This window comes from Dromiciops gliroides, chromosome 2 (genome assembly GCF_019393635.1).
Source record: "Dromiciops gliroides isolate mDroGli1 chromosome 2, mDroGli1.pri, whole genome shotgun sequence".
Lineage (NCBI taxonomy): Eukaryota > Metazoa > Chordata > Mammalia > Microbiotheria > Microbiotheriidae > Dromiciops > Dromiciops gliroides.
Genome location: NC_057862.1, coordinates 210,483,564 through 210,771,921, shown reverse-complemented (window position 1 = coordinate 210,771,921; position 288,358 = coordinate 210,483,564). Strand labels below are relative to the sequence as shown.

At 38.0% G+C, this 288,358-nt stretch overlaps 2 protein-coding genes across 2 annotated transcripts; both read left to right on the top strand.

Annotated features, from left to right (window-relative positions):
* Positions 1–2,731: 2,731 nt before the first annotated feature.
* On the top strand, positions 2,732–97,097 carry TRIP11 (thyroid hormone receptor interactor 11). The gene is made up of 21 exons (XM_043983707.1): positions 2,732–3,259; positions 14,510–14,586; positions 16,984–17,094; positions 19,068–19,346; positions 21,082–21,150; positions 23,083–23,248; positions 24,751–25,086; positions 29,951–29,991; positions 30,995–31,081; positions 41,731–41,943; positions 42,874–45,897; positions 47,806–47,946; positions 50,908–51,101; positions 57,464–57,627; positions 58,391–58,494; positions 62,497–62,596; positions 77,156–77,237; positions 78,537–78,651; positions 88,837–88,956; positions 89,951–90,095; positions 93,105–97,097. Exons 1-21 carry the CDS (start codon positions 3,121–3,123, stop codon positions 93,323–93,325), a joined length of 5,928 nt encoding a protein of 1,975 aa, XP_043839642.1. The 5' UTR covers positions 2,732–3,120; the 3' UTR covers positions 93,326–97,097.
* Positions 97,098–127,183: 30,086 nt separating this feature from the next.
* Positions 127,184–281,404, top strand: FBLN5 (fibulin 5). Its single transcript, XM_043985995.1, has 11 exons — positions 127,184–127,632; positions 130,800–130,854; positions 134,050–134,104; positions 136,105–136,347; positions 201,487–201,609; positions 215,072–215,188; positions 224,802–224,921; positions 234,248–234,370; positions 236,353–236,479; positions 251,759–251,954; positions 280,681–281,404. Exons 1-11 carry the CDS (start codon positions 127,616–127,618, stop codon positions 280,840–280,842), a joined length of 1,338 nt encoding a protein of 445 aa, XP_043841930.1. The 5' UTR covers positions 127,184–127,615; the 3' UTR covers positions 280,843–281,404.
* The last annotated feature ends 6,954 nt before the right edge of the window (positions 281,405–288,358 follow it).

The following is a 288,358-nucleotide window of genomic DNA, read 5'->3' as shown; positions in this document are numbered from 1 at the left end:
ATTTGAACTCAGGTCCTCCTGAATCCAGGGCCAGTGCTTTATCCACTGTACCACTTAGCTGCCCCCTGAGCTGACTCTTGAAGGAAGCCTAGGAAGTCAGCAGAAAGAGCATTCAAGGCATAGCGAGCAGCTGAGGAAAGTCATGGTGTTTTGTGTAAGGAACAGTAAGAAGGCCAGTGCTTCTGGATTGTAAAGTGTATGGGATACAACCTATATCAGACTGCTTTCTGTCTTGGGGAGGAGGGAGGAAAGGGAGGGTGGGAGAAAAAATTTGGAACTGAAAATCCTGTGAAAATAAGTGTTGAGGGGCAGCTAGGTGACACAGTGGATAAAGCACTGGCCCTGGATTCAGTAGGACCTGAGTTCAAATCCAGTCACTAGCTGTGTGACCCTGGGCAAGTCACTTAACCCTCATTGCCCCACCAAAAAAAAAGAAAAGAAGTGTTGAAAACTATCCTTATATCTAACTGAAGAATAATAAAATACTTTAAAAAGTTCCTAAAAAAAAATAAAGTATATGGGAGTAAAAATAAGAAGACTGGAAAGGTAGGAAGTTAGCCACATTGTGAAAGGCTTTAAAAGTCAAATAGCAGCTTTTCTATTTGATCCTAGAGATCATAGGGAGCCAATGGGATTTATTGAGTAAGATAGTAACATGATCAGGTCTGCATTTTAATGAGGTCACTTTGACAGCTGTATGGAGAATGGACTAAAACAGGAAGAGGCTTGAGCAGAGACAATGTTTTTTCTCAATGCTACTTAGCATTAGCTTTTTTGGCTGCCATGTCAGACCAAACTCACTTTGAGCCTGTAGTTCACGAAAACCCTCATATCTTTTTTTCTTGCAAACTGTAGTTCAGTCATGTCTTTCCTAAACTGTATTTGTGAGGTTGATAATTTCAACCCAAATGTAGAATTTTAAATTTGTCTCTCTGAAATTTCATATAATTATAGTCTACATATAGTTCTAGCCTATCCGTAGCTTTTTGGCTTTGAGCTCTGTCCTCCATGATAGCTATCCCTCCCAATTTCATGTCATCTGAAAATTTGGTGATTGTGGAAGAGTAAATTTCTTCATTTTGTTGACAAGGGTCACATGACAAATGCTGTCAAATGCTTTGCTAAAATCTAAGTGTTCTATGTCTATATCATTCCCCTGTTCTACCACTCTAATTATCCTATAAAGAAAGAAAATAAAGTTATTTTATTACAGTACTTTAAAAAAATTTTTTCCAATTACATGTAAAGATATCTGAGTTTCAAATTTTTCTCCCATACCCCCTTCCCTCCCTCCTCCCGAAGCCAGCAAGAAAGAATAAACAACAAAAAAGGAGGAACAACAAAAGTGAAAATAGTATGCTTCAATCTGCATTTAGACTCCATAGTTCTTTTTCTGAATGTGGGGAACGTTTCCATCATGAGTCTTTTGGCATTGTTTTGGATCATTGTATTGCTGAGAAGAGCCAAGTCTACCACAGTTGATCATCACACAATGTTGTTGATACTGTGTACAGTGTTCTCTTGGTTCTGCTCATTTCACTCAGCATCAATTCATGTCTTTCCAGGTTTTTCTGAAATCTATCTGCTTATCATTTCGGTTTTTTTGTTTGTTTTTTTTTTGGAAGGCAATTGGGGTTAAGTGACTTGCTCAGGGCCACACAGCTAGTAAGTGTTAAGTGTCTGAGGTCGGATTTGAACTCAGATCCTTCTGAATCCAGGGCCAGTGCTCTGCCACTGTGCTACCTAGCTGCCCCACCTAGCTGCCCCTGGGAGATGCTTCTTACAGAAGGTGGTAGGTAGTTTAGCTGTGTTCATTGATTCCAACCCCTTCAGAGCCTCCAGTTCAAGATTTTTATCTACTCAGGTTTTTCATACTGCAGGTCCTGGGCTGCTACCTAGCTAGCAGAGTGCTTTGTCTCTTTGGTGACTTTTTTTCATGTTCCATATGGTATTATTAATTACATGAGTATTCTTCATAAGCCTGCTCCTATCTCTATTTTCAACTAAAGCTCAGGGCTGTAACAGTAACAACCTTCTTCGTATCTCCCGTTGTGCCCAGCACGGTGCCTTACACACGGTGTAATGGTTAATACATGTTTGTTGAATGGAGTCAGTGATTCCCTTGGTGTGAAGAGTCACGGAACTGGAATGGAAGACGTTGTTGCAGCTTCCAAGTCTGACACTTCCCTGCTCCCGGTTTCCTGTTTCCTCACTTGTAGAATAAAGGAGCAGTACTAGATGAACGGCATATGGTTACTGCTGTGTAAGCCTTTAAAAAGCTATATCTATATCTTTTTATTACACGAACAATATTAATAAAAGAAATAATATTTTAAAAATCCTATGAATGACCTCGCTGGCCGCCCCTTGGGCATGGCTCATTTTATCTAATGTATGGGGGAGACAATCAAATAACAGAGGAGATCTGGCTGCCCAAGTTGCAGCACACCTTTTACAGGACACGTCGCCCTAGGAACAATAGAAGCATTTTTCTAACTTGCCAAAGTCCTGGGTTTTGTTTGTTTGTATTTTTTTTTCTCCCCTGGGCGAGGGTTTAGGGATTAAGAGGAGGGAGGAAGACTTCACAGGGTTGAAGAGTGAGGGAAGCCCAGCCCTCCCTGACATGGTCCTCCGGCATCCCATCGTCCCCCGCGACATGGACACGTCCTCTCCTTGGCGGCCGCTCTGCCCAGCCGCTGCCCGGCGCCCTCTCGGTGATTCACCGCAGCCCCCTGGGCGGGTGTCATGGCGGCCGGCGTCGAGTTGGCAGGACTTGTCAGCGAGGCTGGTGGAAAGTGGCCCAAGTAGCAGGACAGACATATGGCCCGGGGCATCAGGAGCTCCCGGGCATGAGCCAGGCTTCCCTCGCGGGGAAGGATTTCTCGGTGTTGGCGGCTGTCCGTCGTTCGCAACTCCGGAGCAGTCTGGGCGGTGGTGGGCAGGGTAGGGGCCGGCTTGTCGCTCCCCTCGGAGGCCGGCGTCGCCTTGGAAACCGGAGGAGCGAGCGGATCGGGCGCTTGACTAGGGGGCTGCCCTCGCCCGCGGGACCCGGGCTCTTGGCTACCGGGACGAGGCTCAGGCCCAGACGGGGAGGGAGCTGCTTTGCAGTCCGCCGCAGCGATGTCTTCGTGGCTCGGTAGCCTGGGCTCTGGCCTGGGCCAGTCCCTGGGACAGGTGGGCGGCAGCTTGTCCTCTCTCACCGGCCAGATCTCCAACTTCACCAAGGACATGCTGTTGGAGGGCACGGAGGAGGTGGAAGGTAACTCTGGGGCTCTGGGGAATCCTAAGGATTTGGGACCCGGACTGTGCCTTAGGGGTCATCCCGCCCACTCTTCATATTAAACAGTGGGGACATTGAGGCACAGAGAAGTGACGTGACGTGTAAGGTCACTCAGGGAGTGTTATTGACCCGGGTCTTCTGACTCCACATTCCACTTACCTTTCCACTACCGAACTGTCTGGCCCCACAGTTTTTACCCACCCCCCTGTACAGGACTGGAAAGAAATGCCACTTTTCTCCCTCTTTTTCTTTGGTCCCGTATTTCCTTTCCTTGTCTGAGCTCATTCTGTGAACGTTCCCGCCTGGGTCTCCTTTCCTTGAGATCTCCGGTTTTCTTATTCCCCTCCTCCCAATTATTGATTTAGTCTTCTACTTAGAAATGTTACTTCGGCATTTGGGGCAAGGGAACAGTAACAACTGTTTAACAGTATTTTCTTATCCAGGAATGCCTATTTTTAGAATTGAAGGTGGATCTAAGCTCTGGGTCTCAACATCCAAAAAAAAAATCATTGCTCTCACTCAGAAAATTTATTTATCACCCTTTTTTGTAAATTAAAAATTTCTCCTTGTTATGGTTTTGTGAGACCAGGAAAACCAAAACAGCTTTTAACTGACCTATGTGCTTGTTAACTAGCCCTGATAAACATAAAGCAGTCTTTTCTGTGTTGTCTCTGACTTAGGGTATCTTTTATTAGTAAAACATGGCTGTGTTTTAAAAATTGATTCTTATTCTTATCACCTTTTTTTTGTTTTTTTTTTCTAGTCAAATGACAGTGTACTTTGAATTATACTTATTTTTCTCTGTATTTTTTCATTTTAGGCATTTTCTTCCCACTGTCAAATGGTACTTTATATTTAAATAGTACTTCACAGTTTTCAAAGCATGCGTTCACTAATATTATCTTGTTGAATTCTGACAACAACGTTGAGAGATAGGCACAATAGGCAAACCCCCCCCCCCCCATTTTTACAGTTAAGAAACTGAAGCTTAGAAAAGCAAAATGGGAAAGTGGCAGTGATCCATTGGGACCATAGTAATCTATTTTAATATTTTGGATTCTCACAACTTTTTCCTTTAATTACTGTTCTTTTAGACTTTAGTAAAGAACAATGACTCAACCAGAGTTTCACAATAGCAAATAATAACTATTTACAATTATATAGCACTTTATGATTACAAAATCGATTTGTATCTTGTATCTTATGTAATATTCCCAGTAGCTTTGTGAGACAGGCACATTATCTAACACAAATAAGGGGTGCTTCTGAAACCCAGATCTTCACAGCCAGAGTCCAGTGTTCTTTCTGTTATATCACAATCTTTCATAAAGTTAATTGAAAACTAAGATTTACTAACAGTTCTCTTTTCTTTTGTCAATTTGTGACTGCTCTAAGTGGTTTTGGAAAGTATAGAGTTTCTGGGCTGGAATATCAGTGGTACAGTGTATCACAGGCTTAACTAGGCAGAAGATCTGAGTTTATTTCCTGTCTTATACTTAATAGCTATGTGACTTTGGACAAGTCACTTTACCTCTCTCAGCCTCCGTTTCCTTTTGAAGGGGTATGATCCCTTCCAGCTCTAAATCTGTGTTCTTGTCCTATGTGGTCTACCCCATTCCTCTAAAAGAATCTTTACTCCAACATACCTGACAAGTGGTCATCCAGGCCCTCCTTGAAAGGTTTCCAGTGAAATGTAACCCACCACTTTAAGTCATTTACACTTTGGTCAGCTTTACTTCTCAGGAAGTTTTTCCTGAAATCAAGCATAAATTTTTGTTTGTTTGTTTGCAGCTTCAACTCAACTGTTCTGTCCTCTGGGGACAACAGAGCAGTCTTCTTCCATAAGACACATTCATCTTCTTCAGACACTTGAAAACTTAAAATTGTTCTTAAGTGATTTCTTCTTCAGGATAAACATACTTAGGGTAAATATTCCTTCAGCCATTCCTCATATAATGTAAACTCAAGGCCCTTTACCATTCTGGTTGCCCTCCTTTGGACACTCTCCAATTTATGAATACCCTTGAACTGTGGTCCTCAGAACTTACTGCAGTACTCTAAATATGTTCTGACCAAAGTAGAATATGGAAGAGCCATTGCTTCAGTCATTTCTGAAAACATCTCTCTCAAAAAAAATATATGTACTCGAAGATAAAAAAAACCCCCCAAAACATTTCCATATGCAAAGCACACCAGAAAAAGATTGTCTGAATCTATTACACACAACTTAGTCTTTAAATCTATATCTATCTATCTATCAAATTTAACACGGTAATATCAGTGATGTGGGATGGAATTTGGGGTCAAATTGATCGTGAGTCGTCCCAAAAGAATTACAAGATTCAGTGACTCAGTTTCCCAGGTTTTATTGCAATACTGTGAGTGATCACAGGGAGAGAACCAGAATATTGGAAAGGTATCTCTCGAATAAGGAAAGGAGAGTTATATTTGTAGTATGGATAAATTGATTATCAGTTTCATTATAATATTCTCCACCTTGGGGAGGTACAGGTGAGGGTTTATCCTAATTTGGAGTTCCTGGGGTCCTAAGCCAACCCCCGAGGCGGGTACCTTTTTCAGTGGAGGTGTGTTTTAGGGATTTACACGTCATGAGGTGAATCTGGGGACAAATTTGACCTTTTCTGCGCATGTCTCTTTCTGATTCCCATGCTTAGTTTCAAAACACTTTCATTTTTATTTAGAATTGCTTTACCCATGTCATTTTATCATTGTTATAGTCTTCAGGTCTCCTCGGCCTAGGTCCCTCTGTTCCCGTTATGGGTACTGTGGGTAAGAGAACTTAGCATCCTAACTTGTAAGTTATCCATTAACTGGGGTCTGACTCTCTTTTAGAGCTCGTATCTGAATTAGAGCTTGGGTCTTAGGTGTTTCTATTAACCCCTTTTTTGCCTCTTACATCATCAGCATTGCTCTTCACTTGCTTGTATGTCTTCTAAACTTCTTTCTGCTCTCTTCTGTGTATTTAAAAAATAGTAATGCCTCTTTTAATGTAACCCAGGATCCTGTTAGCCTTTTGGCTGCCTTATCACACTACTGATTCATATTAGCCTTCCAGTCCACTAAAACTGGCAGGTTTTTTTTTTAAGATAGTCTACTCTTTAAACATTCCTTCTCCATTCTGTAATTGTGACCTTGAGTCTCTTGAACCCTAGTGTAAGACTTTACATTTAAATTTCTTTTTGTAAATCAGTTTAATGCTCCAGACTGTCAACTTTTCCTCTCTTGACTCTGTCATCCAGTATTAACTACCCTTTTTAGCCTTATGTCATCTGCATATTTGATGAGCATACATTCTATGCCTTTATTTAAGTCATTGATAAAATTGTTGAACAGGGTGAGCCCAGATCCTTAAGGCTTCATTGTATATGTTGTGCCAAATCTGTGATTAATGACTGCAGTTTGGGCCCAACTCTTCATTCAGTTCTCAATCCAGCTAATTATATTATTATCTAATCCAGAGGTTTCCAAATCCTTGGGGATTGGAGAGGGGGATAAGAAGGGAGTAATTTGAATAATGTGAAAACTGTCTGTATACATATTGGGAGTGCATGCTTAAAATTTTTTTACTGATAGGGTTATGTGATGAAAAACTTGGGAAAACACTAGTTCACATATTTACATCTTTTTCAAGAATAACATGAAAGACTGTGTCAAATGTTTTTCTAAAATCTAGATAAATTGTATCTTCAGTATTCCCAGTCTACCAGCCTTACTAATCCTAGAAAAATAGGAAATGACTTTAATCTGTCATGACTTGTAATTATTCAGTCCACTAGGCTTTCTAAAGTGCTTACTTTGTTTTCTGAATTTTACTAGGTACTGGGATAAATCCAAAAGTAAAATAGTTATTGCCCTTAAGTAGTTTATATTCTGCTTATGTTCACACATAAATAAATACAGGAGATATACAAAATAAATGCATGAAGATTTGAAGTGCAAATCACTTAACAACTGGGGGAATAATGAAAGGCCTCTAGAAGAGAGTGGCATTAGAGCTGAGCCATATAAGGATTTAGAAATATAAAAATCAGAGGCAAGAAGGAGAGCTTTCCAGGAATGAAGTACAGGCTGAGCAAAGGTATGTTGGTGAGAGATGGCATGTCATGTACAGGGAAGAGCAAACAGCCAAACTCTACTTTGGAAGGAATCTGAGGGGGAGTGATGTAATTTGTTTGTAAAGGTAGATTAGAACCAGATTGCGAAGGGCTTTAAATGCTAGAAGAGAGGTGGGGAAATACTGATGCTTCTTAAACTGTAATCAATATGATCAGACTTGCACTGTGTATGGGAAGGATTAGAAAGGGGAGAGACACAGAGAGATAAAGAGGAGAAAGTATCCAGAAGGAAGGTATAGTCGATAGTATCAAATGCAATGGTCAAGACGGATAAAGACTGAGAAAAAGCCATTGGATTGAGTAATAGATAATTGGTGACCTTGGAGAAAGCAGTTGCATTTGAGTGATGTGAATGGAAGAGAGATTGCAAGGAATTGAGAAGTAATTGAAAAGTTTTGGAGTGTTGGGAGTTTTTTTCCCTAGGAATTTGACTGTGACAGGGAGAAGAGTTAGAGGATAGTAGTTTGAAGAATTAATAAGGTCAATTAACAGTTTCTTTTTTTTTTTAATGATGGTAGAGATTTTGGCTATTTTGAAGGCATGAAGGAAGGAGTTATAGGATAAGGAGAAACTAAAAATTAGAGTAAAAAAAGATAATTGAAGGGGAAAACTGCAGGAGGAGGTGGAAGATGATACATTCATGAGTAAAAATAGGTTGGTGTGGATAAGGAGGAGGGCAACTTGTCCTAAGATGAACAAAGGAAAGGATGGGGATGATTCTGAGGTGATTTGAAAATTTAAATGGGATACTAGAGGGAGCTTTGATGAATAGAAAAATATTAAGTAAGTTGCTTTTCTGTGAGGTTGTGATGATATATAGGTGGCTCAGGAAGAGATTAAAGTGTGTTAAAAAGTTGATCAGGAAAGTAAAAAAGTTGGTGTATAAGCAGTGACATCCTGTTGAGATTGGATTAAATAAAGGAATCCAATCAAGCATGATTATGTGACTCTCCATTGGCATTCAGCAGTAAATGAGCTGGAGCAAAGAAGGCAAAAGGTGGAAATAATTTAGTGTTGGGGTTTGGAAAAAAGGATGCATCTCAAGAGGACAGTGGGAGTGATTCCAGTGTGAAGGGTCAGAATAAAGTTCAACTGATTAATCAAAGGGTCAAGATTTTGAAGGAAGGGAAGCGAAGCCAGAGTAGGAGTTGTAGCCTGGGAAAGCAGGTAGGGGTAGAGTGACTGGAATTTGTAGGGAACACAGAGATAGGAGATTTGGAAGGGGGAAGGCCCAGGGAGAGCTGAAAGTAGAAGAGGTTATATTCAGAAAGGAATTTCATTTTTATGGGTTGTGGAGGTAGAGTAGTCTGGATGATGATATCAAGGGTATGAGCATTCCTGTGTGTGGCTAAGGTAGGGTTAAGGCAGCCACATAAACACACATGCATATACATGTATATATGTATATGTGTATAATAGCAATTGAGGAGGTTAATGAATTGGTAAGTGACAGTATTTGAAGAGAAAACATATAAGTTGACATCTTCAAGTGTTAAGGTCAGGGTTTGATGTTGAGAGGAAAAGTCTGAGCCAGTCAGTTCTTGAGAAAGGAAGAAGAATCATCTTTGAAACTAGTAGGTAAGTCACTAAGTTCTGGATAGGATGATATATATATATATATATATAGATGAAGTGAATCTCAAAGCAGGAAAGGTCTTGGGGTACAAGTGGTTGAGGGAAGGCCTAAAAATGACAATGAAGGGGAAGAAGGATTCTTCCTTCTACTCCTAGTACAGTGTAGTGGGAGGAGTGAGAGAATACTTTCTAGTACTAGAAAGGGTAGTTAGAATGTAGTGTTTTCAGGGGAAAACCAGGCTTATATAAGAGGAAAAGGTTGAATGTGAAGGACTATTTGTTCAAAATAGAATGAGATTTTCACTGGGCATAATGGAAGGGGGGATTTTGACAGCATCAGGGCATTTGGCAAGATGCCTTCATTGGTTAGGCCCAGATGTCCTGGTGGCCAGATGGAGTGAAGCTTTGTTTGGGGCCACTTAGATATAATAGGTTCAGGTGAGTTTGACTTAATCTCCATTTAGCAACTGAGGGAGCTCTGCCTTAGGGTGAGTCTCAAAGGTAGTCTCCAATGAGCTATTATTGATGGTCATGTCTCTTTGTAATGAACACTTCCTTTTTGTATGTTTATTAATTCTCCTTTAAAAAATACATTATGGAATTTTGGTAGGAATGGTAGACAAGAACATTGACTTTTGGTTGACAGGCTCTATTCCTTTCCTTTTTTTTTTCTTTTGAAAATAGGGATATTTGTACTTCTCCAATCCTGTAGCCAATATCTCTTCCATTCTCTAGGATCTTTCTAAGAGTATTGGTAATGGTTCAACAATCACATCTTTGAGTTCTTTCATTACTCTAGGTTTGTAGTTCTTTTGATGATTGATATGCATCAAGATACTCCTCTCTACCTCCCCAGTTACCTATCTAAAAACTATTTTTATTTTTGCCTTTGCCTTTGCAATCCAAAGATTATTATACTTGGAAGAGAATACAGAGGTGACAATTAGAGCTTTGCTTTTTTCCTTTATCATCATCCCTTTCATCTTGAGCTGACGTCTTATCTTTTCTTTGAGTCAGGTAAAAAAGTCAGCAAGCATTTGTTAAGTGCCTGCTTTATGCCAGGCACTGTGTTATGTTCAAGGGAGACAAAGAAAGACATAAGATAGTTCTTGTATTCGTGGAGCTCTTAGTCCAGTGGGGAAGACATTACATAAATTATATGCAAATAAGATACATAATTAGCAGAGTGAAGAGACTAGTATTAAAAGAGATTGGGAATGGCTTCTTGTAGTAGGTTAGATTTTACCTAGGCTTGAAGGAAACCAGGAGGCAGAGATGAGAAAGGAGAGAATTATAAACTAGTGAAAAAAACATGGAGTTGGAAGATGGGAATGTGAGGAACAGCAAAGAAGCCAGACGAGTCACTCCTTTTTTTTTTTTTGAACCTTATTTTTCCCTTGGAATAGCAAAGCCCAACCCAACAAAACAAAACTAAAACCACCCAACTCCTCTTTTTCTTTGTCTTTAGCATACCTTTCCAGTCTCATTTGATATTTTAGAACTTCAGACACCACTTTTGTTTTTGTTTATTTTCGAGGCAGTGAGGGTTAAGTGACTTGTCCAGAGTCACACAGCTAGTAATTGTCAAGTGTCTGAGGCTCGATTTGAACTAAGGCTCTCCTGAATCTAGGGCCTATCCACTGTGCCACGTAGCGGTCCCCACCCCCAGGTGTTATTATTATCCCCATTTTACAGTTGAGGAAACTGAGGAAGACAGGGGTTAAGTGACCTAGCTGCCCCAGACACCATTCTTATAAGATTATATTCACAGTTTGTTTTTGTCACTTCCCCTTCCATCTTCTGCATATACCTTTAAAAATCTAAGTTGGTTTAGTTCCATGTGTATTCAAATCTGTCTATTTAGAACTGTTGCTCTTTTTTTATCTTCAGAATTTCTGTACAGATAGCTTTCCATTCCTCCTAGGTTGACTGTTCTGTTAGAATTTTATGCTTCAGGATCCTACCTAACCTTTCTTTCTTTCTTTTTTTTTTTTGGTGAGTCACTTGGGGTTAAGTGACTTGCCCAGGGTCACACAGCTTGTAAGTGTCAAGTGTCTGAGGCAGGATTTGAACTCAGGTCCTCCTGAATCCAAGACTGGTGCTCTATCCACTGCGCCACCTAGCTGCCCCCTAACCTTTCTTTGAATGCTTTGAAATTTGTTTTCCCAAAATCTTGGGTACATGTCAGACTATGCTCAAATAGCTTTTTAAAAAAATTAAAATTTTAAGATGAAGTAGGTCCTTCTCTTCACATTTTCCATAATTCTAATTAAAATCGCTTTCTCCTCGTTGGTGAGAATCTTTTCTAGAATGGCCTTTTTGGTTCATCTACTTAAAAGGTTTTTTTAAAAAAATGATACATTTTGTTTTTTTTTAATAGTTATTTCTAGATATAGAAGGAAAATTGGCAATGGGCTGAATTTGGCCCTTGGGCAGTTTATCAGTCCTTTGTCTAGAAGATATCTAAGGGACCTTTGAGCTTTAACTCCTATGATGATGATAATTCACATTTCTCTAATGCTTCTGAAAGCACTAGGTACTTCCTTTACAATAGCCCCGTATAGTAAATTGTACAAGTATTATTATGCCTACATTTTACAGATAGGGAAAAGAAAACCCAGAGAGCCTTACTCTGATGGTTTACCCAAAGCTACAGAGGTCAATTGTGTCAAAGCAGGGACTTGACCCCAGTAATCCAACTCCAAATCCATTGTTTTTTCCACTATATTAAATAAGCTTTCCCCTGATAATGATGTTCATTTATTGGTCATTAAATCAATCAGCAAACATTTATTAAACACCTATTATATGCTCAACATTGTGCTAAGTGCTGGGGATGAAAAAAAATAAAAATTAAAAAAACATGCTCCTTGCTCTCAAGGAGCACGTGAGAGACAACATGCAAAGAACTATGTACATACAAGATATGTCCAGTGTAGATAGAAGGTGATTCCATAGGGAGAAGAAGAGAGGAGGACTGGGAAATATCTCTTGTAGAAAGTGGGATTTGAGCTGAATCTCAATGAAAGGTAAGGAGGGAGAGCATTTAAAATGAAAATCATTGCCCCTTGAAATCACTTACAGGTAAAGATAAAGTACCTCTGATGTCATGAGATAAGAAAATAATTAAAATTATAATAACTTTACTTATTACTAAAGCAATTTATACATACATATATGTGTGTGTAAATAAACAACTCGTGTTTATACAATTCTGTAAAAATTAAAAAATTCTTTCCTCACAATACCATTGAGTACTGTCATTCCTCTATCGTATACCTGGGGAAACTGAAGTACAAAGAGTTTTAAATTACTTGCCCAATTCATATTTCTCTAGGACTTTCAGGCCTGCTAGGTTTTTTTTTTCCTTAAATAACCTTTTAGTGGTAGGTTGTACAAGTATTATTTTACTTGGACAGTCTCTAAAGTTGTATATTTTATAGATGTGAAAACCAGTGATTGGAGAAGTTAGGTGGGTTGGTAGACTATAGTGGCAGCCAGATTTTGAAACTAAGTCTCACGGTGCCAAATACATTGTACTTTGCACTATATACCTCTTACTGTTAGCTATGCAATATTTTGCTTTGAATATTGCATTGCTATCTTTGAACTTTTTTGATAGGATTTTAAAATTCTGTTAAGGTAATCCACTGTGCTTAAAGTGAACCTCCACTTTTTTTTTTTTTTTTTGCTGTGGGGCAATGGGGGTTAAGTGACTTGCCCAGGGTCACATAGCTAGTAAGTGCCAAGTGTCTGAGGATGGATTTGAACTCAGGTCCTCCTGAATCCAGGGCCGGTGCTTTATCCACTGTGCCACCTGGCTGCCCCTGAACCTCCACTTTTAACAGGCTCATTGAGTCATTGCATATTTGTGTTGACCCCTTTTTAAAAATAATAAACATTTTTATTTATAGTTTTGAGTTCCAAATTTTATCCCTCCCTTCCCTCCTCCCTCCCTGAGGTGGTAAGCAATCAGATTTGGTTTATACATGTGAAATTATGTAAAAACATCATATTAGTAATTTTGTATAAGAAAACTTAAATAAAAGAAAAAATGAAAGAAAGTGAAAAATATCATACTTCAGTCTGTGTTCAATCAATATCAATTCTTTCTTTGAAGGTGGATAGTATGCTTCATCATTAGTCCTTTGGGATTGTCTTGGATCATTATGAGAATAGTTAAGTCATTCAGTTCTTCATCAAACAATATTGCTATCTCTGCATGATGTTCTCTTGCTTCTGTTCACACTTTACTACATACCAGTTCATGTCAGTCTTTCTAGCCTTTCTGAAATCAACCTGTTTGTCATTTCTTATAGCACAATAATATTCCATCACCATTATATATATCTTGTTTAGCCATTCCCCAATTGATGGGCATTCCTTTAATTTCCAATTCTTAGTCACCACAGAAAGAGCTGCTATAAATATTTTTGTACAAATAGGTCTTTTTCTCTTTTCGGGGATAGTTGACCCCTTTTTAAATGATTGGTGTTTACTAGGAAGGCAAAGCAGGCTATGGTGAAAGAAATATTTAAATCTGACTTTAAATCTAAAAGTGTATAGATTTATAAGATTCAGTTTCACAAGTTTGGATGAATTGAACTACCTGACATAAAATAAAATTATATTTTTCACTAAATCCTGCTTGCAATAGTTTAGAAATTTTAAGATTCCCTGAGGTCTTACATCTTTGGTTGCCTGGTCATTGTAACTCCCATAGGCATGTGACATCATGGTGATGACTTCAAAAACAAAAGTAATTAAGTATTTAAATGCAGGTAGTAATGTCTGAATACCCTAAATCAGAAGTGTCAAACTTGCTACAAAATTCTCAGATGTGGTTGAGCCAGATTAAAATGTAATTGGGAATTGTTTAACAAAATGTAGTACAACATAGATGATGTTAATTTGTGGTTTTCTAAGTCAATATGCACCTGACAGAGCTGTTTGAGTTTAACATCACTTCTTTAAACAATTCTGACATTCACACCATTGACCTTGAACAATGGAATACAATGTCAGTTATAGTTATGATGTTTACAGTTACCAAAATTATTTGAGAATCTACTATTAAAGGGATGAGGCAACCTAAGGTATTTTATTCATGTATAGTATTGAAAACCACCACAAATATGAGGTACATCAGTCTAAAGGAATGTCTTTAATTCATTCATGTCATAAAGGAGAATCTTATGGAGGCAGTGCCAAGGTGGTGATTGACATTCGGGTTTTTGTCTTATGATTGTTCCACACTTTTAAAATTGAACTCAGTAAAACACTATGTGATACAGTAGAAAGCACACAAAGTGTAATTAGCTCTGCCTCTAAATTATATCTGAGCAAGTCAGTTAACATTTGGGCTTTGCTTTCCTCACCTGTAAAATGAAGATGTTGAACTAGGTATTCTCTTAGGTTTCTTCTGTCTCTTAACATTACATGTTTGCTGTAGCACCAGGTATATTTATTTGTTCATATAGCAGTGATTAAAACATTTAGGATCTATTGTTTCTTTCAGATACTATGGGAGAATTCCAAATATCCAGTTCTAGAATGAAGGAAATTGAAACCATTCATACAACCCTCAGGGCAGAGGTAAGAAGAATTTATAGATTTTTCAACTATGAACTTATGCCATTTTCTCTTTCTGATGTCTTTCTAAACAATATTGGTTTTCACATTACTGACTCATAACTGAGCATCCTGTCAAAATATATGGGAAGGAGATCACATATGACAGGGTTTTAAACTTTGTGTCATGGACTCCTTTGACAGTTTGGTAAACTCTATGGACCCCTTCTCAGAATAATGTTTTTAAATGCATAAAATAAGATACCTAGGACTACAAAAGAAACTATGTTGAAATAGTTATCAAAATGTTAACAAAAAATTACTTCAGAGACCCTAGATTAAGAACCCCTGATATAAATATAATTGGTGTGAGATTGCTTGTGATTTCATTCCTATACTATCTTGCTGAATGTGCTACATCTAAGATTGAGATAAGAATAAGGGAAAATTATCTTACTTGGTTCCTATGTATGAAGAAAAATTTTTACATTTTCTTATTGCTTACTGTTCTTTTATTCTTACCTTCATCTTGATTTATTAGAAAGAGAGATGATATAAGCTCAGATTAACAGTTTGAGAATGTAGTTCTGTTATTCTTTTTAAAGTTTTTCCCAACTGAAAAAAATGTAAGGATATTCTTGGGGTGCATTGGAATAGAAAATGTTGGAGCTGAAAGTTAATTTTCTTAGCATTAGGTAGACACTTGTTTATATGTTTTGTGGTCTATAATTAAGAGCAATGTAGATAAGTGGGAAAGGTTTTAAAGGAGAGCCACAAGGTGATATTAGAAATGAAAAGAACTTATAAAGAAAGATTGGTAGACCTCTTACTACTTAGCCTGAGAAAGAGAAGGGTGAGGAGGGACTTATTAGTTTTGAAAACTAGATGTAGGGAAATCTGGCTGTAGGTAGTTACAATGTTGGTGGTGGTCACACGGTTGAACTATTCCACCAGTAGTATATCTGTCTTGGTCAGGCACTACAAATTGACAATAAGCTGGTCAAAGTATTGAATAGAAGAGAATGTGCTCGATCACATTTGGGAACTTTGTTATGCTTTCCATGATTTCAAGTACCTCTTTATCACTAATACATATTAGCATCCTTATTCTGTCTTCAAATCTTAGAACTTCATAATCTCAGAAGAATCAGAATCGCAAGTGACTGAAGGGAAAATGGAAAGATGCATGATGTATATAAACTATGGCATGTTAATAATGATTTGCATACAGAGAAGTGGCATAAAAGACATGATCAAGAACATTTATGTTTGGAAAAAGATGTGAGATGGACATTGGTGAGAATGAGGTCACATAGATACTATCCTGAGTGTTGTAATGGTATTTGAAAAATGTGAAAGCAATAGAAAGGAGGGTTTTCAGCACTTTGGGTACGTCCACTGTGGAGGGTTTAGGGAAGACCATGGAAATCACAATGTGAAGGTGTGTGAAGGCTTTGTCACAGGTTAGGCACAAGAAATCCCTATGAACATTGGAAGTGGAGATGCCTCTAAATTTGTACATCTCATGTTTCTTTTGAGCTACTGCAATTCAGCTTCACTCATAGAGCGTAGTGCCTTCTTTGATGCAGGCATGCCATGCTGGGCAGTCCTGTGCCAGTGTCTCTCTTGTCTCACAACCAGAAGAATGTAAGCTTCTTAAGAGCAGGGATTATTTGGTTTTTGTCTCTGTGTGCTCATCCTGTAGGACAGCACTTGCAGATAGTAGGTGCTTAGAAATGATTATAGAACAGAAATAGAAAAGAAGTGAGGGAACCTTTTCCACCTTTAACCTGTTAATTGCATAGCTTTCTTTCTAGCTGTCTAGATTATTGTCAGGGACATTCATATTCTCTATTGTAAAAGTGTTGTATGTGTGTTAGTAGTATAAAAAACTCTTAATAAACTAACTTGAAGGATGGTAAAAACTTCTAAATATGTTTGGTAAAGGTTTTAGTTTTAATTCCACTGTTGATTATATATGCCCTTTTATATAAAGAATTACAGTAAGTAGATTAATTTAATATTGTAGCCTGTACAACTAATGTATTACTTAATATTTTTTGCTTAGCTTTAAAAATATCTTGATATAGATGCATAATAGTTAAACATATTCCATTCATCTAACACAATTTATCACTGTTGTATTTAGAAATGTTCAAATAAGTGTCTATATTAATAAATTTTTTGCTTCAAAATTTTCTTTGCTTAAAAATTCCGCCAGTTAGAGACATGTTTTTTTTACATTTGTAACCTTGATATGATATAATAAATAAAAATTTGTTAATATTTGAGTCTTTTACATGAAAAATAACTACCCTGAAAATAAATATAATACAGAATGGTGTTTTAATATTTATTAAATAATAATTTAATATTTATTATCTATACATTTTAAAAATATACTGTTTTGTTCCCCTATAGAATGAGAGACTTAAGAAACTTTGTACTGATCTGGAAGAGAAACATGAAGCAGCAGAGCTTCAAATAAAACAGCAATCAGCAGATTACCGAAATCAACTACAACAGAAAGAGGTAAAAGAAAATTTCAGCTTATACTATTGGAAGTATTTATTTACTTTTTTGAAACATACTAAGTGGATCAACATTTTTCATTTCATGCTTAATTACGTAAAAATTGACCAGAAGACGCATTTACATTTTAAAATTTAGATTACTATGAATTCAACCAGACCTATTTTATGGGACATTAAGTTACATGCCTTTGGGTAGGTTACTTGCTTTCTCTGGGCCTCAGTATTCTCATCTGCAAAATGAGAGGGTTGGACTAGAAGAACTCTTAAAGGCTAATATTTCTGGCTCTAAGTTCCTTTGATCCTGTTAATTCATTTTAGGTCACAGTATTAATAATTCAGTATCTGCCTTTCAAGAAGAGTTACAATTCTGCTAAACAAACATAGTCAAAATTGTTTTATTTAACTCTTTTTTTTGGTTTAGAACTTTAAACTTCAGGCAGTGTGATACAGTGTATAGGGAGCCAGTCTCAGAGTCAGAGAGATTTGGGTTTAAGTCTTGCTTCTAACACATACTGACTATGTGACCCTGCAGAAACCATATCTTTGTGTCTTATATTTTTGAATCTTCCATAGCTTCTCAATAAATGAGCCATCTTCTATTTAGCTAGCTATTGGTTTAATGATAAATTTGTTTATTACCAAGCAGTAGGATTTCTATGGGAGTGGGGGATTATTGAGGGAAGTAGGGGAGGGACTGATTGCTTTATTTGCTTGTTTTCCTTTTTACTTCATTTAGTGATATTATATGACAAAAATAAATGTGCCATATTAGGATAAATATAAAACTTTTAAAAGTACAGTTATTCTCTAGGGGCACATCAGTATTTTTTCTCTTTCTTGGATGTATAAATGTTTATGAAGAAAGAAATCTTTTGCATTGACAGCTGTATAACTTACTGTGTTTCTGTTAAATGACTTCTGTAAGGCCTTTCTGTGTACTGTGTACAAGCTTAGAGCAATGTTATATATTCCATTGCCTTGCTGGGAGAGAAAATAACAATTAAATACTTTCAGTGTTCTATTGGTCTAAGTTTTTTCTTAATCATCTTTTTGTTGCTCTTAGCCTGTATTCATATTGTCCCCCAAAAGATGTAAATTATATCTTTTTTTGAAATGTGAGTTGACTTATTAATATTAGTTAACATGGGGTAATTAAGTTTCCATTAGAGAGTAGCTACAAACAGAAAATTGTTTGTTGAAATATATGTAGAATATTCTATGCATCTATGCATTCTGTTTCTTTTAAGGAAAATACAATGAAGGAAGGAACAAGTAAAGATAGCTCTTATGGCAAATGTACGTATGTGTAGTACAATTATATTTAAATGAAAGAAATACTTACGTTTATAGCACTGAAGAATTGATATGTTTATCTGGATAATTCAGGTTTTTATTTTTTAATTTTAAAATTTTTGTGTGTGTGTGTGTGGGGCAGTGAGGATTAAGTGATTTGCCCAGGGTCACACAGCTAGTGTCAAGTGTCTGAGGCTGGATTTGAACTCAGGTCCTCCTGAATCCAGGGCCGGTGCTTTATCCACTGTGCCACCCAGCTGCCCCCAATAATTCAGGTTTTAAAAACATGGCGACTTAAAATGATTGTGTTGCTTTCTTTTATGCATATAGAAACAGACTTAGTTTACCTGCTGTCTTTCTGACCTGGTTTTTTCTTTAGTAGTATATAGAAAACCTGTAATTAACTGAGGAAATTCATTGCTGCAGTTTTAGTATATAAATTAAACTGATATATATTTTAAAATATTAAGTCCTATAAACATCATCTTGGGTTGTTTTATTAGTGAAGGAAATATTAGTTTACTTTAAGAGGCTCCAGGTGACTCAGGACTCTTTAGTATGCTGTACAAATTTTTGAAGTTAAGTCATTTTACTATTCTGTTAGTGTTAGCCTTTTATAAAATGGTAAATGATTCTGTCTTTCATTTCTTTACTAAAATATACATTATAAATATGTAGGTGGAAGTCAGCCATCTAAAAGCAAGGCAGAATGCACTACAGGATCAGTTGCAGAAGTTGCAGACAGCTGCTCAATCAGCACATTTGGAAGTTGGCAGCTCACCTTCAACAACTACATCAGCTTCCTTTGTTCCTGGAATTAGTCATCATGTTTCAGCTTTCCATGGAGATGAGATGGACTTTGGGGATATAATTTGGTCACAGCAAGAAATAAACAGATTGTCAAATGAAGTTTCAAGACTTGAATCTGAAGTTGCCCATTGGAGACATATTGCTCAGGTTAAATACATATATATATATATTTTTATCAATAGGAATTGAAATAGTGAGAGACGACATGGAGTAATGTATTAGAAAGCCAGCCTTGAAGTCAGGGAGACCTGTGTTGAAGTTCTGTCTCTGATGAGTACTGCCTGTGTGACTCTGGGCAAGTTGCTCAACCCCTCAGTGTCCTAGGCATCTCTCTGAAACTATCAAGTTGCAGATCTACAATAATAGAGATCCTACGAATCTCCTATGCCAATTAAGTCACAAATCTGGAGCCTCCTCCTATAAAAGAAAAAGGAATAAAAGTAGTTATTTGTAAGAAAAAAACTGTTATGTGAAGATTTTTGCAGTATTTGGGACCCTTCTGTATTATTTTTCATGCCTTATTATTTAATTCCTGGTACAATGTTAGGGTGGGACCTAAGATAACAGAGCAGAAACCATTACTATCTTTCCCACACTTTTCCCCAAAGAACCTGTTTGCCTATGAGGGTCACTAGAGTTTTTTAAGTATTAGACTCAAAAATTGGGTTGTTCTCTCATTTGGAATTGATTTTACTGCTGTAGAAAACAAAGTGCCTAAATTGAGAATATTTTTCATTTATTTGGCTTTTGAAATTGTGGTCCAGTCATATTAAGAAGGAACCTCTTCTCAATTATGTTAAAATGAGGATGTGTATTTGTGATCAATACCACTATAATTTATGCTTTCTTTAAAGACATACCAAAGATTCTAGTAACCCTCAAAAACAAACCATATAGAAGAACAACCTGTTTGTCCAATTCATTTCTTTAGTATATTGAAATTGTTTTGACAAATGTACAGTGTCTATGAGTTCCATAAATACTAAATATTGATAAAGATTAATGAGTAATTTCATGCCTTAAGTAAAAAGAAAATAACTGAAATTTAGTTTGGGTTGTTATTCATTCTTAGAACCAAAAGATGTTCTAGTCATAAAGTGAGAAATCCTTTATGTAAAAAAATTGTACAATATCTGTTACTAGGTTAGAATTGATATTAACATTGCCTACATTTGACATTTCCATATTTTTCTTTTAAGAAAGTGCCACATTACAATTTCAGTTTCAGGACTTTTTTTTTTTTTTTTTTTTAGTGAGGCAATTGGGGTCAAGTGACTTGCCCAGGGTCACACAGCTAGTAAGTATTAAGTATCTGAGGCCGGATTTGAACTCAGGTTCTCCTGAATCCAGGGCCGGTGTTCTATCCATTGCGCCACCTAGCTGCCCCAGGACTTATTAATCAATAAAATATTAACATCTTCAATTTCTCTACTTAGCTTTGAACTTTATAGAAATACTGTTTCCTCAACTAGCTTATGGACTTCTTAGGTGGTAGAGATTGTATCTTGTAATTCTTTTGTGTTTTTTCTAATAAATACCATAATGCTCAGTACATTCTGGATGAATTGAAAGCTATATAATTAAAATTATTTAAGTTTACTGAAGAATTTTAGGGCTTTTTGGGGAAGCTCTCTTTTAGGAACCATGAAGGTATTTTTATGAGCCAAGAAACAGATGGAGCCAAGTGTGGGGATATGTCTAGACATAGAACAATTTCACTAATATTTTGAATAATCATATTTACATTATTATGATGTTTTTATATTTTTTCTTGAAAAATTAGTTTTGGTGAGATTAAGTCTTTTAAAAATAAATACTATTTGACTTTTTATTAATGTACAAATCAAAATAGAAAAATGTTTTCTTTTTTTTTTTTATTCAGTCTTCTAAAGCACAAGGAACAAATAGCTCTGATCAGAGTGAAATCTGTAAACTACAGAATACTATCAAGGTAAGATAATGTGCTTATAAATAGACTTCCATAATGTATAACTCAATTTCTGTTAAAATTGTGCTTCTAATGTAAAGTATTATTGATAAGTAATTCTGTGGCTGTAATGCTCACTTATTTCCTCTGTATTTCATATTATCTCTTGCTCCCTATTTAAGGTACATAAAAAGGCAACTCTTTGTACATGATGATTTCCACAATGCACTGTACATGTGTTTGTACATATTATGAAATACTGTTTATATGTACATGTACATATGCACACATGTACACACATAATATGTATGTGTATATAACATGCGTTCTTCAAAAATATAGTATTTTTCTGAATTTTAAAAGTAGGAACAGAATCGTAAATTGTTCATAACATGAGTTCAGGGAAGTAACTTTTTAAAAAAAGATTCTAATAAGGGGCAGCTAGGTGACGCAGTGGATAGTGCACCAGCCCTGGAGTCAGGAGTACCTGAGTTCAAATCTGGCCTCAGACACTTAACACTTATTAGCTGTGCGACCCTGGGCAAGTCACTTAACCCCAACTGCCTCACTTAAAAAAAAAAAAGATTCTAATAGCTTTTACCTAATGAGAAATTAAAAAATTCTGCAGAGTACATACAGCTCTGTAAAGAGACCCTCCTCTATCTTAATAATCTGAAAAATGTTCTTAATGTTTCTGAAGAGCCTTCTTTGATGATTTCTTATGGATTTGTTGATGAGGCATTGCTACAGTTATGCCTTTGTCATATTTAGTTCAGGGATAGCCTTAATAAATGAGTAGTCTCTACACGACAGTCTCTTTTGAGACCACCCTGTCATTCATCAGTGTGTCAAACTTTGCAGTGGAATGAACATTGGACGTGATTTTGGAAAGACCTGGGTTTGAGCCCCAGTTTTGATACTTTGACCATATGACCATATGACAAGTTACTTTACCTTTCAGCTTCTATACTTCAGTTCCATTTCTAAAAATACATTTATTACTAAATCATAGGGTTCTAAGTACTTTGTAACTCTCAAAGCAATAAAGAAATGTAAATAGTTTTCATTCACTCAGCGATAAAGAGTTGATAAGGCTATATATTTTGACCAATATTGATTATATGGTTTATCTTTATTAAACAAGAATTCCAGGGTCACAGAAGTTGATGCAGTATTTAATTGCCATTTGGGTGAGGAAATATTGATTAATTCAGTGTTATAATTTATTATGTTATTTAGTGAAATTAATCTCTTTGTCCCAGAATTAGAATCTTCCCAATTTGTATTAGTTTTTTTTTTCCTTTTAAGAAAACTGTGTTTGTATTTATGTATATGTGTATGTTTGTAAAGATAATGGATTGTCTTTATGGTATGAATAACTTCTGGGTACTTGTTATTGAATATAATTAATTTACTTAAGTTTTTATATAGTCACTTCTGTCATTTATATGTAGCTTTGGGGATTATTTTAGCAGTTTAAAAAAGTTTGACTCTTCCTTTTGCCGATCAACTTGCTTTCAGAGTAGCTTTCTCCTGCAGTCAGTTGTTGTGTGCACAAGGAGTAACTTATCAGCCTGCACCAAGCTCAAAAAAATGTAAATGACTGCAAAAAAAGTCAAGAAATGTCAGCCAAAGTGATTTTTAAAAATTTATGTGCTGGTTTTGATGATTTGCTTATTCTCTGTTGGCTTTGAGTTTATTTTTGTTCCATTAAACATGCATAATCTAAGTAGAAATAGAAACTTTTATTTTTCAAGGCTTGGTTGGAGAGGAAGAATGTTTTTTAGATTCTTTCAAATTTAGATTCTGAGTTAAAATATCACTTAATTTAAAAATATTTAAGATATTTTAATATTTTAATATAGTAATTTAAAACTGACAACAATAACTGATTTATATTCCCTTTACTTAATGAATTTAAAAGAGGATTGATTTTTGTACTTTATTTCTTTTTAGGAGCTGAAACAGAAGTTAAGTCAGGAAATTGATGATCATCAACATGAACTGTCAGTATTACAAGATGCACATCGGCATAAACTAGGAGAGATAAGCCGTAGACATAGAGAAGAATTGGGTGAATATGAAGAAAGAATTGAAGAACTTGAAAATCTATTACATCAAGGTGTTTAGTCTTACCTTCATTATAATACCTTTGTAACTTATAAATTGTCTATGTAAATGTATTATTATTATCTGAAAATCATTGACATAAAATCAGTATATACAATAAATGTGACAAAGGTTGCTGAGTGACTATTGTAGCTATGAAGAATTCACTGACAGGGCACTGTTTTTCCTAGTAATAATTTCATTCTCTAGTAACAAATGACTAGTATAAATGAACTAATTCAGAGTTAATTTATATTAACTATTAGATAATTATATTTTAACTAACTTTTATGAACTATTAACATTTGGAAGCATAATTTCTCTTTTGATACATTTTAAGGTTATGTTTCATGATTATTACACTTGTGCTTCTACTAAGAGCTAACCAAAAGAATTATTACTCATAGCTCTCAAATACTCAATTTATAATAATTTCATCTGTCAGAAACTGACCCTTTCCATTTTTATTAACTTGTTAGTAGGAATTGGTCTTACATATACAAGAATGTAGAAATTGACATTTTTCTTGGAGTTTTCACATGTTTAGCAGCAGTTGTTTCTTCACAGTAGAATAATAGGACAGTAGTATCCATATATTATCATTTTCAATACCTTCTTAGTCTCTTTTTTGCTACCACTTTTTCTAGGTAATGCTAGCTCCAATAGTACTATCTCAAGGAGCCAGTCTGGCTTCTAAAAGTTTGTGTGCAAAACTAGAATGCCTATTAGAGAGCTGGATTTCAGGTCAGGAAGTTGGACTTCAGTTTCCTGCTCATGAAAGTTCCAGTAGAGTCTGGACATTGTACATTAATGACCCTGAACAAACTACTTTGGAAGAATGACCTGACTTCACTCAAAAGTTTATAGCAATGGTAATCTGGTTACCCAAATTTTTTGTCATCTTTCGTAACCTAGTGGCATATAGAATCTCATAGTTTGAAAAAAACCTTAAAGGTCATGTAATAAAACCTGTTCCTGAATCCAGATTCTGTTTTGTAACTTCCCTTTACATTCCTCTCTTTCCAATTACAAATTTTCATTGGACATCTTGGTGATGAAACTTTAAAAATAATGGAAGGTGTTTTTCTTTTATTTAAAACTCAAGCGTATGTACTTTTCATCAAGTGCTTCAAACAATGACTTTTTTAAAAAAAACTTCAGTGCTTTTAAAAAATAATTTAAATTGTTTTTATTATTTTGAACTTGATGAAAGAGTATTTCCACATACAAAGAACAGAAAAAGAGGGAAGATTGTGCATAAAGTCATGAATTTCTGTTACATAGTTTACTCCACACATTAGTTCCAAACCTATCCTGCTTATCTGTGTTTTCTCATGTCTACTTTTGTTCTTTTCTGTAAATGAAACACCAACTTTTCATTTAAATTTTCAAAGATATTAAGTTTTCATTGAAATCTAGTAGGCATCTTAAGTAATTTTCATACCTTTTCCTAGCATATTTTATTGGGCTTTCAAGTCTTAATTGATAGTCTTAAATTTTATTTTTGTTTTCTAGATGGCTCAGACATTGTGCTTACTGATCATTCTAAAGTTCATGAAATGCAAAAAACTATTCATATTCTACAAACTGAAAAAGCTGAATCAGTGAAGAAAATACAAGAACTTGAGGTTGAAATAAAAGACAAAGACCAAAACTTGTCTTTAACAGAAAGTGACAAAGAAATATTGAAGAAAGTACAAGAACTTTTAAATGTGGAAAAAACCCAAGTAATACAAGAATGTGAAAGACTGAAAATGGAGGTCAGTCAGTTTATTGCGACAGAAGAAAGAATTCTCCCAGATAATATGGCTGTCAAAGAGGAGCTATCGAGACTACAACAAGCATTGTCTGGTATAAGAAGTTTTTGAATTTCAGATTATTACAAATCTTAGCACATAGTAGGTTCCTGATAGTTTGGAATATATGAATAAATTGCTTCTCTGCACAGTATTTCACATTAGAAAATTAATTATTCATAGCATAAAAGCCACTGTTGAAATGCTCTGACCTTAAAATGACTAGAACATATGAATAGAACTGTTTTATTCACTGCTGTCAATGCCATTTCTCAAGGAAATCTTAAGGATGAGTAGTATACAAATTCTGTGTCTCTCTTCTTTCCTTCCAGTTTCCATATGTGTATGGCTTATGTTATAGGAGAGCACATAGGTTCTTGAGAAATGTTTGTACCTTCTAATATCATTCAAGAAAGCTGGTGGAATGCTTTCTTTTATATAAATTGCCTGGCTAATGAATCTATCCTGCACTTCATGATCATACAGGCAATTTACTTAGTTAATATAGCTTTCCCTCTAGTCTAACTGAATTGCATCTTATAGTAGTCTCATGTCTATAGGTCTGAATGATAAGAAAAGGGGTTTTCTATTTCTTTGTCCAGCAGGCCAGAGTTTCCTTTTGTGCATATGGGAGAAAATAGAACCATTTTATTAAATTTTGTAATTTTTAAACAAAAATATTACATTGGAATACTGCTTGTCTTTTAAAAGGAATTATTTTAATAGGGTTTTTTTTTTTTTTTTAAACTCTGGGTGCAGTGGATAGAGCACTGGCCCTGGAGTCAGGAGTACCTGAGTTCAAATCCGACCTCAGACACTTAACACTTACTAGCTGTGTGACCCTGGGCAAGTCACTTAACCCCAATTGCCTCACTAAAACAAAACAAAACAAAACTCTGGGTTTCTCTGTCACCTAGTCTAGAAGTACAAGCAGCCACTTAACAGATCCCATTTCAATACTGTGACTATCATAAAAATTTAAAATTTTACAAATTTTGCATAGAAATTTTAATAGAAGGTTTGTCCTTCTTTTAGGCAGCCTGGTGGCTGGCCCCATCACTCCCAGGGTCTCACCTGGTACCACACTTAGTGTGTACAATAGACCCTACTGTAGCTTAGAACTTTCTAAGCTCAAGTGGTCAACCAACTCAACCTCCCTAGTGAGTAGCAGAGACTACAGGGGTGTACCACCATGACCAATAAAATCTGACTGATGTTTTATGGAATCAAAATCATTGTTATTTAATAGACTAAGTTCAGCATTTATTTATTTTTGGAAAGCAAAACTGAATTGCTTTGAGTGTTAGAACAGAATGACAAATGATAAAGTGAAAACAATTTTTTGCTGTATTTTTTCATCTTTTATTTTGTTAAGTGATTTTATTCCTTTCTCAAAAAAACTTTTATCTTAACCCGTTTAAACCTTTAAAAGTTGGATTTTATTTTTGTTGACTCTAAATTTTCTTTTTTGGAATCAGTGCCTTCTAAAGTACTTATCTGTGTTAAACATTATGGAACTCTGTTGTAGGAATTATTTTTTTTTCTTGCAACAAACATTTATTTTATTTTCCAGTTACATGTAAGGGTAGTTTTCAACATTCATTTTCATAAGATTTAGAGTTCCAAATTTTTCTCCCTCCCTCCACAAGATCTCAACCAGGTTATATATGTACAATCCACAAGTGTTCTTTTTATCAGTTCTTTCTATAGGGATGCATAGTAAGCTTCCTCATTAGTTCCTTGGGATTGTCTTGGATCATTGCACTGCTGAGAGTAGTTAAAGCCATTCACAATTACTCATTGAACAATACTGCTGTCACTATGCACAATGTCCTCCCAGCTCTGCTCACTTCACTATACATTGATGTTCATCAGTCTTTCCAGGTTTTTCTGGGATCATCCTGTTTGTCATTTCCTGTAGCACAAGACCATTCCACTACAATCATATAACACAGCTTTTTCCGTCATTCCTCAATTGTTGGACATTCCCTTGATTCTCAATTCTTAGCCTCCACCAAGAGTTGCTATAAATATTTTTTGTACAATTTTCCCCCCTTTTCTCTTTTTCATGATTACTATTGTTAACTGTTTCTCTTCCATCCTATTCCCTTCCCCATGATATTTATTCTATTACTCATCTTCTTTCATCCTATTACTCTTCAAAAGGGATTTGCTTCTGTCTGTCCCCTCCCCCACTCTGCCCTTCCTTCTTTTGTCCCTCTCTATCCCCTTCTCCTCCTATTTTCCTGCAGGGTTAGAGAGATTACTCCACCCAATTGAGTGTGTTATTTCCTCTTTGAGCCAATTCCTATGAGATTGAGGTCTTTGAGCCAATTCTGATGAGTGTTAGGCTCATTTACTGCCCAAATTAAACAGATTACTCCACCTAGTTGGGTGTGTCTGTTAGTCCTTCCTTGAGGCAGCTCTGATGAGTTTAAGGTCTTTGAGCCTTTTCTTATTTTTACCAGTGTAAAATTTGTTCACTGTCCTGCTCCTCTCCCATCTCTTCCCCCACCCCTAAGCTTTTTCCTGTTACTTTCATGTAGGATTTCACTTCTGCTCTTCCCCCTCCACCAGTGAATTCCCTTCACCCCTCAATTTAACCCTAAAGATGTTATCATCTAGCTAAGTGACACAGTGGACCAAGCATCCCCCCTGGACCCAGGGGGATCCCAGCCAAAACTCGGCCTCAGACACAAGACAGTTGCCCACTGTATGACCCCAGGTATGTCCCCCAAATCCAATTTTTTATAGTTCTCTAGGGTCTTGTATTTGAAAGTCAAATTTGCCATTCAGTTTAGGTCTTTTCATCACAAATATCTGAAAATCTTCTTTTTCATTAAAGTCCCATTTTTTTCCTCTGAAAGATTATTATGAGTTTTGCTGGGTAGGTGATTCTTGGTTGTAATCCCATTTCCTTTGCCCTTTGGAATATCATATTCCATGCCCTCCGGTCCTTTAATGTAGAAGCTGCTAGATCTTGTGCTATCCTGACTGGGGCTCCACAGTACTTGAATTCTTTCTTTTTGGCAGCTTGTAATCTTTTCTCCTTGACCTGAGAGCTCTGGAATTTGGCTATAATATTCTTAGGAGTTTTCCTTTTGGGATCTCTTTCTGGAGGTGATCAATGGATTCTTTCAATTTCTATTTTAGCTTCTGCGTCTAGAATATCAGGGCAATTTTCCCTGAGAATATTTTGGAAGATGGTGTCTAAGCTCTTTCCTTGATCATGGTTTTCAGGTAGACCAATAGTTTTCAAATTATCTCTCCTGGACCTATTTTCCAGGTCAGCAGTTTTCCCCAGAAGATATTTCACATTGCCCTCTATTTTTTTTATTCATTTGGATTTGCTTTATTGTGTCTTGGTTTCTCATAAAGTCACTGGCTTCCATTTGTTCAGTCCTCATTCTTAGGCAATTATTTTCATCAGAGAGCTTGTTTACCTCCTTTTCCATTTGGCCAATTTGACTTTTCAAGCTGTTGATTTTTTTCTCATGTCTTTCCTGCATCTCCCTCATTTCTCTTTCCAATTTTTCCTCTACCTCTCTAACTTTATCTTCAAAGTCCTTTTTGAGCACCTCTATGGCCTGAGACTAATTCATATTTTTCTTGGAAGCTTTAGATATAGGGGCCCTGATGTTGACATCAGGTCAGACCAAGGTCTTCCTTGTTACTGAAGAAATTTTCTATGGTCCTGACCTTTATCTGTCTGCTCATCTTGCCTTTCTTTTACTAGACTTTTAGCTCCTTAAAGTGGGGCACTGTTTCCAGGCTGCAGTATCCCAAGTTTCAGAAGTCCCAAGTGGTATGATTTAAGGAGAATCAGCTCTTCACTCGCCTGGCCTGTTCCCTGGTCCTTAGATGACCCCAGACCAACTTGCTAATCAACCAGCTTTGTGTGTTGTGGTTGTCAGCTCTGATGAGCCTGTGCACCTCCCCCACCTGGCCCACTGCTACTAGAGCCTACCTCCTGGTTCTCAGCAGGGGTGAAAAACCCAGGTTCTGCCTCAGCACCAGCATAGACCCTTGTAGTCTCCCCCCTGCCCAGGGCTCAGCCCACTCACCAGACTGTGAACTTAGTTCCAGATGACACTGGCGCTTCAGCTGATTCAGAGGCTCTGGGGGTCTCCTTCTCTCGTGAGGCCTTCCTGGGACTGGATCTGTGTCAGGGTAACTGTGGGGTTGGGCTCGACTCCTGTATTAGCACAGCAGCTCCCTTCTTCTGACCTTCCAAGCCGTTCTTGGTTAGAAGATGATTTCAGCACATTCTACTGTGAGTTTTGCTGCTCCGGGCATTTTCCTATGGTGTTATTTGGATGTTTTTTGGAGCAATTGTGTCATGAGTTTGGGAGCTCACTGCCTTTCCTCCGCCATCTTTGCTCCCTGTACGAATTATTTACATTTTCTTTTTTCATCTTAGTCCCCACAGTCTTTCCTGATATCCAGAATATTTTAAGCATATTTTTGAACCATGTAATAGTTCTCTATGTTTTTTGTTTTAAAAAAACATAATTTTAACCCATATAGGATTAAGTTATAATTCTATGCTATTTGACAGCTTTTTGGTACTAGCACAGGTTGGGCAGGCATGGATAGGTTGTAATCTGCGTTGTTGGAAGGAGGACTCATTTTGAAATCACTCATCCATTGGAGTTATATTGTCTGAAGGTATGGTGATTATTATACTATGAAATATTGGGTACACTAGGATGTTATTATGTTAAGCATATGCAAGTACTGTTCACTTAGTTGTATTTGTAAACATGCATTCTTACATTAATTGTGTTGTGGGTATACACTGTATTTTTGAACTTAGAATATAGGTTCTAATTTATGCTTACTAATTAATTATGAAAGTTTTACAACTAGTAATTTAATTTTCTTTTTCAAATTTAACATGAAATCATTTGTTTTCACAGATGCACAAAAGGAAATAATAAGACTGAGTGGTTTAAATCAGGTAAAGTAATTTCAAATGAGAATTTTTGGTCTAACATTTGCTGTTAAGCATTTATAAGAAAAACCACACAGTTGATTTTATTCTTTTTTGCTAGACATTCACACATATTTATCTGAGGAAGCTTTTATTCTTTGTACATTTATCTATGTTAATATCCAAACTTTTTGTTTCAAAATACAGAGCTGAGGAAGTTGTTATAATGCAAAGGCTAATTTAAGACACATGGTAATTTATGTGTGAGAGAGCGCCAGAATATATAGAGTAGTTTTCATGAAATATGGAATATATTTTATATAGAAACATATTCTTTTTTTTTGGGGGGGGGGTGAGGCAATTGGGGCTAAGTGACTTTCCCAAGGTCACACTAGTAAGTGTCAAGTGTCTGGGGCTGGAGTTGAACTTAGGTCTTCCTGACTCCAGGGCTGGTGCTATATCCACTGCACCACCTAGCTGCCCCGAAACACATTCTTTTTAAAAAATTGCTTGTGGGGAGGCAACTAGGTGGCTGTTTGACCCTGGGCAAGTCATTAACCCCCATTGTCCCGCCCCCCCCCAAAAAAAATTGCTTGAGACTTTTTTTGATGGTTTGAATATGCCTGAGTTGAATGTTCATGTGAACATAGAAATTCTTTAAAAAGAATATAATGTAAAATGAAATTCATGACTGAGATGTTCATTAAGCATCCAACTCTTTAATGGTTATGATGCTTAAGAATACTTGAAAAGAGAATTAGGGGCAGCTAGATGGCGCAGTTGATAGAGCACTGGCCCTGGAGTCAGGAGGACTTGAGTTTAAATTCGGCCTTAGCCACTTGACACTTATTAGCTGTGTGACCCTGGGCAAGTCACTTAACCCCAATTTCCTCACAAACAAACAAAAAAAAGAGAATTAAATACTTTTCATAGTTGTTTTGAGGTAATGTGATCACTCATACTATTCTATAGTGTAGTTAAAAATTTTCTTTATTGATTTTCTAAAATTTGCTGTGGAATATTTTTATAGGAAAACATTCTTACTGAAGACACTCTACAACTTAAGAAGAGTCTGCAAATACTAAAAGAAGAAAATTCATTATTGAATCAAGAAAAGGTATATGCTATGGAAATTTCTAAAAATTTTATTTTTTTCTATGTAAATTAAAAGCAATAAATGTTAAAAATAAGAATTTAAAACTTCCTCAGAAACAAATTAAAGTTTGTTCTTAGCTGTTTTAATCTCAGAATGAGTTTTCCCATAAAGTTTAATAATGGCGGCTGTGTTCTTAGATCAGCCTATAAAAACTTACTTAACTTTTAATCTAGTTAAAACCATATAGTCCTTATTTTCTCTTGCTAAATTTATTGGTGGCCACAGTACAGGGCAGCCTAGTAGCTGGCTGAGATCCCAGGCCTCTGAGGTCCCTTCCAATTTTAGATCTATTATCCTATGAAATAGAGGGATTAAGACTAGAAATTATGGCCAGGGTATTAATTCGTGTTGAAAAAGGGATGTGAAGTTATTCAGAATCCTATTAGTGAAACTGAAATTAGGATTCAAAGTGTTAGGTAAAACTGTAATACCGAAACAAGCTTTAGCTGTTGAATAGATGAATCAAACTCTATACTGAGTGACCCAAATAGGACAAATATCATAGTTATCATGCACAAACATGATTTGGTATTAAGGATTTGTTTGAATTAGATGTAAGGAAGCAGGTGATAATTAGAGTTTATAAGGGGAAGCTAGAGAACAGGTTTAATAGAAGAACCAGAACAAAGAAGGAAAGAAACAAGCATTTGTTAAGCATCTATTGTGTTCTAGGTATTATGATAAGTGCTTTACAAATATTTTCTCGTATGATCCTCAAAACAACCCTTAGAGAGAGATGTTGTGGTGGTGATGATGATGATGATGATGATGGTGGTGGTGGTGGTGGTGGTGGTGGCGGTGGGGCAGTGAGGGTTAAGTGACTTGGCCAAGGTCACACAGCTAGTGTCAAGTGTCTGAGGCTGGATTTGAACTCAGGTCCTCCTGAATCCAGAGCAGATGCTTTATCCAGTGTACCACCTAGCTGCCCCTGGGAGGTGTTATTATTATCCCCATTTTATAGTTGAGGAAATTGAGGAAGACAGAGGTTAAGTGACTTTCCCAGGGTCTTAGAGCTAGTAAGTTTCTGAGGTTGGAATTGAAGTTGGGTATTTTTGACTCCATGCCCAGTACTTTATCTCTTGTGCCACTTAGCTGACTGTGGAACAAATAAGCAAGTCCATGCAATCAATATTGCAACCATGACAAGGTTAAACTCTACTTCCTGTCCTGGCCTTATTTGATTTTTCTGGTTCTCTTTTAAATACCCTAATGTGAAAGGATAAAAGCTGATTATGTGTGGAGTGTTCTTTAAAGTGAAGTAGGATTCTTTGACTCCTGGTGATGGCAACCCATGAGTTGTTCTTCTTGTGAACCATGTAAGTTCTAATAATAGGGCTCCAGAACTTACCCAGCACTTGCAATACTATTTCTATGGGAAAATGTATTCAGAATTCCATTTCAATGTATCAGGTAGTACATTTGTGCTCACTACAGTCCCAGCTTCCAGAACACAGATTGCTTCCTTGGTCCCTTCCCTGGCAGGTCAATGGAAGTTGGAACTTCTCTAACTCCAGGTCACTGGCAGCAATTCATGGGCTTGGGGGACACAACTCCTGTGGCTGTTGAGTTAGGAGTTCCTTGATATCAGTGGCATGATTAGAGGCTCCAAGAGGCAGGTCAGGGTATTTCTGAAATATTTTTGGATGGTGCAAAAGGAATGACTGAAGTCTGAAAAGTTGAGGTGCAGTTGTAATACCTTCAAGTTAGGGGTAACATCCTTGAAGGTGGAGTGGGCAGTGAGGTTTGTGGTTATGGAAAAGAAATAGAATTGATTATAATACACTTTACTTCAGGGATTCATGATTTTTATCAGTGAGTATTCTCTTTTCTGGCATAGATTACAACTCCATTGAACTTTAGTAGGTTTACTTTTTTTTGGGGGGGTGGGTGGGGCAATGAGGGTTAAGTGACTTGCACAAGGTCACACAGCTAGTAAGTGTCAAGTGTCTGATGCTGGATTTGAACTCAGGTCCTCCTGAATCCAGGGCTGGTGCTTTATCCACTTTGTCACCTAGCTGCCTCTAGTAGATTTACTTTCATGAATTGTTATGTCTTGAAAAAAAAAATTCATCAACTTGAAGGCAGTGTGATGTAGTGAAAAGATTGTTGGGTTTGGAGTCTGAGGAATTGGGTTTGAACCTTGCCTCTTCTTACTTTCTGTGTGACCTTGAACAGGTTTCTTAATTCCTCTGGCCTTTTTCCTTGACTATAAAATTAGAAAGTTGGATTTTAGATGATTTATTAGTTCATCTCTGTCTCCAAATCTATGATCCTGTGGTGTCCAGTGTTCTGATGATGAGCTGATCTGAACTGATTCAGGCTGGTCCTCAGATGTCATTACTCATGTTCTCATGTTTTTTTCTAGTTTTGTGAGATCTGATCTCATGTATTGCTGTTAAATATGAAATCACTACTCTTCTACACAGAGGCATCAGAGTTGGCATTTAGTTGGGGGAGAATATTAGTTTAATATTTATTGAATGTTTTTTGAATTGGTGAGGGAAGAGGGTAAGAACTTGTCACAATGACAGAGCATGTATTTTTGCAAGTAGAGAAGGTGGCTTTTAAACCAAGAGTGTTTTTCATGTGTAACATATAAGAAAGTTGGTCATTTTTAGTTTGGTTGTTGCCATCATGGATTGTAATGTCTTTGTTGAATTTTTGCATTTGGTAAGGATGTACTAGATAGGATAGCAAAGCATTTATTAATCATTTTTTTTTTTTTTGCTTTTAGGAAGATGGGTTTGGGTAGTTCCACATGGACTTTTCCAGCATTTATTCATCTACCCAGTCATTCATTCAAAATCCATCCATTCATTCATTGATTGATTCATTCAATGGAAATCTTTTAAAGGCCTATATTATACAGGGCAAGACATCGCAGTATTGCTTTGAGTCTAGGAATACTACTGTGCTTTCTCATTGAAACTCATAGCAGTAAGAAAGTGGTTTAACCATTTACATTGGAAAAGCACTGGTTAAAGAAACATTTCGCCCAGATGGCTAGCCTATTTAATTAGTCCACGAGGGTGTGTGTGTGTGTGTGTGTGTGTGTGTGTGTGTGTGTGTGTGTGTGTGTGTATGTTTTGAACAGGCATATAGACAATGAACTGGGCTCAGGATTGAATAGAGCTCAGTCTAGATCATGCTTGGTAAACTGACCAATGCTGGAAAACCTCACAGTTTTAATACCAATGTTCCCTTGGTGATGCTAAATACAGCTGCAAATCATAGAACACTACAACTGTGGAAATAATCAAAATTTAAAATAATCCTAAGAGTAATGGGAAGATGCATATTGTAGTTAAGTAGAGTATGTGTTGGAAAGTAGAAAGACATTATCAAAGATTGGTCTTACCAGAAAAGAAAGTGGAACAGTTTATGTAGCGCTAGTGAGAGACAACCGATAGCAGTTCTATTGGTACTGCTGAAATAGTTTTAAAAACCATCTTTGAAGGATTTAGGGAAAGAAATGGACAAGATTGGAACAGAAGGCAGTGTTTATGGTGGAAGGATCACTTAGACCTCTGAAATCATGGATCTCATACAGTGTCAATGTATCTTATGCAGTGTACTATCTTTGGCCCTGGAAGGAAGAAGAGACAGACAAATAATATATGAGTCCTAGATTAATGATGTGTAGCAGGTAGGTAAGATTTATATCATAGCCTACTTGATGCCAGGAGACAAAATACAGAGTATTCTGTTTTATAGAAATCAATTCAACAAATATATACTAAGTTCTTTTTATGTTCAAGGCACAATGGGAAATAGGAAGATAAACAAGATCCTGCCCACAAGAAGCTTAAAATCTGGTAGGGGAAAGAAGATATATTTGCAGATAACTATAATAAAGGGTAGAATGTGATTAGTGCTGTAAGAAAGATAAAGTGTAGGACATTCCAGGTAGGAGGAACAGTATGAGGAAAGGGAATGGGAGACTTGTAAATGTTTGGTTATATGTGAAGGAGTTAATAAAAAGCAAGGAAGTGGTGAATTGATGGATTAAGGTCCATCAAGTTGTTTGAGGTTGGACTCAAGTACGGAGGTGGAGGTGTTAGACTTGGGCAGTGCTTTCTTTGAACATAGTAGTTAGCAGGTGGTGTTGGAATTGAATTAGGATAGAAAGAAGGTACCTTTATGGTGTAAGAGAAAGAAATTCAGTTCAATAAATATTTGTTATGACATCACACACACACACACACACACACACACACACACACACACACACACACACACACACACACACACACACACACACACCATCCAAGCATCATTAGGTTTACATTCTCCTAGAGTGTGGGTTGCAATGGTCAGTAGACCAAATCAGTCATAGCCAGTTTTTGTAGGGCTCCAGATAAGAGTGGTTTTTACATTTTAGAATAAAGTTTTGTTGTTTTTGAAAATGTAAACAAAACAAAACAAAAAACCATAGTCATGGATGGGGGTGGGGCCTGTGTATGTGTGTGTTCAAAAACAGGATTTGGCCCTTGGGTTACAGGTTGCAAACCCCTATCCCAGAGAGGGATACGAGTAGTACAAGAAAAAGTGAATACAATATAATTTGAGGAGGGAAATTCTCAAGGTGGAAATAAGAGAAAGATTACATGCTATGTGTGGAAGACTACCTGAGTGCATGTGCAGAGATGGGAGAAAGAAGGCTGAGTGAAATGAAGGGGAGTAATATAAAATAAGCTTGGAAAAGGGAGATTAGAGCCAGGTTGTTGAGGACTTTAAATGCTAGGCTGAGGAGTTTATGTTTTATCTTATAGGCAACAAGGAGGAAGGTAGTGAATATTTTTGAGCATGGTAGTGATCAGATTATTGCCTGTACCTACTCTTCACAAGGGAAATTTATTTTGGCAACTGTGATGATATGAATTGGAGTAAAATTGGAGGTGGTGATACTATTTAGGAAGTTACTGCCATAGTCCATGCAAGAAATGTTGAGGACTTGAATTAGGATGATGTCTTTGAGTGGGGAGAGAAGGGAATGTATATGAGAGAGGGTATACAGGTCCATGGGATCTAATTTGTCAAGGGAGAGAGAGAAAAGTCAAGTATGACTATGAAATTTTGTGCAGTATAGTGAAGACTGCAATAGATATAGAAAAACTTGGAGGCAAGTTTACATGGGAAGATAGGATATACCATTTTGGACTGATTTTGAGATGCTAAAAGGACATCCAGGTAAAAATGACCATCGGAGTTTGTGAAGTAGGACTGACTTTCAGTAGAGAGATTAATATTGGATGTGGGATTCTTCTCTCTAGTGTTGGTAACTGAATCCATAGGAGCTGATGAGATTATCAAGAAAAAGTATACAAAGAAGGAAAGAAGGCCCAAGGTAGGAGGTAGAGAATGTTCAGGAAAGGAGATTGAGAAATGAGCAGTAAAATTGGTCGGAGGAAAACCAGTGTGATGAAAACCAAGGGTGGAGAGAAAATCCAGGAGGGAGGGGTGATTGATAGTGTCAGAAGCTGCCAAGAGGTCAAAGAGGCTTAAGAATGAGAAAAGACCATCAGATTTACCAATAAAATCTTTGGTAATCTTGGAAAGCAATTTCAGTAGAGTTGTGAGGTTCAGAGATATAATGTAAGGGGTGGAGGAATGATTGGATTATGAAGAAGTGAAGATAGTATTAGGAGTTTGATAGTGAAAGGGAGGAAAGATAGAAGAAGATAGGGGGGATGGCCAGGAAAAGTAAAGATATTTTAAAGACTGGGGCAGATTTTAGTTGGGAAGGAACTGGTTGAAAGGGAGAGAGTGAAGGTTAGACAGAGAGGGGATGATTCAAACAATAAGGTCCTATAGCAGATGGGAGGAAACAAGATCAAAAGACAAAAGAGGAGTTAACTTTGACAAGAAGGGAACAGAGATTTAATCTGGAACAAATGAGGACAGGCTGGGGAATGGTGGAATGGTTTTTTAGGTATGCTGTTGAGAAGAGGGAAGTCACTGAGGGGTGATTCTAGGCAGATATCTAGAAGATAAAATGTTGTCTGGCTGAATCTTGGACTGAATGAAGGACAGTAATGTGGAAAGAAAGGCTGAAGACAGGTTGTGAAGGTATTTAAATGTTAGAGAACTTTGAATTTGAACCTGTCAGTCAACAAGCGTTTGTTAAACACTTAATATGTGCTAGGTGCTAGAAAAAATTCAAAGAATGAAACAATCTCTGACACCAAGAAGCTTGTATCTTAATGAGAAAGTATGGTAATGTGTAATGTCTAAGGACCAGACCTAAAGTTTAATTGTATAGGGCACTCTCAAATGAGAAAGTTCCCCCTACCAATTGTAATCAATTCAGTACCTCCTCTGCAACTTGTAGTATTAGAGATTTATCGACAACACGAAGAGGCTAAAAGGGAAGAGAAATATACAGGATGATGGATTGAAGGATTGGTGGCATCTAATGAAGGGTGGTTTTTTTTTTTTTTCCTTTTGAGGATATGGGACACTTGGCATATTTGAAGACAGTAGGGAAGGAACCAATGGACAGGGAAAAGTGAGACAGGAGGGAAAATGTGGGGAGGAGAGAGGCTGAGAAGGAGAAAATGTGATGATAATTGTGGTTGCAATCTACTGGAGAAAAATATATATTTATATATACACATATATACACACATATATATGCATATACATAGTAGTTGATATTGGCAAGAAGAAAGTCTACCTCTTTGTTAGAGATTGGGAAAGGAGAGAATGGAACATGATGTAAATAGGCTTTGAGATTAAGAAAACAGGAGAAAAGAGAGCTCATAATGAATGTGAGTTCATTTACCTCAGTTGTCAAGGACAATATCCTCAGCTGAGATAGAAAGAGAAATGTGTCAAAATTAATGAGAAGAGAAGGTTTAGAATAGCTTTAGCAGCAGTTGAGATATGAAACCATTTAGAGAGGAATAAAAGGATGGTTTTCCTGCTGTGAAGGCCCAGTTGAAGTTGAATAACATGAGGTAATAAAACACACTGGAGCTTTTTGGACCAGGGATTGACATGATGTAATATTACTTTGGGGGCAGCTCAGTGGTTCAGTGGGGGGCAGCTAGGTGGTACAGTGGATAGAGTTAGGAAGTCCTGAGTTCAAATCTAGCCTCAGACACTAGCTGATGTGATCCTGGGCAAGTTACTTAACCCTGTTTGCCTTAGTTTTCTCATCTCTAAAATGAACCAGAGAAGGACATGGCAAATTATTCTGTTATCTTTGCCAAGAAAACCTTAAAATTGGACACTTGAAAAACTGAACAAGAAGATGGCTTGGTGGTTAAAGTGCTGGGAAAATCTGACCTCAAACACTTACTGTGTGACCCTTGGGTAAATCACTTAACCTCTGTTTGTCTAGGAGGCAGGTAGGTGGCTCAATGGATAGAGTGCTGGGCCTGGAGTTAGGAAGGCCTGAGTTCAAATGTGACCTCAGACACTTAATAGCTGTGTGACCCTGGGCAAGTCACTTAACCACTAGAGAAGGAAATGAATGCCAACCCACTCCATTATCTTTGCCAAGAAAACGCATGGACAGAATGGTCTATGGGATCATGAAGAGTTAGACAGAGCTGAACAACAACATTACTTTGGCAGCTGTATGGAACAAAGATGGGATAAGGGGGAGATGAAGCATGCTGACCCTTCAGGAGGTTGTTGTAGTAGCCCAGGTGAGAGACGATGAGGCTTAAGCTTGCATGCTGGCCACTGGGTCTAGAGATAAGAGGATACACTCTAGAGGTGTTTTGGAGGTAAAAAGTTCCTGGCTGCACCTTCACTTATTTTTCTCACTAGTTGAGGTATGAGAATTTGAGGGCCCCTTGCTCCCCATTTGTCACTTTCAGTTTTTCCTCCTACCTCCATCACTCAGTAACCTAATCTTTCTTTGAGGTTCATACTGTTCATATCCATCACCCAGTCAGAATCCTTTAAACTGTTGCTTACAGACCTCCAGGTCACTTCCCTTCCTTCCTAAATAAGTTCAGTACATGGCTCACAATTTTTTTTCCTCCCCTACTCCTGTCCTCATGTTAAGAGACTTCAGTATTTACTCTCCTTCAAACATCCTCACCACTCAGTTCCTCATCCTACTCACTTCCCATGAGCTATCCCTTCTCCCCATCTCAGCCACACACAAAGATGGCTATACCCTTGATCTTGCCATCACCCCCAAATGTACCACCTCCATGTTCAATCATTCTGAATGCTTGAAATTCCATTTCTTCCTTACAGAACCCTACTCTTCATCTCCAGTTACCTCTGATCCCTTGATCCCTCAATTCTCTCCCAGTCTGTCTCCCCTACACTAGCCACTGTCTGTTCTTTTCTCCATGTTTACCCCTTATTGAACAATAAATTATACACTATCTTATATATGTTTATATTGTATATAATTAGCCTGCTTTTTGTATGTATTTATTTGCATGTTACCTCCACCATTAGATTGTGAGCTGCTTGAGGGTACGGACTGTCTTGCTTCTTTTTGTATCCCCGGTTGGCACACTGACTGGCACATAATGGGTGCTTAATAACTGTTTATTAATTATTGATTGAAAAAATGACAAGATTTGGCAAGTAATTGGATGTGTGGGGTGAGTGGGATTGAGTTGAGGTTTATTACAAGGTTGCAAGCTGGGGTGATTGGAAGGATAGTGGTATCCTCAACAGAAATAGGGACTTTAGGAAGAAGGTTAGATTTTGGCATGGAAGGATAATGAATTTTGTTTTGGATATTTTGAGTTTGAGATACCTATGGGATATCCATTTTGAGATGGCCAGTAGACTGTTGATGATTCAAGACTAGAACTTTGCAGAGACTAGAACTGAATGAGGTGTCTGTGACTGGGAGTCATCTGCATAAAGGTTATATAGTTGGCTGTGAGAGAATTGATGATGTCACCAGGAGAGAAAATAAACAGAAGAGATTTGTATTCCTGGAAATTCCTATTTCTGGAAATGGAAGTAGAATCTACTATATACTGACCAGTAGTTTTCATATTCAGTTGAAACTCTAATTTTTCAAATATGTCTATGAAGTGTGTATTCCATTTGTAGAAACTTGTGATATTTAACATCATTATTTATTCATTAATTCATTTTTAGAAGATAAGTTTAATTAGCACTAGCTGATGGGCTAGCAGCTCTGCAGAACAAAGGGAAATATATATATATAATACATATATATATATATATACACACACACACACACACACATAGACATATAGACATATATATATATATATATACCATACATAAATACAATAACTATGTGTTTGTGTATATATTATGGATGTTTTTATATATACATATACATACATAAATACACACATACATATATACAGATACACACACATATGGTTTTGAATAACTTTAGGGAAATTACAGGACAAAAAGAGTCAGGTGAGGCTGCTCAGCCACTTATTTGGTTGGTTAAGCATTAGGGACAGGATGTCAGGTGACTGGGGTAGGGCAAATGTCTTATGCTTGGAGCTGTAACTTGTTAACCTTGTTGTCTGAAGAGTTGCCATCGATCAGGTTTATTTCGGTAGAGAGGTGTCTCTATTAACTCCATTGACCATGGTGGTACAGTAGATCTCTAGTTAATACCATCAGAATATAGTGTAGGGGTTTTTTAACTTTGCTTAATTTTAAAAATGGAATTTTTATTTACATCTGTAGCTCTTTACAAAAATGCCTCCATTAATGAAAAGTTTGTATTCCTTGGAGAAAATCCTTGGTCAGAAAGTTCATGGCATGAGTTAAAAATAATATAGAACAGTGATTACTAATTTGTATCCTAGGACTGAGGGATTACTGCAAAGTGTCCGCAAATTCATATGTGCACCAAGCATTATCATTGTGATCCAACAGAAAACACAAAATACGTATCAGTTATCATCCCCATCATTATCTAGTCATACGAGGGCACATGGGGAGGAGGCCAGGTGTTGGTTGTGGAGAAAGTGTAACTGGCCCGAAGTTTCCTTTAACTTATAAGAAAGAATTTCACAATTCAAGTTGAAAGACAGCTTCATTACTATGATATTAATTTGTGTGAATAAATGTTCAATTAAAATATCAGTCAAGCAGTAAGTCTAAGTGACTGGTTATAGTATTTGTTTTGTTGGGGGGAAGGGTTTGAGAGAAAAGAGCTTTTTGGATTCTTAAAAGGTAAGAGGGAGATGAGCTAGAGGGAAAAGAATACAGAAAAAAAAATTGAGAAGAGGCAGTAAGCTTTAGAGTCTTCAGAATTTTACACTTGGCAATTCTTTGTTAATGATTTTTAAAAAAAACTTTGTTGATTTTATTTAATGGATTTTTCTAAATAAGCCTTGTTCCCAGAAATTTTTTTCTAGGTGTCATTATGTTTACAATCTAGCATTTAGAATAGATACCTGTGGGTACTCTCTGTTTTTACTTGAATTCTTAAGGTATAGTTAATTTTTACTTTTTACCTCATTTTTTTCCAAAATGATATTATTGGAATGTTCTATAAAACAAAAGATTGTACTGACTGTATGTTCTCTAATGTCCAGATCAGACTATAGGTTTGAGTTTTTGTTTATATGAGGCCAATTTAAATATTTACCTTTTTAAACCTCCCTCCTTTTTTCTCCAAATTTAAGGAAGAACTTCAAAAAGCACTGTTAACATTTCAAAGTGAACCTGAAACCAGTAAGTTCACATCTACTGAAGACATGAATTTGAAGTCAGAATTAAATAATTTAAAAATTGATTTGGAAACAAAGAAACAAGAACTTAATGAAAGTATCGCTGAGAAAGAAACACTAATAGCAGAGTTAGAAGAACTGGACAAACAGAATCAAGAAGCTACCAAGGTAACATAGAAACTGAGCCGACATGGTCTACTTTTGATTTACTGAATTGTGGACTTGCAAACAAAATATCTTTAAGTCTCCACTTCACTGACTAGCAATGTAAATTTGGTCAAGACATTCTCTCTGGGGATGTATTTCAGCCACCTGTCAGGAGATGATGTCACTTGCATTTTCTATTTCTGGCATACAAATCACATGTATGAAAATGTTCCTAACACATCTTAAATGAGAGTGGGTTTGGATGACTAGTTGGTTTCTAAGGTCCCTTTCACCTCTAAATTTCTATGATTTTATGGGTTTTGTTGTACATTATGCATCCACCTCAAATAGTTTTTCCAGTTCGTGCTATATAGATGTCGAATAATTGTTGGGAGAGAAATTGGTCGGGTCTTCTGTGAGTGTCTGCCATGATGTTTCATAATATAATATGATATGATTACATTAAATTATTATTTTGTAAGGAAAGTGATTACAAAAATATCATTTAATAGCTGACCAGAGAATCCTTTCTGCTCTTCAGTGCAGCAAGGAATTTATTTCAAGGACTAACTCCACTGGAGGGCACTCTTGATGCTTAGTACATTTTCTTGTCATTTTATTTATAGTCATTTTTATGCAGTTTTCCCTTTTCATCAAATAGCTTTTAAAAATAAGTAACTAACAAAATGGTTCTCTTCTCTTTGCTTAAATCTTTTATCTTTAATAGGAAACATTGGTTTTTGAAGTTATCTAAGACAAACTTGATAATATAAAGTTACTTCAAACAGTTTGGATATTTTAAAAAGGTAGTGACAAGTATTTTATAAATGGCTAATTTTTTATATTGAAGTTTCATGAACATTTTTCATTTGAAATATATAATTTTATAAAAATTTCATAACAGACAATGTAAAATGTTTTTAAATTATCATTTTAATTTGTTTTTTTCAGCATATGATTTTGATGAAAGATCAACTGTCAAAACAATATAATGAAGCAGATATAACCATTAACAAACTAAAACAAGATGTAAATGATGAAAAGAAGAAAGTTTCTCAACTTGAAAATGAAAAGACAAAACTTACTAAAGAACTAGAAGTACACAAAGAAAAGTTTAACCAGAGGGAAGTATCCCTTCATGATTTGAATATAAATAAGCAGGAGCTTGAGGATAAGATTAAGGATTTAATAGATCAGCTGGATAAATCACAGGAATACACTTTGAACATTAAAAAAGAAAATTCAGAGCTTCAGGAAAAAATAAAACAGAATGAAGAGGATCTTTTTATCACTAGGAATGACTTAACTAAGCTTCTTAATCAAGAATCTAACAGTAACTTTCAGAATGACTTACTTAAAGAAAAGGAAACAGAAATTAGGAATTTAAATAAACATCTTTCAGAAATGAAAGAACTCAATAAAAATTTAGAGAAAACGGCTTTTGATGTCAAAATAGAAAATGAAAAGTTGGTTTTAGCTTGTGAAGATATAAAACAGAAACTACAGGAATCTGTTACTGTTAAGAATCAGGTTTCCCTAGAAAAAGATACTATTATTGAAGCTTTAAGAATGGAAAAAGGGCAGTTAGAAGTAGAATTACATCAGACTGAAAAGAGACTCTTGGAACAAGCTCACAAATATGAGCAAACCATTGAAGAATTGTCAAATGCACGCACGATGAATACTTCTGCCTTACAGTTGGAACATGAGTGTTTAATTAAACTTAATCAAGAGAGAGATTTTGAGATTGCAGAACTCAAAACCAAAATTGAGCTGATGGAAAATGACCATAAAGAAACTAAAGAAATGCTAACAACGAGTTTAGTAGGGCAGAAGGAGTTAACACAACTCATAAAAGAGAAAGAAATATTCATTGAACAGCTTCTAGACAAAGGGCTGAAACTTCAGAAGAAACTTGATGCACATGTTCAGATTTCAGAAAAAAATGAAAGTTTCAGACAAACTATAGAAGATAAAGATAAATATCTTGCAATTATGAAAGAAGAAATCAATCATCTGAAGGAAGAACTTGAACGACTCAGGGACCAACAAAGTAGATCTATGCCTGTGGCTGAGCCTAAAACCCTGGATATTATCACTGAACTTGAAACTGAGGTAACACAGTTGAATGTGATGAAGGGTAATCTTGAAGAAGAAATAAAACATTACCAGAAGACAATTGAGGATCAAAATCAGAATAAGATGCAACTTTTACAGACTTTACAAGAACAGAAAAAGGAAATAGATGAGTTTAAATCCCAGCATGAGCAAATGAATATTACACACACACAACTCTTTTTAGAAAAAGATGAAGAAATAAAAAACTTACAAAAGACAATCAATCAAATTAAAACTCAGCTGCATGAAGAAAGACAGGATATCCAGACAGAAACCTCTGATATATTTCAAGAAACTAAAGTTCAGACACTTAATGTAGAAAATGGAAATGAAAAGCATGATTTGTCAAAGGCTGAAATTGAAAGATTGGTAAAGGGGATAAAGGAAAGAGAGATGGAGATTAAGCTTTTAAATGAAAAGAATGTTTCTTTAACTAGGCAGATTGATCAGTTGTCCAAAGATGAAGTTGGTAAACTGACACAAATCATTCAGCAGAAAGATTTAGAAATACAGGCTCTTCATGCCAGAATTTCTTCGGCATCCTACATGCAGGATGTTGTTTACCTTCAACAGCAACTTCAGGCTTATGTTATGGAAAGAGAACAATTATTATCTGTTTTGAATGAAAAGACTAGGGAGAATAGTCAGTTAAAAACAGAATATCATAAATTCATGGATATTATAGCTGCCAAAGAAGCAGCTCTCATAAAACTTCAAGACGAAAACCAAAAATTGACTAGTAGATTTGAAAGTAGTGGCCAGGACATGTTTAAAGAAACCATTCAGAACTTATCTCGTATCATTAGAGAAAAAGACATTGAAATAGATGCATTGAGTCAGAAATGTCAAACGTTACTGACTGTTTTACAAACATCTGACTCTGGTAATGGTAATGAGGTTGGGGGTGTTAATAGTAATCAGTTTGAGGAGCTTTTACAGGAACGTGATAAATTAAAACAGCAAGTGAAAAAGATGGAAGAGTGGAAACAACAAGTAATAACAACAGTGCAAAATATGCAGCATGAGTCTGCTCAGCTTCAAGAGGAGCTTCATAAACTTCAGGCTCAGGTTTTGGTTGACAGTGATAATAATTCCAAGTTGCAGGCAGACTATAATGGTTTAATCCAGAGTTACGAACAGAATGAAACCAAACTCAAATGTTTTGGTCAAGAGTTGGCACAAGTTCAGCATAGCATAGGGCAGCTTCATAACACCAAGGATCTTCTTCTGGGGAAACTTGATGTTGTCTCACCACAGCTGTCAATTAGATCTTCCGTTGTTTTACCTACTAGAGAAAGACAATCTGAAATATTAAATGAAGCTTCTAAACCTCTACAACAAGAATTAGACCAGCTAAGAAAAATATTACAAGAAAAAGATGCAACAATTAAGACTCTCCAAGAGAATAATCATAGATTGTGTGATTCTGTTGCTGCCACCTCAGGTCTTGAAAGAAGGGAACATGAAGAGATTGATTCAGAGATTAAGCAGATTAAGGAAAAACGAGATACTTTACAAAAATCACTTAAGGAAAAAGATCTCTTAATCAAAGCCAAAAGTGATCAACTACTTTCTTTAAATGAAAATCTTACCAACAAAACAAATGAAAATGAACTTTTAAAGCAGGCAGTAACAAACCTTAGAGAGAGAACTTTAATTTTAGAAATGGATATTCATAAACTAAAGGAAGAAAATGAAAAGATTGTAGTGATGTCCAGAGAAAAGGAAACAGAGTTTCGAGCGCTACAGGAGACCAATATGCAGATATCCATGATGCTGAGAGAAAGAGAATTTGAATCAAATTCAATGAAGGAAAAAGCTCTTGCTTTTGAGAAACTATTAAAAGAAAAAGAACAGGTAATTTTCTTTGTAGGTATGTGGAAGGGCTATGGGGATTGGGGAGAAATGTTTTTCTTTATAATTTTGTTTGTCTTTCATGATCATCTTTGTTGGAGAAAATGTAGAAATATAATTGGGTGATTAAAAACAAATTGTCAAAGGCATCCTGCTACTAGGTTCATAGAGTCTTTTGTCTACAAGATAGCTATGCTATTCATAACTCATATAAGAAGGAAATCTTTTTCGATTTTTCTATTTTACCCAAACATGAAAAATATCTCAATACCATGTAGTATCTATCTTTTTAATGCAATACTTTTTTAGACATGAAGCCCTAAATACTTTATATGAGTTATTTTGAGTTGCACATGTAATTTAATGCATAAGTATAATTTCTTGAGTACCTCCTATGCACATAGCACAATGCTAGGCCAAAGCACATGTGTTTATAGTTCATACCTACTGTTATGCCTAGAGAAGAGAGCACTTAGAGAATATCCCAAGAAACTTAGCTGTGTATATGGTACACTTTGGTAGAATGTAAGTTCCTTTAGGTCAGGGAATGTTTTGTATACTTGATGCCTTGCATAGAGCAATTACTTAATAAACACATGAATTTAATGAAAACTTTTGCTCTATGCTGTCATTTAAATGGAAACTTGAATACTGTATGAAATTTTCTGCTTCTTTACATGATTAGCTACCTAGGAATAATACATTGATAGGATTAGATTCCTAGTTACAATTAGTGTTCTCTTCGCTTAAAGAATCATGGTCAGTTCTGAAAAAAAGATCTATAGAGCAGAAGGTTGTTTCTTACTCATTAGCCATAAACAGCTTTTCAATGTGTGTATAATTTCCTTATGAGCTATAATTTAGATCTATAAAATATATTTTAAATCTCTCAATAGTATGTTAGCAAATAGGCCAATTTAAAGTATATAGAACTCTTAAAGATCAATGTTTCATATGTCTAGTTCCTTTCTATTATTTGAAGGCATGTGGTATATATTTTATTATTATAAAATTCACTTGCCACCCAAAAGGCTCCCTTTCAAGTATATGAGAGTTAGGTAATTTTTAAACATTGACATATTAAACATACGTGTATGTGTGTGTGTGTGTGTGTGTGTGAGAGAGAGAGAGAGAAAGAGAACCCATAAGGAGATTAATACCCAATATAATTAAAATAGACTTTTATATTACTTTCATTGAGAAAAGTTTGGAAAGCTAAATCATTTTATCGGAAAAAATGTTTTTAAGATTACATATTATATAGTTCACTTTATAATTTATCTTGTAATATCTATACTTTTTACTTAGAAAACTAAAAAATTTGGGCCTCCTTTTCTAAAAAGAGACATTGAAATATAAGCAACAAATTGCTTAGTTTCAGTGACTTGTCCTGAATGTTCTGGGGTCAAATTGTAGATATCAAATGTTATAGAAGTGAAATGTTTATATAATATACATTATTGTAATACATATTATATGTACGTATATATCATTGTAATACATATTATATGTATATATATCATATATTTAAACTGAGAAAAATGAGTAATAAAACTTATACTTTTTAAAATTTATTTTTTAGAGAATCTGTTGCCTAAAACATGACTGCTTTAAAATTGAGAGGTCATTTTTCTTCCTGAAGGTAGCAATACACTGTACTAGTATGAAATGTTTTCAGGAAATAATTTCCATCACTTTTTAGCAGCTAACATTCTAAAACTGTTTTCCTTAAATCTATGCCAAATTTTTTTTTAAGTTTCCATATAGCAAATGTCGTTTTTTCTATTTGATACAATTAATTTTCAGTATAGTTGTGTACACTTAATGAATGTAATCTGATTCTTTATTGGAACCAAGATTTCTTAAAGAATTTGTAGACACCTAAAACTTTTTAATTTTTTTTTTCACAAGGGTAACACTGGGGAGTTGAATCAGCTATTAAATGAAGTTAAGTCTATGCAGGATAAGGCAGTTAAGTTTCAGCAGGAGAGAGACCAAGTCATGTTGGCCTTAAAGCAGAAACAAATGGAAAGCAATTCCCTACAGAATGAGGTATATGTTTCCATAAGAATTTATTTTTGTTCTTTTGTTTCAGTTGTGTCTGACTCTTTGTGACCCTATTTGGGGTTTTCTTGGCAAAAATACTGGAGTGGTTTGCCATTTCCTTCTCCAGTTCATTTTTCAAATGAGAAATCTGAAGTAAACAGTGTTAAGTGACTTGCCCAAGGTCACACAACTATTAAGTGTCTGAGGTTGGATTTGAACTCAGGTCTTCCTGACTCCAGGGCTGGCACTCTATCCATTGTGCCACCTAGCTGCCCCTACCATAAGAATAAAGAACTAGGGGCAGCTAGGTGGCGCAGTGGATAGAGCACCGGCCCTGGAGTCAGGAGTACCTGAGTTCAAATCCGGCCTCAGACACATAACACTTACTAGCTGTGTGACCCTGGGCAAGTCACTTAACCCTAATTGCCTCACTAAAAAAAAAAAAAGTGATAAAAAAGAATAAAGAACTAAATCATCTTATTTGATTAATGAATTAGAAAAAAAATAGAAAAAAATTTTTTTCTAATAAAATTAACACGTTTCACATAACTTTGCTTATTCTTTTTCTCCCACTGAATCTCACCACATGTTCTACTTCTTATATCAAAAATACTGACATTCTTCTATATGCTCATAACTGCCTATAAATATAACATCTCTTTCCGTTCCTCACCCCTTCTAAACCTATTTGCCATCATCCTGACTTCCAATCTCTCCAACTTCAATTCCCTCAGTACTTTGTGAGGCCTGATTTTATTTAGTCAGTGAACAAGCATTTATTTAGTGCTTCCCTGGCACTTTCAGTGCTGAAGATACAAAAAAACAAAAAAGAACAAAAACTAACCCTCAAATACAGTTTCTGCTCTTAAGGTTAAGGTACTCATAAACTAATGAGGGAAACAACAAACAAATACTGTACCTGGAAGATTGCCTGTCTGCCTGTCTGTCTATCTACTCTATTTATACATCAATGGACTAGTAGGTTTATGTGCAAAGGAGACTAAGAAGGAATGGTTATACAACTGTATGTAGTGTTCAGGAGAATTAGCGCACCTTCTGTTGTGAGGGTTTGCTGAGCCCTTTTCATGGCAGCTTATCCATCTTTGGGATCTACCTGATTCACCCACCTTTCACCGGTGGCTCCAAGAATTTGTAGCATGTGCAGCAGAGACATCCTGGTAAACCATCTTGACAAACAGGCTAAGGCAGGTTGGGGGTAACCAACAGGCCTCAAAATTCAGTGAATAGGGGGATGCCTACCCCAAGCATGTGAAGACCCCTGAAGAATGGGTGACTAAGAACAGTTTGTTCCAAGGGCCGTAAAGGTGGCAGAAACAAGCACTGTGGAGCACTTTGATTAGATTTCGAAGATGCCTTGGTCCATTGCAACCAGGGCCATCATTGGTTGTCTTGATTTTTGTCCTGCCACTGAACTGCCATGACTGGAAGAGAGAGTGAAGTTGATGACTATGCAGTTCTGCCTCATTTAAATCCAATTCACCCATGAATCATTACTGGCCCTCTTGGAAAACTCAGGACAAACAACAGGGGAACAAGGAGAACAGAATCACAAAACCTAGAGAGCAGAATGTGCTCAGTAGTGTCAGAGGTTGTAGAGAGGTCATGAAGGCTAAGGATTGTGAAAAGGCTGTTACATTTGGCAATTAAGTTATCATTGGTGACTTTGGAGAAGTTTCAGTTGAATAATGAAGTTGAAAGCCAGATTGTAGAGAATTTAGAATAGAGAGGAGAGAGGAAGTAAAGATGAGTATAGACCCACATCACCAGTTGCCTATTGGACATTTCAAACTGTATATCCTGGAGACATCTCAAACTAACCATGTCCAAAATAGAATTCCTTGTCCCTTCAACCTCTCTCCCTTCCTGCCCTTCCCTCCAGCCCAACTTACCTCTCTTCCAAACTTCCTTATCCTGTTAAAAGCACTTTATACTATCCTTCTAGTCTCCCAGTGTTGTTTTCAGCATCTCACTTTGACGACTCATTAGATTATGAACTTCTTAGGTTGGGACAATCTTTTGCCTTTTTTTGTATCCCCAGTGCTTAGCATAAGCACTTGGTAGGTGCTTAATGTTTATTTACTCGCTTCACCCAATCTAATGAATTGCCAAATCTTGTATTTCTGCCTCCACAATGGTCTTCCATCCCCTTCTCTCTACTCACATAAATATAATTTTAGTTAAGATCCTCATCACCTCTCACCCTGATTATTATAATGGTTTCCTAATTGACTTCCCTGTTGTCAAAGTGATTTAACTCAAAGTGGAGATTTAACTCTTCATTCACCTCAAGTGTCCCCTTCTTTAACATGGAACAGAATAAGTACTTAGTAAATGTTGGTTGATTTATTGATCTAATGTAGTAGATTTAGGATATTCCAAAGCCTTAGAAACATCTTAAATTCTGTTGTGGTACATTTCATTTAAGAATCTTGAAGTTTCGGGGGTTTTTGTTGTTGTTTTTTAGTTCTTTTGAAATGAAAGTTTTTATGAAGAAATGTGGACAAAAAGACTGATATTCTTGTTCTCTCCTCAAAAATTTGGACAGAATAATGTATAAAATAGGATGTCATGAGGGGCCAAGTCTTTTTTCATTCTTTCATTTTTTCAGAGAGGAGCCCTTCTAGATTTGGGGTACTAGTAGATGAGGATACAGGATAAGATCTAGTCAATTGTTTACCCTAAGCTTATGTATATACATTTTTTTTTTATGGTTCAGAACTGTGACTTTTGCCTATATAGGGGAACTTGTGGTTCAGAAATTCCCTCCAGTAATAGAGATCAGCAACTCATGTGTACCTTACATACTTAGATATAATACACCACCATCTAATTTGATAAAGTAATAGCCTCTTAATGGTTGTGACATTTAATAGCAAAATAGTTTAAGTAAAAATAGAAAAATGAAGTATTATGGGCATAAGACATAAATAAATATGTTCTGCTCAGGTTCAACATTTTCGTGATAAAGAATCTCGCTTAAACCAGGAGCTAGAAAGATTGCGTAACCATCTTATAGAAACAGAAGATTCTTATACCCGTGAAGCTTTGGCTGCAGAAGACCGAGAAGCTAAACTAAAAAAGAAAATTACAATATTGGAAGAAAAGCTAGTTTCATCCTCTAATGCAGTGGAAAATGCCAGGTAACATTTAAAAATAAAATTTTAGGCATTACAATGCATGAGACTAGCCTTTTTAGTGTGTGCAAAATTTTTGTTGATGTAATGAAAAATCTTAAATTTTAAGCAAAGAATTGACACAATTCATGCAGATTAGATTTTATTAGGTAAATGATTATTGTTGAATATGTGTTTCAATGGGATATTAGCTTAACATTTCGTTATAGGTTAACTATTGAAAAATAGGAAATGAGATAATAAACTGCATTATAGAAACTTAAGTTAATTGGGCAGTCTGACTTGTTATTTTTCTTGCTCCTGAGACTATATTCTTGAGGGAAGGGATCATGTCTTATTCATCTTTGTATTTCCCCATACAGCCTGGTACAGTACCTTGAACCTGGAAATGTATTGAGAGAAACATTGTAAAATTTTCAACTTATATAATATCTTTATCATCCTTATACTCTAGCCTTACTGACATAGGCAGTTCTCAGAAATTGAGAAAAATATTTTTGAAACTTATACTGTCATCTGCTTCTCATATCAGCTGTGAAGGAAAATGCTTCATATTAAATACATTTTATACTGGTTTAGTAGAATAAGTGCTTTTTTTTCCTCCCAGTTTGAAAAGCTGCTATAAACATGAAAAGACTTGTGAAAAATTATAAAAAACAAAAATTTTTATGATGCCTTATCATTGTAGTGTTTTACAGGTTTTATACATTTTATGAATTTTATTATTTGATGCTCTAATATTGTAGGACAACATGTTATTATGGGAAGAATATTGTACTGATTCAAACTCTTCCAGTAATGCTTTTGTGATCTTTGGCAAGTTGCTTTGCCTTCTGTGGGTCTCAGTTTCCTTTTTCTGTATAGTGAGATGCATTGATACACAGGCAGTAATTATGTTCATTTTATAAATGAGGAAGTTTTATCTTAAGGAGATGGAAACAATATCCCATCTTTTTTCCCCCCAGGTCAACAAGCATTTTTTTTTTCCATTTTGTACAAGAAAACTTAATTTAAAAAAAATGAAAGAAAGTGAAAAATATGCTTCAGTCTATTCCATCAATATTAGTTCTTTCTTTGGAGGTGGATAGTATGTTTCATCAGTAGTCCTTTGGAATTGTCCCGAATCATTGCATTGTTGAGAATAGTTAAATCATCTACAGTTCTTCATCAAACAAAATTGCTGTCTCTGTGTACAATGTTCTCTTGGTTCTGCTCACTTCACAATACATCATTTCATACATGTCTTTCCAGGCCTTTCTGAAGTCATCCTGCTTGTCATTTCTTATAGCACAATAATATTCTATCACCATCATATGCCACAGTTTGGTTAGCCATTCCTCAGTTGATGGGTATTCCTTTGATTTCCAATTCTTAGCCACCACAAAAAGAGCTGCTATAAATATTTTTGTACAAATAGGTCTTTTTCTTTTTTGAGGGATATCTTTGCAATATCCCCCCCCCTCTCTTTTTTCCAGGGCAGTGAGGGTTAAGTGACTTGCCCAAGGTCACACAGCTAGGAAGTGTCAAGTGTCTGAAGCCGAATTTGAACTCAGGTCCTCCTGAATCCAGGGCCGGTGCTCTATCCACTGTGCCACCTAGCTGCCCCCACAATACCCCATCTTTTAACACATTTTTGAATCATAAAACATTATAATCTTTGAGAAATCAAAGTTGTGAGTCTTCAGAAAAGTACTAGGAAGATTCATGGTAGACATAAATAAGTTATATGATATTACAACAATATAATGCTAAATTATGCATGTTATGGCAATCATTCAATTATGCAAAATATATGCATAAAGTAGCATAAAAGCTATTATCAAAGAAGTTTAGAATTGGAAATATTGGTGGTGAGTTATTTATGAGAGCGACTGATAATAGATGGACAGTTCCTTTACTGTAGGAGAGCCATGTAAGGTTAGGAGATCTAGGGGAAGGCTTCTAGCATGTTGAGTAGAACTTTTTTGAAATTTATAAGAAGAAATAGTTGAAAGTCATAGATAGTGAGAAGGGCATGAATAGGTTGTGATCTGGACCACTGGCAACAGTAACTAAATTGATGAGGTTACAGATTTATTGAAATATTAAGGAAGGTAATTGCAAAAAGTTTAAAGGAATAGAAATACTCTTTTAAATTTTCAAGAAAGTACAAAGTTAGAATTGCTTTTGATAGTTTTACTTAAAAATGGGTAAATCTAAATAAGAAAAATAAAATTATTTCCCAAACTTCATATGCACAGGAAATAATTAGCAGGTGCCATATGAAATGATAATTGTTTTTTTAAAAACATTATTAGCTTGACTAATACCAACAAACATGAATATTTCTATCTACAGAGATAAAGAAAGTGTTTCACATGAAACCACAAATCTCATTATATACAGCTTATTTTTTTAAGTATGTATTAAATGGGCAGCTAGGTGGCGCAGTGGATAGAGCTTGGGCCTTGGAGTCAGGAGGACCTGAGTTCAAATCTGGCCTCGGACACTTGACACTTACAAGCTGTGTGACCCTGGGCAAATCACTGAACCCCAATTGCCTCACCAAAAAAAAAAAAAAAAGTAGTACGTATTAAATGCAGTACTTTAGTTCCCAAAACTCTCCCGCTTGTCCATGTTTCCTTCCTTCTCCTGTTCTTTCCTGTACATTTTGAAGTACCTTGTTGAAGCTCGATTTTTTGTTTTGTTTTGTTTTGGGGGGTATTGCTAGTGTAACCTCCCTCATGTACTGCCCTTACCCCTTCCCTGTAACATGTTAGCACAGTCATGCTAAGGATCCACATTTAGTCCATGTTTAAAAATGTATGTGTACTTTTGTACCTCTAGTCAAGAGTTTGGGAAGCATGTTTCATCTTTGGTCAGTTGGCCACTGCATTGGGCATTGTTTTTAAGTTTTTCAAAGCTATCTTTATGATGTTATAGTTGTTGTATAAATTATTCTCCTGATTCTGCTCATTTCATCCTGTATCAGTTCTTTTAAGTTTTGCTAGGTTTCTATGAATCTATCCTCTCTATCTTTTCTTAGCGCATAATAATATTCTACTACAGTCACATGCCATGATTTTATTCAATTATATTCATCATATTGAATTTTATTCAATTTTATTTCCCATTCATTGTGTCAAATATGTAGAGTGGGTAGGTGATGCTAAGTGGGAGCTTTCATTATTTATGATCTTCTAATTTCAATTAGACAATGAATATTTATTAAGCACTTTCTATGTCCCAGGCATTTCACTAGGTGTTGAGAATGTCAATATAATGAATAAAATAGTCTCTACTCGACGAGTTTACATTCTAATGGGGAGGGGGGAGACAACAAGTATAAGAATAAGAATATGCAGGATAAATTTAAAGAGAATAAATACAAGTAACACAAGTTGTTAAATATAAGTAGTTTGAAAGGAAGGGCACTAGTGGTTGGGGATATTGGGAAAGGCTTCACTTAGAAGGTGCTACTTGAATTATGTCTTAAAGGAAGGGAGAGATTATATGAAGTAGAGGTGAGGAGTGGGGGTACATTTCAGGAATGGGGACAGCAAGTACAAAGGCACAGAGACGAGAGGTGGAGTATTGTGTCTGTGGAACAGAGAGAAGCCATTTTTCTGGATTGCAGAACATAGGAAGGGGAGCAGTATTCAGTAAGGTTGGAAAGGTAGGTTGGGGCCAGCTTGTGAAAAGCTATAAAAGTTAAGCAGAGGAGGTTATATTTTCTCCTAGAGGCAGTTAGAAACCACTGGAGTTTATTGAGTAGCAGAGTGACATCGTGAGATCTGTGCATGAAGAAATTTACTTTGGCAGCTGCATAAATGATGAACTGGAGTTTACAGTAACTTGAGGTAGAGAAATCAATTAGGAAGCTGTTGTAACAGTCCAGGGGAGAGGTGATGGGAACCTAAGCTAAGGGGTGAGCAGAGAAAGGGAAAGGGCTTGTGTGGGAATTGTGGAGGTAGAAATTACACTTCTCTTATTTTCCAAATTGTATAGATTATACCAATCCTTTATCCTGGAATCCATAATATAAATATTAACAGCAGTAAAATGAATTCTAGGAGTCCGCAGCATTATGTAGTGATGAATGGTTTGTCTTCATAAGTCTTTCATCATTATACAGCAAATTCAATTGAGTCCTATATCTGATCTTATGACTTTCCTATGGAACTAACTCCAGAGGTGCCTTATTACCTCTGGGACAAAATATAAAACTCCCTTTTCTAAGCTTTTCAAGTCCAATACTACCTGATCATCTTGTTTTTCTAGCATTTTTCTAGCATTATTCCCCCTTCCAAATTTTGCAAACTGGCCTTTTCTCTATTCCTCTCATGTCTGTTCACTGGCTGTCTCCTATTTCTGGAATGTACTCTTTATTTGCCACTACTTAATAGAGTCCTTCTTTTAAAAACTCATTTCAAGCACATGTAGCCTTTCTTCCATCCACTCAACTGCTAGTGTCCCCCCCCCCATACTACCTTGTATTTAATAACTTCTTTTTATTCTCTATATGTTTATACTTCTATTTATTGTTTGCCCATTTAGAATTTGAACTTGATGTGAAAGGTTCATGTGAGTTTTGTATAGGTATTTTAAAACTCAATTTTGTGACACTGATTTTCAGGAAATGTGGTCTATTAAAGACCATATCAAAAGTTATGTTGTGATTTAAAAAACTTTGAAAATTCATTGAAGGAAAAATTGAAACCAAGATGTTGATTGCGCTTAAAATTCTGAAACATAATTGACTTGTAATATCATAGAATCCTAGGTGTTGGAAGTAACTTAAAGAACCCTAGTTTTGAAATCAAAAGACTCGAATTTTATTCACAGTTTTGCTACTTCCTAGTTTGTTCAAATAACTTACCCTCACTGAACTTCAGTTTTTTCACCTATAAAATGAGTAACCTTTGTTTTAGCTAACAAGGGATGTGGGGGAAATTCTTTTTTTAAAAAAAAATTATTAAAGTATTTTATTATTTTCCAGTTACATGTAGAAGAGATGGTTTTCAACATTTGTTTTTATAAGATTTCTAGTTTCAAATTTTTTTCCCTTCCTCCCCCCTCCCCAAGGCAGCAAATAATCTGATATAGGTTATATATGTACAATCAAATTAAACATATTTCTGCATTAGTCATGCTGTGAAAGAAGAATCAGAGAAAAAAGGAAAAACCTCAAAAAAGAAAAACAACAGCACCAAAAACAAAAGAAATAGTATAGTTCAATCTGCATCCATATTCCACAGTTCTTTTTTTTTTTCTGGATTTGGAGAGCATTTTCCATCATGAGTCTTTTGGAACTCTCTTGTACCATTGTATTGGTGAGAAGAATCCAGTCCATCACAGTTGATCAACACACAATTTTGATGATACTGTGTATAATGTTCTCCTGGTTGTGCTCATCTCACTCAGCATCAGGTCATGCAAGTCCTTCCAGGTTTCTCTGAAATCCACCTGCTTGTCGTTTCTTAAAGTACAGTAGTATTTCATTACATTCATATACCACAACTTGTTCAGCCATGTCCCAATTGATGGGCAACTGTGGGGGAAATTCTTAGTAGACTTTGTAAACATGCTGTGTGACTGTGTAATACAGCAGTAGTTTGATTTCTGTCCCACTGTAAGACTTTCTTCTACATCTCTTGAAGCTGCCCTTTAAAGTCCTTTGTGAGACAACTCTGGCCCAAGTTACTATCATACTTCTTCCTTACCTGTCTTCTGTTAGATATCAAAATGAAGAAAACTCAGGAAAACTAAAGTTAAATCCGACACCAGAAGATCTGGTTCAGCTTGGACCAAATGACTATTAAGGTTGCATCCAACTCCTAAGATTTTTCGATTCCATGAGAAATTATAGTTTAGAATTTTAGCCCATAATTCTGATGTTGGCTAATTTTATTATTATTATTATTATTATTATTATTATTATTTTTTGCTGACAATCTCTATTAGTGTATCATTGGATTAGAGTTCTAGAGCTGGAAGGGAACTGAGAGACCATCTAGTCTTAACTCTGATATTATAGATGAGGAAACTGAGAGGGTGGTTGTTGCTTGTCCACGGTCACACAGGTAGTAAATGTCAGAGATATGATTTGAACCTAAATCTAATGATTCTAGTAACTACTTTGCACTATATTGCACTGCCTCATAATTCTTGATTTTTAATATTACTGCTATTTCTTGAAAATTATTGTCACAATAATAGCTCAAAATTATTCAACAAAAATGGTTTTAAACTCAATTTAATTTAATAAATAAAATATTAATATCTAAATGGTTCATGTTAAAGGCCTATTTTATAACTGTTTCATTCTTGTCAGGGTATCTCAGTGTATTTTTAAAAGTGTTTTTATTTTTATTTGTTTTGTTTTTAAGTCATCAAGCCAGTCTCCAAGTGGAATCTTTGCAAGAGCAGCTGAATGTAGTTTCCAGGCAGAGAGATGAAACTGTACTTCAGCTTTCTGTTTCTCAGGACCAAGTAAAACAGTATGCACTGTCACTAGCCAATCTACAAATGGTACTAGAACAATTTCAGCAAGGTAAATTTTACGTTGTATTCAGTCTAGTGAAAAATAATAGTCTTGAGATGAGGGTTTTTTTCCCCTTTTTCCATTTTAGGTTACATGATCTAATCTCTTTATTCTTGAGGTGCTCTGACCCACAGGAAATATCCATGGAGGGACACACACAAATAACAGCTCAATTTATGTTTCAGTTCTATAAATTTCAGACGTTTACTTTGAAATTAAGAATAGGAAATCTCCACCACATGCAGTGGGAAAATAAGCAAAAGAAATAGCAAATGAGGTTGGAAGAGGGCAAAAGACCTGTAGGGGGGAAAAGGATCAGCAATAGATATTGAAATGTCTGTTGGAGGTTTCATTCTGCTGTTTGTGCTGTCAGTGGGCTTCAGAGTATTTTCACCTATTTATTGCTCTTTGAAAAGTATATTAGCTTATTAGCCATTATCATATCTTCATATGTGTTCTGAATGGGATAACTGGAACAGCTAATATGTTTTCAGATAATTTTCTGGGGACAATATGCTTACAACCATAGTAATTTTCTCCTGAGGGCCAGATGAAAAGAATGAAAGGCTAGCTTCACATCTTTGCAGGTGATAATAATGTTACTTTTATTTTAGGTAGTGTCTCTTTTTTTCCAAAGTTAAAGTCTTAAGGTAAAGTACAGTAACTTTCTTTGTAAGAGATCATTTCAGATGTGTCTGTTGCATTCCTGAAGGCTTGTTAAAATGTGTATGAAAATATAAATAAAAAGAAAAGACCTTTTTTTTTTTTGTAGAAGAAAAGGCTATGTATTCAGCTGAACTAGAAAAGCAAAAGAAAGAGATGGCTGAATGGAAGAGAAAAGCAGAGAATCTAGAAGGACAGGTCATATCATTACAGGTAAGTAGAAGGCATTTTCCTTTTAATTATGAAAAAATCTCTTTGAACAATTAGTTTGTATGTGTGAAATGATGTAAAATCAAGATAATTATTAGAGAGCTCTTGAGTATCATAGAGGAGAACACTAATAAACTCAGAGGATGGAAAATGTAAATTTTACCCCTGAAAAAAATTTCTAGCTTTGAGCAAATTGATCTCCAAACTGTATGATTTTTATTGGCAAAAAATAGATCACTGTCTGCCACTAGGCATTTTAAAAAGTCTATAGAAATAAATAATTATAGCCCCACCCCCCCATATTTTTTTTTTAATTGAGCTAGGAAATTGAGTCAGGTTTATCTCTCTTGCAAATTGGGAAATAGAATACCTATAAAAATCATACACACAAACCTGCATTCATATTTATTTATACAGGTATGAATTTAATTTTTACTCTTCTCTGTAGAGACCTTGCTCCCATCCCCAGCCCCCTTTTTATTTTATTTGGAACAATTAATGTTACAAGGTATGATTATATTGTCTCTGGCTGGTGTATTATAGCATTACTATACTGACTGACATCTAACATTTAGAGAGTTTTGCAGTTACCAAATTTTAAATACAGTTAAGTCTCATAATAACAACTGGTGTTCATAGCACTCTTATGGATTATTAGTATAAGTGGTAATATTTCTATTTCTGAGATCATTGCTATAATCAGTTTTAGATATGTCAAGGGAATCTTTTAGTATAGCCTCTCCATTTTACAGACGAAGAGACCAATATCCAGAGAAGAAATGAATTATGATCATGTAACCAAGGAGTGATAGCGTCAACATTGAAGTTCAGTTTTACTGGTTTCTGTTCCATTGTTTTTTCTCCACTATATGCTACTGAAACTCAGAGTTTGTGACTTTACCAAGGTCACACAGCTAGTACATGGAAAATCAGTATCCAAACTCACATCCTCCAAGTCTGCATTTATCTGGCATCTTTGAGGAATAAACTATGCCACCTTAGTGAATTTTCTAGATAATTGAAGATTATACCTTTAAGCACTGAAATTTATTTTAACCATTTTTGTTGACAACTGTCTAATTCTTACAATGTTTGCATTGATGGTAACCTTAGAGGTAATATGGTTCAACATCATCATTTTAGATGAGTAAACAGGCACAGAGAAGTAAAATAATTTTTCTAAGCCTAGTATATGATTAGAATCCAGGTCTTCATGTTCACTGTTCTTTATTTTACATCATGTCTAAGATGCAATCCCTTACTTTTCAAAAAACTCTAAATATAAATTTAAGCTGTTCTTGATAATTCATGGTCATCATTAACATCGATCATTGAATAATGATATAATTATGTCCTTTGAAACTGTTAAAGAGTCTTAGGTGAAGTAGCTCTAAAATGCTATGCTTTTTGAATAATTCTTTGCTTTTTGTAATTTTTTTGTGATTACTGTCTTGCTTTTTTAGCATGTTAGCCTTTTGCAGTCCCCATAACTTCTTTCCCCTCTTACTCTTTAAGTTGTGTGTAATTTAAGATTCTAAATGTGGATTCTATTCTGTTCCCCCAGTTTTAGGGGAAACTGGCTAAAATCACTGATAAAACGAGTTTAGGTTTTTAAGGGTTTATTGAAAAATAGAAAGAGAAAGATTGAGAACAGAATTCCAACAGCCTGGCATTCCTATCTTTCCTCAAATTTCCTGTGAAGTCCTCTGCCACCACCACCACCATCAAGTCAGGAACCCAAAAGAAAGAGCTCTCTGCGCAGGCCCTCTTTCCTCCTTCCTGTCTCCTCCCAGAAAATAGGAGGCTTCTCAAGTTGATTTGTTGGTAGCCTTGATAGACAGCACCCATGAGCAAACGTCACTTCCTGACGCCAAGGAAAAGCCACATGGCCTTGCCCTCTGAGGCATTCTCCTCATGGTGGAGCTTTCCTATAGTAAGTCTTCAGTAGGTGGCATCATTCCAATTATTACAGTTGCTACTTCTAGGAGAAGTAGTATGGTAGAATAGAAAGAACTGAGTATGAATTGGGAGTCCTGGATTCGAGTGTCATCTCTGATACTAATTAGTTATGTGGCTGTAGTCCTCTTTGCCTCCTCAGTACCCTAATTTGTAAAATTTAAAGACTGATAGACTCTACATGATCTCTGCAATTCATTCCACCTGTAATTCATATACTAGCTGATTTGGACTGTATCTTTGAGGTCATTCACTCCAGTCTATGTAGGAATGTCCATTCTGACATTCTCAGTAGCTTTCACACTACCTTATGAGGCAGTGTGTTCTTCCACTTTTGGATATCCCTCAGTGTTGGAGGAATTTTTTCTTTCTGTCAAGCAGAAATTTGCCTCTTGGCAAGTTTCATCTGTTTCTCCTATTTCTACCTGTAATAAGTTTAAAATCTTTCTTTTACATGGTAGCTCCTTAAATGCTTGAAGATACCTTTCATACTTTCCAGTGTCTTCTCTTCTCCAAGCTAAGCATCCTTAATTCCTTCCTAGTTCTTTTCTTTTTTCTTTTTTCCCCTCACCATCCTGGTTGCCCTTCTTGAATGGGTTCCAGTTTGAATTGTCCCTTTTTTGATGTGGAGCCTAGAACTAAATTCTGTGCTATTGATTTTGAATAGTAAATTCTTTTTTTATTATTTTTATTTTTTTTAATTAATAAAGTATTTTATTTTTTTTCCCATTACATGTAAAGATAGTTCTCAACTTTTGTTTATACAAGCTTTCCAATTTCAGATTTTTCTCCCTCCCTCCCCTCCTCACCCCTCCCCTAGACAGCAGGTAATCTGATATAGGTTTTTTATATATATATATATATATATATATATATATATATATATATATAATAACATTAATCATATTTCTGCATTAGTCATGTTATAAGAGAAAAATCAGAGCAATGATAAAAACCTCAAAATAGAAAAACAATAGCACCAAAAACAAAAGAAATAGTATGGTTCATTTAGCATCTATACTCCACAGTTCTTTTTTTTTTTTTCTCCCTGGATTTGGAGATCCTCTTCTATCATGAGTTCCCTGGAACTCCTCTGTACCATTGCATTGGTGAGAAGAATATAGTCCATCACAGTAGATCAACACTCAATGTTGATGATACTGTGTACAATGTTCTTCTGGTTCTGCTCATCTCACTCATCATCAGCCCACGCAAGACCTTCCAGGTTTCTCTGAACTCCTGCTGCTCATCGTTTCTTACAGCACAATAGTATTCCATTGTATTCATATACCACAACTTGTCCAGCCATTCCCCAATTGATGGGCATCCCCTCAACTTCCAATTCCTTACCACCACATAAAGAGCAGCTATAAATATTTTTGTACATGTGGGTCCCTTTCCCCTTTCCATGATTTCTTTGGGAAAAAGACCCAAAAGTGGTATTGCTGGGTCAAAGGGTACGCACAGCTTTATTGCCCTTTGGGCATAATTCCAAATTGCTCTCCATAATGGTTGGATTAGTTCACAGCTCCACCAAAAATGCATTAGTATTCCAATTTTTCCACAGCTTCTCCAACATTTATTATCTTCCTTTTTTGTCATTTTAGCCAATCTGATAGGTGTCAGGTGGTACCTCAGAGTTGTTTTAATTTGCATCTCTCTAATCATTAGAGATTTAGAGCATTTTTTTCATATGGGAATAGATAGCTTTGGTTTCTTCATCAGAAAACTGCCTGTTCATATCCTTTGACCATTTCTCAATTGGGGAATGACTTGGATTCTTATAAATTTGATTTAGTTTCCTATATATTTTAGAAATGAGGCCTTTATCAGAAGTACTGGCCATAAAAATTGTTTCCCAGCTTTCTGCCTCCCTTCTGATTTTGGATGCATTGTTTCTGTTTGTACAAAAATTTTTTAATTTAATCAAAATCATCCATTTTGTATTTTATAATATACTCTATCTCTTGTTTGGTCATAAACTGTCTTTCCAAAGATCTAATAGGTAGACTTGAACAGTAAATTCTAATGAGTTTTCTTCTCTTAAAGGAAAACTTAGAAGAAGCAAATGCTGCTTTAGATTCAGCATCAAGACTTACAGAACAATTGGATCTCAAGGAAGAACAAATTGAAGAACTTAAAAAACAAGGTATAAATACATGTCTTTATTCTAAAAGAATAGTGTTATATTAGAAATGTACTGAAGATAGGCATCTAATAGCTTTAATAGTAAAGCATAGTTAGTCTCGTTGTAGTGTTTATGGTTTTGCATTCCAGTTAATTCTGTCTGTTCTATTCCAGTTCATTGAAACATAGTGCTAATAACCAGGGCTTTAAATTATGTTCCTTCCTATGCATTTTAATTTTACTTTGTGATATGGCCACAAATTGTATGCATAGTTCCAACCTGGCACCTAGTCAATTTTTGCCTTTCCTCACAAGGAGAAGAGTAGCTAGAGGGTAAAGGCCATCTGTCCACTCTAATGAAAATAAGATCCTAAGTACACATGAAAAATGCTATAGATCAACCCAAATATCAGAAGATGGCAGGTTGTCAGTATCTTGCTTGCTTTCTTGAACATAGTTTACATGGAATACATATTTCTGTACATTCAGCCAGTTCTTTGAGGTTGTTGGTGCTAAATTTTAGGACATAAACTGGAATTCAATCTGGTCATATGATACAGTATACATTTTGGAGAATAATGTTTGGCTAATATATCATTCCTATATATATTCTCTTGGGTTGCCCATGAAAGTGGTCTACTCCAGGGCCATACCTGAAAGTGCTGTTCAAAGAAGTGCTAAGAGTTTATAAAGACAGGCCATATACATGGTTCAGGAGAGAGAATAATGTACCAGAGACTTTGATCTACATTAGGTAATCAATAACTGACTATTCAGTGGGGAGCCCAGAAGCAAATGTTCATCAGAGGTTGGGGGGTCAGAAAATAGGGCAGTGGTGCTCAGGGTAGTCATTGTGTCAGGAATCATGCAAACAAGAAGTTAGTGCATAGATAAATACTGTATAGTAGGGCAGGTGATGTGCTGAAGGAGTCAGACAGATGAGTACCTAAGAATATATAAAGGCATAGTCAAAAGTCCAGACAGGCAGTTTGGAAACAGAAGGTCTTTAGAAACTGAAGGGGCCAGAGAGTTATCCCAAAAAGCAGATTTAAGGCACCAGCACCAAGACTTCCTTGGTTTTGAGTCACTGCTCCATAACATTTTTATTTACATAGAGAACAGTACCTGAGCTCATTGGTGGATATAGAAAAATGATTATATCTCTTTAGGAGTATGTGCTTGGAAAAAAATCCTGAGTGTATTACTTCTTTCTGAGGAAGTAGGTAGCATGCTCTATCATCAGTCCAGGTTTTTGGATATGGCCAATGGAGGTATTTGCTTTGCTTGACTATGCATATGAAGGTGGGTTTTTTCCCCAGTGGGGGAGTGGGAGGGAGAGAAGATGGATTTTTGTTTATCACAAAAAGGTAATTAAATTGAAAAGAAGATTAACAGATCTTAACAGGTCTAGTCTTTATACAGTTTAGCTCTAGATAGCTAGAAACTGTTGGTAGTTCCAGTCTACCCTAGTTACTGAAGAAAGTCATATACTAGAAACAGACTAGACAATGGAGCCAAGAAACATTCTCAGCTTACAAAGGATTGTCACATCAGTGATAGATGGTGTACCAGTATAAAATATCTAACCAAACTTGCATGTGAAGACATTGATCTGATATTCATAATTCTCAGCAACAGGAACTTTGGTGAGTCAAAATTCTTATGCTTTTTTATAGATGATATATATCATCAGAGTCCCTGAACTACTTGCTTCTCCAAAAGTATTACCTCTTCAACAACAATGCCATTTAAAATCTTATTATTCACAGATTTTGTTATGTGTTTTCTATATGTTATTGCCATATTGTATTGAGTAGAATAGGGCTTCTTAAAATTTTTCCATACATAACCCTGGATACATAGTTATATAAAATAGGTATACATAACCTTTCACTGTTGCCAAATTTTTCTCGACCCTTACATTCAGTTACTTGACCCCATATGGGGTCATGATCCACGGTTTAAGAAGCTAGGGTCTAGAACACTGATGCATTAGAAATTCAAAGTGATTTTCATCTTGTGTTCAATAACTTGGTTCATTTTGTAGAATTAACAAAAACCATATTAAAGTTCTGTTATTCTTAAACAACTATGGTATTTGAGGTAAAGGCAAGCAGCCAGTGTTGCTCAGATAGGAAAGTGGTGTAAAAGGACATTTCCTCCATCAAGTTTTTAAGTATGTTTTTGCTTAAAAGGTGTCATCTCATATCCATGTGAGTGATTAATTTATCTTTTATACACTCATAACTATTAAGAAATTTGAATTCTTAAAAATCTGTATATCCTTTTGATATTATAAATAAATTCTTGATTAACTTGATTGATTCAGAAGGGCCATTGTATTTTTGCTTTCATATGCTTTCATAGATTATTAAGCACTTTAAATGTTGATGGATGTTGTAATACTGTACTTTATTTTTAACACAAAACTTGGCCAGACAGTAAAGAAATTTGCCAGAAGAAACAACTTTGAAAAAGATGAATGGCTTTTGCTCTGAGAGAGTACATAGTGCCTTAAACTGTAGAAGAAAAGTTAATAAATTGTTTTTCTTCATAAGCATCCGTAGATTGAGAATTAGAATGATTAGTTAATATAAAGTTTCAACATTTAAACAATATAAGGAAATAATTTTTAAAAGAAGTTGTGTTTTATTCAAAAATTTTTAATTATCTCATCTCTGTAGAGATGAGATAATTTTTTGTGTGTGTATTCAGCCTTAGGAAAAGCTAAATTCAATTGGAAACAATAAAGCCTAACCAACAGAACATTTTACAAGTAAGACCTGTTTAATGTGTATTACCAATATTAAAATTGTAGATTGTTGAATTATTTTAACATTTAGTTGTAAAGTAAATCTCATTTAGATAAAAACAAAGGAGTCATCTAGTATGCCTTCTGTCCAATACAGCAATGTCCTCTGCAACATATCTTACAGTGTCTGTTTAAATGTGAGTGAGCAAGAGTGAGCTTTGATTTAACAAGGTAGTCTGTTCTATTTTTTGAAAGCCCTAATAGATTTATAGTAAATGGCTAGAAAAGACCTGTGCAGTGGAAAAAAATGGCATCATCAATCAGTCAATAATCACATATTTATTAAGTCCCTAAAATGTACCAGTTATTGTGTTAGAAGGATTTAGGATTACAGATACAATAGGAGAGACAGTGGCCACTTGTCAATTTAATCTGCATTATTAAAAAATGAAAACAGGGGCAGCTAGGTAGCACAGTGGATAAAGTACCGGCCCTGGATTCAGGAGTGCCTGAGTTCAAATCCGGCCTCAGACACTTAACACTTACTAGCTGTGTGACCCTGGGCAAGTCACTTAACCCCAATTGCCTCACACACACAAAAAAATGAAAACAAATAGTAAGTCAAGCTTGATTTATAACATTTCTTCAGTTTCTGTGGTATAAATATACTTCCCCATTAGATTGTAAGCGCTTTAAAGACAAGGACAGTTTTTCTTTTTCTTGTTTCTATTTTCAGTGTTTAGCACAGGGACTGGCACATAATAGGTGCTTCATACATGTTGGTTAGTTTATTCATTCAACCCTACACTGAGAATTTAATAATTGGCTCTCAGAAGCAGGGTTAAGCAGCTCCATTATAACCCCTGGAGGAAGGACAGATAGTTGGGGAATATCTGGAAAGGTTTTATGGTAGTGTATGGTACCTCAGTTGCTTGTATCTTAGAGGAAGAGAGGTTCTTTGAAGTAGAGGTGAGGAGAAGATGCACTCCATTAATTGGGTATGGAAGGTAGGGGTTGGGGTGTAGTTGTGTAAGTGACAGAAGACTACTTTGGCTTGACAGCAAAATGGACGAGGAGGAGGAGGAGTGTCCTGTGAGGCTAGAAAAATAGTTTGGGACTAGGATGTATAGGACTTTAAAAGCTAAAAAGAGGAGTTTGTACTTTATCCTGGAGGCAGTTGGAAGTTGCTGGAATTGGTTGAGTTGAGGATTAATATGGTCAGATCTTGACTTAAGGAAAATCACTTTGGCAGCAGTGTGTAGGTTGGCGTGGAGAAGGGAGAGTCTTGAGGCAGGAAAAGTATAAATTTGAAGAGCTAATTTACCTGAATAATATCCATTGGAGGAACTTTATCAGTGAAGAATACAGCATGAGAAAATAATGAAAAGGAACATGAATTTACAAGTCTTATATTTTAAACAGAAAGATAAATACTGATCTATAATATAATTATTCTTATCCTTTGGTAATAACTCAACAGTGGGAGGAGGGGGCTGGCCTGGTAAAAGGGATATTCCATTGGGAGTCTGCAAGGGGATGGATGTTCCAGGGTGAGGAGGTCCCAGGTGCTGAGGGAGAATCTGAGGTAAAACCAAAGCTGAGGTGTGTGGTATTGAAGTCCAGAAAGTAGCTGAGAGGGTAATAGTCCTTATACTATTGAAGCTTACATTGTAATGGAGGAGAGGCATGGCAGCAGCAATATTATGTGCATAGGTGTATGCAAAACATAAAGCAAATGGGTAACCTTGACCTGGAAGGCTCTAGCAGCCTGGGAGCATCCAGAAAGGCTTCATTTAGAGAGATTCTAAAAGGAGAGGTAAGGAAGGAGAACCTTCTAGGTATGCCTAATAGCCAAAGGTGAATTTATGCTAGAATTTAAAAGGATATTATAACTGTAGATCAAAGGAAAAAAGGATAATTTTATACTAATTTAGTCTTAATTATCTGAGAGTTGTTGAAGGTCTTACTCAGATTTTTTCTTTTCAAGAAAATTTAGTCTCTACGCCTTATCCCATATTTTCTAAAAGTGAGAATGAAAACATACCTTAGTTTTTCTTTAAGAGAAAATTTAAAGAATTTATGAGCTAGGACTCAGATTTTTTTCTGCATTATGGAGTGGTGTTTTTTTGTTTTTTTGGGGGGGGCAATGGGGGTTAAGTGACTTCCCCAGGGTCACACAGCCAGTGTCACCTAGCCACCCCCTGCATTATGGAGTGTTAAAACAAAGGTTTAGGGGGCAGCTAGATGGCGCAGTGGATAGAGCACCGGCCCTGGAGTCAGGAGTACCTGAGTTCAAATCCGGCCTCAGACACTTAACACTTACTAGCTGTGTGACCCTGGGCAAGTCACTTAACCCCCATTGCCTCACTAAAAAAACAAAAAACAAAAAAAACACAAAGGTTTAAAGAAATGTACGTAAAGGAAGCTTCTAACATTCATAGAATTACTTTCATGATAGATTGATAGAATTTTTATTTTATATAAAACATTCAGTTTTCTAGGCCATTATTTACACAAAAACCATCTAACATTCTGTTGAAAACAGTCCAAATACATTCCAAGACATAGCTTTGTTGGCCAAACTTTTTGAAGAACTTCTTTATGGTTATCTTTAGCAAAAGTAGTATTTAAATGGAAAAATGGAAAAAGTACCAGATGTAGTTTTTGAATTGCCATAAATGGTTAACAGATTATTCTCAGTTGGATAAATGTCTAGATTCTAATAGTGCTACTAAAACTTGGGTGTTTTGGTTCTTTTTTTAGCCTAGCTTATAATATGTAAGTAAATTAATTAGTTTCCTATTTTATAGTTACATTTTTACTCATTTGAAACTTACTTAAAATTTTTCCATTTACCTAGATAATTAAAAATATTTATAGTTGACTACTAAATAGTTTATTTTCATTAAACCTCAGATTTCATGTCTTTCTTTTTTTTTTTTTTTTTTTTTTAGTGAGGCAATTGGGGTTAAGTGACTTGCCCAGGGTCACACAGCTAGTAAGTGTTAAGTGTCTGAGGCCGGATTTGAACTCGGGTACTCCTGACTCCAGGGCTGGTGATCTATCCACTGCACCACCTAGCTGCCCCTCATGTCTTTCAATAAATCGGGGTGGAAGTAGGAGCAAAATAGGAGTCCAGAATGAATGTTAAAAATTTATTTTGCTTGTAGTCTTCTAATTTTTTTTTCGTATGTTAATGGATAACTTTAGAACACAGAAAATATTTCTTTTCCTTCAGGAATGATAGTAATTTGTTATAAATCATATTCCTAGAGAATACTGTCATTAGTGCATTCAGCATCTTGATGATGTAGCATGCCTTAAATTGTTTATTTACTGTGTCTTAAAGGAAGTGTGATGACTTTTTTCAGTACCATAATAGTTTCTCTCATCTTTTTGCGGGATATCATGATATTTTAGTAAGAAACTTTTTGATATAAAGACCTGATGTTGGAGTCATGAAGACTATGTCACTAGGGTTTTGTTGCCATTAATTGTTACTTACAGGGGCAGCTAGGTGGCGCAGTGGATCGAGCACCGGCCCTGGATTCAGGAGCACCTGAGTTCAAATCTGGCCTCAAACACTTAACACTTACTAGCTGTCTGACCTTGGGCAAGTCACTTAACCCCAATTGCCTCACTAAAAAAAAAAAATTAAAAAAAATTGTTACTTACATGTATAAAATTGATGTATCAAATGCCAATTCATTTTAGTGTTAGGTTAGGAAGAGTTCCCACATATTTTTTATTATCTTAAAATTTTAGTGTTACTTAAATCATGAACTTTATAATTTAGAAATATTTTTTTACAGTGTTTAATGTTAATGTTGTACTGAGTGTGGACATTCAGTTGTCTTAACCCACTGCAGCTCAGATTTCCTGGGTTCAAGAGATCCATCAGACTCAGCCTCCCTGGAAGTAAGGATTATAGGTGTGCACCACCATGTCCATTCTTTAAAACCCAACTCAGTCATTACTGTGTTAGGAAGTCTTCTTTGATTCTCCTTGGTGGCAAAAGCATTCTTTCTTAGATCAATCATAGCACTAATTTTCGTAAAACTCAGATACACTTATACAATCATCTATTATCAATAACTTGATGTTTTATGCCCTTGTAATGCTACCTAAGATACAAGAAGGCAGACTGTCTTTCTTAAACTTATTTCCTAGTTTTCAGCATGGTACTTTGTTTTGTTTTTTCTTTTTAAGTATTTTATTATTTTCCAGTTACATGTAAAGATAGTTTTCAACATTTGTTTTTATAAGATTTTGAGTTCCAAATTTTTTCCCTCCCTCCCTTTACTCCCCCCTCCCCAAGACAGAAAGCAATCTGATATAGGTTATATATGTACAATCACATTAAATATATTTCTGCATTAGTCATGTTGTTAGCACGGTATTTTGTATATGGCAGGTATTTGATAAATATTTACTGAATTAATTTTGAATTTGTACTTTAAAATGTTGGCCAAATATGCTCCTTATGCTTTTGCTTATACTGTTCAATAGACTCATTAAGCTCCTAGTATGTACACCATACTATGCTAAGCAAAGGGGGAAATGATATATAAAAACCCTTAAATTGCTTCTCTGAAAAAATGTAAAATCATACTATGTTGTTTTATTGTAACTTTGCCATTGTGTGACCAGATATTTTATAAACAAAGGAACCTGGACTTCAATAAGAAAAAAAAACATCAACAAAAAATAGAAGAACCATTACCTCATAGAGATCTTACATTTTGCTTACAAATCCATATTTTGCCTGCTGTTATATAAATATAGTTCCACATTTGAGCTGTGGTTTGTATGAATTACGACTTTTTCTGTAAAAACATAAAATTGATGAGAGGTTGAGAGGAAGATGTGGTTGAGCAGTGGTTTTATTTAAGGATTGTGTATTTGGTTCTCTCAAACTTTTCCAGGTTATCACTATCACCCTTCTAACCCTTATGCCTCAGATTCTGAGTGTTTTCTAGATTAATATTCAGAATACATTGTAACTACTGATAGGTAAAATATAATACTGAAAAGAAGATATCAAATTAGAATTAGAGATGTGGAGGAATGACTTAGGATATATGCATGAAAAAAGTACTGTGTCACTAGGATTTTTTTTGGGTGGAGCAGTAAGGGTTAAGTGACTTGCCCAGGGTCACATAGCTGGTAAGTGTCAAGTGTCTGAGGCCAGGTTTGAACTCAGGTCCTCCTGACTCCAGGGCCAGTGCTTTATCTACTGTGCCACCTAGCTGCCCCCTGTCGCTAGGATTTTGATGCCATTAATTGTTACTTAGCTATGTAAAATTAATGTATTAAATGCCAATTCATTTTAATATTATGTTAGGAAGAGTTCTCAGATACTTTTACTATTGCAACATTTTAATTTAACTTAAACCACGAACTTTATCATTTAGAAATTTTTTTACAATGTTTTTGTGTTGCTTTCTGTCTTTTCCTCACTGTTATTTCAACTCCTAGATTGGTTTCTCCTTTGTGACACCCTCCCCCCCCAAATCCCTAACAATTGTCATAAACATTTTTTTTTTGGTGAGGCAATTGGGGTTAAGTGACTTGCCCAGGGTCACACAGCTAGTAAGTGTCAAGTGTCTGAGGCCAGATTTGAACTCAGGTCCTCCTCAATCCAGGGACAGTGCTTTATCCACTGCACCACCTAGCTGCCCCCGCTATAAACATTTGACACAGTGACCACACCTGACAGTATATGATATTCTGCCCTGATGGTGTCATATCTTTTTGACGTGAGTTGGGGAATATTTGTTTGCTATCTGTTCTCTGGGATTTTCATTGGTTCTTCAGTTATTCAGAGTTTAACTTACTTCAAATGATCTTTTCATTTACATAGTTGTAATTTTTGTGTATTTGTTCCCATGGTTTAACTTACTTTGTTTTGCTTCTATTCTTATATTTCTTTGAATTTCTAATGTTTATCTTGTTGCACAATAATCTTCTATTTCTTTAATATGCCATAGTTGGTTAGCCATTCTTCTAATGTGTACCCATGTTGTTTTCATCTTTTTCAACTAAAAAGTATACTGCCATTACTATTTTTGCATACACTTTTATTTTTGTCTTTGACATCTTTAAGGTATATGTCCATCCTTAGGGTATATGTCTTGGCCAAAGAAAGGATAGGGAAAATTTAATAACTTTTTCCCATAATTCCAAATTGATATTCATAATGGTTAGATCACTATGCATTCACCATCAATTGTATAAGTGTGCCTGACTTCCTTAAAGCCACTCCAGTATTGACTGTTCCTTCTTTTTGTCTTTTTTGGCCATTTTTATAGTTTAAAGTAAAACCTCAAAATCATTTGAATTTTGACTTCTTAATGATCTGGGACATGTTTTCATGTGGTCATTTATACTTTGTAATTATTCTTTTGTACTAAAAAAAACTATTGGTTTTTATCAGCTTTGCAATTTCCTAGAGACTACTCTCTTCTTCTGTTTAACTCTGGGTCCAACTTATTGTCTATTGATACTTTCTACCCCAAGTACACATGTTGATGCACAGGCTCTATAAGCTATCCATCCAATTGTATGCCATCATCTAAGTAAGAGAATGATTAACCCAGAGTTTTTTAGGTTAGAACTCTTCTAAGAGATTTTATAGTGTCCTGGGGCTTAGTGTAACTAGCATGATGTTAACTGTGAGCATGAACACATGGGAGAATTTCACCTTATTTTTTTTTTTTCTGGTGAGGCAGTTGGGGTTAAGTGACTTGCCCAGGGTCACACAGCTCGTAAGTGTTAAGTGTCTGAGGCCAGATTTGAACTCAGGTCCTCCTGACTCCAGGGCCGGTGCTCTATCCACTGCGCCACCTAGCTGCCCAAATTTCACCTTCTATAGGGTGAATAGCCTTCAGCTTGGACTATGCATAGATTGTGTCTTGCATCATAATGGCAAACACCTTTTGGAAGTATACATCTCCCAGTTTTACATCTCACCTGATGTTTATGGAAGAGGTTATTGAACAGACATTTCATAATTTTGGTGTATGAGTGGGTAACAACTTATTGAAAGAGAGGCCTTAAGGTAGTGTTATTGTCTACTGAATCAAAAGCCTTTTTATAATATATAATGAGCACAGTGGGATCTTCTATTTTATACCTCTTTGAATCAGTTACAGTATGGTAACAGTATTTTATTTAGGGTCAAGGCTATTAGGACCAAGTATTTATTAGGTATAAATCAGGTAAATTTCCAGAAGATGGTCTCCCAACGTGATGTTGTGATACCATTCATTTAGAGAGAGAGAAAACACTGAATAATAGTTATGATGTAGTTGTAATCAAGGTGATTATTTCTAACTTAGCATCTAGATTTGTAAATCATATAGTTACAAATCAGGACTTAATATTTATCTAAAGAACAAGGACAAGCAGCTCAAAAAATTGTTTATAATGTAAAACACTGCAAAAAGCCACTTTTTTTTTTAAACTAATACCCTCACTGAGGATATTTTCAATGCATATGTAGGTAAGTCTCATAAAAAACTGTATATGGATGGGAAAGTAGGCTTATAGGTTAGTAGTTTTTGATGTTCTTTCGTTTGCCTTTTTAAAAAAAATATAAGATCCAACTTTTCCCCATGACTTTGATATCTAACTATTCTTCAGATAGCTTGTGAATTCGTTACTTAATGCTTTCACAGTTGTATTTCCTCCAGGATCAATCTTCTTTATATATTCTTGGTCTATTGCAATTTCTTTTCCCATATTTATTCTCTTTATTTTAATTTATGCCTCTCCTTTAAGCATATCTTGAATTGCAGTGTGAGAGGCCAGGTGTGATGGCGCTGCTGTCATTGATGGTGAAAATAAATTCTTATAAAATTTTTTGCAGATCTCCCCCCCCCCCCCCATTTTTCTTCTTTTTTCTTTTCATTCTTATCTATTTTCTTCCTTAAATCCTATCCTTCGGGATGAATTTAGTTGGGTCTCTTGTCAGACTTTCTTTAAACTGATTTTACCTTGTACTACCTCTCTGCTTTATGATTTGATTCATTATTTCCCAATCTCTTTACAATTTTACAAATGAGTTTATACTCTAAATATGTATTGCTTTTGGCTGCCATTTCTCTATCAAGTAAGTTTGCTAAGGTGATTTTAAAGTTTATTTTGGTCTCCTTGTAATAGCAATATATATATTTTATCAGTTAAACTAATATATGAAATTATTATGGTCCTTGTCTATGTCCTTTTATCCATTACCCTGTTTTCATTGTCAGTAACTTGTTTGAATAGATTGTACACTGCATCTTTTTGTTCTTATTTATTTTATTTTTTATTTTTATTCTTCTAGCTTCTAACATAGCTGATTCAGGAATGGCTCCCACATCATTAATGAATCATTTCTTATCTGTTAAAATATAATCAGTTTTGTGATGGTATTTGAAACTCTTCATGTACAGTACTTAAGTGATTTATTTCTTGAAGAAAGTGTTGATGTATAGAACTGAGGTTTCTGAGTCAATTGTAGGCGAGTGGAAGCTGACTGGGAACTCAACTGTTCTTCCTTCTAGCTCCACTGCTTTAGAAGAGGAATTTTCTAGGGAAGGTGATGGTCATTTCTATCCTACGTATATCTGGGCCTAAATTTGGTTTTAAGTTTTAAAATAATTTTTAATTTGGTTTAACAGATTTTTGAAGGACTAGGCTACCCATAGCCTATCACTTGCATTTCTTTTCCATTTGGTTTATCAAACACTGGGTTATTTATTTCCACTGTTTGTGATTTTACCTTTTCTGGTGTGTTCCCTTGATCTAGCTAGTTTTTAATCAATACTAGATCATTTTGATGACTGGTATTTTATAATATTATTTGAGGTCAGAAAATGCTCTCCTATCCCCTCTTACTATCCACTTCTTTTCATAATTTCCTGTGATATTATTGATCTTTTATTTTTCCAAATGAATTTTGCTATTTTTTAAATCAAAATTTGGACCATTTTCAGTGTAATCTTATGATTTGGAGATAAGATAAGATACACATGAAAAATTAAATATGAGCAGGCATTTTGTGATGAAGTGTCAAGTAGATGGTAAGACAAGTACTATAAACTTCAGAGGAGGGAGAGTTCACTCTGATCTGCAGTCAGCTGAAGGAGAGAGACTTGAAATGGGTAGAAAAGTAAATGTCACTGACTTGTATGCACTGAAAAAGCACTATATTTGGAATCATAGGAGCTAGGATCACATTCTGTCTCTGCTATTCATTTTGTGAGCTTGGACTAATTATACTATTTGAGCCTCCATTTCTTTATAAAATGAGCAAGTAGGAATAGGTGGACTTCAATTACTTTATTAATGTAAATTCTATAGTTGGTTTCTTTAATGCAGCAACTATTTTATTTTTGTCTTTTCTCCATGCCTGGAACATATTAGGTATTTAGTAAAACCTTGCTAATTAATTAATTGATGCTATGATCTTGTGATTTCATGACATGTAAGGTTATATCTAGCTCCACAGTTCTATGATTCTATAACTGAGATAGATGAGGTTGTTGTGAAGATAGAGGAAGAAAGCTTTCATAAAGCGCTTACTTTGCCAGGCACTGTGCGAAGTGCTAGAAATACAGATTCAAGCAAACAAGACAGTCTCTACCTTTTAGGAGTTTATATTTTAATGGGGAAAGACAGCCAGAAAAGGAGGTGGGTAAAAAAGATACTTGGATAGCAGTAAGGTTGTTGGTGAGGAGATAGAGAAGTCAAGCCAGAAAAGAAATGAGCATGACTGGGATCTCTTGTGAAATGACCTAGGATAAGAGATTCATGAGCCGGGAAAGCAGGGCTCAGGCTAGAGATTCCACAAAGTAGAGTATATGTCAAATAATTTTTATAAACTGTAAAATATTATTACTTTAGGAATTCTTGATTCTGCTTACATGAGCACTCTTCCATCAATGTACATTGAAACCCTTTTTTCCATTAATGAGTTTCTGTGGCTAAAAATAATCATCACCCTTCCAGGTCAACATTCTAATAGAGTGAATTTATTTTAACTTAAGCTAGTCTGGGTGTGGCATGTGTATGTGTGCATGCATGTATATGTGTGTAAACACATTTAGACACATGCATAATAATTTTGTTTTTAAATCAGTGCTTTCAAATTTGTTTTCTCGCAAACCAAAATTTAGCCTCATGAATAATGAAAAGTGCATGAATAGTTTCAGTCATTTTATTTTTGTTTTGTTTTTTTGCGGGGCAATGAGAGTTAAGTGACTTGCCCAGAGTCACACAGCTAGTGTCAAGTGTCTGAGGCTGGATTTGAACTCAGGTCCTTCTGAATCCAAGGCCAGTGATTTATTCACTGTGCCACCTAGCTGCCCCCCAGTTTCAGTAATTTTAAAATAATCTAAAAAGTGAATGTTGTAGAGAGGCCAGTTGTTGTTAAGGACAATTTTCTCAGCAATTAGAACTATACAAAACATTGACTTCCCCAGGAGGTAGGAGGTTCCTTTTCACTGTAGGATCCTTAAGCAAAGGATGATGACTTAGGGGACAGCTAGGTGGCGCAGTGGATAAAGCACCGGCCCTGGATTCAGGAGCTCAAATGCGGCCTCAGACACTTGACACTTACTAGCTGTGTGAACCCTGGGCAAATCACTTACTTAACCCTCATTGTCTCCTCCTCCCCCCACCAAAAAAAGGGTGAAGACTTGATGACTAGTTGAATATGGTGATGGGGGATGGGGGGAGTTGTGTTAGATATGGGCTGGAGTAGGTGATATCTGAGGACACTTAAAATGCTACCATTCTGTGATTCTATGAAAATTAATGGGAAAATGTAGCATAATCATAAAGAAAAAATGGTGAGTCACTTTACTTCTATGGGATATGGGGATGTTTCTTGTTTTGAACGACCATTATATTACAGGTTTTTATCTCATTCACTTTAAGCACTTTTTTCAGCTCACATTTTTAGTTTATAAAGTTACTGGTTTAAACAAGGAATTTGATATGAGAGATTCTTAATACAAAAGTCTCTTTAGCCCTGGTATATAGTTGACTTTATAAAAAGTAATTTTAGGAATTATCCATGATATTTCCAACTGTCTCTCAAGGTTTTGCAGGTTTCCCTTGTATAGTAAACGTTTCTTTTTTAAAAATTAAAAGTTTGTTTATAGCCCTTGAATTTGTTTTAATACAGTTGCAACCTGTTATAAATTCATTATATTAGAGCAAACATCCTGGCTTTCAATTTATACCTTTTCAACCAGGGTACCTTGTCCTACCAGCTGTATCCTGGGCCATGTTCTTAGTTCCGCTAGACAGTCTAATTAGACAGCCAACTAAGAACAAGGTCCAGCCAGGAAAATGGGATAAAGGAAAACAAATAATCCTTTCCATTTCCTAGCATTTACTGAATGGCTCTGGAACTGCCACTGCTGTTTCTAACATGCTTAAAAGCATTTGCCAGACTTTCTAATGCAAGCAAATAAATGAGAGAAGTCTTTCTTTTACTTAGTAGAGCTTCCAAAGATGAAAAACATTACCTAAAATGTACTATTGAGCATTTTTGTATACCATAATCATTTCACCCTGACATAAATAATTTGGAGCTACTTTACAGATTTATTGATTTCATTTGATATTCTCTGAATTTGAAATTCTTTCCAAATTCTCCTCAAATGCAAGGGGGAAAATTGAGCTAAATACAGTCATATAAAGTTAATGTTAAAGTTCAAAGGAAAATGTGTATAAATCTTATTGTATTTGGTTATTTTTAATGTACTGTTAGAAAATTACAATGATATATGTATATATATATATTTTTTTTAATATATATTTTTAATTCTTTAGGTGAACTCCGTCAGGAAATGTTAGATGATGTACAGAACAAATTGATGAATCTAATAAATAGCACAGAAGGAAAAGTGGACAAGTAAGGGGGTTTTTCTGTTTATTATATTTCATGTTATGTTGAGATTTGTTTTTATTCTGCAAATGATTTTTGAAGTTTAAAATATTGCTATATGTAGATAAGTTTTCATATTGTTGCATGTAATTTATTTAATATTTTCATTTGATTTGTGTTTTATGATATAAATTCTACACAATAATGTAATTATATAACAATTTAATAGCATAGATTCTTCATTATTTCTTCTTTTACAATATTTTTTTCACCCTAACATTTTTTGGGAAACTTTATTTTTGCTTTAAAATGTAATTAGAAATTTAAAGAACAAAATAAAAAATATTTGTTTATAGTACTTTTAGCTTTCACATTTTCTTTCTTAAAATGGAATTATTGTGAGAAAAGTGCTTTTGCAGATCTTCAAATATTGAAATAAGACCACTTATTTCACCTTATTCAGACTCATTGGTTCAGGAACATTATAGTCAGGCTGATATAGTGGAAAGATCATTGAACTTGGAGTCAAATGATTTGGATTAAAATCCTGGTGTGATTAAAGAGGCTGACTAAAGAGGCCCTTTGTTGTATGGGCAAGAGTTCTGACTTTGGAGATAGGAGGATCAGGGTTTGAATCCTGTCTCTCACAGTTAGTGTCTGGGTGATCATTGAGGAGACTTCAGTTTCCTCATCTGTGAAATGTAGATGTTAACAGCACCTACCCTACAAAGTTGTTGTGAGGATCAAATGAGATAATATATACAAAGTACTTTGCAATCCTTAAAGCTGTTGTTATCTGTGGGAAGTCACTTAATTTTTCTATGTCCAGCTCTTCCATCTGCATAGAATTTGTACTCTATATACAGCAGGGTCATTATTAAGAAAACATTTTGTGAATCATAATCTTAGCTGTTACTATTCATGTATTTGAGAGAATCATTCAGTATTTACTATTACCCAGTGATAATTGTGAAAATATAAACAAGATGATAATTGAAGTCCCTTGTTCTCTATTTTTCTTAAGGAAATTTGAGATGTCCATGTTATGAGAAATACTAGGCAAATACCACCCTATACACAGAAAATTAATTTAGAGATTTTTTTTTCACTTTAAAACTTGGCTTCATAAAGTGGTTATCTAATAAGGTATCATTGTTATTATATGTGGGATTTGAGTGTTTTCACTTAATTGAATTTGGTAGAATAAGAAAATGGGAGAGTAGCTAAAAGTATTTGATTCTTGGAAGAATATATTTAATGACATTTGTTTTGGAATTAGTATTTATAAAGCAATTGATCTAGATTAAATTTTTGTTTGTCTTTTAGGGTTTTAATGAGAAACCTCTTTGTTGGACATTTCCATACACCAAAAAATAAACGTCATGAAGTGTTAAGATTAATGGGAAGCATCCTGGGAATTAAAAAAGAGGAAATGGAACAGGTAATGATAAATACAAATCTAGTCTAAAATTGTTGTTATTTAGAATTTTGTTTCTTATTACATACAAGTGGGAAGTGTATTTTTCTTGTATTAATGTGAAATGAAATCGATTCTTTTTTACAGAAGATTCATTCATGTAGCCCGAAGTTAATTTAATTCAGCAAACACATTAAATACTTCCTTTGTACAAAACTCTCTGGAAATGCAAAGATGTCTTTTAGAGTTTACTAAAAGATACACAAATATATACTGATATGATAATATATGACAGAATGTGAAAAGTGAAAAGGAGGAAGCTGAACAATATACTTTGAGGAAGGAGTGATTGTTTCCAACTGGTGTGTTTGGGTGGGAAGGGAAGGATTCAGTAAAAGTTTCTGTAGTACATTGCATCAGACTGGGATTTTGAACAAGTTAAAAGTGATGACTGGAATTGGGGATAGGGAATAAGATAGGCACAGTTAAACAAAACAAAACAAAAAGGCAGAGTTAATTCTAGCCTTGTGAGATTGAACTAACCGGGCAGAGGTGTAAGAGATAACAGAATAAGGGAGGATAATGGCAGGGTGTGGGGTGGGGGACACAATTTGATTTAAATAGAATATGTGAGAGGAGATAATATGAAATGAGGATAAAAGGTTAGAATCATAGACTGAAGCCACTCAAGTTTTCTGAGTAGAGGAATGATATAATCAGTGTGGCATTAGAAAAATTGTGTAGACTGCAGTGTGAATCACTACAAATTTTGTTTGTTTAACATCAGCTAACCCCTCAGAATTCTTCTTCTCTACTTATTACTTAAAATTTCTCTACCCTAATTATACCAATGCTATCTCATTCCCCACAGTGAGTATTCTGAATTTTTCTTCTTACAATAAATGACTTAGACTTTTAATTCACTGGAGATAATGAAACCTTCCCCCAAAATTCCTTCAACTCACCTCCTCTTAAAACTTCTCAATATCTTCACTTACTCTCCCTTAGTCACAGAGGAATTCCTAATCATTCCACTAAAGTTAGTCTCTTTACTTACCATCTTAATCTATCAAATAATTCCTTATCTGGGACCTTCCTCCATCATTCTCTTTTAGGACTTTTCAGTCTCTTCCACATGACTGGTTCTTCCTATCTACCTCAGGATTCCTACTCGTCCTCATAAAAAACAAGACAACAAAGAAAGCCTCTTGACTTTTCAGCCCTATACAGTTGCTGTTCTTTTTTGGCCTCTTTAATGTCAGATTCCTTGAAAATGTTATCCATACCTGGTGCTTCTATTCTCTTGCTTAACATTGTTTCCTTGACCCTTTGCAATTTGGTTTTAGCATATATTCTACTGAAATTGTTCTCTCAAAGATCATAAATTTCTTTCTGATCCATGGCTTTTCCTCTTACTCTTCATCCTCTCTTACTTCTCTATAGCATTTGACCCTGCTGATCATCACCCTTTCCTCTGGGGACTTTCTCTTTTGGCTTCAAAAACTCATCTGAGTTTCTTCTTGCCTTACTAACTTCACTTTTTTATGTTTGCTTTGTTGGCTTCCCATCCTATTTCCACTGCCCTAAATTGGCTGTTTACAGATTTTGCTTTTTAACTCTTTGCCTTTCTCTTTTTGAACTTCTTCACTTGTTAATCTCCTTGATCCTATAGCTTTTAATTACCACCTCTATTTAGATGACTTCAAAATCCATCTCTTCAATTTTGATCTCAGTCATGAGTACTTGACCTACATCTTTGACTGTCTGTAAGAAATTTCTACTTGGATGTTTCAGTTTTACCTCAAACTAAGCTTATTATCTTTGCCATAAACCTTGTTCTCCCTCCATGTTTCATTATTTCTATCAGATATAACGCCTTTTTCTAGTCTTTCATGTTTGAAACTTTAGTGTTATTTGAGACTCCGACTTACCTGTTTTTCCAATCAGTTACGAGATCGTGATTCTTTCTCTGCAATATCTAGTATATTACCCTTCCTTTCTATTCTTTCTGCAATAATCCAAGTTTAGTGTTCATGCTATCCACCCGGACTATTTCATTATTTTCCTAATAAGAATCCTCTCTCTGCTTTCCTCTCCTTCCAACCCATTCTTCATTGTTTTCAACCAACATTGCAACTAGAATGAGAGGCATTTGGCTCAGCTCCAATAAGTACTGGCTCTGGTAAATGTACCAGACTGAATAATGATAAAGAAATCTAATGAGAAACTATAGTAAATGGCTTATTGTTTCATTCCAGAGCCATACGAGTCAGCCACAAGTTCAGGGGTAGTAGGAAAAGGAGCCACAGCAGCAGTACCAATGCCAGTACAAGGTAGCCTTCCAAGATTAACAGAGATAGCATTTGTGTAGCCAGCCTTGGTGTAGCAAGAGTAGATAGCATGAGGATCTCCAAGATAGGGACATTGAAAGCAGCAGAGAACAGCTCTGGGCAGTAACCAGAATGTTTCCATAGCATTCAGATCAAGACAGCCTAGATCCAGAGGCTCTGAGATTACTAACACTCCATCCTGAGATTATAGAGAAGGCCCAGAAGAGGTCTCTGAATCTCAAGCTCTAAGAGGGTGCTTAAACTTGGGAGGAGTAGGCTAGCCTAGAATCATACCTTATCCAGTGTTAGAGCAATCAGGGCTGATCAGTCCACTGAAAAGTGCATCAGGGGACAAAGCACAGCCTTGGGAATAAAGCCCCAGTTCAAGAACTGAATTGCTAGATGATAGAAAGATGAATAAACAAAAATATCTTTCCAGTAAAACAGGAAAGATGAGGGGGCAGCTAGGTGGCACAGTGGATAAAGCACTAGCCCTGGATTCAGGAGGATCTGAGTTCAAATCCAGCCTCAGACACTTGACATTTACTAGCTGTGTGACCCTGGGCAAGTCACTTAACCCTCATTGCCTTGCAAACAAAAACAAAAACAGAAAAGATTAGCTAAAAACAAAAAAGTATCAAAAGTTGTTGGAGAGGGGTGGAGCCAAGACAGCAAAGAAAAGGTAGGGACTCACCTGATATTTCCTGAATTTTCCTTCAAACAACTTTAAGTAACACCTCAAAATAAATTTTGAAGCAGCAAAATCAACAAAAGGTGAGGGTGAAAATTTTTTAGCCCAAGACAACTTAAAATGTCTTCAGGAAAAGTCTGTCTTACTGGGGTGAGAGTGGAACATAGGGAAGTGCAAGCTATGCCTCAGCAAGCCAGCAGTAGACTTTGGTGGGGGACAGCACGGGAGGCAGTGACTAAAACTACAGTAGTGGCTTCTGGAGCTCACAGCCCATAGACTGTAAGGGGTTCAGAAAACTGGAGATTATAAGAGATCCTTTGCTGATACTGGGAGCAAGATTACATTGCCTATATGTGTTTCTGGGTCACAGTCCCAGAGTGAGAAGGAGCCACTGGCTCCTTGGATATAGTTCCAAGAGAGAAAAGAGTTTTGTGGTCCCTCAGAGACCAGAGTACAGGGAAAGAAAGCAGTGACCCCCCCCCCCCCGCCCCCAACTAGTTCTGCAAATAGCAACACACAAAATCTGAACTGTCCCTCCACCCTGGTAGTGGAGCCCAGGAGCCCAACATTAACATAAAGTGAAAAGTCAAGAAATAGGCTCAAAAAATGAGCAAAGAACAAAAAAAGAACTATAAAGATAAAAAGTTCATAGAAAGATACTATAGTATCAGGGAAGATCAAAATACAAATTCAGAAGAGGATAGTAATGGCAAAAGAGCTACATCCAAAGCCACAAAGAAAAATGTGAATTGATTTCAGCCTTGTAGAACCCCTCCCCTCCACCCCCCAATTTCTGGAAGAGCTCAAAAAGAATTTTAATAATCAAATAAGAGAGGTAGCGAAGAAATTGGGGAAAATGAGAGTGATATGAGAAAATCATGATAAAAAAAGTCAATAGCTTGGTAAAGGAGGCACACAAAAAATACTAGGCCAAATGGTAAAAGAGAAACAAAAACCCACTGAAGAGAAGAACTTAAAAAGCAGAATAAAAGAATTGGCTGCATAGAAGAGGAGACAGAAAAGCTTATTAAAGAAAATAATTCCTTAAAAATTAAAATTAGGCAAGTGGAAGCTAATGACTCCATAAGACATCAAGAAACCATAAAACAAAAACAAGAGAATGAAAAAAATAGAAGAAAATCTGAAACATCTCATTGGAAAAACACTGACCTGGAAAATAGATCCAGGAGGGAGAATTTAAGAATTATTGGACTACTTAAAAGCCATGATCAATACAAGATCCTAGACACAATCTTTCAAAAAAAATTATCAAGGAAAACTGCCCTGATAGTCTAGAAATAGAGGGCAAAATTGAAATGAAAGAATCCACCAATCATATCCAAAATGGAAACTCCCAGGAATATTATGGCCAAATTCCAAAGCTCCCCGGTCAAGAAGAATGTGTTTCAAGTCAGGACCAATTTAAACATTGCAAGGTTACTGTGAGGATAACATGAGATTTAGCAGCTACTATAAAGGATCAGAGAACTTGGAATATGATATTCTGGAATGCAAAAGAGCTAGCTTTAAAACTAAGAATCATTTACCCAGCAAAACTGTATAATCCTTCAGGGGGGAACATGGATATTCATTGAAATAGAGCATTTTCAAACATTCTTGATGAAAAGATCAGAGCTGAATAGGAAATTTAACTTTCAAATGTAAGACTCAAGAGAAGCATAAAAAGTTAAACATAAAAGTGAAATCATAAGGATTTCCCTAAATTTAAACTTTATAGGAAGATGATACTTATAATTCATAAGAGCTTTTTCATTATTAGGGCAGTTAGATCGAGTAAACATAGAGAGCATTGTGTATAATAAGTTGCTGTGTTGGGATGATGTCCAAAAAAATAATATTAAGGAGTGAGAAAGAGAAATGCACTGGGAGAAGGGGAAAGGGAGAAGTAGAATGTGATAAATTAACATAAAAAAGGCCTTTAAGGAAGAGCTTTTTACAGTGGAATTTAAGGTGGATGAGGAGTGGCAGGCAACACTTAAACCTTACTTTCATTATAATTGGCTCAAAGACATTCCCTTTTACACACTCAGTTGGGTATAGAAATCTATCTTACTCTACAGGATAGTAGGGGAGGAAGATGAGGGGGTGGTGATGATAAAAACAAGGGTGGCTTGGGGGAGACTTGTCTGAAACAAAACACTTTTTTCCTCCCATTTATTTAGATCTGTCTTTATTTGTGTGAAAAATGTTTTATAATTGTCTTCGTATAATCCCTGGGTTTATCTTGGTAGGTCAGGTCCCAAGTATTTTATATTGTCTGCAGTTATTTTGTTTTTTTTAATATTTAAAAATTTTTTTTACTAATTACATGTAAAAACAATTTTTTTTTTGAGGGGCAATGAGGACTAAGTGGCTTGACCAGAGTCACACAGCAAGTAAGTGTCAAGTGTCTGAGGCCGGATTTGAACGCAGGTCCTCCTGAATCCAGGGCCGGTGCTTTATCCACTGTGCCACCTAGCTGCCCCCAAAATGATTTTAACATTCTTTTAAAAAAGTTTTGAATTCCAAATTCTATCCCTCCTGCTCTCTCCCCCCCTATTCCCTCCCTGAGACAATAAGCAATCTGATACAGGTTATAAATTTGCAGTCATGTAAAACATTTCCATATCAGTCATTTTGTGCAAGAAAACTTTTAACAACAAAAAAAGCAAAGAGTATGCTTCAGTCTGTATTTAGATAACATCAGTTCTAAGAATGGAGGTGAATAGCATTTTTCATCATGAGTCCTTTAGAGTTGTCTTAGACCATTATATTACTAAGTCATACACAGTTGAGCATCATAAAATATTGCTGTTTACTGTGTACAGTGTTCGCCTGGTTCTGCTCACTTCACTTTGTATCAGTTCATGTAAGTCCTAGGTTTTTTTGAAACCACTGCTTAACATTTTCCATTACAACATACCATAACTTGTTCAGCCATTCCCCAGTTAGTGGGCATCCCCTCAGTTTCCATTTCTTAGCCACCACAAAAAAAGCTGCTTTTGAGAAGGGAGAGGGTGAAAAGAGAGGGATTGGCGGTGGAGGGTAGGGAACAGAGAGAAAAAGAAGAGGGAGACAGTAGAATAGAGGGAAATAGACAATTAGTCATAACTGTGAATGTGAATAGGATGAACTCATAAAATGGAGGCAGATAGTAGAGTAGATTACATGATTTAGACATAAAGAATGATACCATAAGCAAATTAAGGGAGCATGGAATAGTTTACCTGTCAGATCTATGGATAAGGGAAGAATTTATGACCAAATGAGATAGAGAGGATTACAGGATTTAAAATAGATAATTTTGATTATATTAGTTTTTGCACAAACAAAACCTCATCTCTCAAATATAAAAAATATAAATGGGGACAGCTAAGTGGTATAGTGGATAAAGCACCAGCCCTGGATTCAGGAGGACCTGAGTTCAAATCCGGTCTCAGACACTTGACACGTTCTAGCTGTGTGGCCCTGGGCAAGTCACTTAACCTTATTGCCCCTCAAAAAAAAAATGTTTTTACATGTAATTAGGAAAAAAATTTTAAAATATTTAACCTCATTACCCTGCAAAAATGTCCTCATTTCTCAAATATAAAAATAAGTCATTCCCAATTGAGGAATGGTCACAGGATATGAACAGGCAATTTTCGTACAAAGAAGTCAAAGCTATTTATAGTCATATAAAATGCTCTAAATCACTATTGATTAGAGAAATGCAAATTAAAACAACTCTGAGGTGCCACCACACATTTATCAGATTGGCTCTATAAAATTGTGCTTATTACCCTTTGATCCAGCAATACCACTACTAGGTCTATATCCCCAAAAGATTTAAAAAAAAAGGCAAAGGAAAAAAACCCTATATGTACAAAAATATTTATAGCAGCTCTTTTTGTGGTGGCAAAGCATTGGAAATTGAGGGGATGCCTATCATTTGGGAGATAGGTAAACAAATTATGATATATGATTGTGATGTAATACTATTGTACTATAAGAAATGACAAGTAGGATGCTTTCCAAAAAACTGGAGTGACTTACATGAAATTATGCAAAGTGAAGTGATCAGAACCAGAACATTGCACATAGCAAAAACAGTATTTTATGATGATCAACTGTGAATTACTTAGCTCTTCTCAGCAGTACAGTGATCAGAAATAATTCCAAAGGACTTATGATGACAATACTATTTTTCTCCAGAAAAAGAACTGATGGAGTCTGAATGCAGATTGAAACATACTTTTTTAAAACTTTATATTTCTTGCCCTTTTTTGTCTGTTTTTTTTTTTTTACAACATGATTAATATTGTATCGTTTCACATGATTGCACATGTATAACTTAAATTCCTTCTCTTCTCAGGAAGGATTATTGAGAGAGAGAGAGTGAGGGAGAGAATTTGGAACTCAGAATTAAAAAAAAACAAATGTAAAGATTGTTTTTATATATAATTGGAAAAAAATATCAACAGTTAAAAATAAAGTTGTTGTAAACATTTAGAACTCCTGGAAGGAGTTAATTCTGTAAAATTGATTTTTCATAAGGACTTCATGAATACCCAGAAGAAATGAATAAATAAAAAATTAAAAATTCTAGAGGAAAGAATTCAAAGAAAAATACGCATCTTAGAATAGAAAGTGATATTATCCAAGTTAACAAAGAAATGGACTTACTAAAAACTAGAATAGATCAAAGAAAAATCAGTGACTCAATGAGACAAGATATGTTAGAACAAAATAAAAGATCGACAAAATAGACAAAAATGTAAGTATCTTATATATAAACAAAAACCTCTGATATTTAAAAGGCCTGGCTATGTTATAATAAATGAAAACTGTTAGAACCAGAAGACAAAGTAAAGATGGAAAGAATCACTTGCAGAAAGCAATCTGAAAACTCTCAAGAATGACATAGCCAAAATTCAGTTCTCCAAAGTCAAAGAAAACAATGGTAATGCAAAAAAGACCAAAAAAAAGTCTATTGTAACATTTTTAAAGATACACAGACGAGAACAAATGAAAAGTCAGAAGGAACAAGAGACAAGCAAGAGTTTTTTGGAAGTAATATGTAGCATTTATTATGTTCTAAAAAGCAAGTGGTATGTATGGTAGTAGAGATTTATAGCTTCATAGAGATACCTTGTTGTGTTCTGAGATAGAAATTTGTTTTTTTGGTTCTTGAGAATAAAAAACCTTTCCCCCCTCCAAAAACAAACAAACAATCAAAAAAAGCACACACCTATTTTCCTTATTAGTTTCAATATCTTCTTTTTGTAGAGATCTAGCCATAAGATTTTTCTGCTTGGAAATATCCATTGGATCCCTATTATCCACCTGAATGAAAGTTATATTACTTTCTTTCTCATTCAGAAATTTCCATAGTCTGGTATTACTTTACTCTTTCCAGATGTAATTCATCTTACTCCCTTTCTTATAAAATACTTTCTAACAAACTACTCTACTTCCTTGTTAATAGTTCACTCTGTTGCCTACAACTGAACTGTACTTCCTCGTTATGTCTTCCTGTTGAATTCCTCTTAATCTTTTAGTTCCTAATTTAGATGCTACTCTTTCAGTGTAGTCTTCTGATTATCCCAGTAGGTACTTATTTTCCCTGCTCAGATCTAATATGGCACTTTGTTTTGTACTCAGTGAATCCATCATGTGTTATTTATTATAGTTAATTGTCTTGTCACCATTTCAGACCTCATGCATGAGGACTAGGACCTTGACTTTAAAGTACTGTAGAATTATATCCTCCTGAAAGCCTAATGTAGCATGATCCACAGTAGGCATTTGAATTTTTCTTGAGTTGAATTACATTGAAGGATTTATTACAGAGGGGAAACATTAGAGGCAGGAAGACTAGAAGAGAGTTTATGAGTTTTGAACTTAGATGGTTACAAGGGGAGTAGAAAGAGCTCAGGACCTAGGTTCAGATGTAACTTCTGCCATTTAACTACCAGTGTGATGGTGGGCAAATAAATCATTTAACCTTTCTAGGTCTCAATTTCATCATCTGCAAAATGAAGAGGTTAAACTAGAGGACCTGTAAGGTCCTTTTCCAACTCAAGTATATGATGATACTGCAAAAGTGGAACTCACGATGTGGTAAAAGGGACACATCTTTAAAAATCCACTGTTTTGGACAGCTAGGTGGTGCAGTGGATAAAGCACCGGCCCTGGATTCAAGAGGACCTGAGTTCAAATCTGGCCTCAGACACTTGACACTAACTAGCTGTGTGACCCTGGGCAAGTCACTTAACCCTCATTGCCCTGCCCCGTTCCCCCCACCCCCCCAAATTCAATGTTTCAAAAGTCTGTATGACTGATGATGATGGTATCATCCCCAGAGATAGACTTTTCAAAAAAGAAATTTTTATTCTTGTTTTTACATTCTTCCTTCCCGGGGAGTCATCCCTTATAACAAAGAATTTATAAAGAAAAAAAAAGATAAGAAAAAATCAGCAAAACTAATACATCAAAACCAAACCCTGATATCATAGGTAATATTCCATACCTATGGTCTCCCCACCTCAGCAAAAGAGTATCTTCTCATAAAAAATAGAATTGGGGGGAAAATGAGGAATTCAGTTTTGTCTAGTTTTGTGCTTGGCAGGAAATACAACATTAATCTAGGTGGATGTTTTCAGCAGACAACTGAAAATATTGTATTAGGTCATTGAAGAGCTCCAGTATAAATTTTGTAGTTAATCTACAAAGTGCTGATAAATATTGAATTGAAACTATGGGAATGGATGATGGTCATGAGAAGGAAAGAATATAGAATGAAGCAGTCCAAGGCTAAAACTTTGAAGGTTCCCTGTGTTTAGAAGGTGAGAGGAAGAAAAGGAACCAGTGAGAGGAAACAGAATGGACATGAAAGTGAGAGAATCCACAAAATTACAGCATCATGGACTCTAAGTGACTGCTTTCAGAAGTCACTTCATATTTCAGAATGATGGTATTATGGAACAGTTCAAACCATGTGAAATGGAATCTGTGGGAAAGGCAGGGGTATATGTATGTGTGCTGTTTGGATTATACTTGGTTATAATCCTAGTTTTTATAATTAATATTTACCAGACATCAGGTTGGGATAAAATATTTACTATAATTTCAAATCAAATATAACATTCTTATTTTTCATGGCCTGATATTATGGTGATTATTGATGTCTTAAAATTAATTTTCTAGTTGTTGAATGAAGATCAGCGTGGTGTCACTAGATGGATGGCTGGATGGCTTGGTGGAGGAGGATCAAAAAGTGTACCTAGTACACCTCTGAGACCAAATCAGCAATCAGTGTTCAATAGTGTAAGAATTTCTTTATTATTTCTACATATGGGGAATAAAATGACAGCTATACTCATTGCTTTGTCATATAATACTCTTAGAAAGATGCATCAAAAAGAATAATGGAATAGGTGATTTCTCAAGTCCCCTTCAACATTTTGATTCTATGGAGTTAAAAGACTTGTGTGAAGTCCATGGTTACCACTTAATGGTTAGGTGACCTTGGACAACTCATATGCCTCTGTTTCATCATCTGTAAAATGAGACTTTCATACAACCTGATAGGATCATTGCAAAAATTTGCTACTTTTTCCATGAAAAATTTTTTTCCTGATGTTTCATCATGATGTGGAGGCAACCCTAGGTTCTTGAAGGCTATGGCAGTGGAGCCCAAGCTTTTGCAAGTCTTACCAAGCCAGAAAAATTTGGAGAATGGACTCAGCAAAGCGTGTTGTGTCTTCTGTGTGTGAATTAGCTTCACTAAGATCTAAGAAGCTCATCCCTTAATTGGCTTCACAGCTACAAAAGTTCTTGAAGACAGTCTACAAAATTATAGAAGTATTGTGATACATGTTAGTGAAGGATGTACTTTTGCTGAGCCTTGAAGTTTGGAATTATTTAATTTGTACGTTTGTCACACTTGTTTTAGTGTCTTCCAATTATTTTTAATCTATATTCCATTGGTATAGTTTTTGAAAGGCCAGTTACCTCCATACAGTATGGCAGTGGGGGAGGAGAATGTTGTTATAGGTTTTGTTGTCTGGGAATGTAAAGCAGTAAGAGTTTTAGAAGGCATTAAGTCCATCTGATGAATGAGAATGACAAAATAGAAGTTGGATACCTTCATAAGAAATAATTGACCAAATACCTTTAGATATTATTTAAGTCTTGACATTTCTGTTGTGAGATCCATGTTGCAAAGCAAGTCATAATCTTTGAAACCGAACTTTAGGTTTTGATTAAAATTATGCAATTTAAAAATATTCAATGTTTTACAACACATTTTTTATTTTAGTCTTTTTCAGAACTCTTTGTCAAGTTTCTGGAGACAGAATCCTGTCCAAGCCTTCCTCCACCAAAGCTCTCTGTTCATGATATGAAACCTTTAGATTCGCCAGAAAGGGGAAAACCAGCCACTACTCCATCAGGCAGTTTTACAGGTGAAAGCATACATTAAAAATAGTTTTTGGATTTAGTGTGTGATTCTGTCTTCATGGGGAGCTCCTGATGAAGACTAATACATATCAACACCTTTTCTGCAACTTAGATAGTCTTAGAGAATTTGCACTGAGAGGTTGAGTGAATTAATTGTTCAGGATTCCACAGCCAGTGTGTGTCATAGGTGGAACTTGAACCCAGGTCTTCTTGACTCTGAGGTGATCTCTTTATTTACTATGCCTTGTTTTATTATTATTTATATTTTAAAGTGATGCTAACTAAAATGATATACCTTTTAAAATTGCGTTTACTGTTTTTGAAATTGTAAAAGCAACAGATTTTCTCTTCCTGCCTTACACATAATAGACATGTAGTTATTAAGTTTTTATCTTGAATGATGCAATTGCATGCTAAAGTCATGCTGACTTATCTTGGTTGAATATATGCTTTTGGGGGTTTAAAAACTTAATGACTTAATGCATTTTGTTTTTATGTTACTTTATTTTCAAATATATCCTTCTCTCCTCACCTACTCAGCCATGTTGTTGTTGTTCAGTTGTTCAATCATGTCCAATCCCATGGACCATACTTTCTATGGGGTTTTCTTGGCAAAGATACTGGAATGCTTTGGCATTTTCTTCTCCAGTGGATTAAAGCAAACAGAGGTTACGTGACTTGCCCAGAGTTACAAAGTTATAGTAAGTGTCTGAGGCTGGATTTGAACTCAGGTCTTCCTGACTCTGGACCTAGTGTTCTATCCATTGAGCCACCTAGCTGTCTCCTCAGCAATCGCTTGTAACAAATGATAATAATAGCTAGCATTTCTGTTATGTGTCAGACATTCTACTAAACACTTTATCTCATTTGATCCTCACAACAACCCTGGGAGGTAGGTGCTGTTATCTCTATTTTGTAGTTGACAAACTAATACAAATAGATTAGTGACATGACTAAGGTCACATAGTAAATATCTGTGGCTAGATTTAACTCAGCTCTTTCTGATTTGCAGCCCCGACTCTCTATCACTGTGTCAACTAGATAACCAAATAACAGAGAATAAGAGAGGAAAAAAATAGTTTAAGAAAACTAATAAACACACCAACCTAGTCTGGAAGTATATTCAATGGGTACTTTAAATTTGATAAAAGTTTGTTATATGATGTATAAGACCCCATCTGAGACTTGACATTTTAGTAATGATGATGAATTTGTGTTGATTTAACTACAATATCACCTGATTTTCCCATGTGACCAAAGGGTTAGTAGTACATCCCAGTATTAGGAGTGAAGACTTTGGTCAAGCAATGAATGTCATTGTCTTCTCTTTAAAGCTTATTGAATCCCAATTTGGGATTCAAACTCACAATCTTAGCCTTATTAACAAAGATTATACAGACCAAGTCAAATAATCTAGGCATAATAGATAGATATAAAATGCTTTCAGGTGGTAGTTTTTAAAGATCTAGGGTCCTATGGAACTGTTACCACTGAAAATAAGAATTATCATTGAAGAGATTTCTTTTGCTTTTGGAATCTTCTTGTTCTCCTTGTTCAGTGGGGGAGATTAACCTCTGTAAACCTGGGGGCTACATTGTAAATAATACAAAGATACTGATTATTGCATACTTCCTAGTTTTTAAAAATTGCATGTCAGACATCCCAATCCAAGGAAAAAGATGGAAGAATTTTCACTGTGTGATATATATTTTAAAAAATAATTCATTGGTCACTTAAGTTATTCTATTCCATCACTGAAAATATCCCATTTACAAGGAGGGAAATGTTGATTGTTCTTTCTCGTATAGATGGTTCATATGTTTCATGGTGGTCTAATATAAACCCTTGGTGTTTACCCTATAGCTACAGTTTGAATTGAGAATAATTTATGCTTGGTCATTCAGGATTTGGTATTTTCCATGGACATACCATTACAGGATTTCCTTTTCCCTAAAATTGGGCTTTTGCTGTTGATAGATAATTTTTAAAAAGGGCCAATGAAATGCATGTGCTGGCGTGACTAGACTGCAACACATTATCGGCAGTGACTTGCAAGAAAGAAATAACATGAAAACCCAGAAAATATGTGATCAAAAAGGGTAACAGATAGACAACATAAGTCCTATACTTGTATCATGAAATGTTAAAGACCTAGAAGAAAGTCTGGAGCATATTTGGCAGGTCCTCTATGAAGGATTTATGGGAAGACATGACCCAAAATTACATAGGATAAGAATGTGTGTATTGCTTGTGATCTTTCCTTTTAGAGGAAATATTTACATTGCTGAAATCAGATTCATTGAACTGCATTTTTCTTATTGTCTAGAACAATCTAAACTTCTCAGGCATTTTATCTTTTTTCAGTAGGAAGGTTCTAGGTAAACTTAAAAAATTGAAGTCTTTTTACATCTTAGTCATTACTAAGTTTTGTATTATCAAAATTAAATGATATTTAAGTGTAAATGAACCTTGTAGATTGCTTCAAGCTTTTCCAGGTTAATAAGACTTGCCAGACGTAGAGTTCCAGTGACATAATCTTTGAAAAACTCACATTACTTTCTTACTACAATAAAGAATTTGAATGTACCCTCCCTCCCCTTGGAGGATAATATTATAAGATTTCACAATAAATATACCTATTTCCCTTTGCTATGTTCAGTCAGTACTGACAGTCCTCATTTTAAAATATCTGAATACATACTGTGGAACCTTTAGTTACCTCCCAGACATATACACCTTTATTTGCATAATCAAGAAGCAAGTATTCTGGTGCATTAAAATGTGCTGAATGTCACATTGGTTAAAATTCACAGATGTTGAATTTAAAAGTTCACTAGAGTGTCTAGTTCTTTTTTAAAATAGATTGAGAATTCATGTGTATTAATCATGTTTATGTTACTATAGATAACTATCAAATTTTGCCATTTTATTGCATTCAGAGAATAAGCTTATGCTAGCATGAAATGATTTTTATTAAGAATATGATGCTAAGTAAACTGTATTTTATATCTTAGATACAAAAGTATCTGGAACCAGTAGAAGACCAGATGTAAATCCGTTCTTGGCACCACGTTCTGCAGCTGTACCTCTAATTACCCCTGCTGTGCTTGGAGCTGGTGGAACCGGGCATCTGCTTATGAAGCCCATTTCAGATGCTTTGCCTACATTTACACCTCTACCAGTGTTACCTGATAACAGTGCTGGTGCTGTGCTCAAAGATCTCTTGAAGCAATAGGTGATGCTGAAAGCTGAGTTAAGATATAGCACTTTAAAGAAGCCGTGAACACTATTTGTAAATACCTTACCACAAGAGGCCTTTTGGAAAAAGTCATGTATTTGTTTGCATTTTTACTTATTTCTCTAAATTTGATTATAAAGTAGTGAATGCTTTTGGGAATTAATTGTATGTGTCCCAAATCAAGTGCCCGATGCCCAGTATTTTTTGTTTTGGGTTGTTTTTTTGTTTTTGTTTTTGTTGGGTTTAGTTTTTTCTTACCGACTCTGCGAGCTCATTTTTAGCTGATGGGAATTTGTCTTGGTTCTTAGGGAAAAAAAAAATTATTAGTGGCCAAAGTACAGGAACTTTGTAGAGTAATTCTGTACTTATTGGTATAATGGAGAAATCTGAATCAATGCATGTTCTAAGATGCACTAGAGCACTTAGTATAGGCAGACCTAAGAAAAGATTTAAGAATCTTTTTCCTATCATAAATTATGACAGATTTAAACCATGCCAAAGTGGAATGTGCTACTTGATTCTGAGAGTTAATATTTCCAAGAGGATGGCTTATTACTGATACCGAATATGCAAAAACAAACCATTTTAATTTGAAGTTCTAAGGAGTATGTACAAATCAGAAATTTCCTGTATTTGTTTTCTCTTGTCTTGTAATCATTAGCATTTTAAAAATGAGGCAGTTGGTGTCATGTCTAGTTGTACTATAATTGTAGTTAACACATAGATGGAGTAATGTAGTTTAGCAACTATATGCAAGTTAATTATGTAACGGTACATTTAGTTTCAAGATACCATTTTTTTTTTTCTGATTTGAGGGTTTTTTGTGAGACACAGAAATCTAAGAAAGTCAAGTTTTCCCAATGGTTGTTTTTGACTGTGACATAATCTAGACCACCAGCACTAAGAGTTTGCAACTAGAGAAAGAATATTTCTTTAATTTTATACAAAACCTTCATAAAGAAATAATGCCAACCTGGAATTTAATTAATTGTACCAGGATGTTAATATTTGTATTAGTAGTTGAAGTTGTACATTTAAAAAAACCATTTCTTGCCATTTTTGTACATTTCCATGTGAATTTAAAATGTAAACATCTGTATAGAAGTGAAAAGTTAAAAGATACTTATCCAAATATGTAAATAGGTCTGGTTAATCCCAGAGGTGAAGCTAGTTATTTGTAAATTTTGCTATAATTAACTGTATACTTTATACTCTGTGAGACAGACTGGAAGATTTTTAATTATATGTGGATAGATAAAACTTGCCTTTCTGGAAAATTAAATAGCCTAGGACAATGCTGTTTCATGTTCAGATATCATTTAACTTGTTTCTTCATCTAACTAGTTTTATTATCATTCCTTGTTTAGTTGATGTTAAAAAAGGAAGTTATAATTCAAGTTCTATATTAGAACTGTCACACTATTCTACTACCTGTTTTTCATTGTTTCCCCATGAAATTTTATTGTTATAGAACATATTTAAAATATAAGATTGTATAGACTCTTCCAAAACAATAAATACAAGAAGCTTTTTGTTTTTTATTATTTATTTAAGTGAAGATTAAAAAATACAGTCGTTCAACTTACATTTTTTGCAGTGAACTCATCATAACTCCCATTTTTTGCTGTAAAATTCAGGTTGTTTTTTAAAAAAATATTTTAGAAATTGAAATGGGGTTTGTGAACATTGAAACCATTACTCAGTTAAAGTAACTTTTCCATTCATCATTCATATTTCTTTTCTAGCCTGAAAATACCTTAAAGATTATGAATAATGAAAGAGAAATTTGCCTTTTGGAAATTCATTATATTTCTTGAATATACCAAAGAAAAATAGGGTTTAAAACTTTTTTTCTTTTTTGGAGTCTCACAGTAGTATAAATCTCTTTATTCTGGTTTTGTTTCTTAAATGCACCTTGTGATAATATTTTGGGTCAATCAAAATGTTTCCTACTGTTGTTGAAGCACCATTTCTTTGGAATAATAGAAAAAAAATTCCTAAATGTTTAAAGAAAACTTAGGATATATAAATTTTTATTTGGTGGGGAGGGAGGAAGAAGTGGAGTATGCAGAAATGATATCTCATTGTTTTCTATCACAAAAGAGATGTATGATGGATGTTAAAATGACTATTGATAACATTTTGGGTTATTTCTTCTCTAGCCCAAGTTGTTTTAGATTTTTTCTTTCTTGTGTCTTAAGTATAAAAGTAGTTATGTAGTTGTGCACTGACTACTTAGCTATACTGTAATAAAAAGCGCCATTTTACATAATTATCACTTGACAATTTTCTTTAAAATTACACGCTGATTTAGATGTGTGTTGTTACAACTAAATTCCCACTTAGTGATTATTATCAGTTTAAATCTTTTTTTAATGGCAGTCATTCTATTCTGACATCTCATGCTTTTCTTCTGAAAATTCTTAATGTTGGATGAATGAATGAGTGCGTGAATGAATAAAAAGAATGAAAAAATATTAAGCGCTTACTATGTGTCTGGCATGATGCCAGAAATGAACCCTCTATTATTTTATCTGAAGGGGTACAGTTTTAATGTTAACACTCATAAATTGTTGAGCCTAAAAGTGATTTCACTGCTTTCTTGTATTTAAGCTTAGTGGAAGTTTGTGGTTGAATTCTGATTTAAAAGCTACAGTTTTTCACAACATTTAAAAACAATTTAAAATTTAACTAGCCACAATTGAAAACAACCAAAACATAATCATGCACCATCTGACTGTTTGATTTATGGTTGCTTCTTATAATGGGTAAAAAGAATTTGATCAGAAGAGGGAGAGAATGCTTTTGTTGCAACCAACTGTTTAAAAATTAACTTTTTTCCCCATGGCAAAATCTCTCCACTTTTCATTTTAATTTTTGTTTTTGAAACAGGGAAATTTCATGTATTTGGAGAAATGATTGTCAAAACAGTTGCCAAATGAATAGAAAAAAGCCTATGCCTTGGGGAACAGTATTCAGAACTATTTTACAATGCTAAAATCAAATGAAAATTTTTTGAATTGTGTTTTCCAAAGGTAATAAGATTTTTGCTCCTTATGTGTTCATTTAAAAGGTCTTCCACTTGCTAAAATTATTTTAGAACATATCACACTGATATATTTAAGGAGAAGCATGTTCCTGTGGGGGGCGGGGAGGGAAGGTGGGGGCAATGGCACCTTTAATATTCTGACGTCAGCTTGTGAGATATAATTTTGTCGTCAGCCTATAAGATACAATTTTCAAAGTTTTCCTTATCTAACATTGAAAATTTATTTTTTAGGTTTTAGAGAAATTATTTGAAAGCTGGAAATTTATAATACACAGCCTTCAGATCAGTTTGTGCTTTATTAAGCCACAGGCTAATGTATTTCTGAACTTCTTGGGCGCATTGCAAGTTTTAAAAAGCTCCAAAGAAAGATGATATATGTAAGTTGGCAATGTATGACACAATAAAAAAAAATTAGCAAGCAGCTGCTGGCTTTTTCTTTAAGAGGGAGAAAAATGACTTACACATGTTGTTTACAGCAGCAGTGAGTGAACTACTGCACCCAACTTCCGCAAGTTTATAGTTGAAAACCAGATATTTCCAGTTATGTTGTACAGTGTAAGCTTTGAAATTGTAAGTATAAAAGATTTTTTTTTCTTTTAGTTTCAACAAATCAGGATGATGTATTAAAGTATGAGAGATGATGAGGAAGGGGCTCCAGATACTACGGATTTTGAATTATTTTCCTACACCCCAATATAGGCTACTTGTTAGGTTCTTTATTTGTTAAGATCATAGATCAATTCATGAGTTTTATCTTTGTTTTCCTATAATTTGGTTAGTGTGAACTCTTTATAATAATAAAAATAAATATTATCTACTAAATATCTGCTGGATCCACTATCTTAGGTATTGGGAGAAAGAGTTTCGATAACAGATGGGCCTTACCCTCAAGTAGTTTGTAGTACAGTGAGGATATAAAACAACAGCATATGTAGTTGTAATAAACAATATTTAAGATAAATGTATTAGAAAGTTACAAAGTAAACTGTAATTTTCAAGTCCAGGAGCAAAGGTAACATTACTGACTGGGGATGGCTTCATGGAGGAGGCATCATTTGTGTTGACATTTAAATGATTAGGAATTCAGCAGGGAAAGATGGGGAGGGAGAGAATAATCAAGTTTTGAGTTGGGTATATTCAGGCCGTGTATGGGGGAAAGAGAATAGTTAAGTTTATCTGAAGCATAAGGTATATGGAGTGGAGTGTAGTAATAGAAGATAAAAGTTCTATGTGTATGGTGGTGCCAAAATATGGAAGGCCTTAGATGCCAGATAGAGGAGCTTGAACTTTACTCAGTGAATAACAGGGAAACAATTTTTTAGCATAAAGGATATGACCAGATCCATTTATAACTGAAATTCTATTGAAAGCAGCATAAGGATAGGTTGAAAGGTTAAATAGAGTGGAGGTAGGAAAGATCTGTAAGGAGGGCTATTATAATACTGTAGTGAAAGGAACACCAAGTCCTTTGCATATCTCTATTGTAACAGAAATACTAAGATAACATATGTTGTGGAGTCAAGAAACCTGAGTTCAAATTCTGCCTCTTGTGTGGTCTTGAGCAAGTCATTTAACCTCTTTGTGCTTCTGTTTTGTTAGTTAGAGTTGACCTTTGGCCCCTCCTAACTTTAAGGCAAATGATTCTAGTGGTTCAGGAAGGTATTAACTGGGTGGTGGAAATAGAGGATGGATATGAGAGGTATTAGGGAGGTGGAATAGATAGGAATTGTAAGTGATTGATTATTAGAAATGAGAAGATGGCAGACTCAAAGATAATGCCGAGTTTCTACACAATGGGAAACCAAGTGGCGCCACAGTATTATGGGCAGAAAAAATGAAGTCTGAAGGAGAAGAAGGTTTAGGAAGGAAAACTGAGCTCCACTGGAGAAGTGAATATGGAAGTGCTGTTGGGGTGATCCTAATGGAGATGTAATATGCAATTGAAACTGAAGGTCTGAAGATAAGAAATGAGGCTTTATTGCCAAAAACCTCATACTAGTTAATTAGGACAGTGGTAATATGATTATTTTGTCTCACAGGGTGATCAGACAAATTAAAAAGTAGAACTGTTTCTACCTTTAAAAGTTGACCTTGGGGGCAGCTAGGTGGCGCAGTGGATAGAGCACCAGCCCTGGATTCAGGAGTACCTGAGTTCAAATCCGGCCTCAGACACTACTAGCTGTGTAACCCTGGACAAATCACTTAACCCTCATTGCCCTGCTCCCCCCTAAGAAAAAGTTGACCTTGCCCATTTCTGGTATGATATTTTTGGAGGGACAGGGGGCAGGGCAATGAGGGTTAAGTGATTTGTCCAGGGTCACACAGCTAGTAAGTGTCAAGTATCTGAGGTCGGATTTGAACTCAGGTCCTCCTGAATCCAGGGGGCTGGTGCTTTATCCACTATGCCACCTAGCTTCCCCTAGACCTTACCCATTTCTAATAAAGTAGTGGATTTAAAGTTGGAAATGACTTTATGGGTCCATTTATTTCAACCTCATTTTATAGATGAGGAAGGTTTTAGGTCCAGAGAGCTTAAATGACTTACCCATGATCACGCAAGTTCCAAGTAGAAGGCTGAGGATTTGAACCCATGTCCTCTGACTTTAGGTCCAGTAAGATCTGGCATTTGTGTGGTGTTTTACAGTCTGCAAAGCATTTTGCCTGCTTTCTCCTTTGATTGTCCCAACAAACCAGGGAGTTAGGATCTGTTCCTATTTTTACCATTGAAGAAACTCTGGCTGAAAGAGGTAATTGATGCTATAGGCCACATATCTAGAAAGTGTCTGAGGAAGGACCACCCCTGGTGGTGTTGGGCACTTTCTTATTAAGTCACACTATTCACAATAAAATTGGAAATATTATAGGTAGAATTTTGCAAATCTTACAAAACTCACAAATCTGGCAATAACAGTTATTATTATTATTATTAATAGTAGTAATTATACCCACTCCTTTAGGTTGTGTCAGAATATATGCTACTCTGAACTTCATAATATGTTTTTGTCCCACTTTTGTAGATCACCCTGTTTCCTGGAAAACCATTAAATGAAAAAACAACATTACATAGTAGTTGGAGGAAGATTTTAAGAAAGTGAATAAAAAGAATGATTTAAAGTGAGTGCTTTTTATACTCCAGGACTAGTTTACTAGTTTTGTCCCTTATGTTGAGTCTTACTATACTTCAATAACAATACTCTGTCTTTAATTTAAAGTTTTAAAAAAATTGTCAAAATACTTTTTCTAAACTATCTGATAATATTTAGGAATAGACTGCTGCTAATGAAGAAGAAATGGTTTTAATTTTTATTACAGTTGATGACATTGCATCAAGTTGTATTTGAATCAGGGATTGAATCATTTAGACAGAAAATTCAAATCTAAATAACATGAAAATATGCTCAATACTTAAAAAAAGAAAAAGACATGTAAAAGTGGATTGTTTCCTATGTATGAAAAATGAGACATAATTCTTTTCTGAAAAAATACAAGGTAAATTTAGCTGTTCAGAGAAACACTGATATGTAATTTCCTCAACCAGCTACTGTTGACTTTGAAGTGTTTTGGACATTTTATATAAAAATGACAATATTTGACATGGCCAACAGGATGAAGGACTAGACATTTTCTCCTTGGGATCAGGGACTGAGGCTGGCTATTAATGAATTCTCCAGCATGGGAAGAGGCTAAGACAGTTTTGAGATCCAGTCTTTAGGGGATCATCAATGGGGAAAGAGCCAGAAAGTGAGCATAAGAGGAATATAAGGGGGAAAAGATGGAAGTCACCAAAGAACTCATGAAGAAAGAAAACTAAACCTAAACCTTGAGCACAAACATAAAGCAGCAGGAAGGCATTAATAACAGGAAAGAAGATGGCTTCCAGGACATAACATCCAAATGTCTCTCAATAAATATTGCAAGAAAAAGGAAAACAGTTCAACACGTATGAGGCAAGGGACCCTGTGGATTCTGAAGAAAACATACAACCATTTCAGGATGTTCCTGAATGGTTCAAGAGAAATAAGATTCATGAAAGCAGAATTTATGTTCTACAGAACAGAAATAATTGGCTAAATAGAAAACTTGAATCCATAGTGGTGAGTCTGTCCAAAGAAGTGACAGAACAACTGATTGGGAATAGAAATACAAAGAAATAAAGAATGATCTGGAAGAAGAAAAGAAATAAAAAGAACATATGATCTCTTTATAAACAAGCATTGATACCAGTGACAGGGTATATAGAGACAACTTAACAATTATAGGTCTCCCAGAAGAACACAAGTCAAAAAACCCAAACACCATAGTGGGGGTGGATGGGTGGGGAAGAAAAGTGCCTAGAGCTTCTGAACATTGAAAACCAAGTGCTAACTGAAATAATCCCAAGATTGGCTTTAAGAGGAGAATAAACCTATGCTGCAAACTCCAAGAGACAGTGGTTACAGTAGTTATCTTTAACAGTTATATAATAGCCAAAAACATTTAAAAGGAAGGTTGTTCAAATATCACAAGATGATTCTACATTTACCAGAAACCACAGATAGAAATGGAACTATGTATTCCAAAGAGCAAAGAAGCTCAAAATGCAACCTAAAGTTACATATCTTGCAAATCTGAACCTAATAATTAAAAAAAAAGTTTAACAAGAGAGACCTCTGAGACATTCTTACAAAATAAAAAACAACAACTTTAAATGTGAGTCAATTATTTGCTTTGTAAATACACTAGACATCAGAAACATTTTAAAAAGGTAAATAAATACAACAACTAAGCAAGGCAAAGCTAATAAAATTATTCTGAGGAAGGAGGGATACAAAGAGAAAGACACCTCTGGGGTTAAAAATAATAAAACCAACAAAATAGAGGGACCATTAAGAAATTCTTTCTAAAAGTATACAAGGACAAAAGGGTGACAGCAAAACTGAAATAGAAGTGATGAAGGAGGAAGAGGCTTGAAGCACCATGGATTAAACATCAACACCCTGTCTACAGAAGAATCAATATTTTTTGGAACTAAACTGAAGACTGGGAGGGCATTTAAAAGGGTTTGAGAGAAGAGGAAGAATACAGAGGGGAATGTGTAATGTACCCTAAACAAGTAAGTGATAAATAACAAAAGGGAAATAACCCCTTCAGTCTCAGGAAGCTATAGGGGAATGGTTGAAGTATCAAAGGAAGGGATTTCCTCTCACCCCAAAAGGGAAGGAAAAGGGTAAAAATTTTTTTTTTGACTGGGCAACGGGGGTTAAGTGACTTGCCCAGGGTCACATAGCTAGTAAGTGTCAAGTGTCTGAGACTGGATTTGAACTCAGGTCTTCCTAAGTCCATGGCCAGTGCTTTATCCACTGTGCCACCTAGCTGCCCCACGGAAATCTTGATTCAGAGGTAGGGAGGTGTCCCCCTGAAGAACACTCCCATGGTGGGGAAAAAAGATTCTGTAATGTAGAAGGGGCCCTTACAATGGGTATAACCTATTGGGATTTTGCTCTTAGCACTGCCTCTGAGTGTTTTCCCACCATGAAGAACATCCTGCCTTTCAAGAGGAATCAAAGTTCTGAGGTGCAACTGACATCGAGAAGCTTGCAAGGGCATAGACCCAGAGAGTAGATTTCAAGGAAAATGGGGGGAAAACCCCCCAAACCATGAGGAGTTATGTGAACAAGAGAGAGTATTGTCCTGAGCTACAGAAGAGACACAGAATTTCTGCCATGAGTCATTTCTGTCCTCATCTGCAGGAATTGAAACAACAGAAAAAAGATCTACAAGGCAATAATATAGTGTCTATAAGAGGGAAGTCTTAAAAGTTTTAATTCCATGATGAATAGAGAGACTATAAGGACAATGAATCAAAGAACTAAAATAGAGGAGGGAAAGAAATCCTTTTTATAAAAAGGTGCAGAAAATGAAAAAAAAAAAACCTAATAAAGTTGGAGAAGTGGGATTTTACCTAATGACTTTGACCAAGGAAAAAAAAGAATTAGATAAAAAACAGAAAGAAAAAGGAATTAAGTAAAACCCTATAGGAAAAGGACTCATAATTTGGAGGGGTCAGACTTGAGGGTGAGGAAGGAGACCCTATTGAAATAATGTTGCTTTAAAACAAATGAGTCAATAAATATTAACTGTGTCTTATGTGCTGAGCACTGTGTTAAGCTCTGGGGATATAAAGAAAGGTAAATGACAGTTCCTGCTCTTGAGGAATTCATAGTCTAATGGGGAAGACAACATACAGATAATTAGGTACAAACAAGCTACATATAGGATAAGTAGAAAATAGTCAATAGATAGTCACTAGAATTAAGAAAGATCAGGGAAGGGTTCTTATAGAAGGGGGGACTTTAGCTGGGACTTGACAGCCAGGGAAGCAGAACTGAGGAAGGAGAACATTCTGTCCATGAGGAACAGGCAGGGAAAATGCCAGCAGACAAGAGATAGTGTCATGCAAGGAACAAAGAGGCTGTTGTCACTGGATGGAAGAACATATGTTGGGGTGTAAGAAACTAGAAAGGTGAGTGAGGGCAGGTTTTGAACACCATATATTATATGTTTGATCCTGGAGGTGATGAAGACACTCCACTCATTTGGTAGAGGGTGACAGTATCAGACCGGTGCTTTAAGAAAATCACTTTGACAGCTGAATGGAGGATAGATTGGAGTGGAGAGAGACTTGTAGCAGGCGACTAACCAATCGTAGTAGTATGAGAGTGAGGTGATGTGGGCTTACACCAAGGTGGTGGCAGTGTCAGAGAAGAAGGTGTATGTGAGAGACGTTAACAAAGGCAAAATCTACAAGACTTAGCAAAATATTGTATATGGGATGGGTGGAGGATGAGACCTAGATTGGGAACCTGAATGACTGAAAGGATGATGGTGCTCAATAGTACTAAGGAAGTTTGGAAAGGGGACAGAGAAAGGTTTAAGAGGAGAGATAATATATTCGATTTTGGACAAGTTGAATTTAAGATGTCTACAACACATCCTGTTTGAGATGTCTAATAGGCAGTTGGAGATGCAAGAATGGGGTTAGAAGAAGGGTTAGGGTTAGATAAGTAGATTTGAGAATCATTAGGATAGAGATCATTGATCCTATGGGAGCTAATGGGATCTCCAAGTAAAGTAGAGGGAGAAGTGAAGAAGGTCTAGGACAGAGTCCTGTGAGGTTAGTGGGCATGACCTGGAAGGAAATCCAGCAAAGGAGACTTAAGAAGCAGTTAGGTAGTTATAAGGAGAACCAGGAAAGAATCTGGTCCTGAAAACCTGGTAAGAGGATCAAGGAGAAGAGGATGACTGACAGTGTCATAGAATGCAGAGAAGTCAAGGTGTTTGAAGATTGAGAAAAGGTTATTAGATTTGGCAATTAGAGGATGGTGATTAACTTTAAAGAGAGAATTTTTGGTTAAATGAGGTGGTTGAAAAGTCAGACTGTAGAGAGTTAAGAAGAAAGTGAGATGAGAAGAAGGGGAGACATCTATTATAAACAGTTTTCACAAAAGACAGGAGAGATATGAGATAATACCAAGGATAGATGGATCAAGTGAGGATTTCTTTTTTTTTTTTTTTTTGACAATGGGGACATGTTTGTGGACAAAGAAGCAGTAAGTAGACAGATTGAATATAAGTAAGATTGAGAGTGATAGGATAGTATGTTGGAGAAGACAGGAAGGAATGGGTCACTTGTGCATGTAGAGGGGTTAATCTTGGCAAGTAAAAGGGAGAAGGAGGAGATGGTGGGTAAAAGAGGAGATAGTGGTAGAAGACTTCTGGGTTATGTGAGATGAGGAAGAGAAAAAATGGTCCCAATCATTTCAACAAAACGGCAAGTTTTTTCAGCTGAGTGGGTGGAGTGGGACAAGAAGAATTTAAGGAGGAATGAAAAGGTTTGGAAGAGCTAAGGTGATTTGGTTAATGAGTTAGGCAGATATAGAAGGATTGCAGTAAGGGCCTAGTTGAGGTTATATAACAAATTTATGAGGCAGCTAGGTGGTACAGTGGATAGAGTTCTGGGCCTAGAGTTGAGAAGACTCATTTTGCTGAGTTCAAATCTGGCCTCAGATACTAGCTATGTGACCCTGGGCAGGTCACTTAACTTTGCTTCAGTTTCCTCATCTGTAAAATGAGCTGGAGAAGGAAATGGCAAACCACTCCAGTATCTTTGCCAAGGAAATCTCAAATGGGGTCGTGAAGAGTCGGACATGACTTAAAAAGGACTAAACAGAATAAATTTATGGTGGACCTAGTCAACATGTTTTTATATTCTCTACCTTTGTTCAGCATCACATATGTAAGAGTGGAGGCATCAGATAGTGGGAGGCTGAGGCTTGGCAGGGCATGATGGGTAATATGATTAAAGGACAAGGGACTGGAGAAGAAGACTAGGGATTGAAGGTCATGGTGTAGAAAAAGAACAGTTTGGGGTTGCAAAGCTGAGGGAGAGAAAATGACAATAGACTGTGATCAGATAATCAGAGTTCATAAACACAAAAGTGCTGCATTTGTGAGTGATGGCAAGACAAAAAAAAAAAAAGAATGACCATCTTTGTGTATGGCTATGGTAGGGAGGAGGAGTAGGTCATGTCAAATGAGTAATTTGAGGAACTGTGATGTTAGGGTGTTTAAGAGTATCAGTATTTATGTTGAAATTCCCTATAAGAAGGGCAAGAGTTGGGAAGGAGAGAAAGCTTGTGAGCTGGGAACTAAATTTATTTGAGGAAAGCAGGAGAGTGTCCTGGAGGTTCCAGTAGCTTCCAGAATTTTGATGGGATGATAAATAGGAATTTAGTGAAGCTCAAAGGCAAAGAAGTTACTGAATGATGGTGATAGAAAGAAAACCTAGAAGAGGCAGGAGGAAGCAAGGAATATTCTAACTCCCTCACCTTGACCAGTGAGTTGAGTGAAATTGCAGCCAGTGCTAGAAAGGGGAGCTAAGGAGGTTGTGTCACAAGGAGGGAGCCTGGTTTCAGTAAGAACCAGAAGATTGAAAGAGTGGGAAATGAAAAGATTTAAGGTGAAAACAAATTTGTTGCCTATGGAACAGACATTACAGAGAACACAGAGGAAGGGCTGAATAGCTCTGGGGTAGGTCATTGGGGAGAGGGGATTAAAGAGGATGAAGATAAGGTATTGGCATGTGGGAGGGGAGGAGGAGGGTTTGAATGATCACCAGTGGGGGTTCCAAATCACTGGGATGGGTAAGGCCTAATGATGGAGTTTCTTTTTCTTTTTTTTTTTTGTTTTTTTTGTGGGGCAGTGGGGGTTAAGTGACTTGACCAGGGTCACACAGCTAGTAAGTGTCAAGTGTCTGAGGCTGGACTTGAACTCAGGTCCTCCTGAATCCAGGGCCTGTGCTTTATCCACTGCACCATCTAGCTGCCCCATTGATGGAATTTCTTAATCACGAAGGGAAGATTTTAGATAAATTTTTCAATGTCTCCAGGGCTTTGGCCTTACAGTGGAGTCCTTTCAGGGCCTTAGGCAGTTTGGGGAGGGTGACAAATACTTAGGGCTGAAGGAATGATGTTATTTTCCTTCCCCCAAGCAAGAGACCAGACTGGAGACTTGATGGAATGGCATTTTTTGTCTTCCTTTCAAGGGAGGGACCTGGTGCTGAATGGAATGGTACCCTCTTCTCTTCTCACCATAGCAACAGGAGATTGATATAATGAAATGACACCTCTCCTCTTCCTGTGGGAGGCTGGAGACCAAGCAGGACACATGCCTAGCATGATGGAATGCACCCTTTCTTCTCACCACAAAGACTAGGGACTGGTGTGATGAAATGGCTCCTCTTCCCATAGGAGGATGGAAACTCCTCAACAGACCAGCATGATACTGGTGCAAAGAAATGAATTATTTTACATCTAAAATCAATGGAAAATCCAACCCTTTCTCATAATTATGGTGCATGAGACAAAGGGCATACAAATATGGACGAAGGAGGACTGACCTACAGACCCAAAGCTCTGTCTTTCCAGAGGAAGAGGAACACCACCACGAAATCCTAATTATGATAATTTTTTAAAATATTAGGGGAAAATGGAGGAAAATATAAACCTAACAACTTTAAATGTGAATGTAATAAACAATAAAATGAAAGTGAAAGATTGGATAAGAAAATAAAAACCCCTAACCTGTTGCTTACAAGAAATACAAAGAAATAAAAGGTAAAGGCTCACAGAATAAAAATGAGGGTGGGAAAAAATTTATTATGAATCAGAATGTTATCAGACAAAGCAAAAATAATTCACAACACAAAAAGACATAAACTACATAACACTGAAAGGAAAAATTCATACCCCAATAGAGATATTAAATCTATATGCTATAAATACCTGAACATATAAATTAATAACGGAAAACTTGACTGAAGAAGGCATAGACAATAAAAACAGGAGACTTTATTGTCCCTAAATTTTGGATAGATTTAACAGAAAGATAAATAAAATGGAATAACTGAACAAATTTCTAGAGAATATTTATTATATTTTCTAAATTGAGACTGCTAAAGAGTATCACATGAAACTATTAAAAATACTAGCATTGTATTAGGGCAAAAATATTGCAAAAAAATATACAAAGGCAAAAATAGAAAAGATTTTTTACAGATCATAACATTAAAAATAGCAATTAGTTCAGGGAGCACAAACAAAATACAGACACTAGTGGAGACTTGATGAAATCCTAAATAATTATTGGGTCAAAAAATTGCAGAAACAATTATGTGAAAGAAAATAATGATAAAATGACACGAAAATTTCTGGGATGAAACTAAAGCAATTCTCAGGAGAAAACTTTGATTTCTAAAGTCACACATTAACAAAATAAAAAAACAAACAATGTGCATTAAAAAAATAAGAAAGCCAATAAATAACTTCCCCCAAACCAAAATATATGTTGAAAATTAGTGGAGAACTAGACTGGAAATTTAAAAGATTATAGAAATGATAGGACTAAAACCTAGTTCTTAAAAAAAATTAAATTGTCGAACTTTTAGTCAATCTCTTTTTAAAAGAAGAGGGCAGAAAGTCAAATCAACAAAATAGGAAATGAATAAGGTGATATCACAACAAAACCAGGAGAAAAAGAATTATCACAACCTATAATGCACAGTTATATGCTACCAAAACTGATAACATAAATAGAGGGATACCTTTAAAAATATAAAATACCCAAGTAATAGAAGACTAAATAGAGATCTCCAATAATCCAATCTCAGAAAAAAAATAATAAAATGAGTAGTAGAGGGACTACCAAAGGAGAATGGTCCTGGTGGAGTCACTAGATAATTCAAACTTCTAAAGAACAATTAGTTTTAATACTGCACAAAATTGAGCAATTGCTTTATCAGACTCCTTTTGGGACAAGTATGGCCCTAATTCCTAAATGAGGGAAAGATAAAGCAAACAAGAACTATAGACCAATGTCATCACTGAATCTCAATTCAAAATAAAGTCCTGTCAAACAAAACATAAATCAAAATAATCATATTAAGAATAAAAACATCCAAAACCACATGCAATATTCATTTCATGCTACAAATCCTACAAAATATAGGCAGATAGGGATCTTTTCTTAATATCAGAAAATGCATCTAAAACCAAAATATAGCATCATATACAATGGGGATACACTAGAAACTTTTACAAGAAATACAGGAATAAAGCAAGCATGCTCAGACGTCTTGCAATAATTTAACATAGTTTTAGAAATGATAATAGCAATAAATCAAGAAAAAGAAGTTAAAGGTAAAAAGATAGGCCCAAAAGTCATAAAACTATTCCAATTTGCTGATGATATTATGATTTACTTAGAAAATGCTAGAACAGCAAAGATATTAATTGAAACAAGAGCATAAAAATTTCTAGCTGTAAAAATAAAGTATTTCTATATAACAACTCAAAATACCAACATTTCTATATAATAACATCAAAATGAAAGCGGTAGTAATAGAATGGGAACTACCACTTGAAATAATTACAAAAGCATAAAACACCTGGAGCTCAGTTTATCAAAACACATAAAACACCTGTCTATATTCAATTACAAAAAATTCTTCATGGGAAATAAAGAACAACTTAAAGAGTTGGAGAAATATTCAGTGGTCATGTCTGGGCTATGCCAATGTAATAAAAATGACAGTTAAAAGTTATAGTTTTAGGGGCAGCTAGGTGGCGCGGTGGATAGAACACCGGCCCTAGAGTCAGGAGTACCTGAGTTCAAATCCGACTTCAGACACTTAACACTTACCAGCTGTGTGACCCTGGGCAAGTCACTTAACCCCAATTGCCTCACTTAAAAAAAAGTTATAGTTTTTAGAGGGAAGGGAAAAAAAGAAATTTACATGATAACTATTATATATTTAAAAGGAATAGCAAGTTGTACATAATAGATTTGTAGTTTCATGTGCAATCTTTTAAAAATTCTATTATGTTATGGAAATGTTTGTTTTATTTCATAAATTAAAAATAAATAATTGTTTAAAGTTATAGTTATAATACCATACTAATCAAACTATCAAAAAGATATTTTATAGAGCTTGATAAAATTATCTCAATTCATTTGGAGAAACAAAATTTTTAGAATACAAAGGGAAATAATGGGGAAAAAGGATAGGGATGAAGAGGAGAGGACAGCACTTCCAGAGTTCAAACTGTATTATAATCTATCAATTATCAAAACCATTTGGTATTAGTTTAAAAAAATAAGGAAATAGATCAGTGAAACAGACTAAACAAGGGAGGATTAAAAAAATAGAACTCAATAACAGTTTTCAATGAACTAGAAAACATAAATTAGGAAAGAACTCATTAGATAAAAACTTCTGGGAAAATTAGAAAGTAGTCTGGGAGAAATTAGACTTAGACCAAAACCTTTTAATATATTCCACAATATAATCTAAATGGCTAACCTTAATATTAAAAATCATACCATAAAAATTAGAAGAGTAGTTCTTTCACCACTGTAGGTTAGAAGATGTATTATTTTTTCTTCTTTTTTAATCATAAAAGTATTTTATTATTTTCTAGTTACATGTAGAGATAATTTTCAACATTTGTTTTTATAAGATTTTAGCTCTAAATTTTTCTCCCTCCCTCCCTTCCTCCCTCCCCAAGACAGAAAGCAATCTGATACAGGTTATATATGTACAATCACATTAAAACATATTTCTGTATTAGTCATGTTGTGAAAGAAGAATCAGAAAAAACAAAACATCTCAAAAAAGAAAAAACAAAAACAAAAAAAGCAGAAACAGTATGGTTCAATCTGCATCTAGATTCCACAGTTCTTTTTTTTTCAGGATGTGGAGAACATTTTCCATCGTGAGTCCTTTGGAACAATCTTGGACCATTGTATTGCTGAGAAGAGTTAAGTCTATCACAGTTGATCATCACACAATGTTGTTGATACTGTGTACAATGTTCTCCTGGTTCTGCTCATTTCGCTCAGCATCAGTCCATGTAAGTCTTTCCAGGTTTTTCTGAAATTTGCCTGCTCATCGTTTCTTACAGCACAATAGTATTCCATTATATTCATATACCACTACTTGTTTAGCCATTCCCCAACTGATGGGCATCACCTCAATTAGAGGATGTATTCTTAAATAAGGGATAGAAGTCGCCCCACAAGATAAATGTATGAAACCTAAAAGCTTCCATGCAAACAAGATTAATGCATGTAGGATAAGAAAGGAAGCAGTTGAATGGGGGAGGGGTGGGAATCTCTATCAAATTATTGGTATCCAAGATATACAGACTGCCAACATACATGCACATGTATTGTGGTACATAAGTATAATGAAATTTTACTGTGCTGTAAGAAATGATGACTAATGAATACTGAGAAACATGGGAAGACTTCTATGGTTAGACAAATAGCAAAATATACAGTCCAAAATAACAATATACACAATGACTACAATAATGCAAATGGAAATAATCACAAACCTATCAAAAATGAATTTTGAAAGATAACAAAGGACAAGCTTAGTTTCTTTTTTTTCTTTTCTTTTTTTCTTTTGTGTGTGTGTGTGTGTGTGTGTGTGTGTGTGTGTGTAAATGAGGGTTAAGTGACTTGCTCAAGGTCACACAGCTAGTGTCAAGTGTCTGAGGCCGGATTTGAACTCAGGTCCTCCTGAATCCAGGGCCAGTACTTTACTGGGCCACCTAGCTGCCCCCCAAGCTTGGTTTCAAAGAAGAAATATGAGAAGACACCCCCACTCCACTCCTTTGCAGAACTGGGATATCCACAGGTATAATACATTGTATATATTTTCAGACTTTTGTTTTATTATTGATAATGCTGATTCTTTTACTCTTCCTCTATTTTTATCTTTAACAATATTTAGGGGATAGCTGTCTTGGAGGGAAGAGGATGTGATGTGGGGGTGATGTATAAAAATGTAATATATAAAAATTTATTTAAAAAATAAAATGACAGTAATCCCTCATTCAAAATCTGCAGGGGAGTGGAGTTTGGTGTCTCTTATTTAGACAACATAGCTACAACAGGGTAAGGCCATTCCTTAGCAAAATTGTGAAGTAGGATATTTGCTTTGGGTTTCCTTCTAAGTCCCATCTTCTCCCTCTCTCTTAGTCCCCTTGCCTTTGACCTCAGATATGTTACAAGTAATGTTTTGGAAAAAATATTTTGGTATCAGTGAGACACTTTGCTGGTTTGCTCCTGCATAGGGAATCCAACACTTTCTGCTGCCACTGGCCTGTGGTGAGAAGGAACCAAACTTTCCTCTGACGGTATGCCCCTGAGGGAAGATGTCAAGAAGTCAATCTGGTGTTTTCCATTTGCCCCAAAGAGATGAATTCTATCTGTGTCAGCACAAGGCCACTTTCAACTCCTGCTACTAACTCAATTTCCCTACTGATATGTGGAGAGCCTTTGGTGCAAAGAGGAGCAACCTTCCCTTTAACCTCAGGCCTTCTGTCCCTTGCTGTGCTTGTCCTTTGAGGGAAGAGGAAGAGGAAAGTCGGTGGGGAATGGAACTTCCTTCTCCTGTTGTGCAGGCTCAACTACCCTCTCAGACTTCTCTGTTTTTTGCCTAACATCCAACTTTCAGAGGGAAAGGGAGTAGGAAGGCGGGGCCTCATCAGCCTGACGTTCCAGTGATTCTGAATTCCTGTTGGTCATCATTCAGACCCCATTCCCCACCTCACCCCCTCTAATACATTCATTATTCCCATCTCCCTCAACCCTCCCATCCCAAAGTTCCAAACATACACATCCTTAATCATTCTGTATATAGTTCATTTATACACATGCGTTTATTGTCTCCTCAATTAGATTGTAAGCTCCTTGAGGTTTTTTTTTTAGCACAGTGTCTGGCACATCAGTCTCCCTGGCTGGATCATGAATGTTTGTTTCTCAGTTTTCTATCCTGCATCCTCTTTCATTCTCTCTTGAGATCACCAAGAAAAAGTATATAATCAGATCCTATGAGTTCAATTTTCATCTCCATGAAGGTGTTTCTTAAATCCCTATGCACAACCCTGTTCACTTTTCTGAACTGAAGTTCTATATCACCAACTACTTGCTACCCATAGGCATCCCAAACTAAACATGGCCAAATAATCCATCTTCTTTCCCACTTGCTTTTGAGGCCTCTACCATTCTTCTAGGTACTCAGGTTTTCATGCCCAGAATTATCCTTGACTCTGCCCTTACCTCTCCACCGCCCATCAATCAGAAGCCATGACGTCTTAGTGATTCTATTGCCTGCCTCCACATCTCTCAGATTTATCCTCTTCTTTTTACCCACACACTTTATTTACACCTCTTTAGCTCAGTTCCTCACCTTCACTTGCCTGGACTATTTCAATATTCTCTGACTGGTCACCTTCCTTCCAGTCTCTGCTCCTTTCCAATCTCTCTTCCACATAACTTCCAAAATAATCCTCCCTAAACACAGATTGAACCATGTTCAGAAATCACTAGTGGCTCCTTTTGGCCTCTAGTATGAAATGTAAACCCCTTATCCTGGCATTTAAAACCCATCACAATCTGCCAATCTTTCCAGCCTTATTTCTTGTTATTCTCTTTCACTTATTCTGCTGCTACCACTATTCTAGCAAAACTGACCTACTTGACCCCTCTAAGTCAGCATTCTATTTGCTGGCATTATATAGGTTATGTGTCTAGATTATGTTCCTTCCTCATTTTACCCTTTATGCAAAGCCTTTCTTATTTTCTCCTTCTCTCTGCCCATCCCCTCCCCAAGTTGTTAGAAAGAAATTTTTAAGGAGAAAGCAAAACAATTTATAGTCATATGAAAAATTCCCTAAATCATTATTGATTAGAGAAATACAAATTAAAACAATCTTGAGATATCATTTTACACATATCAGATTGGCTAAAATGATTAAAAGGGAAAGCAACAAATATTGGAGGGGATGTGAAAAAATTGGAATGCTAGTTCATTCTTGGTGGAATTGTGAACTGATCCAACCATTTTTGGAGAGCAATCTGGAATTATGTCCAAAGAGTTATTAAACTGCCTATATCATTTGACCCAGCAATACCACTACTAGGCCTATTTCTAAAGATTATTAGGGAAAAAGGAAAAGAACCTATATATTCTAAAATATTTATAGCAGTTCTCTTTGTGGTAGCAAAGAACTGGAAATTGAGAGAATGCCCATCAAATGGATAATGACTAAACAAATTGTAGTATATGATTGTGATGGAATACTATTGTGCTGTAAGAAATGATGACCTTGATGGTCTTAGAAAAACATAGACTTACACTAAATAATAAAGAGTAAAATGAGCAGAACCAAGAGAATGTTGTATACAGTAACAACAATATTGTTTTAAGAACTTTGAGTGAATAAGTAATTTTGACTTATAAATACCCCAATTAACTATAAAGAACCTATGAAGGAAGATGCTATCTGCATGTAAAGAAAGAACTGATAAATAGAAGTATATATAGAAGGATTATATATATACATACATATACAAATACATATGTACATGTATATACACACACACATACATATTTGTATCTAATGGCAGTCAATTCTATTGCAGGAAAGAGGGAGGAAAAGGAGGGAAATAAATTTACATGATAACTATTATATGTTTAAGAGGAATAGCAAGTTGTACATGATAGATTTGCAGTTTTATGTGCAATCATCTTTTTAAATTTATGCTATGTTATGGAAATACTTGTTTTATTCCATAAATTAAAAATAAAATAAATAATTTTTTTTAAAAAGGAAAGAGCACCATTTATTGATCCATTCATGTGTATAATCCTAGAAGGCATGGAATCATTTTTTGCTTTGCGTCCCACCTATACAAAGTCTTTATGCAAGACATCTATATATGAATAAGAATCAGAGGCATACTAGATAAGGGTATTAGCATGGAATGGTCATGTGTTTGCAAGCAATATTCAACAATGGATCAAACTATGCTATTTTACAATCCCTCAAAAAGTGTAAAGAATATGAGATTCCTTGGTGTTTTATCATTTGCTGATTATTAAAAAGTATTTGGTTCAGAAGAACAAAATACCACCTTATAGGTTCTTTTCCTTAAAAAAAAGAATATAATAACCACTAACAAATGCAAATATTTTAATATACAAAGAAAAAGAAATTGTTCTTTGACACTGCCTACACTGTTTTCCTGGTTTCCCTTATACCAATCTAATCATTCCTGTGTCCTTGGCTGGATCTTCCTATGATCTTTGGATTGTATAAGAAACTGTGAACTTCTCTTATGTATTGTTTAATTTATGTGTGTATACAAATAAAAGTAAATTACATATATATATACACACACACACACACACGCCATATATTACATTTACATATGTAGGTAAAGTTTAACAAGGTAGGAACACATTTATTTTGTGTTACTTTCTGCACTTTTATGTTTTATTGATCCTTTTTTGCATTTCTATTACTACCTACTTATTTATTCCTCCACCTCCACTGAAACCCTCTCTTGTAACAAAAATGTACAAACAAAGCAAATAAATAATTTATCACATCTGAAATTTCATATTGTATTTCATTCTGCATCTCTAGTCTGTCACCTTTCAAGATGTTGGTGGTTTGCTTCATCATCATCCTTTTGAAGTCACAATTTTCACAGCTTTGATCAGAATTCTGATTTCCTTCAAAGTTGTGGACTCCTAGATTTGCAATAAGTTTTGATAACAGTTGGCGTTTTCCTTGATATACTCATTCCTCCAGTCTTAGTCCTGAATTGGGTCTCAGCACTAAGGCCAGGCTCCATTCCCTGCTACACTTTTGAGTAGGATGATCAGCCTGTTTCGTCTGACCATGGGTCACTTGAGGTATTATGCCAACCTCCACCTCCCAAGATGAGGCTCCCTTGAATTTTTGAGGTTCCAAGTGCTGTGTGTTCAGGGCCCTCTCTGGTGTCTCAGGCAGAGTATTAAAAACCTCAGAGCTTCTGGGTCTGGAATGTCCAGGTATGAGTGCTGTGGTACCATACTGATTGGTTTGAGGGCTGTGAAGCACACCAGTCACTGATTGTTGCTGCTCCCTATGGCTTCCAACATCCCTACTTTGGAGTTTTCTGACCATCTTGGGATTTTGAACATAGAATTTTGTAGACTACATGTTTCTCATTTCTGGTCAAACTGGCTCTTGCTCTTCTGGAAGGACCTGTGGGCTTCTGGCTGACTTTTTGTGCCATTCTGGAGCAGAATAAATCACTGTAGTTTCTCATTGGAGTTTTAGATCATTATTTCATCTGGTGTGAACTTCAGGGCTTTGCTGAAATAGGTGAACGGGAAACTGGGTGGTCTGCTTCTCATTTGGCAGCCATCTTTACAGGAAGTCTGATCTTTTTGGAGACTTAAAAAATGTAAATGATCACATGTCAAAAGCCAAAATAGCTAAACTAATGTGAATATGTTGGCAGCCTTTTCAATTTAGCATTGCATTCTTTCCCCCCTCAAGATGCAAACTCATCTTTCAGTGATTGAGATAGTATTGAATCAGAAGGGGACAATTAAACAGAGGGTTTATGAGAACTTAGAAAAGGAAGTAGTGATCATTAAGAGACTTACAGGCAGTACAGAAACAACACTTATCAAGGTCACTTCATTTTTTTTTTGATAGCATAACCAGACTGGTTATTGTTATTGTTGTTCAATTGTTTCAGCTGTGTCCAACTTTTCATAACCCCATTATGGGGTTTTCTTGGCAGAGATACTGGAGTGGTTTGCCATTTCTTTCTCTAGCTCATTTTACAGATGAAGAAACTGAGGCAAACAAAGTTAAGTGACTTGCCCAGGGTCACACAGCTGGTAAATATGTCTGAGATCAGATCTGAACTCATGTCTTCCTGAATCCAGGCCCAGCATTCTATCCACTATGTCATCTGGCTACCCTGACTAGACTTGGTAGACCCCCATTTAAATATAAGTTCTCTGGTGTAGGGACTATTTAACTTTTGTTTTTGTGTTTCTAGTGCTTAATACAGCATCTGGCATCTTATAGGTCCTTAATAAATACTTGTTGATTGATTGAATACTGTATACAAAATATATTTTTATTTCAGTAAAATGGAGAATTATGAGCTAGATCAGAGGTGTCAAACTTGATGTTGCCTACACAATTCCCTAGAATGTCCTGATCCAGATTAAAAAATAATTGGGAGGGACAGCTAGGTGGCACAGTGGATAGAGCACCTGCCCTGGATTCAGGAGGACCTAAATTCAACCTGGGCAAGTCACTTAACCCCAATTGCCTCACCAAAAAAAAAAATTGGGAAATGTTTGACCAAATAAATTAAAATATTATACAATATAAATAATGTTAAGTTTTGGTTTTCCAACTTATATACAGCCTACAAGAGTACCACTGGTATTTGAATCATAGCTTCTCGGATTTGGGGAGGTAATGTAGTTGTGAGATTTAAAATTGGGTATAAGAGCATTAAACTCCCCTTTAACCTTTCCCTTAAATATATCTCCCAGACCAGTAAGAGAAAGAAGCCTCTGAGCTTTAATTAGAGAGGGATTAATTAGCTTTTATTGTTTGGGAATTAATTAGCCAACAAACAGGTGATACTGGTTAGGGAAATAGGAAAGTAGAAATACAAATGAATAGTCTTAGATCTAAGCTTAGTCTATATTCTTTTATAAAACTCACCAAATCCCAAAACTGCCTCTCAGGCTGAGAACCAGAGTCAAGCGCGTGCTGCCACTGAGGACCAGAGCCAATCATCCGAATGCGCAGTCAAACCTGAGCCAGAGTGTGCGAGCCAAGAGAGAGAGAGAGAGCGCACTTCTGTTCTCTCCTCATTTTTAAGCTGGCATCCCGGAAGTCTAGCGTGCTTGGCCATACTCTCCCGGGCAGCAGCCCATACGGGGCTATTTGTCACAGTCTCCTCCCTGAAAGGGCGGTCCTTCAAAATCTGTTTCAGTAGTATGCAGTCAACTCTTAAATTTTAGTTAAAAACTTTCATTTTTTACCACATAGTCTAGCATATATCTGAACAGGAATGTCCTCTAAAATATCCCTTACAAATGGCCATTCGACCTCTGCTTAAAAACCTACAATGATGGGGATCTTGCTTTATGAAATAGCTCATTACATTCTGGGGCAGTTCTGATTATTAAGATTTTTTTCCCCTCTATGAAAATGTGCCATTCTGTTTTTTCAACCCTATTGCTCCTCATTCTGTTTTCTGAGCGCTAAGCAAGACAAATCTAATCCTTCCTGGAAAGACAGTTTAATATAGTACAATGGCATCAAACTTGAAGTCAGGAGAGAGCTGAGTTTCAAACCTAACACATTTATTAGCAGTGTGATATTGGACAAGTTACTTTGTCGATGGTTCAAAAAGTGTGTAATTCTTAGCACTTTCTTCCCCTTTTCCTAGTACTCTGTCGCTGTTACTGTAGAAATATAAGGGGACTATACAAGATTGAGGGCAATTTAAAATTATTTTCTAGCTTCATGGGTTGCAAGGGACAAAAGAAATTCATTACCAGGTAGACAGTCTAATGGTGATATGCCTGTCTCTCCTTAGCTAGGCTGGTCCTTGGAAAACAGATTCCAGTAGTATTATAAAACAAATACATAGTGATTTCAGGAGTAACAGTAACACTTGAAGGAAATCAGAAAAGATCTTGTGAAGGACTTGGCATTTAAGCTGAACCTTGAAAGGAGTTGGGATTTCTTAGAGGAAGAGTGTAGGAAGTGTAAGGGCCAAATTTAGTATGGGTAAAGTTAATTGGGTGGCTCACAGTAATATTGGGGTAAGAAAGATTAACAGCATCTTTTCAATAAACAAAACAGGGTTTATTAATGGGAATAAATTTAAAACGCAAGTGAGGTTAATAAAGCTAGGGACAATGAAAAAAGGAATAGGGGAAGGAAAAAAATACAACCCGCAAACTCACCACCACCTGGAATCAGCAGCAGTTCCAAAGAGAACCAGCTGCGTAGCGCTCCTTGGTCTGGACCACAGGTCCACCACACCAGCATCTCGCTCCTTCTCTCACGTGTGCCAGAGTGTAAGTCTCCTCCCTTCTCTCTCTCAGAAGCCCCCTCTCCCACAGGAAACAGGGCCGACCACACACACAGCCCCAAGCTAATTGGCTGGCAGCCCCGATTGACAGAACTAACAAGTGTCTCTGCAAATGCCAGCTGCCCAGCTTCCAGACGCCAAAAACCACATGACTGCCCTCACTAGCTTCTTGTCATGGCGGGGCTTCCCTCATTATAATTTGGCCAGGCCCATGCAGGCACGTGGGTGTCCAGTGTGAGGCTGGCGAGCATAGGTGCGCGCTGGGGCCTCCAATCCCAGCCAAAGATGGGGTCACAGAAACCCCAAATCACAACCAATTCCTTACAGAAGGAAGGCATTCTAAGCAAAAGCATGAAGTCAAGAGAGAGGAGATCATATATGGGGAACACTGTGACTAGATTATTGTCTCCTTTTCCTTCAACTGATCCCCTTATGACACAGCTTCCTCTGTATGTAATTTCAGCTACAAACGTCCTTCTAAAAATGTGGTTTCCAGAACTAAACATGATCCTCTAGATGTGGTCTATCAAGGAAGAAGAGAACTGGGCACTATTCTTCAATCAATTTAATCTAAGGTTGCATTAGCTTGTTTGGCTTCCTCTTTATTTGCTCATATTAAGCCTAATAAAACCTCTAGATATTTCTAGATCACAAAGTGATATTTGCTTATATTTTATTCAATTTGTACTTATGCAGTTGATATTTTGAACACATTGTAGGATTTTAAAGACATCTTTATTGGATGTGGCCCATCACTGCAACCTATCAAAATTTTAGACCCAGATTCTGTAACATTAGCCATCATTTCTACCTTCTTACTATCTGCAAATTAGAAAAACAAGCCAATTAATAACAATGTTTATCTGAACAGGGCCACAGACAGAGAATTTTGTGGTATTCTACTAGAAACCTCCCTTCAGGTTGACACTGGTCAATTTTGGGGTCGACAATGTAGTCTTTTTTTTTTTTTTGTGCGGGGCAATGAGGGTGAAGTGACTTGCCCAGGGTCACACAGCTAGTAAGTGTTAAGTGTCTGAGGCTGGATTTGAACTCAGGTCCTCCTGAATCCAGGATTGGTTCTTTATCCACTGCTTCACCTAGCTGCCCCCATACAATGTAGTAATTTTTAAATCTACCTATTGTAATCCAGCCCACATGGCTTTATCTTGTCTATAAGACTAATTGTGAGAGGTTTTGTCAAATGCCTTGTTGAGATGCAAGTAGATTTTGTCTGTCCCATTTTTTACCTTTCACTGAAATAATCCTGTAAGAAAAAAAAAATTTGTTAAGTCTGACATAACTTATTTGCATGGAATTCATAGCGTCTTGCAGTGATCACAATTTTTTCCCCAAAGGGCTCACAAATTATCCCTTTATTTAGAGCTGAAAGGAAACATATCATATAGTCCCACTTCCTTTTATTGATGAGGAAACTGAATCAGAGAAAAGAGAGTGACTTTCCCAAGGTAGCAGGTAGTAGGGGCAGGAGGGGACCACAACTCTTTTGAATCCATTTTGAGTATTCTTTCTGCTTCATCTCACTGGAATAGAAACACAGTTTATTGGCCTGTGATTTGAAGAGATTGCCACATTCCTCTTTTTGAAAATGATAGTATGTTCAGATGGAGTCATAGTTGACTGAATAATAATGTAGGTAAAAAATTAGTGGATTGTTATCTACTTAAAAGGAGGTCTGTAGTGGTGGTCCTGCAGGGCTCTATTGTCAGCACTCTTTTGTTCAAATTCTTTATCAATGACTTCTAAAAACAATCAGAAGTCAGCCATTAAATTTATGGATGACACAAGTTGGACAGAATAGCTAATATAGAAGAATCAGAATCTAATATAATATTGTCTATCTGGAACAGCAGGACAAAACTATATGGGTTGTTGTTAACTTTTGTCTTATTAAAAGTTCTGCTCCTTGGTTATAAAAATAGTAAGTGAATAAGTACAGGATGGGGGCAGTCCTGCTTAACAAAACAATTCATGTGAAGAGAAGACCTGGGTGTTTTGGTTTACTGTAAACCCAGTGTGAGCCAAGAGTGTGATGTGGCAATAAAAGAGTGAACTAAATCTGAGATTACATTACTAGAAGTATATTTTCACTAGGTTCAGCACCGATCAGACCACAAAATCAGTCCTGTGATCAGTTCTGAGCACAATGTTTTAGCACCATGTGTGTCTAGAAGGTGACTACACTGGTGAGGGGATTTCAAACTGTCTTGTTAAGAACAGTTGAAAGAATTGGGCACGGTTAATATGGAGGAGAAAAGTTTTAGGGGAAGCATGATGACTTTAGGAGAAGACCTTTGTTTGGAGGAGGGAATAAGTGTCATGTCTACAAATTAGGAAAATGAGGCTAATAATAAATGGTAGAGCCAGGATTTGAATCACCATCCTCTGACTCCAGGTCCAATACCATTTCCATTACACTGTAGACTTGATTTCTGTTAAGGCAAGGAATCATGTGATAGTGGAAAGAATGCTGGGGTGAGGGTCAAAAGATTTTGGTCCAAGTTCTGACTGCCACTTACCAGCTGTGTGATTATGGGCAAGTCACTTAACACCTTTGAGCCTCAGTTCTTTTAAGTGTAAAATGGAGATGCTAATATTCTGAGACTTTCTGGTTAGGGGAAAACCATCTATATTGTGTATTTTGCTTTAATAAAGGCATTTGACAAGGTCTCATGACCTTCTTGTGGATAAGAACAAAATGTGAGCTGTATGTCTATTAAAAACCTCGTAAGACTTCTATGAAGATCAAATAAGGTAATGAATATTAATGTACTTTGTAACCATCTTGTTGTTGTTGTTTGGTCATTTCAGTTGCGTCTGACTCTTCATGACCCCATTTGGGGGTTTCTTGGCAAAGACACTAGAGTGGTTTGCCATTTCCTTTTCCAGTCCATTTTATAGATGAGAAACTGAGGCAAACAGGGTTAAGTGCCTTTCCCAGGGTCACACAGAGAGTAAGTATCTGAGTTTGGATGTGAACTCAGGTCTTTTTGACTCCATCCCCAGTGTTCTATCCACTGCATCACCTAGATGCCTTTTGTAACCATAAAGTACTATATGTAAAAATATACGATGATTTCATATAGCAGAACTAAAACTAATGGGTAGAAGCTATAGGATCCAACCATGGCCAGACCACATCTATAAGACTGTGTTCAATTCTGGACATTTATATCCCTGGAATTATATCCAGAAGAATCCATACTATAAAGGGATCAGTTGACGGAAATGGAGACAATAGTCTAGCCAAAATATTCCCTATAGAAGGCCTTCTACCTCTTGACTCCATGTCTTTGCCTGGCAAATTTCAGGAAAACTTCCATGGTGTCATAGAAAGACCACTTATCTAGAAGGAAGGAGACCTGATTACATGGGCAATCTCTCAGATCTTTAGTTTGCTTATTTGCATAATGTAAGTATACTACCTCCTTCCCAGGTTGTGAGGAAAATGCTTTTGTAAACCTTGAAGTGCTTTGTAATTGTGAGTTCTTTTGCTCATACTAGTAATAACAATCAGAGCTATCAGTTTAATAAAAGAATAAATTTTTAAAAACCTCACATTTATTAAGCCAAACAGTGTGCCAAGTACTTGGGATAAAAACAGAAAATTCAAGATAGTCCCTGCCCTCAGGGAGCACAAATAAAGGAAACATACGTGTATTGTAGATATGTAGTGTTCAGTGATGAGTATTTTGGTTTGGAAAGTGGGGCCATTGGGGAAACAATTGGCACACCCTTTCCAAGAGCAATTACAGAGTTGATTGGATTTTGGTTTAAGAACTGGAAGTGGTGGAGTAAGCAGAGGGTAGGTGGCCTGTAATAAAGCATTTGTTGAGAAGATGCCTGGGAGTCATGGCTAGAGCCATGGCCTCTACAACCCACTAGATGTAGCAGGAGGCTGAGGCAGATACCATCAGGACAGTGGGGGTAATGGAGTGCCTTAAAAAGCAGTGTGTTCTCTGCCACTGGTAATGTCCAAGCAGAGGCAGCATCACGGGAAATTCAGATTTGCTAGTTCTGGAGTTGGAGGACCTCAGTTTACATCCTTGATCTTTCACTTGCAGCTTGTGTGACCATGGGTCAAGTTATTCTCTGGGTATTAGTTCCTTATCTCTAAAATGTGGGGATTGTGGTAGATGTAACCTTGGAGGTCCCTTACAGCTTTAAATCTATGATCCTACAATATTATTACAGAGAAGATTTTGGAATGGATTAAAATGTCAGATGAGGTGGCTTTTCAAAAACCCTTCGAAGAGTCTAGGATCCTTTTATCCTAGAGGATCTGATTCCAAATGAAGTGGTTATTGGGCTAGGTTTGATATTAGAGCAGTTATTTTACTTCTTAGGGTGTGTTTCCTCTATCAAATGGGAATATTAATTACTTGTTTCTCCTTCCTTCACAAAAATATCCTGAGTATAAATACATAAGTATTGTGAGCTCCCCTAGTAGAAAAGTTCTGGCCTTTTCTCAATCCTCATTCTTCCTGACCTCTCAGCAGCCTTTGATACTATCACTCTTCCTCTTGATCCTCTTTTCCTTCTTGGGTTCCACACAACTACACTCCCCTGGTTCTACTCCTACCTCTCTGACCACTCCTTCTCAATCTCCTTTGTTGGATCTTCATCCAGGTCATCCTTGTCAACCTTGGGTGTCCCACAGGCATCCGCCCTCGACCCTCTTCTCTTCTCCCTTTAACACTCTTTCACTTGGTGATCTCATCAGTTCCCATGGATTAAATTATCATCTTTTTTTTTAGTTGATGTATTGGTTTATTTAATTGAAATGGGTTTTGTTCACTTTCTCTTTCATTGTTTGACATATGGGGAAAAGAAAGGAATATATTAAGAAATTAAGATATAAAAACAAAATCTATCAATATGAAAATGAAACTGTTATCCATTATATATACCTTGGAATGAAGGTTCTGAGAGCTTATTTTCATAAAAGAGAGAGACGGAAAAAGCATGAGGGCATCAGGAATCCAAGTCAACTAGAACTAGGGAGAAGTGAGGAAAAGAGTATCTACAACCAAAGAGACAAAGGAATGAGAAATGGGCAGCTATGTAGGGTCTTCAAATAGAGCTGATCCTATGTGTAATTATCCAAACCAAATTAAATCTTTACATTTCTTTTTCTTACCAGTAGAGATAGTCAACAACCAAGAAAGAAAAAAGAAAACAAAAAGGAGGCAGATTTTATTCAGACTTTGAGATTAGTTGTTTGGTATTTTTATGCCCATAGTCTGATCTGGCATACATGAAGTAACATGGATATGCCAAGATGCAGGATTCAGTGGAAGGTCTCCTCAAAGATGAGCAAAATCAATTTAGTTACCCTTATAGTTTTCATATTTATTGAACAACCCCTACTAAAATAGCTAAATTACAATGGGTACTTGCAGTGCAGTATTAAAGATCACATCATTACAAAAGCCTGGATTTTCAGCAATACACAACTGCAACAATTCATAAATGCCACAACTGCTGAATATTGTTTTTTGCTTTATATATAGCACAGCTGGCATAACCTAAATTAACAAAAAGAGTGTTGGGGAAATGTACAAGAAAGGGGATACAATGGGGATGGGAAGGAGGGACAAGGGAACAGTGAAAAGGCAGAGAAGGAAACTCAGTGCATGCATTGGTATTTAACAGTCAGAAGCTAAACAGTTCAGAACAAGGCCTGCCCTGTCAAAGGGAGAGCTAAAAAGACAGTTATATAAAAAAATTAAGGTGGGCTTTCAGACTGTGGCTAACACAACATTTCATGAGTAGATGGTATTGTCTGGTTTACTTTTTGTCAGTTTCACTGGGAACAAGAACAAAAATGTAAAATATACATCTTTGATAAGATTACCAATATCTGCTCTGCCATTTAAAAAAATGAAACTCTCCATTTTAATTTTTTAAGGAAGTAATTGTCCCATTCTTATGGATTTTAAAGAGCTCATTTAAAACCTTGTCCCCCTTTCCAAATGTCTTCCAAAGAGAGTAATTTTATAAAAGAGTTTCATAAAAAAACTCCTGTAAAATTATTGCTTTTCTTTTTTGTAAGTTAGGCAGGCAAGGGTACAGAAAGGAGTTTAATAAGTAAATTACATTTTGTGGTGGCTCCCATTACAACTGCATATTGTGAGGACACTTTGATATAATGTCAGTGCTTCATGGGTTTTAGTAGTATTCACTCACCCCACAACATTGAATAAGAAAGCCACACTGAAGACACAAGAAAGCATGTCAGTCCAGTCTAGAGAACAACATTCAAGAAAACAAAGTACCAACACCTTCTTAGGACATAGAAAAAAATAACTCCATCAGAGCTACCTTGCCATGGAGCATGTTTAAAGTCCAAAATAGCACCATTCATTACTGTCTCAAATCCTGTGGCAGCATCTCAGTCACTTACCACAAGGAAACAATGGGTTTCAAACTACTTCTATACATCAAAAGAGTACATGGATAAAATATAGAGATATACAGACAATTGATGAACATAAACTACTAGGCTTGATACGTCTAAATGAAAAAAAAATGGAGACTCAGCGTCTGCAAGGAGCAGTTGGGAGCTATGTGAGTGGAAAGTAAAAATTTATCATTTGCATGTGAGCAGTAAGAATGTGAATAGTAGAAGACAATGTTGTAGGAGAACCAGGCCTAAAGGCCCACCTGTAATGTTTGTAAACATGAATTCACAGTGTGAAATTCTAAGTTTTCACTGAAATCAGAATGATTAAAAACTGATTTTATGATACATATTTGTCCACTGTAATTCTCTAAAGGAAGGCTCAGAGTCCCATAATTTCTTCTTATACTTGATGATTTATACAGAAACAATTTCCATATCTGACACTATGACTTCATCATTACCCATACATCATATGTAATACAAATGGAGGAATTATGATTAAAAAGAGTAGAGCTAATTGATTCTTGTGGAGCAGTGTCCATTGTCACTGAGTAGAATCAGGGAGGCAGCTGCAATTTCATCTTGCTTTTTTTGATTAACTTCCCTTGGTACAGGGACATTTTCCTTGGGAAATCTTCCATCCTCTTGACTGGTTGGAAATGAGTCCTGACCAACTATTAGTTTTGGGTAATAGATCATTTTGTGAAGCTTAACAGTCTTGGTATTTGCACTCGTTTTCTCTTTAGTCCAGGAAAGCCAATTCGGCAATAAACTAAATCTCAAAGTCTCCCACAGTCCGGCAGCTCCACCAATCCCTGCATGGCTCACGGAAGCCACGAGCTGCAACAGAGAGCTACTTCTGCTGTCCCCCAGACAATTATTGTCTTTAAGCAAGTGATTCTGGACCTAACCTCTTTCCTAATATTTTGAATTGCATCTTCAACTGTCTATTGGACTTGTCATACTGGATGTCCTATAGACATCTTAAACTGAACACATTCCAAACTGAACTAATTATTTTTCCCACCCAAAACTTTATCCCTTCCAAACTTATTATGGATGAGGGCATCCCAGTTCTCCCAGGTACCAAATTTAGATGTGATCCTCCACTCTTTAATTTTTTCGTGCCTCCTCCCAGCCCTCCACTCCTCCCCCCCATCCAATGTGTTGTCAAGGACTGTAGATGTCACCTTTATAAAGTATATTGTATTTGCCTCATTCTCTTCTCTGACACTGCCAATGCTCTAGTGGTGGCCCTTATTACATCATGCCTGGACTATTACAATAACCTAAGAGTTGGTCTGCCTGCAACAAGGCTCTCCCCACTCCAGTCCATCCTCAATTTAGCTGTCAAAATGATCTTCCTAAAGCACAGGTCTAGCCATATATCTCCTGACCAGTGGTAATATCACTTCCAGGATCTAACATAAAATCCCCATGTCATTGAAAGCCCTTCAAAACCCACTCTTCCTCTCCTCCCTACACACCTGTCCAGTTTTCTTATACTTTCCTAACCTCTCTATACTCTTTAGTCTGGTGACATTGGCTTCCTTGCTCTTCCTCAAACAAGACATTCCATTTTTTGGCAGGGCCATTCTCATTGACTACCTTTGGTGTCCTTGTCTTTCTTTAAGTCTCAGCTAAAATCCCACCTTCCAAGTCTTTCCTGGCCTTCCACAACACCAGAGGCTTCTCTCTGATGATCTCTCCAATTTAACCTGCATATATCTTGTTTGTACATAGTTGTTTGCATGTTGTCTCCCCAACTAGTCTGTGAGCCCCTTGAGAGTAGGGACTCTTTTTTTGCCTTTCTTTCTATCTCCAGTGCTTAGCATAGTGTCCCACATGTAGTAGATGCTTACTGTTATCGACCATTAACTGAAATGCAAGGCATTTTGAAAGCAGAATTTCCTTATTGAGAGCATTCCTATATGCCCATGCCTGCTCCTTTTTCTCACCTCCCCCTGTCATTGAGGAAGTAGTAGAACATAGTATAATGAAGAAAGTATGCCTATAATCTCTATCTTATTGCTTACCACCTCAGGGAGGGGGGAGGGGAAGGGAAGGAGGGAAGGAGGGAAGGAGGGATAGCATTTGGAACTCAAAACTTTAAATAAAAGTGTTTATTATTTTTTAAAGAAGAAAGCACTGACTTTGGGAGGTTGAATCTAACCTTGGAGAAATTACTTTCTCTGGTATCAGTTTCTTCATCTATAAGGGGGTTCAACCAGGCAATCCCTTTCTTTCAGATTTAAATCTACTATGATCTATGACCTATTCTTTTTTTTTTTTTAGCAAAATCATAAACCACCTGTAAAGGGATGCTAGAAGGATTAAAGTTAGAAATTTGCTATAGGAGTGTTGAAGGGAAGGGTTAGAACCCTGTCTTTTTAATTTTACTAGCCAATGGTGTCATATGATTGTCCTCACCCCATTTCTTTTGGAAAACATTCAGCACTCCTATCTTCTTAGCTCTAAATTTTCATTTACCTGGCGCTAATTTTTAAAAAATAATAAATCAAGTGCAGTGGTCACTCACTGTAGCTGCATTTATCGCGAATTCAAGTTGCTATTCTCCCAGAGGCTTAAAAACTTTTCTTAAAATGCCAGTGACCTGAAATAGCGAGGGCTAAATTTTCCTAACTCTCTTTTACCTTTCCCCCGCCCCCGACTATTCAAGGCCTCTCCAAAGCTCTGGGATATTCTAGCTGGGAAGGAAACTAAAGGGTGAACGTGTTCCCCACGGCCCCACCCCCTCCATGCACTTGATAACGGGCCCTCTCCAATAAAGATGCTCTCTGCAGAGAGTGTGTGTTTGCTTGCTGGAGTCGGGAGGAGAGGCTTTCCTCTCCGAGCTCTGAGACTTTCGTCCTGGCAGACGCCCCAAGATTGTTGTGAGGAGTCTAGCCAGTTGGTGAGCTCTCTAATCTGAACCAGCTGTGTCCAGACTGAGGCCCCATTTGCATTGTTTAACATACTTAGAAAATGAAGTGTTCATTTTTAACATTCCTCCTCCAATTGGTTTAATGCTGAATTACTGAAGGGGACTAAGCAAAACCAGGTGCTTTCTCTGTACTCACTCCAGTGCCTCAGGAGGCTCAGACCCTTACCCTGCCCGCTTCACTCCTTGCTGTATTGGAATACCATTAAAGCAAGAATCGAAGGGCAGAGAGGAGGTTGAAGTTCAGAAACTCCTTTGAGTAGTAGGCACTGTGATCTTTTTTTTTCTTTCTTTCTTTTTCCATCCACCCACCTCCCCCTTTTTTTTTTTCTTTCTCTACACATCTCGGACATGCCAGGATTAAAGAGGTAGGTTCTCTGCACGGAACTTCTTTCTTCAGGGATTGGAAAGACTTGCTATATAGCCTGCTGTGTGGAAAGTGTCTATGGCTGAGATTCAATTTGTGTCAGGACACTGGAAAAGAGATTTGCTAGTGATGCAACAAGATTGCTAATTATAAAAATGTGCTGTTCAGTAATTTCCATCTTGAAGATCTTTTGGGGGGGGGGCAAGGGGAAGGGGAGGGACAAGGAGTGGTGTTGTATAATAGTTTTCGAAGTCACATCGTCTGTCCCAGGACTGCAGGATCCTGCTCCTTCAACGCCAGTGCCTTCATGCAAAAAACCATTTTCACAGACTGGCAGCAGCTTTCTGAGCTGATTTACCAAAAAAAAAATCAATCACTAATTTGAGAGATCAAGTTTAAGTTTGCTAGCAATCTTCACAGAAAATAATTGCTATTTTGTATGTATCATCTGCTGGACAAGCCATCGTGCCTGGCTGAATACACTTACACTCTTGTGCCGGATTGTACTGTATGTCTGTGTGTGATTCGCAAAGGGAATGAGACCCAGAAGTATAAAGCCAATGAGAAGTGGGGATTGCAGACAAAAGTACATGTAAGCAAACTCTATGTTGTTCTTTAGGGAAAATTAAGAGACATTTAATTTATTCTTAAACTTCATAACTCTAAAAGAATGACAGTTCAGTCATTCTTGTCTTATAAAAGTCTGTAGATTCTTTAAACCAATGGAGTTCTGTGTGTGTGTGTGTGTGTGTGTGTGTGTGTGCGTGTATAATGTGAATTGAAACTTAAGTCTGGGATCACCTCTTCTGACAGCCAGCACTGACATTTAGTAGGTCCCTCCTCCCTTTTCCTTTTTTTAAGGGGTAAGGCACGGAATGGATAGTTCACCTGCTTTTTAGAAAGTAACCTTGATTTTGAGAATGAGAGGTACGCACTAGTTGGACTATAGTCATGGATGTGATGGCACGTACTTTTTCTCATTCTTTATCGATTGCTTTGCTTTTGGTTGTCCTGCAGAACAGAATGCAGATTCAGTTGTTGCAGGGTTAGGAGTAGCTAGCTATTTGTGCTATCGTGAGAGGTTTTGTTAATGGCATTTTGAGTCTTGTTCATAATAGTAAAAATCTCTTTTCAACTGATTGAAGGTTTTTCGACTCCCAGAACTTGTGTATCTCTCTGCCAAGGATGACAACCTTTGTATGGGTACCATGACCTGCTTTGAAGTTTGAGGGGAGACTCTGTAGCTGGGGAATACCTCTAGCCAAAGAGTGAGGATAATGGGTGTTAAAATGGATTTTGTACCAGCTCTCGAAGGCATCCAGCTTATGCAGCCTCCAATATAAACAAGACATGGTTTAACCAACAGAAAGGAAACTCCATATGAGGAAACATGAAAACATTGAAATTCATAATACACAGACTGGAAAATAAATTTGTTGCTCTTTTAAAAATAGATATAAATTTAGTCCTTGAGAATTTTTTTTAAGTCCACCACCACCACCACCTTAACAACCACAAAAACTCAAACCAAATCAAACCAAAACAACTCTGGGATGTGGCTATGAACTTTATAAGGTCAGAGCAGTCTCCAATAATATGGAACCTGGCTTATTCTGCCTCATATGTTAAATTTCTGAGCAACGATTGGATTTTCAGAGTATTTATTTAGTTGGGGAGAATGATCTTGTGGTTAGATAAAGAAACTGTTAATTATGACTCTTGACTTTGCTGTCTTTGAATAATGGTCAAATCATCTTATTTTTTAGGGCCTCAACTTACCCAAACAATAGTCAAAGTCATATGGGCTACTGAATAAATATGTGGAGGTTGGGTCTGCATCTAAAGTGAATTTGTTGATTGAATAATAATTTTTCAATTATCCAATTTGGACAAACATCACCAGTCTAGGCAGTTTGGTTTTGCCTTTCCTTTGATTGGTAGACTGTATTATCCAAATTCAATTGTGAGTAATTAATTGTGATTTGGGGTTTCTATGATCCCATCTTTGGCTAAAATTAGAAACCCCGGCGCAGTGAATACTTGATCACCTTCCTTATTAATTATGAAGAGTTAAATTTGAAATCATAGAGCATTAAATTTAGGCAATATTTGATAGGGCCCCCACTATTGGTTGAAGGAAGAGATGAGATGAATACTTATATTAAAAGATACTCTGGCATCAAATTCATCTAGCACCTTGCTCTTTGGCACCCCATTCACATCAATTATCTCATTTGTTGTCATCTTTTTTTTTTCAATTTTGAAAAAACAATTTTACATCAAATATCTATCTTAAGGGTCTGTTATACAAGATAACATAGGGAAATAGAACAATAATGTGATAATAATGAGGATGATTGCAAGTATTTTTATAGCTCTTTTAAGTACCCAAAGTGCTTTACAAAAGTAATCTCATTTTATTCTAATAGCAACTCTGGCAGGTGGGTTATTTTATTATCTTCATCTTACAGATGAGGAAACTGATGTTGTCATCTTTTGAGGTAGGTCATACTATGCACACATATATGCACACATATTTATAATAAAAAACTTTCAAAACTCAAGCATCACTGTCTATATTTGCTTGCATACAAAGTAAAAAGTTGGTAAATACTTAATTTGCATCTGACAGTCCTCCCTGTTTCTCTAGTCTCTATAGGCACAAAATGGGATTATTATTTTTTTTGAAGGGAAATGAGGGTTAAGTGACTTGCCCAGGGTCACACAGCTAGCAAGTGTCAACTGTCTGAGGCTGGATTTGAACTCAGGACCTCCTGAATCCTGGGCTGGTGCTTTATCCACTGTGCCACCTAGCTGCCCCCTACAAAATGGGATTATTGATTATAAAAACATATCTTATCTGAGTGAGAGGCTACATGATGAGATGACTCATCCTGTCCAGCTTCAGATATCCAGCTTCAAAGTGAGGAAGGCCTAGGTTCAAGGCCTCCCTTTAAAACATACTGGTTGTGTGATCCAGGGCAAGTGCCTTAATTACTGCTGCTTCGGTAGAAAGAATTTTCATCTTTAGGAGTGAATCTCCTATTTCAGTGAAATCATAGATCTGGATCTTCCACCCAAAAGCATTATGTTATAAAACATTCATCTAGTACTTAGATATTTATATATAAACAAAATATTCATGTTTGATTTCTCATCCCTGTTTAGGATACTCACTGTTTCCATTCTGACTCTTTGTCTTACAAGTCCTGGAAATGCACAGGTGAGAATGAACCTTACCCTTTCTTCTTCCCTCCTACTAATTTTTAGAGTTATAAAATGTTAGAGTAGGGAAGTACCTGAGAGACAATAAACTTCAGTATTATCATTTAACAGAGAAGTATAAAAAAAGATGATACAAATGCCTAGTTTTTATAGTAAGAGGCAGTATTAGAATAAGAATACAGAATCACAAAATGGTAGACCTGGAAGAGATCATAGTATTGTGTATAACCTCCTTGCTTTTTACAAGATTAAAGGTTGGTGTTTATCTTCTGGAATTGAAGATGTCTCTTTATAAAAGATATCTATTGATTTTCCATTGGAGACCTTGAGAACCTTGACACAAAAGGTTCACAAGGCCCTTTACCTGGTTCCTCTACCTATAGACAAGGGAACTGAGACTTGGGTTGCAAGTTTTTTGTGTGTGTGTGAGGCAATTGGAGTTAAGTGACTTGTCCAGGGTCACACACCTAGTAAGTGTCAAGTGTCTGAGGCCGGATCTGAACTCAGGTCCTCTTGACTCCAGGGCCTCCTAGCTGCCCTGGGTTGCAACTTTTCTTATGTCACATAACAAAAGAGTGGGAGAGCTCCTTCTGACTGTTATTATAGTGTTTTCCTCCTGTTGCCCATTTATGCCACTCTAATGCACCTCTAGTTATGTAAAAAAAATTACAATCTAATTTTATTTTATTTAAAAATTTTTTTCTACTTACATATAAAGATTTTTTTTGAGTTTCAAATTTTCCCCACTCTCTTTTCCCTCCTCCCTCCCAAAGCCTGCAAGCAATCTGATATAGGTTATACCTTACAATCATGTCAAACATATTATTTCCACATTAGTCGTGTTGTAAGAGAAGGATCAGAACAAAAGGAAAAAACACAAGAAAGAATAAACATATGTAAACATTTTTTAAAAATAGGAATAAAAACTTCAAATGTTTGTGACATATACATATATGTACAGACACATAGACATATGTGTACCCATATGTGTTTATGCATTTATAATATGCACATTCATATATACAGGGTGCCCCAAAAGTCTTAGTACATTTTAAAGCTTAATTGCTTTAGTTTTGCCTGAGGACTAGTTAAGCACAGAGAGACTCATCATCAGGTTGGCCTCAGGATGAAGAATTTTTCAGTCATAGAAAGTCTTAAAGGTCATCTATTAAATTTGAGGGGCTGTAATATGCATCTATAGAGGGAGTATCTAAATCTATGAAATTATAGATCCTTGAATTATTAAAATATGTTTTCAGCAATTCAATAGACATTTATGTTCCTAGTGTATCTGGAGCACTGTGCTAGTCCCTAAGGAAGATACGAAATTTAGATAAGACATAGTTTCTATTGATATTGAATTTATTTTAGTAGAGAGAGATTGTGACACATACAAAAATTATACACAAAATACAGGTGTCATGCAAAATAAAATACACTAAGTCTATAAGAAAGGTAGATATGAAGCATTCAGGTGGTGGGTAGTAGGGTCATAACAGATTCACAAAGGAGGAAAGACTTTCTGGAAGAGTTAACACAAGTTAGGTGATATTAACTGAAGAGATGAAGGGGGTGGGAAGGGCATTCTAGGCATAGAGAACAGTGCAAGGACTCAGATGTCATAAAGTGCATCAAATGCAAGAGGGTGGGGTAAAGGAGAAGAGACAGTGAGCAGTTCAATTAAAACATTTCTTTTATTCCAAACATCAAACAAAATGATTATATGAATATATTCATATAAATATGCATGTATATATACACACAGTATAAGAAAAAGATTGTGCATGAAACCATGGATCACCATTATGTAAAGTTTGTTTTTCTTTTTAAAGTATATAATACTTATATATTTATGTATATATACTTACTTATATATGCATATATAATACTCAACATATAATTGTTAAAACTGTCTTAATTGTTTGTGATCCTTTCTGGAATTCTTTTTATTCTGGAGGAATTTTATAAAGAGTGGTGAGCATGGGGACCAGATTACAAGGGGCTGAGAAGAGGGTAGATAGTGAAGAAGTGGAGTAATCTGATGTATATAACTTTTTAAAGAAGCTTAGCCAAAACAGGAAGGAGAAATGATTGCATGATAGTTAGGGTTGCAGTCTTAATAGAAGGCTTTATTTTTAGGATTGAGCATGTCTGTAGATATATGGGAAGGAATTCATGGCAAAGGAAAGATTGAAGATGAATAAAAAAGGGTTGCCTGCTGGAAAAAGGCATGGAGGAAGTGTGAAATAATGAGGTCAAGGATGCTGATAGAGTAATGAGACTTAGTAAGGACAGGAGTGAAGGAGAAAGAGATAGGGTTATGATGCTGGGAAGTTATGAAGGTTACCTTAGTGTAATTAAAGGAGTCTGCTTCTGTAGGGAATATTTTGAATTGAAGCTATTTATTCTAAGAAACTTGCCCAGTTCTTTCCTGTTCCATGAAGGTGAAGATTGTGTCAAATCTTAATTTTGCCTTTTAAGGGGGAGCACAGTATGTATTTAGTAAATGCTTATTGAATAAATGAATGTATGTAGCAATATCATTCCAAAACATCACTATGACAAGGAGAATCATAACTTTTCCCTGGCAAACCCCCAGCATCTTTTAGGAGTGTGATGTAGAGAAGTACCATGAGGTGGTGGAAGGAACAGTGGATTTGGGGTCAGGGAACTTTGATTTGAATCTTAGTTCAGCTATTTACTACCTGTGTAGTCTTGGGAAAGTCAACTAACCTCTCTGGGCTTCAGTTAATTTAGAAAATAGAAGAGGGGCAGCTAGGTGGCACAGTGGATAGAGCACTGGAGTCAGGAGTACCTGAGTTCAAATCCGGCCTCAGACACTTACTAGCTGTGTGACCCTGGGCAAGTCACTTAACCCCAATTGCCTCACTAAAGAAAAAAAATGTTTTAAAAAAAGAAAATAGAAGAGACAGACAAGATGATCTTTTCATTCTACGATGCTAGGACATAATTCTTTACTTAGGGGTCCCTAGAAATAAATATAGAGCACTGAAAGAGGTAGTTTACTGGAAAGGGGAAATTTCAGCTGTACCCAGAATATTTCCATTATGAGACAGTATACCCCAGGAAGGGGAAAGACCTCATGACCTATTATGGGAAGTAAAGATCATGATTGTCTAACTTCATTCTTGAGTATTTTAAAACCGATGACCATCTCTTTCTTTTTTTGCAGCAGCAGCAATGCACAAATGGTTTTGACTTGGACCGTGCGTCTGGACAGTGTTTAGGTAGGAATCTCCTGTATTTGTTTCCTTCTTAATAGGGGAATTCAGACACCATTGCCCAATGTTAACATTTTCCTGTCTTAGGAACATCTAATCAACTTTTGATCATTCATGATGAAAGCAACACCATGGGGAGTACCAAAGAGTGGATGATACAAACATCTTCCTTTTTTCCTGCCTAATTAGCCCTCCTAATTATGTTGACTTTGCCTAAAGTATTTTTTAGGAACTGGGGCATGATGTGGATACAGAGTTGGCTTCAGAGTCTAGAATAGTTAGCATTTATATAGAGCTTTAAGGTTTGAAAATATAAATATTATTTTATATTCACAACAACCCTGAGAGGAATGTGCTATTATTATCCTCTTTTTATAGATAAGGAAACTGAGTCAGACAAAGATGAAGTGACTTGCCCACGGTTACACAGCTACTAAATGTCCGAAGCTGATTTGAACTCAAATCTTCCTGAATCCAGGTGCTGTGCTCTGTCCGCTGCTCTACCTGTATGCTTCTGACAGCTCTGGAAGAACTGGGCTTGTTTGGCTTCTGATCCATATTGGCCATGTGACCTTGGGCAAGTCACTTAAACTCTAGGTACCTTAGGTAATTCTAAGACTATTGGTTGCAAAATATTTTCTTATTTGCATTGGCAGAAAGAATTTCTTCACCGGGATTTGCCTGTACTTATAGATTCACAGATTGGGATCAAAATTTTTTAAAAAATCTAAAAGCCAAACTATTTAATTTTTTTTTCTGAATATGCTCTTGCCACACTATAACCCATGGTTGGGGGTGAGGGTGGGGGTAGGGCAGAGATGGGATGAGGAATGACAGGAAACCAGCAGAAACTTAAAAGATTTGCCATGGGAAATCAGAGTTCACAATAGATGTTTGTATACTGGCTATGGTTCAAAGATGATAGGTTGGCTTTTTTTTTTCATCTCCTCCCCAATACCATTGACTTTAGGTTTCAGACTATAGAGTGAGCTGTATGCTCTGAGTCTTGGAATTTCCCTTTCATGAGGTGTGAGTTGGCTCTGCCTCTGCTCAGATGGTTGTCATATGCTTTCAGGACTCAGACATGCTTTTAGTCCCCAGCCCAACCCTCAACCTGCTAATGCCAAGGCTGGTGAGAGGGACATGTATGTGTATGTGTGTAACTGATCTATTTGGGTGACCAGGCAGCCTGTGCTCATGCAGAATATCTAGAGAAACATTCTCTAGACCAGGGAGGGGGCCCTGAAAGTCTGGGAGAACACATGGTGTCTTGGAAGCATGCCCTGCCTGTTTCCTAGTCTAATGGAAGTAAACTTTGAAGGAAAAAAGCTTCACAATCAAAGGAGCCATTATGTCAATAACAATTTCTTCTTGCCTTTTCTAATACCACCCCCTTCCTTGCCCTTGGAATCGGAAATTATGTAATTTCTTCATCCTGGTTCTGTGGAAAGAGCATATGACTGGGAGTCAAGGGAGTAGGTTCAGATCTTGGTTCTGACCCCAACTCGTTGTGCAAATGCAATTTCCTCATCTGTCAAATGAGATAATAGTATACTGCCTACATAATAGGGTTACTGTGAAGAAAATGAACTACAAATCACGTGATGCCATGTTCATATGGGCTAAAATAATAATTCTGCTTGGGTCAATTAGTTGCCGGCAGCTTGGTAGAGTGTTTAGAGTAGCGTGCTTGAAGCCAGGAAGACTTGCATTCAAATCCCACCTTTGAGATTTAGCAGTTGTGTGATCCTAGGCAGTGCTGAATCTCCATGTGTTTCAGACAACTCTCTAGGACTTACCTACTAAGTAACAGGTGGGTTTAAATCTGTATTGGTGAAGAGAGTTTCCCAACCAGATGAAATCACAGCTTCTTCCCATATTGGAAAATTAGTCAACAGCAAGTTTAGGCAAAGCCTATTTGAAGATTCTTAGGAGGGTTCTGGCTAAATTAAGGCATAACAACATAACACAGGGATTACTCATACTCTTTCTGTCCACCTTGACAGATGTTGATGAATGCAGGACTATCCCTGATGCTTGCCGAGGAGACATGATGTGTGTGAACCAAAATGGTGGATATTTATGCATTCCCCGAACCAACCCAATTTATCGAGGGCCCTATTCAAATCCTTACTCAGGCGCATACCCACCACCCCCAGCACCGGTTCCTGCTCCAAACTACCAAAGTATTGCAAGACCTGTTATTTGCCGTTTTGGGTACCAAATGGATGAAGGCAATCAATGTGTTGGTGAGTAACCAGAGTCTGAAGCTACCAGTGTTTTGCTTTAGTGGAAACGTCTGTGTTCTTATTCCTAGATATGCAGTCTTGAAAAGAATGACCAAATACGATATAATGAGCCAGTGAACATTCATTCAATCCTGTTTGCCCATGTGTTTGGTGGCTATGGATATTATGTTCAATAATAGATAATTAATAAATATTTTTTGAATTTATTCATTCAACTTGTTAATCAATACTTGAATAAATTGAATATATAGATCCAACAAACATTTATTAATCATTTATTACATTTAATACTTGGTACCAAGGACCAAAATATGAATAAGTTGAAATCTTTGTCCTCAAAGAGATCACAATCTATTAGGAAGAACTAAGACAAAGATATGACAAAGCATGACATGAGAGGTAGTATGAGAATTCATAGCACTTTTGATTGGACAAGTGGGTAACTGTTCAGAGAAGGTTTCTTGGGAGAGCACTGTAAGGATGGGAAGGATTTCAATAGGGAAATGAAGAGTAGGAACAAAGGCATGGGGAAAAGGATAGGATGTGTCTGGGAATGGCAACTAGTCTAGATTGGGCTAGCACATAGAGTATGTGAAGAGAAGAAATATGAAATAAGGCTGGAAAGGTAGGTTGAGTACAGAATGTGAAGGGCTTTGACAACCAGGGTAAGGTGTTCATATTATTTGGTAGGCAGTGTGGCGCCACTAAATATGTGTGTATGTATTCCACTTTGGGAATAGATCCTAGAAGCTTTATTGATGTGTTCATTGTTCTACAGTGGGGCAGGGATTTCTTCTCCCTCTTTCCCAGGAAGAGCTCAAATTTTCAAAGTAAATAGTACTTTTCAAAACACATGTATAGTTCAACTCAATGAGTAAGATGTGGTCAGATCTCTTTTCCCTCATTCACTGAACCTCTGAATTTTTGAATATTTTGCCTCTATAGAAATTGCTTTTTATAATAAAGAAGAAGAATTAGAAGTGTAGAAGTAAAGGAATGGGAATCTTTGAGTTTCACAGGGGGCCTCTGAAGGCAAGCTTAGCCTTTTTTTAAAAAAATTCTTCTCAGGTGGGTAACCTGATAGAGAAATAATCTGCTATTATAGAAAGAGTGTTGGAAAGAAAATTGGGATTTAGAGTCAAGCTATCTGGATTCTAAATTCATCTCTAATATTTACTATGTGACCTGGGGCAAAGGACTTTATCTCTTTGAGTCTCAGGTTCTCCATATATAAAAATGAGGGTGATATTATGGGATACTGCCTCACTATTTTTGCAGAGGTGTTGTGAGGAAAGTGCTCTACAATATTTAAAAATGTTTTAGAAATGCAGGTTATTATATTATTATTATTATTATTACTTTGGTTCAAATAGAGCCCCTGGTTATAGGGACTAGTTATTGAGGAAGGCTATCAGAACTGAGTCATCAATTGGAGGACATGACTTTAGATTTGGAGTAACAATCTCAGAATTAAATCTAAGGACCTTTGTTTTTCTTTCAATATACCTCTGTGTCTCTCTGTGTCTCTGTTTCTTTCTTTCTCTCTCTCTGTATGTAGGGGAATATTCAGTAAGCCTGGCTGGCAATAGCCTATATGCCAGGTTCTTTTTTTCCACAACATGTGGCCAGTGTGTATCTGAGTTTTTATCAATTTATTATTATGTTAACTCCTTTCTAAAGTACTTTAAGGGTCACAGAATTTAAGAACTGCAAAGGATCTTAGAGACCATCCAGGCTCAATTGCAGCAGAACACAAATCCCCTTTATAACCTCTGCAACAAGTGATCATCCTTCCACCCTTCACTTGAAGATTTCCATTGTGAGAATAACCTATTACCTTCCAAAGCATTCTAGTCCTACTGTAGGGTAGCTCTAATTCTTTTCCTTATATTTTCAGCTTTCCCATAACTTCCCAATTCTTTTGGAACCAAGTAGAACAAATCTAATCCTTACACCACATGACAATACTTGAAGTCAGTTTGCATGGTCTGCCAAGTCATCTGTTCTCCGAAATAAATGTCCCCCATGCTTCCCCCCCCCCCATACTTTTTTCAAGCAGTGCTTTGACATAGGTAATGTTAATGCTATTAATATCTCTATTTTTGCAAATGAGGATAGAAGCTCAGAAAAATGAAATGACTTGTTTAGAATCACACAGATGGTGAACTGAGATTTGAACCTTAGGTTTCTTGATTCCAAACCTACTCTTTCATTTAATTTTAATTTTATTTTTTCTCAATTACTTGTAAACAAACGCCCCCAAATTTTGAGTTCCACATTCTTTCTTTCCCCTTCCTTGAGAAGGCATATTATACGTGTGCACTCATGAAAAACATTTCCATCAAGTCTACCCTTTTATGACACTATGCTTAACAGGAGCTGAGGGTAAAGTTGCATCTTATGTAATGAATTGTGTTTCCTCTTTGATCCCTTTGTCACTGAATGTACTGAGTCTTAGGAACTGTCTCTCTTCAGGTTGCAACTAAAATCTCACCTACAGCAAGAAGCCTCTCCTTATCCTCCTTAATAATGCTATTATCAATAATGCTAATCTTCCTTCCAATATTATCTCCAATTTATCCTATCCATATTTTGTTTGCGTGTTGTCTTGCTCATTGGTCTGTGAACTCCTTGAGAGTGGGACTTTCCCTTTCTTCCGCTTTCTTTGTATGCTCAGTGCTTAGCATAGTTCTTGGCACAGAATAGGTACTTAATAAATGTTTGTGGACTTGACTCAGTATGATAATCATAATAATCATATGGGGCATCTGGAGACACAGTCTCATTTGGGAAAGCCCGAACCCATTCTAGAAGTCTTCTTCCCTCCTTCTCTCCTCCCTGGCCCATTACAATACCAGGAATATTAGAACCAGAAGGGACCTTTAAGATCATCAATTCCAACCTCCCTTATTTCAGAGATTGGGAGGCCAAGGTTCAGAGAGTAAAAATAGATGACTTAAGGTTGCACAGCTAGGAAGCAGTGGAGTTGATCTTTAGCTCATGTTTTCTGAGTCTAAATTCAAGGCCTCTTTCCACCATATAATCTTTGAGGTGATACATTTTGCGGGGGCTATAAATGATTTCTAGGGTTCCATAGTTATTTGTTTCTGCATGTGGCTCTGAACTGTATGCAAGCTTTGGGAATGGTACAGAGAAACTCGATCTCTTGCTTATAAGATTTGTTTCACGTCTTCTAAGGCTGAATATTCGCCAGTAATATTATTTTAGAGGTGGCACTGAATAATGAATGTGGGGTTTTTTTCTACATACTTGGAGCTTTACAAATCTTATGTGCAAATATATATTTTACCATGTAAATATATGCAAATATCACAAAAATATGTAGTTTTCAAATTTACTGGAAAAATTGGGTAGCCTTAAGATTAAATCTCACTATTAGTATTGGCCTCAAAGAAGGGTAAGTGGCAACTCCTTTTAAATCTATGAAAGCGCAGGCGGATAAAAAGAGTAGCAAGGCCCAAGCAGGGAGAGACAAAAGTTGAGATTTCCATGGAACAACCAATAAATCCTAGAATTTTAGAAATCAAAGAATGTTATGGCTAGAAGGAGCATTATAAGATAGAATGTTAGAGGTAGAAGGGGCCTTAGAATATAGAATATTAGAAACCAGAACAAAATGTGCAGTCTGTAAGTGACCTCAGATATCATAGAATCATAGATCCTATTAGAAAGGTCCTCAGAAGTCATCTAGTTCAGGATACTTAGTTTACAGAGAGAGGTTAAGTGACTTGCCCAAAGTCACAGAGGTATCAAGTGACAGAGTCAAGAAAACTAGTATTTATATACCTCCTATCTTGAGAATTGGCAGCATGCACTCCTCCTCCCTAACACATCAGAAGGAAAGGGCTGGAACTTGGGTATTATATTTTTCAGAGGCTGTTTCTAGACATTCAGCTAGTCTATTACTATCATTTGACAGATGAGGAAATCAGAGCCCAGATCAAAGGCTGTTGACTTGTCCAATGCCATGTGTGATGACAAAAAAATGTAACTCAGGCCTCCTGACTCATGTCATTGTACATTCCACTCCTCTACAGTTGCTTGAAAATAAAAGCTCATGCTGATCTTGGCGGCATATACCTGTAATCCCAGCTCCTAGGAGGCTGAGATTGAAGGATCCCTTAAAATCAGGTTTCCTGAGCTGTAGTGCTCTAAGCCAACTGTATGTCTGTGCCAATTGTGGCATCAATATGGTGAGCTGCTGCGGGGATGATTGTCTAAGAAGGAGTGAACTGAGCAAAGTCAGCAATGGAACAGGTCAAAATTCCTGTGTCTATCAGTAGTGGGATTGAGCCCACTAAAAAGAAATGATCTTAAAAGAAAAAACAGCAGTAAATATTCCCTAAGGAAATGCTGGCACGTGGCGTGCTGCTAGCAATCAGATGTCTTAGAGGCAACATGGTATTTTGGAAAGAATGGTGAATTTCAAGTTAGAGGAGCTAGGTTTAGACCCTGGCTTTGCCACCTATATGATGTTGAGCAACTCTGTTAACTTTTTTGGCTCTCAGGTTACTCATCTGTAATGTTAGGGAGGTTTGACTAGGTAATCTCCAAGTACTTTTTCAACTCTCAAAAAATTATAATACAGGTATATGTTTCTGTACTAAGAAGAGTCTGAAGTGATAAAGGGATTTTGATGATGCTTTTATAGATTTCCAATCTTATGGAACGGACTCAAGATTTTACAGAGTGTGAGAGCTGCCTGACATGATCACTTTAGTAGCTCCATAAGATTTTTTTTTAATTAAATTTTCATATATATACATATATTTCAAATTACATGTAAAACATTTTTGAACATTCATTTTTAAAAAATTTGAATTCCAAATATTCTCTCTCTCTCCCCTCCCTGCTTCTTGAGAAGGCAAGCAATTTGATATAGATTATCCATGTGCAATCATGCAAAAGGTATTCCTGTATTAGCCATGATGTGAAACAGAACATGGACCAAAACAAAAAAAAAAAGAAAAGAATAAAGAAAGTAAAAAAGTATACTTTGATCTGCATTCAGAGTTCATCAGTTCTTTCTCTGGAGGTGGTTAGCATTTTTTATCATATGTCCTTTTGGAATTGTCTTGGATCATTGTATTGCTGATAATAGCTAAGTCATTCATAGTTGATCATCATACAATATTGCTGTTACTGTGAACAATGTTTCCATGGTTCTTCTCATTTCACTTTGCATCAGTTCATGTAAGTCTTCCCCGATTTTTCTGAAAGTATCTTGCTCATCATTCTTTTAGCATAATAGTATTCCATTACAATCATATACCACAACTTCTTCAGCCATTTCCTAATTGATGGGCATCCTCTCAATTTCTAGTTCTTTGCTATCACAAAAGAGCTACTATAAGTATTTTTGTACATGTAAGTCCTTTTCCTTTTTATTTCTTTGGGATACAAACCCAGTAGTGGTATTGCTGGGTCAAAGGGTATGCTTTATAACACTTTTGACATAGTTCCAAATTGCTCTCTGGAATTGTTGGGTCAGTTTACAACAGTTACTAACAGTGCATTTTTTTCATATGGCTATAGATGACTTTGATTTCTTCTGAAAATTGCCTGTTCATGTCATTTGACCATTTACGAATGAAGGAATGACTTATAGTTTTATAAAGTTTACTCCATTATTTATTTGAGAAATGAGGCCTTTATCAGAGAAACTTGCTGTAAACATTTTTCCTAGTTTTCTGTTTTCCTTCTAATCTTGGCTACATTGGTTTTGTTTGTGCAAAACCTTTTTAATTTTATATAATCCAAATTATCCATTTTATATTTTGTAATGTCCTCTGTCTCTTGTTTGGTCATAAATTCTTCCCTAATCCAAATATTTGTCAGGTAAAGTAATCCCTCCTCCTTCAATTTGCTTATGATATTACCTTTTGTGTCTAAATCATGTACCCAGTTTGACCTTGTCTTGGTATACAGTATTAGATGTTGGTCTATACTTAGTTTCTGCCAAACTGCTTTCCAGTTTTCACAGCAATTTTTGTCAAATAGTGAGTTCTTGTACAAAAAGTTTGGATCTTTGGATTTATCAAACACTACTTTACTCTGGTCATTTACTACTGTGTATTGTGTACTTAATATGCTTCATTGATCTACTACTCTATTTCTTAGCTAGTACCAGAGTGTTTTGAGGATTACCACTTTGTAATACAGTTTAAGATCTGTCTACTAGGCCACTTTCCTTCTCATTTTTTCATTGATTCCTTTTATATTCTTGATCTTTTGTTCTTCTAGATGAATTTTGCTATTGTTTTTTCTACCTCCATAAAATAATTTTTGGTAATTTGATTCATATGGCACTGAATAAATATATTAATTAGGAAGAACTGTTGTTTTTATTATATTGGTTTGGTCTATCAAATGAACAATTACTATTTTTCCGATTGTTTAGATCTGACTTTATTTGTGTGAAAAGTGTTTTGTAATTGTGTTCATCTAGTTCCTGGGTTTATCTTGTCAGTTAGATTCCTAATTTTTTTATATTGTCCACAGTTATTTTAAATAGAATTTCTTGCTGTAGGACTTCATTGGTAATATACAGAAATACTGATATTTATATGGGTTTATTTTATATTATACACGTTTGCTAAAGTTGTTAATTCTTTTAGAAAGTTTTTAAATTGATTCTCTGGGATTCTTTACCATCACATTGTCTATAAAGAGTGATAGGAAAAAAAAAAAGAGTGATAGGCATTGTGGAAACAAAACTATCACTTGGGGGGGGGGCAGGGCAATAAGAGTTAAGTGACTTGCCAAGGGTCACACAGTAGTGTCAAGTGTTTGAGGCTGGATTTAACTCAAGTCTTCCTGAATCCAGGGCCAGTTCTTTATCCACCGTGCCACCTAGCTGCCCCCTAGCCTTACTTATTGAGGCAGCTCTACATTCCTGGTATAAATCCTTCTTGGTCACAGTGTATGATCCTGGTGATGTGTTGCTGTAATCTACTTGCAAGTATTTTATTTAAAATTTTTGTATCAATATTCATTAGGGAAATTGGTCCAGTTTTTTTTTTTCTGTTTTTGCTCTCTGTGCTTTAGGTATCAGCATCATATTTATGTCATAAAAGGAATTTGGTATCACTCCCTCTTTGGCTATTTTTCCAAATAGCTTATATAATATTAGAACTAATTGTTCTTTAAATATTTGGTAGAATTTACTTGTGAATCCATTTAGTCCTGGGGATTTTTTCTTAGGGAGCTCATTTCTGGCTTGCTCAATCTCTTTTTATAATATTGGGTTATTAAAATATTCTCCTTCCTCTTATGTTAATCTGGACAGTTTCTATTTTTGTATATTCATCCATGTCACTTACATTGTTAGATTTATTGGCATATAATTAGGAAAAATAGCACCTAATAATTACTTAATTTCCTCTTCATTGGTGGTGAATTCAACTTTTTCATTTTCAATACTGCTAATTTGAATTTCTTTTTAAAAAATCAAATGAATCAGTGCTTTATCTATTTTATTGCCTTTTAGTTTTAAAAGACCAGCATGTAGTTTAACTTATTATTGCAATGGTTTTCTTTCAATTTTATCAATCTCTCCTTTTATTTTCAGATTTCCAATTTGGTATTTATTTGGGGATTTAAAATTTGTTATTTTTCTAGTATTTTTTAAATTGATCTTCTATTTCTTTATTTTATTGATTTAAGCATTTAGAGATATAAAATTTTCCCTAAATACTGATTTTCCTGTATTCCACAAATTTTGATATGTTGCCTCATTATTGCCTTTCTCTTTAATGAAATTATTGATTATTTCTATGATTTGTTTTTTGACCCAATCATTCTTTAGGATTAGATTATTTAGTGTCCAATTAATTTTTTTTTTGTGAAGCAATTGGGGTTAAGTGACTTGCCCAGGGTCACACAGCTTGTAAGTGTTAAGTGTCTGAGGCCGGATTTGAACTCAGGTCCTCCTGACTCCAGGGCTGGTGCTCTATCCACTGTGCCACCTAGCTGCCCCACCAATTAATTTTTAGTCTGTTTCCATGGCCCTTTATTGAATGTAATTTTTATTGCAGTATGATCTGAAAAGGATGCATTTAATATATATGCTTTTCTGCATTTGGTTATGAGGTTTTTATGTGTAGGTGCCTATATAAGCTTTTTTTTTTTTTTAACAATACAGCTGGGAACTACTCCAGAGTTCTGTTGGGTTATACCCGGCACCACTATACCTCTTGCCAGGACCTCAATGCCCTCAAATACTGGGACTTGACTGGGACTCCCATTCATCTATTGAACCCTATGAAGTCATGCAATTTATGACTTTATTAATCTGTCACATAGGAGAATGCTAGAGCATAATAATAACACCCCTTTTGTAAAATGAACACAATCTAGGAACTTTGGCTAGGACTGGAACTAGGCCCATCCATTTCCAAAAAGTTCAGCATTATACATTCATAAGTCCTGAGTTCCTTCCAATTTCCCTTCACTCCACCCCAGCATTTCCTGATTTACAACAGGTTTTCAAATAGACCTTTAGCAGAAATCCTTCTGGGCATTGTGGATGGTGGCGTCAGTATTGGGGGGTGGGGGAGACAGGAAGAAGAGGTGTCTATTTTTACCCTCTGTTCTTCCCCAAAACAGAGAAGAGGGAGAGCCAGGTGTATGTAACAGGGAAAAGAAGTAAAGCACAGAGATGACAGAAATGGAGATAAAGAAGAGCAAGGGGGAAAATAAACAAAAACCGAATAGGAGAAAGAAAGCAGCCAAACAGTTGATATTACCAGGAATGAAATATGTCTATACTTTCCATCTCTTAGTCAGTAGCTTCTATGTTGAAGGGTTGGATGTAGGAGTTGAATGAATATCTCTGGCCCATTTCATATTTGGTTCACAAGAAGACAAAGGAACAGGAAAAAAAGAGAGAATTGGAAAAATAAATAGAATCAGTTTCTGGAAACTGCTCCATTGCCAATAACACTAGGAAGTCTCCCTGTTGTTTTCCCCATGCAAGCTTTTTTAAAGGCTTTTGATTTTTGGCACTTTATTGTTTCATTCACTTCAGGGTTGAGGATGATCTAAGTTCCATTTTTTATTCTGCTACTAATTATGAGGTCTTAGAGAAATCAATGACCTTTCTGAGTTTCAGTTTCCACATCGGTAAGATTGGGAAAGTAATTTCTACCTTGTAAATCTCATGAGATATAAGGCTAAGATGAAATAATGGATGTGAAAATAATTTAAGTTGAAAGAACAATATAAACATAAGTTATTTACATCTTTACTAGAAATTTGACTACATTTGTTACTGTCCCATACTTTAGTCACCTTAGCCATCAATGGTTCTATTTACATTAGGCTCAATATGATACAAAGGATCAAGTGTTGGACTTGAAGTTAGGGGACTTGGGTTTAAATCCTGCCTTATTAGGTGTCATTATGGATGTTACTTACCCTCTTAGAGTATCAGTTTCTTAATCTGTAAAATCAGGATATTACTCATAAAGTTGAGGTGCAAAAAGTATTTTTCAAGGTTAAAAGCACTACTCAGCACTTATGTGAATGAGTCACCATAGGACCATGGGCTCAGGAGAGGCTCAGATTTTCAGGCCTCTTGCTTCCCTCTTTGCAAGCAGCCAAACCCAAACCTTCTCCAAAAAGATGGCAAGTTAGAATCTTGTGGCATCAGCAATCAGTCTTTGAAGGTAGTTTGTTTTACCTGGGGACTTGTGGGGGAAACTGCCCTTTTAAAAATGAAAAGGGAAGAGGAAGTACAAGTCCAACCTCCCCTAAGTCAAGGGGTTTTAACTTGAGTTTAATTTGGTTTAGAAAAACAAAACAAAACTGATAGCTATGTTTCAATATAATTGGTTTCTTTTATAATTCTGTTTCTTATTTTATGCCTTGTAAAACATTCTGGTGAGTCAGTAGGCTTCACCAGACTCCCAAAGGAGTCCATGGCCTATAAAGGACATGAACCTCTGCCCTAGTCTTTCTTGTGCTCTACTCATTTGAGAATTCATACAGACTCTACCCTTGCTTCTTTGTCCCATCCCTGGTCATGCCTTGCCAAACTCCAATCCTAGATTATTCCCACCTATTGTTTCCACGGGATCCTTCTTTTTGGATGTTTCAATCCTCACTCATATATTGCCAGAATAAGTTGAGCAACCATGCTGCCTAGGTCTATTACAAATTCATATTATCCAATCTCAGCTGGCCCCTACTTTTCTCTAATTCATCCTCTAGCCCAGTGATATCCATACTTTTTTTTTTTGTCATGCTCACTAAGATTTTTTTGAGCATGTTCCCCAAAATGTGTATATTTACATATTTATAAATTATAATCATTTACTACTCTACTGAAATTATATCATGAAGTATACAATTATAGAAATTTTAAAAATGTAATGAGCTGGGGCAGCTAGGTGGTGCAGTGGCTAGAGCACTGGCCCTGGATTCAGGAGGACCTGAGTTCAAATCTGGCCTCAGACACTTGACACTTAGTAGCTGTGTGACCCTGGGCAAGTCATTTAACCCCAATTGCCTCACAAAAAAAAATGTAATGAGCTAAAGATGAAATAATATTTGATCTTAGGATCAAGAGCAAGTTACAAGAGTTTACACTGTGGGGAGAGAAGGGAACAAACATTTATATAGCACCTATATGTGTGCCAGGCACTGTGTTAAGCACTTTACAAATATTATCTCATTTGATCCTCACAACAACTCTGTGTGGTAGATGCTATTATTAGCCCCATTTTACAGTTGAGGAAACTGTGATAAACAGAGGTTAAGTGATTTGCAGGATGATGGTGCCCTTGATAATAATAGGGAAGTACGAAAGAGGGGTACATTTTGGAGAAAGATTACATAATAGGATATATTATGAAAATTACAACCATCCATGACTTCTTATCCTATGTGAATCATTCTATCCACACTGAAAATGGAAAGTGAAGAGGTAGGCCTTTTACTTATTGATCATTATTCCCTGTTTAGAGCCTGCCCCTAGCACTGAAGTTATAAATTAGCAGGCTGGTATGGTGGAGGATTTTCCCAATGGCACCTACATAGCTGTTGTCATGGGTTCCTGGGCAGCAATTAGGTTAGAATTGTGAGGAGTCAACCTCTGGCTCAGAGGAGGTTGGGAACTTGCTTAGCAAAGGTCAGGGAAGCATAAAGGAAATGGAAAGTACAGTTGTGTCCTAAAGAAGCCTCATAATTGCCTCTCTTGAGTAACCCATCTTCACATGATCTGATTGATCGATCACATAGCCCTTGGAATCAGATCAACTTCCTCCTTGATCATCACAGATCTTTTCCACTTACCAACATGGTTCTTCCAAACCTTCTCTCCTAAAGTCTTCCACAGCATTCCCTTCCCCCATTCTCTTAGTCAAGGTCCTTGCTTTATCCTCATATTGTCCTGACAATACTGAGCAGCCCTCCTTCCCAAGGCGGTCCCCTCTACATGTACTCTTGTTGTTGTTGTTGATTTTTGTTTTGTTTGGGTTTTATTTTATTTTTTTTTGGTTTGGCAATGAGGGTTAAGTGACTTGTCCAGGGTAACACAGCTAGCAAGTGTTAAGTGTCTGAGTCTGGATTTGAACTCAGGTCCTCCTGAATCCAGGGCCAGTGCTCTATCCACTGCGCCACCTAGCTGCCCCTTTACATGTACTCTTGATGCCATCCCCTCTTGTTTGGTAAGTTGATCCCACAGTTATGCCCTCTTTTTTCCTAATCTTCAGTCTTTCCCTATCAGTTCATTTCTGGCTGTCTATAACAACTTCCAAGTCTCCTCATCTTAAAAAAAACAATCCTCACTAGATCCTATTGTCCCTACTATCACCCTATATTTCTCATTCCCTACTCAATAAAATTTCTTTTTTTTTTCTTTTTTTGGTGAGGCAATTGGGGTTAAGTGACTTGCCCAGGGTCACACAGCTAGTAAGTGTCAAGTGTCTGAGGCCGGATTTGAACTCAGGTCCTCCTGAATCCAGGGCCGGTGCTCTATCCACTGCGCCACCTAGCTGCCCCAATTAAATTTCTTTTTAAAAGCCAGATACACTTAATATTTCTACTCTTTCTCGGCACTTCTAAACTTCTGGGATCTGGCTTCCAACATATTCACTTAACCAGAACTGCTCTCCCCAAAGTCACCAATGATCTCTTAATTGCCAAATCAAATGGTCTTTCTTCAGTCCTCCTTTTTGATATCTCTGGCATTTGGCACTTTTGACTACCTTCTCCTTCTGTATACTTGTATAGCTGTATAGTCTCTGGGTTTTCATGACACTCCTCTCTCTTGGTTCACCTTTTACCTGTTTGCATGCTCTTTTTCAATCTCCTCTGTGTAGATGAACTTTCATATATATGTGTGTATAAATACATATACACATATGTATATGCATGTATGTATATAATCCTAGTCTCTCTCCTAAGCTCCAGTTCCTCATGATGAACTCATCAAAGACAAACAATATTAGTATTATACTAGATTGGTTTTTTTAAAGATTCTGAACTTAAATATTAAATAAGCTAAACATTTCTATATAAAAAGTAGAACAGAAAAGAGGATTATACATGAAGCTACAAATCTATATTATGTATATTTTGCTTTTTTTAAGTATACAGCATCCAACATGTTATTGTAAAAGCTGTCCTGCTTATCTGTGTTCCCCCTAGACTTCCTGTTTTGGGTGGGGGCGGGGCAATGAGGGTTAAGTTACTTGCTCATGGTCACACAGCTAGTAAGTGTCAAGTTTCTGAGGCCAGATTTTAACTCAGGTCTTCCTGAATCTAGGGCCGGCACTTTATCTACTGCGCCACCTAGTTGCCCCCTGACTTCTTCCTATTTCTAACATATATTGAGAGGTTAAGGTAGTTTATTTTACATTTAGGATAAATGATTTTTAAACCTTACCAAGGGTCTCCAAATGCTTCACCACAGAAGAAGGAAAGAGAGTAAGCATTTATTAAGTGCCTACTTTATATCAGGCACTGTAGTAAGTTCTTCACAAATATTATCTCATTTGATCCTCTCAACAACCTTGGGAGGTAGGTGCTATTATTATTCCCATTTTACATTGAGGTAACTGAAGCAGGCAGAAGTTAAGTGACTTGTGCAGGGTCATCCCACTTTCAAATGTCTGAGGCTGGATTTGAACCCAGATCTTCCTGACTCCAGGCCCAGTGCTCTATCCACACTGAACCACTTAGCTGTTCTTCTCCATTTCTGGTACCCTATATCTTGTAATTTTCTCCTATTTGTTAACCAGGGCTATGGGTTAAGCTGAATTGCAGTTAATCACTAAGACTCAGGAGCATGTAATATGCCCAGGACTCTATACTATGATGCCCAAGTAGGAAGACACTCCCTAAATTTTTATTGATATACTCCATGTTTGCCTAAATTTTCCCCAAATTTCTTCTCTCCCCTCCTTATCAGAGAGCCATCTTCTATAATGATAAATAATAACAACAACACAATTAAAAGAAAAGAGGGGAAAATCAGTAAAACAAACAAATGGAAAAAATATGACAATATATACAATATTCCCTACCCATGGAGATCCCATCTCTATAAAGGAGTTAAGATGGATGACATTCTGTTTTCTAACATGAAATTCAATTTAATTCCATTCATTTCTTCTTTTTATCATAAAAGTATTTTATTATTTTCCAGTTACATGTAAAGATAGTTTTCAACATTTGCTTTCATAGGATTTTTAGTTTCAAATTTTTCTCCTTCCCTCCCTTCCCTCCCCTCTCCCCAAGACAGAAAGTAATCTGATATAGGTTATATATGTACAATCACATTAAACATATTTCTGCATTAGTTATATTGTGAAAGAAGAATCCAAACACAGGGGGAAAACCTCAAAAAAAGAAAAAAAACAGCCAAAAGTAGAAACAGTATGGTTCAATTTGTATTCAGAATCCACAGTTCTTTTTTTCTGGTTGTGGAAAATATCTTCTATCATGAGTTCTTTGGAATTGTCTTGGATCATTGCACTGCTGAGAAGAGCCAAGCCTGTCACAGCTGATCATCACACAATGTTGCTGTTACTGTGTACAATGTTCTCCAAGTTCTGCTTACTTCACTCAGCATCAGTCCACTTAAGTCTTTCTAGGTTTTTCTGAAATTTGCCTACTCTTCATTCCCTATAGCACAATAGTATTCCATTCCATAACTATATCACAACTTGTTCAGCCATTCCCCAATTGATAGGCATCCCCTTGATTTCCAATTCTTTGCCACCACAAAGAGAGCGTCTATAGATATTTTTGTAAATGTGGGTTCTTTTCTCTTTTCTATGATCTCTTTGTGATATAGACCTAGTAGTAATTCCATTCATTTCATTCCAATCTAATTCAATATGACAAGCATTTTTAAGTGCCTGTTATATGACAGGCATGTACTTGGTGACATGGAAACAAAGACAAAAGTGAAATATCTCCTGCCCTCAAGGACCTTACATTATGTTTATGTTCCTAGTTTCATTTGTGTTGTAACATTGTTTAATTTTAAAGTATTTAACTATAGGCCCCATACTTGGAGTAGTAAGGGATATATGACACAGCACCAACATTCAAAGAACAAATGGAAACTTTTCTTTATTCCTTCTTGTTGTTGCTTTTTCTTTAGATTTTAGGGACATATTTAAGAAAGCTTTAAAAAAAATCAGCCCGTATTTCAGTCTTTATTGACAAGGGTACCTCCTGGTCATTCAAAACTAAATTCAGTCCACTCATTCCACAGTAAATGCCGCAGAGAGTTGTCTTTCCACATGCTCTGCTTTGACTACTCATTGGTTTCATCCTTTGTACTTTTTTGGAGCTTAAGGTCATTCATGTTTCAGTTTCAAGTGCTTCTGCATCAAAATTTAAACCTGAGTCTTTTGCATTCCTTTTGTGGGCAGAATAAATACTGTCCCAAGAAACATCATGTTTGAGCCAAGAAAGTTGTGTGTCATTAAGAAAACTGGCATTTTGGCTAAGGATGGTGTATAGCAACCAGGGCAGCCTCCCAGAACCTGGTGAGCCTTTGGAGCTAATGAGAATACAGTATATCATGCAGGATCCTGGGGAGTTGTAAAACATAATGACCAGCCTTTCTGAGAGGGGCTACTTTAAGTTAGGAGAGCAAAATGAACTGACTCATCTTAATGAACTGCCTGAGTTCAAGTTACAGACAATAACCTCTCAACCTATTCAAAACCTAGCTCTCATGGGCAGCTAGGTTGCTCAGTGGATAGAGCACCGGCCCTGGAGTCAGGAGGACCTGAGTTCAAATCCGGCCTCAGACATTTGACACTTACTAGCTGTGTGACCCTGGGCAAGTCATTTAACCCCAATTGCCTCACCAAAAAAAAAAACAAACACCAAACAAATCCCCCAAACCAAAAAACCCTAGCTCCCTAACTCTCTCACCTAATGAGGAAGGAAACAAAAAAGGCCCTTAAGTTGTCAAAAATAGGTGTCTCGTACACTAAAATGCATGCACTTTAATCATAGGGGGAACTTTTTTAGGCCCTCCCTCAGAACCTATTTATTCCTGTTTTTCATACATTTCTAACCAGATTGGTGATCTTGTTTTCCAGTCCACAACATGGGGTGACAGGACTTTCAGAGCCATGCATAACAGCTATTAGAAGTGCTAGTTGATAGACAAGGGAAAAGACAGGAGAATTCCCAAAGGAATTGGAAAAACCTATTAATTTAATTCTAAAACATTAATTGGGAACTATGCTTAGAACAGTGGCAACTATAGGCCAGTACCTATCTTTGAGGAAGGAATCGAAGCCCCTGATCTGTGTCAAAACATTTTATTTGAAGTCAGAATATCTGTGTTCAAAGCCTAGCTCAGCAACTGATTACCTATGTGACCTGGGATAAATCTCTTCCCCTCTGTGGATCTTTGTTCCTGGCCTATAAAAGGTGGGATCTGGATTAGATGATCTCTAAGGTCACAGATATGAATTTTCATCAGTTTCCCTGAAAGTAACACTACATTAAAACATAACTAATGGGCAGCTAGGTGGTGCAGTGGATAAAGCACAGCCCTGGATTCAGGAGGACCTGAGTTCAAATGTGGCCTCAGACATTTGACACTTACTAGCTGTGTGACCTTGAGCAAGTCACTTATCCCTCATTGCCCTGCAAAAACAAACAAAAAATCAAACAAAAAACAACAAAAAACCCCCAAACAAAACAAAAACCATAACTAATGTTTACGAGGTCCCAGAGTCATCAATAAAAGTAGAGATTCATTTCAGTGTCCCCTTATTTCAGAAACCATGGTAACTTCTAATATGTTTCAGAAATATTTCTACACAAAAATATTTAATCCAATGAAAACTTTAACATTTAAAGTTGTAGCATTTAAAATTATATGTGGTTGCCTTATTTCTGTCCCAAGTTTGAAGAACATTAGCTGGGGTTTCTAATATATTGCTGCTTATAAATTAGAAGCTTTCACACCAGTTTTGGGCATTAAGCATTTATTAAAGCATACCAAATATTAGTAAAGAGAGGACACTTGACTCAGAAAGTTAAGAAGGCCTATCTAGCCTAGAGGAGAGATAGAGCTCAGCCTGTCTTCCTTCCTTCTCCAAGTCCCCTAACAGAAGTGCATCTGAGAGAAAATAATGGGTTTTGGGATGCCCAGAGCCCCCCCCACCCCTCTCCAGGGGATAATATTAAGGTTGATTGGATTGACTTTTCTGATTAACTCACTTTAAGTTAACTTAATTAAGACCACACCTACCTGGAAGCCTGGCCCTCAGAGGGTTTGTTCTCTGAACTCTGACCTCAGCACGTTCTACTCATGGACCACCCTCAAATCCAGTAAACCAATAGATTTGAATGATGCTAGCCAATTAGCTTTGAGCAGTGTGGAAGGGCCGCCTCTCCTCTGGACCAGAGGAAGCACACAGACACACACTGATGGTGAAGGACTTAGAGAAAGAAGGAAGCAGGGGCAGCTAGGTGGCGCAGTGGATAGAGCACTGGCCCTGGAGTCAGGAGTACCTGAGTTCAAAAATCCTGCCTCAGACACTTAACACTTACTAGCTGTGTGACCCTGGACAAGTCACTTAACCCCAATTGCCTCACTAAAAAAAAAAAAAATAAAGAAAATAAAGAAAAAAAAAAAAAAGAAGAAGGAAGTCAAGGCTGAGCACTATCTCTCCTCTAGGCTAGATAGGCCTTTTTAACTTTCTGAGCCAAGTGTTCTCTCTTTACTAATATTTGGTATGCTTTAATAAATGCTTAATGCCCCAAACTAGTGCTAAAGCTTCTAATGTATAAGTAGCAATATATTAGAAACTCCAGCTAATTTTCCTCAAACTTGGGACAAAAATAAGGCAACCACATATAATTTTAAACACCACAAAGGAACAAGCTATCCAGAATGGAACTCACCCTCTCTGAGGGCTCTGAATAACTGATGTTTTACCAAATGACCAGAAGGCAGATTTTTGCTGATTAAAAAAATAAAATATAATTAAAAAAATAATATTGCAAAAGGCAACAGATAAGAACTGACAATTAAGAATAATTTACACTGGGGCGGCTAGGTGGCGCAGTGGATAAAGCACCGGCCCTGGAGTCAGGAGTACCTGAGTTCAAATCGGGCCTCAGACACTTAACACTTACTAGCTGTGTGACCCTGACCCTGGGCAAGTCACTTAACCCTAATTGCCTCACTAAAAAAAAAAAAAAAGAGAGAATAATTTACACTGAATCCCCTGAAAGGAGGGTAGAGGTCTGCTAACTTGGATGGGAAAAAAATTATATCTTTACTTTCACAAAATTCTAACTGAAATTTAGCATTTCCTTCAATTATTTAAAATTATCTTATCTTCTGCAGGAAGCCTTTCTCAGACCCCTTTAATCTTAGTGTCTTCCATCCGAGGTTATTCTAAATTAATTATTTGTATACATAGCTGTTTGCAAGTTTTCTCCCTCATCAGACTGATTTTGTTGTTTATTTGTTTTGCCTTTCTTTTTCTTTTGCCTCAGTGTCTGGAACACAGTAGGAGTTTAATAAATGCTTATTGACTTGACTTAATTATTCTGTGAAAGTATCCATAGGCATCACCACTCCATCCAAAGGAGTCCTTGAAATGAAAAAGTTTAAAGCCTTTGCCGTAGGTGGCATATACGTTTTTCTGTGTAGTTGAGGTAGCTTTGAAGACATCATTTTGGTTGTTTCTATTTATGGTCATGAGGTCAGGTATTTACTTCAGGATGAATAAATTTTTGGTGCCTTGATAGGGAAGGCACCTAGGGACAATGATTGGCCTCCAGTACAAAGCAAAGGAAAGCAGAGATAGAACAGACTCACTGAATGTCGGAGCTGGAAAGGATCTCAGAGATCATCTGGTCCAGTTCGCTTAAAAGAGGAGAAAACTGAGGCCCAGGGAGGGGAAATCACTAACTCAAAGCTGCAAATCAAGTTCGTAGCAGAGCTGAAACTGGAGGCATCATGGGGGGATGGAAAGAATATTGGTTTTGGAGTCATAGAATCACAGCATCTCAGAAATGGAAGGGAATTCAGAGGTTATCTAGGAAGCCTCTTTACAAGGACTTAGACTAGGTGACCTCTAAGGTCCCTTTCAGATTTGAATCTTTCATTTAAACCCTCCCTGTAATCCCATCATTTGAGAATGCAATGGCTTGGGCTCCCATCCAAGGGAAGAGCCTTTACTCAAAGCAGTCACAGCTGCCCTTTCCTCTTGCTCCAGCACATTGTGTGTTTTGATATTCCTGTTTCCTGGAGTCTGTCATTTTATTTGAGAACTGGTTCCTTACTTCATTCCAGGCACTGGATCAAGATCCAAGGCCAGCCCAAAGTGCTATTTCTTTCTTTCTCTTTTTTATTTATGTGTAAGGGAGGAAGGGGCAGATGGATCAGGGCAATCTCTGATCAATCTGATGAGATCTCCAATCAGTTAAGTTACAGGGCATTGGAAGCACCAGAAAGGCACCTCTCCATGAAATGTAGGTAGGCCTATTAGTGCCTTATTGATAGGGAACTTTCTTCATGATTGCCTGACTGAGACTCAGAAGGATAATCTTTTGTAAAAGGAACTGTCTCTGTAGGTAGTGTCTCTCTTCCCCTCTCCCCCCTTCTCTCCCCCTCCCCTCCTGTTCCCTTCTCCCTCTTCTCTCCCTCTTCCTTCTCCTCCTTTTCTCCTCTCCTTCTTCTTCCCTTCCCTTCCCTCCCCTCCCCTCCCCTCCCCTCCCCCCCCACCTCTCTGTGTCTTTCTCTGTCTCTCTCTGTCCCTGTCTTCCTCTCTCTCTCCCTTTGCCCTGCTCCAAAGATAAGCAGTCAGAGCAAATCCATGTTCTGAGGTGGGGGTGAGGGGAGGGGAGTGTGTGTGTGTGTGTGTGTGTGTGTGTGTGTGTGTGTGTGTGCATCCTCCCACTCCTATAGTAAATCATGATGATTTGCCCCCAAGCACAGAACAGAGGGAGACATATGCATGAAAGTATCTGTCCTAAGAATGGACTTTCTCAACTCCACAGAAAGCTGACTAATTTCAGTTTAGTATTTTATATGGCCCTGAGATCACAGTATTTTAGTTATAAATATAGGATCTTAGATGTAAAAAGTACTTAGAGAACATCCAGTTCAACTAAGATGAGGGGAACTAAAGCCCCCGAAAGAGTCAGTGGTTTGATCAGGGCCACATTCAGAATTAAGGGCTGAACTGAGATTCAAACCCAGGTCCTTGGACTCTGGAGGAGTCTCTCCAGAGCTTCCAAGAACCTTGACACAGACTTGGAGTTCAAGAGAGTATTTTCTTGAGTATTCCAAGAAGAACAAATCTAATCTAATCTAATTCTTCTTCCACATGACAACTTTGCTGTCAGGAAGCTCAGATAGGGGCTCAGCTACAACAGCAGAGCCATATCTAGTATTGGGTACAAAGGGCTTTGTTTCAGGGCCATCATCCTCATCTCCTTCCCACCTGAACTTTGGAGACAGCACAGTTCTCCCTCCCTTTCCCATTTCCCTTCTGTCCCCTACTTTTCTCCTCCCCACCATTTCCCCCCACATCCTACATCACAAGTGCTGCAACTGTTTCATAGACTTCCCTTGCAAGGGCTAGGACTGTACCCTTTAGGGGATGGTTTCCCCTTTTCCCAGAATTGTACCTATGTATATGGCTACCTTATTCCACAATCCCCCAGAACTATTTTCTGCCCTAGGTACAGGAATTCTTAGGGCTCTTTACAGCATGTAGGCAACTTGAACCCACTGCTTTCCTGATACTTCCCAAAGGGACATAAATTAGAAGGCACATGACCACACATTGGGAACGTGCCTGAGTCCCTGACTAGCAGCCCTGTGCAACTCCCCATACCCAGAAACCTCCCTGGTTCCATCCTCTCCCTCAAACTTCCTGTAACTTATGGAAACCATGGCTGGTCTCACCAAAGCACCAGCAGTCATCTTGATTTGTTTTGCTTTGTTTTTCTTTTTTTTTTTTTTCCGGGGCAATGGGGGTTAAGTGACTTGCCCAGGGTCACACAGCTAGTAAGTGTCTGAGGCTGGGTTTGAACTCAGGTCCTCCTGAATCTAAGACTGATGCCTTATCCACTGTGCCACCTAGCTGCCTCATCTTGATTTGTTTTTCATATGTTGCCAAATATAAAAGTGCCCAGACAGTTGGTCACCTTGTGGCAAATGCTTTTAGTAGATGCAGCAGAGTAAAAATGAGAAACAGTATGATGCTAAGGAAGAGAACACTGTGTTTGTTGTCAGAGGACCTGGATTTGAATCCTAGCTCTGAACCTTACTGGGTGACCCTGGGCAATAAATCACCTTCTCCTCTCTGAATTTCAGTTTTGTTCCATACAAAATGAGGGGAATGGACTTATTGATCTCTAAGGCTCCTTCCAACTTTAAGTCTATGATCTCATGAAGCAGTCACTTGTGTTTGCAGCGCACCCTACCCACTTTCTAGTCCATTTCTGAACTCACAGTGTTGTATTCTCTCGGCCATATTGGTCTGTTTGGATATAGATGATTGGCTACACATATTGAAGTCCTACGTTGTTTTCTCAAGCTACAGTGGATGAGGAGGGTGATATGAAGACTAGAAATCAGGACATTTGAAATTAGTTAAGGATCTGGAGATATTTAACATGGAGAAGAGAAGACTTAGGGAGACATGACAACAATCTTCAAATATTTGAAGATTGTTGTCATGTGGAACAAGGATTAGATTAGATTTGTTCTGCTTTGACCCAAAGGCCAGAACTAGGAGTGATGGATGGAAGTTGCAGGGAGGCAGAATTCTGATCAGTGTAAATAAAAAAACTTCCTAACAAGTAGAGCCATTAAGGAAGTCTCAAAAAGAAGTCAAGATGACTGTTGCAGATGGTATAGACTGAATTCTTGCTTGAATGAAGGGTCCCACTAGCTAAGTTCCTTCTTTTTTTTGTGAGGTAATTGGGGTTAAGTGACTTGCCCGGGGTCGCACAGCTAGTAAATGCCAACTGTCTGAGGCTGGATTTGAACTCAGGTCTTCCTGAATCCAGGGTCAGTACTCTTATCCACTGTGCCACCTAGCTGCCCCTTAAGTTCCTTCATGATGTTCCTTCTTCTCCGTGGTCTCCAACCACCCTGTGGCTCCCTTCTCTCATTAGTGAGTTCTTCTTGGAATCTCCATTTTGAAGAAGGGCCTATATCAGCCATGTTTCCATCTCCACACTTTGTTAACAGGCCCCAACATGAGTACCTCTTCTCCCACCCCCTTTTCCATTCCCTTTATATACTCTCTTTCCCCATTAGAATGTATGCTCCTAGAAGGTAAAGGCTATCTTTCTATATAGTAACTATTTGGCTAATGCTTATTGACTTGACTTCTAAATCAAGCATTCTAGGAGTCTATGTTGAATCAGCCAATATTCATTCATTCATCTCCTACTAGTATTATATGGAATACAAAGACATACAATGTTACTGCCTTTAAGTAACTTACTGCGTAGTTCCAATCCAATAAACATTTATTAGGCATCTACTATGTTCCAGGCATTGTGCTAAGTACTAGGGATACAATTAACAAAAATAAAGACAGTCTCTGCTCACAATCTTAATAGGGAGACAATACACAAAAGAAGCCAGAAAAGGGGAGGTGGGAGGGACACCAATGTATACCTGGCATGGGGGCATCTTGTTTCATGGAGTTGAAACAAGGCAGAGAAGAAGATGCAGGGTGGAGTGAACGGAGAGTCCAGTTTCTTCCTTCTATGAAGGAAGACATTGGGAGGAGTTTGGTACTTTGCTCTCCAGCCTTCTAGTCAGAGGGGAGAAGAGACTGAAGGAGATGGTGTCAATCAGGGCTTGAGTTAGCAATATGGTGGTGAATTTAGAAGTGATGAGATTTTCCTGGGAAAGGCCTCTTGTTCTGAGGAGTTGAAATCAGGCAGGACAGCAGTTGCAAAATGGAGTATTAGGAATATGTAGTTGAGATATATACAGGCTAAGATGCAAGACACTATTTGATAAGTGCCCTTTGAGTGGTGCTATAGGAATTTAGTGGAAATAACTTCTGATTGAAATGAGGTTCTTTTGCCTGTCATTCAAGGCCTTCCACAATCTATGTCACCTTACTTTTCCAGACTTATCTCTTGCCATCTTCCTCTATGCTCCAGCCATGTTTTGTTTTCATCCTGCCCTTTTCTTTCACCATGCTTTTGCTCATTCCATCCTTCAAGTTTAGAATGCCTTCTTTCTTCTCTTCCCACCTTTGATTTCCCACCCATTGGTTAATTCTCAACCCAAATAATACTGGTCTGTTCCCTATTTTGTGAAAACGAAACATCTGAGCCTTTCTGATTTTATCATTTTGCTATTATCTGGAACATTTTTGCCTGTTGATTCCCTACTCATTCTTTAAAGCTCAACTCAAATGCCTCTATGAAGCCTTCTCTGATTTCTCCAGTCAGTAATGACCCAAAATAGCACACTGTTTTGCAAGTCTGTGATGTACTGATATGTACTATAGGTATATGTACTATACTGTGCTTGTAGTATAATGCCTAGGATAGTGATTATCCTTCAATAAATTGAAGGCCTAATCCTATAAAATCCTCTAAATAACCTTAAAATAAGAATGGGGTTCGGGGCAGCTAGATGGCACAGTGGATAAAGCACCAGCTCTGGATTCAGGAGTATCTGAGTTCAAATCCGGCCTCAGACACTTAACACTAGCTGTGTGATCCTGGGCAAGTCACTTAACCTCAATTGCCTCACCCCCCAAAAAATAAGAATGGGGTGTTTCTATGTCAAAACAAAAACACTTGCAAATGATAGGGCTCTGTATTGTTGTGTTCTTCATATAGGCTTCATTAATTAGAACAAAATAAATGAAAACTACGAGAGATACTAATGTGGCCTGAACTCCTTAAAAATTCACAGAACAAGGAGCATCTAGGTGGTGCAGTGGATAAAGCATCGGCCCTGGATTCAGGAGTACCTGAGTTCAAATCCGGCCTCAGACACTTGACACTTACTAGCTGTGTGACCCTGGGCAAGTCACTTAACCCTCATTGCCCCACCAAAAAAAAAAAAAGAGGGATATAATAAATACATATATAAATGTAAATGATCTAACCTTAATTAGTCCTCACTTCTACACAGCACTTTTTTTTTTTCAGCGAGGCAATTGGGGTTAAGTAACTTGCCCAGGGTCACACAGTTAGTAAGTGTCAAGTGTCTGAGGCCGGATTTGAACTCAGGTCCTCCTGAATCCAGGGCCGATGCTCTATCCACTGTGCAATCCAGCTGCCCCTCCTTATCTTTTTCTATCTGTGTCTCTAGTGCTTAGCATACTGCTACAAGCCCAGTATGAGTCTATAAGCCTGCCTTATCAGTCATAAAAATAGTAAGTGTATAATAAATGTTTGTTTATTCCTTCACTCAACATGACATTCATTAGGAAAGAGTAATGTACAGTTTAGAGCACACATGATGCACAGTAATACAATGTGGTAACTTTTTGTGGTGAGTGAAAACTAGAAAAGATCCCATTTCTTTGCTTGTAATAAACTGATAGTTCTTTTGAATGGGATGTAATTTTATGCCAAATCTCTGCAATGAAAAGGGAAAAAAGCACAGACCAAAGAACATTACTATTCTTTAATCAGATGCTGAATCCAAGCAGTAAAAAAATCCCAGAGTTAGAAGGGATTTTACAAGGGATCCAGGCCAACCCATCCCTGGCCTGTAATCTCCACTGCCACATCCCCAAAAGGAGGCCATCCGGTCTCTGCTCAGAGACTTCCTGTGACAAGGAACTCACCATGTCTTCTGGTAGCCATTCCACTTTGGCACAGGTCTCATTGTAAGGAAGTTCTCCCTTATTCTAATCTTTAATCCATCTCCCTGTAGCTTTCACCCTTCTGTTCCTAGTTTGCCTTCCTTATCCAAACTGCCCAGATCTAACCCCCTTTCTGCATGATTGCTCTTCAAATAATTGAAAACATCTATCATGTCCCACGTAAATCTTTTTTCTGTAGGCTAAATGTTTCCATATTATTTGACAGATTTTCATATGGCATATTCCTAAATGCTGTCATCTTCCTGGTTGGCCTCCTCTGGATTTGTTCGTTTGTTGAACTGAACAAAGTAGACCAGATGTTTGAACAGGGAAGAGTGTAGTGGGACTCAACTCCCTTGTTTTAGATATTGTGCCTGATGAATACATCTGATATTGCATTAGCTTTAATTACTGAATAAGCATGCTACTGATGCCTATTGAGCTTGCAGTCCACTAAAACCCCTTCCCCCCAATAATTTTCAAGTGAACTGTTTTTTAGTCAAGGTTTTCTCCTTCTGTATTTGTGAAATTGACTTTTTGAATCCACTTGTAGGATTTTACATTTATTCCTATTAGATTTCGTCTGATTAGGCTTAGCTCATCATTATAACCATACAAGATTCTCTATAGGCAGTGTATGGAGCAAACTGCCTCAGTTTACCCAAATAACTCGAGGAGACCACCAAGTCAAGCAGAGACAGATTTATTACATTCTCGTAGGAATGGGCAAGTTCAATACATGAACCGTGCCAGCTAATACATGCCTTAACCTTATATAGGAATGCTGGTCAGAGGGGAAGTCCCCATGCACACTAGGTCGAGCTCACAATCTAACATCCAATCCTGTCTCACCCAGGGTGTGTGTTCAGCTTGTGATCAATGTATGGAGACATGCATACGTGTTCCAGGAGCAAGGGGGAAAAGGGGAGGGGGAACAAGGTTAAACCAAAGGAAGAGGAAACAGGGGAGTGACAGTCAGATGTTTCAGATCTCACAATTCCCACTGACTCCCCTCTCCCGGCCCCTGTCTCTAAAGATATTCAACCTGAATAACAGGAAGAGTCACTCAGGTGCTTCAGCATTGTTAAGGATGACAGGGTTAAAATTTATCTTCGGTTATGTTGGGAAGAAAAGAATAATCCATTGTTGGGACCCCAGGGCCAAGGGGATTCTGCTCTGAGAAAAAGAGACAATGTCACTTAACATCTGGTCTCAACTCAATTGCTGCATCCTGTGCTGAGCCCCATCCTTTCTTCTTGAGTCCCGAGTATTGAATTGGTGGGCAAACTCCCTGACCCACTGACTGGGGTTCTGACACATGATGGATTGCAGACAAAATTAATATGTAGCTGACAAGTGGGGAGACTGAACAGAAGTAAAAATACTGTTAATTGGCAATAAAACTTAAAGGAGACAGTGAGAATTTGACAAGCAATAAACTTCTAAACAAACTATACTGGGGCAGGGCTGGGTACCTTCCAAACCCCATCCTCAGAGTTTAATCTGACTCAAATCCATAATCATATCATACAGCAGGAAGACAGATTTGGTGAAACAGGACAGGTCAGTGAAACATTCATGGTCCAATCAATTATGAACATTTATTGAATACCTTCCACACTTCAAGAACTGAGATGAGCTGAGAAACAAAGCTGAGATTCAAAGGCCTTGAGGCAATTATTTTCCAAAAGAGATCAAATATGTACACATACATGAACACATTTATATAATACATATATACACACAACAGTTATAAATGTGTGTATTATACATATAACACAAACATTGTTGTGGGTCAGGTTACTGGTGGAATTGGGAAGACATGAGTTAATATCTCCCCCCCCACACACAGACATGAATACTCACACAACACCTACACACCCACATACTCCTACAACACTAGCTATTAGGGACTGTTGTGAGTAAAGAAGCAGTGGTGTAGACCTGGACAGTTGGGGTTAGGGTATATTTATCTGAGACCCACCTGTGTGGCCCACTGGGCAAAAAGAACATTAAAGTAGGTTTTAGGATTGGGGGAGAGTTCCTGGGAGCCTTCTTGCCAGTGACTTTTATCTACTTTTATCTTTCTGAACTTCTTTTGAACCCCTTTGGGAGCTTCTATTACTTGAGAGATGTTCAAAGGTGTTTGTAGTAGAAGTTTATTTGAAACCTTGAGCCCTGAGTGATCCATTGTAGCAGATGGAGAACCACAACTGGGGCATGTATATACAATTTACACGCAAAATAAATACAAGGTAATTTGGTGGGGTGGTTGGGTCACATTTGCAGCTGGAGGGATCAGGAAAGATTTTATGCAGGATGTGGTGTTTGAACTGTACTTTGAAGGAAATTAGGGATTCTGTGAGGATGAGGTGAGAAGGAAGGGATTCTAGGCATGAGGGACAGACAGCCTGTGCCAAGGTAGAGAGATAAGAGATGGAATGTCCTGTGTGAAAATTAGCAGGGCCAATTTGGCTGGACCTGTTCAGTGATTGAAAGAGATAAATGTATGATAAGGCTGGAAAGGTTGGTTGGAGCCATGTTGTGAAGTTCTTTGAATGTCAAACAGAGGAGTTTATATTTGATTCTAGAAATATTAGGGGGCCATAAGAGCTAATTAAGCAGACAAGTGACATGGTTGGACTTGTGCTTTGGGAATATCATATTGGCAATTAAACAGAGGATGGTTAGGAAGAGAGAGAGACTTGAAGTAGGAGAAACCAAATTAGGAGACTATTTCATTAGTCCAGGTGAGAGGTGATGAGAGCTTGAACTGGGGTGGTAATATCAAGGTAGAAGAGGCTGATCCTACTGAAATATTATTTCAAGTTCTAAGCATCTAGATTCCTAATAAGGAAGCTATACATCCTTATTAATATATTTGGGCATTACTTAAATCATTAGTAGTATCCTCTTTTAACATCTTATAAGAATTGTTTTAGTATCTTTTGTTTTATGCCACTTTTATTTGCAAGTGTATTCCTCCCCCCTTTCCTTTCTAATGAGCTATCCTTTGTAATAAAGAATAAAAAAAGAAATAGAAAAAAAGCAGTTCAGTAAAACCACCTCAACTTTATCTGACAGTATATGAAATTTTCTGTACCTATTGATCCATCCCCTTCAACCCATCTCTTCAAAGAACAGAGGAAAGTGCATTTTCCCAATCTTCTTTGGGCCCAAGCTTCTTAATAGGCTTCAAGGTGCCCTATACATAGGATTATTACTTTTTAGAACCACAGGATTTATAGCACTGGAAGAGATCTTAGAGATCATATAAGCTAAGCCCATCATTTTACAACAGAGGAAATTTTGGCACAGAAAGTACAAAGGATTGGTTTAGGATTATGTCAGAGGCAGGACTGGAAACAAAATTTTCTATACTGGTTCTAATACTTCTCCCCTCCCCCCATACCTATGCATTTCCTATAATACAGTTTTAAATATTTTTTATTATTCCCCCCAATTTTATGTAAAAACATTTTCAAAATTTGTTTAAAATTTTTTTTGAGTTTCAAATTCTCTCCTTTCCCCTCTTTGAGAAAGCAAGTAATTTGATATAGGTTATATATGTACATTCATGCAAAACACATTTCTATATTAGTTGTGTTGTGAAAGAAAACAGAGACAAAAAACTCCCCAAGAAAAATGAAGAAAGTAAAGAAAAAGTATGCTTCAGTCTGCATTCAGATTCTATCAGTTTTTTCTCTGGAGATGGATAGCATTTTTCATCTTAAATCCTTCAGAACTGTCTTGGATCATTCTATTGCTGAGAATAGCTAAGTTATTCACAGTTGTTCATACAATATTACTATTACTCTGTACAGTGTTCTGCTTCCGCTCATTTCACTTTGCATCAGTTCATGTAAGTCTTTCCAGGTTTTTCTGAGAATGTCTTGCTCATCATTTCTTATAACACAATAGTATTCCATCACAATCATATACCACAACTTGTTCAGCCATTTCAATTGATGGATATAACTTCAATTTCCAATTTTTTTATTATAAATAGTTTTCTACATATAGGTCCTTTTCCTTTTTGTTTTTAAATCCCTTTGGGATACAGACTTAGTAATGGTATTGCTTGGTCAAAAGGTATACATAGTTTTATATCCCTTTGGGCATAGTTCCAAATTGCTCTACTCCACCAACAGTGCATTAGTGTCTCCATTTTCCCATATTCCCTACAACATTTGTCATTTTCCTTTTCTGTCATATTAACCAATCTGATAGGTATGGGATGGTAGCTCAGAGTTATTTTAATATGCATTTCTCTAATAAATGCAGTTTTAAATCAATAATTTCTTCATGAGAATTTTAATGTTATTTTATACAGGTACAATATGTAGGATCATAGATTCAGAGTTAGAAGGGCTATTTGTTCTCATTATTGTTCAGTCATTTCAGACTTTTTATGACCCCATTTGGAGTTTTCTTGGCAAAGACACTGGAGTGGTTTGCTATTTCCTTCTCCAGCTCATTTTACAGAGGCCACTAGGATTAAGTGATTTGCCCAGGGTCACATAGCTAGTAAGTGATTGAGACTGGATCTGAACTCACTCACTCACTGCCACCTTCTTGCCCAGGAAGGGATTCTAGAGACCATTGAATACAACCTCCTAATTTTACAGATAAAGAAACTGAGGCACAAGAGGTTAAGTGACTTACTTGCCCAGGGAGACATAGCCAGTGTCTGCGGCTATATTTTACTGTCCGTAAGAATTTGAATTTGCCTTTCCTAATCACATTTAGTCTATTTTAGCTTTTGACATAGATACTATCATCACATGTTCCACAAATAGAGTGAGGATACTGATGGCAAATCCAAAATTCTCTAAACCCTTTGAAGAAGACAAGGTCTCATTGCAGCAAAGGAGAAGAGAAGATTGAGATGAAGGCTGAATAGAGTTCTCCTCCTGAAACCAAATAATTCCTTCTTAGAATATTGGCTAGGAGGCTTCTACTGCTAAGCTTCCAGATGCTCAAATGTCTATGTTCTGAATTGTCTCTTATACAAAATATAAAAGGTATAAACAACCTCTCCAATTAATCCAAACATACTTCCTGTGTAGCATCATCTCAATTCATCCAAAGGGTTTTTAAGGACGTCTATAAAATACTTTTATCACTTAGTCTAAAGCCTATAACTATTTGATTCAAGAAAAATTCCTAAGCCTTGTTCACATTTAGTTTATACCTTTTATTGATGGGTCTGTAGCATCTTTTTACTTGTTTTAAGTGGAATATGGTAAAATGCTTGATTTACTCAATCACATGTGACACCTATCTATCCAATCTCTCTATCTATCCTCTCTCTCTCTCTCTCTCTCTCTCTCTCTCTGAAAATGGAAAAGGGAGAGGACAAAAGCTATTGGAGAATTACTAGACAATCCTTCATGGAGAAGGTGGTACCTGAGCTAAGCCTTAATGAGAATTCTGAGTGGTAGAGATGAAAGAGGAGTGCATTCTAGGAATGAATAATGACTTATGTAAAGTATGGAAATAGGCTATGGAGAGTCGAGTTCAGGAAACAGTTCACTGTCTAGTTCGACTGCAAGGTAGAACTGGGGAAGGAGAATAGTGTGAAATGATAGATTGTCGAGGGCCTTAAAAGTCAGGTAGATGGAACCATTTTGTATTTTCTCTTAGAGGCCTCCATGGGGAAGGTTTTTGAGGGAGGAATATGATCATAAGATGATTTTTAAAATCTATGTAAAGGCCTAGCTTGGAAAAGGGGAAATATTGGAGGCAGGGAGATCAGAAATAATATTAAGAGAATATGAAGAGGGCCTCAACTAGGGTGGTGTCTATGAGTGGAAATAATGGGATACATATGAAAAATGTTGGAGGTAGAATTTATAAGGCTTCATAACTGATTGTATATGGGGGTGGGGAGAGACTGATAGGGGGATAATAAGTGAATCCAGAAAGACAGGCTGGAAAGTGAAAAGAACAATGGGTTTGGAATCAGGACATTTGAGTTTTGATCTAAGTTCTACTATTGACTATAAGTATGGCTTTGGGTAAATAATTTATATTCTCTAGCCCTTAGTTTACTCATCTATAAATGGGTTGGGATTAGAAGAACAATAATGATTCTTCCAGTTCTAAAATTCCATATTCTAAATCACTCCCCTTTCAAATTTTCAGAGAATGTATCTCTTTGGTAATGATAGACTCTACAAACCGAATTATCTTTTCCTTTAAGCTTTTTTTTTCATGCACCATATCCAAGGGGAGGGAGATCCTTCCCTTTTGTTCTATGTCTCTAGTTGGTATCTGCTCACTTGATAAATGGTAGTTCAACTCAGTTCAATTTAGCAAACATTTTTTGAAGTAGCTGATATCTGTAAGGCAATGAGGATTCAAAGATGAGAAATGATGTAGACCCTGCCCTCAAGCAACTTATACTCTACTAGAGGGAATACAACATGGACATAAATACCTTTTATACAAAGTATAATGTGAAAGGGTCAAAGGAGAGATAGTCAAGAGTGCTCTAGGGAAATATGAAGAGGGAGAATACATATTCCCCCGAGATAGGAAGAGAAGGGAATCAGGGAAGAGGTTGCTCTTGTACTAGACCCTGAAGGAAGAGAGGGCTTAGGATTCGTGGGAGAAATGAGAGAATGTATTTTAGGTTTGTATGATAGCTTATATAAAGGTAAAAGTGGGAGATAGCAAGATGAGATCGGGGAATTACTAGTAGTCCAGTTTGGTTGCAGATTATAGAAAATGGAGTAGAACAAAATAAGACTAAAATGTTAGGTTGGAACCAGGTTGCAATGGGCCTTGAATACCAGTACTATAGGCAAAAAAGGAGCCACTGAAGGCTTCCTCACTAGGGAATGCCATGGCAAGGTCTGTGTATTAGGAAGGTTTCTTTTAGCTTCTGCTAAGGACTTAGAAACTTCTCTCTTTTTGTAAGAGTTTCCTTTTACCTGCAGGGGTTCACCATAACAGTACAGTGAGGATGTAACGCAGTGTTTCATTCACTTATTGTCACATCCACCCTATTTGCCTAGGTTAGATAATGATCCAAACACAGGAATGAGAAGAGTGACTCGTAGTCATTTTTATCTTTGTACATAGTTAATTTTTCTAGTGCCTAGGAATGGAGGTTTTCTCAATGACCTACAAGTTTTTCTTGGCTTTTCCATTATGTTCCTTGGTTCAGCCTTGTTTTTTTTCATTATGGTCCACTCTGAAATTAGCCAGTTATGTGTCAAAAGCAGGAGGTATTGCCAAACTATGGATGAAATATGAATTTTTAAATAACCGGACCAGTCATATCTAACTTCTCCCTTGCCAGACAGTCCAGGCAAAGGTGAATGTGTTATGCACCCTGTGGTGTCTGGCTGCTGGAAGGCAGGAGTTCAGAAGGATACCCAGTCAGGTGTAACCATTTGAGAACGTTAAAATTTTGGGTAGAGTAGAGAACACATGCCAGAAGCCCATTTTTTCAGTGTTTCTTAAAGAAGACATACATGCAGGCATAAATGCTTACACACACACATATATATATATATATATATATTCACATAGTATATATTTAAAATCTTGAGTAGGAGGGATGTTATATTCATGTTTTCTCTTTTGTAAATGCAAATTGTATAGGTTAAAAATATTGTAGATCGAGGGGCAGCTAGGTGACACAGTGGATAAAGCACCAACCCTGGATTCAGGAGGACCTGAGTTCAAATCTGGCCTCAGACACTTGACACTTACTAGCTGTGTGACCCTGGGTTAAGGCACTTAACCCTCATTGCCCCCCCCCAAATATCATAGATCTTTAAATATATATATACCTTTGGATGTGTTTACTGTTTTGTTTTTGTTTTTGTTTTTGGTCCTGACCTATGATTTTAAAAGTTGCAAGAACTCTCTGTACTGATGCAGGTTGATAAGTCCTCCTTAACTTACAGTCTTAGAGAGTTGCCCTGAGCATTGAGAGGCTAAGTGAGCTGTTTGTTCATGGCCACATAGTCTGTGTGGGTCAGAAGCAGGATTTGAACCTAGATTTCCCTGAGTACAAAGCCAGCCACCACTGACTCACACCTAGAACAGTTCAGTAAATTGGTAATTAAGTGTCACAACAGCACTGTTGTGACATAGGGAACAATCTTTTGATCTGCGGGATGATGATAGCTATTAACTGTACATGGTGATGCCAGAAAATCCTGTGGCTTCTAGAGTTTATCTGCTTCACTGAATAGGGGAACTATGAATATTCCAGATGTGCACAGGGAGGGAAGAGGCAGCAAACATCATGGTATTTACAGTTGGATGCTATGTTAAAGAAATAGTGCTTTTATTTTGCCCCAAGGAAGAAAGCCAGACCTGATTCAATGATTTGGAAGCCTCAGGCACTTGGGAAATTTGAAACCCATTTGATCAGCAATGGATAAAGTAAATAGGATAAAATCTTAAATAAAATGTCAGAAATCAAATTCCATACTGCCACCAATGGCTCTATCTAAATTCTGCATAATTGTTTTATAGGCTATAATGCCAGGTTTAGGAAAATTAGGACGCCCTCTCTTCTATCTGTGTGGCCTCGGATCTAGACCCCTATGGCTCACATTGATTTCTTCCTTTTCCATTTTTTTTTTTTTTTTTGCATTTGGTTGTACTGCAAAGTCAGCACCTTTTTGTATTCCATTTCCTTCTTTTTAGTGATTATGTTTATAGCAATAAGCAGAGTGTCCCAAAAATCTAAGTGCAGTTTGAGTTATTAAAGTTTACAACCACACTTAGACTTTTGGTATACCCTGTATAAAGCTAATACTTAGTTCCATCTCAGACATTAATTTGCTGGGTGACTTCAGGCAAGTTGCTTATTATTCTGAGTCTCAGTTTCCTTAATGGTAAAATGGTGATAATTCTCCTTTTGTTACCTAGCTCACTAGATTGTTGTTTACCCCTTTGTGAACGTTAAAGTGCTCCATACAGGGGCAGCTAGGTGGCGCAGTGGATAAAGCACTGGCCTTGGATTCAGGAGGACTTGAGTTCAAATCCAGCCTCAGATACTTAGCACTTGCTAGCTGTGTGACCCTGGGCAAGTCACTTAACCCTTATTGCCTGGCCAAAAAAAAAAATTTAAAAATTAAAGTGCTCCATACAAAGGTATAAACAATTAGCATTATCCTTTCTGGACCTGAGTTTCTTCACCTGTAGGCTAATTGCCAAGATTCCTTCTAGTTTTAACATTCTGTGTTCCAAGTTCCGTTTTAGTTATGGGTCTCTTCAAGTCATACTAGTTTGTGTTCCAAGGGCCCTGATACCTCTAATACTGTATAGTTTTACAATAAAATATGGTGTTGTTTTACAATAAAATATGGTGTTTACTAATTTCGTGTTTCCTCAACTAAACTTGTAAGCCACTTGAGGGCAGGGACCCTGCCTTATATTTCTTCTGTATCCCTGCATAGGGCTAAGCACATAATAGGTGCTCAATACATACTTTTGAAACAGTGGGATATTATTAAAAATTTTAAAGTAAAAAGATCTGCTTCAGATTTCAACTGCCACTTCTCAACTGTGTTACTCTGAAGAAGTCAATTCTCCTCTCCAGACCTCAGTTTTCTCATCTATAAATACAGAAGATAATACTTACACTACCTACTTCACATTGTTGTGAGGGTCAAATGAGATTGTGTAGGTAAAGTGCTTGGTAAATCACAAGATGTTATGTAAATTGCAGATATTATTCGAATGATTATTTTCACTCTTTATTAATCTAGACTCCTGATGAGGGAGGAGTCTTATCTGGGTTCCTAACTAAGACTCAAGAATTCTTTCCCTCTTCCAGCTCAGATCCCAGTTATCCTCTTCATTTTAACCCTATGTTGTTAGCAGGCAGACAGAACTGTGCTTAGCCACACAATGACCCACATTTAAACAGCTAGATTCTAGGACAGCCCACACAACTCTGTCCTCTACCAGGATGTTTTCGACCCTCTCAGATGGTGCTACCTCTTAGAACATAAACCCACTGGTACTCAGGGAACCAAGGGAAAGCTCTATACATACTTAGTTTGACAGACTTAGAATCTAAGGACCTTCATTGGTTACCAAATAAGCCAGCATTATTCTCAGTAGTAATAGCTCACATTTATACATCACTTTAGAGTCAACATGTCTTAAGTTGGTAGTGTATGTACTATAATCTCCATTATAACATGATTCTCAGAGAGGCAAATTAAGTTGCTCAAGGTCACACAGCTAATAGATGGTGGAACCACGACTTGAACCCAGATTTTTTCAACTCCCAATTACTCATTTGTAAATATAAATATAGAAGGGATCTATATCGATCTATTTTTATGTCATCTATTTCTATGTGTTTATATATCCTATGTCTATATAGATATCTCTGTCTATATCTGTGTTTTTGTTACCTATATATATCTGGGTGTCTCTATATTTATGTCTGTATCTATGTCTATGTCTGTGTCCATGTCACTATCTGAATCTATATCTATATCTCTATATCTATGTCTATGTCTATGTCTATGTCTATGTCTATGTCTATGTCTATGTCTATGTCTATGTCTATGTCTGTATCTACCTCTACATCTCTGTCTTTGTGTCTGTATCCATGTCTTTATCTACATCTATATCCTTATCTATAGCTATGACTAAAGATTTACATCTTCGGGGCAGCTAGGTGGCGCAGTGGATAGAGCACCGGCCCTGGAGTCAGGAGTACCTGAGTTCAAATATAGCTTCAGACACTTAACACTTACTAGCTGTGTGACCCTGGGCAAGTCACTTAACCCCAATTCCCTCACCAAAACCCAAAACAAAACAAAAAAAATGAATTCATTGGTATAAGGAGCTCCTAGTGAAGAGTCTCTTTATCATTTCAGCCAGACATCTCAGCAACCTGAGAGAGTTCCCTGGAGTGCTGACAGGTTAAATGACTAACCTAGCCTATATATATCAGGAAGGACTTGAAACAAAGTCTTTCTGGCTACAACGTCAACTCTTTATCTACTTTGTGATATTGCCTCTCAGAAAAGTCTCATATTCCTTAGGAATAGGGCTTTGGTTTTTACCACCAGTGGGAGAATCTGTTTCTCCAAGTAACTCACTACCTCCCTTCATCCTTCCCCCAACCCCAAAGACACTAGATGTGTTGGGATCAAAGGAGCAAGCACAGGGAGCTTTCCCAGAACTCTCTGGGATGACTTTTTCCTTGAGATCTGGCAGAAGATTCACATTCATGGGATTCTTTTTCTCCTAAGTGCCTTTAAGACCAGAATGCATGTCAGTGACCTCCTCTCTCCTCTAGCTGCCAAGCAGAGCAGGAGGGGAGATCAGGACACCAAGCACACAGGCCTGACCTCTTCTGACTCCCACTCCCCCATCTCCTGGTGAGATGGTCCAACAAGGGCCTTGTCGCAATTTAGGTTTGAGGGCTGGCTGGGGGAACTGGTGTGGGGGTGGAAGCACAAAGTAATGGGACTGGTGATATAATTGTATTTAGACTCTGGAAGGGACCTCAGGGATTATCTCATTCAACTCTCTTACTTTTTACAGATAAGGACACTGAGGACCAAAGAGGGGGGAGGTCCCTTGTACAAGGTCACACAGGGAATAAATGGCAGAGCAGTGCTAAAGCCAAATCTCCTAACCCTCAGTCTTGTGCCCACTCGACTGCTATTCTCTTTGGAGGTTTGTCAGAATCTGCTTCATCCTCTTTAAAGAATGGCAGGAGACACTGCCAAGGCTGACTAATTAACTATACATATTTCACAAGTCCTTAAAATTCCACCCTAGTTCACTGAGGTCTGGACTTTGCATCTGGAATAAACATGAAATTGGCATCTCCAGAAGTTCCCATGAAGCAACACATCATCATTTGAGAGGGATTAGATGGACTTTTAGAAACTTATCTAGCTCCCATTTCTGTTGACAAAGGAAATCAACTTGTCTTCTTATGAGTGGCAATGTGTGGCCAGAGTTTGAAGGTACATGGAGCTTCTTGCTCAACTGATCACTTGATCACTGATCAACTGATCCACAAGCTCAGAGCTTGAGAGACATAAACAGGATTCAGATGGGCAAAAGGAATTTATGCTATTTCAGAGTTGGTCTATCAAATCAGATCATAAAAACATGATGTCCTGCATCCTTCCATGATCTCTTTTTTCTTTCTTTCTTTTTTTTTTTTTGCTGAGCAATGAGGGCTAAGTGACTTGCCCAGGGTCATACAGCTAGTAAGTGTCAATCGTCTGAGGTCAGATTTGAATTCAGGTCCTCCTGAATCCAGGGCAGGTGATTTATCCACTGCGTCATCTAGCTGCCTGATCTCTTTCTTTTTAAAATGTTACTAATAGGTCATATTGGTATGAGATTTTATTGTTTGTAAAGAACTTTATACATATTATTTCCTTTGATCCTTGTAACAACTCTGTGAGGATAGTCATGAAATATCATTACCATTCCATAAATGAGAAAAAATCAATCAATAAACATTTGTTTTTTGCAGGACATTGAGGGTTAAGTGACTTTCCCAGGGTCACATGGTTAGTAAGTATCAAATGTCTGAGGTCAGATTTGAACTCAGGTCCTCCTGAATCCAGGGCCAGTACTTTATCCACTGTGCCACCTATCTGCCCCCTCAATCAATGAACATTAAGCAGCTACTATGTGCCAGACACTATGCTAAGCTCTGGAGAGGCAAAGAAGAGGCAAAAGACAGTCCCTGCTTTCAAGGAGCTTACAATCTAATTGGGGAGACAACATGCAAACAAATAAATACAAGCAAGCTACATACAGAATAAATAGGAAATAATTAACAGAGGAAGGTATTGGAATTAAGAAGGGTTAAGGAAGGCTTTCTGTAGAAGGTGGGATTTTAGTTGGGACTTAATGGAAGTCTAAGAATAGTGAAGAGATGTAGTAGAAAGAATACTTAACCTTGGAGTCAGAAGCAGAGCTATTACTAGTTGAAATGAGGTCTAAAGCAAGCTAATCTGGTAGTGTGGTATAATTAGGTATATGGTGCAGAAGACAATCTAAGTGGAGGTATCATCATGGTTGAGGGGAGGGGTGTGGCCTATCTTCCAGAGAATAGAGTGGAGGTTATAGGGAAAAGCAGATGTAGAAACCACAATTACTGGACCATTGGTGGGGTTGTTGTAGCCATTGTTTCTGGAGGAATACTAAGTGAGGTGCAAGCATGGCAGGAGATGGCAAAAATGGCAAGGTACCAGATGGTAGGGGCAGGGAGGAAAAGCACAGGGCAAAGCCCTCTTTTCCCTCTGCTAATTACAGTTCTGGTCAGAACACTTGTCTTGTGTGACTTTAAGCAAATTAGTCTCCTTTCCTGGGACCCAACTTTTTCATTTTTTAGGGAGTTAGTTGACCCCTGGGATCCTTCCTAAGCTTTAATTCTTATGACCCACTCAGGGTCCTACACTTAGTAAATGGGAGGAGGGGACTGTAGGGCTGGGATTTGTCCCTAAGCCATCTGACTCCCAATTGAAATGCTCTTTCTAATACACTTATCTGATGTAGAAATTCATGGTACTGAATGTGAAATATGTGGGGGCTTATTGATACTTTATGTCATACTCATCATATCATTTCACATATGCATGTATGTATGACCGTGAGGGTAGTCATAAAATATCATTACCATTCCATAAACGAGGAAAAAAAACCACTCAATAAACATTAAGCATCTACTATGTGCCAGACACTATGATAAGCTCTGAAGAGACAAAGTTGTATCTTTAATGCAATGTTGAAATTCATGTAGGGCTGAGATTCTTACCCCCATTTGGCTCATGAGGAGTGTGAGGCCCAGAAAGGACAAGTGATTTACCTAAGGTTAGACAATTTGTTAGTGTCAGAGCTAGGAGAATAAAAATCTTCTAATCAACAAGTCTATCACTACACATTTATTAAATTCTAGGTGGCACAGTGGAGGAGTCAGGAAGACTCATCTTCCTGAGTTCAGATCTGGTTTCAGTAGCTGTGTGACCCTGGGCAAGTCACTTAACCCTATTTGCCTCAGTTTCCTCATCTGTAAAATGATCTGGAGAAGGAAATGACAAACTCTAGTATCTTTGCCAAGAAAAGCCCAAATGGGGTTATGAAGAATAAAACATGACTGAAATGACTCTACTACTACTACTACTACTATCCTTGGGCTAGGTTCTGAGAATACAAAGATAAAAATAAAACAGCCTCTGATCTCAAGGAAATTTTACATTCCATTAGGGGAGACAACATGTGCAAATATGCATATATTCAGAATAAACACAGGGTACTTTCAGGAGGGAGGGCCTTAGCATTTGAAAGCATCAGGGAAGGTTTGATGTGCTTGAGCTGAGTCTTGAAGCAAATTAGTGTCCAATAAATGCTTATTCTACCAGACAGAGGTGAGGACATAGTACATTCCAGCCATGGGGGTCACATCCAGTACAAAGGCATGGAGATTGGAGATGGAGGATCTCATGTGAGGAGTAGCCAGAAAACCAGTTTGGTTGGAGCATAGGGCACAGGATGTATAATGAGGTTGTAAGAGCAGGTTGGGGCCAGATTGTGATAGATTTTAAAAGCCAAAGAAAAGACTATATATTTGATACTAGAGGTGATAAGTTGGCATTGGAGTTTATTGAGTTAAGGGTGTGACATAGCGGCTTTTTGGAGTATGGAGTGGAGTGAAGACTACTTGAGTCAGGGAGATTAATTAAGAGGTCATTCCTATAGTGTAGGAAAGAGATGATGAGGGCTTTCCTTAAGTCAGTAGTGTCCCTCTTATTGTTCTTTTTTTTTTTTTTGGTGGGGCAGTGAGGGTTAAGCCCAGGGTCACACAGCTAGTAAGTGTAAAGTGTCTGAGGCCGAATTTGAACTCAGGTCCTCCTGAATTCAGAGCCAGTGCTTTATCCACTATGCCACCTAGCTGCCCCAAGTAGCATCCTTCTGAATGGACTGTATATACCTCTCTAGGAGCACCAACTCACATTTATGTAGTGCTTGGTGGTTTACAAAGTGTTTCCCTCACAATAGTACTATGAGCTATGTAACACAAGCATTACTCAATTTTATTTCTTTTTTTTTTTTGGCAGGCAATGGGGGTTAAGTGACTTGCCCAGGGTCACACAGCTAGTAAGTGTCAAGTGTCTAAGGCCAGATTTGAACTCAGGTACTCCTGAATCCAGGGCCGGTGCTTTAACCACTGCACTATCTAGCTGCCCCTACTCAATTTTATTTCAAAAAAAAGTTTAAGTGATTTGCCCTGGATTACATAGCTAAGTATCAAAAATCAGACTTGAACTCAGGTTCTCTGAGACTAAGTCCAATAAATATTCTTTCCATTACATCATGCTATCTCACATGTGGCCAAAATTTAGGCAGAGCAAAGCATGATTGATTTCCTTAGCAGTGAATTACTTGGCACTAGAAGGAGGAGTCCCTGGCTCCCAAGTCACCAGTTCAAACAGTAGATGATGTTTCCTTTTGCCAGATCCAGGAATGAATACATCAGATGTGCCTGTAGGAAAGAGGCTGTCAGTGAATGGCACAGAGATCAGGGATGATTTTAGGTTGTTAGCAACCTGATGTAATTCCATGAGACATCTGGCATTGTCTTTATGATGCAAGTGGCCAAGCTTACCAACTGGAGGCTCCCGCAAGATTATTTAGAAAGCCAAGTGCCATAGAGGTGGCCAAAGGAGAAAAAGGGATATATGGAATAAAAATGAGATCCATCTGGGAAACCATTTAGCCCCTGCCCTCTACCCTTCCCCAAATACCCAGTGATGAATGATACTTCACAGACTAGGAGGATTTTTCCATCATCTACACCACAATAACACTAATCTGATGGCAGCTAGGTGGCTAAATGTATGATAGAGTTCTGGGCCTGGATTCAGGAATACCTGAGTTCAAATCTGGTCTCTGATACTAATGAGCTGTGTGACCTAGGGCTAGCCACTTAAACTCTGCCTGCTTCAGTTTCTTCAACTATAAAATGGGGCTGATAATAACTCCTACCTCCTAGGGTGATCAAGTGAGACAATATTTGTAAAATGCTTAGCTTAGGGGCGGCTAGGTGGCACAGTGGATAAAGCACCGGCCCTGGATTCAGGAGTTCCTGAGTTCAAATCCGGCCTCAGACACTTAACACTTACTAGCTGTGTGACCCTGGGCAAGTCACTTAACCCCATTGCCCTGTAAAAAACAAAAAACAAAAAACAAACAAAAAAAATGCTTAGCTTAGCACAGACTGGCACATAGTAGGCCCTTAATAAATGCTTGTTTTCTTCCTTTTTTCATTGTGGTGTGGTGGCAACCCTTGGTTCTTGAAGTCCTTGCCAAGGGAATTCAAGCTCTGACCAGTTCTACCAAGATAGAAAGACTTCAAGAATAGTTCTAGTGACAAAATAAACCCATGGTCCAAGGACCATTCTGGTTGAGTGAGAAAGAGAAAAGAACCATCACCATTGAGCTGGCCATTACCACCAGGTGAAGTAGACTTTGGCCTTACTTAGCAAGCTATGAAACAGACCATTTATGTGCATGGTAAATGAAGCTGTGTACAAAAACAAATGCACCCTGAAACAATGCTAGTAATTATTCGTGTGACCTTGGGTACACCAATGAAGCTTCTTTCAGTCTTAGTTTACTCTTCAAAATGATAGGGATTGACTTTAAGATCGGATCTAATGTTTTGCATCCTATAATCTTAAGTCCCAATCTACTTTATGATTCTATATTATCCTTCCAGTTCTGAAATTCTTAGCTTAAGGTCTCTTCTAGCACTATAATGAAATAGGGTTCCAAGTTAATTTATAATTCTAATGTTTTATATTCTAGAGTTTAAAGTCCCTTCTTGCCATAAAATTCTCATGTTTTAACTTTATTTCGTTTGTTTTTAAGGTTTCATCTAACTCTAATACTCTGATTCTGATAGTAATGATAATCATTTGCGCTTTCATAGTGCTTTAAACCTTGAAAAATACTTTTTGCACCTCAACTCTGTTAGGAAGATAGTGCAGGTAATATTCTGATTTTACAGATAAATGGAGACTCCAAGAGGTTAAGTCCTTTATCCACAATGGCATTTAATAAGGCAAGATTAAAACCCAAATCTCTTAACCTCAAGTCCAACACTTGATCCATTGTATCATGCTGATCCTAATGTAAATAGAACAATTGATAGCTAAGGCAACCATGACTGGTTGACACTGATGTATGGGAGAGTGGCAAGTGTAGTGAGATTTATAGTAGAGATTTAAATGATGTTACATTTATATTGTTCTTTCGATTTAAACCATTTCCACATCCATTATTTCATCTTACCCTTATGCCTTATGGGATATACCAGGTGGAAATTATTTTCCCCATCTTATAGATATGGAAACTGAAGCTCTAAGGCTTCATAATTAGTCAATAGTAGAATAAGAAATGGAACTTGGCTATCAATCTCTATATTTTGCACTGGACCACTCAGTATTCCCCAATTCTTTCTGAAGTTTATGTGTCAACTGGGCCAAGCCCTGTACCTTATCTCAAGCCCAAGATGGAGGGCAGGGAAATTTCAGAAACTTTTGTATCTTTACCTCTTCTAATTCCTTTTTTTTTTTTTTTTAGTGAGGCAGTGAGGGTTAAGTGACTTGCCCAAGGTCACACAGCTAGTAAGTGTCAAGTGTCTTAGGCCAGATTTGAACTCAGGTCCTCTTGAATCCAGGGCCTGTGCTCTATCCAATTGCCTCACCAAAAAAAAAAAAAAGAGGCCTAAAATTGGTTTTTATCAGTTAAGAACCTGATTCCTGAAATATTAGAAAACTGACTTCTAGGGCTTCCCAACTTTAGATCTGGGTCTCTTTGCTGTTTTTTGCAGGAAAGGTGGAACTTGGCTTCTACTTTCAAAATCTTTGATGAGGATAGAATGACATTTACAGTAGTGAGAATTTTAATGTGAGTATGTATAAGGATTGTGTGTTAAAGTTCTTAAGGCCATAAAGTTTAACTTCAGTATGTTGGAGTTGAGTGGAGGTAGAACATTAACCTCACTTTTCTCCCAATAGTTACTCCACTTATCTACAAAACTGAGCTGAACATTTCATGCATCAGTTTTCCCATCAGTAAACATGGAATAATCACTGGCATTAGTGTTTATCACTTGTAAGCGCCATGCATCTTATAGCTGCTTGTTGAATTGAATTGTTGAACTGAATACTACCTACCTCACATGGTTGTGGTGAAGTTCAATGCTTTATGAAAAAAGGTGCTCTATAAATGTGAACTTATTTGTTTACTACTCTGATAACATCCATGCCTCATTGTAATGGAAGTGATTTCAGGTTCTCAAAAACTATTATGCACACCTATCAAGTTGTTCTGGTGACAAACTAGATACCCGGTATCCAAAGACCAGCCTAGCTAAGTTTAGAGAAGCTCATTGATGACCTTGTCAGCTAGGAGAATCCTCATTCAAATAATTGTCTATCTTTGCCATGACTTCTTTGCCTTTTCTACAACTCTTCATCAAATGTTGAGGTTATGTGTGTGATTCAGGGGGAAGAGTACTGACTCTGAAGTTAAAGGTTGTTATTGTTCAGTTGTTTCAGTTGTGCCCGACTCTCTGATTCCATTTGGGATTTTCTTGGTAAAGATACTGGAATGGTTTGCCATTTCCTTCTCTAGCTCATTTTACAGATGAGGAAAGAGAAGCAAACAGGGTTAAGTGACTTGTCCAGGGTCATACTGCTAGTACATGTTTGAAGCCAGAATTGAACTTAGGTCCTCCTGTTTCCAAGGCTGGCACTCTATTCACTGTGCCACCTAGCTTCCTTCCATGACGTACAGTATAATCTGTCTGTGTCCTCAAATAAAATCCTTTATTAATAATATTTACACAAAGGACTGGTGTTCTTTCCCCACAGTACTTGTTTAGCATTTGGAGTTCATTCCAGCCCCATTTCTGCCTGATCCCCTACCTTTTTTTTTTTGCGGGGCGGTGAGGATTAAGTGACTTGCCCAGGGTCACACAGCTAGTAAGTGTCAAGTGTCGGAGGCTGGATTTGAACTCAGGTCTTCCAGGATCCAGTGCTTTATCCACTTTGCCACCTTGCTGCCCATCCCCTACTTTTTTTCATGACTCACTTTCATTATTACCTTATATGTAATGCTTTTCCTGATGCTCACAATGGCTAGGACCTTTCTTTTCGAAATTCCTTTATATTTATTCCTTTGTGCTTATATATGTACATGTGGTTTCCCCTGATAAAATGTAAGCTTCTTGAGAGTAGGGACTGTTTCATTTTTTGTCATTGTAACCCCAGTGCTTGGCACATACTAGATGCTTAATAAATGCTTGTTAATTGTTTGAATAATTGACTTTTGCTATCCATCTGTTATCCTTAGCTCTTGCTATGTGATTGGGTCCCCTTCTTTTTCAATCATTCATCTCTTAGATGATTTATTTTGCCTCTGATATATTTTATGAGCAGCATTTTTGTATGCAAAAGATCATATTGAGCTAAGGTTAGATAAATCAGGTAGTTTTTTTTCTTGAAAGTCACCTTACCACTCTCTAAAGCATTTGATGCTATTGACCATCCCCTCTTGGATACTCTTTTCCTTGGATTTGTAAGATTTCATGTTGCCTTTGTAGTCCTATGTCTCTGACTGCTCCTCCTTAGTATCTTTTAGTGGATCATCATCCACGTCTCATACCTTCATTGGGGGTATCCCTCACTAGGCTCTATCCAGAGCTGTATTTTCTTTTTGAACACATTTTATCAGTGATCTTATCAATTTCCATGGATTCAGATTCCCAAGACCTCCATGCAAATAACTTCTATATTTATACATGCAGTTCTAATCTTTCTATTTCCAGTCCCACAACCAGCCTCTGAAATAGTGGCAGTGCTCCTAAGGACATCCTACTTCCTATTTGGCTCTAATAGCCATCGAGGAGAGTAACTCTTAATGTGTAGACGTTTGATGTCCTCTCCACTACCAACACCAAATGCTGCCTGATAGGCAAGTAAACCTGGCAACCCTAGTTCAAGAAAATGTCTTCCAGACTGCCATCCCTGCTTCTAGCTTCATTATTAATGACATTTTACAGGGAAAAATACTTGTGAAGAAGGTCTCCAGTACTGAAAACACAGGAAAAAAATTCATGCCCCCATAGTCCTTGGTACTCTCAAATGGTTTAATGTTAGAAATAGATGTGGTAGGGGGCAGCTAAGTGGGGCAGTGGATAAAGCACTGGCCTTGGATTCAGGAGTACCTGAATTCAAATCTGGCCTCTGACACTTGACACTTTCTAGGTGTGTTACCCTGGGCAAGTCACTTAATCCTCATTGCCCCATAAAAAAGAAAGAAATAGATGTGGTAGTGTCAATGGGAATGACATCAGCAAAGACACATTATCATCTGCTTTAGGGCTGTGATGTAACAACCACATCACCTTGCCATCTGAGTTACATTTGAAACTTCCTATGTCCCATCCATCCCTTGGAATCATCCTAGACTCTTTTCTCTTCCCATCCTCAATCCAATTCATCGCTAATATTGTTGATTTTGCCTCCATGGTTCTCTTCCATCAGCCATCTTCTCCATTCACATAGCCACCAATGTAGTTGAGGCCCCAAAAACCTCTTGCCTGGACTATTGCAATAATCTCCTAACTGTGTTTTTCTTCTTCCAGTCTCTCTTCAAGCCATTCTCTACACCGGAGATGTCAAACACAAATTGCAGCAGCAACACTTCTGAGTGCAATCCAAACCACATTAAAATGTAATTAGGAGGAGGGCAGCTAGGTGGTGCAGTGGTTAGAGCACTGGCCCTGGATTCAGGAGTACCTGAGTTCAAATCTGGTCTCAGACACTTGACACTTACTAGCTGTGTGACCTTGGGCAAGTCACTTAACCCCCAATTGCCTCACCAAAAAAAAAAATATAATTAGAAAATATTGAAGAAAGTAAATAAAAATACAGTAGAACATAGAAAAATATTAATATGTGTTTTTCTAAGTCAATATAAGCCTGCAGCATTCCTTATGTATGCTTGAGTGGTCCGTGTTTCTATTTGAGTTTGACACCACTGTTCTGCACAACTGCCATATTACTAAAACACAAGACTGATCATGTCACTTCCCTAATCAAGAAGCTTCAGTGGCTCCTTATTACCTCTAATTTAAGATACAAAAGAAAAAAAAACCTGGTATTTCCAAAGTCCTTCACAATCTGGATCCATCTCACTTTTCTAAGCTTCTTACATTGCTCCTCTTGCACACTCTACATTCTGGCCAAACTGATCTCCTTGTTCTCCATATATATGTCATCTCCCCTTTCAGTGCCTTTATAAAGGCTGCTCCCCATGTCTAGAATGCTCTCTCTTTTTTCATATATGCCTCTTAAAGTCCTTGGCTTCTTTAAAAGCTAAGCTCAAGTGTCACCTCCTGATTCTCTAGTTGCTGGTATCCCTACCCCTTCAAAATTGTTTGCTATTCGTTTTCTGGTTGTTTGTACATATTGCACACCCCACCCCAATGAAAGCTCCTTGAGGTCCAGGATTATTTGGGGGGTGTCTTTGTATGCTCAAGACCCAGCACAATGCCTGGCACATAGTAGGCTCTTAATAAATGCTTGTTGAATTTCATTTAATTGGGGATCATCTATTACAGTCCTCTTATTTTAAAGACAAGGGCCCATATAATCATACCCAATACATTTCACAGGTAGTAAGGCAGAACCAGAAATTGGTTTGACTACAACATAATGCCCTGCTAGTTTGAATTCCTAGAAATAGTTATGTTTCTTGTGAATGGGCACTTTTTGACCAAACATCTAGAATTATCCAGCTGCTAATTCCTCAGGCTTTGCTTCCCCTTTGGAGAAACTGCTACTAATTCTGCACTTATCAAGGATGAAAAAATGTTATGGGATATTGGTGGGGGCAGCAAATGGGTTAATGAACTAGAAAGTAGTAAAGACCACAGGAGATAGAGCAACTTGACTCTTAAATCTCCTAAGGAAGGAATCTTTGCCAGGACCAAATTCCAGTCCAGCCTCCTGACAGTCAAGAAGACAGTGTTTCCTTCCAGAAACAAACATAGAAAGCCACAGGCATGTTAATAGGGTCTCGTCAACAAGTATCCTGAAACTCTTCAATCATTGGCCCTGACCAGAGGTTGAGGGAGATGTAATAGATGTTAAGCCACCCACTTTCTTTCTGGAATTTGGGAATCTCTATGTTAGTGTTGGTAGCTGGCACCATCTATACAACAGCTTCCTAGGTATAGCATAACAGCTGCCACGTGTCCATTATTGATTAACCACCCACAGAGGTCTTTGGAACAATCTAGAATGTACACACAACATGGCCCGTGTACTTGGATGAAGAGCATTCTGATGCCTGAGTTCCAAGTTGATGGAGCCAAGAATGTAGGGTAGGAGGAGTTGGGGAATCAGGGGTGATGAGGTTATTTAAAACAAACAACAGGACATTCCTCAAGACTGATAGTTTCTTAACTTATCTACAGGGCTGAGCTACTGAATTTATAAGTAAACTGGCCCTCACTTCCATTCATCAGATCTGGAAGGGGATGAGGTTTTAGATATCAAGCCCTCATTTTATAAAGCATGAAAATGAGGTTCAGAGAGGTTAAATGAATTGTTCAATGTAACAAAGTTAGTGGAACCAGGATTCCAATCCACAGCTCTTTCCCCTACACCATCTTTGAACCCTAGTTGCCAAGTGCAACTTGGCCCTAATGTTCTCAAATCTCTGGAGTTCAAAGATACTGAATCCTATGGGCCTGTTTTGATGAGGGGACTCCAATATTCTCTTAAATAACTAGAGTTCTTTTGCAGTAGTTTCACACCCACCCTCTTTCTCCCACTTTACCCCCCTCTCCTCCTTATGGACTGACCTCTTGCCTCTTTATTTCTTGGCTGGATGTCTATGTGTTCTGTAGAAAGTGAAGGCAATTTTTACCAGCATTGGGTGTTCTTCCCATGAATCCAGAGTTCCACAGCTGATAAAAACCTGACCATGCAGAAACAGCTGGGTTTTGGCAAGGAATTCTTAAAAACAATAATAATAATTTAAAAGCACATTGCTACAGAATGGCGTGTGGGAAGATGAAGAATGCACAGCGCAGATAAAAGTAGTTACAGATCTTGCCAAGAGAAGACTCACTCAGAGATCCCACTTTGAAACAGCTCAAACCAGTCCCATCTACTTTGTATGAACACACAGAACATCCGTTTCTCAGTACCTATCCTATAAAAAGAAATGCAATCTATTATTACAACTGGGGAGTTGGAGTTCTTGGCTTTTTATTGCCAAATCTTGCCTATGACAGTTCCTGGTAGTTTTGTAAGGTAATCGGGTTGAACTGCTTCCTAGTAGTTCTTATGTATGGAAGTTGGATGGGAGAAGGGATTACCAAAACAAGAGGCCAGTGTGTTCTGAACAACCTCCTGGCATGTGTGCTCATTGGCTGACCCAATACTGAATCTACACATCAGCGATACTGTCTATGAATCATCATACACAGTTATAGCAATGGAAGGGGAATAACAGGGTTGTTTAGACTCTTCCTGTCCTTGAACACTGGCCTGAACTCCAACAATCCTTAAAAGATGGCTGTTAGCACCTTCTGTGAAACGTCCTCAGGGAGACAACTCCATAATTTTCTTAGGATAATGTTTTAGTGGTTCATAACCCTTAAGAATCTGGAAATGCTTCCTAGTGTGCTGTCATTTAAACTTCTTTTCTTTCATTCTCTGAGCCCTAGGGTAGGGCAAACAGGATTCTATCCTAGGGTACCAAAATGTAGAGGGTACAGTGTGCCAGGGTATGCAACTGCTCCCTCCTGGGCCCCTTGTTTCTTTATTGTCTACATTGTAGAAGGCAAACCTTTAACAATTATAAGAAACTGTGTGGTATATGAAGCCATACTTCCTCTTCTGGTAGCAGCACCCAGTTGAGTTCCCTGCCCTTCCTTCCTTACCAACAGAAACACAATTTTGTAGTTGGGTTTCTTCTCATTTCAACCTCAGTAAAAACAGTGAATAGCAAGCAGATCATTAGCACCCATACTAATCCTGGCAAACGCTTTACACTTATATAGCTCTTTGAACTTTTCACAACACTCTCACACAGTATCTCTCACTTTATTTTAATACAGTGATACCTCTTAAAGGCTTTGCCACTGGACTGAAAGTTCTGGCAGGTCCTTCCAAATTGGCCCCAATGACAGACTAACAACAAATAAATAAACCAATGAACAAACAAATATATATATATATATATATATATGTGCGTGTGTATGTGTATAAACACATATACATGTACACACATACATATATGTATTTGTATGTATATTTATATGTATGTATGTGTATATTTGTCTGTTGTGTTTAGGACCAGGTTGGGTAAGCTACAGTGGCTCAACACCAGGTAGATGACAAAATAATGAAATTTTAGGCCATGGAAGACCATCTGCTAAGTAAGTCAGACAAGTTGTGATCTGGGATAGGAATGATGGTCAGGTAGGCAACAAGCATTTATTAAGTGATTACCATGTGTCAAGCACTGTGCTAAGTGCTAGAGATACAAAAAGAAGCAAAAAGAAAGACAGCGCCCTAGCCTGCAAGAAATCCACATTTTAATTAAGGCAAGTCTACACATAAAAAGGGAATTGTAAAGCTGGTGGAGGGGTCAGGTGAGGGGTTGGGAAGAGAGGTGAAGAAGGTACTTATGGAGGAGCATAGTAGGAGAGTACAGAGAGTTGGGAGCATAGTTGGGAGGGGAATGAAGGATTGATGAAGCCTTATGTGTCAGGGTCAGGCGCTAAGGGAAGTTCTAGGGTGAGGAGGCAGCTAAAGAGGCATGATGGGGATATCATAGATCTACCAAGTATTTAACTGTCGGTATGGCCGACTCCCAATCTCCATCGCCACCACTCCAGGGCATGGGGCTGTTTTCTGTGCCTACAGTCTTTAGTTGTCTTTCTTTTCTTTCTTTTTTCTTTTTTTTTTTTTGGCAGGGCAATGAGGGATAAGTGACTTGCCCAAGGTCACACAGCTAGTAAGTGTCAAGTGTCTGAGGCCAGATTTGAACTCAGGTCCTCCTGAATCCAGGGCTGGTTCTTTATCTACTGTGCCACCTAGCTGCTCCTGTGCCTACAGTTTTCAGAATATTGGTCTCCCTTCATAATCTGTATCCTATCTCACATCTCTTGATCTCCTCTTATTAAGTCATCAAGATGGCAAAAGACTTCCAAGAAATTACCCAGTTATAGGCAGTGAGACAGTATGATTCAACAATTTAATTCCACAAACATTTATTGAGTGACTACCATGTACCAATGACAAGAGGAAAGAAACTACATGCAGATAGGTAATTACTGAGAAGATAAAGATACAGAGTCCAGTTTTGTTTGGATTGGAGATAAATTTTATCCGGTGACCCCTGAACAGATACCCAGTTTTGGCCTTTTGCCTAACTTCCTGAGATGTCTATATGTTTCAATTTCAGTTCAGTCTAGCTTCTCATTAACACTTAGCAAGCAAGTCTTCCCTGACACTCCGTTTCTTCTGAACTCTTCCCTAGCACTTCTCCGCTACATTTGTCTGCATTTCATTTTAGACTTTTGTTTCCTTGGAGCCCAGATTTGGCTGTCATTCTAGGAGAAGGATATGAGAGGATGAAGAGACTTTTCCCTCTTTATTCATTCATTAGCACATCACAGATGATCTATGGTAATTTTACATATATTTTCTATACAGAGATTAGCAGGAGAGGTCACGGTGTGATACTTCCAAGAGAGGTGAGGAGTGATCTTCAGCTAGAAGGAACATTAGAGATTATCCAATTCAACCTCCTCATCTGTAAGATGAAGAAACAAATCAGAAAATGAACTTAAACCACATCCTTTAATGTTCCATCTCAAACACTTTTATAGTATGTTGTCTCTTAAATACATGCACCTTTTCCTACAATGCTCATTTAGATGTGCTATTGAAATTGGGGGCAGCTAGGTGGCACAGTGGATAGAGTGCTGGCCCTGGGATTCAGGAAGATCCGAGTTCAAATATGGGACACTTAGTAGTTGTGTGACCCTGGGCAAGTCACTTAACTCTGTCCCATTTCCTCATCTGTAAAATGAGCCAGAGAGGCAAACCACTCAAGTATCTTTGCCAAGAAAATCTTGAATTGGATCAACAATCAACAACCTATTTAAATTGGATAAAACAATACTCTCTCCCTAGACAGGACCTTTCAAATGTTTCTCTCTTGGTTATTTATTTGGCTTGGTGATACCCTGCATGTTTCCAGATGCTTCTTAATTGGGCAATATTGCCATTTTGGAATCATGAATGCAAGGCTAATGTGTTTGCTTTGGGGTCCAAAATGACCTCATTGGACCAGAACAATGAGAGGAATCTAATGAGATGAATTTTAAGTTGAGATAAATAATTTTTGCTTGAAACAGTCCCAGGCATGTAGTAGACACTTAATAAATACTTGCCTTCTACATGGTTTCAGCTATGAAATGGGAGGGTTGGGGTAGGAGAAGCAAATAATGCCTCATGAAAATAAGGGTTTTAGTGGACTATATGCGATATAAAACAACAGAGTGATGTGACATGCTAACTAAAAAACCAAAGCAATCTTTGGTTAGATTTTTATTTTTTGGTGAGGCAATTGGGGTTAAGTGACTTGCCCAGAGTTAGACAGCTAGTTAAGTGTCAATTGTCTGAGGCCGGATTTGAACTCAGGTCCTCCTGAATCCAGGGCTGGTGCTCTATCCACTGTGCCACCTAGTTGTCCCTTTGGTTAGATTTTAATAGCAGTAGTGTACAGGGTGAGTGGTCTCATTGTACTTGATCCTCATCAGATCATATCTAGAATATCATGTTCAGTTCTGCATGACACCATTTTGGAAGGATATTATCAAACGGGAACATGCCCAGGAGAATGGCCAAGGTGCTGAGATGATTTGGGACCATTCCATAAAGGATCTGTTGAAGGAATTAGTAATGTTTACCCTGGAGAAAAGAAGACCCACTGGGGAGATATGAAAGCTCTCTTCAAATACTCAAAGGGCCGCATAAAAAAGACATTACCTTGCTTGGCTCTCTTTATCCCAAGAGGGAAAAAGTAAGACCAGATATCTCCTAAATCTAAAAATACCCAGCTCTAGTCTCTCTCTTGACAGGCAGAGTAGCAACCTAGATAGAAGCACTGACATTGGAGTCAAGAAAAACTGATTTCAAGTCTTGACTAAACTATTTCAATAGCCTCCTAACTGGTCTCTCTACTTCCAGGCTCTCCTACACTAATACATTATTTTTTTTTCTTACACTAATACATTATTCAAAATAATCTTCCTAAAGAAGCAGCTTCTTATTGTCTATAGGATAAATTTATAGTGTCTTACAAATAGGAGGAACAATAAATATTTGTTGAACTGTAAATAATTGGAAGATTATTTACCTGCATATAAGGAAATTATTCCTAAAATAATCAGAGCTGTCCAAAAGTGGAATGGGTTACCTTAGGAAGCAGTGGTTTTTTTTTTAATGATTGGTGGTCATAGGTACTTATAATTACAGTTGAAAGGGACATTAGGGGTCATCTAGTTTGATATCCTTATTATACAGATGAGGAAATTGAGATCTAAAGAGGTATATCTTGTTTAAGATGACTAAGGTAGTAAATGGAAGACCTAGAATTTGAACCCAGGTCAACTAATTCCAAATTCTGTGCCCTTTCCATTATATACAGTGCTGTCTTTTTGAGTGAAAGCTGTTTTGCTGTATATGTATTACATACTATTTATAGTAAAATAACTACATTCTAATATAATTGGTTTCTTTTGTAATCCTATGCATTTTATTGTATGCACTTAAAAACATTATTCTGAAAAGGGAGTCCATAGGCTTTACCAGACTTCCAAAGGGGTCCATGACACAGAAATGGTTAAGCCCTAAACCACCCAACTCCTGCTTCTGCCCGCCCCCAATCTAGATGATTTCTGAGTCTTTTCCAACACTGTGATTCCTTGAATCTTCATTCTATGAATGCATAGAATCTTCATTTTGTTCTTTCCTCTTCCAGTTATCAGTCCATTCAAGAAAGAGTTTATCCCCTTGGACAATCCATGTCAGCTGGTCCTCCCTAGCATCTCAGAGCTGTGAATTGCCAGAAAATTTTAGAACTGGAAGAAGGTCACCTGGATCTCATAAGTTTTTTGCTTTCAAGAAGAAACTTGAAGCAAGTTTCTTCAGGTCTTAAGAAACTTGAGACAAGCTTCTTGTCTCATTTTTGTACTGGTATCACCAGTGCACAATGTTTGGCATATATTGGGCACTCACATGATAGTAAGATCTAGCATTTTAATTGTGCCTACCATGTTCCAGGCACTGTCCTCAGTGCTTCAAAAATATTTTCTCATTTGATCCTTACAACAACCCTAGGAAGTAGATGCTATTATTATCCCTATTTTAAAGTTGAGGAAACTGAGGCAAACAGAGGTTAAGTGACTTGCCCACGGTCATCTAGCCAGTAAGTATCTGCATCCAGATTTGAACTCAGGTCTTCTTGACTCCAGGCCCAGCACACTATCCACTGGACCACTGAGTTGCCTCTGCTCATATGGTTGTTGGTTATTTTATGAGGTATTACTTTGCTCTAAAGTTTCACAATTCTTTATTAGAAGTAATTTATCCCAAACCAAACTGACTTTCCCAAAGACACAACTGGTTAATAGCACAGCTGGGCCAGGAAACTCAGTCTCAACTTGTGGTTCAATGCTCTTTCCACAATATTAAAGCAAACAAAAGAACAAATAAACCAATCTAAGCTCTTGTGGGAACTGCCTAAGTCAACCTTTACTCCAAGATTGGGTGGGCTGCTGTCCTCAATGATTACAAAACCTCAAGGCATTCTTAATTAAAGCAATTAAATAAATAAGAGGATAGGGGAAAAAAGTGCAAGATTTCCCCTTAAACTTTTGAACCAAGTTCTTCATTCTTGGAATGAGGGCCTAATAACTCTCTAGTTGAAAGTTGGATCCCAGAGAAAGAAAGTCTTAACAATTCAATAGCTAATTTCTGGAAAACCAGGTTGAAATGTAGCCAGGCCTTACTATGGAGGTGTCAGAAATGGGTCACATTCCTTAGTTCTAGAGAGATGACAGGAATCAAGAAACTGGTGGGTGATATAGGGATGCCCCCAGATAAGAGTCAATCAATTGTCACAAGACCTTTTGGATACAGTCTGGGCTGCCTTTTTCCAGATAGGCAACAGATGAGAAAAGTAAGCATAACATAGTGGATCAAGAGAGTCAGCCTTGGAATGAGGAAGACCTGGATTCAAGTCCATACACAGACACATTCTAGCCGTGGAGGTCTGGGCAAATCTTAACTTCTCAGTGACCTAGGCAACGTGCTAAGACTATCACTTGTAGTAGAGCCAAGAGAATGTTGCACACAGTGAAAGCAATATTGTTTGATGAAGAACTTTGAATGACTTAACTATTCTCAGCAATACAATGATCCAAGACAATCCCAAAGGGCTTATGATTCAGCATAGTATCCACTTCCAAAGAGAGAATTGATATTGATTGAACACAGACTGAAGCATGCTACTTTTCACTTTATTTCTTTCATTTTTTTCTTTTATTCAAGTTTTCTTATACAAAATGACTAACATGGTAATGTTTTACATGATTGCACATGTATAACCTATATCTGATTGCTTACCGCCTCAGGGAGGGGGAAGGGGAAGGAGGGATAAAATTTGGAACTCAAAACTTTAAATAAAAATTTTTATTATTTTTTTTTTAAAGAAAGACTATCACTTGTAGAACAAGTGCCAACCTGCTTTGGTGGAGAGAATTTCTTCACCAGGAGTTCCTTATACTAATGAAATCACAGGTCCAATAAAAATCATCATTAAAATGTTATCAAGAAAAAAAAAGAAAAAATGTTATTAAGGACCTCATAATGCAGACTGCTATGAAAGGAGAGCATCATGTCTTTGTATTGTGTATCCTATGCTACTAAGTGAAGCTTTTTAAAAACTCATTTTACCTTAAAGATATTGTTGTAACTCAATCTGACTTTTAGAAAAATTGCCAACAGAATCAAACCTAGGAAGAGCTAGCTCTCTTCCCTTAGCTCCTCTTTATCCAACCATCTCAACCTTTTAATTGATTTTTACTATGTATGTTTCCCCCTATGGTGGTTGTAGCATAGGCACTGTGGCAACAACCCTGGACTAGGAGTCAGGAGTTTTCAAATGTTATCTTATTTGATCCTCACGACCACCCTGGGAGGTAGGTGCTGTCATTATCCCCATTTTACTGCTAAAGAAACTGAGGCAAACAGAAGTTAAATGACTTTCCCCGGGTCTTATGTCTGAGGTCTAAGCTCTGATGGGTTTTAGTCTTGTTTCTGTCATTAACTGACTTCAGATTCAGTTTTCTCGTCCATGAAAAGAGCATTTGGAGTCGCTTATCTCTAAAATCTTTTCTAGCTCTAAATCTGTGATTCCTCGATAACAGTCTGTTCTGCCTATTTATAATGTTGCTATAATGATTGAATTAGAAAGTGGAAATGAACATGATTTGGAAGATAGAAAATATGTTATTCAAAACTCTGAGCTAGTAGGTGTTGAGGGATAGAGGGACGGAGGGAGGGAAGGAGAGAGGAAGGAAGGAAGGAAGGAAGGAAGGAGGGAGGGAGGGAGAGAAGGAGGAAAGGAAGGAAGGAAGGAGGGAAGGAAGGAGGGAAGGAAGGAGGGAGGGAGAGAAGGAAGGAAGGAAGGAAGGAAGGAAGGAAGGAAGGAAGGAAGGAAGGAAGGAAGGAAGGAAGGAAGGAAGGAAGGAAGGAAGGAGGGAGGGAGGGAGAGAAGGAGGAAAGGAGGGAAGGAAGGAGGGAAGGAAGGAGGGAGGGAGAGAAGGAAGGAAGGAAGGAAGGAGGGAGAAAAGGAAGGAAGGAAGGAAGGAAGGAAGGAAGGAAGGAAGGAAGGAAGGAAGGAAGGAGTACAAAGCTCTGAGTGCTGGGGAGTTCTGGAAGTGCTGAGGGAAGTTCTGGGATGAGACAGCATGGCATAGAAATTTGAAGGCCAGGAATAGGGTGGGAAAACTCATAGACTCACAGAATGTCAGAGTTGGAATGGGCCTTAAAGGCCATCCATTCCTTCTACAACATTCCAGAAGAATGATTATGTCTTATTTAAAGGTACCTGAGTTAAAGGTGCATTGCCAGTTTAAAGGTACAAAAAATGAGCAGGCTGTAGGAAAAATTTTTTAGAAACATTTGCTTCCTGAAAAGGCACTGAGGACAGAAGGACACGTGGATTGCAGATGTGCTGGGAATTCTTGAAGCTAGTTGTCCAGTACTGAGGTCTTTAATTAAACAGGTGTTTGAGGAGTAAGTCTTGAATAGCTTCCAAGCTTGGCTAGGCTACTCTCCTTGGAAAATAGCACAGGCCAACACTGCAGCAGGCCTGAAACTGGCTTTGGTTTGAGTCTGAGGAATGTGCCATTGTTATTTTCTAATTTCTTATCGAGTACAATTAGTTTGAGGGGAGAAGGAAAAAAAAATCTTAGCTGGGAAAACATGTTATTTCACTGGGTAAAAATTTACTACCAAGGAAATAATTTTGTTAGTGTCCAAAAAAGGAATAATGGAGGTACTTGGGAAACACAGTGCCCTTCACTTTATTTTGGACGTTCTGTGTCTGTGTCACCTAGCTAAAATGTTTCTCTTTGGCCAATGTGTGTTCTCATAAAAGAGCAAAGATGAAATCTAGGTCCTATACCAGCAGCTCTTTCCTAGTTATTCACATAGTAGAGGGAAGAAGAGATGTGGATAATTTACTAATTTTACAACCATTTATTAAATGCCTACTGTGTACAGAGCATTATGCTGTGTTAGGATGTACAAAGTTCAGGTAAGACAGTTATAAGTTAGTTAAGCCTTCATATATCACATATATACTTTATTTTTAAAAAAAATTTGGGGGGCGGGCCAATGAGGGTTAAGTGACTTTCCCAGGGTTCCACAGCTAGTAAGTATCAAGTGTCTGAATCTTGAGTTGAACTCAGGTCCTCCTGAATCCAGGGCAGGTGCTTTATCCACTACACCACCTAGCTGCCCCCACACATATATACTTTATGTCTATGCCTTTTCGAATCTTGCTTACATATGGCCACCAAAATGATTTTCTTAAAGTACAGGTTTGACCATGTCAACATCTCCCACCCCACTGGCTCCCAATTTACCTCTTATATAAAATTTAAACTATTTTGCTTTTCCTTTAAGGTTACAGCCCGGCTCCCTTCTACTTTTCCATTCTCATCACAGGTTGCTCCCCTTCAGGCAACATAATCTAGCCAATCTGGCCTTCCTGGTGTTCCTCCCATGGTACTCTTATCTCCCATCTTTGAGTCTTTGCACTGGTTGTTCCCTGTGCCTGAAATGCTCTCTTCCCTCACGTCTACCTCTTAGAATCCATGGCGTCTTTCAAGATTCAGCTCAAGTGCCAGCTTCTACATGAGGCCTTTCCTTTTCCAACCTCTTTCCCAGCTCCTAGCACCTTCTCTCTTAAGGTTGCCATACATCTGCTATGTATATATCTATATATGTACAAGTGTTATCTTCCATTAGAATGTAAGCTTCCTAAGAGCAGGGACTGTTTTACTACTGTCTTTATATCCTTAGCACAGTGACTGATGCATACTCAATGCTTAATTTTCGTTGAGTTATTGTTAATCCTTGTCAATTAATGTTTAATGCAGAGGAATCACAGGATCTTACATTTAGAGCCAGAGGGGTCTTAGTTGCCATCTGGTCCAATTCCTTCATTTTATAGATGTGTAAACTAAGGCTCAGAGAACTGAGATTTGAACCCAGGTTGTCTGACTCAAAACGAACATTCTTTCCAATACAATAACACACTGCTCACCTCACTGTAAGGATCCTTGGTTTCATCGGTATGGGGATACCATTCTTCTATAAAGAACACAGTTTTAGACCTAATTAGATAGGTGTGAAACACGTTACCGCCTCTTGGACAAAAGAGAAGCCTCTCAGACCGAGTTAGGATGGTAAGCATCAGATGACAGGCAAATAGTCCACCCCCGGGGCTGCACTTTTCAGGTTCATAGATAGGCTTCTGCTATTCTAGTATAGTCTTTGAGAGCCCAGGGTCATCTGAATTTCTCAATTAGGCATCAGAGAGGAATTTAGTGGTGGTAATAATGCCAAAGAATCATTCTTATTTGGTTGAGGAATGCAAAGGCACACATCAATGCACCCCCTCTCTTAAGTACTTATTTCCCTTCTTGTTCTATTCCAGTCTCCTCTTGGGTCAGCTCTAATGTCCCTGGGGCCAGGGCATGTCTGGGTGACATGGGAAGGAGAGCATCCCTGCCTAAATTCTTCCTTTTGGAACTTCCTGCCTGTGAGAAACTATAACATGTTGCCAAGGGCAGCTGCAAAGTCTAGACTTTTAAAAAATGGAATAGACTCCCATTTTTCTTAAATATTACCCTGGAGGCAGGATAATAAACCAAATGTTCTCTCTAATGGCTATGGTATATTTACTCATTTTTTTCAGAAATCACTTATTGAATACTTACCAAGTGCCTGGGCGGCTAGGTGATGTAATAGATAGCTTGGCCTCAGTCACTTACTAGCTATGTGACCCTGGGCAAGTCATTTAATCATGTTTGTCTCAGTTTCCTTATCTGTAAAATGAGCTGGAGAAGGGAATGGCAAATTACTACAGTATTTTTGCGAAGAAAACCCCAAAAAGGGGTCAAAAAGAGTTAGACACAACTCAAAAATGACTGAACAACCAAAACCACAACTCAGTGCCCAGAATTATGCTAGATATCACGATGATGATACCAAAACATAGAAGATGTGGCATCTGCCTTCAAAGAGGACTTGTTTTCATGTTGGAAAGATGGAGTTCATGATTGTGTAGAGCAAACTAACAAGTTCCAAGGGAGCTAGGTGGTGCCTACACCTGGGTCTGTTCAAAATGGGAAGATCTGAATTTAAATCTAGACTTAGTCACTTACTGGCTGCTGGACCCTGGGAAAATTATGTTTCACCTCTGTTTGCTTCAGTTACTTCACTTGTAAAATGGGGATATTAATAGCATCCACCACCTCCCCGGGTTGTTGTGAGGAACAAATAGGATAATATTTTTAAGGTGCTTAGCATAGTAACTAGCACATAGTAGGCGTTTAATAAATGCTTGTTTCCTTCCTCCCAGGGATCAATAAGCAATGGGGTGGTCAAAGTGGAGTGAAGGAAAGGTTTTATGGAAGGAGGGAGTCTAAGCCAGATCTTAAAGGGTTTTTAGAGTATAGTCTGGCAGAGAGAAGGGTTGAAAAGACCATTTAGGGTAGAGGAAACAGTATGGGTATGAGCAGTGTGGTAAACGGCATAAGGTTACCACAGCATGGTTCTGGATGAATGAAAGACATTTAGAGAGTTCATGTGACACATGCATTCCTTGAGGAGAAGGAGGTAAAGGGAGTATGAGCTCAAGGCCATCCAAGGAGCAGGGAAGAGGAGGTTCAGATACTAGCTGGCTAGTGGGATTGCACACTGCAGCCTGTTTGATCCTTTGCTCTCTCCCTCCATTTCCAAGAGAAATTCCTCACCAAGCCTGGATCCTTCCTCTAGCCAAAGCTTTCCCTCTCTTTCCAATTAAATCAACCCTTTTCTGTATGCCCTTTGCAGGTCCAAGTAATAATTCTGGTAGGCAATTAAGTGGATCAGTGGATAAGGAGACAGACTAGGAGTAAGGAAGATCTGAGTTCAAATCCATTCTCAGCTGTGTAATCATAGGCAAGTCATTTAACCTCTGCCTACCTCAGTTTCCTAAAATGTAAAATAGGGATAATAATTGCATATCCTCCATAGGATTGCAAATCTTAAGGTGCTATATAAGTGTTTGTTACTACTGCTACTACTGCTACTGCTACTACTACCGCTACTACCACTACAGCCACCACCACCAACAACAACAACCCCTTCTCATTTAGGCTTTATGGTAGGAAACATGCCTGACATATTCCTAGATGAATAAAAAGAGCAAGGGGACCCCAAATCTAATAGATAGGACTTCGAGACCTATAGGGTTCCTTCTAACTTTGAAATCCTGTCCATTAAGCCATTATGGTAACAAACTGTCCCTCTTACTCAACTAATTTGTCTTAATTTCTTATATTATTGTCACATAATGAATTACCTAGCTGATTTAAGGGCAAATTTCATTCTTTTTGCCCCAGGTAAAAGGCTGTAGGTAAAAATGAGCAAAATGTCTGGGGAGGAATAGCCTGTTGGGTCATTTGTTGAGAAATATCAATCAATCAGTATTTACTATAAGGACCTTTGATATGCATTATAGAAAAAGAAGTAGAAGACTTTTTTTTTTCAGGAAATGGGGGTTAAATGACTTGTCCAGGGTCACACAGCTAGTAAGTGTCAAGTGTCTGAGGCCGGATTTCAACTCAGGTACTCCTGAATCCAGGGCTGGTGCTTTAACCACTGCGCCATCTAGCTGCCCCAAAGACATTATTTTTTACCTAGAGGAATTTAAGATCAAGCTGAGGAGCAAGACATATACCAATAAAGAGAGAATGAACAACCCACATGTACAAAAATATTTATAGCTGCTCTGTATGTGGTGGCAAGGAATTGGAAGTTGAGGGGATGCCCATCAATTGGGGAATGGCGTGACAAGTTGTGCTATATGAATGTAATGGAATACTATTGTGCTGTAAGAAACGATGAGCAGGAGGAGTTCAGAGAAACCTGGAGGGTCTTGCGTGGACTGATGATGAGTGAGATGAGCAGAACCAGAAGAACATTGTACACAGTATCATCAACATTGAGTGTTGATCTACTGTGATGGACTATATTCTTCTCACCAATGCAATGGTACAGAAGAGTTCCAGGGAACTCATGATAGAAGAGGATCTCCAAATCCAAGAGAAAAAAAAAGAACTGTGGAGTATAGATGCTGAATGAACCATACTATTTCTTTTGTTTTTGGTGCTGTTGTTTTTTCTATTTTGAGGTTTTTCATCATTGCTCTGATTTTTCTCTTATAACATGACTAATGCAGAAATAGGATTGATGTGATTATGTGTATATATATATATATATATATATATATATATATATATATATATATATATATATATATATAAAACCTATATCAGATTACCTGCTGTCTAGGGGAGGGGGGAGGAGGGGAGGGAGAAAAATCTGAAATTGGAAAGCCTGTCTAAACAAAAGTTGAGAACTATCTTTACGTGTAACGGGAAAAAAATAAAATACTTTATTAATTAAAAAAAAGAGAGAGAATGAACACTATAAGGCTAAGTAGAAATACCAAGAGATTGGTAGAGCAAAACTGTTACAGGTGCTCAGAGGAGAGAGAGAGAATAGTATAGCAGAGAGAGCACTGGAGAGCAAGCCAGGAAATTCTGGATTTTCATCCTTGCTCTGACACACAGTAGCCCTATGGCCTTGGGCAAATATCTTCTATAGGTTCAGTTTACTAATCTGCAAAAAGAGGGACTTCCATTATATGGGTTTGTCAGATTACTTTCATCCAGTTCTAAAATCCCTTGAGTTTCTAAGATCACTGAGCAAGGGTAGCTAGGGAAGGCTTCAAGAGGAAGAAATGATGGTTAGGAATGATTTCTTTTTAAAGGGAAATGATGACAGCTGCTCTTCAGGATGAGGTCTCATTATGAGGTAGTGACTTTGAGAAAAACAAAGTCAGGGAAGAGATACATCCTAGACTGGTGGAGATGCTCATTTGCTTCCCAGCGGGGTTCAGTGTTAGGCTTTGATCTGCTGCCACATTCTGGAGAATCAGAGAACCACTGATCTTTTTTTTTTTTTTTTCTCCACCAGGGGAATCAATTTCCCCTACAATGGAAAGAGGGAGGAGAGTCTTATTCTGGAAAACGGAGTATGGAAGGAGATTGCATTTGAATGTCTTCCCAAGCTTCTTAGAGGACAGATAAATTCTCAGTTATGTAGAGATGGAATTGACTCCATTGATATGATGGGACTGAAGCATCAGGGCCAATACAGCAGCAGTGTCTGAAAAATATAAGAATGAATTAAATGGGGCAGCTAGGTGGTGCAGTGGATAGAGCACTGGCCCTGGATTCAGGAGTACCTGAGTTCAAATCTGGCCTCAGACACCTGACACTTACTAGCTTTGTGACCCTGGGCAAGTCACTTAATCCCAATTGCCTCACACACACAAAAAAGAATGAATTAAGTGCCTGCTATATAAACTCAGCATCCTTTTCTTTCAGATGGGGTGGTAACTACCACCTAACTAAATTAAATTAAACAAATACACACATATTTTATATAGCCCTTTCCCATTAACCCCTTTCCTCCCCTCCTTTCTTACCTCCCCACCAAGGCCATAATTTGCACATGAAAAATAATGACACTCACTCAGGTTTCTTTTACTTGTACTTTTCCACTGAACCAAAAAATGAGACCATGCCAAAGAATGTCCTTGGAGTGGCTCAATGTACTTTTCTTTCTGTTATTTAAGTCAAATATATTCAACATAGGCAATTTCAGCTGTGAGTTGGAATGTGTGAAGAGTTATTTTTGCCACACTTAGAAGCACACAGTTTGCTCATTCTAGGGTCAATTTCCAGTCTTATATTTGTCAGGTGTCCTAACTGTGTATGTAAAAAGATGGTAATAATAATGATACCTATATTATTATATTTCACCACTAAAATATTTCTCAAATGTTTCATTATGTCATGGAAGTGACCTAGGTTCTTCTCAAAGACGATGTTAGCAAGTGAAAAATTGAACTGTCGCTCAAGCACCAGCATAGCTAAGGGTCTGTAACCTGCCATATCTCCCTGGTGCCAACAGTGATTTACATTCCAACCTGGGCATCATTTTTGCCATCTGTTCTGATGCTGGTCTTCTTCCTTTCTCACCTCTTTCTGCTCTAAAACCATAATCAGGTTAATATTTTCATTTCTACTAGAAAGTACATGTCAATCAACTTCCCCTACAACTCTCACCTTTTCCGTTTTCCCAAACTACAACACACTTCCCTGGTGAACACTCCCGCTATGTGTGCTGTCTCTCTCTATTAGGTTGTTAGCTTCTTGAGAGTTGGGACTAGAGACTCATTTTATATTTTGTATCCCTAGTGCTTAGTACAGTTCTTGACATGTGGGGCTTAATAAGGACATTTTTATCCATTCATTTAGAAGGTTGGCCACCAAGTGATTTATTTTTCTATCTCACCAATGCATGAAAATTTACTGACTTGAGGAGGGTTGTGATCTATGGCAGCTAGACAGTCCTGTGGATTAAGTATTGGACCTAGAGTCAGGAAGACCTGAATTCAAATTTTGCCGGAAGCAGTTCTAGCTGTGTGACCCTGGGCAAGTCATTTAACCCTCTTTGGTGCATCTCCACATCTGTAAAATGAGCTGGAGAAGGAAATGGCAAACCACTTCAGTATCTTTGCCAAGAAAACCCTCAATGGGGTCACTAAGAGTCAGACATGACTGAAATGACTGAACAAAATTTAACTACAGTTATAATGATAATAATAATTATATCTAGATATCTATGCTGCATACCCTGCATATGGTATATTATATAAATACAGAATGCTGGGAACTGCCTTCAGTCACTCTCCTCCCATTTCCCTTGCCCCCTTATGTCTACCCTCATTCTCCATTTATCACAGGGTAAGGCATTGAGTGAACATTCTTGAGACAATGTTTTTCCCAGGATAAAATTGCCATCCATCACTCACTGTGCCTGAACAGTGTAAATATGTGTTGGCTGATAGTATTATTTATTATCACATACTTGAGCTATGGATTATTGCTGAAGAGGCCACTTGCCAAGCATTATTAGTCTGCTCCCCTGGGAAACAATGCTTAATGGGCAGATTCAATTGTGGCTGGAAGGCAGAAATGGGCATGAATAGGGGAAGCATTTATAATAGAGAATCAGGTTGGACTTTTGATCTCATGTCTGAAAGCTACAAATGCCTTAATGTTAGATCCAGTGGTGCATGTAGAGTGTTGGGCCCGGCCTCAGGAAGATCTGAGTTCAAATCTGGCCTCAGACACTTACTATCTCTGTGACCCTGGGCAAGTTACTTAACCTCTGTTTGCCTTGGTTTCCTCAACTATAAAATGAACTAGAGAAGGAAATAGCAAGCCACTCCAGTGTCTTTGCCAAGAAAATCCCAAATGGGGTCAAAAAGAGTTGGACATGACTGAAAATGATTGACGACGACAACAACAACAACAACAACACCACCTCCCAGGGTTGTTGTGAGGATCAAACAAGATAATAATTGTGAAGTACTTGGCACATAGTAAGTGCTTTATAAATGTTAGCTATTTTTAAAATCATCATCATCATCCAGGGACTGCCCTCCACATTTGAAATCAGTCACATGAAAAAGCTGTCTATGTTTTAATTTGGTTAAATTCAAGAGGGGCAGCTAGGTGGCGCAGTGGATAGAGCACCGGCCCTGGATTCAGGAGGACCTGAGTTCAAATCCGGCCTCAGACACTTAACACTTACTAGCTGTGTGACCCTGGGCAAGTCACTTAACCCCAATTGCCTCACTAAAAAAAAAAAAAATCAAAAGACATTTATTGAATAGCTTCTGTGTGACCTGTATTAGGTAACGAGAGAAAACACTGTCCTATACAGACATATGTAGTGCTTTAAGGTTTGCATACTACATTATGTTCAATTTTAATTGGACATTCATTCCATCTTTCACAAAACCCGTATGTGACATTATGGACTCTATTTTACAGATAAGGAAGCTGAGGCTCAGAAAAATGAAGTCATTTGTCTCTGGTCACACAGTGAATAAGGTGAAATTCAAATACAGGGCTTCCTGTTTCCAAGTTCAGTCACCTTTCTGCTGTACTTACTTTTTCAGTGGGGTGATGAGGACTCGTAGGGGAAAAGGGAGTTCACAGCTAGTCAAAGAGACACCAGATCTGAGAAGGGCTTCTTTCCCTAGGAAATACAGACAAGTGTGAGGGCCTAGAAGAGTTAGATCTGGGTGGCGAAAGACTGAAGAACATGCCATATGGAAGTCTTTTGAAAAGCTTTAGGGATGTTTGGCCTGGAGATGAGACGATTTAGATGGGATAAGATAGCTGTCTTCAAGTATCTGAAGGGCTGGGAGAAGCATTAGACGTGGTGCCAGATAGCAGTTTTTGAAACAACTAGTAGAAGTTACAGAATTTGATTTTGGCTCTGTGCAAAGAAAAAATTACTCACAAGTAGAGTTGTTCAAAATGTAGAACGGGGGGCAGCTAGGTGGCTCAGTGGATTAAAGCATTGGCCCTGGATTCAGGAAGACCTGAGTTCAAATCCGGCCTCAGACACTTGACACTTACTAGCTGTGTGACCCTGGGCAAGTCAATTAACCCTCATTGCTCACACCAAAAAAAAACAAAAAAAAACCCCACATCAAAATGTAGAACAGCCCAACTGGTGAGGTAGGGGCTCTTCCTCCTTAGAGGTCTTCAAGCAAAGGCTTAGCGACCACTTGTTAGACATATTTTAGAGGGTATTCTTTGAGTTTCAGGTTAGACTAGATGGTTTCTATCTTTTCTAGCTCTTACATTCTGAGAATCTCTGATCTGTAATCCATGCTCATATGAACAATTGCTGCCTGAGACCGTGGCATTATTGACAATAGATGTAACCCCTCTTGGTGTCTGTCTCTGTTGCAGATGTTGATGAGTGTGCATCAGATTCTCATCAGTGCAACCCTACCCAGATCTGCATCAACACTGAAGGAGGATATACCTGTTCTTGTACAGATGGGTACTGGCTCCTGGAAGGCCAGTGTTTAGGTAATGCCTCTTTTACAATCTGCTTTATCTGGGGTGTTAACAGTAATAAAGGTTATACTGCTTTCTAAAGGGCTTTTGGGCATGCCCTGATGACATAGGGTTTGATTTCACCAATTCCTGAAAGCCCTCTGTCATCATTATGAACATCATCTTTATAAAAACACAATTCATTGCCTAAGATTTTATGGCAACATGCTCTACATTGTATAAATTAGAGCAATGTAAACATAATTTCTGCCCTCTAGTCATTGGGATGGCTTGACATTATGGGAATGTGCCTGGAATTAGGAGTGAGGCCTTGAAGGGTGGAATGTAGCAAATCAGGCATAGGGATCTGTCCAGAGATAAACATATCTCCTAGGGGCCAGTTTGGTTAAGATACAACAATTGAAATACAAGCAGGATAATCCAAGTTCACATATCCTTACAAAATAATATAAAATAACCTCAGGCAGTATTTGCATTCCCAAGGCTCCATGAGAAAAGATCACCCACCAAATCTGCCAGTTGAGCATTTGTGTCGTACATTTGGCATTTGCAATATGTTTTAAAATTTTTATTATTTTTGGGTTTTGTTCCTGTTTTTCTTCCTTTGGGTTGTATTTTAGGCAAGGAAATGAGTTCGTGGTGCTGTCCAGCTGTCATGTCAGTTTCTATGGGTGTGATTCTTGTGCTGTGTTTTCCTGGAAAAAGGCCTGTCAATTTGAATTTTCTAAGACAAGATTATGTTGTTTGAAAGTCACTCCTGGAGGAACTGTGAAACATATCCAAAAGGAGTACCTTAAGGCACAGAGGGAGGGAATGGGTGTTTCTCTTTCCAAGGTTTTCTTGATGAGGAAAGCTGAGTTTTAGTGAAGATGTCAGAAGGTATGGATTGCAGATCTTTCTCAGGACTGAAGACTTCTCCATACATACAAGGACGGGTTGAAGGAGCTGAGGATTAATACCTCCAGCCTGGAGAAGAGATATCTATGGGGAAATAGGATAACTGCCTTCAAGTTTCTGAAGGAACATCATTTTGAAGCTGAATTAGATTTGTTCTACTTGACTCCAAAGGTCATTGTAGAGAAACAGATATGTAAGAAAAAAATATCTCAAAGTGTAAGGGATTTCCTCTTTCACTGGAGGTTTTGAAACATAGGTTGGATGAGTGCTTGTTGGGAGCATGGCAGGGGGGTTAATGCAGCAGAAGGCTGTTAGACTGGATGACTTCTGAGGTCCTTCTCTCCTCCGAAGTTCCTTGATTTTAAGAATCTATCTACACTGTGTAACATCTTCAGATAGGTTTGAATTTATATATATATATATATATATATATATATATATATATATGCTAAATTGGAACATGTATGACAATACACGACGATGTGAGAGATAATGTTCATTTTTATCACCCCATTTATCATCACAAAATTTGGTGCCCCTGCTTTGAACACAAATAGATTTCTACTTCACCTTGACTCTGACCAGTTATATGTCTATTTCATGGGAGGTGAATGAAATAGAATAGGTGAGTGATAAGAGCACCCTGGGCTCAAGAAAAAAGCTGGTTTTGCCATCTTCGGCTATGGTGATTGTTATTTTCTTTCAAGGGCACAGCCGATGTGATCTATAGCAACATGCCACAACTTACTAAAAGGAACCTTTAGAAGAATTTAGTTTTGGGGCAGCTAGGTGGCACAGTGGATAGAGCACCAGCCCTGGATTCAGGAGGACCTGAGTTCAAATCCGGCCTCAGACACTTAACACTTACTAGCTGTGTGACCCTGGGCATGTCACTTAACCCCAATTGCCTCACCAAAAAAAAAAAATTAGTTTTATGCCAACCAGTGATAGATAATACATGCCCTCAAGGATGCCTTTCCTTCAGGAAATCTTACAGTACAGGCTCTTCTCTCTAGGTTGTCTTCCTGGGCCATGGCTAAGATGCCCAACTGAACTCCGAAGTGTTCATTAGCCCTAAAAATTAAAAACGAATAAACAAACCAAAAAAAAAATCCCACCATGAAATTCCAGAAGAGAGGCCCTTCAAAAACCATTCTGAGGAGCTGCCTTTATCTTCATCTTCTTTTTTCAGCACAGGCTTTTTGCCACACCACTCCCCCTCCTTCCCATGCTTGGACTTTCCTGTCACACAGCCCAGGCTGGACTGAGAATGGGATTCCCTGCCCATTCATCCTTGGACTAATTCCATTTCTGTTTCCCAGTCTTCCCTCCCATGCAAGCATAGTGCTGAGGGCTAGGCACATGACCTCACTTAGATCCTGTCTGACTCACCTAGAAGCAGTTTTGGACTTTTATTGTTCTTGAGATATATCTGATATATTTGTAAAACAGGAGGTTGGGTGACATGTATCTGCATGAGAGGAAAGAGAAAGAGAAAGAGAAGGGGAGACAGACAGACCAACAGAGACAGAAATGAGAAACTAAACATACAGAGTGAAAAAAGAAAAGGGAGAAATTCTTCCTCAAGAGTTGTCTGTTTTACCACTTAATAAAAGTAATGATGATGATGATAATTCACCTTAATAGAATACCTCAAGATCTGGAAAGTTCTTTCTTCACAATAGCCCTGTAGAATAGATTGTGCCAGTATTATTATCCCTATATTACAGATAAAAGAGAAGTAAAGTCCCTTGTACAAAGTTACATATCTAGTAAGTTGGGATTCTGGGACTTGTGCTCATTTTGTGTGACACCAAACTCTGGGGTTTGTTCTACTACACCAAGCTGCATCTTTAGTGAAAGTTTCTATCTGCAGGGCCTATATGTAACAGAGTCAATATGTTCCAGTGAAAATGGTCCTGAAGATTTACTAGTGCTAGGGAAGAGGCAGGCAGCTGGGTGGTACAGTAGATAGAGTGCCAGGCCTGGAGTCAAGATGACTCCTCTTCCTGAGTTCAAATCTGGCCTCAGACGCTTACTAGTTGTGTGAACCTGGCAAGTCACTTAGCCCTGTTTGTCTCAGTTTCCTCATCAAACCAATGCAGTATCTTTGTTAAGAAAACCCCAGGGTCAGCTAGGTGGTGCAGTGGATAAAGCACTGGCCCTGGAGTCCGGAGTACCTGAGTTCAAATCCAGATTCAGACACTTAACATTTACTAGCTGTGTGGCCCTGGGCAAGTCACTTAACCCCAATTGCCTCACTAAAAAAAGAAAAAAAGAAAAAAAAAGAAAACCCCAAATGGGATCATAAAGAGTCAGACATGCCTGAAAATGACTGAACAACAACTGTGCTAAGTGTCAGGGATACAAGAAAGGCAAAAACATTCTCTGCTCTTGAGGTGTTCAGATAGAGGAGACAACATGAAAACAACTCTGAAGAAGCAAGATAAAGTGGAATTGAGATGCTCCATAGAAGGAAGACATCAGCATTCAGAGAGATGAGAAAAGGCTATTTGTGGAAAGATAGGATTTTAGCAGGGCCTTGAAGGAAGTCAGGGGGCAAAGAGATGTAGGTAAGGAGGGAGGACATTCTAAGCATGAGGGACAGTGAAAGGCACAGAACATGCCTTCCCCCAAAACCAGGGAATCGTTGGAAGGAAACATGGAGTCCAGTGTCACTGGATCACAGAGTATGTAGAGGGGACTAAGGTGAATGGAGAGTGACAGATTATAAAAGGTTTTCAAAGCCACACAGAGGATTTTATATTTGATCCTAGAAGTTATAAGGAACCAGTGGAGTTTATTGAATGGGAGTGGAGGGAAAGAGAATAAATTTGACAGCCGAGTATTGAATAGACTGATGTTTCCTAGTATGGAGGCAGGAGCTGTGGGCAGAAAGACTGTAAACCTGGCAGTAAACCCATTAAGAAAGGGAGAAGAATGTTCTGGAATTTACTTTGCAACTTCCTTTCCTCGGTTCTGCCATCTGGGATCAAGAATAACAAGTTTCTTCAACAAATGTGAACATACAGCATGTCCCAAAAGTCTTAGTGCAGCTATAAAAATTCTTTATGTTCAAAGACAGCTATCAAGTCTTACCTACCCACACCCCATGGCTTTTATCTACTACAGGCTAGATAATCACCCTCACTTTCTTCAACTGATCAATATATACAAGAATTTAAAATGGCATCCTTTGGATGGCTGGTAGCTTTTCAATGTCCTTGCTATGATGTGGTGCCCAGGACTGAACAGAATACTCCAGGTGTTATTTGACTGGAATAGAATACAGCAAGACTATGACTTCTAATATTTTAGATGTTTTTTATTAGTGCAGTCCAAGATGGCACTGACATTTTTGGCCATGTCAAGCAGTCAAATAAGTCTCCCACTTCATTTTTGAAGATATATATATCTTCTCTGCCTTGTCCTTGTGCTATTGATTTTTTGAATCTAAGAGTAGGAATTTACATTTCTTTCTGTAAAAAAAATTTTTTTTGTGGGGCAATGAGTGTTAAGTGACTAGCCCAGGGTCACACAGAAAGTAAGTGTCAAGTGTCTGAGGCCAGATTTGAACTCAGGTCCACCTGAATCCAGGGCCGTGCTTTATCTACTACTACACCACCTAGCTGCCCCATATTTATTTCTTTAAATCTAATCTTATTAGATTTGGTCCACCCTTCTGTCATCCAATGTTACCTATTTCTTTCTGCTGTATGTGAATTACGTATTAGATAACTATGCTTTCTTGGCTTTTATCTACTCAGCTAATAACTCAACTAGGATTGAGTTGGAAGCTGAGCAGGGGAACCAGGAGCAACAAAAATTGCTGCCAATGAATGTCTGTGATATTCCTAGCTGGAAGATACAGCCCTGCCTGGCATAATTATTCCAGCAGGTGGCACCATCTTACAAGTGTCAGTTAAAAATTAACTGTTAAATGTAATGTAACAAATATTTATTAAATGCCTACTATGTGCAAGGCATTGTTGTTGCTGTTTGTCCTTCCTTCTTGAAGAATACCATGCCATCTGGGTGATGTCATGACTTGTAGTGAATTGGATTTACATGAGGAAGTCATCAACTTTACTCTCTCTGGAGCCATCTGGGTCCAGTGGCAAGATATACATCAGGACAACTGGAAATGGCCCTGGATGTTTAAGAAAATTGGGGTTAAGTGACTTGTCCAGGGCCACACAGCTAGTAAGTGTCTGAGGTGATATTTGAACTTGGGTCCTCCTAACTTCTGGGTGCAATGCTCTATCCATTGTGCCACAAGTTACCACATACATCTACATTTTAGTGACTGGGGACAGGGAGGGCAGAATGCAACACGTATAGAGATAAGTATACTATAAAGTAGTGTTTGATGGGCATAAAAGAGAGATCCAGACAAATTACACCAGGAAAATATGAGAAGGGAGATAGAAATTTTAGAGTTAATAGAAAGTCCTTTAGAGATCATGGCATTTGAACTTACCCTTGAAGGAAGAGAATGATTTGGAAAGGTAGCAATGAAGAAGGCATACATTTCCTTCTTGTCTCCTCTAGGGTCTTGCACATTCAATTATTCCCCCTCTCCCTCATTTATTTTTTATTTCCTTTTTCCTCTCCCTCATTTTTAACTCCTCTTTATTCACTGAGTAGTATTGGGTGTAGTATATAGAGGGCTGGCCTTGGAGCATGGAAGACTAGGGTTCAAACCCACCTCTGCCACATAGTGGCTGTGTGACCCTGTGTGACCTGTGTGCCCCTTTAAAACCTGGCTCCAGTCTCCATTTCTAGATGTATTATATATTACTACACATCATTCATTTAACTTCTCAGTGTTCTAGGTAATCCTCCAAGTCTGTAAGTTGCAAAGAAGCAGCTGCCCTGCATTGGTAAAGGGAGTGGTTCCTTTTAATCAATGAAATCACAGATCCAGTCCTTATCCTTATTCTCACCTTATTATTTGGTTCTTTCCCTATTGCCTACAAACGCATGTAGATTTTTCTCTTCCTTTAAACATCTTCATTAGATTCCACCACCCTCTCAAGTTATACCATAGCTTTCTTCTCTTTGGCAGAAAAAAGGACAGCTACATTTGTTTCCACTTTCTCACTAGCCACTTGCTTCTCTCCTACTTGAGTCTTGTCTGCTGACTCCACTACTTGACTGAAACTTCTCTCTCCAAGATGACCAGCATCTTCTTTATTGCTAAATTCAATGGCTTTGTATTGGTCCTCATGCTTTTTGACCTCTCTGCAATGTTTGATACTGTTACTTACCCATCCACAGATACTTTGTCCTCCCTAAGGTTTTGATCAGGGTTCTCTTCCTACCTCTCTGACAGTTCCTTCTCAGTCTCCTATGCAGGATCATCCTTATTCCAATCCCTATGCATGGGTTTTATCCTGGAATTTTCCCCTTCTCTTTCTACATTCTCTCTCATTGATTGTATCAGTTCCTATGAACACAACCATCACCTTCATGTAGATAATTTCCTAATCTTTATATGCTACCTTCATTTCTTTCTTGAGAGCTATTCCTGAATCTCCAACTACTTGCCAGACATTTCCACCTGGATGTCCTATAGGCATCTCAGATAAAATATGTCTCAACTAGACTTCATTATCTTTCCACCTAAATCCCTCCTTCCTCCTAACTTCCCAATTTGTGTTGAGGATGCCACCGTTCTTCCAGTCACCCAAGTTCACAATCTAGGATTCATCCTCAACTCTTCACTCTCACTTACCTTCCATATTCAGTTTTGCCTCTTCTATTTCCAATCGCAGTTTCCAAATCTTATTTACCCCCCTCTAACAACATTCTTGTCATCTGAACCCTTCTCTACTCAATATATCTCATAACTCTTTTCATGGATTGTTGCAATAGCCTTCTAAATGGTCTCCCTGCATCAGTGTTTTACTTTTCTATTCCATACTGCACAGTTGCCAAACTGATATTCTTAAAATGCATGTTTGATCATGTCTCTCCACCTTAAGAGGCATAAGTGGGTCCCTATTGCCTTTAGGATAATATACAAATTCCACTGTTAGGCATTTAAAGACCTTTATAATGTGGCTATCTTTCTAGCCTTCATTATATACTATTATGCATCATTCTGCTTTTTGCACTTTTTGGTCTTATTAAATTAGCCTTCTTGCCTGGAGGCAGATAGGTGCCATGTGAAGAGAGTTCTGGACCTAGAGTTAGGAAGGCCTAAGTTTGAATACTTACCAGGTGTGCAACCCTGGGCAAATCATTTAACCTTAAGCTACCCCAGTTTCCCCAGCTGTAGAATGGGGATCATAGTAGCACCTACCTCCCAGGGTATTTGTGGGGATTAAATGAGACAGTATTTATCACAGTCCTTGTTTCCTTCTTTCCTTCCTCATACATGACATTCCATTCTATTTCCGTTCCTTGTCACAGATTGTCCCCCATGACTGAAATGCCCTCCCTCCTCACCTCGCCATTTTGGAACTCCTAGTTACTTGTTGGGTATAGTGCAGAAGGTGTTCTTGTTCAGATATGGGTTGGACTAGATGGTGTCTGAGGTCCTTTGCAGTTCTGAGATTTTGTGATTTGATTTCTCACAGTGAGTGTGTACCATTACTTGAACGTGACACTCCTTATCCCATCGCTAAGCCTTTGCATTGTCTGAACCTTACATCTGGAATGCTTTATGTCTGCCTCTTAACTTTTCTATTTTCCTTCAAAATTCAGCTCAAATACTACCTTCTAGGGAAAGCACTTACTGGTTCAGCTGCTAAGATTGGATTCCATCTCATCTGCATATGTCTTATATGTATCTAGTCATTTCAAGTTGTCTACTCCAAAGCTTCTTAAACTGTGGGTTGTGACTCCATCTGGGGCTGTTTAACTGAATGTGGAGATTGCTAAAAATTTGGCAGTAAGTGCTTGATTTGTATACCTATTTTATATACCTATATTTCAAGGGTTGCATAAATTTTTTTCTGGTGAAAAGGGGTCATGAGTGAAAAAAGTTTAAGAAGCCTTGGTCTACTCCATTAGCATGTAAACTTCTTAGGGCAGGGACTTCCCCCCAAGCTTTTTTTTTTGGGGGGGGCAATCCTCCTCGCTTAAAACAGAACCTGGTTCATGGTATGAATTTAATTGATGCTTGTTGACCCACTGACTGACTGCCCATACTCCTTCACCTCTTTAATCAGAGGAAGAAGGTGTGTTTTATCAGCTGTTCTCCAGAACTGAGATTAGTTAGTATAATTACAATTAATCAGAGTGAAATTTAGCACTGCTCCCATTAATAACTCAAATACTTAGGGACGACTTAATTTTTTTTTCTTTTCCTCTGAGTAATGGTGATAAGAATTTTACACCAGAAGGTGAGTTCTTTGTGTAAAGTTTAAGGGGGTGGGATTAGGGGGTGGATCTCATAGCATTTGTGATGTGCTTTCCAAAACCTCACAGTAATATATTGGAGTACTCTGACGGGACAAATTGACCAGGCACATCATAATAAATGGGAGAAGAATGAAAGTGTCAGTCATTCACATTTCTACTCCAAAAAAATTAGCTGGTTCCTACTAGCCCACTGATCTAGTATATCTAAGCAGGTGTGTAAGTGTATACATCATTTGGCTGAATGATGTTTTACAGGCCTTTTTTTTTTACCTCAAAAGGCAAATGCTTCCCTAGGGACTGTGGAGAAAGGGAGAAGAGTTGTATTTATCAAGTGTTTATTGTCTCTTCTGGCTCAAGGAGTGACTCCATCCTTTGCCCTCACATTTTGGTGTTGATTGGATTCACATGTCTCTCAGTTGAGTTGTTACCCGACACTCCTAAAACAATCTTTTGTTCTTGACAGCTGAACACATTCATCCTTAATGATCTTGGCCAGGAGTCCATTGGAACTATACTTGGGATTCCTTTCCTGTTTTAGACTAACTCATCCCCTCCCATGACAGTAATATATACATATGCATATACACACGTTATATATTTAGACACACACATTTATTTAAAGAAGTTCCTTGGAACCAGAAGGGAGAATTTTAGGGAGAATAAAATAAGCAATATTTTTACAGTTCTGCCAGCAAAAAGCTGTGATCCTTACTTCATACATTTCCTTACTTCTCCAAAGTCCATAACTTATCGGGTAGGCAAAAGGCTAGACCATATGAATGGTCTTACATCAATATCTGATGTAAGAAATTTTTGTTTTTTTGCCTAATAGATGTAGTTCTTAAAAACCAGGGCACCAGACTTGCTTAAGCATCTGGCCCAATGCCTGATACATAGTAGGCACTTAATAAGTGCTTTTTAAATTGGATTAAACTGCAAAGACTATAGTTTTGCCAGGTACTCGTCAGGCACCTCAGAAAAAAAGTTGGAAAGAAATGTTTCCTTGGTATCAAGATCTAGTAGTTGGGAAGTCATCTCTCTTGTTGGAGTGTGTATTATCCACCTTTGATCTTGTCAGTGGTCAGTCTTTAAGCTCAGCCTTGTTTTCTCCCTCCTTCGCCCATTAGAGTACCACAAGTCACCACTTGCTACTGGCTTTTGGTGTATACATAGGTAATGTAAATAAATAAATAAATAAAGGAAGGAAGGAAGGAAGGAATAAACACATACATTTTAAAATTTATCCATTTATGCTTTTATTCATTTAACATTTATTCAGCTATTACTATGTAGAAGACAGAACTCTAATTTCAACAAAAGTAGCAACATTTATATAGCCCTTTAAGGTCTGCAAGGTGCTTTACATATATTGTTACACTTGATCTTCACAATAAACCTGTGAAGTAGATGCAATTGCATTTTCCATTTTAAAGATGAGGAAATTGAGATTTAGAAAGGTCAAGTGACTTCCAGGGTCACACAGCTGATAAGTGACTGAGGCAGCATTTGAATTTAGGCCTTTCTGACTCCAGGTCTGGTGATCCAGCCATCATGCCATGTATCTGTCTCATAATAAATCATAGTTCAGTATTTGAGAGCATTGTCCATGGGCATATTCCCTCCACAGATCACAACAGCCCTAGAACTTAATAGAGGGGATTTGAGAGCTGTGATGGCCTAAAAAAAAATCATCATCCTTTGGTGACCTTGGTTAAAAAGTTCAATGAATTGATGGTAACTATCTAGGCTGCTACTCAGGCCACATACATATCTATCCATCACTGAGCTTATACTTCAGGCCTGCCTAGCTTGGTAGGACTTGAGGGAGAAGCCAAGGTCCCCTTCATGAAATAATAAGGTTTCAGAATAGGACATCTGTGAAGACTAGCAAAGCATAGGCAAGTCATAAGATCAATTGACAAGCATTGATTAAACACCCGCTGGGAATGGAAAGAGAAAAATGAAATTGTCATCCCCCAGTAGCTCATGTTATTACAAGACAAACAATATGTATACATACATGTACATACAAAAATATCAAAAGTAAATATAAGGTAATTTTTCAAGGGAAGGCAATAATAGTTGGGGTGGGGAGTGGGTGGGTCAGAAAAGGTATCCTCTAGGAAAAGGGTTTAAGTTGAGTGTTGAAGGAACTTTGGGATTCTAAGAAGTGTAAATAAAGATGGGAGTGAATTCCAGGAATGAGGGAAAGTCTTTGCAGCTATTTAAATCAAATTCAATTAAAAAGATATATTTTTTTCTGGCCATGTGTTTGGTACTGGATTAATTGTCCCTGGGGTAGGGGTAAAAGTACCCATGAAGCATGAGATACAATTTTTATCTTTAAGAAGTTTATTCTTGAATCCCAAGAAGGGAGCTAATATATGCAGATAGGCTCCAGGTAGGTAGATAATTAATCACCAGACCAAAATGGATCCCCTTTTTGTTGTTTTTTTGTTGTTTTTGTTTTTGCAGGGCAATGAGGGTTAAGTGACTTGCCCAGGGTCACACAGCTAGTTAAGTGTCAAGTGTCTGAGGCTGGATTTGAACTCAGGTCCTCCTGAATCCAAGGCCAGTGCTTTATCCACTGCGCCATCTAGCTGCCCCTGGATCCCCTTTTTAGAGGAAAAAAAAAAGAGTCCACTGCTTGACTAAAAGCCAGAGGCTAGGTCAGGTCAGAAACAAGGGTTCCTTGAAAATACCAAAGAGCTGAGTGAGATGGTTAAAAGGATGCTGGGGGCCAGCAGGTTGCTTTTGTTTTTTGTTTTTTGTTTTGTTTTTTAGGCAATGGGGGTTAAGTGACTTGCCCACGGTCACACAGCTAGTAAGTGTCAAGTGTCTGAGGCTGGATTTGAACTCAGATACTCCTGAATCCAGGGCCGGTGCTTTAACCACTGCGCCATCTAGCTGCCCCCAGCAGGGGCTTTTGATATGGGGAGGTCTGTAAAGAGATCAGGAGGCATAGTGACAGAAGTGTCAAGGAAATGACTGTCTGATGAAGTCTGGTTTTTTGAATTACTGCCCTTCTACTGTTGTGGTGAGTTTTTCCCACTGCTTGGATATAGACACTCACAAGGGTATGGATTCTGAGACCACCCTCTTTACCTTCACTATATCAATGAAGGGCAGCTAGGTGGCACAGTAGAGTTCAAGTCCAATCTCAGACATGTACTAGTTGTGGGACTCTAGGCAAGTCACTTAACTCTGCTTTAGTTTCCTCATGTGCAAATGAGCTGAAGAAGGGAATGGCAAGGTACTCCAATATCTTTGCCAAGAAAACCCCAAAGGGGTTCATGAAGAGTCAGAAATGACTGAAACGACTAAACAACATATCAATGAAGCACAGATGGACATTGATGCCTTTTTTTTTTTTGAATGTCTGCTTTTTTATAGATTGCTCAAACAACTGCTTCTCTTCATTAGTGTTGATAATTAAGGGCTGATACCATTGTCCTGAACAGGATGCACAGGCAGATTTTACCAAAAAGTTTCTTTTAAAAAATGTTATTGCTAGCTTTTACTTTCATATCATTTTCATTTCTGAACATATAACCCTCCCCAGTGAACTATCTTTTGTAATACAGATTAAAATGAAAGAGACAAGCAGCAGTTAAACAAAACCAACACATCAACCAAGTATGACACTAATATCAATGTTCCACAGCCACAGTCCTGCAAGTCTTTATTTAAATAAGGAAGGGAAGAACATTCTCCCATCTCTTCTCCCATAATTATTGTGTGTGTTGCTTTTCTGCATATTTCATTCTGTGTTAGTTCATGTCTTTTTATTTTCTTTTTGAGTTCTTTGTAGTCATCATGTCTTATAGTACAGTAATATTTCATTTTATTCATTTACCATGATTTGTCTTCAGTTCTTTGCTGCCACATAAAGTGCTGCTATGACCAGTGACATGCTGGAGTGAGCTCATATGCCCCTCATGAAAGAGATTGTTAAGTTTTCAGTGTGAGCATTTATTTACTTCAGAAATCAGCAAACCACATTTGATTTATTGTTCTGTCGATTGTCTAGACTGACTTAGTGATGGAGAAAATGTTAATAACACCAATTAAATTTAAAAGTGTCTCACTGTACATTTTTTTCCCTATAGAGTCAGTTATTAAACATTAACCAACACATTCCTATGTATATAATAAGCTCTTTCTTCCTGCCTTTGGCTTCTTTGGAGTATATGCCTAGAAGGATCGTTGAGCAAAAGAGTATTGACATTTAAGTCATTTAAAAAAACATACTTTCAAATTGCTTTCAAGAATTGTTCAACCAATTGTCTGAGTTCTTCAGACATAGATTACTTATGTCTTTTTTCTTCTTGTCCATTTGATGAATATAAAATTTGGATTTTTCTCATTATTAATGATGGGTCAATATTTCATATTGTTGTTAATCATTTGAAGTTTTGTTTTGAGAATTGTTTGTTTCTGTCCTTTGACCATTTACCTAATGGGGAATGATACTTGGCCACCTGATTTTTTATTACATAAAAACATTTTAGGTGAAATAATGTTACTGGGAACAGTTAGTTCCATAGAAACATGGTAATAAATGTCATAAAATATAATTGTATTACAGTGGGTCATTGCATTGTTACTGGGGGGAGGGAGTTATTTATAATGGTACTTACAGTGTGTTGTTATTGTTAAATAGGGGATGCCTCTATTTTTAGATGCCTCAGTTATTTTTGTGTCATCTTTCTTTGACTTGTCCATGAAACTTATTTATTTAGGGCAAGGACTTTCTATTGTAGCCATAATAGTGTCAACAATATTAGGATGGTAATAGAAGAACTAGAATTTTAGAATTATAGGTCATTTAATCCAACATCCTCATTTTATGGATTAGGGAACTAAACACACACACACACACACAAATACACACAAACACACAAATAAATGACTTGTCCATGGTCATATGTGGATATGTTGGTGGCAAAGCTGGAACTCAAAATCAAGTCCCTTGACTCATAGGCTAAAACTCTTAGGTTTAGACCCTTCCCAGTCTAACATGATGGCAGTGGTACTAAGGTGCTATTTATGGTTGAGATAGCAGTGTTAGCAATGGTGATCTTGATGGGAGGAAGGGAATACAGATAATGGGGATGAAGATGGAGATGGAGATGCAGATGGGAATGTGGATGGAGATGAAGAAAAAGAGCAACCTAACCTATTTTTCTTTCCTTTGTCTTTTTAGACATAGATGAGTGTCGTTATGGCTACTGTCAGCAGCTATGTGCCAATGTTCCTGGCTCTTATTCCTGTACATGCAACCCAGGTTTTACCCTCAATGAGGATGGAAGATCTTGCCAAGGTATTTCTCATTGGGTAATAGTGTTTAAAAAATTGAAAACTTAAATTATAATTCTGTTTTAAATTTACATCTAGAGCCTGAAGTTTTTAGACATGCTAGAAACACAAAGTATATTCCTAATTTATCATTGTTCATCCTGAATGCTAGAAACCCAAGTGTTTGATCTTAGGTTATGTGACCTGAAGCAACCCTATAAACCCTCTTGAGGGCTGCTGGGGTAAGAACTTGAAACAGCTGTCCACAGAAAGCCTAGGTTTCTTTTACAGAGTTGTATTTGATGTCTCATACTTGAAAGCTCCCTTATTTACTCTCTTGGCTCATTGGGAGCTGTGTCAACAATCAGATTCAAGAGCCCAGACCAAACTTTTCAGAAAAGACTCCCTTATCTATGGTTCATTTCTTTTTTTTTCCTCAAAGAGATAGGCATTGTACTTGTGATTACATTGATATGGGAGACTCTGGGGTGAGGAACCTCTTTCTACTGTTGCTGCACAGCTAGAGAGTTGCTTATTCCACTGGAAGTTAAGTGACTAGCCCAGGCTAACAGAGCCCGTTTGTATCAGAAATGGAATGTGCCATACTGACTGGTAAAATTAAAAATGATTCCATAAAAGTTTACACTGTACATTAGGCATTCTACTCTCCTCTTTTGTACCCAGTAACAAATAGGCCTCAGTGATTTGGCTCAGGTTTACAGGTCTCTCTTGTCAAAGAGGGGGATAGGTTAGTCACACCCATGGGTTTCCTTAAATCCTTAATGTCCTACAGTGTCTCTTGAGGAACAGAGCCAAATACCAGTGCTAATGGACACATTAATAACCACGCTCTGATGCTTTGGCTCTGAATTCAGTTATACAGAACAGGAACTTGAAACCTATTTCACTGGCTTGTATCCAAGCCTGGGGCTGACCACTGCTGGCATATGTTGTGGTTCTTACTCACCCCATGTGCACCAAAACCCTTGGGGAACCTGTGACCAGACCCACTCACAAAATCTCCAAAATCACTCCAAAATCACCCATAAACTGTCATGGATCTGTGCCCAAATATGTCCACAATCTACTGGTATTGACTCATATTCCCTCAGCTTCCATATGATCCCATCACTTTCTAACTTCACTTGTTCTCCTGTTAGTTTCATCTCTGAACCTACTCAATAAATATGCCATACTCTAACTTCATGTATGCAGAGGCTTGATTCCTTACTTTGTACTATTTCATCAATTACCAGGATCGGGAGAATGATTGGCCTGCTATTTTTATACCTGGTGGGCTAATTAATATCTAGCTTTTCTATCTTCTTCTATCCAGAGCTGCTGCTGGGGTTTTTTGAGTCAGTATGAGTAAAGAGCCCTCAACCTAATATCAGGAAGACCTCCCTGCATTAAAATCCCAACTTAGACCCTGAGCAAATCTCTTAATCTTTCTGGGCCTCTGTCTTCTCATCTGTAAAATGAGGGGGTTAAACTGATTGACTTTAAGGTTCCTTCTGGTTCTAAATCTGTGATGCTATGAACTCAGCTACATAGGTGCTCCACCTTTAGAGTTGAGCACTTGGGTCTTCTGGTGTGGGAGAGACTCACAGAGTTTATTTGAACCCTGGCTCTTGTGGGTCCGAACCATATGACTTTGAGTAAGGTCAGGTTACCTCATGGAGACTCATGTATAAAATGGAAATGACACTTGCACTATCCATCTCATAGGGTTTTTGTGAAGAAAGTGCTTTGTAAATGTTCGTGCTGTATAGAAATGTGAGTTATTACAGTCTATAGGGGCAGGATAAGGCCCTCATGGCCTCCATGGTGGGAGGGGTGGGTTGTTTTCTTTTCGTGCAGGGACCTTTTGGGCAGATTTTATGTCTTTGTCTGTAACCTTCCCACCAAACCTGGGGTTAATGAGCATGAAACTCAGAACAGAGGTTACTGCATAATTTCCCTTTCCACCCAAGTCTCAACAAAAGCATAACGAAACAAAAGTACAGTCTGGTTTTCACATAATCAATTCAAATGCTGATAAGTCAGAAAAACAAATAGCACCACTGGCCAGCACAGTTCCCATCCGATCTTTTCTTTTACTCAGGAAGTAAACGTGGCCTTCAGACCTCAGGAATGAGGGCAAGTCCTGTGGGGGGTCCTGGGCCTTGGCACACGCCCAGTCAGCCAGTGTGGCAGACACAGAATGAGGTCTTTGTCTGGAGGCTGTCACCAGATTTCACAGGGACAGTTTCCTCATTACACCATTAATGGTCTGGCCTGCAAGCTTTGGACCTGGCTGGACTATGTTAGATGAAGGATATTATGACTCAATCAGTTGGATCATATCTACATTGCTAGGTAAACAGGAAGGCATCAGAATTAAAGAGTTTGATCCCATGTTCCCTGTTAGTCACTCCTCCAAGGCCGTGCCTGCAAATGATTCTGAGAAATTTCTATTATGTTCCTATTGCCAGTATAGTTTCTAGACCATTAGAGCTGGCAAGGACCTTGCACACCAACTCTTCCAGGGGTTCTTAACCATCTTCCTGTCACTGACCCCTTTAGTAGTCTGACAAAGCTGTAGAAGACCACTTCTTATAACAGTGTTTTTAAATGCATGAAATAAAATATATCTGATTAAAAAAGAAACTATGTTAAAATGAAATGAGTAAAATATTTTTATAAGTTCACAGACTCCAAGTTAAGATTCCTTTTCCTAGTCCAACACCCTAATTTTACAAATGAAGAAACTGAAGCCCAGAGATGTGAGGTTATTTGCTCAATAACCAATAAGTGGTGAAATCAAGACTAGGATCTAGGTCTCTTGACTTAAGAGCTGGAGGCTGAACTTTTCCTTTCGAGGAGCCAAAGAGGAAGAGGCAGAAGTGTAAGCATCCCCCCGGCTCCTTTAGGTGTGTGTGGGGGGGGGGTGAAAGGAAGCTGCTGCCAGTGTAGTAGGATAGCTAAGTGGCACAGTGGATAGAAGTGCCAGGCCTGGAGTCAGGAAGACTCATCTTCCTGAGTTCAAATTTGGAACTTACTAGCTGTGTGACCCTGAGCAAGTCACTTAACTCCATTTGCCTCAGTTGCCTCACCTGTCAAATGATCTGGAAAAGGAAATGGCAAGCCACTCCAGTCCAGTATCTTTGCCAAGAAAATCCCCAAGGGGTCATGAAGAGTCAGGCATGACTGAAACAACTGAAAAACCACCACCCCCAGTGTAGTACTTGGGAAGCTAGCACAGGGAATGTTTCACAGCCAGTAGGGCCTGCTTCCCAGGGTACTGGATTCTACTTGCCAGCTTAGGGTGTTTGATCCCAGGTCAGGTCAGCTTGGCTATAATACATCTCTTGACAACCTAGATAGTCATGTGATGAAGAAGGATATACAGATTCAGAGCCAAATTGTGTGTATATCCTCCAAGCTTCTCAGGAACAAACAAACCAACTTAGAGGGCCAAGTGTATCCTTAAGGGGAAAGTAGTGTGTATTGGAGGTAGGTTTAGACATGTGAATTCACAGACTTATGCTATGGGAGCATTTTTTTTCCTTTTAATCAGTAATGTATGTACTGCCAGGATTTGTAATAATAAGACTTTGCGTTATAGAACACGTTATGCTTTTCAGAGTACTTTCGTATCTGTTATCTCATTGGATCTTCACAACAGTCAGTGAGTGAGATAGATCCAAGACAGGTTTTATGACCTGTCCCAAGTCACACAGTTAGTTTGTGATGAAGCCAGGCTTAGGATTCTTTCTTTACTCCTAAACAATATTAGGGACCACATCAGGGAACATAAAAGGTAATTGGAGTATTTTCTTGGGGGCCGTCTTCCTTATTCTTCTAGAATGGGAACAGCTGCAGGGGTCCTGGCTATTTCCATCCTAGCCCTAGAACTCCTCACTCTCTGGCCCCAAGTGACTTCCATTAGAATGTCAGCCCCAATATCCACCCAGTAGCCTAGCATCATGGAAATTTTCCTGGCTTGTTGGGCAAGCTAGCCTAATCTCAACTGGTACCAAAGAAAACAAACCTTTGTTTGATAGATTGGGAAGTTTTATAGCATCATAGGATAATAGATTTAAAAGCAGTAGGAATCTCAGAGGCCATATCAGTCTAGCCTCCTCATTTTAGAGATAAGGACACTGAGGCATCAAAAAAATAAATGACTTACCTGAGGTCATATAGCTATTAGGAGATAGAATAATAGTAGCTGGCATTTATATAGCACTTTAAGGTTTTGCAGAATGCTTTACAGATATCCTTGAAGCAATCCTGGGAAACAGGTGTTGTCATTATCCTCATATTAAAGATGAAGAAACTGAAACAGAACAGAGGTTAAATGAATTATCCAGGGTCACACTGCTAGTAAGTATCTAAGGCAGGATTTGAACTCAAGCCTTCCTGACTCCAGGTCCAACATTCTATCCACTGTAACTCCTAGCTGCTAGATATGATACTTTGCTTTGTATTTGCTGCCCTGTTTGATTTCTTTTTTTAAAAAAAATTTCAATAGAATTTTATTTTCCAAAATATATGTAAAAACAAAATTTTAACATCAATTTTTAAAAAAAACTTTGTGTTCCAACTTCTCTTCCCCCCTCCATTCCCACCCCCTACCCACAAGAACTCAAACAATTAAAATAAGTTATACATGAGTAGTCATGGAAAAATTCCCATATTAGCTAGTTGTGAGAGAAAACAGTCAAAAAAACCCCCCAAAACTTCAGATTAAGGAATTGTCAAAGAGGAAATGAAAAAAAAAATTAAAATGTGTTTCCATCTATTTTCAGATACTATCAGTTCTTTCTCTGCAGATGAGCTGCAATCTTCATAAGTCTTTCAGGGTTATATTGGATCATTGCCTTGCTGAAAATAACCACATGTTTCCCAGCAGATCACACCCCCCCCCCAACTATTGCTGTTATTTTGTATACAGTACATTTCACTCTGCTTCAGTTCATGTGCGTCTTTCCAGGTTTTTCTGATAGTATCCTGTTCATCATAACCTTTAAGCTTGACAGAGAATTTTCTTCATAAAAGCCCAGCAAAGTAGGTACCACCATATGGGCAGCCAGGTGGTACAGTGGACAGAGCACCGGCCCTGGAGTCAGGAGGACCCGGTTCAAATCCAGCCTCAGAAACTCAACACCCACTAGCTGCACAACCCTAGGCAAGCCACTCAACCCTAACCACCTCACAAAACAAAACAAAACATAAAGTAGGTACCATGCGTTTTGCCATTATAATCAATCATCATAACTATTTCCTTCCATCCCACTCCCTTCCCATGACATTTACTCTATCTTCTTTTTACCTATTCCTCCTCAGAGGTGTTTTACTTCTGACTCTTTTTTCGCCCTTCCTTCCTTATCCTCTTCCCCTCCTATTTTCCTGCAGGGTTAAATAGATTGCTCCTCTCAATTGGGTATGAAAGCTATTCCCTCCATGAGCCCACTCCAATGAGATCAGGGCCCCTGAGGTAATTCTGTGTTCTAAATTTTTCTTCCTCCCTCTCTCCTCAACCCTCCCGATGAGATCAAGCAATTCACTATGTCATACTGGTGCAGTAATGCAGAACATCTTCATCCTCCTGGAAAGTTTTTTGCTTTTTACTGCTCTCTCTCCCAATCTGCCCTTTCCTCCTTCCCTTCTTCCTCTCCCTTTTCTCCCTCCCCGACCCCAGGGAAAAAATATATTACTATATCTACTTGAGTATGTATGTTAGTCCTTCTTTGAGCCAATTCTGATGATATTAAGGTTCACTCATGCCTCAACTCCTTCCCCCTCTTCTAGTCTCCTCTATAAGTTTTCTTCTTGTTTCCTTCATGTGGACTATCTCTCCCCAGACCATCTCTCCCCTTCTCCCACCCCCAGTTTATTCCTCCTACACCTCAACCCTATTTTAATGATGTCATCATGCATTAGTTAGGTGGCACAGTGGACAAAGCACCAGCCTTGGACCCAGGAGGCCCCAAGCCCAAATCCAGCCCGAGACATAAGAACCCCCACCCTGTCTGCCCTACAAGGAACAAAACATAAATGCTTTACAGATATCATCCCTTCATATTCAGTCCAGCCCTGTCTTCTGTGAATTTCTTACTGAGATAATACTTTGAAATCATAAGAACTATCTTCCCATGTAGGAATGTAAACAGTTTGATCTTTTTTTTTTTTTTTTTTGCTGGGCAGTGGGGGTTAAGTGACTTGCCCAGGGTCACACAGCTAGTAAGTGTCAAGTGTCTGAGGCCAAATTTGAACTCAGGTACTCCTAAATCCAGAGCCAGTGCTTTATCCACTGCGCCACCTAGCCGCCCTCCACTGCGCTACCTAGCCACCCAGTTTGATCTTTTAATATCCCTCATGAAGTCTTTTTCCTGTTTACCTTTTTATGCTTCTCCAGGATCTTGTATTTGAAAGTCAAATTTTCTATTCAGTTCAGGTCTTTTCATCACAAATGCTTGAAAGACCTCTTTCTCATTGAAATCCCATTTTTGCCTCTGAAAAATTATACTCAGTTTTGCTGGGTATGTGATTTTTGGCTGAAGTCCCAGTTCCTTTGCCCTCTGGAATATCATATTCCATGACCTTTGGTCCTTTAATGTAGAAGCTGCTAGATCTTGCTTTATCCTTATTGGAGCTCCACAGTATTTGAATTCCTTTTTTCTAGCTGCTTTCAGTATTTTCTCCTTGACCTGGGAGTTCTGGAATTTGGCTATAATATTCCTGGAGGTTTTCCTTTTGGGATCTCTTTCAGGAGGTGATCAGTGAATTCTTTCAATTTCTATTTTAGCTTCTGCTTCTAGAATATCAGGGCAATTTTCCCTCACAATCTCTTGGAGGATGGTGTCTAAGCTTTTGTTTTGGTCATGGTTTTCAGATAGTCCAATGATTTTCAAGTTATCTCTCCTAGATTTATTTTCTAGGTCGGCTGTTTTTCCAAGGAGATATTTCACATTGCCCTCTATTTTTTCATTCAGTTGGATTTGCTTTACTGTGTCTTGGTTTCTCATAAGGTCACTAACTTCCATTTGTTGAATCCTAATTCTTAGGCAGTTATTTTCATCAGACAGTTTTTTAATCTCCTTTTCCATTTGGCTTTTCAAACTGTAGACTTTTTTCTCATGAGTCTCCTGCATCGCTCTCATTTCCCTTTCCATTCTTTCCTCCTTTTCTCTACATCTTCTTTCTATTTCTCCTACTTTCTCTTCAAAGTCCCTTTTGAGAGCTTCCATGGCCTGAGACAAGTTCATATTTTTCTTGGAAGCTTTGGATGTTGGAGCTTTGACCCTGTTATTATCTTCTTCTTCTGAGGTTGTATTGTGGTCTACCTTAACCCCAAAGAAGTTTTTGATGGTCTTCTGCTTTCTCTGCCTAATCATCCTGGCTTACTATTTCTTGGCTTTTAACTCCTTCTTAAAGTGTGGCGCTGCTTCCAGGACACACTGTTCAAGCTACAGCATGGCCTGGGGGATGGTTGGGCTTCTTCTCAGCCTGCCTGGCCTCACTTTCATTTGATTTTAAACTCTCCACTGGGGGGTAGTGGTGGTGGGGGGGCTGCTTCTAGGCTCCACTCCTGTTCTCAGCTTCAGAGGGTCCCAGGTGTTTTGGGTGGAGAGGGAGCAGGCTTTAATCTCCCCTGGCCTGTTCTCAGGTCCGGAGATAACTAAGAAACCAACCAGCAAAGCTTTCTGTGGTGTGGTTCTCAGCTTCTGATGAAACTGCTCCCCTGCTCCCCTCCCCCACCTGGGTCTCCTGCCATTCAGGATTTCTTCCTGGTTGCCCGCTGGGGTGGGACAATTGAATCCTTTCCCCCAGTCCACTGGTACCCCTGCACTTACCCCACCCGGACCAGCCGTTCAGTCCGACTGCTCGCTCGGTTCCAGAAGATGCCGGTGCTGCAGCCAATTCAGAGGCACTGGGGCAAATTCCTCTGGTGGGTGTCTGGTGTGTTGGCCTGATTGCAGCATTAGGCTTTATTCGTGGCCCAGCACAGCCCCCTGAAATCTATCTATAGATGGAGAAAACTCTCAGCCCATATTTTTGTGTGTTTTTCTGTCCCAAGGGTTCTTTTATTGCTATTTTTGGGGTGATTGTATCAGGAACCTTGTGGGTTTAATGTCTTTCCTCTGCCATCTTGGCTCCACCTGCCCTGTTTGATTTCAATTCCATGGATCAAGATCCCCCTCCCAGAATAAGCTCATCACTTCTTTTTTTTTTTAGGCAGGGCAATGAGGGTTAAGTGACTTGCTCAAGGTCACACAGCTAGTAAGTGTCAAGTGTCAGAGGCTGGATTTGAACTCAGGTCCTCCTGAATCCAGGGCCAGTGCTTTATCCACTGTGCCACCTAGCTGCCCCCAAGGTCATCACTTCTAAACTAACTACCAAGCTCCTGGGGCAGCTGGGTGGTGCAGTGGATATAGTGCCAGGCTTGGAGTCAGGAAGACCTGAATTCAAATCCAACTTCAGATACTCACTAGTTTTGTACCCCTGGGCAAGTTACTCAACCCTGTTTGCCTCAGTTTCCTCATCTGAAAATGACCTGGAGAAGGGAATGGCAAACTACTCCAGTATCTCTGCCTAGAAAAACATTAAAAAGGGTTACAAAGAGTCAGACGACTGAAAATGACTAAACACGAACAAAAAACCGTCATGGGGCTAATCAAAGCCTTGACTGACACAATCTCCCTCAACTCTCTCTACCCTCTAATTGGAAGGTTGGAGGGTGAAGTGCCAAACTTCTCCCAATGCTTTCTTTTCAGAGGGCAGAAATTGGACTCAGCTCCATCCACTTTGCATCTGCTGCTCTATCTGATTTCAACAGAAAAAGGTGCCCTTACATCGAATACCCCCTGGTGTCCCATCTTGCCATCCCTGGCCTGCTTTCTTGCCTCCCTTTGTATTTTGTCTCCCCCTTTAGATTGTAAGCTCCTTGAGGGCAGAAACTGGCTTTCTTTTTATTAATTGTATCCCTGGTGCTTAGCACAGTGTCTGGAACATAATTGGTACTTAATAAATGCTTATTGGACTGGATATGAACCCAGTTCTTCCTGACTCCAAGTATAGTGCTCTATCTTCTATGTCCTGCTGCCTCTTGGTGATTTAGTTTAACTTTTTCTGAAAAAGAAACTGAGTCTCAGAGAGATGAAGTGACTTATCTGAGGTTGCAAAGAGAATTAGTGGCAGAGCTGGGACTTAAGCTAAAGATAATATAGAGCTGGGATCCCTAGCTTTATTATTTAAAAAAAAACCAAGGACCTATTAAGCATCTCATTTGATCAATAATAATACTCTTTCTTCTTATATAAGGGTTTATAGTTTACAACCAGATCATAGTTGTGAAAAACAGAAAGCTGTAGTCAGAGCTCTGGACTAGGAAACCTGAGTTCAAATCTAGGCTTTGTGGCTAACTAGCTGTATGACCTTAGCTAAGTCATTTTAAAAAACCTCTCTGGACCCTTTTTTTTCTTTTGTGAAATGCGGGGGCTGAACTAGATAATCTCTAACACCCTTTTTAATTCTAAATTTGATGATCCTTTTCATCAATGTGCATTGTTTGACATGGAAGGTATGCCTTCCAGAGACCTTACATAGTCCTTTGAGAAAAGGAAATAATGAGCTTTGTTTTTTCCCCCCAGATGTGAATGAATGTATGACAGAGAATCCCTGTGTACAGAGTTGCGTCAACACATTTGGCTCTTTCATCTGCCGCTGTGACCCTGGCTATGAACTTGAAGATGACGGTGTACACTGCAGTGGTAATGGCCTTAGGAGGGGTGACCTCTATTCAGTATCTGTGGACTGGAGAGAGAATGGGTTCTTTCACAGATATTTCCTCCTACCTCCTGGCATATCTTTTGTTTATTAACATATCTCAATAAAGCCATAAATCCGTAGGAAACAGATGTGAAATGAAATTGGTGAGGGGAAAGGGTTGGACTGGGAGTGAGGATGAGAAAAAGTGCCAACAAAATATCCACAGGCAGGACTGGTATTTGGCATGTGGTACCTAGTAATTGTTTGCCCTGTACATGCATGTGTTTATTCATTTGTTCATTTGTTCATCATTCATTCATTCATTCAGTAAAACTTTATTAAGCACCTACTACACTCTGGGGAAGGTACAATATTATCATATTATGTTATGTTTTGTTATGTTGTGTCACATCACATCATACACAGTAATACTTGACTAATGCACTAGAGAGGTGCAAAACAAAGGGCTATGTAAGGTCCCTGGAAGGCTTCATGGAAGACTGACTATTTAAGTTCAGTTTTTAAAAATGGGTGGGTTTTTAACAGGCGAGTTTGGGGAAGGAGAACATTTTAGGAACAAGGAAGACTGGCATGTTCCAAGGCAAAGTCATGGAGGCATGAGAGCACAAAATATATTTATTTGGAGGTCAGAGAGTATCTTAACACACACCATTTAGTTTCACATTTATGCTGGTTATTTCATACTATAATTATATGTTGTCCTTGGTCCAGTGAAAAGTGCTCTGTACTCAGTGGATGCTTAATAAATGTGTGTTGAATGAAGAACAAACGAGGTAGCCAAATGGCAAGTGCACATCTTGCCTGTGACAACAAAAATTAGGATAATATTAGAAAATTTGGGTGGTGCCGTATTGTGGAGGTCCTTGAATACCAATCAAAGACTGTTACTCAGTAAGTGATAGGGAGTCACTGGAGTTTTTTGATGAGAGCAATGATATGGCCGGTTATATGCATAGAAGGATTATTCTGACTCTTGTACAAAGGACAACTCACAGAAAGGAGAGGCATAGTATTCTGGGTGGATAGTAAAGAGAACATTTACTAGTGTGGTGACAATGGTGATAGAAACAGGGGGATGAATATGAGGTGTAGGTGGAATTGAAAGGACTTGAGATGGAAGAATCAAAAGTGATACCAGGGGCAGCTAGCTGGCGCAGTGGATAGAGCACGGGCCCTGGATTTAGGAGGATCTGAGTTCAAATCCTGCCTCAGACCCTTGACACTTACTAGCTGCGTGACCTTGGGAAAGTCACTTAACCCCAACTAGCTCACCAATCCCCCCCCCCAAAAAAAACCAAAACAAAACAAAAGTGATACCAAAGTTTTGAAAATGAGAGACTAGGACATTGTGGTATCCCTGAGAGGAATGATGGAGTCAGAAGGTTGAAAAGCTTCAGGGGCAAAGACTTTTAATGGAGTGAAGTGTCCTCTTGGAGATGAAGGGAAGAGGGAGAACCCCTACAATCATTCCTTATTTTTGTTGTTTGGGCTTGAGAACATTTCTTTCATGTCCAAACCTGACCAGAGACCTCAAGGGGCAGCACAGGACACGCTTGTCAAGAATTTAAGCTTTTAGTGTTTTGTCCATCTGAGAAAGAGAAGGGAGAAAGGAGAGACTACTGTCCCTCTAAAAGATGTGGAGTGTAAGCTCTAAACCTCCTTTGGATCTATTATGGCGTTCCTGCTGTCCTAACCTTGAGGTGACACAATCTGCACTTATGGTCGGGGAGGTATACTGTCCTTTTCCCCCTTTCCCTTCTGTGAAACAACATTTACACTTGAGTGTGGTGTCAGGGAGGCATCAGATGTTTGTCATTTGAGAGCTAGTTTAGTTAGGTGTGTAGAGATGTGGCTACCTCTCTGTGAGGTATGACCACCAGACAATAAATTGTTTTTGGCCATTGTTCATGCTACCTAACACTTGGAAGGGAGAAAGTACTGACCCTAATAAAATAATTCAATACAGTTCAATTAAAAAACATTTCTTTTTCATGCCTATTTTCAATCACTCAACCAATAAGCACCTCATATGATCTTCACAACCACCATGTGAGGCAAGTGCTATTATCCCCATTTTACAGATGGGGAAACTGAGGTTAAGTGACTTGCCAAGGGTCACACAGTAAGTGTCTGAGTCTACATTTGAACTCGAGTCTTCTTGACTCCATGCCCAGTGCTCTAGGACCTCACTACTTTATGAAATAGTTCATTGCACTTTCAGGCAACTACACTTTTAGGAAGTATTTCATTATATTATATTGAGCTGAAATCTGTCTCCCTGTATCTTTTTTTTTGGGGGGGCAATGAGGGTTAAGTGACTTGCCCAGGGTCACATAGTAAGTGTCAAGTGTCTGAGGCCAGATTTGAACTCAGGTCCTCCTGAATCCAGGGCTGGTGCTTTATCCACTGTGCCACCTAGCTGCCCCCTCCCTGTATCTTAATTCTGCCACCTGGATCCACATAACAAGTTTAATCCCTTTGATTTCAAACACCTATCTCCCCCACCCCACCCCAATTCCTCTTGTAAGTTCCCAGAAAGAGGTATTATTGATTTAGTGAAATAAATTCATTTTAATTGCCTGAATAGTCATCTTCAATTTACTCCATTCTTTTCTGAGTGTCTAAGAGGTCTTTTTAGTCCAGTCTTTAAAGTCAGAAACCACTTAATAATTATCCAGCCTTAAAGGACATCCAACTCCTGGCATATGGGACAAAGGGATCATAAATGACCAAAATCAATAGAAAAGTCCAACTGCCATTTTCCCCATTAGCTCCAGACTCATTTCCCACCAAATCTTTTTATTTATTTACCAGAGCTGCTAACAAGATGTGAAACTGACCTACTGACTGGTGTCACTTCCTTCTTTCCTTGTCTACACAGGTAGTGAGCAGAAAAAAACAATGACACAGTAGGTTCTCAATCATCCCAAGAAAGGCAGTGGGACCAAGCAGACCAGAGAAGCAAGAGGGTCTGGATAGGCTTCCCCTGAATACCCGAAAGTTGACCACAGGAAAAAAAAAAATCACTGGCCTGTGTTTTTCCTCCCTGCCCCCATAATCTTCTCTCCCCAGAGGACAGAAAGAATTAAATAAACCCTACATTCTTTTCTGCTTGCCTCACATACCTTATTGCTTTGTCCTGAAGAATAGCTATTTGCAAAGCCATTAGATAAAACTTTAAGGGATTTGTCCAGATTCTTTTCTTGCCCTGGAATTCCATTGCATCAAATAGAGTAAGTCCTCACTCATTTGAACCAACTGGGGGAAAAGTCCTTTGGAATTGGTGAAATGTTTAAATTAAAGAATATTTTGGGGGGCATCTAGGTGATGCAGTAGATAAATCACTGGACTGGATTCACAAATACCTGAGTTCAAATCTGGCCTTAGACACGTGACACTTACTAGCTGTGTGACCCTGGGCAAGTCACTTAACTTTTATTGTCCTGCCCCCCCCCCAAAAAAAAGAATTTGTTAAAGAAATACATTTTGTTATTTTTAAACAAATATAGTAATTTTATCAGCCTAGCAGTCTGGTGTTAGCTTAGAAATTCTTTGGTGAATTCTAAGGTGGGAAGATAGTTGATTCTTTTAAATACTTAAACATCCTTTAATCTTGCTTACATTCTTTCCTTAGCAAGCTATTTTTCATGGTGCAAAGATTTAAAACTGTCAATACCTACTTTATGTATTAAGTACCGAGTATGTACAAGTCTCTGCGAGGTATACAAAGCTTTGGTAAATGACACAGGGCTTTTCTCATCAGTCTTAGTGTCTTTCCTTCTAAGATTGCTTTCTATCTACCCTCTATATATCTTGTATCTTGTATGTTGTTTTACCCATTAGATTGTACACTCCTCAAGTTCAGAGTCATTTTTTCCCCTTTCTTTATATCCCTAGCACAGTGCTTTGCTAATAGCCAGGTCTTAAATACTTAATGACTGACTAATAAGACACACATATAAAAGTGCCAGAGAAAATAGGATGTCCCTGGATTTGGAGTCAGAAGACCCAGATTCAAATTCTGACTCTTCCATTTCCTACCTGTTCGTCTTGGGCAAGCCATTTAATGTCTTTGGGACTCAGTCTCCTTCCTTATTAAAAAGAAAGAGTTGGCACTTGGAAAATGAAAGAACTAGTGTTGCTATCAATTGTAGTGGCTAGAGCACTGGGCCTAGAGTCAGGAAAACCCAAGTTCCAATTTGGCTTCAAATACTAGGTATGTGACCCTTGGCAAGTAATTTAACTTCTGTTTGGCTCAGTTTCCTCATCTGTGAAATGGGGCTACTAATAGCACCTCCCTCTCAAGGATGATGTGAGGAACAAATGATGATGATGATTTTTAAAATAGCTAACATTTATATAGCACTTACTATGTGCCAAGTAATTCACAATTATTATCTCATTTGATTGTCACAACAACCCTGGGAGGTGTTGTTGTAGTTGTTGTTGCTGTCCGTCATTTTCAGTCATGTCCAACTCTTTCTGACCCCATTTGGGGTTTTTGCAAAGACAATGGAGTGTCTTACTATTTCCTCTTCCAGCTCATTTTATAGGTGAGGAAACCAAGGCAAACAGAGGTTAAGTGACTTTTGGATTCAAAGAGATCAGTATGACAAAGTGATAAACTGACTATAATCAAAGGCCAAAATGTGTGATACAGATCTTTAATGCCACCGGAAATCAAAAGAAGAGAGATCATTGTGATCTATCCCAGATGACTTCATAGAGGAAGGCACACTTGAACTTGGCCTACCTAGCATGGACATAATAGACACTTAGTTGGTGCTTATTGGATTGGATAGGCAGAAAGGAGGCGGAGAGGGCATTTTGAGTAAGGAAGTAGGGGCAGGGGGAATGTGAGCAAAGACATAATATAGATAGAAACGAATATGCATATATTATATGTATGTATATATACACATACACACAAATACCTTAAATACACATATATGACCATACACATACATACAGATATGCATAAACACACACATATATACATATACATATATACATAAACACACACATATATATTTTTACAAAAGACTTTCCTTCCAACAGACCCATGAGATACTGTCACTGTATTATTATTCCCATTTTACAGATTAAAAAATACTGAGTCTCAAAGAGGTGAAGCAATTGCTAGAGGCCACAAGGTAGAAACAAAATTTGAACTTGGTTCTTCTGACTCATTTCAGTAGTCTTACCAGACAATGCTGCTTCAGCATACTCTATATGCGAATCATAGCACCTGCTGGCTTCTCAGCACTGGTCATAGTACCCCCTAGTGGTCACATGTAATTCACATCTGGATTATGTAATTAGAATATCCCCTTGCATTTATTTGGTGCTTTCATAGTATATGGAATATGTTCACATCTACTCTCTCATTCGATCCTCCCAATAGTTCTGTGAGAAAGACACATCATGGTAGGTATAGTAGTTTAAATTGGTCAGATGAAGAAACCAAGGCTGAGAGAGTCTTAAGTGACTTATTGAAATCCCACAACTGGTAAGTGGTAGATCTAGGACCATTTTCCATGCTTGTAGGGTAGTCCAGTGCTTTTAGTCTGCATTCATATGTTACTGAATGAAAATATCCTAATAGTCATAGGAAAATGTTTATATTTCAATAGTGTTCTTCAGAGGGCAAAATGCAATAAATTCAGAGAAGTAACTCTAATGTTGAGAATTTCAGTCACTGTTGACAGAATGGTAGCCAACTATCAGATCATACATAGCAGGTATATGGCCATCTCTTCTTTTTTTTTTTTTTTTTTTTTTTTAGTGAGGCAATTGGGGTTAAGTGACTTGCCCAGGGTCACACAGCTAGTAAGTGTTAAGTGTCTGAGACCGGATTTGAACTCAGGTACTCCTGACTCCAGGGCCGGTGCTTTATCCACTGCACCACCTAGCCACCCCCTTGGCCATCTCTTCTACTTGTGTTTGGGCCAGCCCTACTCACGGGATCCTAAAAGTGATACCACCCAAATTCAGGTCACTCAAAATCCACCTTAATTTATAAGATCTTCCAGCTCTAAAGGATTTGGATTTGACTGTTGGGACTGTTGGGGTAGGGGTCTCTAACCCCAGTGGAAATGAGCCAAGAAGTTCCTCATTCTGAAGAACTAAGAGTTGGACACTGAGATCCACATGGCCACTTCAGGGGAAAAGAGGGTGGTAGAAGCAGGCTTTTCTTAACACAACAGATAACATAGTAGATAGAATAATGAACTTGCAGTTAGGAAGACCTGCATTCAAATATTGCCTCTGACACTAAATATATGACCCTGGGCAAGTCACTTAACCTCTTAGTCTCAGGTTCCTCAGTTGTAAATCGGGGATAATAATGACACTTAACTTGCAGTGTTATTATAAATAGCAAGTGAGGCAATATTTATCTATCTATCCACTTTGTAAAAGTATAAACACTATATAAATGTTAGCTATTACTCACCTTTTAAATCCATACATTCAAAATAAATTTTGCCAGAATGTGGCCCTTTTCTAAGTGTCACTCAAAGGCCATTGGAGTGGAGAGAAAAGGACTTTTCATCCCTGCAGAAAGAGATACATCAGGTTTATAACACCTGCTATTTTCACAGGGTGGAAAAGGAGACTCATTTACAAAGTTACCTACCCTGGGTAATTCTAGCTGCTAATCCTATGTGAATTGGGGAGTAACCTGAAGACAGGTCACATGGGAAAGGAGAGAGAGGGAGCAAAACATGTTTTTTTTTTTTTGGAAGAGTAATCAAATGAGGCTCAAATGAAGGTCATGCTGCCAAATTCTGCTTGTAATGAACAGTTTCATTATTTGGGAATACTCCCATTTCACTCACCATGGCCGACATTGAAAAATTATAAAATCACCCTTACAATAGCTTCCCTTCTCTTTATCCCCACCCTTCCCAGTCTAATGGATAGGCCAGAAAACAGTCTTTCTGCCAATTCTGGGACTGGCTGGAACCATTCATAAAGCCCCATAGGAAGAGATATTTCATATGTCTTAGGAAAACTTCTGAGGCAAGTGAAGAGAAAGAAAGATGGATTCTCTTCCCTTTTTTTCACATACTCAGAAATTTTCTTCCTCAGCAGTGGTTTTTTTTTTTTAAACTCACTGAAGCTTAAAACAAATTGTTGTTTTTTATAGATTTAGATTTTGGAAGGTAATTTAAAAGTCATCCAGTTCAACCTATCATTTTACAGATGAAGAAACTGAGGCTCACCAAAGTTAAGTGACTTGCTTAAGATCACAGAGATAGTATCTAACAGAACTAGGATCCAAACCCAAGATTTTTCATTAAAAACCCAATTCTCTTTCCCTTGTACAAAAGTCTAGAAATTCTTTGAGAAAGGCAATAGATTCTCTGTCTACAGATTTATAGAATGAGGATAGAATTAGTTAAGTGAGAAGAGTATCATCACCAGAAAATGGGTGAAAATGTCAGTCATGGAGATCTCTACTAATTCATGATCACATACTGCATCACCAAGGGGGCATATTTGTGGGTGGAATTATCAATCTTTTGAAATAGTAGCCAGGAATAAAACTGTCTCCTGAAGTGTGGGGCCTTATTTTCCATGAAAAGATCTGCAGGACTGGAGAGGACTTCCACACATGGAGAATATCTGGTGGGTCAATGGGTCCTTGCTCCTGTGGTCCTTCTAAGACTGACCTTATATGGAGCCCACCCATTTTTCTTTTTCTTTCTTTCTTTCTTCCTTCCTTCCTTCCTTCTTTTCTTTTTTTGTTGCTCAGTGAGGGTTAAGTGACTTTCCCAGGGTCACACAGCTATCAAGTGTCAACTGTCTGAGGGCGGATTTGAACTCAGGTCCTCCTGAATGCAGGGCCAGTGCTTTATCCACTGTGCCACCTAGCTGCCCCCCAACCATTTTTCTGTTGCATCTTTAGCATGATCTAGTGGAAAGGTTTGAAATGAGAGGATTTGGGTTTGAATCTTGGCTCTGTTACTTATTAACTGTGTGATTTAGACAAGCTCTCTCTCTGGGTTCTCAGGTTTCTTCCTTATCTGTATAATTAGGGGTTTGGACTAGAACATCTCTGAGGTATTTTTTTTCAGTTATAAGTCAAATGACAAATAGATTGAATGGACAAGTGAATTATTAGCAAGATTCAACAAATACCAGGCACCAGTTCAGCATTCAACTCAATTCAAGTCAACTAGCGTGTATTTGGTGCCTATTATGAACAAGGCACTATACTGAACCATTGGGAACAAAAAGACAAAACAGTTATTGCCTTTAAGGTACTTGCATTCATGAAGAAGGATATTGATTCCTAAGTCTAACATGATTTGAAGAGGAGAGGTAGTTCAAATAGGGAGATCAGGAAAGATTTCCCTAGGTAACTCCTGAGTTGAGCCAAAGGAAGCTAAGGATTCTAACAGGCAGAGATAAGCAGATGAGGCCCCAGGTATGTGGGATAACTTGTATGAAGACAAGAAGGTAGGAAATGAAATTCCAAGTTCAGAGAACAGGAAGTAGACCAGTTTGGTCAAAACTGGTGCCTAGCAATTTCATTATGGCCTAGGATTTGGGAAACAAATTTATCTTAAACTATATAGTGTTTTATTTTCAGGGTAATTCGAAAAAGATGAAATGAGTCCCTAGCCAAACAGGACTCTTCAGTTCAGGAAGTCATAGGGACCTACTTGAGAATTTTATTGAACTTATCAACTGTTATGGCATCTGCTCTAGCTTGGACATGAGCCAAACTCCCTGCACGGGGCAGAGAGTGGAAGAAGAAAGTTGGGACAGGAGTAGGAGGGTCATGGAGCTTCTTCCAGTCCCATGGATGATCTAGGAAGTACCCTGAACAGATATGCTCAGCTCCCTCTTTGATCCTTTTCTAGGCATTCCATTGAGACAGTGTGGTACAATGGAAAGAACGCTAGGTTTGGAGTCAATGAAACTGACTCATAATTAAGTGAGTCACTTTGCCTTTGCATCAGTACCCTCATCTGTAAAATCAGAACATTGGACCGAGTGATCTTTAATTTGAAGATAAAGCTTTTCCAGAAATAAATGCCAGTGACCTTAATTTAAGCCTGGGTGTGGGATTGGAAACCATGTTAACTTAATTTTTCCTTTTGGCTTTTTATTCCTTGAAAGCTGTAAAATTTACCTGGTTTTGAAATTGGTAGGGGTAAGGGGGAAACGGGGAAGGGAAACAGAATGCTCTTCGGAGATTATAAGCAGATTGTTGAACCCTGCTGTGACAAGCAATCCAGATGTTCAAGGTGAAAGTTTGCTTTAATTCAGTAGTTCTTATACTTGTTGTCCCCAGATATGGATGAGTGCAGCTTCTCTGAGTTCCTGTGCCAACACGAGTGTGTGAACCAGCCTGGTACCTATTATTGCTCTTGTCCTCCTGGCTACATCCTGCTGGATGATAATAGAAGCTGTCAAGGTAAGTGTCAACATAGAGGGGAAAAAAGTACAGTGAGTGCAATAGAGGTGGTAAATGGGGGGAGGAGAGAGGTACAGGGGATATTCTACGCCAGAGATTGTCCCACCTTCTATAGGGGCAAGAACTAGGGATGGCATCTGGGGTCAGGAGCTGACTGCATCAGGGTTCACTCCTATTCTTTCCTTTGCTCCCCTCTCCCAGCTAGTATGTGGGATATTTAAGGAGAAGGAATGGATTGAATCCCACTGGCTACGGGGATCAGCAGTCAGACGACTTGTGATATGTGCCCCTGCATGCTGTGTTTGCCCATGGTTGTGCTGTTTGCCGTCCTGGGCTCAACTGATTTTTCACCTCTAGCTTAGACTGTGATGATGAAAGACATCATCAGAGCCGGTGGAAATCAAGAAATCTCCATGAGAATAAATTTGGAGCTCCTCTCTCTCCCTTAGGGCATGCCTGTGCCAGATACCATGGCAATCTGGCAGACAGAAGCCACAAGGCCCTTATAGTAATTTTTTTTCCATAGGGCCCCAGACAAGGTCTATGAAGGAAATCTGAGGCAGCATTTTAGCATTACAGGCAGAACCAAAGTTCTATCACTATTGAGCTGTTTAAAGGCATTGGTAGATCATTCAAGGGCAAGCTCTTTCTCAGGACTATATTATGAACATCTATATAAGAAAGAAGGTAGGATTAGAAACCAGAACTGAAGAACTAGGAATACAGACATAAATGTAGTTGAAATGGGAAACAGGTGAGGTCAGGGGAGCTTCATCATCATATTGGATTGGGAGATCCAGGTAATGGAAACTAGGAACTAGAGCCAAGAAATCTACACCCAAGGTGGAGCAGGTGCAGGTGGTACTGGGTCACTGATTAGCCAGACGCAGAAGGTGGACTCTAATAAAGCGGGCAGCCTACTTTTGCATTAGTACTGTCTCATCATTGTTGGTAGTTATGTACAAATACCACTTTCTACCTAGTGCCCCCACAATCCGCTGCACTTGTGCCACTTGATGGTTAACAGGTTGGGCTGATCCACTGAGACTGATCCATGGTTTCTTACTGAGGTAGCTTGAAGGACGACAATTTACTGAATTGAATGATGTTAACATAGCTCCCAACTGATAGCTGCTTAAAGTGGATTCCCCTAATGGGAGAGCACTAGGGGGTCTCGGTTTGGATCAAAGAGCTCAGCAAGCTGCATGAGATGGAGAGTCTGTAGATGTCTAGTCTTAATTCAGCAGCCTTATGCTCCTGAAGCGACTGAGTGCACAATAGGCTTCCTGTCTCTCAACAGTCTCTTGGTGCCCATGGCTGCTGCTGTTCATGCTTCTGTTTTGGCTGGCAGGCATCTCTCGTGTTGCCTGTTCTGTCCTGCCAAGGCGGAATTCTAGAAAGTTGTGAGTGAAAAGTCCCTTCATGAGGGCCCCTCCAGGGAAGGCACTGAACCAAGCCAGGATTGCCATGAACCAAGTTCTTAGTCTGGTCTGTTCCACACTGAGACCTTTCTCACGGTTTCCAAGGCTCTCCAGGAGAGCTGGCTTTGGTCACGCTTTCCTTTTCATTTCATTGAAGGATATTAAGGATGAATTTAGTCACAGTTGGTGGAGGCCCATGCTCTTGCCCCAGTAAGGAATGGTACAGTTATTCTGGCCTCAGATATTCCTCAGAACTTTTTTTTTTTTAGCTTACCTTCCCTTATTTCCAACTCAGCCCTCAGATCTTCATGCTCATGGCTTGTCTATCAGTGATAGCAGGAATTGAAAAGGAGCCAATAAGCAATGGGCTAAAAGGCTACATGGCAAAGCTGGTTTCCACGTTTCAAAGTTTTCTCTCCTTCCACCTTCCCAATTCCGCACAGATGCCTGCTGTATTGAACTACAGAGTGAGGCTTTGAGTGTTTTTATCAGATTTGTCATGGGCTCAGAACCACACCTCAGGAAGCTCCTCCTTGACTGTGTCCCCTTTCTGTGTTTCAGATATCAATGAGTGTGAGCACCAGAATCACACCTGCATTCTACAGCAAACTTGTTATAATTTGCAAGGGGGCTTCAAATGTCTAGATCCCATTCGCTGTGAGGAACCTTATATCCAGATCAGTGAAAAGTAAGTTGTGGATTTTCAAGTGAGATAAAGTAGCCATGGTATAGTGGAAAGAGAACAGATCATGGGTCAGAATCAATGAATCAACAAGCATTGAGGAAGCACGTACACTGTGTTAAGCACTAAGAATGCCAAAACAAAAGGCAAAACCAATCTGCTCTCAAGGAGCTTATGTTTAGACTTCCTTTCAAATTCTAGCTTAATTCCTGCAATTTATTAACTGTAGGACCCTGGGCAAATGACTTTCACTCTGACTCAGTTTGCTAATCAGTAAAATATGGCTAATGCTATCTGTCCTTCTAATCTTCCAGTATCATTGGAATTGTCAAATATATAACAAAATATGATGCAAACATGCTTAAAAATGTTAAGGTAGCACAAATATCAACCAATAAACATTTATTAAACACCTGTTATATGCCAGGCACTATGCTAAATGTTGGGGATACAAAAAGAGGAAAAAGATAATCCTTGTCGGGGGCAACTAGGTGGCACAGTGGATAAAGCACCAGCCCTGTATTCAGGAGGACCTGAGTTCAAATTTGGCCTCAGAAACTTGACACTTACTAGCTGTGTGACCCTGGACAAGTCACTTAACCCTCATTGCCCTGAAAAAAAAGATAATCCTTGTTGTCAAGGAGCTCTCAATTTAATGGATTGTTCTTTGTAAATCTTAAAGCACAATAACAAGTGCAAATTATTGTTATTGCTTGCATGTTCAGCTAGATCTACAGTTTCATCAGTATATTTACTCCCTGATTATTCATCATGGATTATAACATCTATAGGTCTTTCAATTCAATGCAATTCTCATCCATACCTTTCAGTAAATTCTCCATACAGGAAAGACAGTTTTGGTTTTTATAATGTTGATTACCAATGATATTAAAATGGGAGAAACTAGGAAAAATTCTGGTAGTAGAAGCTTTTGTTTTATTTTCTGTTAAAATTGACATTATTATTATCATCAATTACAATAGCAATATTATCTGAGAAACTGAGAAACAGGAAGAACATGGACTGGCAGAGATGTATATGGAGAATTTTTATTTTTGAAAATGTGTTGGAGGGGTAGCTAGGTGGCACAGTGGATAGAGCACTGGCCCTGGATTCAGGAGGACCCGAGTTCAAATCCGGCCCCAGACACTTGACACTTATTAGCTGTGTGACCCTAGCTAAGTCACTTAACCCCAATTGTCTCACCAAAAAAAGAAAAAAAAAAGAAAATGTGTTGGGGTCAAAGTAAAAAATGTTACAAAACTCACAGGATTTTAAATTGGATTCTTGTTCCTAATTGACAGCATCATTCTTTCTCCAAGTAAGTCAAACCTTTCCTTTCCTGTTACTTTCTAAATAATAATTCAGACAAAAAGCCATAAGCATGAGGCTGTAGTTGAAAGAATGTTGGGCTGGGAATTGAGAGACCTGAATTCCTCTATTACTGGCTCTGCCACCAACTAGTTGTGTGATCTGTGGCATCTCAAATTTTCTGAGCCTTAGTTTCCCCATCTTTAAAATGAAGAGGTTAGTCTAGACAACTTTCCAGAAGGTCTTTGGATATGGGAAAAATAGGCAATGGGAAAAACATCTTTTGTCACTAACATCTAACTAAAATTTAACATTTTATTCAATTGTGAATTTTAAAAATTAATCTGAGAAGGGGTCCATAGACTTCACCAGACTGTCATAGAGGTCTGTGAAGCAAAAATTGGTTAAGAATCCTGGTCTGGATGATTCTGAATTTATTCCAATTCAACATTTATTTAATTCCTGCTGTGTATAGAACACTCTAAGATCTCTTATAGCTCAAATACTCTGTGACTCTGTGTTCTCTGTGTTTTTTTTTTTTGGTAGTTTTTTTTGGTAGTGGGGCAATGAGGGCTGAGTGACTTGCCCAAGGTCACACAGCTAGTGAGTGTCAAGTGTCTGAGGCAGGATTTGAACTCAGGTTCTCCTGAATCCAGGACTGGTGCTTTATCTACAGTACCACCTAGCTGCCCTGCTGTGTTCTCTTGATGACAAAAGCACATACAAGCACTTTCTCTCTCTCTCCCTTCCCCTCTTACCACACACAGTATCTGAACTGGACAAGATCTCAGAGGTTGTTTATTTAGGCCAACCCATACTGAGACAATCTTCTCTATTCCCATCTAGTAGCCATCTAGCATCTGCTTAAAGACCTCCAGTGATGAGGAATTCCTTCTTTCCCCAGGCAGTCCATTCTACTTTTGGACAGTCCTAATTAGTAGGTTTTTCCTTTTGTGTACTTCTTTGACACATCTACTCATTGCTCCTATTTTGGGCCTTGTGGGGTGGGAGTAGGGGGAACAGGACAAAAAGAATAAGTATAATGCCTCTTCCACGTGATACCTCTTCAAATACCTGAAGCCAGCTCTTATGCGTCTTTCCTGCCAAATATTTTCCTTTCTGGGCTCAACATCCTCATTTCTTTCATGTGACTATTTCATGGCATATTATGTCCTCTCATTATTCTGGTCAGTCTCCAGTCAGTCTGTGTCATCACTTAAATATGACACCTGGAACTGAACATAATATTCTAGAAGTGGTTTAACTAAGGCAGAGAACTCCATAACTATCATATTTTTCTTGTATACTATATTTCCATCACTGCAGCCCAACATCATATTGAGAAGCAACTCATACCCAGTGTTGGCCTCACAGTCCAGAAGACTAGGGCTTAACTTTGGTCTCTGACACATACTAACTGTGATACCCTGGATAAGTCATTTCGAGTCAAAGTATTCTGGGTAACTCTTTAAGAGTAGGTATGGACCTGATTTGGTAGAGGGGATTTCTCTCTGGGAGCTCCTTATATTGATGAAATCTCAGGTCAGGACCAAAAAATAATTAGCCCCCTCAACAAGATCACATTAGTGTTTCCCATCATTCATAAAGGAAATACAGACACCATGAAAACCTAACTGAAAGGTCTATTAGACAAATAGTGAAACTTCTATTATCTTCAATTCCTGTTTTCCTTTGGATCCCAAGCTTCTGTAGATAAATTGCTATATTCCTTCTACAAGTTCATCGAAGCCATTTTACAAGGTCTACTGTGTTCCTTCACTGGGGAGTAGAAGAAAAAAATGCATAGAACTTACAGAATCATAAAATTTAAGAAATGGAAGGGACCTTAGAGGGACCACCTAGTCCAATCTTTACCTGAACAGGAATCTTTGTGACAACATACTTAATTTTGTTCAGTCGCTTTTCAGTCACGTCTGACTCTTTGTGACCCCCTTTGAGGTTTTCTGGGCAAAGATATTGGAGTGGTTTGCCATTTTCTTTTCCAGCTCAGTTTACAGATGAAGAACTGAGGCAAACAGGGTTAAAGTGACTTACTCAGGGTCACACAGCTAGTAAGTGCCTGAGGCCAGATTTGAACTTAGGAAGATGAGTATTCCTGATTCCAAGAAATTTATACTTGAACAGAAATCTTCCCTACAACATGTTTGATTAGTTTTCACTTAATTTCTACACAAAGACCTCCAGTGATGGGCAGTCCACTCTAGTTCTGAAAAGCTTTGTTAGGCCATTTTCTGCTCGTATCATAAAATGTCCTTATACTAAAATGAAATTAAATCCTTATTGGACTGAATGCACCAGGACAGTGCTTTGCAATGTTTTTTTTTTTTCCTGCCTTTGAGAAAATGGGACTCATTTTTTCCCTTCATCCAGCCATTTCCTTTTAAAATTAATATTTTTTCAATTAACAAATATTTCTGTTCTCTCCCTCCCATTGTCCCTCTCATCACTGGAAAATAAATCCTTTGTAAGAAGCAAAACAAATTCCCATATCGGCTATGTCCAAAAATGTATGTCTCCTTCTGTATGTTTATTCTGACACCTCTCTCTCAGGAGGTTGATAGAATTCTTTTGTCATTTATCTTCTGGAATTGTGGTTGATCACTAAGTTGATCAGAGTTCCTAAATTTTTCAAAATTATTCATTTTCCCAATATGGTTATTACTGTATAAATTGTAGTTTTGCTCACTTTACTGAGCATCAGTTTATGCAAGCCTTGCCAGGTTTCTCTGAAACTGTTCCTTTCATCATTTCTTATGCCACAATAATTTCCATTATATTCATATACCACAATTTGTTCAACTATTCCCCAATTTGGGGGCACCCCCTTATTTTCCAGCTCTTTGCCACCTCCCCCTAAAAAAAGAGCAGCTATAAATATCTTTGTACACGTAGGTCCTTTCCCTCATTCTTTGATTTCTTTGGGGGTATAGGTCTAGGAGTGGTGTTGCTAGGTCAGAGGGTCAAAAGTTAAAATTCTCTGTTTAGCAACTTTTAGAGGCATGGTTCCCAGATTGTTTTCCCAAATGACTGTACTAATTCAACAGCCCCATTACTAGTGAATCAATGTGCCTGTTTTCTCACAACTATTTTGTTTTTGTTTTTGGTGAGGCAATTGGGGTTAAGTGACTTGCCGAGGGTCACACAGCTAGTAAGTGTCAAGTGTCTGAGGCCACATTTGAACTCAGGTCCTCCTGACTCCAGGGATGGTGCTCTATCCACTGCTCCACCTAACTGCCCCATCACAGCTTTTTAAACATCTATCATTTTTCTTCTGATGCGGATGAGGTGGAATCTTGGAGTTATTTTGATTTGAATTTCTCTAATTATTGGTGATTTAGGATATTTTTTCTCAGGCTATAGATAGCTTGGATTTCTTCCCTGGGTGATTGTTATTCATATCTTTGACCACTTATCAATTGAAGAATGACTTTTATTAATTTAAATCATTTCCTTTTCTAGTTTAGGAATGGGGACCTTTGGGGGCAGCCAGGTGGCGCAGTGGATAAAGCACTGGCCCTAGATTCAGGAGGATCTGAGTTTAAATCCAGCCTCAGACACTTGACACTTACTAGCTGTGTGACCCTGGACAAGTCACTTAACCCTCATTGCCTTGCAAAAAACAAAAACAAACAAACAAAAGAAATGGGGACCTTTATCAGAGAAACTTGCTACAAAGTTTTTCTCCACAGTTAACAGTTTCCCTTCCATATAACCATGTCTTTACCTTCTCCCCCTTCCATTGTTGTTGGCTGCTCCCCACCCCTGGGTATATACCACTATCTTTTTTCCCTCTGCCATGTTTACTAGTTTTCATTCACATTTTTTTTTCTCGGGGCAATGAGGGTTAAGTGACTTGCCCAAGGTCATACAGCTAGTAAGTGTCTAGTATCTGAAGCCGCATTTGAACTCAGGTTCTCCTGAATCCAGGGCTGGTGCTTTATCCACTGTGCCAACTAGCTCTCCTCCTATTCACTTTTAATGCTTCATTTAAAATTTGGAAAGAGGGATGAGAAAAGTCGGAAATGTATGTTGTTTCAAAGATCTTTTTGCGATGAGTAAATCTTATAACATGCCAGTTGGAAAGTGATATATTCAGTAGCCTTTGGAATGAAAGCCATGTTTTCCATACCTTTGCTCAAGAACCACTGGAAATCCAACAACGAATCAATGTTTTGTTAAAAGGTTAACACTGAACAGCAATATAGTCAAATAATCTGGCTTGGTAACTGTTTATAGGGTAGCAAGGTGGTCCTGTGGAAAAAGTACTTGCTTGGAGTCAAAAATGTTCCTGAATTCAAATCTGGCCTCAGACACTCATTAGCTGTGTGACCCTGGGCAAATCACTTAACCCTGTTGGCCTCAGTTCCTCATTTGTAGAATGATCTGGAGAAGGAAATGCCAGCTAGATGGTAAGTGGATAGAGTGCTGGGCCTGGAGTGTACTTCTTTTGGCCAAAGAATTTACTGCCTTGTGATCAGTTACTCGTGGTAACCCTCCTATCTACTTAGACTGATTTTTGATGTCTGCCATCTGGCTTTGTTTGTCGTTGTGATGGTATGATAAGGCTTTTTAACCTCTCAATAAAAACCAACCAATCAATAAACATTTATTAAGCACTCACTATGTGCCACTGTGCTATGGGATGAGGATACAAAAAGAGACAAAAGACAGTCCCTGTCCTCAAGAAGCTTAGAATCTAATGGGTAAGACAACATGCAAACAAAAATACATGAGGCAAGCTCCACTAGTGGAACATAATCTACTTTGGACAGCCCTAATTGTTAGGAACTTTCTTCTTACATTTAATGAAATTTGTTTTCTCTCCCACCTGCCCATTGCTACTACTTCTGCTCTTGGGATGGAAGTGATGGAAGGATAACAATCAGAATAAATCTAATCCTTCTACATTAACAATGGGCGAGGGACAGCTAGGTAGCGAAGTGGATGAAGCACTGGCCCTGGATTCAGGAGGACCTGAATTAAAACCCATCCTCACACACTTGACACTTACTAGCTGTGTGACCCTGGGCAAGCCATTTAACCCTTATTGCCCTGCAAAAACAAAACAAACAAATAAAAACAAAAACAACAACAAAAAACAATGGACGATAGCCATTTTTATTCCAGAAAACTGTAACTCTTGGGTGCATTGTAAGGAATTCTTTAGAGTCATACTTTCCTGGTTTTTCTCAATGGCTCTTTGACAGTTTCAATAAAAGCACGGAGAATGAATGGGTAATCATGAAGATAGAGAATGGATAACAAGGATGTAGGGACAGAGGTGAGACGAAGTTGGAAGGGGAAGAGGGTGGACAGATGGTTAGATGAAGGGAGGTAGAAGAAGTTCCTTTGTGTCATAGAAATAATAATTGTTAAAAATCACTGCAAAGTCTTATCCTAGTGCTTCTCTGGTAAAGGTTTTAAAAATTCAGAATTACTTCCTTCATTTAGCAGTCATTTATTAAGTCAGCCAATAAGCCATGCATTGTGCTAAGTATCTGGGGATACAAAGAAAGGTAAAGGATAGTCTCTGCATTCCAGAAGTTCACAATCTAATGAGAAAAACAGAATGCAAACATCTATGTACAGAGAAACTATATTCAAGATAAATAGGAAATAATTAATAGAGGGAAAGCACTAGAATTAAAAGTGAATGGGAGGGAGCAGCCAGGTGGCGCAGTAGATAATGCACCAGCCCTGGATTCAGGAAGACCTGAGTTCAAATTTGACCTCAGATACTTGACACTTACTAGCTGTGTGACCCTGGGCAAGTCACTTAACCCCCATTGCCCCGCAAAAAAAAAAAAGGGAATGGGAAAGGTGTCTTGTAGAAGGTGGGATTTTAGCTGGGACTTGAAGGAAGCCAGGAGGCAGAGATGAGTAGGGTGAGCATTCCTAGCATGGGGCAGGGACAGCCAGAGCTGTCCTGAAAAGAGTAACCGTTTATTTTATAAATCATGATGGTAACAAAAGAACAAGTCCAGGAAAAGTTGGGGATGCTAATAGAAGTTGTGAATAATAAAAATCTAGACACTGATGGGCTTGGTGACCGTGAAAGGAATGTTGTCTTTCTCTCCCTGTCACTTTGTCTTTGTTTCTGTGTGTGTGTGTGTGCGTGTGTGTGTGTGTGTGTGTGTGAGAGAGAGAGAGAGAGAGAGAGAGAGAGAGAGAGAGAGAGAGAGAGAGAGAGAGGGAGGGAGAGGGAGAGAGAGGCAATTGGGGTTAAGTGACTTGCCCAGGGTCACACAGCTAGTAAGTGTCAAGTATCTGAGGCTGGATTTGAACTCAGGTCCTCCTGAATCCAGGGCTGGTGCTCTATCCACTGCTCCACCTAGCTGCCCCTGTCACTTTGTCTTTGAAGACGAAATGTGCCATGCACTGTGTTAGGTATGGTAAATATAAAAAGAAAAATGAAATATCATCAGCTTTCAAGGAACTTACATTATATTGGGGCAAACAATGCATACACAGGAAATTAAATACAAAATAATTTCTGTGGGGGAAAGCACTAGCAAAAGGAGGGTGTTGGTGGGTGAGTAGGGATAAGGGTTGGCTTCTGAAAAGAGCTGGTACTTGAGCTGAGCTTTGAAGGAAATTAGGAACTAAGCCCTAGAATTCTAGGGAGTCAAATCTAAGGAATTTGAAGGAAACTAGGATTGGAGGGTGGAGCAGCTAGATGGCACAGTGGATAGAGTGCTGGGCCTGAAGTCAGGACGACTCAGCTTCCTGAGTTCAAATCTGGCCTCAAACACTTAGTTTTTATTTATTTATTTTTGTGCAAGGCAATGAGGGGTTAAGTGACTTGCCCAGGGTCACACAGCTAGTAAGTGTCAAGTGTCTGAGGCAGGATTTGAACTCAGGTACTCCTGAATTCAAGGGCCAGTGCTTTATCCACTGCACCACCTAGCTGCCCTGCCTCAGACACTTAGTAGCTGTGTGACATTGGGCAAGTCACTTCATTCAATTTGCCTCAATTTCTTCATTAGTAAAATGAGCTGGAGAAGGAAATGACAAACCACTCCAATATTTTTGCCAACTGAAGAACAAGAACCAACATAGGGTTAGAGGAGAGGAGGGAGTACATTGAGTCAAGTGTGCACAGCCTGTAAAAAGGCAAAGAAATGAGAGATGTGATGTCATGTGTAGGAGAATGACAAACAGATCCATTTGGCTGGGACGTATAGAGCATGAAGAAAAGCAGTGCTTAATAACCTCAGAAAGGTGAGCTTTAAATGTCAAATAAGGGTGTTTGTATGTGGCCCAAGAGATAATAGGGTGCCACAGGAGTTTATTGAATACGGGCGTGGCATGGTCAGATTTGCAGTTTAGGAAAATCACTTAAGTAGTTTTGTGGAGGGTGAATTGGAGTGGGGGAAATTTTGAGGAGGGAGACCAATTAGGAAGATACTGCCTTAGTGTAGGTAAAAAGTAACTATTCTTGCTGACTTTGAGGACAACTCTCTATCCACTATTCCTTATGGATAAGAGGTGCTTACCAAATGTTTAATTAATTGAAATAATCATAATTGATAAGGAGGGACAGGAAAACAATGAAAAAATACAATATTTCTAAAAACATAGCAATCCGGGCACAAAAAGCTGTATACAGCTCAAGAATCCATTCTTGAGAGCATCTCAGAACTACAGCATGGTAATAACAGTAAAGCTCACATTTCTAAACTATTTTAAGGTTTTCAATACATTTCCTGGCAAGAACATGTAAGGAAGGCAATGAAAGTATAATAGTTATTAGTTTGGCTCCTACTACCTAAAGGCTAGGTATATTACACTTTACCCTTCCCCTGGGGTTCTCAGGTACCCTTAGGAGACTTAAGGGTATCTAATCTCTGCCATTGGCTCGGTTTCTGCCAATTCTGGGGGTTTCCTGAATCCTAGTTCCATTTAACCATCTAAGAGTCAGATTAATTTTTTAAATGGAATATTTGCTTCAAAGATATAGCAAGAACAAACACACAGACCTTCTCCCTCGCTCCTGGGAGCAAAATCTTCCTTATATTTCCTCTATCTCTGAGGAAGGGAAGGAGATAAGGTTCCTAATAGAGCATAGTTCCACTAAGTTCCAGATTCAAAGCACCCCTGAGCATTCATCCCAGTACACTGTCTTCTCAGGGTCTCCTTGCTGGGCAGCAACCTCTGAACTTGGATATTGGCCCCAAGGTTGCTATGGCTTGAGCTCCCAGATACAGCGATTGCATGGCTATACCAAAGCAGACCAAAACCCAAGCCATGGTCTTAGGGACACAGGGCCTAAATGGGGAGGGGAAGGTGGACCTTTTCCCCTACACTGTGATTAGTGTATGGTGCCCATGTTGTGGCTGAGCAAAAGTTTTAACTTCCACCCTGCCTTCATACCACTGACTAGAAAGACAGCAAGACCATCCCGGTTAAATAATTTTAAAAACACAGCTAGTTTTAGCTACATAGGTAATGGTAAGAGGCTGCTCCTAGGGAAATGCAAAAAGTCTTCTACCCTTCAATCTCCCATGTGGGTGCTTCCATTTTAGGTGTCCCAGACATGCACAAAGCCTAGTTACACAAGTATTATTGCTTTTATTTTACAAATGAGGAAACCGAGTGTGGCAGAAACTAGGTGTGGACCAACATCTTACACAGTATATTATAAAATAAAGTCAAAATGGGTACATGATTTGTACATAAAGGATGCTACCATAAGCAAATTAAGAGCATGGAATAGTTTATCTGTCAGATTTATGGACAGGGGAAAAATTTAGGATCAAAGAAGATATAGAGAGTGGTACAAAAATAATTTTGATTATATAAAATTAAAAAGCTTTTGCATAAACAAAAACAATGCAACCAAATTATATGGAAAGCAGAAAAAACTGGGAAAGAATTTTTGCAACAAGTATCTATGATAAAGGCCTCAGTTCTCAAATATATAGAGAACTGAGTTAAATTTATAAAATTAGAAGTCATTCCCCAATTGATAAATGGTCAAAGGATATGAATAGGCAATTTTCAGAGAAAGTAATGAAAGCTATCTATAGTCATATTTAAAAAACGCTCTAAATCACTCTTGATTAGAGAAATGTAAATTAAAACAACTCTGAGGTACCACCTCACACCTATCAGAGTGGTTAATATAACAAAAAAGGAAAATGTTGGATGTTGGAGGAGATATGAGAAAACTGGGACACTAATCCACTGTTTGGTGGAGTTGTGAACTGATCCAACCATTCTGGAAAGTAATTTGGACCTATGCCCAAGGCTATAAAACTGTGCATATCCTTTGATCTAGCAATACCACTGTGTACAGGGCTAAAATTCTAGCTATACTATCTAAAATCTAATGAGTGGTTGCCAATAAATTATAAGCTTTAGCAAGAGTATTTAAGTGTTTAAGTATTTATTAAAGAACATTAGGATCAGAGAGAAAGGTAAAAATCTAACTATTTCTAAGAGACCCTATCATCCAACCCGCCATGGCGAGGTCAGGAACCAAAAAGGGAAGAACCCCTCTGCCAACGTCTGCTTCCTCCTTCATGTTCTCCTCCCAATAATGGGTGGCTCCTCAGCCAATCGGCTGGTAGTTTTGATAGACAGTACCCACGAGCAAATGTCACTTCCTGACACCAAGGATGCTTGCCCTCAGACACCTTCTCCTCATGGCAGAGCTTTCCTACAGTAGCTCTCCAGCAGGTGGCATCATTCCAATCATTACAACTGCTAGGTTTATATTCCAAAGACATCCAAAAAAAGAGAAAAAGACCTATTTCTGCAAAAATATTGAGAGCAGGTCTTTTTTTTTTTTTGTGGTAACTAAGAATTGGAAATCAAAGGGATTTGCATCAACTAGGGAATGGCTAAACAAACTGTAGTATATGATTGTAATGGAATATTATTCTGCTATGAGACAGGACAAGCAGGATGATTTCAGAAAGGCCTGGATAGACTTGTATGAACTGATGGATAGTGAAGTGAGCAGAACCAGGAGAATGTTGTACACAGTGACAGCAATGACTTAACTATTCTCAGCAATATGATGATCCAAGACAATCTCAAAGGACTAATGATGAAGCATACTATCCACCTACAAAAAAAATAACTGATATTGATTGAACACAAACAGAAAGCATACAATTTTTCACTTTAGTTCTTCTTTTCTTTTATTAGAGTCTTTTTGGGGGGGGCAGGGCAATGAGGGTTAAGTGACTTGCCCAGGGTCACATAGCTAGTGTCAAGTATCTGAGGTCAGATAGCTAGTAAGTGTCAAGTGTCTGATGCCGGATTTGAACTCAGGTCCTCCTGAATCCATAACTGGTGCTTTCTCCACTACATCACCTAGCTGCCCCTTAGAGTTTTCTTATACAAAATGACTAATATGGTAATATTTTACATAATTGCACATATATTACTTATATCTGATTGCTTACTGCCTCAGGGAGTGGGAAAAGGAGGGAATGAAGAAATGATAGAATTTGGAAATCAAAACTTTAAATAAAAATATTTATTAAAAAATTAGGAGGGGGGCAGCTAGGTGGTGCAGAGGATAAAGCACCGGCCCTGGATTCAGGAGTACCTGAGTTCAAATCTGGCCTCGGACACTTGACACTTACTAGCTGTGTGACCCTGGGCAAGTCACTTAACCCCCATTACCCTGTGGGAAAAAAAAATTAGGAGGGGGCAGCTAGGTGGTACAGTGGATAAAGCATTGACCCGGGATTGAGGAGGATCTGAGTTCAAATCTGGCCTCAGACACTTGAGACTTCCTGGCTGTGTGACCCTGGGCAAGTCACCTAACCCTCATTGCCCAGCAAAAAAAAAAAATTAGGAAACTGAGGCTCAGAAAAGTAAAGGAATGACACAGTAGGAACCCAGGTCCTGCTGAATACATTGTATCATATTGCCTTAAATAGGGAGGATGGGTATTAGCCACATTTTTTATAGATGAGAAAATTGAAACACAGAGAGATTCTTTGTTTTGCTTAAGATCATACAAATTAGGAGGCAGCTAGGTGGTGCAGTGGATAAAGCACCGGCCCTGGATTCAGGAGGACCTGAGTTAAAATCTGACCTCAGATACTTGACAAAGTCACTTAACCCTCATTGCCCTGCCCGCCCCCAAAAAAGATCATACAAATTATAAGTGGCAGAATTGGGGCTTAAATAGATCCTTTGACTCCAGGTCTGGTGCTCTTCTCAATAAGTATATTGAGTATATAAGTATAAGTAGCATAGTAATGCTACTAAGTCTCATAACGAATATCAATAATTATGATTCTGAGTCATCAAAAAAAGGTTGTCATGTTTAGCATCCTCCATTTAAGAAGACAGAGATGTACAGCATTCTTCCTAGAAAGATTTCCATCCCAAATGTTTACAATTTTAAAAATATCTGGTACTTAAGGGGTTAATCTATAATCTGGAATTTTATCTTTTATGGAATAGCTTTTTAATGGAAGAGAAGTGAGATATTACTATGTTAACATCTATACTTAGCAGATATTGGTTATAGAGAAAGTCCCAATAATGATTATCAGGAATTTTTGTTAGGTGTTTTATTACAGATGCTCTCTTGCTGTGCACTGAGAGCAATTATGAGGGAGAGCTAAAGTGCTGGAAGATAGAGTTAGGATCTCAAGAAATCTCAACAAGAGAGAATGTTGGATTGAATCTAAAAAGATGACATTTAATTGTAACAACTCTAAGATTTACCCTCAATTTCAAAACATTAATTTTATAAGTATAATACAGGGAAGGCAGGGCTAGGTAGCAATTCATCTGAAAAATGATCTTAGGGTTTTAGTAGACTCAATATTAGACAGCAGTGTGGTATGGCAGCTAAAAAGCTAATCCAACTTGACTTCTGTCACATTGATGGACTGTGGGTGCTTTCTGAGGACCATGCCATCAAAGTATAAGGAGACTTATCACCAGTAGGCCATAAATTCCTTTGCCATAGCAAACAAAAAGATACAAAATGGCTCTTAGTGGAAGAAGGACAAAAGAAAGCTTAAAATGTTTTAAATATATGAGGTTCTTATCCAATGACCAACAATCTGAAACATTGTTGGACAAAATGAATCATATAAATATTGATATTTTCAATATAATTGAAACCAGAGTATGAAAGGAAGTTGCATCAAAGACGTGTATGTCTAGAAAACAAAGTGGACTATCATGTAGTGAGAGTAAGGGATGATCAGTGCATAGTCCATTGTTGTTGTTCAGTTGTTTTCAACTCTTTGTGACCCCATTTGGGGTTTTCTTGTCAAAGATACTAGAGTGATTTGCCATTTCCTTTTTCAGCTCATTTTACAGATGAGGAACTGAGGCAAACAGGGTTAAGTGACTTGCCCAGGGGCACACAGCTAGTAAGTGTCTGAGGCCAGATTTGAACTTAGGAAGAAGAGTCTTCCTGACTCCAGGCCTGGCACTCTATCCATTGCGCCACTTAGCTGCCCATATGCCCCACTGGTACTAGCATAATGCTAAGAGATCTTGCACAAGGCTTCTAGCACATTAGATCAATCTCACAGGAGAAGGCATAGCTAAATTGCCATCTGCACCATTGAAAGGAGTTGTCTACATTGAAGAAATAACAGATCAATCCAAGTATCAAAGTAAGAGAAAACAACAATTAGAATTGTCCAAAACAGAAATGGTCTATTTTGGAGGCAAAACCCCCTTCATTACCTTTTCTTTTTTTAAAAAAATTTTTAATTAATTAATTTTTTTTGGTGAGGCAATTGGGGTTAAGTGACTTGCTCAGGGTCACACAGCCAGTAAGTGTTAAGTGTCTGAGACCGGTTCATTACCTTTTCTTAAAGATTTCAATTTAAGAAGAGGCTGGCTGACTTTTCTTCAGGGATGTTAGTGAGGGGGATCTTGTTCAGGGATAAGTTAGAGAAAATGGTCTCCCAGGTCCCTTCCAACTCAGGGATTTTGAAGTTCTGTGATTATTGTTCCCTTCTCTATAGACCAGAAAACAGATTCAATCTAATAAAATAGGGCTGTTATGAGGATTGAGTGAAATAAGGGATGTAAAACACTAAATAAAGGGAAGGTGATGGTGGTGATAATATTTATCTGAATCCATTTCATGGCACACTCTGGGCAAAAACTTGATCCCAAAACAGCCAACTTTCTGGTGATGAGACTCTGCACATTGCTAGGCTGGTCCTTCGACAGTGGACATAGTCTGTTTCAAGAATTGTAACTGGAATCTTTCCAGCCTGGAAAAGTTTATTCTGCTCTGGCAGAATTGCTGAAAGCCCAGCAGCCATCTCCATGCCACAATGAAGCATTGAAGAAAGATTTTTGTGGAAGAATCAGAGGAAGGTGTCTAATTCTTTGGCTAGAATCTCTATGAGGTATTTCCTGAAAGACATGGAAAAGAATTGCATGGGATAAGAAGGCTTGGATGAACTGTGATTTGTACCAGCAGAAGAAGTACTTACAACAATGAATTTTTTAAAAAATATGTATGTGTACACACATTCAGAGTTCTATTTTAAAAACTGGTCTTAACAAAACTTAAGTTTACTCTATAGGGTGTTCCCGAAGTCTTAGTGCAGTTTTCATTTATTCAAGCTTAATAAAGCATTATATGGGGACACTCTGTATGATGTAACTATGAGTAACCAGAATAAAATATTCCCTGGCTATCCTGGGCAATAAAGATTTTTACATTTTTTGGCCCTCCTTAAATGTCAAGACAAGAGGAGAGAGCCTCTAAGATCGCAGCATTCTAGTTGGGAGAATATAAGCTCCTTGGGATCACATAGGATTTTATTTTGGTCTTTGTGTGTTAACCCCTAGCACAGTGCCTTCAACATAGTAGGTGTTTAATAAATATTTGGTGGTATCCCCATTTCTGTATTGCCCAGTGTGTTCTAGAAAGGGAAAGAAACGCAGAAAGCCATATGGAAAGGATTTGTGAAGTAATAATGCTATTTCTACCTCCTAAAGTCGCTGCATGTGTCCAGCTGAAAATCCTGGCTGCAGAGACCAGCCCTTCACTATCCTGTACCGAGATATGGATGTGGTATCAGGACGTTCTGTTCCCGCTGACATCTTCCAAATGCAAGCAACCACTCGGTATCCTGGTGCCTATTACATCTTTCAGATCAAATCTGGGAATGAGGGCAGAGAATTCTATATGAGGGTAAGTGTTCAGTGAGTGGAGAGCTTCTAATAGTTATTAACAATTGTTCTTAGTGGTTATGCAGTTCTTCCAGTCTTGACATCAAGGATTTATAATATTGTATTTATAGGATTGGATGTTCTCAGTGGGCAAGTGGCAGGAGGGATGGGCAAGGAAACAGCATGGCGTGATGGAAAGAGAATTGGACTAGTAGTCAGGGGGCCTGGATTCTAATACCAATTTTGCCCCTAACTTTTTTTGGGGGGTTAGGCAATTGGGGTTAAGTGACTTGCCCAGAGTCACACAGCTAGTAAGTGTTGAGTGTCTGAGGCCGGATTTGAACTCAGGTTCTCCTGACTCCAGAGCCAGTGCTCTATCCACTGTGCCACCTAGCTGCCCCTTGCCCCTAACTTTTGCATGACTCTTTCTCAGTTTCCTCTTCTATAGAATAGGATGGTTGGGAAAGGTCAAAGGTATCAAACACTTTGCTCACAGCCTGCAATACTCCAGACTGTGGCCTGAACCAGATTAAAATGTAATTGGGAAATACTTAGCAAAATAAATAAAATACAGTAGAACACAGACAATGTTAATATCTGGTTTTCCAAGTCAATATGTAGCTCACAGAGATGCTCATGGATGGTCTAGTGGTCCCATTTGACACTTTGCGGGTAGATGACTTCTAAGGCCCCTTCCAGCTCCAACATTCTTTGATATATGTTTCAATCTGTATCCTCAGGTCATTTCCAGTTCTAACTGGTGTAAGAGGAATGATCATTGGATTTAAAGATTTTGGTCTAAGGCCCAGGTCTTCTACTTATTAACTAAATGATGTTGAACAAGTAACTTAACCTTTTTAAACCTGTTTCTTCATCTGTAAAATGGAGTTATCAACTTCATGAGACTATTATGAGGAGAGTGTTTTGTGACCCTTAAACTCTTATATAAATGTGAAGCATTATAATTATTAAGGGCCTTTTCCAGCCCCGACACTCCATGATTCTGGGACAAAGGAGACAGGACATGGTTCAATCAGTGGTATTTATTGCACCTTCAATTTAGGAAAAGAATTCCACTGGTCACTGTGGGTTTGTACAAAAGAAGGAAACAATGCCTTAAGATTTTTATTATCTTGGGGCAGCTAGGTAGTACAGTAGATAAATCACCGGCCCTAGATTCAGGAAGACCTGAGTTCAAATCTGGCCTCAGACACTTGACACTTACTAGCTGTATGACTTTGGGCAAGTCACTTAACCCTGATTGCCCCACAAAAAAAAAGAAAAAAGAAAAAAAAGAAAAAAGAAGAAGAATTTTATTATCTTATAATGAAGGCCAAGACAGAGAGGATCATACCTAAATATTACCAAGCTTTCTGTGGAACTATATTCCTTGATGATTCTACTCTATATTTTCTTCTAACTCCTCTTCCACCCCATTATTTGCTGCTAGGCTTGATATTTTTTCTTTCCAATATAACTAAAGGTTGTGAGAGTGTTTGGAAGGAACCAAAGCTGGGAAAGGGAGTTTTATGATGAAAAAGAAAGGTAATGGTGGCCTAAGAGTGAAGAAGGCTCATACCTGTATAATCCCAAACCCATAAAGAGCTACTGATTTCTAGCTGATTTACATGTTTGTGAAGGCTTTTGAGGTACAAAGTTCAGAATCTTATAAGAATGAGTCATTGCCACTTATTAGTTATATTTTACTATTTCTAGACTCTGAGTATCTCTCAAATATTGATTTACAATTGGCAAGGAATGTCACTAGAGGCATGTGTCACTCTTCTAGGCTTTAGAGATGGCTGCTATTGATAGCTGGTCACAGATTGAAAACCTATGCTAGGTATTGGGGACACAAGTTAAAAAAAAAATCACTTTCAGGGGCAGCTAGGTTACGCAGTCGATAAAGCACTGGCCCTGGATTCAGGAGGACCTGAGTTCAAGTTTGGCCTCAGACACTTGACACTAGCTGTGTGGCTCTGAGCAACTCACTTAACCCTCATTGCCCTGCAACAAACAAACAAACAAACAAATATCACTTTCTTTTCTACAGCTGTAACTACCTCAAACTATGTCTGGGGCACATTCATTAGGAGAGGACACAGTGAGGTGCAAAGGCTAGTCCCACCAAGGATGATATGAATCAGGAGGGGGAAACTTATCCTTCAGGGTCCAATGGAAGGTTTCCTTCCAAGAATGAGCGATGGCTTACATTAATGTAAAGAAGTAGAAGAGGACAGGATGATGACAGGAGGTCCAGTTTGACTGCAATAAACATTCCAGTATTTGTATGGGTGTGGTATGAAATAAGACTAGAAAAGTAATCTAGAGCTGATCTGTAGAGGACCTTATATACGAGGATGAGAAGTTTCTATTTTGTCCTGTAAAATATAACTGATGGGAAACCCTTGGTAATGTTTTTTTTTTTTTTTCCAGCTCTGCTTCTTATTAATCATGTGACTTTGGGCCATTCATTTTCCTGCTGTGGGCCTTAGTTTTTTCATCCATAAAATGAGAGGATTGGATGAAATAACCTCTAAATTCCTATGCATATAATCCCTAGATCTATATATCCAGTCCTAGTCTCTCTCCTGAGTCCTAGTTCCACATCACTAATTGTTTTTTGTAAATCTTGAACTGGATATCCTGTAGATGTCTCAAACTTTTCATGTTCAAAACAGAACTCATTATTTTTCTTGATATATTCTCTTTCCAATTTATCTATTACTTTCAAATATATCACTATCCTCCCAGTCACCCAGGCTCACAACCCTGGCATCATTTCTGACTCCTCAGTCACATTCTTTCCACATTTCCAGTAAGTTCGATTCAATTTGGTATACATTTATTAAGCACCTGCTATATGCAAGGCACCATGCTAATTGCTGGGGATACAAATAAGAAAGACAATCTCTGCCCTCAAGGAGCTTATAATCTAATGGGGGAAGACAACACAGAAAAGGAAGCTGGAAAGAGGGAGGTCCCCAGAGCGTGCCTGACTCTGTGGTGTGGAGTCCAAACCAAGTAGAGCTGTTGATGGAAAGTTGAGAATTAGTTGGAAAGTTCAGATCCCAGGTCTCTATAAAGGAAAACTTTGGGAGGAGTTTAGAGGTTCACCTTCCAGACCTCCAATTAGAGGGGAGAGAAAGCTGAAGGAGTTGAGAAAGTGTTGAGTATCCAAAGCAGAGTCAATCAGCATGATAATGAGATTTCAGGTGATCAATTTATCCCTGATAGAGCATGAAGTTTTGTGGAATCCAAAGAGCTACTGGTGGAAAGTAAAGAGTTTTACCTTTGACACATTTCATATATGTTCCTCTCTCTCTTTATTCATATAGCCATCACTCTGGGAAGGCTCTCATCACTTCTTATTTGAACTATTGCATTAGCCTTCCAATTGGGCTCCCTTCCTCAACTCTTTCCCCAGTCTAATCCATTCTCCACTCACCTTGTCAAAGGGATCTTCTTAAAGCACAGGTCACTGTTTCTCATTCCCACAATAAACTCCAGTGGCTCCCTACTATCTATATCTATGTTCTAGTTCTATCCAACAACATTTTAGCGATTCCTATGAAATTATCTCCTTGTATATCTAGTTCACCTTATTATTGCTATACTCCACTGATTTCCTATTGCCTTTAGGATAAAATAGATACTCTTATGTGTAGCATTTAAAGCCCTTTCTTTCAGGGCTCTAGGTGGCGCCATAGTGCACAGAGTGCTGGCAGACTAGGAATCCAAAAGACTCATCTTTCAGAGTTCAAATCTGGCCTCAGACACTTAATGACTGTGTGACCCTGGACAAGTCATTTAACTCTATCTGCTTTAGTTCCCTCATCTGTAAAATGAGCTGGAGAAGGAAATAGAAAACCACTTTAGTATCTTTAACAAGAAAACCCCAGATGGGGTCATGAAGAGTCATACATGACTGAAGAAAATATATTACTTCCCCTTCTGGACTCTTTGATCCAGTCATACTGGCTTTCTCTCTATTGCTAACAAAGGACACTCCATATTCTGCTTCTATTCCTTCACACTGGCCACCCCCACCCAACATATCTGAAATTAATTCTCTCCTCATCTATGCCTCATAGAATTCATCTGTTATTATTCAGCTCAATATCACCTTCAACATGAAACTTTTCCTCATGTCCCCAATTATTAGTGTTCATCTTCCCTAACTACCTTGTGTTTATTTACATTTACTCTCTTTATTCTGTAACTATTTACATTTGAACTTTACTCCCTCATTAGAATGTAAGCTCACTGGGATGAGAAATGTTTTAATTCTTCGTATTTTTATTGCCAGTGTTTAACAACATGGCTACTGTCGCACACAATAGGAGCTTGATAAATGTCCTTGATCTGTTGATTATCCATAGTTTTGTGTATTTGTCTATCTGTGGTCATGGGTTTTATTGCTGTCTCTCATCTTTGATACTGACTCTTTTTGAATTATTGGTTCTCTCAACTGAGATTCTTGTTACTAAATGTTGTGCCTATTACTTTTTATAAAATCTGATGTGGTCATTTCCTCTCCATTATCTCCATAAAGACTTCTGGAGAGAGCACTCTCCCATGTGCATGTTTGCATGTGCATGTGCACGCAACACTTAGCAGCCTTTGTCATGTATATTCTAAATCACATATTCAGGTACTGTCTTCTAAATCAGCTGTTATATTTCCACACTACTTTTTTGGAGCCCCATTCTTCAATTGGCAAGAATGATTAAAATACTAGTCAATCAGTAAACATTTAATAAATGCCTTCTATGTAGCAAGAACTGGCTCTTCTATAAATATTATCTCATTTTACAAATCTCTTTTACAAATATTACCTCATTTAATCCTCACAACAATGCTGATAGATAGGTGCTATTATTACCTGTAACGATTGGAGTGATGCCACCTGCTGGAGAATTACTGTCAGAAAGCTCTGCCATGAGGAAAAGGAGTCTGAGGGCAAGCCATGTGGTCAGTTCCTTGACGTTCAGGAAGTGATGTTTGCTCCTGGGTACTGTCTATCAAAACTACCAGCCAATTAGCTTGGAGCTGTGTGTGCATGTGGATAGGATGTTCCCGGTTGCACAGGGGGCTTGTGGGACAGAGAAGGGACAAGGCTCACTCTCTCACTCTCTTTCACAAGGATCTCAGCGAGGAACAGAGCAAGAGAAGCGTGCCCCCTTTGATAGACAGATGAATCTAGGCCTCTTTCTCTCTCTCTTCACCAAATTCTTATTCTTCTTAATAAATGCTTAAAAGTCTAAACTCTTGCTAAAGCTTATAATTTATTGGCGACCACTCATTAGATATTTTAGACAGTATAGCTCGATAGCCCCTTACATACCCCAATTTTACAATTGAGAAAACTGAGGCAGATAGAGATTAAATGATTTGCCCAGTGTCAAGCTAGTAAGTATCTGAGGCCAGATTTGAACTCAGATCTTCCTGACTCCAGGCCTAGCACTTTATTCACTATACCATCTGGCTGCCTCATACAGGGGTTCAAGAAAGAAAGAGATTGGGGGTGGATTTATGGATTTGGGATTCATCTGTATATATGTGGTAATTAAAGCCATTGGAGTGGATGAAATTGTCAAGGAAAACAATCTACATTAGGAAAGAAGATAGATTTAGAGGAGGAGGTTGAGGAAAGATTTTCAGAACATCTGTGCTTAGTAGACAAGTGGAAGAGAACCATCAAAGCAGGCAGGAGGTGTAGTCAAAGAGCTGGAGGGAGAACAAGGAGACAGCAGCCTTATGGAAGCCAAAGAAAGACAGAATATCAAAGAGATAGTTGTCAACAATGTAGAACAGTGCAGAAGGATCAAGGAGGAAAAGGCCAATGGATTTGATAACCACATTTAAGTGTTTATTGTTGATCTTGGAGAACATTTTCAAAATAAACTGTTGGTGATGGAAGCCAGATTGGAGGGAGTTGAATGAGAGGGTTGTGGGATAGTGGAGACAGTGAATGGAACTACTTTGTTCTGAGTTTCTAAAATAAAGGGGAGGAGATTCAGGATGATAGTTTGAAAAGATGGTAGGGATAAGAGACAGATCTGTAGACAGAGAAAAAAAACCTTAAAGGAGAGATTGGTGATGAAAACACAGGGGAATGTTTGGTAGAAAAATGTCCATGGGGAGATAGGAAGATCGGTGCCATCAAGGGTAAAAATGATGGTATTGGTCTAGGCAAGAAGGTCATCTCATTTCTAAGACAAGAGGGAAAGATAAGAGAATGGGTGAGGACATAAAGAAGTAATGATGTTCAGAGGATGGGTGACGATGGAGCTCGTGATGGAGAGCCTCAGTATTCTCAGCAAAATAGCAGATCTTCTGAGAGAGAAGTGATTAGGAGTGGAGTTAAAGGCTAGGAGGGAGAAAATAATATTTGAAGCAGTCATTGTGAGTACTATGAGAGGGAGTTCATCAGGTATGTATAAAAAAGTGCTGGGCAGCTAGGTGGCGCAGTGGATAGAGTAACGGCTCTGGAGTCAGGAGTACCTGAGTTCAAATCTGGCCTCAGACACTTAACACTTACTAGCTGTGTGACCCTGGGCAAGTCACTTAACCCCAATTGCCTCACTGGAAAAAAAAAGTGCTGTGTAGAAGTGAGGACTAATTAAGGTTAGATCATTTACATTTATATATGTATTTATTATTGATTTTAAATAAACGTGGTTAACTGTGGTCTTATGACTTTCTATAGCAGTAGAAAAGGGTAAAGGTGGGAATAACTGAGGATTTTCCAGTTCTACATCTATGAGCTAGGCAGAGCTCACAGCTTGATGCTCACTGCCACGTCACCCTTCTCTAGTCATGGGATAATGGGAGGAAGCTCAGTTGGTACTATTCAGATAGACATCTCTGGGCTATATCTGACCATCGCTTTCATCCTTACTTAACCCTCCAGCTCTGCTGCACACTGTATGTGGGCTCTGGAGCAGCATGAACTGTGAATATCATGGATACCCAAGAACACTACCATTTACCACAATGGTGACACAAGGAGAGAAAGACTCCAGACCAAAAACTTTTGGGCTTGTTGCTGCACCCCACCTCTCAGTTTTATTTTATTTTAATTAACTAATTAATAAATTTTGGCGGGGCAATGGGGGTTAAGTGACTTGCTCAGGGTCACACAGTTAGTAAGTGTCAAGTGTCTGAGGCCGGATTTGAATTCAGGTCCTCCTGAATCCAGGGCTGATGCTTTATCTACTGTGCCACCTAGATGTTCCCACATGTCTCAGTTTTAAATCTGTGCAGTGCATAGAGCACTGGGCCTGGGGTCAAGAAGGCCTGAGATAAAATCTGGCCTCAAAACATTTAGTAGCTATATGAACCTGGGCAAGTCACTTAATCCTGTTTGCCTCAGTTTCCTCAACTGCAAGATGATCATAATAACAGCACCTGCCTCACAGGGTTATTATAAGATCAAATGAGGTAAAATCTAAAAAGCACTTAGCACAGTGTGCCTGGCACATGGTGGGCATGCAATGTTTATTCTCACCACGCCCTCCCCAGCCTTTACTCATTCTCACAACAGTACCCTTTTTCATAACTATGTGTAGATGGCTTTTATTCCAGATACACTAGACTCCTTCCTTCTCTCTGACACATGTTGAGATCATAGCTGAGACAGAAGAGGACAATGAAACTAGCTTGTTGCTACCGCCAAAGAACACTGTCTCAGTCTGATACCTTGGATGAGACAGGCTATCAATCAGCTGCTGATGCTTCACATCTCCTTCAACATGTGGTGTTTTTCTAACCTTGCTTTGCACAGTTCTCCCACCTGCTGGGGATTTTTTGCTCTTGGACTCAGTTCATGATTCTTCCTTGCCCTTCTGATCAGCTGCTTTTGTGGGCTCCAGGTTTTGACCTTAGCCCAAATTTCTGTTTACTCTCCTGGATCTTAGTTTGCAACATACCCTGCCCCACAACTTTCCATCTCTTGGTGTGTTTTCTCTCTCTTTAGGTTATTTCTTGCCTCTAATTTCTGCGGAACATTGGCCCTCCACTGTAACCCTGTAGGGGTGGGGACATAGCACATACCTTAAATATTCCAAGTGCCAAAAGCCGGGGTGGGGGGAATTGGGTTGCATGCTTGTAAAATAAGTTCCTTTAGAGTATAAATTGTATTATTCTTTGTATTGACATCCTCAGGACTGAGCACAGTGTCTGCCACATAGTAGATACTTAATGTAGCCTATATAAGTTCTAAGAATTCATATTCCAACTTCTAGTCTTACTGATTAATCTCAGGTCTTGGAGTAACATTTCATCTTTCTCTCAGGGTCTTAGGAGTACCCCTGAGGAATTATGGGTGATACATGTAATGCTATAAGCTTGAGCCTCCACCAATATGTCTTCTTCTCCCCACTCCTCCATATTATCAGTTGAGAATTTAGTCAGTCAGTCTTAAGTAACTTTGAGAAAGGGATAATTACTAAGGTGATGCAGGAAAACAGTTGGTAGACAATGCCCCCCCCCCCAGATTATGTGACGTTTTCCCATATATATATATATATATATATATATATATATATGTATATATATGTATATGTATGTGTGTATACCTATATCTATCTATCATCTATCATCTATTTAGCTATCTCTATATCTGTCTATGTATCTATCTATTTATCTATCTAGCTCTGAAGTCTGTGGATGGACTTGAACTTAGAGAGCACATATGGCAAAGAGATAAATCACAGCTTCTGTTGCTGGAAGTCCTTTCCTCCCAATCATGAATACTCAATAAGTTCTCCTTTGCCTCCAGCTTATCCTTGACTCCCAATGCAGACACTGCCATTGCTGTCCTGAGGGACCATGCTGGGACACTAATGAGAAGATGAGAAGTCCAAAATTCTCCGGACCCTTTAAAGCTTGAAAAGTCCTCCTCTGGTAAAAGTGGAAAGGGGGAAGAACATTTGGCCAAGGCCAAACAAAGTCCAGACCTCACCTTCCCTTCCAGGTGGTTCTTCCTCAGGGGTTTTTACTGGAAATCCATGATTGCACTAATTTCTAGAATTTTCTCATTCCAGATAACTTGATACCTTTATATAGGACCTGGAGGACAAGATAAAATCCAGCAGACTTCTGGTTTGGCATTATTCCACTTGATCAAATGGGCTTTTTTAAAAAAAAGTATTTTATTATTTTCCATTTACATGTAGAGATAGTTTTCAACATTTGTTTATATAAGATTTCCAATTTCAAAATTTTCTCCCTTCCCCCTCCCCTAGACAGCAGGTAATCTGATATAGGTTATATATACATAATAACATTAACCATATTTCTGCATTAGTCATGTTATAAGAGAAGAATCAGAGCAAAAAGGAAAAACAGAAAAACAACAGCACCGAAAACAAAAGAAATAGTATGGTCCAAGCATCATCCATATTCCACAGTTCCTTTTTTTTCTAGATTTGGAGAGCCCTTTCCATCATGAGTCCTTTGGAACTTTCTTGTACTATTGGATTGGTGAGAAGAATCTAGTCTATCACAGTTGATCAACACATAATGTTGATGATACTGTGTACAATGTTCTTCTGGTTCTGCTCATCTCACTCATCATCAGTTCATGCAAGTCCTTCCAGGTTTCTCTGAACTCCTCCTGCTCATCGTTTCTTACAGCACAATAGAATTCCATTACATTCATATACCACAACTTGTTCAGCCATTCCCCAGTTGATGGACATCCCCTCAATTTCCAATTCCTTGCCACCACAAAAAGAGCAGCTATAAATATTTTTGTACATGTGGGTCCTTTTCCCTTTTTATGATCTCTTTGGGAAAAAGACCCCAAAGTGGTATTGCTGGGTCAAAGGGTATACGCAGCTTTATAGCCCTTTGACCATAATTCCAAATTGCTCTCCAGAATGGTTGGATCAGTTCACAGCTCCACCAACAATGCATTAGTGTTCCAATTTTTCCACAGCTTCTCCAACATTTATTATTTTCCTTTTTTGTCATATTATCCAATCTGATAGATGTCAGGTGGTACCTCAGATTTGTTTTAATTTTCACCTCTCTAATCAATAGTGATTTAGAGCATTTTTTTCATATGGCAACAGATAGCTTTGATTTCTTCATCAGAAAACTGCCTGTTCATATCCTTTGACCATTTCTCAATTGGGGAATGACTTGGATTCTTATAAATTTTATTTAGTTCCCTATATATTTTAGAAATGAGGCCTTTATCAGAAGTACGGGCCATAAAAATTGTTTCCCAGCTTTTCGCATCCCTTCTAATTTTGGATGTATTGCTTCTATTTAATGTAATCAAAATCATCCATCAAATGGGCTTTTGAAGACTTTTCATACTTAGATTAAGACTTATGACTGATTGACTGATTCTTTAAATGGGGTAGGGTAGGGGCAGCTAAGTGGCGCAGTGGATAGAGCACCGGCCCTGGAGTCAAGAGGACCTGAGTTCATATTCGGCCTCAGACAATTAACACAAGCTGTATGACCCTGGGCAAATCACTTAACCCCAATTGCCTCACCCCCCCAAAAAATTGGGTAGGGTAGAGTAAATGAATCAATCTTACCCTTATATTAATAAATGCTTGTTGTAGATTAATTTATTGGTGTAAATGAATGGTTCTAGAAATGGTCTCAGCCAACTGTCTCAACTATTAGTGTATAGTAAGGTTCCCAGACTAGTTTACCAGTTAGAGAAAAGAGGAACTCAGAAATTTCTGGACCTTCAACCCCTGGGGACTCCCTGCATCTTAGGCCAAGATGACTGGGTATATTGATTTGTATATTGGGACTAGTTGCCCATGTGTCCACCCCTTACCCTCCCAAGGAAATGCCATCTAGTGAATGATATGGAGGAATTCTTTCAGAAGATCTTGGAGACTTTCAGTATTTTCTTTTAACTTCAAAATAGCTAGCTGTTGAATTCACTTGCTAAGCTTTAGGAACAGAAATATGGCACAATAGATAAGTTCCTTTGGGAAAGACCCAAAGTCAGGATTTATCTTGGAATATACTGGCCATGATAAAAAAAATTGTTAAAGAAGATTTGGCCAGGCCTATTTGAGAGGAATAAGCAGGAAGATTCAGTAAGCTGGGGGAGTTAACCACTGACTAACTGGTACTTATCTTGCAATATACCCACTTAGAGTCCTATCTTCAGTTGTGCCCAAATCTACTGCAATTTCTCCAGCATTCTTCCCTTCCCAATAGTAATGTAAAGCATGGAAAGGCCTCCCTAGGTTTTGGGTTACCAGATCTGGCCCACAGAAAACTTGCTTCAAAGCACAATAAGAAATAGGGTTATCCATATATTTTCCTGCTCACCTCCTTGGATAATTTGGGGGGGGGGGAGCGTTTTTTGATAATGACCACTTCCTTCTAGTCCTCGCTCCCAGTGAAAAGTACAACTTTCCTAACAACTCTTCCTATTCTCGATTCTTGAGATTAAACTTAACAGTAATCAGGATTGCCAGTCACAGCTCAGGTGAATTTTGGAGCCTAGAGGGTTTTAATGGATTTGACCTTCATTTAGCAAAGATAACTTCCCCTGAGACCATAACTCTCTTTCTGGTGATAGTTGAGGTAATTAGCAGGCACTTAATTCTTTCTGGACAAGTGATCCAGGAGACCAAGTCTTTTCTGGTTCAGCGCAGCAATATTATAATCGTTCAGCCTTAATATCAGCCACTCACATACACCCAAGAACTTCTCAGCCATTTGTTGCCATGATTTTCCTAATTTGGACGTTGCCTGGAATTTAGGAAATGTCACATTCTGCTTGGTGTATTACTAGAAGCACAGGTTGGAGTAGATATCTACCTTACCTAGCTATGGCCCCCAGCTACACTGTAACCTGACATTCCCTTTCCAATTCTAGGAATTCTGGGACACATTCAATATTGGGACATATTCAGTTATTACCTGTAGTAGTACTTACTACTACTACTCACAAGGGCACCTAGGTAGTTTGTAATTTTGCAGTTAACTTGGTCCTAGAAGCATGAAATCCATCTTTCTATATCTCCTCATGCAAGAATATCTCAGAAAACAATTATTAAAGGAATCATGAAAACTTCCACGTCTCCCACCAGCCCTTCAATACTATTTGTTAATTAATTAATTGATTAATTTTTTTTTTTAGTGAGGCAATTGGGGTTAAGTGACTTGCCCAGGGTCACACAGCTAGTAAGTGTTAAGTGTCTGAGGCCGGATTTGAACTGAGGTATTCCTGATTCCAGGGCCGGTGCTCTATCCACTGCACCACCTAGCTGCCCTCAATACTATTTGTTAAGAAAAGGAGCAAGGAGTTGAGGCTCTGCTTTGATTAAAGGGTCTTGAATTCTATTACTATCTGGAATCAATACTGGACCAACTGGCTCAGGCTGTGCAGTTTGTCAAATTTGACCTCCAGGGAGTGTCCAATCAGATTTGGATGGTGGAGGGTCTGAGCAGAAAATATCCTTCAAGGTCTGTTATGGCCTATATGAATAATGAAGTATGCCACGTGGATTGTACAATGGTCCTGCACTATTTCATAGGTCTACAATCTCTATTTTTAAAGAATTGATGGACTAGCAGGGCGGGGGTGGGGTGGGGTGGTGTAGTTTGGCTCAGTAATATCCTCATCTGTGCCTGGGATCTCTCTCAACATTCTGAATCCGTCTGGGCCATTCTCCAGTGCCTAGGCCAACACCAACTGCCAATTGGAAAAACAGCAACTGAAAAAACAAGAGATGGAATTCATGGAGCACTTAATAAGTTGGTGCAGGGTGCATATAAATCTACTCAAGGTGGAGGTTGTACTAGAATTCCAGGAGATATGCAATGCATCATCAGTTTGGTAGAATAACAATGTCACTTCATGTTCAAGTTTGCCCTGATAGACCTGTGTAGAAACATCTAAAGGTATTCTAATAGACACCAGAGGCAGGTGGTGCATTTTTTTGAGTTCAAATAGCATGCTGCCTTGTCTTCCTTCTGGCAAAAAACACTCCCCCCCCTTCCAAGTTGGTGAAGATTTTCTAGCTAATATGGGAATTTTTCCATGACTACTCATGTATAAGATTTTCCACCAATACTATTTCACTGAATCAAAACCTTGTATTTATGGAAAGCTTCTGGGGTGGGGTGATGGCCTTCTGACCCCTAACTATGGTATTAAACCTGAAAGAAGAGGGGAACATACAAGGGTATGCTGGTAAATGTTTAACAACCAGTTCTCTGTGTGTGTGTGGGGGGAAGTACACTTGACATATTTTAGTTCAATTTGCATTATCATTAACATTTTTTCCATCAACAAGACAATAAAATAAATCTTTTTAGTGTTTATTTCTGAGATGTAAATGTTCACAAGGGCGGCTAGGTGGCATAGTGGATAGAGTGCCAGGCTTGGTGTCAGGAAGACCTGAGTTCAAATCTGGCCTTAGACACCAGCTATGTGCCCCTGGGCAAGTCACTTCATTCTGTTAGCCTCAGTTTCTTCATTTGTAAAATGAGCTGGAGAAGGAAGTGGCAAACTACTCCATTATCTTTGCCAAGAAAATCCCCAAAGGGGTCATGAAGTGTTAGACTTTACTGAAATGACTGACAACAAATGCTCACCATGAAAATTTAACAATAACCTCTTCAGAACACAGGCTCTAAACTGGCACCAGTACACCCCTGTAATGCTATCATGCTCCTGTATAAAAGAACATTCTATCAGACTGATTTCTCATATGAGTAGTCACCCTTGATTTGTACTCTTCCTCATTTGGAGTGCTTTCTCACGCCTGTTCCTTGTAGGTCTTCTCTCTGTCCTTGGACCTTTTGCCCTTGGTTCATGATTTCCTACCTCAGGTTCTAGATTGGTCATCTGTTGACTCCTGGCATCAAACTCAACTGAAATTTCTATTTATTTTCTTGAATCTTGATTTAAACACTGCTCTTTTTCTCTCCAGTTGTGTTCTTTTCCTCTAGGTTTAATTATCTCTAATCTCTCCTACTCTTCAAACCCCTGCACCCTTTCTAACTCTCTTACTTTTGACCTTGGGCCTCAGTTTACTTAACCTCTCTGAACCTCAGTTTTCTCATCTGTAAAATGAAAGAGGTGGGATTGTTGGCCTCTGAGCAGTTGCCTTAGAAGAATTTTCCACATTTTATGCAAGAAGATACTTAATATTTCACCTCACCTTTATGCCTTTATTCCTATTCTACTGATATCCTGAGAGGCAGTATAAAGTATAGTTATCCCATCCACATTGCTACTTTTCCCATGGTTTTGATATATTGAGAGTTGGCATAAGAAATTAAATGAGAATTTGGGGGGAGTTTTGTGGAAGCTGCAAATGACATGTGAAGGCCAGCAGATGACACAGAAAATGTTTAGAAACTCAGAAATGCATAAAATATATGTATAGTATCATATAATATCAACATAATTTATCTTTTAATACCGTAATCATTCAGATTTCTTCTTTGGTATGAAGGGAGAGTCAAAACATTTTATAAGGAATTTCTAGAGTCTAGGGATTGGGTAAGGGTGGGGCTATGCATCCCTATCCCCGCCTCCAGTCCCCACTGTGGAAAGGAAATCTGTATTGAATAGAGAGCTGACCTTGGAGTCAGAAAAACCTAGGTTCAGTCTTATTCCCGACACATATTAGCTATGGCACGTTTACAAGCCAATTACCCTCTCAATACTCTAAACTGAATTATACGGAAAGTGCTATCCTGCTATAGGAGATTTTCTTCATTTAGGAGTTCTACATACATTAAATCCACAAGTCCAGTCCCTATCCCTACTACACTATGTATGGTAGTTTGCTTGAAATTCCCCCTTAGAATTTAGCAGTTAGGGGGCAGCTAGGTGGCACAGTGGATAAAGCACCAGCCCTGGATTCAGGAGGACCTGAGTTCAAATCCAGCCTCAGACACTTGACACTTACTAGCTGTGTGACCCTGGGCAAGTCACTTAACCCCCATTGCCCCCTCAAAACGAAAACAAAAACAAAAAAAGAATTGAGCAGTTAAACTGAGGATTTTGAAGCAACAATGTTGAACCAATAACCACAGCTCTGCATATGGACGCACACACACATACACATATTCATACGCTGCTTGTTAAGCTCTTTTGGAACCCTTTTATATCCAGTGAGCCACAAAGAGTGTAAATGAACTGCCTTGATGGATCATTGGTATTTATTGTTATACAGGTGATTTGGGGACATAATCATATCTGGCAAAGGGACCGTAGTCATAGGATTCTAACTGCGCCAAGTTTTCTTTTACATGATCTGTATGGAGTAGAGTGACAGAGCCAAGCTGAGCTGACATTCTCCAGCCTGGCAGTTTCCTGATTGTCAAACAATGCTGATCACACATGAAAACATACTCTGTGATCCAGGGCCAAACTGGGAGTGTACATGCCAGGATGGGGTGGGGGAAGAGGGGTGGCTAGGAATGCATTGGTCTGGGTGGGTCATGGGTCCCTCTTAGCAAATGAAGGACCCTGTGGGGGCAGTGATAATTGGCATCCCTCACTATCCATGATCCACTATCATAAGCCCTGTGGAAAGGCTGGCGTGGGTTTTCCCTTAAAGGAATGTGCGGCTGGAGTAAATCATCCTGTCAGTTTCCTCCTCCTTTCCAAAATTGTTTACTCAGGTGAAATTAAGCTAGAATGAGCTTCATAACTCACTGAATGTTAGAAAACCAAAGAACTTCACAAATCATTTAGTAGGAGTCTCTTCCTTTTACAAATGAGGAAACTGAGACCCAGAGAGGTGATTTTGCCCAAGGTCACACAGCCAGTCAACTGCAGAGTTCCAGTGCTCTTTGCCATAAAAAGCCACAATGCATGTAGCCCCAGAGGGGAGAGGGGTTGTCTTTCTCTCCTCTCCTACCCGGACTCCCTTTTTCATTCTAGAAGCAGTTCTACTTCTTCACCAGCAGAGACTCTGGTGATAAAGAGCAGGGCTATCAAGGAAAGATACCACAGTAGAGTGGAAAACACATTGGTCTTAAATTCAGAAAAACTGGTTTTTTAATCCCTCCCTTACAATCACCAACTATGTGACCTCTGGCAAGTCACATGACCTATCTGAGTTTTAGTTTCCTCATCTGTAAAATGGGGGAGAATACTACTTTCAGCACCAACCTTATAGACTTTAAATATAATCAATCATTAATATAATGGGGAGCTACTCATTTCTAAAATCCAGATAGCAGAGGGGTCTATATAAGCACTTTGCCTCTCTCCTCTCAAACTCTCAAGATCAAAGATTTAAGGCTTGGAAGAGATCTTAAAGTTCATGCCGTCCAAAACCCTCCTTTTAACAGTTCAGAGATGTGGAATAACTTGTCCAAGGTCACATGGCTAATTATTTGGCAGGCTTTGAACCTAGGCCTTTGGCTCCAAAGTTGGTACTCTTATGACTCCATACACCATGTTGCCTTTCACCTTTACAATTGATAGCTATTAAGGCCACTGAGAGGGGCCACCATGTTTGTTTTTTGTTTTTATTGTGTGGTTTTTTGGTTTTTTTTGGTGAGGCAATTGGGGTTAAGTGACTTGCCCAGGGTCACACAGCTAGTAAGTGTCAAGTGTCTTAGGCCAGATTTGAACTCAGGTCCTCCTGACTCCAGGGCCAGTGCTCTATCTACTGTACCACCTAGCTGCTCCCACCATGGTTTTAATGAGCATCTATATGCAATTGATTCTCATATCTATATATACAACCGTGGTCTGTCTCTTGAGCTCCAGTCCTATGTCATCAGTTCCATTTGGACATTTTGAACTAGATGTTCCATAGGCATCTAAACCCATATATGTCCAAAACAGAACCTGTCTTTTTACTGAAATCTTACTGTTTTCCAGCTTTCTTATTGCTGTCGAAGACACAGCATTTCTCCCAGAAATCTAGTCTTGCAACCTTGGTGTTATTCTCAACTTGAGAAAAGATGGGCTCTGTTTTGAACATGTTGAATTTGAAATGGCTATGGGAATCCAGTTCAGGATGTGCAATAGGCAGTTGGTGATGCATGGCAGCTAGGTGGAACAGATAGAGCACTGGGCTTGGAGTCAGAAAGACTCATCTTCATGAATTCAAATCCAATATTAGACATTTGCTAGCTGTGTGACCCTGGGCAAGTCACTTGACCCTCTTTGCCTCAGTTTTTCATCTGTAAAATGAGCTGGAGAAGAAATGGCAACCCACTCCATATCTTTGCCAAGTAAATCCCAAAAATGGAATCTCAGGGAGCTGGACATGACTGAAACAACCAAACAAGAAGAAGAAGAAGAAGATGTATGACTAGAGTTCAGGAGAGAGACTAAGGCTAGATAGAGTTGAAAGTCATCATAATAGAGATGATAATTAAAAACATGGAAGCTGAGATCACCAAGTGAAATGGGATGGAAGGAGAAGAGAGAAGCCCTCAGGACAGATCTGTGGAGTATACCCACCTTTAGTGGGTATGTCCTAGAGATGGATCTAGCAAAGGATACCGAAAATTTATGGTCAAACTGGTAGAAGGTGAACCAGGAGACACAAGATCCCTAAAGAAAAGAGAGTATCCTGGAGAAAAGGGTGATTAACAGTTTCAAAAATTATAGAGAAGTTGGGGCAGCTAGGTGGCACAGTGGATAGAGCACTGGCCCTGGAGTCAGGAGGACCCGAGTTCAAATCTGGCCTCAGACACTTAACACTTACTAGCTGTGTGACCCTGGGCAAGTCACTTAACCCCAATTGCCTCACCAAAAAACAAAACAAAACAAAAGTTATAGAGAAGTCAAAGAGGAAAAGGACTTAGAAAAAGTGATTAGATTCAATAATTAAGAAATTATTGGTAACTGTAGAGAGAGGAATTTTAGTTGAATGATCAGGTCTGAAGCCAGAATGTAGGAGAGGAGAGCAGAGGAGGGGAAGGACCAAGTTATAGTTAACTTTCTAGAGCAGTTTAGCTATGAAGGTGAAGGAGTGATATAGGATGATAGCTATTAAGGAGGGTCAGATCAAGTAAGGTTTTTTTTTAAGGATGGAGGAAACATGAATATATTTGTAGGCAGCAGGGAAGCAAGAAGTAGACAGGGAAAAATTGAAGATTAGAGAGAGAGAGTGTATGAGAGGGTGCAATTTGCTGAATCAGGTAGTATGGAATTGGATCAAGGGTGCGTGTAGAGAGGTTTGCCTTAACAAAAGGTCTTCCTTTTCATGTGAGCCAGGGGTGAAGGAGGAAATAGTATGGTAAAACATCTGAGTGATATGACATGAAGAAGTGAGGAGAAGAGAGAGGGCTCCTGGCAAATGGCCTCATTTTTTTTTTCAGTGAAATATGAGGCAAGGTCTTCACCTGAGAGGATGGAAGGAGAGGATGCCACGGGAGGCTTGAGGATGGATGAAAAGGTCTGTAATAGCTAATGTGCTAAATGGTATAGTGAATTGATTAGGGAGGTGTGAAAAGACTGTCATGCTGCAGTGAGGGCCCATTTAAAATTATGTGACATAAAATTGTAGCTGACTTAGTCAACATGATTTTATGATTTTTATCCAAATCAGTTCATCATTACATGAATAGGAGAAGAGTTTATAGAAGATGGGAGTAACTCAATGCTGGCACTTGGCAAGGCATGATTGGCTATAGGATAAAGGGTCAAGGGACTCATGTAAAGGATGGTATAGAACTGAACTGGTTCATCGAAGGGGGGAGATAGGGAAGAAAGGAGCCAGTGCAGAGTCAATGGCCTGGGAAAGAACTGAAGGATGAAGGGATTGAAAGTCACAAGATGGCTGAAGGAATTGTTGTCGTTTAGTAGTTTCATTCTTGTAAGACTCTTTGTGACTCCTTTTTGAAGTTTTCTTGGCAGAAATATTGGAGCAGTTAACCATTTCTTTCTCCAGCTCATTTTACAAATGAGGAAAGTGAGGAAAACAGGGCTAAATGACTTACCCAGGGTTACACAGCTAGTAAGTGTCAGGTCTTCCTGACTCCAGGCCAGGATCTCGATCTACTGAACCACCTAGCTGCCCCAAAGGAATCATAAGTATGGGGAAAGCTGGAATAATAAAATATGATCTGCTAAAGGGATGTCAGTATTCATGAACATGGGAGTGGAACATATGTAAGTAACGGCAAGATCAATAGTATGATCCTTTGTGAAGTTGATGTGAAATAGGCGGGGGTAAATAATGGAAATTGAATAGCTCAAGGAACTAAGAAGTTAGGGTCTTTGAGGAAATATCAATATGTATCTTGAAATCTTATGATATGAGGGCAGGAGATGTAGTAAAGATAAAGCCTGTGAACTAGGCACTGAAGGAAGGAGAATGTCTTGAGGGCCAAGAGATAACAGCCATCAGCATCTTGACTGGAGAATAATTTTGGATTGAATGAGGAATGAAAGAGGAAAGGTTACTAAGTGATGTTAGTAGTGGGAGAGCCTGGAAATGGCAATGGGGAGGAAATACCTAATCTCCCACCATGACCAGTGAGTCCAATAAAAGTGAAAATGGGACCAGAAAGGGCAGCCAGGGATGAAGTATCATTAGAAGGGAGCCAGGCCTCGGTGAGAGCCAGAAGATGGAAGGAGTGGGAAAGGAAAAAACTTAAGAAGAAAGCAAATTTGGGTGCAGCTAGGTGGCATGGTGGATAAAGCACCGGCCCAGGATTTAGGAGGACCTGAGTTCAAATCTGACCTCAGACACTTGACACTTACTAGCTGTGTGACCCTGGGCAAGTCATTTAACCCTCATTGCCCCCCCCCCAAAAAAGAAGAAAGCAAATTTGTTAGCTATGTAGTAGGCATTCCAGAGAAGGCAATAAATGGAGTCAATCATAAGTCTGGAATAGGACATTTGGGAGGGAGGTTAGGGGTGAGGGGAATGAGAGTATAGGAACATGCAATGGGAGATGGGAAACAGGATTTGTATAATGACAGCCAGGGGTTTGGAATCACTGGGATACGAAGAGTATGAGGGAGGTCAGTGTCCATAACCATTGGGAAATGAGGCTACACAGAGTATCAAATGCTTAGAGAGGTCTATTGAAGAAAATAAGTGATTAGACTGTTCAAGGCCCTCCTTTGAGGTGTAGCCTAGGGCTATCTTTTTGGATCCTGGTTCTGTTATATAATGTCTTAGCCATCCCTCTCAACTTTGTGTCATCTGCAAATGTTTTGCTTGGATAGTAAACATATTTTCTTTGAATACTATTATTTTTTTGCTTCTATTCTTCTAGATTATCTTTCACTTTTGTGTATTTGTACTTCCAATTTAGTGTTTTCTCTTTTGTTCCACTGGTAAGACTTGACATTGCAGATTCCAGTTTTTCTATTCTGCCCATTATTTTTGGCATCTAGGCCATGCATTCTGCCCTCATTATTCTAATTTCTCTTGTAAAATACTCAGGAACAGTGTGTGGTGGTTTCACACTCTCCTTGAATTCCAAGGGACTTCTGTCTCATGATTGAGATTGTTTTCCTTTGTTTTACAATGTTTATTTATAGATTTCTCAACTGGGTTTCTAGATCTTGAGGCCATAGCTCCTTCTGCCATTAATATCTTCCCTGTTGATTTATCTGCTTATGTTCCAGGTCTTTATCCTTTATGAGATTTCTGGTAATTGCAGTCTCTCCCCATATACCTCCCTCCTCCTTGTTTTTCCCTGTTGATTACTTTTTGACTCTGATGGTGATTTACCTCAGGGCTGGCTCTCAAAGTATTTCACTCTCTCCTAACACAGGACAATACGTGGTTCATCAACCTATGTCTTTGCCCCAAATGATTTTTTTCTTTTTTGGGGGGTGGGGGGTGGGGTGGGGCGGGGAAGGGATAAAACTGTTCCCAGCTGGATACTGAGCTCTTTCCCTCAGGCTTAGTGGAATACTGAACAACACCTGTACAAGATGTGTTGTCCTCTTCTCTCTCTTCCTCATTTCTCTGACCTGACAATTGAAAATGCTGCCATGCTGGTGTCACTCTTGTTGGGGGTGATTTTTGTCATTAGGAGTTTGAGTCTGTGGTTCTGGGAGGTGGGGTGGGGGCATGGGGGTGTGTGAGCTAGGGAGCTGAGCTCTCTTTCAAGCCCAGACGTGTCCTAACCCTTTAACTCAGCTTCTCTGCTCTTTGGCAGAGATCTTTTGCAGTCCAGAATATGGTGTTCTATGGGAGAGGGCAGCAAACTTCTGCCCCTGGAGCAATGCTGATGCAACAGCCTTCTGCCACTATCCAAGGAAGCTTCCATATCCTGGAGTTGGGACCTGTATGGCATTGGAGAGAGGGAGGGGGATGGAGTTGTTGTAAGCCACTGGGCCCACTCTTTGGGTTGGTTAGTGTAGCCTCACTGCCAGTGGTGTGGTGTGGTGGGTAGTCTGGGAGGGATACTTAACTTAGTATAGACATCAGTTCATGGAATTTTTATCACCTTCTTTTGAGTTCCCAGTGTTCTAGTCTATGGAGATAAATATATTTTTTTTCTTCTTTGGTATATTACTTCTGTTTTGGAGAAATATGAGAGGTAGGGATAATAGAAAATGTCCAGTCCTCCATCTTCTTTGTAACATCTGTCATCAGCAAATTTGATAACTGTGTTATCTATACTCTAGCTTCTTAAACTGTGGGTCATGACACCATATGGGCTCATGTAACTGAATGTGGAGGTCATGAAAAATTTAGCAACAGTAAAAGGCTATGTATACCTATTTTATACTCCTATATACCTGCAGTTGTGTAAAAAATTCTCAGGCAAAAAAATTTTGGTCATGAGTGGGAAATGTTTAAGAAGCCCTCATCTACATTTTCATCTAAATTATTAATAAAAATGTTAAACAACACAATACAGATAAGAACAAATGTTCAGGGCACTCCATTAGAAATCTATATTTGCTATGACCTATTAATGACTACTCTTTAGATCTGATCATTCAACTCCTTTTGAATATACCTGAATTGGATATTTTAAAAATTCAGACATTTGCTGTTTTTTAGTACTGTAGCAGATTCACATTCCTTATGATGGTTCAGAGAGAGTAACTCAATATTCATGTTTTCTCCTTCCTTCAGTACATTAAGACAGTGACATTAAATTCAGATAGAAGCTGATCCCTGTGGGCAGCATATTGACTTAGAAAATGACAAAATAACATTATCTATGTTGTATTTTCAATTTATTTTATTAAACATTTCCCAATTATATTTTGATTTAGTTCAACTTCACTTGGCTGGTGCATGTGGCTCATAGTAGCTCATTTGATGCCTCTGCTCTAGGATATACTTTGTCTGGACATGGTGACTTGAATAAATCATAGGGAGCCAATTTCTCTCTTACTATGTTCCTCTAGTTAACTTGTCTATTAATTCTTTATTAATTTTGTTCTTTCCTTTTTAATCCAAAATTTATTCCCCTTGATAGAAAGAACAGAAACAAAGAGTATAGTATTTCTGTCTTTTCTCCATTGCCACTATCATTGTCCTAACCATCCTGAATACTAGTCTTATTTCTTCATTGATCTTCTTCCTTTTCCTTATACTGCAGAATAATCATAATAGCTAACATTTATGTAATGTTTACTATGTGCCTGGCACTGTGCTAAGCACTTTACAATTATTATCTCATTTGACCTGCATAACAGCCCTGCAAGGTAGGTGCTATTATTATCCCCCATTTTATAGATGAAGAAACTGAGGCAGATAGAGGTCAAGTGACTTGCTCAGGGTCACACAGCTAGGAAATATCTGAAGCTGGATTTGAACTCAGGTCTTCCTGGTCCAGTGCATTATCTAAGTGCCAAGCATTTGCAGAACAAATCTTTTTTTTTTTCATTTTTAACATTCCTCACCAGCTTCAACTCATATGAATTTCAGTGGTCTTCACTCTGTTGTAACATGAACATGTCATGTTTTGTATTCATCTTCTGTTACTTTCCCTTGCTTCTCCCTGTACATCTTACAAATTTAAATAAGTTGATGATTTTACTTGTGCATCTACCCTGGTTATTTTTCTTCTTCATTCAAATTTATTTTTTTTTTTATTCTAGAATGCCCCCCCCACTTCCTGGGCTGACTTGTCCAGAGTCCCACAGGTAATATATGTCAAAGGAGGGACTCAAACCCAGGTTTTCTGAGTCCAAAGCTGGCTAAGTAGTCATTATAACACACTACCACCCACTTTTCCTTTCTCAAAAATGTCAAGATATAAAAAAATCACTTTTCTTCAAGGTGACAATTGTTTCTACTTCAGGACCCAGTTCCTTCTTTTTGGAAAGAATCAAGTCCAGCTAAGGAATTCAACATTTTGGTTCCTCTACCTTTTGAAGGATGAAGTTTCCATTCAGACAAACTAAAAAATAATTCTTGTTTTGTTTTTTGTAAGCATTACTTCCATTGATATGGATATGGTATGATCTCAAGGCCCTTTATTTTTTTGGTTTTATGCTTCGAACTCTCTTTATCTTTTCTCTTGTTCTTCCTAAAATGTGATGGCTAGATCTGAATCTAGCATATAAGGTTACAGAAGGAAATTTTATTTTCCTTGTTCTATGCATTTTCTCTCTCTCTCTCTCTCTCTCTCTCTCTCTCTCTCTCTCTCTCTCTCTCTCTCTCTCTTTCTCTCTCTCTCCTTCCCTTCCTCCCTCCCTCCCCGTACTATATCTCTCAATTCAATCTCTTTGCATTATTTTTGTCTCTTCTATTGTATTGCTGATGCACATTGAGACTCATGATCCACTAAAACCCTCAAATCTCTTGGACTAACTGCTATTCAGCCCCATTTCCTTCCTCTCACACTCATGAAGTTAATTTTTGAACCAAAGCATAAGACTATCAATCCTTACTAAAAGTCATTTTATTGGATTTAGCCTAACCATGAGATCTTTTGTGGATTTGTACTTCATTGTATTCTCTATGGCTTTTCAATTTGCAAATTTGATGACCCTGTCATCTACACATTTATGTAAGTCATTGACAAAAATGTTTAATAGCACAAGGCTAAGCAAAGATCACTGGGATGGTTTACTAGAGCTTTCTTCCAAGCTAAGGGTCTAGCTATTCAGTTAATTCCAAATCAGCACTGTGGCATAGTGGAAAGTACACTGGATCCAGAGTTAAAAGTCCTGTGTTCAGATCCCACCTCTGACACATTTACCATCTGTGTGCCCTTGGGCAAATCATTTAACCTCACTGAATCTCAGTTTTTCTACCTATAAAAGGAGGGGAAGGGGAAGTAGATAGCCTCTGAGATCCCTTTCAACTCTAAATCTCCATCCTATCATCTAGTCTGAAAGGACAGCATGGAGAGAACTTTGTTCAGTGCTTTTCTTGACTAATAGTTCTGTGACTATTGGTAAAGGAAATGAAGTCAGCTTAACATGAGCAGTTTTTGATGAGGCCATGCTGATTCTTTGATCACTACTTTCAATTGTGTTTACTAACCACCCCTTTAACAATACATTCTAGAATTTTGCCAGAAATCAAAGCCAAACCAACAGCTTTTGAAAATCAGAAGACTATTTGCCCCCTTTCCAGTCATGTGACATTTCCCATACTTCTTGATTCTGACAATGACTTAAGTAATCACATCTGCCAGTTCTTTCCCTATGTAGAGGCATAGTTGGTGTGAGCTTTAGTGTACCTGACAGTATTCTTATAGAATCTTGCCATGCCTTATAGTAATTTTCTATTATTTCCCCTTGCTTCTGTTTTCTATGCATATCTTTGAAAAGATCTAATTTGGTTGATGAATTCTTTTGTGTTATCCACATTAACTTCTTTAAATGACTGCCCCTTTTCCTCCCCTTCATAAATTTTCTGTTCCTACCTTCAAATTGTATTTATTCATTTTCTCTGGGCTAGGTTCTATTTTAATATTTTAGGCCATGTTTTTCTACATAACCCTTCCCTGAATCCTTTGAAATCTGCTTTCCTCAAATATAGGATTCATGTCAAACTGTGATTGGCTTTCTTTTCTTACGTATCAAATTCTAAAGACAGACTGACTACTCCTTCCTAAGTTGCAAACATTTCCATTTTGGCAAACAAATTTCCATTCGGTGAGAATCACTTTCAGAATAGTAGGGCCTCTCATTTGCTTGAGTCCTCAAAAACTTTAACACACCATTAAATTTTTTTAGATGTGTTTCCTATATGTAGCAACATAATGAGGGGGGAGGGAATTTGTTTTATTACCTACTTGGTCATTCTATCTTTCTTTTTATTGGATTGTTCAACAAATTCACATTTAAAGTTATGATAGGTTTGGGCTTTCTTCTGTTTATTTCTTTCAAATTTATTTTTAAGGTGGTATTGGATCCTGTGATCAGTTTTACCAGATTACTGTGTTACTGGCCTATTCCTCCCTTGGTGCCATTTAATTGTCTCATCCCAAATTCCTTGAATTTAATTAAATTATTAATTTCTTTTTCTATTTGTTTTTCCTCTTTTTTGACCTTCTAAAGGAAAGGTCATGCTTAGATAAGCATGTTATTTAAAATCTACAAATTCCTCGAACTTTTTAGTTTAAATAACATCCTTTAGATGAACCCTTTGCAAGCGATTTTCCCAAGAAATTTGCTTTTTCTTCCTCCTTATTCTTCTTTTCTTTTAGTCTATTCTGAATTCTAACATCTGCTTCCTGATCTTTATCCTTTTTTCTCTCTGACTCCCTCATGAGGATAGTGTTTCTGGCAGTCCAAATTTGAACTCCCTCCTTTATCCTACTTCTTTTTTGATGAATTTGTATATTTATTGCCATTCATTTTTTCTTCTTCTGTACCTCATTCTTAGAAATATCATTTCAAGAAGGAAGCACTGTTCATTGGAAGCACTGCTTTGTGGAGGTAGTCATTCTGTGCCCTGTTTCATGAAGCCTAGTCCTATCTTTTGCCCTTGCCATGATAACTCAGTACTCCTGGAGGGAAGTTAGGTGGTTCAGCAGAGAGAATGTTAGACTTGTGATCAAATCCAACCTCAGGCACTTAATGTGTGACTCTGAGCAAGTCATTTCACCTCTGCTTGCCTCAGTTTCTTTAACTATCAAATAGGGATAGTGGTGCCTAATTCTTAGGGTTGTTGTGAGGACCAACTGAGATAATATTTATAAAGTACTTTGAAAACAATAAAATGCTATATAAATGGTAGCTAGTATTACTCTTTTTTTTTTTTTTTGCAGGACAATGAGGGTTAAGTGACTTGCCCAAGCTCACACAGCTAGTAAGTGTCAAGTGTCTGAGGCTGGATTTGAACTCAGGTCCTCCTGAATCCAGGGCCAATGCTTTTATCCACTGTGCCACCTAGCTGCCCCTGGTATTACTCTTAAAGCCATGATATCTCCATCTCTGGTTCTATCTCCTTCTTACCTAGAGACAAGTAGGTGATACAGTATATAGGGTGCTGAACACAGAGTCAGGAAGACCTGAGTTTAAATTTGGCCTCTAATACTTAGTAACTTTGTGATCTGGTGCAAATCACTTAACCTGTTTGCCTCAGTTTCCTCAACTATAAAATGGAAATAATAATAGCACCTACTTCCCAGGGCTATTGTGTGGATAAAATGAGATAATATTTGTAAAGTGCTTAACACAGAGCCTAGCACGTAGAAACTTTTATATAAATGCTTATTCCCTTCTCCTGCCAAAATAGGTGTTGGTTGCCATAAGGGACTCATATGATCCTTCTCATTAGTAGTGCACAGCCCTCAGAAAGGATGGTCTTATAGTATCAAAATAATCCTCGGAAGAAACTAGTAATAAGATTCTTGTCTCTTATTACACTTATCTCCCGTCCTAGATCATTCTTTACTTCTAACTTGACCTTTTCTTTCCCTTTCAAGGGAAAAACCTTGAAATCTTAAGCACAAAATATCCTATTGGCCTTCTCACTTTCTGCCTTTTTATTTCATTCCTTTCTATTTTTTTCTGCGTGCTTATATTTATCAGTTTTTTCCTCTAGAGGTAGATAGCACCTTCCTTCATAGGTCCTTTGTAGTTGATTTGAGTATTTATAGTATTCAGAATAACTTAGTTGTTCACAGTTCTTCTTTTTTTAATTTTAATTTTTTGCAGGGCAATGAAGGTTAAGTGACTTGCCCAGGGTCACACAGCTAGTAAGTGTCAACTGTCTGAGGCTGGATTTGAACTCAGGTCCTCCTTATTCCAGGGCCAATGCTTTTATCCACTGCGCCACCTAGCTGCCCCCAACAGTTGTTTTTCTAACAATATTGCTATTACTATATTTGATGTTCTCTTGGTTCTGCTCATTTCATTCTTCATTACTTCGTGTAAGTCTTTCCATGTTTTTCTAAAATCAACCTGGTCTGGGGGCGGCTAGGTATCGCAGTGGATAAAGCACTGGCCCTGGATTCAGGAGGACCTGAGTTCAAATCTGACTTCACACACTTGACATTTATTAGCTGTGTGACCCTGGGCAAGTCACTTAATCCTCATTGCCCTGTAAAACAAAATAAAATAAAATAAAATAAAATAAAATAAAATAAAATAAAATAAACCAGGTCGCCATTTCTTATAGTACAGTAGTATTTCATCACAATCATGTACCATAATTTCTTAAGTCATTCCCCAATTTCATTCCTTTTAAATAAGTTACATTCCTAGATAGCTATATTCCAGTTGTGTCCCTCCTTTCCACCCCATATTTCAATGGTAACTCTGAGGTCAGCTGTGTCTCCTCATTTTTAAGACCCTTTGCTTATTTTACTTGTTAACCATACTTTGTGCATTTAAGGCTGCTAAATATATGAAGCCAGGGATTTTATTCATAATTCCTTTTTTGTATTTTGTTTTCTGTGAATTGCATCTCTATTTCTATTCTTTCTATAGTAACTATTTGTACCTTCCTATATTGTGGCTACTCCTAATAGTATCTATATTTAATATGTAGTATAGTATATGCATATACATACACATATTATATACAATATAAAATATATATATATATATACACACATATACATCTTACTATCTATTTTTCAATATCCATTATTTTAACACATGATGAATCTGCAACTTAGGGAGCTGACATTACTTTCTCAAGATCACAATACTAGTCATGATAGAGCTGGATCTAAAATTGAAATCTTCATCTCTAGGGTCTTCCAATTCTATCCCATTATTGTTCAGTAACTGCTTGGGCACTTTGGAGAGGAACCTTCCTTACTATGTAATTAGTCCCTCTTAATTACTGTCTTATTGATCTCATCTCTGACACTTAATTCTAGTGCTTCCTCTTGGCTGATTATCTTCAAATTATCCTCTACATGTTTTGATTATACATAATTATGTGCACATTATCTCTCTCGATAGACTGGGAGCTCCTTGAAGGCATGAGCTATCTTTTGATTTTTCTTTTTTTGGGGGGTAGCCTTAGAACTTGGCATAGTGCTTGGCACATAGATGCTTACTGACCATGTGACCATAGGCAAGTGATTGTGCCTCTGACTTTTGTTTTCCTACTTTTATGCCTATCATGATGTGAAGGTGATGAGTTTTCTAAGGCTCAAAGTTCTGGCAGATCTTACCAAATTAGTAAGGTTTTGAGTATGGTCTAAGTATCAGCCTAGCTAAGGTTCATTATTATCAGGTTGGCCATAAGATGATGAATTCTTTGACCATGGCCCACCACGAATCAGATGAAAAAATAAACAAAGCCTAATCTTACAATGGGGATAAATTTGAGTTCTGGTGAACAAATTGCATTGTAAACCTTAAGGTGCTACAGAAATGTGAGTTTTTCTTACTATTACAGTCATTGTTTTTATTCTCTCTATAGCAAACCGGACCCATCAGTGCCACCTTGGTGATGACTCGACCTATCAAAGGGCCCCGGGATATCCAGCTAGACTTGGAAATGATCACCGTAAATACCGTCATCAACTTCAGGGGCAGCTCTGTCATCCGGCTGAGGATATATGTGTCACAGCATCCATTCTGAGTCCCAAGCTGGGGTTTTTTTTAACACTCCAACATGCCAGAAACAAGAGAAAAAGAAAAGAGAAAAAGGAACTTTATCCCTTTCCTGCTGAATGTTTCTCTCAGGAGTCAGTGTTAACTGTTCTGACTCCACAATCAGTATTACCCTATGGACCTGCTGGTCTATGACACTCTGAGGGAAGCACTGCCCCAACCCCAGAACTTTCTATGATGCAAGCATGTGGAAGGGTATTGTCATGTGGCTCAATTTGCTATCAGTGGTGATTTTAAAATTTGATTATTTCTTTCTTTTCTATTTGATTAGGTTTGGCCAGGGTGTGATTATAATGCATAGGACTGTGAACACCTTTCCTCTGCTCAGACCTTCCCTTTTCTTCCTTCCCCTTTCTGTCTGGAGCTACAGTGCTGCTTTGCAATGGCCCCAAAGAACTGGTGGAGAATGCTGGGTGTAGCTAGTTTGCTCTTGCATGTACTGAGAAGGCTATAAAAATCAAATTGTGGCAGGATGTAAGCATTTTTATAGAGTTTGTTTCAAAAACATGTCTGGAATTGTCAACCATAAAAGAAGTTTCAGTTGTTCCTAAATTTGTCTGATGGTTTAATCCTTTCTTGACCATCTTGGGCCCATTAAAAAAAAAAAAAGAATGGGAATGGTGGTTCTGGGGGTGGGGTAAAACTCTTTCAACATGTCCTTGAAAATCACTTTCATATTTGATTTTTCCAGACCCAATTTCCTACCCACTGTAATGCAGCATATGATGATATAACTAACTTAAGTAGTTTGAGGATCGGTGGTTCCACTCCATTGGAGTGGATATTCCTTTCACAGATGCAAAGTCCAACTCTTTCACCTTAGTGTATGGTCTTAATGAGATGCCTTGTCTGAAAAATTCATCATATGAAGACCAACTCCCTGGTGATAAACTTTATCATAATAAATTATATTTATGTAACACTTTAAGATATAGAAAATTCAAACATCAAAACAATCCAGTGAGGTATGGAGTACAAGAAGTATTATCCCCACTTTATCAATGAAACTGAGGTCCGATGAAATGATTTCCCAGAAGGTCATACAGTGACCAAGGCAGGACTTAAGCCCAGGTTTTCTGAATCCAAGTCCACTAAAATTTCTACTATAGCCCATTGTGTATCCTAGAAGGACCTTTCAGTTATACATTCTCTAGAATTATTATACAAATAAAATCAGGAGTCAGGAAACTCCAGCCCAATTCAGTAATAAAAAATCCATATTTTATTGACTTTGATTTGCCATTATGGGTCAGCTCTAGTTCTATGTGAGCCCCAGTTATTGTAGACTAGAGCCCAAAGATCATTAACCACTGGGCATAAATCTCATTTATGAGTCATGAAATTGTTATTTTTTAATAGTTTTTAGAGAGGAAGGGGAAGCTAACATTGAGTTAGCCAATAGATTTGTTAGATTTTGATTCTTAAGTCATTTAAACTCTCTGAGATTCAGTCATCTAATCTATAAATCACAAGGACTAGACTAGATCTTTAGGTCTTTTCCAGCTTCAAATCTTGTGATCCATTTTTTAAAAAGCTAACTGTGCTTTCTAGTGTGGGGATGAAATCAAGTTGTGGTAGGCTTTAATAAGAGAGAAAATCTGTCAAGTCCTTGCTGCACAGTATATTGGGTGTTATTGAAGGTATCTTTAGTTAGTCATCTCACCAAACAACATCTTTTCTGTTTATTAGAAATCTCTGATCAGAGGTACCAAACATTTTTCCTCTGAAGTGCTTCTTTGGTCTTTCTAAATGCTTCTAATCAATATGGTATGGTGAGGTGGAAGAAGTGAGAAGTAAACACTGCTTATTTGAGGTCACAGACCCAGTTTGTGGCACAGGGTGAAGAAGACCTGGCAGTACAACTTGCTGATGGGCATGGTGGTGGAGAATTCCCAAGAGAAGTGGGGAGCTTGGTAGTGGTGGCCAATTTGGAGACTGGCCAGGTAGGTATTGAACTTTATCAGTAGATTCATTAACAATGAAGCTGTTGGGTAACACTGACTTGGTAGTTTTTTTATCGGTCAGTGAATCATAGGTCAAGAAAATTTCCTTGGAGATAGGTCTTGTTTGTTTTACAGTCGTAATGGACCTTAGAGATCATCTCATAAAACTCCCTCATTTTACAAATGAGGAAACTGAGGCTTAGAGAGGATCAGGTCAACTGAAGATTACCCAAATGGCAAGTAGAAGCTCTAACATTCTGGTAATAGTATTCTTCCTCTAAAGCAAGTGGAATTTTCATTAGGCCATAATATGTCAAGCAGGTTCTTGGATAAGACTAGGAAAAGCAGGAAGACATCATACCCAACTCTCTTCACATTTTCCATAAATACATTTCTTTCCCATGAAAAAGGATTGTTGTATGTCTTTTTATGAGCAAGGAAATCTTTATTTTTTATTTTTGCTGGGTTGTGACTTTCCCAGGGTCACACAGCTAGTAAGTGTCAAGTGTCTGAGGCCAGATTTGAACTGAGGTCCTCCTGAATCCAGGGCTGGTGCTCTATCCACTGCATCACCTAGCTTCCCCAGGACATCTTTATATGTCCACACTGTCTACCTTCTCTTATAATCTTTAGAGGTTTTAAACTAAAAATAGGCACCTTCAAATTATTTCCATTTGAATTCATCCAGTCAAGTTCCACTGACAAACAGAAAAAAGCTGAGAACATCCTAGACCCACAGCCTGGAAAAGACACATTTTGTTTATTCACTATTTCGTTCCACACACCCTGCTGTCGGTTGGTAAAGCTCCATCGTCTAGACTCAGATCATAGACTCACAGACTGTGAAGAGCTGGAAGGGACTTCAGAGCTCATCTAGTTCAAACCCTTAACTTTACAGAGTAGGAAACCATGGGGAGACAGGGTAGAGCAATATAAATGGCCCTTTATCTGGAGTCAGAGGACTTGGGTTCAAATCTCACCTCTGATGAGCTATGGTTACATAGGTAACATGAAATTGGACAAGTCACCTAACCTGTATAGGCCCACCTTTTCTCATCTGTAAAAAGAGAACAGTGAATTAGCTTACCTTTGGAATTCCTTTTACCTCTAGATTCATAAGGTCCAGATCCAAGACCAAAGTAGAGTTGTGCCCAGATGGATTCTTCCCTTCTGCACAAGTCAGTGAGGAGAGGTAAGGGCATCAGATGCTGGCTCCCATTTTGGACTAGTGCACTTTGTCACTGCTTTATATAAAGCAAACCTGTAATGCTGAATTCTTGAATTTTTACACAATGGAAGGATCAGGTTTCATTTTGCTCCTGGAAAAGAGGGAAAGGAGAATGTGTCTTGGTGATTTAGAGACCCATTGGCCTCCAAGGTGCCATATTTGGAACTAAATTCAAACCTCTGGGGCTGGATCTTGTTTGTTCACATCAAAATGTGGCACAGAGGGACTCATAAAACCTTCAAAGACTCAAGGGGCTCCCTGGACATTAGATTGCTCTTTCAAAACAATGCTGTGATGAGTTAAGTGTAAATGAATCAGGAACATGTGGATTCAATTTTCCTTAAAATACACTTGGGCTTAAAAATTTAAGGGGGAAAAATGCTTGGGGCAACGTGTGCACTGTATTGCCAAACCCCAAACATTTGGGAAACAGTTCAAGAGGCTCAGATCATCCAAGGAGCTGTTTGCTTCACCCACCCGTGGGGAAAAGTAGGATGTTGTTATTTTCACAAGACTGAAGATAAACTGGTTTTGGGGGCAATGACATTGTCCTCCATTGTGGAATCTGATGAGGGATGTTCTCCTCTATCACTTCTTTATACATAAATCTTCCACACTTGGCCTTAGTCAGTTATTTCCAATGTTGGTGGAATGGGGTTGCCTTCCCTTCCATTTTCCTAATCTGCCTGAACACAAGAACTTAAAATCACAGAAAATTAACTCTCCAGAGACCTTAGAGACAATCTCAGGTTTTTTTTTTAGCTTGGAGTCTGTGAACTTCTTTGTAAAAATATTTTGACAACTGTTATTTCAACATAATTGGTTTATTATATGCTTTTGCAAATACAATTCTGACTTCACTAGATTGCCAAAGAGGTCCATGACACACAAAGAGGTTAAGAATCACTAGTTCAGACCAATCTCCTAACTTTTCAGATGAGGATCCTAAAGGTTAGAGAAAAGGAGTAAGTTACCCAAGATCACAGTCTAATTAGATCAAAGGAAACCAGCCTTAAAAAGGGGGGGCATAGAGAATTAGATTTGGGGGCCAACATTTCATATAGGAGTTTACTCATTGTGGTGCTTTCTAAATGGAACATAGCTCACTTTTCTATTGACTCTTGTGCTTGGAAACCTAGTTGGGAACAGAACCTTGGGGTTCTTCTTTCCTAGTTTGTCAACTCATTTAATTTAGAAGTTTTAATTTTTGTCATATTATCAGTGTAGTTCAATCTATCTTTGAGGCCCTAAAACAGGACCATTGCTTCACAACCTGCAAAAGAAATTAAGGGAGGTAGCACCAAATAGTGGGAAAAAATACTGGCCAAGGACACAGGGAAGCTAAGATTTGATTCCAGCTCTGTCATGGCTGGGCAAACTTGGGCAAGACAAAATCTTCTCCCTGGGCCTCAGTTTCTTCCTCTGTAAAATCAGGGGACCAAACTAGAAGCTCTTGAAGGTTTCTTTGTAGGTCCAGGGATCTAAGAATCTTTCCTAAACCGTGGTGGCCATGTGGTGAGATATAATGTTCTGAAAAATGCTCTTTGTTCACCTCTGATTAGGATGAAGGCCTATTTTGTAAAAATCAGTTGTCATAAGCAAAAGATTTGATTAGGCAAAAGTCAAGGAAAGTTTTTCTTTCCCATCATGGTTTAAAAGAAATCCTAATGGGTGAGGTGCCCTGAAAATAAAATATTATTACATGATGCTTTATTAATATTAGAATGTATTGTCACCATGTTTACTCACTAAAAGTTGAATTATTATGCCAGTTTTTCTAGCTCTAGTTCAAGTCAGATATGAATAAAAGCTAATAATATTTATAGAATAAAACACCCTATTGCCAAGGTTCTTTTGAGGTCAAAATTTCTATCATTCTAGAATCTATGAAATAAATATGAGATATTTCATTGAATCTCAGGAAGGGGCCTTAAGACATAAAATGTTGGCATATGGAATGTAGAATGGTAGAGCCATTAGGAACATTAAAGACTGTCCAGCCCTATCAGTTTAGAGGTGAGAAAATAATAGACTTAGGGAGGCACTGGCCAGAGTATGGGGTAACACTTGTCTGCTGGAATATAGGGATATAACCATTTTGTGAAGGCAATCATTACCAGAGTATATTTGGCCTTTCACATTCCTTTTTTTCCTTTATTGACTTCCATTCTTGATGTTATCATGGTAGCAAAGCCAGATGTAAATAGGAAATTGCTCAGCACATAATACCTAACAATAGGACAGTGACCACTTTCTCTCCTGAATAGTAAGTTCTGGGTCATAGGGAATGAATACTTTGAACTAGTACAGGAGGCGTGACTTAATGGAAAGCTACTTTGACGAAAGCCTCTTTTAGTCTGTTTGCTATTTGTTTATTACTTCTGCTTGGTAAAGAGCTTTGCACTTGATTTTGAGAAAATGAAGATGTGATGATTTTATTTTATAATTGGATATGCAATGGGGACCCTATATTTATGATACTGATGTTTGGGGATAGAATTTGTACCTAACTACCTTATGCAGTAAATACCATTTACTGTGAGATAGTGGAAATGATTTGACCTATTTAGTTCAGTCATAGTTGACTCTTTGTGACCCCATTTGGGGTTTTCTTGGCAAAGATACTGGAGTGGTCTGCCATTTCCCACTCTAACTCATTTTACAGATGAAGAAACTGAGGCAAACAGGGTTTAAGTGACAAACTTAGAGTCCCAGTAAGTATCTGAGGCCAGATTTGAATTCAGGAAGATGAGTCTTCCCAACTCTAGGCCCAGCACTCTATCCACCAAGCCACCTATCTGCATTGATTTGACCTATACTATTTGTATAATAGCGAAACTGGTTTTCCTTGATGGTTTTATAATTTTCCCCCACCAAATCTGACCTTGAACAAATCGCTTAATCTGTTTGGGCCTTGGTTTCCCTGTCTGTTAAAGGACAGGGGTGAAATTACATGACTTCTAAGATACCTTCCACTTCTAAATCTGTTTTCCCTATTATTCTATATGGCATATTTAAAGACTATGAATGGCAGAATGGCCATTAAAGAGGCACCAATTGGGAGAGTATGCCTAGGCTGACATTTCCTTTATTTAATAGTCCACTGTTGTCCTTGCTAGGATCTCTTAGCCCATTGAAAAGCATCCCAGCCATGAACCTTGGGAGCAGGAGAAGGTGAAAATATGACTAATCATTTTGCCAGTCTGAAGCAAAATGTTTTTGTTTTGCTGAAAGCTCATAGTGAGACCTCTTGATCAGTAACTGCTCCCTGAGAAGTAACAACAGCCAGCAACTATGAGCCCATTCAAAAGTGAACAGAAGTGTCAGCACAGGAACAGATTGTTGATGGACTTTGATACTGGAAATTATGCTTTAGTTGGCAGCGGATAGCACTTTTTTCAGGTGGTTGGAATGCTGTTGAGCAATAATGGCAACTCCAAGGCTGTTGCACACAGATACAATTGCCAAGAGCATTGTGACACCTTCCGAAACACATAGAATATCAAATTATGCAACTACACTGCACTGGAGGCAGAAAACACAGCAAAACTGTAGTACTATTTGGACATTAGTGAATCACTGAATAGCTCAGTTCTATCTTGAAAAAGGTTTTAATTGAAGAAGTATTGTTTTGTTTTGCTTTCACCTTGGTTCTTTATCTGATTCTCCCTTTTCAATAAATTACTCAATTTGCATGAGCTACATCAGCACTGGCTTATTTCCCATTATGGCTACTGTAATTTAAACCAGTAAGTGGCTTGAGTTTTTCCCAGGCTTAATATACAAATCCTTTCTTAATTTCTGTCTAGAACAGAGTTAGAATTGCTATATTTATGAAGGGGTTACCTTCAGCATGCCCTTGTGAAACTATGGCTTAAAATATTTTACCAAAAATAAAATAAAAATATATTTTGAACCAAAGTTAAAAGGAGAGTCATGTTTAAACTTGTTTTTTGTTTTTTGTTTTTTTAGTATGCTGTTCCTTTTTCCTGGCAATTGTAATGATTCATTACTATGTACGTTTCTTACTTTTTGAAAAACGAAATGGAGATTTCCCTTTCAAGCCATATAGTTTCATACTGGGTCTCCCCCAACTTCCTCGCCCCATTTTATGCAGAAGTGCTGGAAGACAATAACTTTACACTATTTTTCATACACTGAAGCCTTGTTTAGATCATAATCTGTCTCTTTTGGTAAAGTCAATGGTCCTTTAAGAAATTCATCTTGCTGCACATTTAAGGAAAGCAAATGATTCGCTTCTTTAGATTTCCTTTCTATGCAGAAGCACAATAATTGATCAATAATTATTGATT

Bases quoted from the DNA above. Each gene is read 5' to 3' on its own strand.
- TRIP11 (XM_043983707.1), top strand. From the start codon at position 3,121: ATGTCTTCGTGGCTCGGTAGCCTGGGCTCTGGCCTGGGCCAGTCCCTG. The intron at 25,087-29,950 runs GTATAAGAAGTT...TTGTTTTCACAG, and splicing joins ACTACAACAAGCATTGTCTG to ATGCACAAAAGGAAATAATA. The intron at 58,495-62,496 runs GTAAGTAGAAGG...CTTCTCTTAAAG, and splicing joins GACAGGTCATATCATTACAG to GAAAACTTAGAAGAAGCAAA.
- FBLN5 (XM_043985995.1), top strand. The intron at 130,855-134,049 runs GTGAGAATGAAC...CTTTTTTTGCAG, and splicing joins CAAGTCCTGGAAATGCACAG to CAGCAGCAATGCACAAATGG. The intron at 236,480-251,758 runs GTAAGTTGTGGA...TACCTCCTAAAG, and splicing joins TATATCCAGATCAGTGAAAA to TCGCTGCATGTGTCCAGCTG.